This window comes from Podarcis gaigeae (assembly GCF_964106915.1).
Source record: "Podarcis gaigeae genome assembly, chromosome: Z".
In the NCBI taxonomy this organism is placed as follows: Eukaryota; Metazoa; Chordata; class Lepidosauria; order Squamata; family Lacertidae; genus Podarcis; species Podarcis gaigeae.
The window spans coordinates 50822225-51103320 of record NC_139691.1 but is presented as its reverse complement, the minus strand read 5'-3'; the positions used below and the strand labels follow the sequence as shown (position 1 = coordinate 51103320).

Here is a 281096-nt window from a genome sequence, read left to right as displayed (position 1 = left end):
TTCCCCCTGCCTAGTTCCAGTGGCAGCAATCTTGGATGGCTTTGGCGCATAGTGCTTGCGGAGCTTCTCTTGAATCGTGTCCCACGGTGTTGCCTGGACTGCTACATGCGCAACCAATGCTCGGGCTGTCTCGAACACCTCAGGCCCACAGAGGCTGAGGAATAGACCCCGCTTACACTCCGGTGGTATTTCCGTCCGCTTGTTGGCTTGGAGGTAGCAGTTGAACCAAGAGAGGTAGGAGTCCCATGATTCAGAGGCTGGCGCAAACGGCGGTAGAGGCACAAGTGAAGCCATGGTTCCGATGCCAATGTGGAGGCGATGGATGGAACACAGTGCTCTAGCCAAAACGGTCAGCTCTGCACCCTACTGCCATTGGCTAGCATTACTTTGTTCTGTACATAGTAAATATTATTTTTTTCATCCAGAAAGCAACATGCAGCTTTTGAAGTGTTTATGTCCATTGAAAATCAGTGATAAATCTTTGAGCGGGGGGCAGAAGGAATTAAGGAGGAGGCTAAGTAATAAGGAGCAAGAACAATCCAGAACTCCAGAATTAGCAATGCAAACACTATGCAAACAAGGAACAAATCTTCCAAAACTGAATGCCCATGACAGACCATAGATCCAGCACTTCAAAGAAAGTGTAATGATTGCACTCATTGCTCTGCCCACTTTTCCCACAAGAGCTGGAGGACACCAGGTTGGCGAGGGTGAGATGGGCAATCCAGGAAGGACGGCGCCACCTAGTCCCCAAGGGACAAACTGCAAGCTCCTTTACTTCCAATAGTTTCACATCCAGCGCGTTGGACATGCTCTGCTACCAGAGGGCAGCTTTGCATGCAGTCCCATTTTAAAAAACATCCTCACCTCCAGGTGCTCTGTTCTGATCACCTCTATGGAAAATCCAAACTAATAATACTGTAAAAGCTGACTTGAGCACCGTGCATATGCATAAATAAAAGCCAGCCTTACCTGTTCCCATGAAACAATGGCATTGGTGGCACCTTCTCCACAAACGTCGCCTCAGTAACTCCTGGAGCAGCTTCTGCAAAAAGAGTAATCAGTGTAAACAATACCTGCCCTGCTCTTCAAGCAGAAAGATTTCCCCAAAGCAGTTTGCAGATGAATATAGACCAGACAGCCCTCTCTGCCTTAGAGAGTCACAACATGAAAGGAAAAAGGACTGGGAGGGAGGAGGAATAGCACAGTGGGGGGAGTCAGCATGGAGTCCTCCAGGTGTTGTTGCTGGACTTCCAGTTCCCAACAAGCATGGCCAACAGGGAGAGGAGATGAGAGTTGTGGTCTAGCAATAGCTGGAAGGCCACATGTTGACTGATTGATTGATTGACTTTCCGATTTTATAATATGCCCTTTTGTAGAAATATAGCAAGTGGGAAAATGAAGAAGGGAGAATCAACAAAAGATCCATGAAAACGTCAATAAATATCAAGCAGTACTCATTGGTTAAAATCATGATGCCTGTTTAAGCAAACCAACAAAGCTTTCCAAAGATCTCTGAAGGAAGGGAGGGCTGCTCCCTGACAAACTTCTAGTAGCAGGGGTTCCACAGGGCTTGGCTTGTCACACTAAAGGGTACATCCCTAGTGAAGACTAGATGAAACTCAGGGGTGCTGGGAACCACCAGAGATTCTCCGTGATGGAGGTGGAATCATTTGGGTCCTGGTGGTTGAGGGCTTTTCTTTGCTTCTAAGAGCCTTCTTCCCCTGGGGGTTCCCCAGCTTGGGCCTCCCCCCAATTCTCTGCATCCAGACAGTCCATGACAACCCTGTCCTGAGATCAAGCTTCTGGTCAGCAGAAGCAGGAAGGCCTAGAAGGCCTGGCAAGGCCTGCGCAAATCTTTCCAGCCTAACTGTTAGCAGTCAAATGCTGCATCCCTGGGACATGGGACTCCTCCCTGTGATAGGAATTTTGAGGTCTTAGATATATGTTAAATGTTCATAAGTGCACTGTCAGGGAACTGCCATCGGAGCCAAGAGGAGAGGTAAGGCTCCCCAATGATGCCGGAGAGGGAACTAGCAAGGAGAGAGGGAGAGCTTCCGCTGGAGAAGGAAATCAAGGTGACACCAGGAAGAAAGGGGAGGCTGAAAGCACTTCGGAGGGAAGGCTCCGAGATTCTTCCAGTGAGATCAGCGGGGAGAGCACAGGACCTCCACTTGGCACGCCTACTCTGCGCAGAAAGCTTCCGCGCAGAGAAGCTAGGCGGAGACTTGGAGTCAAAAAAAATTTATGTTGGAAAAAGTTCAGGAAACGCCCACTGACGGATTCTGCCAGTGACTGAGACAGCCGAGTTGTAAGGGCTGTCAAGCCAGGGAAAGGTTTAGCCATACAACCAGCTTGGAGCAGTTTGTGGCTTACGCACAAGCAACCCCAATTCCCATTACATGCACCAACTAAGCACGTACATAGATCAGCAAAGGAAGACCGACCTGGAACCATTTTGATTCCCAAACTGTCCCAATGTTTTCTCTGCAAGGTCAAAGGAAAATGGAAAAGCCTCTTTTCCTTCACAAATCCTGTCTTAAGGGTATGTCTGTGTTTGATAAGGGTGTGAGCCTGTGACCTGGCCCAGGAACTAAGTATTTATCATTACAAAAGACTGGCCAGGCTCCCCAGGCAATCCAATCAAGTAACCTGCCAGACAGGAGATAAACAAGAACAGGAGAAAAACAACATTCACATTTCTGTTTTAGACCGCCTTTTCTCTGATGTAGGTATGATGTATCTGGGGTGTAGTCTTAGGTTACACCCCTTCTATGATGTATGTATGATGTTTCTGGGGGTGGTCTTGATCTACAGGGTGGCAATTTCAAAAATCCATATAAGGCCTTGCACGCAATTGTTCTGGGTTCCTCCTCTCCTGCAGGTGAGGGGAGCACCCTGTTGCAACAGATCAATAAAGATCAGGCTTACAAGCTGCTTTGCTTCTCAGTATTCTCTGGTTGGCCTCTGTTATTTTCTCCTACCTATAGAGAACCTATGTAAGGACTCTATATGAGCTCTTGGATACCCCATACGGGGAAAAGGGCAGATTTTTGTTTACAACTGATGGCAACGCTCGAAGGGACATTTGGTTATCCGGATTCTGGGAGCAAGGAAGGACTGGTGATCCAGCGCACACCAGGCAGTTTGCCAGGAGGAATAACCAGTCTCCAGCGATCTCAGGGTCTGGAAATAACTGGAGGTCTAGCAGGGTTAACCATAGGGGGCAAAGCTTGATCAGGCCAGCCTTAAACAACCAGTCAAGAGACCCCAGGATCGCCAGGAACAGCGAATGTGGAAGGGAGTATAAGTAGGAAACACGGGTAGTGGGTTGGGTTCTCTAAACCACAGCAACCAAAATTTTTAACTTCCTTTTTCCTTCAAATCTAAACTTTCTCCCTCCCTTATTCCATCACATAATTTTCACCACAAGACCCGAATCCATCGGAGTTGCCCAGGAGGGTCTTGTGAGTCTCGTCCCCTTTGAGTCAGAGAACTCAAGGGCACCTGATTCCTTTTCTTCCTTTCATTTCTGAGTCCTGATTTGGCACTGCACTGTGCAAGCGTCCAGTAGGGAACTCTGATTTTAGATTATAAGAGGCAGGAGGTTGCTGTGGGCTCCCCGGCTGATTTAATGACCACTAAGGGGGGTTTGAGATCACTGACTGCACTGTTAGCTTAGTAGCCAGGAAGGCCAACAGCTGTACCAGCCTAGTAAGCCAGGCCAGACGAACGGCAGTGTGTCACAGTACTCATCCTCGGAGTCTACTGTGGGTTATTTATTGCGCTTCCTGAAAAAGTGGGAATAAAACCCCAACTGCAGTATAAAAGTAAAAGCTAGCGCTATTAAATTCTTAAAATGGGTGCACCTCATTCAAAAGAAATTAACCCACAGACTCCTGATGGGAAAGAAGCCCCGTTGGTGCTTACTTCCCGCCTGGACTCTGACAGTCCCCTTCAATTTGTGTTTAAGAAACATTTTTCCCATGTTTAAATTGGCCTTAGGTAACATCCAGCAGCTGCTTATCTTAAATGTGCCATCTAAAAATAAATAAATTGCAAGCTTGCTTCAAAATTTTAATCTAAGGAAGCCATGTTGGGTCATCAATCTTAAACATGACAAATATGAGAATTAGGTGTGCAAATGTTTGCTATTTGAGAGAGGCTCCAAGTGGTAGAAAGAAAAGAAAAAATCCTGCATATGTACTTGCTTGCGTTCTGAGAGGAAGATTACCCCCCCCTTCCCTCTATAGCTTAAGTGAGGAGGGTGATTTTAAGTCTGATGGTAAATGATGTTTTGTTGCAACTTTTGAGTTTGTGGGTCTACAGCCGTGTTCCAGTCTACTTTGGAATGTGCTGTGAAGTTAGTCTAATGTTTCTGCTGCAACCAGCCTAGTTGAGCACAAAATGCTCTTGTAAGCTAAAATGCAGTGTCTGTAGAGTCTCCCTGTATTTCATTAAGCCTTAGGTAGGTCTCCTTCTGAGAGAAAAGTGGTGTTGTCGTTCTGAGGAATCCTTGGAGGTATTATGACTAAATGACTATGAGAATATGGTGTTCCTTCTAAGAAAAATGTTATTAAAGGTAGAAGCTTCCATAGCCAGCAATTGTCTATCTGTCCAGTTTTAAATGCCCCCCCAGTCGCTTTGTTTTTTCCCCTTACTTCTGTGCCAGGTAAATTTACTCCCGAGTAAGCTTCCTTTGTGGGACGCGGGTGGCGCTGTGGGTAAAACCTCAGTGCCTAGGACTTGCCGATCACATGGTTGGCGGTTCGAAACCCTGTGGCAGAGTGAGCTCCTGTCATTTGGTCCCAGCTCCTGCCCACCTAGCAGTTCGAAGTCACCCCCAAATGAAAGTGGATAAATAGGTACCGCTTTATAGCAGGAAGATCACAGCATTTCCGTGCGCTGCGCTGGTGCTGGCTCGCCAGAGCAGCTTCGTCACGCTGGCCACGTGACCAGGAAGTGTCTTCGGACAGCGCTGGCTCCCGGCCTCTTAAGCGAGATGAGCACACAACCCCAGAGTCGGACACGACTCGCCCGTACAGGTAGGGATATCTTTACCTTTACCGTTACCTAAGCTTCCTTTAACAAGGAAACTGCAAAAAAGGGGGGATCTTTGCTAAAGGTACCCCGCATCTCACTTTCCTAAAATAGGCTTACTATTCCTATGCAAGTTCAGGAAAAATTGTTCACTTTTGTATTCCTTTTAAATCAAATCTATGGCTGTTTTATTATTTGTGAGTGGTTATATCAATTGAATTAACCCTATGCTTTATAAAAGATTTTCTCCCTATCTTAGGAAAACTGTTCACTTGTATCTTCCTTTAAAGATCATTTTTCTAGGAACTTGCACTCTTTAGTCTAAGGAAGTAAACTCTCACTCAAACTAGCTTCAAGATCTGCTAAAAGGGCTCTGTATAAAGTTGGGTACTTTTATTTTCCTCTTCCTTAGTACATGTGTGTGCTTGCATGATAGGAGCATAGCTGTGTTCCTTTCCCAGTTGTGCATCTATACTTAAATGTGTGTGTCTCTTTGGTAGTACAAGTCTTGCAGTGAACCCTATATTTCGGAGGGTTCGACTAGATGGCCCCAAGGTCCCTTTCAACTGTCCCAGTTTGTGGCTATGTGGAAGGCGATGTGTCTGCAAAGCATTGGAGGGTAATTTTTAAATTCTGGTGTATGGTGATGAGTTGAAGTTCAGCCCAGCTTTGCTTTTGATACAGAAAGATGGAAAGATTGTTTTTTAGAGATTAGAATAAAGTTTTAAAAGATGAGAGGTGAAAGCTGTGATGTTTTTGAAGCAGAGCTGGTGATATCAAGCATCTGAGTGATTCTCTAACAGTTTTTACCATTTTGTCTATTATTTAAAAATCAGACTTCAAAGTCTATTCAAAAGTTTAAGCATATACAAATTCATAATCAAGCAGAATGAGCCTTGACCATCCCTGTAAATAAAGGGCAGAAAATTTTGTCTGCAAATGGTAATGCTGAAATAACAAAGAATGTTAAAGATCTTATGAATTCTGACTCTCTGGCCATTTTGACCGATACATAAGGAAGCAGGTGATTGTTCCGCGAATGACCAGAGGGGGAGAACACAAAATAATGATAGCCCATATTTTTTAATAGAGACAACCCCAACCCTAACCCAACCCCAACCCTCTTATGTGCGCTTTTGTCTTATTTCCTGATCAGATCAGGAAATAAAGCTGCTCAGGGCTGGTGAGCCACTTCTCATGGCGTGAGGGGCCAGATCTGGGCCACAAGTTGGCCACCGCTGATTGATGTAAACAACAAACTAGCACATTACAATGCAAGAGGAAGTGGTACTTACAGGAGATCTCTCAAGGCTGTTTTAAAGATGATCCAGAGCAATGGCCAGCCACAAATGCAAATGTAAATGCCCAGAGCAACTGCAATACTCCATGACCAGGCCAAGCCAAAAAAATGCATTGATTCTCAGGCCAAGAGAACCAAGCAAGGCTGTGCAAACGCCAACCATACACATTTTAGAGAAAGAGATAGGCTTCAGTGTTAACCAGTAAGTTCATTTGTTTTGCATCAACATTTTATTAAGTATGCAGTTGAGCAGTGTCAGAAACTCAAACTATATAAGCCAATTTTCATAGTTTTAGATGCCCCCAAACTGCACTTTTGAAAAACAACAACCCTGTAATAACCAATATTATTTTAGATTTTAAGATGAACTTTGTTTCATTAATTTTTTTCTTTTACAGCTATGGATTGTAGGAAAGTTGTACCCAGCAGCCATTTCCCTTCCACGATATAAAAAAAAAACTACATTTGTAGTATTGTAGTGTTGTTGTTACACTACATAAGAGACCCATAAATTTTATTCTTTGTTGAGAAAGAGCATGTCTTTGCAATAATTTTCACCATCGAAAACTTTTGATTGCATCATGCCCTAATGCTGAAAATTTAGGTTTCCTAAACCTAGTTTTTCCACCAAAAAAACTACATTTATACATTTTTTTTAGGCATTTATAAAATCTTTTGAGTGCTGGTGTATTTTTTCCTGAAATCTTCATCATGTTATTGATCTCTGTGTAAAATTTCAAAGAGATCTGATCATTGGTGTGGCGATCACACAGGGTCCCCGGACGTTTGACGATCTATTGATCCCTGTGCCACCACTGTGATTGCTTTCCCGCTGCCACCAACCCATTTCCCTCGGGTACACACAGAATCCAGACAGTTGTTAACATTAAATCAAACAAGCAAGTTTATTTTATAAGCCTTAACAAGTTTATGGTTTCAGATAATTTTTCTTGTCAGTTTAATCTTAGTTTCTATACCGGTTTACACCTTTCCTAATAACTGCTAACTGATTATCCCAACTGTCTATTTGACTCCTCCTATCAGTTTCTCTCACTCTCTCACAATACAGCTCAACCAACCCACAGACTTATCCTCCCTCTACCTTCTCCAACTCCCAACTGACTTCCACACAACTCCAACTCTAACTCCTCCCCTTGGGTTCCCACTGGCCAATCACTTCCCACTCATTTAACCCTTTGCTTATGACCCACCTAGGAGGGCAAACACCACAATTGGTTATGGGGGGGGGAATGCACACAAGGTCGAGGATCTCAAGAGGGACAGAAACACAGATTTCATGAAACTTTGAAGTGCTATAAAATTAAAAGTGTTTGAGGTAGAGGGGAAAAAATAAGGGGGTTTCTTTCAACCCCAAGGGAAGGGTGTACACCAAGTTTCATCAAAATCTGAGATGGTGGGTGGCGAAACCTTTTTTTTTTTTTGGCGTTGATTTGATGTGGCATGACCCTCGCCTAAATGGAATGCCTGGTTGCCATTTTGGGGCCAGATGGCTCTATGACTTTTTGGTTCCTGAAATTTATTCTGCTGGTGTAGATAAGTATAACAGATATAATTCTACAGGATGTGTTGCTCCTGTATGAAATAGTCAAGATGCAAGGATCCCCAGGCACGCACCTCCAGATGGTGGAGACGTTGGGCAAAACTTGTTTAGTCGCTAAGTCTTGTCCGACTCTTCGTGACCCCATGGACCAGAGCACGCCAGGCACTCCTGTCTTCCACTGCCTCCCGCAGTTTGGTCAAACTCATGCTGGTAGCTTCAAGAACACTATTCAACCATCTCGTACTCTGTCATCCCCTTCTCCTTGTGCCCTCCATCTTTCCCAACATCAGGCCTGCGCCACCGGCAGCTAAGGGACACACCTAGGAGACGCCCAAGACACCCTGGTCGAGGGTGCACATCAATCTGACTGGCCCCTTTCGCGGCCAAACCTTTATGGTAGTGGTGGACACCTAATCCAAATAGCTGGAGGTGGCCCTGATGCCCACTACCGAGGCTGTCATCCGAGTGCTGCGAGGCCTCTTTGCGATGCATTGGTGTCCTGATGTCCTTGTCTCCGACAACGGACCGCAGTTCACGTCAGGCACTTTTGAGCGATACCTTTTGGGACTGGGCATCCACCATATCCTAACGGCACATTTCATCCATCCAGCAATGGGCAAGCGGAGAGAATGGTGTGCTCGGCAAATGAGGCACTGACACGCCTGGACCAGGGAGACCGGCATGAGCGGGTCGCCGAATACTTGTTCGTGCAACACATCACGCCTCATATGGCCATAGGGCAGAGTCCTGCCGAACTGCTTATGGGCCTCTGCCTCAGGTCCCCACTCGACCGGCTGCACTCGGACTTTGCTGTGGCTGAACCCCCAGGCTGTGCCAACGCGCCACAGTTATTTGTTCCAGGAAACTTTGCCCAGAACTTTGTGGGGAACATTCCTTGGGTGCCAGCCACAGGAGTGGGAGTTACTGGACCTTGCTCGTACCAGGTGGCACTCGAAAACAGACGTTTGTGGTGCCGGCACATAGACCAGCTTAGGCGCAGGGTTGGGGACTTGCAGTGGTGCCCCCAACTGCGCTCATGGCTCCGGAACAGACACTTACATATGGCGAGGCTCCACCTACACATATCTCGCAAACTGCAGGCATGGAGCCGAACCATGCCACTTCAGAGGGTCTGCCGGACTTCCCACAGACTCAGACCACTGCCGTGCCTGACATTCCGCCAACTCCACTTGCGGAGGTTCCACCCACAGCAGCGGATCCAGGGGACTTGGTTTCAATGCCACCTAGGGTCACGCCACAGCCTCAGCAAGAATTGCCCCCCCCCCGGACTTGGATATCAGTCCCTGGCAGTCTGGCAGAGTTTCCAGGCGCCCAACTTATTTAAAGAACTATGTTGTTGGACATGTAATACTGCCGGTCTAATGGATGTAGGTAAAATGTAACCGATATGCTTTTGTGCCTAATTGAACCATTACGTGTAGTGCTGTATATAAGGAAACCATTACGATTGTAACTAACGCCTTATCTCGGTGGGGAGGGGTGTTATGTACTGAGGTTCTCACCCTGGGCCAGAAGGGGGATACTGTAGTTATGCAAATATGGGATCGAAAGTGACGTTAAGTGATTGGATAGTTACAGAAAGTTGTTACATTGTACTGGAGCTCTATATAAGCAGGCTGACTGAACCCTTCATTTCAGTTCTGTTCTGGCCTGTGAATAAACAAGAGCTGTTTGAAGAATCACTGTGTTGTCTGATATATTCACCCACAACTTAACACAGGGAGTCTTCTCTTCTCATGCTGTGGCCAAAGTATTGGAGTCTCAGCTTCAGGATCTGTCCTTCCAGTGAGCACTCAGGGCTGATTTCCTTAAGAATGGATACATTTGATCTTCTTGCAGTCCATGGGACTCTCAAGAGTCTCCTCCAGCACCATAATTCAAAAGCATCAATTGTTCGGCGATCAGCCTTCTTTATGGTCCAGCTCTCACTTCCATACATCACTACTGGGAATACCATAACCTTAACCATACGGACCTTTGTTGGCAAGGTGATGTCTCTGCTTTTTAAGATGCTGTCTAGGTTTGTCATTGCTTTTCTCCCAAGAGTTGTTGTAGTAGTTGATAGGCAGGTGCAAAAGGTGTCAGACACATGGCAAATTTCCAAAGCTGCTGCTGAGATCATGATCACAAAGCGAGTGTGGCCATAGACTACACAATACAGCTGGGCAAAGGTTAAAGGAGCCCAGGAGCGTTGCAAAGGATGCTGAAGGCAGCAGAAGTTGTACAAATGCCAATACAGATATGGAAAGACTTTCCAAGAGAAGCTATACTACTGTAGTGCACTCTGATTGTAGCTGCCACTGAACACTGCCTGGAAGCTTTCTCTGATGTAGCACCTCTCAAAAGACTAGAATATTTTCTAAGTACAATTCAAGGTGCTGAGAAACCTTGAATACAAGGGAGATTGCCTCCTTCTCTTGTGAACGCCAAGATCAACAAATTGGTATTTAACAATGCCATCCATGAACTATGTTCTGATGCAAGTAATGAACAAAAAGGCTGTCTGTTAACTGAAGCACAAGCCTGAGTATCATTCCAAAAAGTTACAAATACTCATTTCATTTTTTTACTTGGTGAAGGCTAAGGTAGCCAAGGTGAGAACTTTCACACTGAATATACTTAAATCCATTTTTAGTCCTGAGTCTTCAAGTTTGGAGGAAGCACACAGTTTATGAACGAGTGAATGAAAGCTTAATGAAGGATTTGAAACAGAATGAGGAAGTAAGTAAGCAAGGGCGAATAGAAAGGAGCAACTTGTTCCAGAAATAGGGAAGGGCTTGCTAGAAGGGCACAAAGACAGGAGTGGCAAAAGGGAACAAAGGAGAACCAGTTTGCTTTCTGTCACAAAGCTGCACACTCCAACACTTTCATTTAGCTGATTTTCTGCTAAATGGTTTTCTATCACCATGATAGGCAAGGAACATTATTTAGATAAGATAAAAGATTGGATCTCCTAAAGTCAGGAGCTAGATCCCAAGGCCTGTGAGGACACTTACTTGCTTGTCCTTAGTTACAATTTTCAACCTAATAATAAATACACTGGTACCTCAGGTTAGGAACTTAATTCGTTCTGAAGGTACGTTCTTAACCTGAAACTGATCTTAACCTGAGGTACCACTTTAGCTAATGGGACCTCCCGCTGGTGCCACGGCACGATTTCTGTTCTCATCCTGAAGCAAAGTTCTTAACCCGAGGTACTATTTCTGGGTTAGCGTCTGTAACCCGAAGTACCACTGCATAGCTTTTGCTTCTCTCTATCTCTCTGAGAGGACAAAGAGAGAGATGACATGTTTCTTTTTCCTGATTTATGATTAATAAATCCATAGTTGTAGTATGCTTCCACAAGCCTCACACCTATTCTGTGTGCGCAGTTCACTCGGCTGATATAGTGTACCCTGGCTTTGAAGCCTGGGTCGCTGATTTACACTGGAGCAGAGGCAGATGGGTCTTTGCAGCAGGACGGCTGGAAGGAGACGACCCAGCTGGGGCTACCCAGCTGGCCTTGCGACCCTCTGCATGCCAACAACTACAACTAACTTAAAGGAATGCTATTTCTCTTTCTTCTTTCTGAAGCACTTTCCAAAGATGGTGGGTGAGTGGGTGAGTATATATTGGGAAGGGACCCCAAGGGTCATCTAGTCCAATCTGCTACTGAAGGAGGTGAGGACAGGTGACCCCACCTAGGCCCGAAATCACCCCAGGCCTCAAGACTTCACACCAGGCCTCAAAACCAAATTTTCCCTTTCTCTCTTTTAAAAATCCACAGCTTCAGCTTTTCTCTGCTCTTCTCTGCTTACAAGATGCTGCTGCATAGGCAAAACGTTATTTTTATCAGTATGAGAGAGCTTCAAGAAGCTAATGAATAGACTCTATCAATGCCAAGAATAAGCAGGCCTGAGAACTGAGTCTTATCTCATCCAGTTGCAACACATCTTGGACATGCTGAAACGCAACCCCCTTGACTTCTCATTCCCCTTTCCTGGGAAGGGCACCAAGAGTCCCAAGAGTCCCAAGACAGAAGCTTTCTGTTTATGCTCAGGGAAACTCATGAGGCAAGACTCCTGAGGAGGGGGAGAAGGGGGAGGGAACTGGAGGGGAATATATGCTCTGTGCAAATGGCTGTGAACTTGTGCTAAGCTTGTGAGTTATTACTCTTGCTCCTTCTACCAAGGAGTAATAAAGGTAGTAATAAAGCTCTTTCTCTGGATAAACCCTTGAGTGTCTGCTTGATTCCCACTTCCCTGTCCCGGGCACAATGCTCTTCCCACCCGAAGGCAAAGCCTGAAAAGGCTACACTACAAGGCAGGAATCTGCAGATGTCCCTTACGGGGATCAACCCCACAACCTTTGTGTCTACAGCACAGCTAGATGCTGCACTCTTAAATGGCACTTTGAAGGCTATTTAGGTATGGCTGAGGGATCCACACTTCTCCTGCAGCTGCAAATTAAGTTATGCCATGAAGCACCCCTTGCCATCCCCTTTTGCTGACTGAGAGCAGAGGAAGTGCTGCCTGAAGTTCTCAGGGTGATTGCACATATGCTAACAACATTTATACCTCCAGGCAAAGGAAAAAACATGAGCCTACTCTGAAGGCTCATAAATGTAGAAACTGCTTTTCTTTAGAGCACGTCTCTTAACATTGCAAGCTGCTGCAAGTGTCCAAAACTGGTGAGAAGTTGCTGGTTTGTACATATTAATTATTCCTACTTTATTAATCTGAATTACTCAAATGGCTTTTAATAATACAGTGGTGCCCCGCAAGACGAACACCTCACAAGACGGAAAACCCGCTAGACGAAAGGGTTTTCCGTTTTGGAGGCGCTTCGCAAAATGAATTTCCCTATGGGGTTGCTTCGCAAAACGAAAAAATCTTGCATCCCCCAAGGGTTTTTTTCCGCTTTTTCCGCCCTTTTCTTAAGCCACTAAGCCGCTTATCAGCTGTTCCGCTGATAAGCCGCTTAACAGCTGATCGCTGGAAGCCGCTTGACAGCTGTAGCGCTAATCCGCTAAGCTGTCAATGGGCTTGCTTCGCAAGATGAAAAAAACCGCTAGACGAAGAGAATCGCGGAACGAATTCTTTTCGTCTAGCGAGGCACCACTGTAATAATAATAATAATTTTTATTTATACCCCGCCCTCCCCAGCCAAGGCCGGGCTCAGGGCGGCTAACAAGCAATAATAAAATAAGTTGAATGAATACAACTTAAAAACAAAATTAAAATACAACATTAAAATATTGAAGCATTAAAATATTAAAATGTAGCCTCATCGCAGGAGGAGAAAGGAAAAGAAAAAAGAGGGGGAGGGAATAAAATTGGCTCCAAGCCAAAGGCCAGGTGGAACAACTCTCTTACAGGCCCTGCGGAAAGAAATCAGATCCTGCAGGGCCCTGGTCTCATGAGGCAGAGCGTTCCACCAGGCCAGAGCCAGAGTTGAAAAGGCCCAGGCTCTGATTGAAGCCAATCTAACTTCCTTAGGGCCCGGGACCACTAGGGTGTTGCTATTTATGGACCTTAAGGTCCTCCGTGGTGTAGCACCCTGCTTGTGGTTAACGCTTAGCTGGAATGAAATATTCAACGCAGCAATAGAGAAATTAAAATAGTAATTTATTTGTCAGACAAATAAATGAGAGGCACAGTGGTATATGGTTACCAAGCTCTGGCCTGGCCTCCTGCCATTCTGGCCAGCACTTATATTTCCTTAATCCAGCCCCCTTGCTCCTCCTGTGGCTGCCTCTGTCCAATCAGCCTGGTTGAAATTCCTATTGGCTGTTTGCTAGAACCAATCACAAAAGATACACCCATTTCCTTTCGCCCTTTTATGGGACACAAAAAGCTATATATTCTTATATCTATAAATGACAAATAAGTAGTAATATATCTTACATGTGTCTCAACAAGGAATCTTAATTACCAGCTCACCTCTTGCCCTCCTTGCCCTATTGCCTTCCAAAACAGATGGTTAATCTTAACTTTTTATCTTCAAGGATCTTGAGTTCACATCATCATTGAAAGATCTCCTTCATTTGGAGGTCTCTAAACAAAAGGCCTGACAACCATATATCTAATGATGTTTCCTGCTTGGCAGGGGGGCTGGGCTGGTGGCTGACTTAATTTCAGGATAGTTACAACTCTTACAACTATATGAAATAAGAATCTAGCATTTCTTAAATCCTTTGCATAATTACATTTAAGCCAATATATTTAATACATAAATAACCTTTTAAAAGGAAAAGAAATCTTCTCAAAGTAAAAAAGGAAGGAACAGTTTCCAGCCTCAAAATAAGATAGGAAGAAACCTATCTTCTCCAGCCAAGCCAGTTGCCTTTTTCACTGCTCTCGACCTTTTAACCTTAGGAAAATATGGCTCAAGTTTAATGGGAGGCACATGGTGTTATTTTACTATTTACCCACTCTTAATTTTGACCACTCTTACAGCTTAATTGTACTCTGTAACATGCAAGGTCAGTGTCCTGCTCTCAGCCTGTAATTCCCTTTTTACGACTTTGAGAATTGTTTTCTGCTATAAATCAGGGGGCCCCCTTGTCTAGGAGGAAAAACATTGTCAAGGTTCTTAGGCAGCTGGACTTCTGCCTGGCATGAAACATTTGAAAATCTTTAAGCTCATTTTAAAATACAAGCCCTGATCAAACATATAAGCTTTGATAAAAATGCAGGCTTATGATTAGATGCCTCATTCCCCCCTTTCAAGCTCAAGGACCTTCATCCCAAGTGTCCTTGATAGCTTGACCTTCATCATATTCCTGAGGTAAAGCTCTGTATAGGGCCATGATATGAGGTAAAGTTTCATTTGAAATCATCTTGCTAATTGTACTTCTAAAACACCAAATGATACATGGCATCATACATAAAACCATTACTACTACTGTCAAGAAAAACAAGCAAGACAATAGTATCCCTTTGAGTCCTGCGACATTAGGTAACCAATTGGTGAGCCATCCCATATCCCATCCTTCCCATGTTTGTACTGGGACATGTGCTATATTCTCCATCTTTGTGGCCAACACACGGATTGCCTCACCATTATCAGAAATGTTAAAGCAACAGGCATTCCCTGTCAAGTTCAAGACTCCACATAGGCCTCCCTGCCTGGCAAGTACATAATCCATTCCCATTTTCTACTTTCATCCAACTGTTGTGTAATAAGTCTCAAACTCTGGGCCGTTGCATTGGTTACAAGTTCCACTACTGCTTGCAATCGAATTATTCTGTTTAGATTATAAATAGGATCCTGTGCCCCTTGTATGAGCTCACCAGGATTCCAGGAGGCAGGATCATAATAGGCTATAATGCGCTCTGGTGGCCAATCATCAGTATCGCTCCAACTTTGGGTACTTCCTCCTGCTATATGAGAAATATCAGCGTTTCTTCGTGTACGCTTGGCCGAACTAGTGGGCATAATCCACATTGGTGGTAATACCCATCCCAAGAAACAAGTCCCACTCCATTTGGAAGGGAGTTTCTTGTATGCCCATTCTCCACATATCCACCACAACCATCAGGTCTGAGGTTTTTGGTACGTGGAGTGCATAAGGCGAAATATCAAAAGGGGTAGAGAATTCACTGTGCAGTATGTTAGATTGCCTTTTTCTGTCACAGTTATGTTCCACACCATTTTCCATGCATGAATAAAAGGAGGTGCACAGGGCAAGGTATTCCGAGTTCGATAGGTAGTACCGTTTGCCCAGGTTTGACTATTCTTAATATAATCCCAAGTATAGTGGCAATGAGAAGAGCCTATCATGGTAGGATCAGCTGCATCTGATGATTTATGCACACAGAATTCCCCTTGCACAGGTATAACTCGTATTGGTTTAGTTGAGTTCCATCCGGGGAAATTCTGTACTTCTGTTTGGTGTGGCATTTCGCTTACCATACCAATGGCACTTAATGGTATTGGTAATAAGGGCATACCTCCCTCTGAATCATCTGGCCCAAGAGAGCAAACAAGGCAATTAGTCCTATTTGCAACATTGGCTACCATCTCAGCTAAGCCTACCCACATATTGTGGTCATGGCGGAATCCATATTTAGCAAATTTGGTCAGATTCAAGGACCCTTCCCCTTCCCAAGGGATCAGGATTAATAATAAAATCATGTTGATGTCTAGCATATGCATTCCTTCCACAAAAGATTACCTTATTGTGATAGCAAATAAATATTAGCCCCAATATAATTCCCCCAGTGACAGAAATGGGGAACCACCAAGACCAAAACATATATCCCGAGGATCCCCAATGAGTAATATCCCTTATAATTGTTCCACAAGGGGGCAGTCAATCAATTGTATAAGAGAATCTTCCCGTTCACAGTCGCTGGTTCAGATGCTCCTCAAGCTTCAGGCGTGCGCAGGTCAGCCAGCATCCAGGTCGTGGCTGCAGCAGGCCCGTGACCTAGCCCGTTCCGGGTAGGGCTAGATACAGGGGTTTTTGGAGAGAGTCAGTTTTAAAGGATTAGAGGGGTCACCTTTGCACGTCCAACTGCCTTCGGACTTCTTCAAACGGGAGTGATGAATCCAGGGGGTCACCTCAGCTACCTTCACCGCTGTTGTAGAGAGCAAGACGGTGTAAGGTCCACGCCACTTAGGTGCAAGTGGATCGCGTTTCCACTCTTTCACCCATACGCTATCGCCAGCCTGGAACTGATGAATCGGCTCGGCAATGCTGCACGGCGTGCGCTCGAGGGCCCACCTGTTAAGAGAAACAAAAACACGGGAGAGAGATTGCACTTGTCCCTGTGTCACATGGTCTCCTATTTGTTTAAGGTCAGCTGGAATATCCTGAACAAAGGAGGGCGGCCTCCCATACAGGAGCTCAAAAGATGACAACTTAAGTCTTTTTGTGGGTGCACACCGAACACGAAACAGTGTTATGGGTAACACATCTACCCATCCCAATCCCGTTTCCTGGGTTAATTTTGCCAATTGGGTTTTCAGAGTCCGATTCATTCTTTCAGTTTTCCCTGAACTCTGAGGCCTATATGCTGCATGCAGTCTCCATTTCACTTGTAGGACTCGACATACTTCTTGTACTACTTGATCAATGAACGCTGGCCCATTATCACTTCCAATGCATCTAGGTAATCCAAACCTCAGGATCAATTCAGTGAGGAGTCTCTTAGTTACCTCTCGTGCCTTTTCAGTTCGGGTGGGAAAAGCTTCAACCCATCCGGTAAGAGTATCTACAAACACAAGGAGATACTTGAATCCCTTAGAAGGGACCAGCTCTGTGAAGTCCACAATTAGGCTTTCCATGGGGACGTATCCCACATGCTGAATTCAAGGAGGTTGTACCGGTCCCTGCCTGGGATTGTTTTTAGCACAAAGAACACATTTCTGTGAAATGCAAGTTGCTAATTGTGATAGATTAATAATATACAACTTCCGACTGAGACTCTCTCTGGTTGCAGTACCGCCAAGGTGAGTAGATTCATGATAATTTCTTACAATTGTGCCTGCTAGATGATGAGGTACATAAATCCTATTGTCCGGCAGGATCATCCAACCGTCCTTCACAACCGCTCCTTCCTGTTCAGCCCACTTCCTCTCTTCTGGGGTATAGTGAGGTTTAACTTCTTCTGGAACTACCTCTGGTATGAGGGCTGCTATAAATCCTCCCACAGGCTTTTGGGCTGCCTCTCGGGCTGCTTTGTCAGCAGCATGATTTCCTCTGGTTATTGGATCCCTTCCTCGTCCATGACCTTTGCAGTGCATTACAGCAATCTGTTCTGGAGCCCATACTGCTTCCAACAGGATTTCTACTTCAGGTCCATATTTCAAGGCCTTCCCGTGGGCTCCGATTAGACCTCTTTCTTTCCATAGAGCTCCATGTGCATGCAGGGTTAAGAAGGCATATTTAGAATCAGTATAGATGTTTGCCTTACATCCGGCTGCCAATTGCAGAGCTCTAGTTAAACCTATAAGTTCAGCTTTTTGTGCTGAGGTGCCAGCAGGCAAAGCTTCAGCTTCCACAACTTCCTCATTGGTGACCACAGCATATCCTGCTCGTCTGGCACCTTCGTGCAGGTAACTGCTACCATCAGTATAATATACAACATCTGGATTTTTCAATGGCTCATCTTTCAGATCGGGTCTACTGGAATAAACGTCATCCATTATTTGGAGACAATCATGTGATTCTTCATCATCTACCTCTGGTAGGGGCAGCAAAGTCGCTGGATTGAGCATATTCACTACTCGTAGATGAATCCTGGGATTTTCACACAATAGGCCTTGGTATCTAGCCATCCTTGGGTTCGTTAGCCAATAACTACCCTTATATTCCATGAGTGTCAGAACAGCATGAGGTACATTCACATACATCGTCTGGCCGAAGGTAAATTTATCAGCTTCTTTGACAAGGCTTGCAGTGGCCGCTACTGCCCTTAGGCATGGAGGCCATCCTTTTGCTACTGAGTCCAATTGTTTAGACAAATAAGCTACTGGACGGTTCCAACTTCCTAATCTCTGGGTCAGGACTGCCGCTGCAATCCCATTCTGTTCATGTACATACAGCTGAAAGGGTTTTTCCGAATTAGGCAATCCAAGGGCTGGTGCCTCCATAAGTCGTTGTTTGATAACTAAAAAGGCTTGTTTCTGCTCAGGTCCCCATACGAATGGGTCCTTTTCTGCACCTTGAGTGCTTTCATGTAAGGGCTTGGCCAGACTGCTGAAATCAGGTATCCATAGTCTACAAAACCCTGCTGTTCCCAGGAATCCCCTGAGTTGTTTTCTTGTGGTAGGTTCCTTGATAAGGCAAATAGCTTCTTTCCTCTCTGGTCTCAATGCTCGTTGTTGGTGTGAGATGTCAAAGCCCAAATATTTGACCTTTTCTAAACATAACTGTGCCTTTTTCTGGGAAACTCGGTAGCCAGCTTCCCAGAGCAAGTGGAGCAGTTCCTCTGTCCCTTCTTTACAGGTATCAAAATCCTTTGCCGCTAGTATAAGGTCGTCTACATATTGCAGAACCACCTTTTCTCCCGGTATTGAGGGGTAACTTGTTAGATCCTTCGTCAAGGCAGTGCCAAATAAAGTTGGGGAATTTTTGAATCCCTGGGGCAATCTTGTCCAGGTTAGCTGGCCTTTTGTTCCTGTCAAAGGGTCTTCCCACTGGAAGGCAAATATAGGTTGGCTCTGTGGTGCCAGCCGGCAACAGAAGAATGCATCTTTCAAGTCCAATACAGTAAAAAATGTTGCTTCTGGTGGGATCAAACTCAGCAAGGTATATGGGTTTGGTACATTTGGGTGCAAGGTCTCGATAGCCTGGTTTACGAGCCTCAAGTCCTGTACTGGCCTGTATTCATCTGTCCCAGGTTTTCGAACAGGCAAAAGGGGTGTGTTCCATTCTGATTGGCAGGGCTTAAGCAGACCATATTTTAATAGGCGGTCTAAATGTTTCTGGATGGCCTCTGCTGCTCGCCGGGGTAAGGGATATTGCTTTACAGATACAGGGGTAGCCATAGGTTTTAGGGTTACTACAATTGGAGCTATATTCTTAGCCATTCCTGGTGGGCTATTTTCGGCCCATACTCCTGGTGGCACCTGTAGAGTTCGGAGGAGCTTGTTTAATTCTGTATCCAATGTGGGTTGGACTTGCAAGGCTGACATTAGGCGCCATGATTGTTCCTTAGGTACTGATAGGGTAATTATTCCTGCTGCTTTTGATGGCAGTTTCATTTCTGGACCTCGAGGAGTGAAAGTGATTTGGGCCTGCAATTTGGACAGCATATCTCTGCCTAAGAGAGGTATTGGACACTCAGGTATATACAAAAACTGATGGGTTAAACGATGTCCCCCAATCTGGCATTCCAAAGGTTGGAGGAAAGACCTCTTAGCTGACTGTCCAGTGGCACTTTTAATGACTACACTTTTGGATGCCTTTTTCTGCAATAGTTCTGGGAGTACTGAGTATTCAGCCCCAGTATCTATCATAAAGTCTATTAAATGGCTCCCTAATTGAATCGTGATCGTGGGCTCCTGGAAGCCTAACTTTATGGAGTCCGGTCGTTCCTAGTCTTGGGTAAAATCCTCTTCTGCCAGTCCAATGAAATTGTCTCTACTCCGTCCTTGTCCAGGTCTCTGATATCTTCCATCTCGGATCATTCCCCGTCCCCGTCCCTGGTTTCTTGGGCCGGAGCCTGGGCCTGGGCCTGGGCGTACTTCTTCCAACCTCAAGGGTTCAGGACACTCCCGCTTCCAGTGACCCTCCTTCTTGCAATTTGCACATTGATTCCTTCCCAGTGGTGGATTCCTTCCTCGCCCTCTCCCTCCATTTAAGGGGCGGTAGTCTTGCTTCACTGCTGTGGCTAGCATTACCATCTTTTCCTTCTGCCACTTCTTCTTCTCTTGTTTCTCAGCCTCATCCCTATTCCGATAAACTCGACGTGCAATGGCCATAATTTGGCTCATCAGCATCCCTTCCCATCCTTCTGATTTCTGAATTTTCTTACGAATGTCAGAAGCGCACTGGGCCACAAATGTAGCAGTAATCATTCTGCTGTTTTCAGGGGCTTCAGGGTCAAAAGGAGTCCATATACGATAGGCTTCCTGCAGCCTCTCTAAAAAGTCTCCCGGACTCTCATTTGGTTTTTGTTCTACTTCTGAGACTTTAGACATATTAGTGGGCTTCTGGCATGCCCTGCGGATACCTTGCACAAGTGTCTGGCGGTAGGTGGTAAGTCTGGCCAGGTGAATTGCATTGTTTGGATCCCAATTAGGATCTTCCAAGGGAAAGTTGTCCTGAAGATGACGATCAATATTAAAAATATTTCCCACTCTGGCCTGCTCACGCAAATATATCTGTGCCTTTTCAATTATGTCTCTCCTTTCCTCAGTGGTGAAAAGAGTATTTAGGAGCTGGCGACAATCTGTCCAAGTAGGACTATGAGTATTTACTATTGAAGTCACCAAGTCCATCATAGCCTGAGGTTTTTCTGTGAAAGATGGGGTGTGTGTTTTCCAAATCATCAGATCTGTAGTCGTGAATGGAATATATTGCAGGGTCGAAGTTCGAGGTGGCTGTGGTCCGAGTTGCCCGTTAACCAGCGCAGGCTCCTCAAGTGCATCAAATACTCTTCTAAGAGGGGCTACTACGTGACCTTTCTCTTCACTTTGCTCTAGGGGCCTCAAATCATAGGGGATGGTATCTGTCCCAAGGCGTTCTTTTAGCAGCTTTATACGCCTGGCTGTATTGCTTGCTGACCGATCAAGGTCTCCCTGTAACTTCTGTAATAGTTCTCTGGGACTTGGATGTACAGGGGTTTGGGGTGGGCAATCAGTTGTTCCACTAAAGGAGACTGTAGATGGAGGTCTATTAGGAGTCACAGGTGGAATAACCACTTCTGCTTGGGCTTTATTATAGGACTCCAATGCCTCCTGAAGATATTTATCATAATCTATCAAGGAATCAAGCTCTGTGACTCCACCCCCATTATTCATTCCAGTTTCTTGCCTTGGGGTTACAACTGGTGGAGTGTTTGGATTAGGCTCCCCTCGGCGTGGCGCATAGGGTGGAGGTGAAAGCACCTCTTCCTCTGGCCCCTCAAAAATGGGTTTGAGTTTATTTGGCAAGATTCCTTTCCTAGCTTCGGCTTTTACAGCCAATAATTTGCATCGTTTGACTTTGCATTTCCTTATCCATGGAGGATTATTATTTAATGTGCTCAGTCAAGAATCTATATATGAAAATTGTTCTGGGCACCCTCCAGTTTCTTTGGCGATATCAGTCCAAAGTTTGCTTACTAAATTTATATCAAAGGTTCCCTGAGATGGCCATCCAGTATTTTGTTTTGGCCACTCTAATTCACATAACGTTCTCAAGCGCTCTGGCGTCATTTTGACTCCATATGCCCCTGAGAAGGCTTTCTTAAAATTCTTTAACATACATTCAAGAGGTGTATTTTCCCCCTTTGAACCCCCAACTCCCATTGTATGGCCCTGTGAAGTATCCACTCAGTCACTCACACACTTGCTTCGTGAGGTTCCTTGCCCAGATGAAGTCGCCTTACTGGGAACCGAAGTACTACCCACTCCACACTCAGGTCAGCTACAGATTGTTCTGTACTTTCTCACACATACAATGCGCTAGATACTTCACCACACTCTACCTCCCAATTTTCCCTTTTCCTCCACCAGACCAACATCTGATGTACCCAACCACCTAGCGTACTCAGTTCCCCCTTACTGAGACGCAGAAGTTTGATCAAGACTTCTCTTCCTCCCAATTAATTGGAGGGCCTCAAATCCCTTTGTGCACTTACCCTTAGCTGGTTCCCTGTTTATTTCTCTGGTTCCCCCCGGTCCGTCGCCGCCAGTGAGCAGGGTATCAGATAGACGAGACTTCTGCGTTCCCCCTGGAAAAATGTACCAGTGCGCGCTTGGGTAAGCAGTTCGTGGTCCTCCCTCTTGTACCCTGCCCAGTAGGGCGAAGGGGCTGCGTTCCAGCAGACCACTTATCCGAGTCACGGCACCATAAAATGTAGCACCCTGCTTGTGGTTAACGCTTAGCTGGAATGAAATATTCAACGCAGCAATAGAGAAATTAAAATAGTAATTTATTTGTCAGTGGGACATACCGGGAAAGGCGGTCCCGTAGGTACGAGGGTCCTAGGCCGTGAAGGGATTTAAAGGTCAAAAGCAGCACCTTAAATCTGACCCTGTACTCCACCGGATGCCAGTGCAGCTGGAAAAGCACTGGGTGAATATGCTCCTATGGCAGAGACCCCGTGAGGAGCCTCGCTGCAGCATTCTGCACCCGCTAGCAGAATTTTAGTGCTGTCCACTACAGCAGGGGCTGATCCCCATTTATTCTTGTGGTGTTCAATTCAGAGTATCTGTTAAAAAAATCAAACAGAAAGTAATGGAGGGTTGCCATTAAGGCTGGGGGGAGGGGGCAAACTGGGTCTTATAGACCCAAACTGGATTTTTGGATGCTCCATTAGACAAATCAGCCAGCTCACTGCCTATCTAATTCACTGGGCATTCAATTATTTGTTTGTAAATTAATTATCTTTTTAAATTTATGCCTTTTCCAAAGCATTTATCTTAAGATGTAACGTGCAAGTGTACCACTTTCGGATGCTAATTAATCTCTGCTTGGATTATGTGGATAAATTGATAGGTGAAAGAATCGGTGTCTTGATTATTTACCTGGTTAAAGCAACGGTTCAGCTGAAGAAATTAAGTTTTCAGCACATTGCTTTGTCACCTTTAGATAGCCTAACAAGAAAAGGAAAAAGGAGACAAACCTCATTAACATGAGTGAAGCCAGAAGGTGCTGCCCTACCCCAATCAAATAAATAAAAATACTTTACTGTATTTTTACTGTACTGTACTGTGCTGGTTAGGGGGGTCGGTGTGATATATCAGGACTGGGGTTGTTAAAAAATATTCTTAAGTGTTATATGTCAATTTCTATTTATATTTTCCCCCTTTTACCTTCATGCCTGCAGCTGACTTTTCCTATACCTCCTCTTCTCCCTTCGTCAGACGAAGCTTCCTCCTCCTCCTTTTCAGAGCAGGAATTCAACAGACCTAAGAAATATCAGTAGGGTCGATTATTTTCACAAGAAGGGAAAGAGGGGGTCCACGTAAAAGCAGACATATAATATGTCAAGCACAGATAGCAGTGGAAGAAATAATAAAGTGGGAAAGGAGCCTCCCTTCCCTATGAGCCATCATACGACTAACTGGAAAAAATGTGTTTTTCCCCAAGAGCCGCACACACACACTCCGCTTGGCTCCTTAAAGAGCGTGTGGCTCTTGCTGGCTTTTCGGGAGGTGGGGGAAGGGACAGAGGGCAGCCCATCAGTCCCTTCCCCCACCTACCAGAAAAGCCCCCAAGAGCCACGCTCCGTGCGACTCTTTAAAGGGAGCGCTGAGCAGAGACTGGGATGCATACAGGCTTTGCTCAGCGCTCCCTTTAAAGATTTTTTTACCCTTGTATTCTTGCTCTAAAAACTAGGTGCGTCTTATGGTCGGGTGCATCTTATGGAGCGAAAAATATGGTGCCTGGTTACAAAACCACTGCTTAAAGAAGTGGTTCATTGTTCAGATACAGTTTTTTCAATATATTGTTTCAGATACAGTTTTCAATACACTGCTTGGTCACCCTTGGTTAGGCTCACAAAGGCGGCCTGAGGCGGAAAGCAATGGAGATCTGAACTCACAGCCAGTTACTCTGGAGTTGCTGTAGCCAAGGGGAGCTTCCCCGCCCCAATTCAAATAAATAGAAATACTATACTGTTAAGGCTTAGGGGGGAAGAGGCCATGTCCCACTTGGGTGGGTGTGATTTATAATAATAATAATAATTTAACATACCAAGAACTGAACCAAGCTCATACCAAGAACTGACTTAGTTGGTCTTTAAGGTGCTACTGGAAGGAATTTTTTTTGTTTTGACTATGACAGACCAACACGGCTACCTATCTGTAACTCAAATATGCATAGTCTGCCACCTGACATTGCCTGGAGGAAAGGCTGATCAGAGCGATTTGACAGGATTAGGGTCTTAACACCTTGCTGGAGGGATTATGCTGGACAGGGGAGGTGTGATGGAGTCCTAGAGAAATTGAGCAAACTGGCACGTTGATTTTCTATGAATTTTATAGATTTTAGTCCCTTTTGACATTGACAATTGGAATAAATGGATATATTGTAGCGAAGAAGAAGGTAAAGAAGACATGCCCCCCCTTTCCGTATCACCCAGCCAACAGAATTAAAGACACAACAAAACTTTCCAGCTTCCTTCGCGTGAGAGAAACACTGAGGAGAAAACAGGTGTAGAGAAGAAGCGCCAAATGGCTGGCTCCGCCCACAGCCCAACCTGTGATTGGCCAAAAGGTCAACCTATTGCTGCCGAGATTTTTATTGTTGCTGGGGCTGCTGTGCATGTGCGTTGAGGGAGGGGGATCCTGGGGGAAGAGGGAAAGGGACCAGAGGGGGGAAGAAAGGGCAGAAGACTCACCATTGCCGCCATGTTGGTTGAGGGCAGCGAGGCCTAGCCTGGCCGTTGGGTGGCGCTGGTCTCCCTCGTTAGGTGGGCGCCCCGTTGGGGGGCCCTGCGGAAAAGGAAGGCCGGAGCCCCACCCCCTAATCCCCAACCGTGCCTGAGGGGCCTGGTTTCTCCTTATTACTATTAATGATTATCCTCATTATTCGCCTTCTCCTTATTCTCCTCCTCCTCGCAGCGTTTCCCTGAGCACTGCTTCCAAGCTCCCTCAGGAGCAGCCCAGGTAGACTGCCTCTGGCCCAGGCGGCTCCGACAGAGCAGAAGAAGCGCCTGGGAGGCCAGGGGAGCCCCACGTCTTTTGGGGTGCAGGGGCCAAAGTCCTGGTTTCTGCCTCCGCCCCGCCGGCTTTTGGCACGCCTCACCCTGCCGGCGCACAGGTAAGTTGGGGGCTTATCTGTCCTACTGGGCGCTGCTGGGAGGATGGCGCGCCTGTGGGTGCTGTGGGGTGCCCTGCTGGGCTGGGGTGAGCCGGGGGGCAAAGGGAGACGGGGGCTGCGAATCCTGTCCCTCTCTCTCTTCCCTCTCTCAATTTCCAAAGTCCTGGGAATTCTAGCTCCGAGCTTCCTTGCAGTGGGTTGGACTAGATCACCCTTGAGGCCCTTCCATCTCTTCCATTCTAGGATGCTCCCTGTCTCTCTCACTCTTCCTCCCCTTTTAATGGCACTTTCCCCTCCGCCCCCCCCCCCAGCTGGGCCTCCATTTCCTAGCTGGGGCGCCTCAAGCTCCAGCGCCTGCAACTTCGCCTGCAACTGCTGGGATTGCTCTGACGAGAGCCATTGCGGTAAGTTTTGGCGTCGCCAAAGGAATCTGGGAGCACCCTGGGAACTGTAGTTTCGTACGGGAGGAGAAAATTCCACACAGCCTTTCCAAGGGAACACTGGGAGTTATAGCTCTGAGAGGGTCTCCTTGGGAAACTGAACAAACTACAGTTCCCACAATGTCCCCCGAAGCACCCTGGAAATGATTGCTTGCTCTGGGCATTGAGGGTTGCGATTCCCTTGACAGAACTACAGTTCCCAAGCCCATTTCTCTTCTTTGAGAACTCTGGGAACTGTAGCTCATGGGGGGGAACAGGGGTCTCCTAAGGGCACTTGGTGCCCAGAATATGCTGGGAACTGTAGCTTGCTCAGGGCGCCTGATTCCTTCTCCTTCCAGGCTACCGGAATGGGTTGGCACCACCTTGGCCTGCAACTTTGAAGGCACCACCTGCGGCTGGGAGGACATTAGCATGTCTGGGTACCGGTGGCGCCCAGGACAGGGCGGAGGCTGGGCGTGCGGCGCCAACCCCCCCTTCAACCACACGCTGGGCACCGACCAGGGTAAATGTGCTTCATTTGAAGGGAGGGGAAGCATTGCTTAGCAGTTAGAGCACCCCTTTGACCTGGTGCCCCCGACCTCCCCTCAGGCTGGAACCATTCTTATCATTTACTGATGCCCACCTTCCTGTCCCCCATTGGGGACTGATAAAAACGAGAGCGGCTGAGACCAGATGGCAATTTGCAATCCTCACGGGGTCAGTCTAGATGACCCCTGGATTCCTCACCCCTCTGCCCTTCCCCTGTAAGACTCAACGGGAGCTTCTCATTGGAGCTGAGCCACATTGTCCCCTGTGGCGAAGCCCCGCCTCGTCCTCTGGTGCTTGGCGCCCCCTGCTGGCCTACACTGGAAGTGTCCACGGCCGTTTCTAGGTGGGCCTTGGGCTCCTCGCTCTCCCTGGCCGGCGCCTTCTCTGGAGCATGTCAAGAGCACTGCCTCCCCCTCCACAGGCGACCTTCTCCTCAGTGGCGAGTGTGGCGCTGGACGATGTGCAGTTCAGGAACTGTGGCCCCCAAAGTAAGGCTTTCTTTTCCGCCAACCAGATAGACTGCCTCTGGGCTTGGAGACTCCCCATTCACCATCCCAACATTTCCAAGTCCCTGGAGCTGCGCCCCAGGCAAGCACCCGTGCCGGCCAAGCGCCTATGTGGCCCCTGTCCGTCATTGTGATGGCACCGAGGACTGTGGCAACGAACAGGGTTGCGGTGAGCAGTTGGAGGGTATTGGGGGCCGGGGGGACCACCGGAAGTGGGGGAGGGTGGAAAAGGCACCCTGGGACCGCCCCCCTCACCTGCCTTTCTCCCCCAGAGACCTTCCACATGAGCCCCTTCGAGGAGGGCTGGTGTGGGTGAGCAGTGGATGCCAACCAGAACCTCACCTGGGCGAGGAACTGCAGCTCCCAGGCGTCACCGTCCACAGCCCGCCCCACCTGCGACCACACCACCAACAGGCCCGAAGGTGGGTGCCGGCTGCCTCCCACGCAGGAGAGGGCACCTCGGGGCACGAGCAGAGTGCAGCACCTCCAGGAGCTCACAGAGAACGTTTATACGTGTGGGGGGGTGTGCAGGTATGATATTGACACAGGGAGAGATCATTGAAACGTAGAGATTATTTATAGGCAGAGATATACAAAGATTCAGAAAAATTTTAGGGGTATGCACACCCCTGCATCCCCCCAGAAAAAAGCGCTGTATTTATATATGCGTGTGTGTATGTGTGTGTGTGTGTGTGTGTGTGTATATATATATATATATATGGTGTATGTGTGTGTGTGTATATAATATATAATATATACGGATATATACATCCATAGACAGACGGAAATCAACCATCTTGGGATAAAGGGCGCTCTATATAAAATGTGTGTGTCTTTATAGATGACACAGAATCATAGAATTCTAGAACTGCAGAGTTGGAAGGGACACCTCGGGTCATCTAGGCAGGAATCTTTTGCCCAAATTGGGGCTCGAACCCACAACCATGAGATTAAGAGGAGAAACCCAGCCAGATGGATGTGGTATAAATTTTATTATTATTATTATTATTACAGTCTTGTACTCTATCAACTGAGCTATACATATATTTATAGATTTTGTGATTGTATAACAGAGCTTTGCAAACTTTTATGATGGGTCACAGTGACAAATAAATCTTGCCGTGCCTCAGCTCCCTCTTTTGTGCTCCTCTCTCACAGGGTACTTCATCTACGTCGCCGGCAGCCCACCCAGGACGAGCTGAGCTAATCCCCCTCCCACCCCCAGCCCCGTCCCCCTTCCACATGCCAGAGGCAGTCTACCTGCTTCCCTGTGATAAGAGGTGGGGCCTCCAGGGCCAGGGCAGTCTATCTGCTATCCTGTGCTAAGAGGCTCCTACTATATTACAGTTGAACCTCCAGGGTCAGGAGCACTCTACCTGCCTCCCTGTGATAAGCGCTGGAGTCCCCAGGGCCAGACGCAGCCTACCTTTGTGAATTCCATGCCTGGCCATGAACTATCCGCTTTGCATTCGCAGGACTAGGTCCGGATCGTGGAGCTGCCAGTCGGCGCGCCAACAGACTAGCCCCTTTCTCCCCAGAAAGATACCTGCCTTGCTGGCGGGTTGGACTGGATGACCCTCGGATCCCTTTCTGACTGGGCACGATTTCTCTGGACGCGCCGAAGGCGGACGACACAAAACAAAGGATAAAAGCGTGGTGTTATTTCCGTAGCCGCTCTCGTCTTCCGTGAAATAAAACGGGATTTCATCCCCCCAAAATGGTGTCGGGGTGTCTGTGCACGAACAGGGCTCAGAGAGTTTGGGTCGGAGGCGGGGAGGGGGGGGGGAACAGCCTGCTCCCGGGGCCGAGGAAGAGATCCGTCTTGGTCCCCGGTTCGTGGGGGACTGGACTGGATGCCTCTTGGGGGCCCGGCTCTATCTTTTGGGTGGAGATTCCTGCATTTCAAGGGTCAGACTAGATGCCCCTGGGGGATCCCATTTTTCCATTTCAGGGTGCTTCAGATGCTTCTCGGGATCCCATTTCCGCATTACATTGGCTGCGAAGCCCCCGCGCGGTACGATGCCGCTCCCATTCACCAGGCGTCGCTGCGGGCTGCGTAATGCTTCGTCACCCCGCCCTTTCCGACCCGGATATATAACCCCCGGCCGGCAGAAGTGCTCTCCTTTTGCGTCGAGAGCCCGCAGCCATGGTGAGTGCTTAGGGCATGGGTCGGTGGAGCTGGGGGCGCGGGAGACGCCACTCTTCCATGGGGCGGGGAAACGGAAGCGCCGCGTCTGGGCTCTCTCGGTCTTGGGGGGGGGGGGGTGCGAGCATGCGCTGTACGGGCCGCAGGGAACCAGGCCGCCGGCCAGACATGCCCTCTAAACCAGTCTTTCTCAACTTGTGAGTCCCCAGATGTTGTTGGATTACAACTCCCATCACCCCTAGCTAGCAAGGCCAGAGCTCAGGGATGATGGGAGTTGTAGTCCAACAACATCTGGGGAAAGCGATCGCTTGGGAAGGAGCCTGGGGAACTGCCTGCCACTGGACTGGGGCGCAGGAGCGGGGCTGGGTGGGTTGCCCTAAGGGAGAAGGGGAGCCCAAGGATGCTCGACTAAATGGGAATAAATTAAAATGGCGATTACTGAAGAGCTGGGGCGGGTTCATAGAACAGGGGCGGCTGGAAGGGGCCCGAGGGTCATCTAGTGCAGCCCGCCGCCTTGCGAGAATGATCTGCTTAAACATCCGGGCAGATTAGAACCCACGCCCTTTGCCTGCTTTCGCCCCCTCAGGCTCGAGGACCCAAGAAGCACCTGAAACGGGTGGCAGCCCCCAAACACTGGATGCTGGACAAGCTGACGGGAGTCTTTGCAAGTATCTTTTTGTAATTACTTTTTACAGGCCTTTTTAAAGGGAGAGCCTTGCACTTCAGGCGTTAGTTTGCACCAGGGCTTCTTCGTTTTACCTTCGCCTTACCCTTAATTTTTTCCCCTTATTTACATTTCCAATTCCTTGTGGTTGTTTATTAAATCTATAAATTTCTTGTGGTTTCTTATTAAGTCTATAAATTTATATTAAATCTATAAATTCTTTGTGGTTTCTTATTAAATCCCGCCGTTCATCCCGGGATAGTTTATAGCAGAAAAATGCAAAATTAGAACACAATGCATAATAACAAGTTATAGAGAAACTAACACAACATTATAGATCAAAATAACAATATGTAGAAAAATAAAGGATCTTGGGGAAGGATAAGTTAGTGAGTCGGTCGAACATTCTGACAAAACAATGAAGGGATGTAAAATAACATCTGGGAAAATGCATGAATAAAACACTAAATAAATAAATACATAGATTATTGAGCTTCCATGACCAGTGGAAGTCTGTCTATATTTTATAAATAGATTTTTAAAAAAATAATACACATGAAAAAGCTTCCCTAGAGATGGCTGCCTTCAGATATTTTCTCACAGTTGCATCATAATAATAATAATAGCAACAAAGCCAACCGGATTCTGGGAGTTGCAGTTTCAGGCGCTCTAGGTTTGCCGCCCTCTAACCTTCCCTTTTCTTTTTGGGGTTCTAGGCGCCGCGCCCATCGACAGGACCCCACAAGTTGCGTGAGTGCCTCCCGCTCGTGATTTTCCTCCGCAACCGGCTCAAATATGCACTGACGGGCGACGAGGTCAAGAAGATCTGCATGCAGCGCTTTGTCAAGATTGATGGCAAGGTTCGCACCGACATCACCTACCCGGCGGGCTTCATGGGTGAGGCCCTAGGTTTCTAGTAGCGGGGTTTGAAATGCTCGATTTCCAGCGGTGGGACATTCTGCAGGGCGGAAAACTGGGTTTACATGACAGTTGCACCACACTGGCATCCCACTGTAACGACCGCCCTCTCTCCTCGCAGACGTGATCAGCATCGAGAAGACGGGTGAGCACTTCCGCCTGGTTTATGATACCAAGGGGCGCTTTGCCGTGCACCGCATCAGCCCCGAGGAGGCCAAGGTGAGAATTGGGGGACTCGATTTGAATCCTTTTCTTACCGAAAGCCTTGCTGGCTTAAGATGGACAACCAGAGGAAGGAATGATCAGTGCTCGGAGTGCTTTTGTGATTTAAATCCCTCATGAGTTAGACCAGATTCAAATCCCGTTTTCACAGAAAGACTCACCTTTCTGGTATCCTCTTAATCAGGCTTCCTCAACTTCTGCCCTCCAGATGTTTTTGGCCTACAACTCCCATGATCACTAGATAGCAGGACCAGTGGTCAGGGGTGATGGGAATTGTAGTCTCAAAAACATCTAGAGGGGCAAGGTTGAGGGAGCCTTTTCTTAATATTGACAAAAGGACAAATTTCTCCCATTCCTCCCGGCAGTACAAGCTGTGCAAGGTGCGCCGTATCCTGGTGGGCACCAAGGGCACCCCCCGCCTGGTGACGCACGACGCCCGCACCATCCGCTACCCGGACCCCCTGGTCAAGGTCAACGACACCGTCCAGGTCGACCTGCAGACGGGCAAAATCACCGACTTCATCAAGTTTGACACAGGTAGCGGTTCCTCTCAGCGTGTCGAGAGCGCCGGAATCCTTTCCCAATGGGGGGAGACTGCCTCTGGCCCTGGAGGCTCCCTTCCAGAGCACCCATATTTTTTGAAGCAGTTTTATTTTATTATTTCCATATACATGCATATGTATGTCTATCTATCTAATCTGTCCCCCCTGTCAGTCCCAATTCCGCCTCGCAGGACCCAGGCACCTTCTGACCCTTTCCCTCCCTCTTCTCTCTGACAGGCAACCTCTGCATGGTGACGGGGGGTGCCAACTTGGGGCGCATCGGGGTAATCACGAACCGCGAGAGGCACCCCGGTTCCTTTGACGTGGTCCACGTCAAGGACACCAATGGCAACAGCTTCGCCACCAGACTCTCCAACATCTTCGTCATTGGCAAGGTGGGCACTGGCCATATTTCCATTTTTGAAATTATTTTAATTCATGCTCTCCTCTGCATTTTTTTATTAAAAAATTATATTTCCATTTTAAAATATTCTTACTTTTATTATTCTCCTGTTTTTATTTTTCAAGGATTTGTTTCCACAGCTATTCCAAATAAATCACCACCCAATTGATTCAGTTCAGTGCCATTTCTGTTCTTGCATGTAATTCTTTTTTGTTTTTTTTAAGCAAGTATACTGTAATGCAAGGATATTTGTGAGGCATGACCTGATATTAATGGGGGGAATGTAATGCGACACCAAGGAGAACCAACTTCATCAAAATAAAAAAAATCCTTCCAGTAGCACCTTGGAGACCAACTAAGTTACTTTTTTTAATTTTGTTTTGAATACGGCAGACCAACACGGCTACCTACCTGTAACTACGATTTCATCAAGTTCGGAGTTCTCCTGAGCACGTTAAGAGTGCACTGAGCTGGAGTCCGTTTGGGGCGTGAAATTTGGATTTGGTTTAAATTGCACTCAGTTTGTTTCAATGAGAGTGCAGGTTGAAAAAGATTGGGCTAATCAGTCCAATAACAATAATAATAAGTGCCTCTTATCGCTCCTTCCAGGGCAACAAGCCGTGGATCTCGCTGCCTCGTGGGAAAGGCATCCGCCTCACTATCGCAGAGGAGCGAGACAAGCGGCTGGCGGCTAAACAGAGCAGCGGATGAAGACGTGTGCGGAGGAATGAGGAAAGCAGAAATATTATTCGCCAATAAAAGCATCTTGCTCTGGGGCTCCTCTTCTCTTGAGTGGCTTTATTCTTATTTCCGCCTGGAAACATTTGGGGCCGGCTCCTACTTGGCCCTTGGAAAAATAATTTCAATTATTACAATAACGGTTACAGTTATTACAATAATGGTGGCAGGTATTATTACAAAAATAATTGCATACAATAATGAGTGCCATTATTATCGCAATAATGATCGCCGTTAGTACTACAATGATGGTTGCCATTATTGCAATAATTGCAGTTATTATTACAATAACTATTGCAGTTATTGCAACAACGAATGTAGTTATTATTGCAATAAAGATTACAGCTATTATCGCAAATAACGGTTGCAGTTTTTACAATAACAAAGTAATTATTTGTTGTCGTTTAGTCATGTCTGACTCTTCGTGACCCCATGGACTAGAGCACGGCAGGCACTCCTGTCTTCCACTGCCTCCTGCAGTTTGGCCAAAATGCAGTTATTAGCAGCCAACAAAAAGGCCTTTTGAGTCACAGGGAAGGGAGTTGAATATCAAGTGACAGCTCTGGGGGTGGCCCTTAAATAGGAATATCAAGTGACAGCCGCCGATGCCTTTTGGAGGGACTCCTTGCTCTGATCTAAATCCGAACCCGAGACCGAAATATAAGTGGCAGGCTAAATATATGTGGCATTTCCAGAGCATTTCTCCTGACTAGCTGACTCTGCCTATTCTATGCTGCAGTTCCTGCATTTCAGCGGGTTGGGATAGATGAACCCTGGGTCCCATCTCTGCCCATCATGGTGGGTTATTGCTTTCTTACTGTTGAAGGAAGGAATAAGAATACTGACCGATGTAAAGGAAAGAGGTGGATTTGCCCTGCCAGACCTTAAACTCTATTATGAATCAGCAGCATTTTGCTGGCTGAAAGAATGGCTGCTTCTTGAGAACACAGACATTTTGGATTTAGAAGGCTTTAATAACGTTTTTGGGTGGCATGCATATCTGTGGTATGACAAGGTTAAAGCGCACAAAGCATTTAAAAACCATACTGTCAGGAAAGCATTGTTTAATGTCTGGATAAGATATAAAGATTTACTTGAAAATAAAACCCCAAGGTGGTTATCACCGATGGAAGCGAAGGCTCAGAAAAAGCTCAATATGGAGGCCAAATGGCCGACATATTGGGAGATTTTGGAACAAGAAGGAGACAAATTGAAATTGCAGAGTTTTGAGAAATTAAAAGATAAAGTGCGAGACTGGCTTCATTACTTTTAAATAAGGGAGGCTTACAATCTGGACAAAAAAAAATGGCTTCCAGGTGGAAAAATCAAAATTGGAAACAGAACTGTTAGACCCAAAAACTAAGATACTATCAAGAATGTATATCTTGCTGTTGAAATGGAATACTCATGATGAAACGGTTAAATCTGCTATGATTAAATGGGCACAAGATGTTGGCCATAACATAATGTTTGCTGACTGGGAACAGTTGTGGACCACAGGTATGAAATTTACGGCATGTAATGCCTTAAGAGAGAATATTATGAAAATGATGTACAGGTGGTACATGACCCCAGTCAAGCTTGCAAAAATCTACCATTTGCCCGATAATAAATGTTGGAAATGTAAAGATAACGAAGGCACATTCTTTCACCTTTGGTGGACGTGCCCAAGGATTAAGGCTTTCTGGGAGATGATATATAATGAAAAGAAAAAGGTATTTAAATATACCTTCTTGAAGAAACCAGAGGCCTTTCTCCGGGGCATGGTCGGCCAATTGGTGTTAAAGAAGGATAGAACTTTTTTTATGTACACCACAACAGCAGCAAGAATACTCATTGCAAAGTATTGGAAGACACAAGATCTACCCACTCTGGAAGAATGGCAGATGAAAGTGATAGACTATATGGAATTGGTGGAGATGACTGGCAGAATCTGAGACCAGGTAGAAGAGTCGGTGGAAGAAGACTGGAAGAAATTTAAAGATTATCTACAGAAACATTGTAAAATTAATGAATGCTAAAATGATGTCGGAATGAAATGAAGCGGTATTAGCAACAATGTTAAAAAGGAGTATGTAAAAATGGATTGTTAATAGATGAAAATATAAAGTTATAATATGTTAAGATAAAGAAGTAAGATAAAAACAAAGAGGGTAAGGATTTGCTGAATTAACCATTCGAACTGGAATACAAAAAAGGGAGGTGTGAGGAGGTCAGGGAAACAAGTAAATGAAAGGCAAGACATGGAAAGATGGGTTTACTTTTTAATTGCTTTTATTTCTTCTGTATTTTGTATTTTTTCTGTTTGCTCCTTTTTTCTACTTTTTTCTTACTTTTGTAACCTTTTTTGAAATTTCAATAAATATCATTTTTTTTAAAAAAAGGAAGGAATAAGAAAGCCGTACAATACTAAGAAGAAGAAAGGAGCAGTAAGAAGAAAGCATTATTATTATTATTGCTTTTTATATAATAATAATAATATATAATTTATATAATAATAATAAAAGCAATAATAATAATGCTTTCTTATTGCTTCCTTCTTAACAATAAGAAAGCAATAATAAGAAAAAAGCAGTAATAATAAAGCAATAAGTGTTATTGCTTATTAAGAAAGCAATAATAGGAAGAAAATGAAAACTCTGAATTGAACACCACAAGAATAAATGGGGATCAGCCCCTGCTGTAGTGGACAGCACTAAAATTCTGCCAGCGGGTGCAGAATGCTGCAGCGAGGCTCCTCACGGGGTCTCTGCCATAGGAGCATATGCACCCAATGTTTTTCCAGCTGCACTGGCTCCCGGTGGAGTACGGGTCAGATTTAAGGTGCTGGTTTTGACCTTTAAAGCCCTTCACGGCCTTAGGACCCTTGTACCTTCAGGACCGCCTCTCCCGGTATGCCCCACGGAGGACCTTAAGGTCCATATATAGCAACACCCTAGAGGTCCCGGGCCCTAAGGAAGTTAGATTAGCCTCAACCAGAGCCAGAGCCTTCTCAACACTGGCTCCAGCCTGGTGGAATGCTTTGTCTCTTGAGACCAGGGCCCTGCGGGATCTGATCTCTCTGCAGGGCCTGGCCTTTGGCTCAGAATCAGTTTGATTCCCTCCCCATTTTTCTTTTTCCTTTCTCCCCCTATGATGATATTGCTCCCTAATTGTTTTAATGTTGTATCTTAATCTTTTAAATTGTATTTTCATCAGCTTGTTTTTATTATTGGTTGTCAGCCTCCCTTAACCCGGTCTTGGCTGGGGAGGGTGGGGTATAAATAAAAATGTATTAGTAGTAGTAGTATCAGTAAGAAGGAAAGAATAAAAAGAATCACAGAATCATAGAGTTGGAAGAGACCACAAGGGCCATCGAGTCCAACCCCCTGCCAAGCAGAAAACAAAGCAGCAAAAAGAAAAATTGCTTATTAAGAAGAAAGCAATACTAATAATAAAGCAACTTAAGAAAAAAATAATAAAAAGAGGAAGAAAGCGTTATTATGATTGTTTTCTTATAATTATTAGGAAGAAAGCAATAATAACAAATAAAAACTAGTAAGAAAACACGAAGGAGTAGACGCAGTTCCTTCTCTGCCCGCAAGGTGGAACGCCTTTCCCGAAACGCTCCAGGCCAAACCGCTCAGTATAATAGGAGCTATCCGGAGATGCCGGGTGCAGGTCCTGGCAGGGCGCTAGTCCACACTCCGATGACCTTTGCGAGGCGGGGCGGAGCTGAGGATTCGGCGCAGAAGCCCCGCTTCTTCTGGTGGAGCGGCTCCCGGGGATCAGTCTGAGCCCCGCTTTTTTTTTTTTTTTTGGTAAGGGTTTCGGTCTCTTGGGCTACCGCGCTGCCAAGGTCGGCAAGAGGCGGTTTAACCCCTTTTCTGCTGGGCAGCGTCGTAGAGCGGGTGGATCGGGAGTTCGGTGTCTGCAGAGGAGGGGTTAAGTAGGCGGGGCCAGGAGAGGTTGGTTACGTTGGCGCACCAGCTGGGCTCCAGAACAGCTCGAGAGTCATGCGGAGCAGGAGCAATTCTGGGGTCCGCTTGGACGGCTATGCCCGCCTCGTTCAGAAAACGATACTCGGGCACCAGGTCAGGCAGGCAGAGGTTCAACGGATGGAGCGGAGCGTTGGGTTTGGGGTGTAGGCGGGCAGGTGGGAGTTCAACAGGTGGTACAGCGAACAGAGCTTTTCTGCATTGAATGCAGGCGTGGAAATGTTCGGCCTGAAAGCCAGCGGAAGTTCAACAGGTGGGTGGGTTTTTTGCAGGGAGGCAGGCGGGAATTCAATAGGCGGAGCAGTGGTTGGCTTTTTTGCAGGCAAGAAGGAGTTCAACAGGTAGAGCGGCGGACGGGTATTTTTTGTATGGCGGGCAGGCATAGAAATAGGCAGGCGTAAGTTCAATAGGTGGGTGGGGCTTTGGGGCAAGTGGGAGTTAAACAGGCGGTGCGGCGAACGGGGCTTTTTTGCATTGAATGCAGGCATGGAAATGTTCGGGGTGCAGTCCGGAAGTTCAACAGGTGGGTGGGTTTTTTGCAGGCAGGCAGGAGTCCAACAGATGAAGCGGTGGTTGGTGGTTGGAATGGAAATGTCCAGAACGCAGGCAGGCTGAAGTTCAACAGGCGGAACTATGGGTGAGGTTTTTTGCAGTGCATGAAGCCATGGAAATGTTCTGCATGGAGGCAGGCAGAAGTTCAACAGGCGGAGCAGCAGATGGGGCATTTTCTAGGACAAGTAGGCAGGCGGGAGTTACAGGTAGAGCAGCGGATGAGGGATTTTTCAGGATGTGCAGGCAGGTGAGAGTTCAAGAGGTGCAGCAACAGATGAGGCTTTTTCAAGTATGGGCAGGCATGAGAATGTTCAGCACACAGGCAGGCAGAAGTTCAAGAGCTGGAGCGGCAGATGGGGCATTTTCTAGGGTGAGTAGGCAGACGGGAGTTAAACAGGTTTAGCAGTGGATGGGGTTTTTTGCTGGGCGTAAACATATGGAAATGTTCAGCACATATGCAGGTGGAAGTTTAACAGGTGAAGTGGCATATGAGGGCTTTTTCAGGGTCTGTACGCAGACGGGAGTTCAGCAGGTGGAGTGGCGGACTGGGCTTTTTGCATTGTGTGAGGGCAGGTGGGAGGTCATCCGGTGGAGCAGAGGATGGGGCCTTTTTGCAGGGCGGGAAGACTTTGGAAATGTTCAGCATGCAGGCAGGCAGATGTTCAACAGGCAGAGCAGTGGGTGACAGGTATGGAAATGTTCAGCGGGCAGGCAGATGGGAGTTTGACAGGTGGAGCGGCAGACTAGGGCTTTTTGCAGTGCATGAAGCCATGGAAATGTTCAACAATCAGACAGAATTTCAGCGGGTGGAGCTGCGGATGGGGAATTTTCAAGGATGAGTAAGCAGGCAGGATTTACAAGTGGAGAGGTGGATGAGGGAAATTTCAGGGTGTGCAGGCAGATGGGAGTTCAACAAGTGAAACGACAGATGAGGCTTTTTGCAGGGCTTACAGGCATGGAAATGTTCGGCACGTTCAATGGGTGGAGTGGCAAAGACGGGCTTTTTGCAGGATGGGAAGGCATGGGAATGTTCAGCATGGAAGCAGTTGGACAGCGCTTTTTGCAGGACATGAAGGCATGGGAATGTTCAGCACCTAGGCAGGCAAAAGTTTAACAGGTGGAGCAGCGAACGGCCTTTTGCATTGTGTGAAGGCATGGAAATGTTCAGCAGGCGGGCAGGGAGGAGTTCAAGTCAGAGCAGCAGACGGTGGCTTTTTTTACGATGGGCAGGCATGGAAATGTCCGGCACCCAAGCAGTTGAAGTTCAACAGGCGGAGCAGTAGGTTTTTTTTTAAGGGTTTGAAGGCATGAAAATGTCTGGTAGGCAGGCAGATATTCAACAGGTGGAGCGCCTGAGGGGGCTTTTTACAGGGTGTGCAAGCAGGCAGGTGTTCAACAGGCCCATCTCTCTGCAGAACCCCATGACGGGCCTGCTGCCAGCCAGTGCTGACCACCCGGACGCCTGGGTCCGCGACAATGTCTACAGCGTCCTGGCAGTTTGGGCGCTGGGATTGGCTTACCGCAAGAATGCTGACCGCGACGAGGACAAGGCCAAGGCGTATGAGCTGGAGCAGGTAACTAGGGCAAAGTTGGAAAATAATATAAAATAAAATATAAAACAATATAAAATAGGGAGGGAAAGAAATTAAAAGAAAAGAAAAATACAATACAAGAAGATAGAACACAATAACAAAGTAAAAATGAAAATGAAATGAAATTAAAATAATATTATCCAAGGTGCCGAGCATATTGCTAGGCTGCCACCCCTCTGGCCTGAAGGCTTCCTGGCAGGTAAGGAACTCACACCCACAACCCAAAAACCCATTCCCCAAAAGACTGGCTTTTCCCTTCCCCCCGACCCTGGGGTGGGGAAGCACCCTTCTTGGGAATCCTCTTTTGGGTCCTCCTTCCTGGCAATACATCTCCCTATCTCGCGCTGTAACCTGAGAGCTGCAGCGCCTCTCAGCAGGGGCAGCTGTTTTCTGCCTGTCCTGACATGACCCCGGGGCGGGGGTGGGGGCGAGATCGAAACCCGATTCCTAGGCCGAATGCCTGAAATGCCAAGTCGAAAAGCAGAGCGGGGGAAAAAATGAGATACAGACAAACAAACTCTATTGGCTGCGGATCTCCAGGTCGGCAATTCGAACCCCTGGCCTCGGGCCTGGGTTGGAGGAGCTTTGGGGTTGTCCGTCCCGAGTTCGAGTTTTGAGTTTACAGCGGCGTTTTTCTTCTCCCTGCAGAGCGTGGTCAAGCTGATGCGAGGCTTGCTACAGTGCATGATGAGACAGGTAGGGGGTCAGGCTTGATGACCGCTAGGTGTACCTTCCCATGTTATTGCAACATTTCCCAGATCTGATATTCGGGGTCCGGCTAAATGACCACTGGGGTGTCCCATCCCTCAATTCCCTGCCATTTTATGGACCACACAGAGAGGTTTTTCCAGCATTTCCCAGAGCTGATATTTGGGGTCAGGTTAGATGTCCCATTTTTCTTCCAGGTGGACAAAGTGGAGGCCTTTAAATATACCCAGAGCCCCCGCGATGCTCTGCACGCCAAATTCGCACCCGGAACCTGCGCCACCGTTGTCGGTGACGACCAGTGGGGTCACTTGCAACTGGACGCCACCTCCTTGTACCTCCTAATGCTGGCCCAGATGACGGCATCAGGTGAGATATTTTATTGTTTTATTTTGTTTTATTGTTTTATTTATTTTATTTTAATCTTTTATTCTTTTATTTTATTCTGTTAGTATTATTCTTTTATTATTATTATTAATGTATTATTGTTGTTGTTTTGTTTTTATTTATGTTATTCTATTATTATTATTTTTTTATTATTCTGTTTTTATTATTGTTTTTATTATTATGCTATATATATATTTATATATATATAGTATACTATATATATATATTTAAAAAATACATTTTTCATTCTTTTATTTTATTCTTTTATTACCTTTCTTTTTGCAGGGCTGCATATCATCCACAGCCTGGATGAAGTCAACTTTGTGCAAAACCTGGTTTTCTACATAGAAGCAGCGTATAAAACGGCGGTGGGTTGGTGTGGGTGGCGCCGAGTGCAGCCCCTGAGAAAAATAATCACAATAAAAATAGAAACCAATAAGAACCCATTATGATAACCGTTCAGAATAACAAACCCATAATAGGAATCTGTAAAAATAACAACCCCTAATACTAACCCATAAAAAACATAACAACCATGATAATATTAAGCTGTAAGAATAATCCTTAATAAAAATAATCCATAAAAATAACCCATAATAACAACCCATAATAAAAAATATAAATAATAATTACCCATTAGAATAAAAGCCCCTAAGAACAACCTATTAGCATAATAAACCATAGTAGGAATCCATGAAAGTAATAACCTTTAATACTAACACATAATAATAATAATCAGCCATAAGAACAACCCATAAAAATAAATCATAATAAAAATAATAGACCCTTAATCTGAGCCCTAATAATAATCTGAGCCATAATAACTCCTAATAATAGCAAGAAAAATAACCCCTAATAAAAATTGTAACCCCTAATAAGAATAATATAAGAATAATACCTCATAAGAATAACCCATATTAGTAATCCATAAAAATAATAACCCCTAGTACTAATCCATAGTAAAGATAACCCATAATAACCCATGATAATAATAAGCCATAAGAATAACCCATAAAATAATAACCCCTAATAATAGCAATAATAATTACCCCTAATAAGAATAATAACCCCACAGAATAAGAAACCCCAAAGAATCACACCTAAGAAGAAGAACCCCTAATAAAAATAATAAAAGCTTGATCTGAACCCATGATTGTAATAAGTCCCTAATAATAGCAATAATAATATCCCCTAAGAAAAACAGTCACTCCTAATAAACCACAATAATAATAACCCCTATGAGTAACAAACCTAAGAAGAATAAACCCACTAAAAAATAAAAAATAAAAAAGTATAGGAACCCATGATCGTAATACAGTGGTACCTCAGGTTAAGAACTTAATTTGTTCTGGAGGTCCATTCTTAACCTGAAACTGTTCTTAACCTGAAGCACCACTTTAGCTAATGGGGCCTCCCGCTGCCGCCACTGTGCAATTTCTGTTCTTATCCTGAAGCAAAATTCTTAACCTGAGATACTATTTCTGGGTTAGCGGAGTCTGTAACCTGAAGCATCTGTAACCCGAGGTACCACTGTAACGCCTAATAATATCAATAATAATAACCCCTAATAAAAATGGTCAACCAAATAAGAATAACAAACCCCTAAGAATAACAAACACCCCTCAGAAGAATTCCTCATAAAAATAATAAGCCCATAATCCGAACTTAGGATCATAATAGCTGCTAGTAATAGCAATAATAAAAACAGTAGCCCCTAATACCCCCAATAATAATAATAACCCATGTTTTTTGTGGGGCAGGATTTCGGGATCTGGGAACGTGGCGACAAGACTAACCGGGGCATCACGGAGCTCAACGCCAGCTCAGTCGGCATGGCCAAGGTGAGGGGCACGGGGCGAGGCGGGATCAGGTGCCCACTCAGGGGTGCCTAAGCATGGGTGCTCATCCATGGGTGCTCTTTCTCCCTCTGCAGGCAGCCCTCGAGGCCTTGGATGAGCTGGACCTCTTCGGGGCCAACGGAAGCCCCCAATCAGTGATCCATGTGTTGTCGGACGAGGTGCAGCACTGCCTGGTACAGACCTGGGTTCGGCGGGGGGTCGAGTTACCGAAATACTTTAATTTCTGAAAATTTTGAAAATTTACAATTTAGAAAATTCCCAAAATTAAAATCCAGAGGGTTCTAGGTAGCCTCCTCCTCAGGGTGTTTGTTTTGAATGCAGAGCTTGGAGGGCCACCCATCCCGGATTCCTGAGACTTTTAAAATTGAAAATTGAAATTGAATAGAAATGGAAATTTTAAATGGACATTGAAACTTTACAATTTTAAATTAACAAGGGAAATGGAACAATTAACAAAAAAAGACATCAAACAAAATAACATTAAAAATTTAAATTAACATTTAAAACTTAAAATTAACATTTAAAATTTAAAATAAAGAAAAAGTAAATTAAAATTTAAAATTAACATTTAAAATTTTAAATTTAAAACTTACATGGGAACTTTGAAATTGAAAACATTTAAAATTTTAAATTAACATTAAAAGTTAAAAATTTTAAAATCACTTTCACAATTTGAAATTAGCCTTGAAATTTGGTGGCCCTTGGGTCTCTTCCGGCTCTATGATTGCATCCTGCTTTCCTGGTCTCCCTTTTCTTGAGGGGGTTAGACCAGATGACCCTTCTAGGATGGTGCTCTATGATTCGTCTGCCTCTCCCCGCAGTCCATCCTCCATTCGATGCTGCCGAGGGCGTCGGCTTCCAAGGAGATTGACGCCAGCCTCCTGTCCATCATCTCGTACCCAGCCTTTGCCGTCGAGGACGCTGAGGTGGTGGAGAAAACCAAGCGGGAAATCATCGACAAGCTGCAGGCAAAAAAATTTTCTTTAAAAATTAATCATTTTCTCATTTCTTTTTTAAAAAGTCACATTGGGAAAAATCAGTAAAAATTATTTGTAAAGCAGTTTCCCCTTCTTCCTCTTCCAAAGGGTCGCTACGGTTGTTGCCGGTTCCTCCGCGATGGTTACCGGACTCCCAAAGAGGTGAGTTTTGTTCTGTTCTGTTTTGTTATTTAATATGTTTTTCAATTTTAATTTTGTTTGTTTGTTTTTAGTTGTTATTTTATTTGTTCATTTCATTTTTATATTTATTTCTTTATTTTAACTTATTTATTTTCTTATTTTCCCAGGACCCCCAACGCCTCTACTACGAACCCTCCGAGCTGAAGCTTTTCGAGAGTATCGAGTGCGAGTGGCCACTCTTTTGGACCTACCTGCTAATTGACGGAATCTTTCGCGGCAATGACGAGCAGGTTGGGGGGGGGGGGCTTTGATGACCCAGGTTGGGTTCAGGGTTCAAATTCCGATTCCCTGATTGATGCATGTCTGTCCAAAGGTCCGGGAGTACCGGGAAGCCCTGGAAGGCATCCTCATCAAGGGGAAGGACGGGATCCGCTTGATCCCAGAACTCTACAGTGTCCCATCGGACAAGGTGAGCGGTTTTATTTGGGGGGGGGTCTGCCGTCTGGGTTCCCATTTCTAGAACCCGCAACCTTCTCTCCCTGCAGGTCGATGAGGAATGCCAAAACCCTCACACAGTGGACCGGGTTCCAATGGGGAAGCTGCCGTTGATGTGGGGCCAGTCCTTGTACATCTTGGGGTGCCTCCTTTCCGAGGTGAGCACCCTTGGGTGCCCGGGGTCCCAGGTTCAAGGTCCTGCTCCGGAATCAAACCCGTCTCCCCCCTCCTTAGGGCTTCCTGGCGCCGGGCGAAATTGATCCTCTCAACCGGCGCTTCTCGACCGTCCCCAAGCCAGACGTGGTGGTCCAAGGTAAGCCCATTCCGGGGGGATTTAAAAATAAAATAAATTTATTTAATAATTTTTTTGATACAAACATCAACCACAAAAGACACATACAACAAAAACCATAATAACAATAATAACACAGTTTGACAATTCAGATTTGGATACATTGATATGCCTATGACCACCTTTTTAACAATATTTTCCCGCCTCTCTCTCCTCCCCCTACTTCCCACCACTATCCGCCTTATCGCTTAAATATTCCTTCCAGATTTATTGATATTTATCCATTCTTAATTTGCGCCGACATGCAATTCATTCGTATGTAGCTAGTCTGTCCATATTACCAATCCATGTGCTCAATGGAATCTTTTTGCGGCTCATCCAATTCATCAAAACAAGTTGTTTTTGCTTCTAATATAGTACGGTACATCCATTTTTTTTGACCCCTTGAAATCTCCCACATTTCTGGAATATAATTTAGAATTAAATTCAGTTCCCCTAAATAACAATTTCTTTTTATTACTCTTGCTATAAATATCCTCACCTCGCACCAAAATGATCTTATCATCGGGCAGTTAATCAACATATGTACTAAGTTCGCATTTTTACTCCCACATCTCCAGCAGTTGTCTTCATTTGTTATTTTCTTCTGGTATAGTTTTGCTGGATTCCAGTGGACTCTGAATATTAATATTTTCTGCTGAATAAGTCTTAGTCTTAGATCCATGGAGACTATTACTTGACTCCCATATATCATTTATTATCTGTACCCCCAACTCTTCACTCCATTTTTGTATATCGTATTCTAAATCATATTTCTTCCTGTTGAGTAGGGTTTTATATAGTGCAAGTGTAGAGCTTTTTGTTTTTGTTGCACAAATTGAATCTTGTAGCAGCATGGGTTTTTCCAATGCTGCTATAGCCAAACTGCCTTTCCAACATATGTTTCAATTGGATGTATTGCCATGGTGTTTCACTGGTTAATCCATACTTTACTTGCAGTCTTATATTCCACAAATTTGTAATTTTCATCAATTAATTGATTCAATGTCAAAATACCTTTTTAAATCCAATTTTGCCAAATTATTACTTGATTTCCATTTTTTAATTTTGGGTTGGCCCATATTGTTAATTTCTCATGCTGATAGGGGTCATCTTTATTATTTTTATTTATATTCATCTAAATTTTTATTGGTGCTTTAATAGTCTCCAGGATAATAGGATATTTCATAAAATTGGAGCTGAGTTTAATCCGGGAGGCTTTGACGACCCAGGTTGGGCCAGACTTGGGTTTGAACTCTGATTCCTTGATTGACGCCTGTTTCGGGGTTTTCCGGGACTGGAGCGGCTCCAGATTAACTCCGGTTTCCCCACAGTTTGCATCTTGGCCGAGACGGAGGGGATCCAATCGGCTTTGAGGAAGGAGGGGATTGAGGCGGAGACGGTTTCCGGTGTCTGTCCGATCCGGGTGCAACCGGCGAGGATCCTCAGCCATATCTACGCCCGATTAGGTGATGTGGAAAGGGAGCCCAGGTCATTTAGTCTGACCCCAAAAAATTACAAATTGGAGGAACAGTGGAGAAAAGGCATTCGAGTGGGATTATGGGAAATAAAATAAAAATAAAATGAGCAAGATAGAATTGGAAGAGGAGAAAGGGACCCTTGGGTCATTTAGCGTGACCCCAAAACATGTGCGATAATTGATTCCGTTTAGAAATAAAGGGGAGGAACGGCAGAGAAAAGGTATTTGAGTGGGATTATGGGAAATAAACATAAAATGAGTAGGATAGAATCAGAAGATATGTGGGACGGCTTTAAGGCAACATCTAAGGTTCGAAACCCTATAACATTTCCTTGAATGACATTTTAGGAATGTCAACTGATGCTTTGTTGTTGTTTAGTTGTTTAGTTGTGTCCGACTCTTCGTTACCCCATGGACCAGAGCACGCCAGGCACTCCTGCCTTCCGCTGATGTTTTAATGTATTTCTATTTTCTTTTGTTGGAGTGGCTAGGGAAACCCAGCCAGATGGGCAGGGAGTAAATAATATATTATTATTATTATTATTATTATTATTATTATTATTATTATTATTATTATTATTATTTTATTATTATTTCTCCACAGGCCGTAACCAGCACATGACCCTCAGTGGGCGCCCCTTCCGCCACATGGGCGTTCTGGGCACCTCCAAGTTCTACGATATCCGGAGCACCATCTTTGCCTTCACGCCACAGGTGGGAAGTTCCCTGGCTGTCATCCAGTCCAACCCCCTTCACATTTCTCCTCCCCGCCCCGCCCCACAAATTTGGTGAATCAGGAGAACGCTGCCAATTAGTTTATCCTCTTAACAAAAAATCCCCAATTTGATCTGGGGGGAAAGCACTGTTTTCCATTCTCCTCTTTCATGGATACAACGATCAAAAAAATGTTTCAATATATCCCCCCTTCCCCTCCCCCCTTGTTTACCCACATCTCCCTCCCTCCTCACAGTTCCTCGACCAGCAGCAATTCTTCCTGGCGCTCGATAACAAAATGATCGTCGAAATGCTCCGGACGGATCTCTCTTACCTGTGCAGCCGCTGGAGGATGACAGGGCGTCCCACCATCACCTTCCCTGTCTCGCACATGATGCTTGGTGTGTCTCATGTGTTTTAAATTTAAAATAAATTTGTAAAAAAATAAATAAATTGAAATTTCAGAAATTTCAATTGCATTTCAGAAATTACATTTTGGAATTTTCAACTAATTTTCAATTAAATTTCTGACATTTAAAACCCTTTTGAAATTTCAGAAAGTTCAATTAAATTGCCTGAATTTTAACAAATCATCTTTTGTACACGTTTCCCTTTTAACAATTTTTAACAACTTTGCTTCAACTTTAATACATATTGCCCTTAACAGCTCAAATTGGATCTTTATTAAAAGTCAGAAGTTTTGGCTTCCTGTTTCTGGCAGTGAGAAATGGCAGATTCCCACACGATCGGACTCCAACTGTTCCAATAATTCAGGGCTGATATGGGGGTAGGGGAGGACTGTCTGGATGACCCGCGGTTTGCCCCACGGCAGGGGCACTGGGTCACGGAGCAAGAGACAGACTGACACTCCTGTGATGCCACCCCATAGCCGGAGGCATCTGTTTGGGAAAATATAAAGATTTGAAAACCAACCAGACACGCTCTGAACTGATGAAGCTGGGAAAAAACCTGCAGTATGTACAGTCTCTGGTGTAAAAGATCGAAGTTCAAAGAGATCCTCATCATGATGTTTGGGATCTGGAGGGGCTTGGTATGTTTTTTCTTCTTCTTCTAACATTAACAATTCGTTTTGCATGCCAAGCCTCATTAAGAACCTAAATTGCTCTTCAAAAAGTGAGTACAGATGGACTTTTATATGTAATTGGGACCTATTCACAGCCACTTTTCTTTTAAGATTTAAAATGCCCGTTAAAGACGAAAACAAAGAACAAAATGGCGTCTACCCACTACGAACTTATGGAATATCTGAAATACCTCCCTGATTAAGAGAAACAGGAGCTAACTGATGGTTGGTCATAAAGACTGGAAACAATATTATATATACAACTGTTTGCAAAAAGAAGTTTTTTATTATGAGCAAGATAAAGGGCTAAATGGATGTCTGGCAGCCCCCCTCTAGGGCCCGGAGAGGGGACTGGGTGGATTCCAAAGGCCAGTTGTTAACTGTCTGATATATGGCTACATTGCAAACAGTCCGCTTAAGAATAAATCAACAAGGAGTTTTAGAAGGAGGTTTCTCTCTGTTTCTTTGATAACAGCTTGACGGGAAAGATTAACAATTTGGGAGCTGCCAAAATAACAATTCTCCAAGAGTCTGGAATGGATGCAATTAAATGAAGCCGTGCGATGAAAAACAAAAACAGCTGAAAGAGTATAATATACGGACAAATCTGCACTCCATAGAAAAAAAAGTGTCTGTTTTCTGACATGAATGAGGATCACAGAGCCAGAGATAAAACTGGAGGATAAAATCACGATATGGAATTATGAAAACCACTGATGATGATGAGAGGCAGGACTATGATGTTGAAAACGCTTCAGAATTTAGACCGCGGGAAGCCAAAACAAAAAATTATTACAATTTGGAAGACAATTGGAATTTTTTTATTTTAGTTTTTTGGGTTTTTTGGATTTGATTTGATATGTTAATTGGATGTTCTTATTGGAAAATTAATAAACGCTTAAAAAAAGAAGTTAGAAGTTTTAAGAAATTCACTTCAACTTTGATACGTATTTCCCTTAACAGCTTGACTTTAATTCGTATTACATTTCAGAAATTTTAACAAATCAACGTATCTTTCCCTTAATCTTTTGACTTCCATATTTTTTGAAATTTCAATTTCAGGAATGTATTAAATGTTATAAATCTTAACAAATTCAACTTTAGTCCGCATTTCCCTTAACAGTTTGTCTTGAATTTTTATGACATTTCAGAAATGTTAACAAATCAATGCGCATTTCTCTTAACTTTTGGACCTACTTTTTTTTAACGTTTCAGGAATTTAAATTTCAAAAATTTATTAAATATCATACTTTTTAACAAATTAACTTGAACTTTCCTTCAACTTTCTCTCAACCTGTTGACTTCCTTTAAAAAATATAATTCAGAAATTCCACTGAATTTCAGGGATTGATTTGACTTGAATTTTCATGACCACCCTTTTACGCTGCTTATTTCTATCTCGTTCTTCTGTCTTCTATTCTGATGGCTGCCTTTTCCCATCCTAACTTCTCTCTCCTTCCCTTTCTTCCCTTTTAATTCCTTTCTTCCGCCTGGCCAGATGACAGTGGTGATGGCATCCACCCGGCCGTTTTGGCCATGCTGCGGAAATTGCAGGACGGATATTTCGGAGGAGCGAGGTGAGGATTGCAGGAATCGTTTAATGCTGTCAGATGGGAGGCATCAAAATAGTTAAATTATTATTATCGTTATCATTATCAGCCCAGCAGAAGAATCTGGCTCTGGGTTGATTTATCTATGGGAAGCTTTTGCCAGGATTTCATTCTTAGGATGGTCGATTTCGGAGGGATCCCTCGGGGGTCACCTATGATTCTCTGATCCTTGCAGGATCCAGACCGGTCGCCTGTTGGACTTCCTCACCACCTCGTGCCACTCCCACCTGAGTTTCATGGACGCTGGACCGGATGGTAAGCCCTTGGTGTGTTCCCATGCCGCAGCTTTTTTGAAGCCATCCTGGCTTGTGATTCGAACCCGGAACATACCCTCCAGACGTCCCTCTTTGCAGTCGCTCGCTCGGACTGGAGACGAACTTTATCGTTCTGATCGTAGCCTTAAAAGCATCCCAGTCGGAGTGCTGTCCCATGTCATCGGAGAAAAGCCAGAGGGGATAGAATAGGACATCCCCATTTTTGGCAAAGGGTTCAAATCCAGACCTTCTGGGCTACACAGATCAGGTGTCCCAGATCCCATCGGAGAGATGTCAGAAGGGATGGTAGGACGTCCCCTCTTTTCACAGAGAAACATCACCCCTCTCTCTTTTCCAGCGGACATCTGCGACGAGGTGGCCCAATACCTGGACCATCTCCTCCACCAGGTGGCTCCCAAGGCCCACCTCCCACCTGTGGCTCAGAAAGCCGGCTTGCACCGCTTCCGGGCGGCGGTACGCACCACCCAGGACTTGGTGTCTCTGCGGTTGAAGGCGAAGGAGCTCCACGTGGAGAGTAAGTATGGCCTCCCAGAAGCGGGTCAGACTGGATGACCTCTGGGTTCCAGCCCAACCGTTCCACCTTCTCCTTGCAGACGTCGACATGTACATCCCTTCCAGCCTCTTCCAGGAGTCACGCCACTCAGTCCACCTTCTGGGGTCGCCGCCAGATGGCAAGGTGAGTAGCCAGTTCTGATTGGGTTTGGGGGCGGGAAAAGCCATGCAAGAGGGAGAGCTTTTCAATTCTGCAGAAAACACTCGTTTCTCAAAGCCAACCCATAGAAGGTAAAAACCCCTTTTCCCCTCCCTTTCTTTAAAGCGACATAAGAGGGAGGGCTTTCCCCTCCTGCCCGAACCTCCCATTTCTTGAAGCCCTTTGGGAGCGAGGCTTTTCCCTTGCAATGCCAAACTCCCATTTCTCAAAGCCAAGCCAGAGGGAAGGTTTCTTTCTTTCCCTTTTTTTAAAGCTACATAAGAAGGAGGGCATTTTCCCATTCCATTTTGAGACCCCTCGTAGTGGGTTTTGCTGGGTGATATTTGGGGTGCCTCCTCACTCACTCAACCAGCCTCCCTTCCTGCCCCCAGACGTCTTTCCCTGCCGAGGCGGACCTCCCAAAAGATGCCGACGGGAACGTGGACTGCCGGTCGTTGGTGGATCAGCTCCGGGCTTGCGCCACCCTGCAGGATCAGGCCAACTGCCTATCCATATTGTACAGCCTCAAGTAGGAACTAAAGTTTTCTTCCATTGGCGTTTCCTTCATGAGAACTTCGGGCCTCGGTGAATTGATTAAATCTGTATATCGCCTTGCGTTGCGGGGAGTTAGACTGGATGACCAGGGGTCCTTTCCCTGGGATTTAAGAGCACTTGCACAGGATCCCTTCTCTCTTCCCTCCTTCCTTATTTTATGTTATTGTTTTCCATAATCTTTCCCATAATCCCACTCAAATGCTATTTCTCTGCCATTATTGGCTTTTAAGATGGTGTTGGACTCGATGACCTTCTGGGGTCCCCTTCCAACTTGGACACTTCCTTTTAGGGGTCCCGACTGGGAGACGGAGCTATATGGTGAGGCAGGAGCCACCGTGGGTGACCTCCTCACGGAGCTGTATTCGAAAGCTGGCACCGCTCGGCAGTGGGGCTTGATCCGCTACATTTCCGGTGTCCTGAGAAAGAAGGCAGAAGCTTTGGATGAGGTTGGGATATTTTGAAAAAATGTTAAAATTTTGAAGAAAAAATAGGGTTCTGGGCAGCCTCCTTTTGGGAAGAGTTCAAGGGGGTCAATGTAGATGAGAAGGTACCCTTCTCTCTCCCCAGGCCTGTACCAGCCTCCTGTCACACCAGAAGCACCTCACCGTGGGTCTCCCCCCGGAGCCTCGCGAACGGACCATCTCGGCGTGAGTTTTTGGGGTCGCCACTGGGCCATCCCAACGGGGAAGGCAATTGGGGGGCAATTCCAACTGGGGAGATAATCAGGGGCAAAATGGGGGTATCTGGACCTCCAGAAGGGGTCAAACCCATGTCTCTTGCACCAGGGGCACGTTGGCCTTAGTCCCAGTATCCTTACTGGGAGCTATAGGATGGGCTCAGTTTTAATCTCCTAGGTTAATCAATCAATTAATTAATTAATTAATTTGATTTTCTTGCATTCTCGTTGTACAAAAGTTTGCTGGTACAGGCCAAGTGAAAATGGGCCATGACAGGTAGAATACTAAAGGTATGAATTTATTATTATTACTGATTGAATTTTTCAATTTAATATTAATTTTAAATTATAAATTATTGTCAGTTTTTTCATTTTCATTTTAATTGATTTAAATTTAATGCTAATTTTGTTTTAAAATTTAAAATTATTTTTAGACTTAAATTACTAATAAAATTTATAAATTTAAGTACAATCCAAATTCAATTTGCTTAAAATTTTGAAATAATAATAATAATAATAATAATAATAATAATAATAATAATAATTTTTATTTATACCCCGCCCTCCCCAGCCAAGGCCGGGCTCAGAGCAGCTTACAAGCAATAATAAAAACAAGTTGAACGATTACAACTTAAAAACAAAATGATTATTATTGAATGTTTACATTTACATTTAACTTGAATTTAAATTCTACATTTAAATTTTCAAATTAAAGTGGTTAGGTATTAAATATTTAAATTCAATTTCAGATTTAAATTAAATGTAAGCTTAATTTTTTTGACTTACCATAATGCCTTATTTTTAACATTTAAATATTTACTTTCCATAAATTTAAATCATTTAAATTAAATTAATTTTTTTAGGTTTGCCAATTTAAATTCAGATTTAAATTAAATGTAAGCTTAAAATTTTTAACTTTGTATTATCACTTTTTAAAAATTATTCTTAATTTCCGTAAATCTAAATTATTTAAATTTAAATTATGATCCTTATTAAATTTGTCATCGAAATGTTGCGTAAAAATACAAAACAGTTGGTAGAGCTGGCGACTCTCGATCCCAGTGTCCTGGATTCAATTTTCATGTCTGGTGAGACATTGCCTTCATCGGGGTCAGACTAGATGACTCTCAGCTTCCCAACTCAGCTGTTTTTCCCTGCCAGCCCCCTTCCGTATGAGGAGCTCACGCGCCTGATTGAGGATGCCAGTGAGGGGAACCTTAGCGTCTGCATCTTGACCCAGGTGAGTGCTGGGTGCTGGGGAGAACAGTGGCGGAGACCCCATATTCCAGGAACTCTGGGCACCCGGCTTTCCCGGAAATTTGCTCCCTGGGAACCATAGTCCTCCAGGAGTTGTAGTTCATTCCCTGGAGATTTACTCTCCAGGATCCGTAATCCTGTGGGAGTCGTAGTTTCTCCCTCTCTTCTGGTTCCAGGAAATTATGGTTTACCTGGCCATGTACATCCGGACTCAGCCGGCCCTCTTTGCCGAAATGTTCCGCCTCCGCATTGGGCTTATCATCCAGGTGATGGCGACCGAGCTGGCGCAGTCGCTGTCGTGCTCAGGTAGGCAGGAGCCTAGTCACAAGGCCACCAATTCCATAAAATAGGCGAAATTGTCCCATATAATAGGAGAAATACGGGATTTTTCTCATATAATGGATATACGGCATTGTGCCGTATAATAGGAGAAATACAGTATACCCTTTCCCTCGCATAATAGCAGATGTAGGGGATTGCTCCGTATAATAGGAGAAATACTGTATTTTCCCCATATAATAGCAGATATATGGCATTGTCTTTCTCTTTCTTTCTCTTCTTCCTCCCTTTGCTTCTTTTTCTTTCTTTCTCTTTTTTCTTTCTTTATATTAATTCCTTCTTTCTGCTTTCTCTTCTTCCTTTCTCTTTCTGCTCTTTCTGCCTTTCCATTTTCCTTCTTCCTCTGCTTTGTCTTCTTCCTTCCTCTCCTCTCTTATTCCTTCCTTTCCCTTCTTTCCTTCCTTCCTCTACTTTCTCTTTTTTCTCTTCTTTATCTCTTTCTTTCTCTTTTTTATGTTTTTTCTTTCTCTGCATTCTCCTTTCTTCCTTTCTCATTCTTCCTTTCTCTGCTTTTTTATTCCTCTCTTCTTTCATTCTTCTTTCTCTTCCTTCTTCCTTTCTCTTCATTCTTTGTTCTTTCTTCTTCCTACCTTTCTCTGCATTTTCTTGTTGCTTTCTCTTCTTTCTTTCTCTTCTTCCTTTCTCTGCTTACTTTGCTTGCTCTTCTTTATTTTCTTTCATTCTCTGCTTCTTCTGCCTTCCTTTCCCTCTTCCCTTCTTTCTTCCTTTCCCCTCTCCCTCCCTATCTCCCAGCCGACGAAGCCACGCAGACCTTGTTGAACCTCAGCCCATCAGACGTCAAAAGCCTCCTGCACCACATTCTGAGCGGAAAGGAATTCGGCGTCGAGCGCAGCGGTCAGTCCTTGCAGGGTCAGACTAGATTCCTCTGGGGGCTCCCTTCCACCCCGATCCAGCACTGAGAACCCCGCTGTCTCCCTGCAGTGCGTACCGCTGACTCGGCACCAGGTGTCTCCATCCGCGAAATGGCTGGCGCCACCAAAACAGAGCGTGCTGGAATCGCCCAGCTCCGGAGCGAAATCCAGCAGGGGGGTGATTGGCGCCCCACCAAGGAGACGCGTCAAGGTGGGTGGCGCCGGCGCCGGCGTCTCGACGGCGCCCTGAACCGGGTGCCAGTGGGCTTCTATCCGAAGGTGTGGAAGGTCCTGCAGAAGGTGAGTGCCAAATCTGGTGTGACTCCAGAACAGGATCGAATCTCCCAGATTTGAGTTTTATGAGGCCAAATATGGAGTGAATGCGAATCTCCTGCGTTTGGATCTGAAGTGTGCAAGGTCGAATCTGGTTTGTGTGCAAATCTGAGCATGACTCCGGAGCAGGCACACATCTGAGTATGAATCCAAAGTGTGCCAGGCCGAATCTGGAGTGAATGCGGATCTCCTGAATTTGGATCCTAAGTGCATGAGGCTGAATCTGGTGCATGCGCCAGTCTCTTTGAGTCTGAATCTAGAGTGAGCACAAATCTGAGTGTGACTCTGGAGCAGGTCCTGGGTGTAAATTTGTCAAGAGGGTGACTCCATTTCCACTCTTTTCTTCCTAGTGCCACGGTCTATCCATCGGTGGCTTTGTCCTCCCGTCTTCCGCCACCCAAGAGGTAATGGCAACTCGGTTTCCCTACTGGCACATAATAATAATACTAATGATGATGATGATGATGATGATAGAAAGATGGAAACAGGGAGAGGCAGAGAAATTGAAAGACAGATAAAGAGAGAGAAGGAGAGAATGAGGGAAAGAAGGTGACATAGAGAGATGGAGAGATTGAAAGAGAAAGAAAGATGGAAAGATTGAGAGAGGTTGAAAGAGAGTGAGAAAGAAAGAAAGAAGGAAGGAAGGAAAGAAAGAAAGAAAGAAAGAAAGAAAGAAAGAAAGAAAGAGATAAGAGGGAGAGAAAGAGGGAGACAGATGGTGATGTAGAGAGAGAGAGAGACATCAAGAGAGAGATGCAGAGAGAGATTGAAACAGAGTTTAAAAAAGAGGGATCAAAACAGAGATGAAAAGAGCAAGAACGAGAGAGAGGAGAGTCTCCCCTGGTTTCTTTACCGTTTCCTGCTGGACACGGGTTCAAATCCTGACGCCCATTTTCCATTTTTGACAGATGACACCGGGTGAGATCAAGTTTGCCGTTGGCGTCGAGTCGGCGCTGAACAAGATTCCGCAGCCAGAATACCGGCAGCTCTGCGTGGAAACCATCTGGGTGTTGACCCTGTTGGCTGAGGTTGACTTTGATGGAGCCGGGAGGCTTGTCAGCATTGATGACATCATCAAGATGGCGGATGAAGCATTCCGCCAGGAGCAGGTGAGGGCGGGCACCCTTGGGTGGGGCAGTTGATTGATTACCCAAGCCCCACTGCTTGGTGTTAGAAGTGGGATCGCGGCGCCGAACGGCGACATCTCACCCGTATTTTTGGCCGATTGTCTTTATTGATTTTCTGCACCTGTTTGGGATGATTTATTGATCAATCACCCGGCCCCACAGCATAGTTCCTGGGGAAATGGAGCAGCTAAGCTGGTGACATTGGTGTCAAAAATGAAATAATGGCACCAATTTCTGCTCTCTGGCCTTGACTCTTGTCTCCTCTTTCCTTTTTTTCACCAAATGCAGAAAGTCCTGGGTGCGGATGACGCCATGCTGGAGAGGGACCCCGCCACAGGCATCTGCACCTTGCTCTATGACAGTGCCCCCAGCGGGCGCTTTGGCACCATGACTTACCTGTCCAAAGTGGCCATCACCTACCTGCAGGAGTTCCTCCCCGAAGCTGGCTGCAGCATGCAGTAGCCAAGAACGAACAAATCTCTCAATAGTCTTTCTATCTTGCCTTTTACTTGCAAATTATATGCAAATTAGGTTTCTCAACACAATTAAAGGGAATTTTTTTATTCAGGGAGGGAAGATTTTTCAAGGCTGTGTGGCGTTGGAAGGCTTGAAATTATGAAAAGTATGGTTTTAATTGTTGAATTTTAAAAATCATTTACCCAGTAATCATTTCAATGATTTTTAAATTTAACAATCATTTAATCATTTCAATTATCAATTTAAAAATGATTTAATCATTTCAGTGTTTGTTAAATTTAAAAATTATGTAATCATTTCTATAATTTTAAAATTTAAAGATTATTTAATAATTTAAATAAATGCATGGGTTTTTATTTTTTTTAATTGCATCAATCCTTTAATTATTCAAAGTATTTAATCATTTTAATAATTCTTAAACATAATAATTTAAATGATTATTAAAAATCAAAAATACCATGCGCCAAGGAAGGTGATGGAAAGCCCCAAATAAAATGTATTCCTTTCCTTTTGGTTTTGAAATGATTTTGATAACTTCTATAAAATGTCCTTTTTATGTTGGAAATGATGATTTTGTAGATTGAAAGTCTCCAATAAATGCCTTAATTCCATTTTCCGATCTGAAATTATTTTGGTTTTGAAACAATTTTGGCGATCAAAAGTTTCCCAATAAATGCCTTAATTTTGTTTTCTGATTTGAAATGATTTTGGTTTTGAAATGATTTTGGCGATCAAAAGTCTCCAATAAAATGCGTTAATTTCATTTTTCGATTTGAAATGATTTTGCTTTCAAAACGATTTGGGGGAATGAAATCCTACTATGAAATGCTACTAAATGTGTTGCATATTTAGATATCTTGTAGCCATTTCCTGTCCACATCTCCGAGTTCGAATCCTCTCCACAGCCTCTTCGTTTCTCTGCTCTTCAATGGAAAGTTTATTCACTTATTCGTAATTTTATAATAATAATAATAATTTATTATTTATACCCCGCCCATCTGGCTGGGCTTCCCTAGCCACTCTGGGCGGCTTCCAAAAGAATATTAAAATACTATAATACATCAACATTAAAAGCTTCCCGAAACAGGGCTGCCTTCAAATGTCATCTAAAAGCCTGGTGGGAGGGTGTTCCACAGGGAAGGCGCCACTACCGAGAAGGCCCTCTGCCTGGTTCCCTGTAACTTGGCTTCTCACAGTGAGGAACCGCCAGAAGGCCCTCGGTGCTGGACCACAGTGTCCGGGTAGAACGATGGGGGTGGAGACGCTCCTTAATGATATTGCCCAATATTGCCAAAATTTCTCATACAAATCACAATTTTCTCCTCCCCACCCAAAAAACCCCACACACTTCCCCTCCTGTTTTCATTTTAGAAGTGAAAAAGTTTGTTGCTTGGAGCTGATTGTAAATATGGGTAGATAGAAAGATGCAAATCAATATAAATTATATAGCTAATTTAGAGATACATTATGAAATATTATACATATGATATAAAAGTATACACACACACACATATATACTTGGTGGTCTCAGGGCGGTTCATGGAAAATAATTATAAATAATTATAAATATAAATGGTAAGTAAAAATAATCTATATAGAAATATTAGATAATGATATATACATCTATATTTCTCTGCATAGTGGTTGCATTTCTTCTGCCAATATATATATATATATATAACCATAAACAAGATAAATATATGATATATTACGCAACACATCATTATATTATTTATATATATCTAGTAATATATTGAATATAAATATATATCAATAATATAAGGATATATCAATAATATGTCTAAGCATGTGTGTATATCATATAAATATAAATGAGATCTAATTAATATCTATATATTATAGATGATGTTTTATTATAAAAAACATAGCCCCGCAGCCCCGTTTTTGAAAGGAAAGAAACGGACACCGGTTGTTGTTTTTCTTCCAAGGCCGTATATTTAAAGTGAAATTCTCCCGATTTTATAAGGGGAAAAAAAAGACGAGAAAGATTCCCAACCGACGGATATCGAACAGTTTCCAAAATGTGTTTTTTAAAGGTTCATGTACATTGCTTAGGGGGGGAAAGGAACTCTGCACACGCTCAGGAGCACTTTCCCCAAATCCCTCCCAGAACAACAAGGGGGGGAAAAACCCAAAATGTGAGAACGGAGAGATCCCATTGGTCGGTCGGTCGCTAGGTAGAAAACTGTAAACTCGGTTCAAGTCGGTTCCGGAAAAGTCCGTCCACCGGAACCTGTAATGGCAGAAGCAACGGAAGGGAAGTGGCCGGTGGGAAGGAAGCCCAGCCGGTCCAAGGAGGAGGAGGAAGAGAAAGTACTGGAAGTTGGGAGGCGTGGCTTGTTCCTCATTTCCGGTTACTCGAAACGGTGGGTTCTCCATGGCTGGTTTGGGGACAGGAAGTGGCTGCAAGGGGACAGGAAGTGGGGAGGGAAGGAGAGGGGAAGGGACAGAAAGCCGCTGTGAGGGAACAGGAAGGAACTTTTAAGAGAACAGGAAGGGACTGAGAGAGAATAAGCAGGGACTGTGAGAGAACAGGAAGTCCCTGAGAGGGAACAGGAAGTAGCTGTGAGGGAGAGATGAAAGGGACTTTAAGAGAACAGGAAGGGACTGAGAGAGAATAAGAAGGGACTGGGGGAGAACAGGAAGGGACTGTGAAGGAGATGAAAGGGACTATGAGGAAACAGGAAGTCCCTGAGAGGGAACAGAAGTGGCTGTGAGAGAACAGGAAGGTACTCTGAGGGAGAGTAAAGGGGACTGTGGGGGAACTGGAAGTGCCTGAGAGCAAAGAGGAAGTGAATTGAAGGGAACAGGAAGGGACAGGGGTAAAACCGGAAGGGGCTGTTCGAAAACAGGAAGGGGTGGTGAGAGAACAAGAGGGGCCTGTAAGGGAACAGGAAGTGCCTGAGAGCGTACAGGAAGTGACTCTTAAGGGAAGAGGAAGGGACTGTGAGGGGACAGAACAAATGGGAAGCGGAGAGGAGGCAAGGCTGGGGTAGGAGTGGGGGCAGAACCTGAACCCGGCGCCTGGAGCTCTCCCTGTTGGACGTCAGTTGACATAGTACAACCAGTAGAGAAGGTTGAAGAAGCCGAAAGTGATGGGGAATAGAACCCGGGACCACTTGTCAATGGTGCTGACGTCGGCCAGGTCGGGGATCTTCAGCTTCAGCTTGGAGGACCTCCGGCGCAGGCGGCAGTTGGCCCGGGCGGTGCGGCAGGCGGGTGCCTTCCGGGAGTGTAGGGCGGTGCCTGAAGATTCGAACCCGCGCAGGCCACAGGGGCGCGGGTCTGGCGAGGGCGACGTGGAGAAGAGCGGGCAGTTGCTGTCGGAGACGCCGGCTAGGAGGAGGTTGCCATATGGGTCGGGCTGGAAGGAGAGAAGGGAGCTCAGGGTCATCTATCCCAACCCATGGGGATCTCGGCCTCAAATACAGGACCCTGAGGTTCACCCATCCCCACCCACTTTTTAGGCAGGAATCTCGCACCTGAGTCCGGGGCTCCAGGCGCCGGGCGCGTCTCTTCTGCTGGCGGGGCCCTCGCCCAAAGAAAATGTAGTTCACCAGGGCATATTCCAGCAGCGCCAGGAAGACGAAGACGAAGCAGCCCATCAGGTAGACATCAATCGCCTTGACGTATGGGATCTTCGGCAGCGTCTCCCGGAGGTGGGTGTTGATGGTCGTCATGGTGAGGACGGTCGTCACCCCTGGGTGCCACGGCGGTGGGAGAAGAAACAGGGTTAGTTGGGTGGCCGAGAATTATAGCGTAGGGAAGGCACCATAATTCAAACCTCCATCACGATCAACAATCGAAATATTTTTGTAATATCCAAAGATGGGACTGATATATTGAAATCAAACGTTTTCATACTCTGAAATCAATCGATGTCATGATTGAAGACGGATATATAGAAACGCCTAGTGAAATCAAACCTTTTCATACTGGAAGTCAAGCAATATCGTGACTGAAGATGAATATATAAAAACATCCATAGAAATCCAATGATTTCATATTGAATCTGGATTCCATATGACCTTAATGGGTTGGAGAACTGGGCACCACTTCACCAAATGGGATCAAGGTCAGGTCCTGCCTTTAAGGAAAATCAGATGGACCAATAGAAGGATGGTGGACCTCAAGGTCTTGGTGGACCACCAGCTTGCTACCACGATATGGGAGAAGGTTCTCAGCGGCTTGGTGGTCCTCCAATTTCACCTGAATCCAACCCAATGAATGTCAAGAGGGTCCTGCATTTAGGGAGGATCACATGGACCCTGATGGACTCAGGGTCTTGGTGGACCACCAACTTGCTAGCAGGACATAGGAGAAAGTTCTCAGGGTCTTGGTGGGCCTCATACTCACCTGAGTCCAACCCAATATGTTTCAAGAGAGACAAAGGTCAGGTTCTGCCTTTAGGGAGAATCACATGGACCCTTGGTAGCAGGACCCCGGAGCAAGATCTCAGGATCTCCTCACCTAGGGCCACCCGGGCGGCTGAAGCATCGTAGTTGATCCAGAAGGAGACCCAGGAAAGGATGGTGATGAGGATGGAGGGCATATAGGTCTGCAGGATGAAGTAGCCGATGTTCCTCTTGATGCGGAAGCTGAGCGACAGGCGGAGGTAGGAGCCTGTTGGAGAAAGAGGAGATGGTCAAGCCGGACAGGACCCCAGGATCCAGATGAATCGTTGAGGACATCTCTGGTATCTTCAGCAAAGGGTGGCCTGGAGGACCGTGGTCTCCCACCCTGTGTCTGACAACCCCAGGATTTCAGGCAGGGGGTTAGACTAGATGACACGACAGGGCAACCCACCAGTGGTGAAGACCACCTCACGGGTGACCAGCTTCTGCTCGATGATGGTGAATTGGGGCAACTCCAAGACCTCCATCCCCGTCACGGCCGAAGAATTTCCTTGCCAGAAGAAGACAATATCGTCAACAGTGTAGCCATCTGGGAGGAAAGAAAATAAGAAATAATGAGAATGATTCCTGGTTGAAAACTATTCCTGCCTTAAAATTAATCCTGGGTTAAAATTAATTCCCATATTAGAATTATTCCTGTCTTAAAATTATTCCCATTTTAAAATTATTCCCGTCTTAAAATTAATCCTGGGTTAAAATTAATCCTGGTGGAAAAGTATTCCTGTTTTAACATTATTCCCGGATTAACATAATTCCCCAATTAAAATCCTCCTGGTTTAAAATTATTCCTGGATAATACTTTTCTTTGATGAACAAGGAATAATTTTATTTTATTCCTGACTTAAAATTATTCCTGGTTTAAAATAAACCTGGTTTAAAACTATTCCTGCTTTAAAGTTAAATTCATTTTAATTATCCCGTGATTAACAAGGAATTATTTTATTTTAATTTATTTTATACTTATTCCTGTTTCAAATTAATCCTGGCTTAAAATTATTCCTGCCTTAAAATTATTCCTTGATTTTTCCTGGATAATACTTTTAATTATTCCTTGATTAACAAGCAATAATTGAATTTAATTGAATTGAATGATACACACAGCTCTCAATTTCCAGGGTGCAATTCTGCTGATCCAGGGGGTATCTCCGGAGATCCATCATACAGGCGGCGGTTGTCGTGATCCTGCAGAAAGAGAGAGAGAGAGGATTCCCAGGATCCATTATGGGGATCCCTGATTGATGGATGCAGGGAATGCTATATATTGATTTTGGGGGGATTTTCCAACCCCTTTTTGGATGATATTCCTGGTCCAATGTCTGAACTCGCAAATATTTCTCTAATTTTGCCTACTGATAAGTATTAATTGATAAGTATAAATAGGTAAGTATTTATCGGATGGCTAATTTTTATGGACTATCAAAATGTATTGAAATTGATAATATTTAACCGTGATCACTATGCAAGGATGAAAGCCGTCATTAATCATGATCCATCCAGTAATCATGACCTGTCCATTAATAATCATTAATCATGATCCGTCCATTAATAATGACCCGTCCATTAATCGCCCCGCCCTGTTATGATCAACCCGCACAATAAAAAACTGATTAGCACCCGGTTTGCGGTGATCACTAGGCGAGAACGAAATCACCCATTAATTGACCGTATTTGCAATAACGAACTGGCAGGAGCGAATCGGTTCTTGATTATTGGTGATTAATATCATTAATATCTGCCCACCTCAGGCCGTAGAGGACAGTACCATCTGGGTGCAAGCGGATCATGCGGTTCTTGACGGTGACCCCATGCAGGAAGGACTTTTTGTCATTAAGAAAGTAGGTGTCTGGGAGCCAGAGCTGGTCGGCGACTCGGTTGTCGAGTGTCAGGTTGAACGGCAGATCGCCGTAGGCAAGCCGCTTGTCCCGCCAGCTCTGCTGGAAGTACATGGTTATGGTATAGTCCTGGCAGAGGAGAAAAGAGAGAGAGAGATGGGGGAAATTGAAGGAGAGAAGGATAGGAGGAAAGAAGGAAGAAAGGAGGATAGGATAGCAGGAAAGAAGGATAGAAGAGGAAAAAGAAAGAAGGGTAGAAGGAAAGAAGGACAGAAGGAAATCTTTTCCAGCAGGATTCGAATCAGGATCCAGTTTGTCCAACTTACCATATTGACTTCAGAAATCTGGTCAATGCTCGAGATGTGGATGCTCATCCCCACCACCACAGGGTTCCCTGAAATAATAACAATAACAATAACAATAACAAAACAACACCAAAGCAACAGATATGTTATATAATAATATAATATAATATAATATAATATAATATAATATAATATAATATAATATAATATAATATAATATAATATAATATAATATAATATAATATAATAATATAATATAATATAATATAATATAATATAATATTAACAATTATATTACAATAATAGATTATTATATTAAAATGAAGTAATAAATTATTAATTGCTAATGAAACTCATAATTGGTTAATTTATTGACTTGTGATAAAATGTTAAAGATGATCACATGATGAAACCATAAAATCAAATCCTCAATTGGAAGATGAGATAATAAAAGGAAATAATAAAATAATCATAAAAAATAACCCCATAAAATTAAGAAATTAAATTATAAACAATAAATCATAACTTTAGATAATAAATAATAAATAAAGGCTAAAAGTCAATAAGGAATAACAGCAAATCAAACAATAGATTATAAGAAAATGATAAAAGAGATAATAAAAGGGGATAAGAAATAATCATTTATTAATTTATGCCCTAACTTATTATTTATGATTAATTATCTAATTTATTATCGATTAGATTTATGCTCTTTTAGGCGGCATTGCCCTACCTCCGAAAAAAAAACCCCATAGATTAATAATAAAATAATAAAAGTGGATAATAGGTAATCATTTATTTATTTATGACCCGGCGTATTATTGATTACCTGATTTATTATCGATTGGATTCATGCTCTAACCTTTAGGCCACGCTGCCTTACCTCCAAAATCGGGCCGCAGGCGGACATCATAGCCTTTGAGGAGCTTGTCCACAATGTCCTTGACCACCGATATGTTGCCAGTGGAGGGGCTGCAAAACAGGAGAAGACCATGGTTGGTCCTCAAAGCAGTTGAGATAAAATATTGGGGGGTCCCCATTGAGCCGCACCCCGTATGGCACCCTATACATTTTGGGGGTCCTTTGTATATTGGGGTGCCCAGCTGGTTTAAAACATGGAGGGTCCCACATGGCATCATTTAAACCTGCCCCCGAATCTATTATATTGGTGTTCCCAGCTGGAATGAAATTTTGGGAGAAGATATTGGGAGCCCCAATAAACTTGGCGGGGCCCATCATATATTCTATTGGGGTGTCTAGCTGGGGTTCATATAGATTTGGGGCATTTGAGATATTGGGCATCATGCTTCATGCACTCACGGCCTCCTTTAAACTTGCATCCCTGAATTCCAGCAGGGAACCCCAATATAATATATTATATGAATTTCATGTAAATTGGGGGGGGGGTTGAAATATGGAGTCATCATGCTTTTTGTGGCAATTGGAGGGGTCTCTCCCCTATTTTGTGGGGGGCAGCTAGGGGACCCCAGAACCCCCCCCACAAGTGAGCTCCTTGCAGGTTAGCCTACCTGTGCACCCCCTAAAAAAACCCAGGTGACCCCCCACAGGTTAACCTACCTGTGTGCCCACTAAAACCCCCACAGGTGAACCCCCTAATACCTTGTCGGTCCCCCCAAACCCCAGGGGAGTCCCCCAAAGTTAACCTACCTGTGACCCCTTAAAACCCCACATGTGAGCCCCCACTACCTGTCTGCCCCCCAAATCCCTAGGGAAACTACGCTACCTGTCCACCCCCCAAAAACCCCAGGGGGGCCCTGCTGCCTGTCCACGCCCTAAAAAAACCCACAGGTGAGTCCTCCGCTACCCGACAGCCCCCCCACACCCCCCAGGGGAGCCCCCCACTCCCTGTCCACCGCCCCAAAACCCCAAGGGAGAACCCTGCTACGTTTCCGCCCAACAAAACCCCCAGGGGAGCCCCCCAACCTACCTGTGCGCCCAGCAGCAGCAGAGGAGGAGACACAGCGCAACCCATGCGCCGTCGCGCAGTCCCCGCATTTCCGAGGGGTGGGAGGTCGGGGTGGGGTGGGGGGCAGCACCCCCAAAATGGGGGCAGCGGTGGGGCCGGCCGGTTCACCTGAAGCGAATGGAAATCCAAATCGAAGAGTGGCGCTCAGCAGGCGCTGGAAAAGGCTCCTCCCGGCAGCCTTGCCATGGCGCAAAACGGACGGGAGAAGAAATGCGCTCTAGTTGCGCGCAGGGTGGCGGCGGAGAGGAGCCAACGGAGTCTCCGGCGAGCGGGCGCACGTGGAAAAGGCGTTTTGGGAGACGGCGGCGGGACGCGGAAGTTGCGCTCCAGAGGCCGCAATCGGAGACGCTGCGCCCAATATGGGGAATGCGCTTTGGGGGGCGCAGGCGAGAATCGGCCAACGGGATTGATGCGATCTTGAGCGCGGGGACAGTGAAAGGCTGCGCGCCAACGACGGAGATGCGCTTTGGGGGTCGCAGGTGAGGATCGGCCGCCGGCGGAGACTGTCTGAACAGACGAAGAAAGGCTAAGCCCAAATGCAGAAAATGCGCTTTTTGGAGACGGTCAGAAGGAAAATGCGCCGTCGGCGCGCAGGCGAGGATGGGCGGACGCGCAGACCAGCGGGAAGGACTGATGCGCCCAAAAGCGGGAAATGCGCTGTCTGGGCCGCAGGCCGCGAATGGAGACGCTCCGGCCCACGGGAAGGATGCGCTGGGGGGAAAGGCGCCCAAAGGTGGGAAATGCGCAGGCGAGGACGGCGGGACCAGGGACGGATCCGAGGAGGAGAAGCTGTGCGCCAACGTGGAAATGCGCCCAGGAGAAGCCGCCCGAAGGTCCTGCTTTTAGAGGAGGACAGACCCCCAATGGAATCTGCGCGCAACGTGGGAAATGCGCCTTCGGAGGGTGCAGACGAGGATGGCGGGACCGGGGCTGGATCCGAGGAGGAGAAGCTGCGCGCCGACGTGGAAATGCGCCAAGGAGAGGATCCCGCCTTTGGAGAGGAGATGCGCCCTTTGCAGGAGGAGAGTCTGCGAGATTGGCGGGCCCACGGATTCCGACAAAGTGGAAGTTGCGCTCCCGAAGGCTGTAGAGCGGGAAATGCGCCGACCTCCGGGAAAAGGTGGAATCCGGTCTCGGGGGGAGGAGTGGAGGAGGACGAGGCCGGATCCTTGGATCCCTCCGGCGGCGAAATGCGCTCTCGGGGGGCGCAGCCAGGCCGCGAAATCCTCACTCGGGCCCAATCCGCAGGGGGGTCCCGATGCCTTTTGGGAGGGGGCACAAATACCCGCACTTGGGGGGCGCCTGTGGACGATGCGCTCCTGGAGGGTGGCGTAGGGCGGGGGTCGCCGCCGGATCCGTCTGGATGCGTAAAAATGCGCGTTTTCGGGGGGGAGGGCGCGCAGGCCTCGAAATCCGCGCTCGGGGGGCGCCGGGGAGGGGGTGGGATCCGCTCCTGGGGGGGGGGGCGCAGGGAGGCCCTCGCCTCTGTTTGGCCCGGCGGCCGCTGCAGAGGATGCTCCGCGCTCCGCCTTTCCGAGAGGAGGAGGGAGGGAGGGAGAAGGAATCACGTGATAGGAAGAGCAGTTTTGGGGGGGAGAACCCCAAAAATAAAGGAAATGAGAATCCGGAAGAAAAAAGCAATTTTTTCTCCAAAATAAAGGGAAATCGCCCTCAAAGCGCAGAAGGGGGGGGGGGAGACAGAAAGAGTAGGGGGGAAGAGAGAGAGAGGGAGAGGAGAAAGAAAGAGGAGAATCAGAGGGAGAGATAAGGGAGAAGAGAGGGATGGGGAAAGAGAAAGGAGGAGAAAGGAAGAGAAGAGAAAGGAAGGAAGGGAAGAGAGAGAAGAGAGGGATGGAGGAAAGAGGGAAGGAGAAAGAAGAGAAAAAGAGAGGAGGGGAAGTGAGAAAAAATAGAGAAGAGAGAGAGAGAGAGAGAGAGAGAGGGAGAAAGAAAGAAAGAAAGAAGAGAGAGGAAAAAAGAAAGAAAAAAAGGAGAAGAAAGAAAAGAAAGGAAGGAGAAAAAGAAAAAGAGAGAGTGAGAGAGAAGAGAGGGATGGGGAAAAAGACAGATGAATGGAGACGAGAGAAAGAGGGGGGAAGAGAGAGAGTACAGAGAGAGAAGAAAGAGAGAGGAGAAAGGGTCGATGGGGTCATCTAGTCTGACCCGCTTCCGCCTCCGCCATTCTAGGGTTATTTCCCGGGTATAGGGTGGTATATTATTATTATTATTATTATTATTATTAATCTCTCATGAGGTTCATGCCTTGCTCGGGGTCCGACTGGATGACCCCTGGGATCCCTTCCAGCCTGGCCCTTCTAGGATTTTCTCTTCGCTTCTCCAATTCCCCTATGTTCCTCCAGACGGGGAAAAAAGAGCATCCTCTGCTGCATCGGTGGTCAGTTGCTAAGCAACCCCGCATTCCAGGGATTCTCCCACAATGCTTTGCTCCATTCTGGCGAGGCCCGAAACCTCCCATTTCCACCCGCCGCCCCCCCCCAAAAGATGTATAGGGAAAAAATCTGACAGCCGGACTAGATCCGGTTTCATCTAGTTTGACCCCCCCCTCAGCAAGGCAGGAATCTCATCATCATCATCATATTATTATTATTATTATTATTATTATTATTATTATTATTAGAATCTATATACAACCGGGGGGGTCAGACTGGATGACTTTTGAGGCTCCCTTCTGGGTCCCCCATTCTAGATCCCTGCATTACAGGAGGGTCAGACTGGATGACTTTTGGGGCTCCCTTCCAGCTCCCCATTCTAGATCCCTGCATTGTAGGGGGGGTCAGACTGGATTACTTTTAGGGCTCCCTTCTAGCTCCCCCATTCTAGGATCCTGCGCTCCGTTTCCCGCCTCGCGGGGGGGGGGTCAGTCTGGATGACTTTTGGGGCACTCCTCCCCTCTTCGCTTCCCCCTCCCTTCCCGTGTACTGCAGTGACGACGAGCGCCGCGAGTGCGCAGGCGCGGCCGGAGCTGCCCCCCGCCGTCTTCCCGGTCCGATTTCGGGGGGCCGCAGGAAGTCCCGGTAAGGCCCACGACCCCCATAAAAAACCACAACTGGGGAGGGGGTCTGCTTGCGCCCGAGGTATGCGTCCTCCCCCTTCTGGTTTTGGGGTTCCCGACGGAGCAGGTCGAGGGGCCCTCAAGTTCTCCTAATGCCCCCCCAAACGGCTCCCTCCCTCTTCCTGCCCCTCTTTTCTCGAAAGATGGGCGGCCCCGTAGCCCAAAGCATGCGCTTGGGGGGCTACGAAGGTGGCAGTTTGGAGGGTATGTGCCCCCCCCCGCGGGCAAATCCCTTTGGTTCCCCACCCCGCTTTCACAAAGGGGGATGCAACGGCCCCGGCGCCCCATCTCGCCTCCTGCTTTTGGGGGGCTACGGATGGCGACGGTTGTGGGGCGAATGTGGGGTGTGGGGACCCCCATTGGGACAGATGGGGGACAGGATTCCCCTCAAAGTCCTCCTTACACACACCCCAAGCGGGTAAGTCCATTTCGATCCTTTCCCCGGCACCAGTGATTGCCTGGCGAATGGAAGGTTCGGATGCGAATGTACCTGAGGGTCATCCAGTCTGACCCGCTGCTCATAGCACGTGTGAAAAGGACCTCGGGGTTTGGGGGAACCACGAATGTCACCTCACTGGATTCCAGGCTTCTCTCTTGAGATTCCTGCCGCCGCGAATGGTCCGTTTCCAAGAATCTCCATCCAACCACCCGACCTCCGAGGAAGGTATCAAAGGAGAGAACGACGAAATGAGAGGAGGAGAGGAGAGATGGGGGGAAGGAGAGAAGAGGAGAATAATAATAGGGAGGGAAGGGACCGCCAAGGCTACTTTGGATGGAGTTACAAGCTTGGTGGGTCAGAGGAACGCCTATTATTATTACTGTATTATTATTACTATTATTAGGATGTCAAAAACAGGTCATGCCGATGCCGGATGAATCTCAGGCCTCCTTCTCTTTCTCACCTTCCCCGTCTCCTCCCTTTCTTTCTTTCTCTCCCTCTCCATTCCTCTCTCAAATCTCCCTTTATCTCCCCCCCCCTTTTTTCTCTTTCCCTCCCTCCCCCTCCCTGGACTCCTTTCTCTTCCCTATTCCCCCCCTTCTCTCTTTCTTTCTCCTCTCCCTCCAGTGTCGCATCTCTCCCCCCCTTCCTTCCTCTCTTCCCCATCTCCCCTTACCCTTTCTTTCCATCTCCTCTCTCTCTCTCTTTACATTCTTTCTCTGCCTCTCCATTCCTCTCTCAAATCTCCCTTCCTCTCTCCCTCTCTTCTCTCTCTCCCCCTCTCTTTTCCCATCCCTTTCTCTGGGACCAGGCCAGCAGCCAATTCCTTTCATATTCTTGATCTGCTGAATTCTTCCCTCCCTCCCTCCCTCCCTCCCTCTTTCTGGCAGGAGAAAAGGAGGAGAAAAGGAGGAAGTGACATGGCCAGAGGGCATCTCTCCCACCCACAGTGAGTAGGGTTCTCCTCCTCTGAGATAGGATCAGGCCCTGCTGCTGCTGGATTTTCCTGGATCTGAAGGCCAATTGCAAACAGCAGCTGAAATGCGATGAATTATAATTTAAAAAAGCAATATGTTGAGCTCTATTGTGAATGTTAAAAGAGGTGGTGCCTTAACTGGACATTTACGTTTGCATTATTTGTGGGGCCTTTTTGTGGAGAAGCTGTGTCCCAACGAATAAAAAAATGGTTCTGGTTTAAAAATAAAATAAAAAATGCAATCAGTTATTGAATTGCAGTTGATTACAAAATGGCAAAGGAAAGCCATAATGCCAGATCTGGTTGGCGAAAATGCAATGTGCAAATCGATGCCAACTTTGCGGTTGATGAAGGCTGAAATGCAGGGAAGAGATAAGGGTTAGGCGTTGAGGGTAGGGATAGGGGTTGGGGTTAGGCATGAGGTTGGGGGTTAGGGGTAGGGGTGGGGTTAGGGGTTAGGGGCAGGGCCATCTTAAGCATATCAAGCACTGTGGTGCAAAGCTCCCTCCGGTGCCCCCCCCCCCGTTTCCCAAAGTTGTCCACCTTTTTTTAGGGAGGACAGCGCTGCCTGCGGGGCTGGAGAAGGCAGGCAAGGGTGACGAGCTGATGCTGGGAGGCGCCGCATTCAGCCTCCACCACTTCCCTGATGCCCCATGCCACTAGTCTCTATAGGTAAGATGCCCCTGGTTAGGGATAAGAGATAAGGGTTAGGGATAGGGGTTAGAGATAGGAGTAGGGATATGGTTAGGGTTAGGGATAAGGTTTCCTTTTTTGGAATAATAAAATCCCTTTTTTACAGAAAGGTTCAACCTTGCTGGCATCCCAGATTCTGTGCATTAGGATAGAGACCAAGGATAGGATTCTTCCCTCCCTGTGTCCTGGAATCCTGTCTTCTCCCGCCGCTGGAGATGCAATGCCAGAGGAAAGCTGGGATGCTATGGAATGGGGACCGCCGCCTTCCGAGGCCTTCCAACAGGTGACGATCCGGCGCCACCCGGACAGAGGGTTTGGCTTTGTGGCCGGTGGCGAGAGGCCCGTGGTGGTGCGTTCAGTAGTGGCAGGTGAGGATTCCAGGGATAAATCTCAGCATCAGATCATCGAGTTGGAAGGGGGTTGGACTAGATGACGCTGAGGGTCTCTCTCCCCCCGACAGACACCAGCTGCCCCTTCCTTTGGCAGGCGGACCCTCAGAGGACAAACTCTTTCCCGGGGACCAGATCTGGGCTATCGGTGACGAAGACGTGAGTGATGTTGCCCAGGAGAGATTCATCGAAATTGTGAGGTGAGGAAGGAGGAAGCGGGTTCAAGACACGCTGGTCGGACTGGGTGACCCTTCTGAAATTTAAGAGCTGCAGTTCCTGCCTCCTCTACAAATCCATGGATTCTTTCAGGAATTTCAACGCAGGGGAGCTGGGACCCCTGAGGGTCATCCAGTCCAACTCCCTGGAGAGACAGAAATATCAAAGAAACCCTAAATGTCTCCTTTGTTCCTTTCCTGCCACAGAAGCGCCAAGGAGTCCGCTGTCTTCACTGTGCTGCAAACCCATCAGGTGAGATCCCCGGGGGTCATCCACTCAACCCCCACCCCCTGGCAAGTTGGGAATCTGCTTTTCCGGCTGAGATTTTGGAAGGCGGCCGACCTCTCCCACAAGGCCCGTCTTTTCCTTCTCCCCTTCCAGTCGCCCAAGTCGGCCTTCATCAGTGCTGCGAAGAAGGCCAAGCTGAGGTCCAACCCTGCCAAAGTGCGCTTCTCGGAGCCGGAGCCGGTGAGTTCTGGAAAGTTCTGGAAGGGTGGGGATGTGGTCGTTTCCTTTCTTCATGTCTCCATTGCCTCTTTGGGCTTGTTAAAGATAGCTAATGTGCTGCACAGAGTGACTGGGGAGGCCCGGGCAGGTGGGTGAGGTATAAGTAATAAATAATAATAATAATAATAATAATAATAATAATAATAATAATATTTATATTTATATTTATATTTATATTTATATTTATATTTATATTTATACCTGGCCCATCCAGCTGGGTGATTAAAAACAGATTAAAAACAGAATAAAACATCAAACCTTAAAACTTGCCTAAACAGGGCTACCTTCAGATGTCTTCTAAAAGTCAGGTAGTTGTTTTATTATTATTATTATTATTATTATTATTATTATTATTATTATTCCGCCAGCCTCTGCTTTTCCGCCCACAGGAGATGCTGAAGAAGGAAGCCCTCCTCCTCATCCCCAACGTCCTGAAGGTTTTCCTCGAAAACGGGCAGGTCAAGTCCTTCACCTTTGACAGCCGCACCACCGTCAAGGTAGAAAGGGAAGCAGTGTCTAGTGATTAGAGCAAGGGGCTGGGAAGCAGCGCCTAGTGGTTAGTGACTTGTAAAATGCTTTCAAAGGAAAAATATTTCTAGAGATTTTCTATTATGTTACATTCTAGTCCAAAGGAATGTATTGAAGTTATATTCTATTTTATTTATTTAATTCTATTTAAGTTACATTCTTAATTCTTGATACATTGTAATTCTTAATACATCAGGAAGGAAGGATTTATTTTAAGTTTTTAATGTGTGCTAAAACACAGTCCTTTTTTATCAACATCAGTTAACAAACATGGATACAGATGCTATCATGTTATTGTTTGAGTTAAATAATTGTTATTATGATTCTTCTTCTCCTTCCAGTAAAGTAGAGCAAAACAGTTGTCCAAATAAAAAGTTAACTTATTAAACCTCAACATCATTTTATAATTATCAGTCTGTGTATTTCTAATAGTAGAACCAAATCAGTCATTTTTGATAGAACTGTAAAAATTGATTATTCCAAAAAGAAAACCTCCCTCTGATTGTCACTATTAAGGGGGTGCCAGCAAGGCTGAACCTTACTGTAAAAAACCTGATTTATTTTTCTTATTCTTCCAAAAATGCTTTTCTCTCGACCCTCCCAGGATGTGATGGCAACCCTCCAGGATCGCCTTTCCCTGCGGCGGATTGAGCATTTTTCCCTCGTCTTGGAATACCGCAGCCCCGAGCGGAGCCACCAGTTTCTCCTCCTACAGGAGAAGCAGCCTTTGGCCCACGTGAGTCAGGAGGGAGCCGGGGGGTCATCTAGTCCAACCCCCCCACCAGAGCTTTGAAATCCTCCCTCCCTCCCATCCATCCTTCCTACCTTTTCCTCACTCCCTTTCTCTGTCCTTCCTTCCTTCTTTTCCTCCTTCTTTCCTACCTTCTTTCCTTCCTTTGTCCCTCTCTCTCTCTCCTTCCTTCCTTCCTTCCTTCCTTCCTTCCTTCCTTCCTTCTTTCTTTCCTTCTTTCCCTCCCTCCTTCCTTCGTCTCTCCCTCCTTTTCTCCTTCCTTCCATCATCCCTCCCACCCTCCCTTCGTCCCTCCCTCCCTTCCTCCCAAATCCCACAAGGATGGACAGGGGAAAGGGACCCCAGGGTCATCTAGCCCACCCCCTTGCCAGAGCTCTCCTTCCTCCCCCCAGGTCGTTCAACGGACCCACTACCAAGGCATGCGGTGCCTTTTTCGGGTCAGCTTTTATCCTAAAGACCCTGCCGAACTGTTGCGGCGAGACGCTGCCGCCTTTGAATACCTCTACATCCAGGTCAGCGGGGGGGTGTGAATGTGTGGTTAGAGGGTCCCAATCCTTCCTTCTAGCCGCCTGCTCTACCTAGTGGTTCTCACTCCTCAAATGGGCGGGGTACAAATTTATTATTATTATTATTTTGCTGGGGGTAAGCACTAGTTCCAGCTTACTAGTCTTCCTAGTCCCTCGATCTAACCACTAGGGACTGCTTACAACTCACAAACCACTAGGTGCTGCTTTCTAGTCAATAACCACTAGTCACTGCTTCCCAGTCCCTCGCGGTAACCACTAGGCGGTGCTTATAATTCCCTCTCCAGAGCCGCAACGATGTCATCCGGGAGCGGTTTGGTGCCGACCCCGATCCGGAGTCGCTCCTGGTCCTGACGGCGCTCCACATCTATATCACCGTCTCAGCCACCCGTCCCAGCCACAAGGTGGCGCTCAGAAACGTCGAGTGAGTGAGTTCCGGGGGGAACCCTGAGGGTCATCCTGACCAACCCTTGTTCCCACACCCGGGACAGCCAACCGTCCTTCCTTCCTTCGTCCCTCACTCCCTTTCTCTGTCCGTCCGTCCTTCCTTCCTTCCTTCTTTTTTTCCTCCCTCCCTTTCTCTGTTCTTCCTTCTTTGTTTCCTTCCTTAGGAAGGAAGGAAGGAAGGAAGGAAGGAAGGAAGGAAGGAAGGAAGGAGAAAGGAAGGAAGGGGGAAGGAAAAACAAAAAGGGAGGGAGGGACAGCAGAAAGAAGGAAGGGAGGGAGAACAGAGAAAGGAAGGAGGGTAACAAGGAAGAAAGAACAAAGAAAGGGAGGGAAGGAGGATAGAGAAAAGGAAGGAGGAATGAAGAAATGAACAAAGGAAGGAATCAGGGAAGGAAGAGCAGAGGGAGGGAGGGAGGGAGGGAGGGAGGAAGAGACAGAGAAAGGGAGGAAGGGTTGAAGGAAGGAAACAGAAGGAAGAACAGAGGGAGGGTGGAAATGGGGAAGGAAGAACTGAGAAAGGGAGAGAGGGAGGGGGGAGGAAGGAAGGAAGAAAGGAAGAAAGAACAGAGAAAGGTAGGCAGGAAGGAAGTACGGTAAATTGGAGTGTGTGCGTTTCCTTTTCTCCCCAGGAAGGAGTGGGGTCTGGAGCCCTTCTTGCCTCCCTCTCTGTTGCCGGTTACCAAGGACAAGCTCCTGCGCCGGTCGCTCTCACAACAGCTGAAGGCGCACCAGCGGCACAGCGCCCAGGTGGGACCCTAACCCCTGGGATGGGTCCCTAACCCCCGCCTTGAGCCTGGGATCAGACCGGATGACCCCAAGGGTCCCCCCGATTCTCTCCTCGCAGGTCTCCCCTACCCGGGCCAAGCTCCAGTACCTACGCCTCCTCGACCGGCTGCCCACCTTCTCTGGTGTCATCTTCCAGACCGTCGGGATGGTAGGGTTTCCGAGTTCTGGTTTTGTTTCTGTTTCAGGTTCTGGGCTCAGATTCTGGTGCCAGGTCCTGTTTTCTGGTTCCCAGTTCCGGGTTCCGAGCTTGTATTCTGGGTTCCAGTTTCTGGTTTGGTTTCCAGTTCCTGGTTCTGGTTTCCAGTTCAGTTTGGTTAGGGTTCCGGGCTTGGATTCTGGTTCCAGGTTTAGTTCCCGGCTTTGATTCCAGTTGCGGTTCCTGGTTCAGTTCCAGTTCCTGGATTCTGGTTCCAGGTTTTGGTTCCTGGTTCTGGTTTCCAGTTCAGTTCAGCTAGGGTTCCGGGCTTGGATTCTGGTTCCAGGTTCCAGTTTGGTTCCAAGTCCTTATTCTGGGTTCCAGGTCTGAGTTTGACTACTCTGACTCTCTCGTAGGATGGCCAGGACACGGCCCCCACCCTCCTGGTGGGCCCCCGCCATGGCGTGAGTCACGTCATCGACCTCCGCACCAATCTGACCACTGTCCTGTGCGAATTCAGCCAGATCAGCAGAGTCCAACTCTTCCGGGAGAACCCGGGTGTGGCAAGGGTGGAGACCGGCATTGTGGATGCAAAGGTGGGCAGGCTGGAGGGCCACCTGGGGGCCATCCCATCACTCGGATTTTCTTTGGGGTTTTTTCTATCAGATTTTCAAAATTTTAAATCTGAATTTAAAAAATTTAAATCAGATTTTTAAATTTTAGATTTGGTTTTGATTTAAATAACATTTTAAATTTAAATCACATTTTTTCTATTTAAATAAAAAAATTATTCAAAGAATCAGATTTTTTGATTTGGATCAGATTTTAATTTAAAGCACATTTTTTAAAAAATCTGATTATTTCAATTTATATCGGATTCTTTTCATTCAATTTATATTCTGATTTAAATTAGATTTTTATTACTTAAATCAGATTTTTCATTTAAATAATATTCAGGCTTTATTATGATGAGAACAATAAGAATACAGTGGTACCTCTGGATGCAAATGGGATCTGTTCCTGTAGCGTTCCCAAAGCAAAGGAAGGATTAGACTCTGATTAATAACACACAGAGGCTTCAACCAGCAAGACTCTGGGAGGAGTGCGTATAATAATAATTCCTGTCCACTCTTTGGCCCAGGTCGTTTTATTCACAAAAGAACTTTTTACCCAGTGTTCGTAAGAACCAATCAGATTTCCTCTGAGCATTTAAAAAAACCCCACGTGAGGGCAAAGTTACACTACAAAACTAATTTAAGCATGCATACTTCTGGGGTAAATAAAACAGAACTAAAAAGGAAGAATGCATTCAGCAAACTTGGAGGTCATAAACAGCAATAAAGGAAGGAAAGACAGGTAGTATTTACCATCTCTTTGTGAACACTCTTCCTGGCCCTTAAGATCTATCTAAAGATTAAAAAACTACATCAAAGAAGCTACCTACTATCTTTTATGGCTCAGGATGCCTGATGAAGCAACTGGCCTGTGTATTTAGAATGCTGATACGTGCCTGTCAGGCTTAGAAAATGAACAGTAGAGAAAATGGCCGGAAATGCAGAGGCTTGTGGGATTTGATCAGAAATTATTGTCAGTGAATCTAACCCAGTCAATGCCATGCTTTCATAGCGGACACAATGGCTTGATGCATATTTTATAATTCCTCATAGTAATCCCATCTGATCCTCACACTCTGGAAATGTGCACTCCTACAGTTCCAGAGCCCCATTCGCATCCTGAAGCGAACGCAACCCGTGTCTGCACGTGTCGCGATTTGCCAATTCTGTGCATGCGCATGACGTCATTTTGAGCATCTGCCATGCGGGAGTGGCAAAACCCGGAAGCGCGTGCTCTATTACTTCCGGGTCGCCGCAGAGCACAACCTGAAAATATTCATCCCGAAGCTACTTCAACCTGAGGTATGACTGTATAGTAATAGACTAGAATATTGTATGGTCCTATTATTCCAATAATAATAATAAAGATCAATATTTTATGATTTTATGATTCCAATACTACTTCTCTCCCCAGCCGCTGGTGCTTCTGATGGAGTGGCCAGAAGCCACCAATTTTGCTGGCCTCATTTCTGGCTACTGCCACCTACTGGCCGACTCCAGAAGGACGCTTTTCCCGGTCGCACCGCCTCCCATGACCAAGGCAGGTACGTTTCCAAGCAAGGGAAATTCGAAGCAGCTGAAAGTCAGATTTTTCTGGAGGGGATGAAATCCCAGAATCCCAGATTGAAGGAAGCCAGCCTGGCCCCCTGTAATACTATTATTATTATTATTATTATTATTATTATTATTAAATTTACTCTTACATTTCTCCAACAAAAAGGGACAATTTTAATAATAATAATAATAATAATAATAATAATAATAGTCTTACATTTCTCCTATGAAAATAGGCAAAATGCTAAATAACAACAACAAAACAACAATAATGCTTTTACATTTCTCTGTTGAGACGACAACAACGATTTTACATTTCTCCTATGAAAATGTTGTTGTTGTTTAGTTGTTTAGTCGTGTCCGACACTCTGTGACCCCCTGGACCAGAGCATGCCAGGCACTCCTGTCTTCCACTGCCTCCCGCAGTTTCTTCAGACTCATGTTTGTAGCTTCAAGAACACTGTCCAACCATCTCGTCCTCTGTCGTCCCCTTCTCCTTGTGCCCTCCATCTTTCCCAACATCAGGGTCTTTTCCAGGGACTCTTCTCTTCTCATGAGGTGGCCAAAGTATTGGAGCCTCAGCTTCAGGATCTGTCCTTCCAGTGAGCACTCAGGGCTGATTTCCTTCAGAATGGATAGGTTTGATCTTCTTGCAGTCCATGGGACTCTCAAGAGTCTCCTCCAGCACCACCTATGAAAATAGGGACATCCTAAATAACAGCATCAATAACAGCAACAGCATCAAAACAACAACAATCATGCTTTTACATTTTTCTGCTGAGAATAGAGACGTCAATAATAATAATAGAATTATTAATTGAATTTATATACCGCTCAATTCCTGGGTCCCCCTGTTGTTGTTATATTTTATGTTATGTTATGTTATGTTAGAGGGACGCAGGTGGCGCTGTGGGTTAAAGCCTCAGCGCCTAGGACTTGCTGATCGAAAGGTCAGCGGTTCGAATCCCTGCGGCGGGGTGCGCTCCCGCTGCTCGGTCCCAGCGCCTGCCAACCTAGCAGTTCGAAAGCACCTCCGGGTGCAAGTAGATAAATAGGGACCGCTTACCAGCGGGAAGGTAAACGGCGTTTCCGTGTGCGGCTCTGGCTCGCCAGAGCAGCGATGTCACGCTGGCCACGTGACCCGGAAGTGTCTCCGGACAGCGCTGGCCCCTGGCCTCTTGAGTGAGATGGGCGCACAACCCCAGAGTCTGTCAAGACTGGCCCGTACGGGCAGGGGTACCTTTACCTTTACCTTTATGTTATGTTATGTTATGCCATGCCATGCCATGCCATGCCATGCTATGCTATGCTATTCTTTTTTATTATTTTCTTTTCTTTTTAATTAATTGAATGTATCTACCGGCCTACATCCTGGAGTTCCCAGATATATAATTTACTATATATAGTATTCAAATATTAATATGAATATTAATACTTATATTATTATTAGAATGAGAATGAGAATTTATATACCAGCTCCCATGACCAAGACAGGTACATTTCCAAGCTCAGAAAATTCCAACCAGCTGAGATGTCTGATTTTTCCAAAGGGATTAAAATCCCAGATTGAGGGAAGCCAGCCTGGGTCCCTGTTAACAACAACAACAACAATTTATGTCCCGCCCATTCGTCCACTCTTATATTTCTCCAACGAGAAAAGGGACAATCATCATCATCATCATCTTACATTTCTCCAATGAAAATAAGCATATCCTAAATAACAACAACAACAAGAAAAGAACAATAATGCTTTTACGTTTCCCCGCTGAGAATAGAGACATCAATAATAATGACCACAATAATTTTACATTTTTCCTATGAAAATATGGATGTCATTAACAACAACAACAATTTTACTCTTTCGTTTCTCCAACAATAATAGGGAGAATCTTAATAATAATAATAATAATAATAATTTTACATTTCTCCTATGAAAATAGGGACATCCGAAATAACAGCAACAACATGCATTTATATTTCTCTACTGAGAATAGAGACATCAATAATAATAATAGTAATAATAATACATTTAGGTGCAGAAAATATGAATGCCCTACAGACACGCTGGAGTTTCCAGGTTTGAATCAGGCCAATCACGGGTCAAGAGGGTTGGACTATACAATACAACCCCGGAGCACCTTCCCTGGCAACCATCCTCACCCTCCGGTCTCTCCTTTTCCAGGCAGAGAGAAGGAGGCTGGGAACCGTAGTGCCTGCAGCAACCGCCGTGCTATGCCACCGGAGCTGCCACGCCGCCGCCGCCCCGACCTCAACCAGAACCGGATCTTCGGAGATGGGGAAACGCGGCCCAGGACCAAGTCGGATCCAGTGCTGAAACTCCCGGGTGCCGAGGGCGAGGGCTGCGGTGCCAGGCGTGCCCGAGCCCGCTCGGTGGACGGTCCCGGACGGAGCCTGAGCCGTGCTGGCCTGGATCTGACGGCGCTGCCGCCGCCGGGCAGCGAGGGCGATGAGGACGACCCCACCACCGCCCTGGCCATCGCGGCACCGCCACCTGGCTTCGGGGACAATAGCTCTGATGAGGACGACGCCCGGCGCCAGCGGGCGGCACCAAGCGAGGATGCCAGGTGCCAGCTACCGGTGACCTTCGTCGAGGCGGTGGTACCGGGGTCCCGGACGGTCCGGGAACGAGCCCAGGATCTCGATGAGGCGCTGGTGTCGACCCTGCAGGCCCTGGAAGCCCTGGCGGAGGCGGAGGATGGACCACCGGCGCCAGCCACGGGTATTGAAGATGGCGTCGAGCCCACCCCCTGAAATAGGGATTAGGAATAGGGTTATTAGTATTAGTAGTAGTAATAGTAGTATTGAAGAGGGTGTCAAGTCCATCCACAGGTTAGGGATAGAGTTATTATTATTAGTAGTAGTAGTAGTAGTAGTAGTAGTATTAATATTAGTATTAGTATTGAAGAGGGTGTCAAGTCCACCCCCAGGCATAAAGGTAAAGGTACCCCTGCCCGTACAGGCCAGTCTTGATAGACTCTAGGGTTGTGCGCCCATCTCACTCAAGAGGCCGGGGGCCAGCGCTGTCCGGAGACACTTCCGGGTCACGTGGCCAGCGTGACAAGCTGCATCTGGTGAGCCAGCGCAGCACACGGAAACGCCGTTTACCTTCCCACCAGTAAGCGGTCCCTATTTATCTACTTGCACCCGGGGGTGCTTTCGAACTGCTAGGTTGGCAGGCGCTGGGACCGAGCAACGGGAGCGCACCCCGCCGCGGGGATTCGAACCGCTGATCTTTCGATCGGCAAGCCCTAGGCGCTGAGGCTTTTACCCACGGCGCCACCCGTGTCCCATACCCCCAGGCATAGGGATAGATTATTATTTTTATTATTATTAACATCATCATCAATATCATTATTATTATTAATAGTAGTAGTAGTATTGAAGAGGGTGTCGAGTGAGGTGTTCTTATTGAACTCTGATCAATAAGAATACACACAGATGCTTGAACCAGCAAGACTCTGGAAGGGTGCGTATAATAATCTGTCTCTCCACCCTCCTGGCCCAGGTTGTCTTATTCACAAAAGAACTTTTTACAGAGTGTTCGTAAGAACCAATCAGATTTCTTCTGAGCATTTCAACAAACCCCATGTGGGGACAAAGTTAAACTACTAAAACTAATTAAGCACACATATTTCTGGGGTAAACAAAACAGAACTACAAAGGAGTGCATCTGGCAACCCTGGGAGATGATAAACAAGCAATATACATAAGGATGGCCAGGAAGACAGCGATCATTATCACCTTCAGGTGAGATCTGTTTCCAGGCCCTAAGTTCAACATCCTGAGATTAACATTTCAGAAAAGCTACATCAAAGAAACTTGCCCACTATCTTTATGGCCCAGGATGCATGCCTGGCAAAGCAACTGGGCTGTGTAAGTGACTTGTCAAGAAAGAGAAATGGGCAGTAGAGGAAATGGCCAGAGATGCAGAGGGTTGTGGGATTTGGTCAGAAATTATTGTCAATGAATTAAACCCAGTCAACACAATGCATTCATCGTGGACACAATGGCTTGATGCATATTTTATAATTCCTCATGGTAATCCCATCTGATCACTACAGTTGAATCCATCCCTTGGGATAGGGATTAGGGATGGGATTATCATCATCATCATCAACAACAACAACATTATTATTATTATTGTTGTTGATTATTGTTATGATTATGGTTATTATCATCATGTTGTTGTGTTTTGGGAGCTGCCCAGAGTGGCTGGGGAAACCCAGCCAGATGGGCAGAGTAGAAATAATAAGATAATAATAATAATAATTAGGGTTAGGGATAGGGGTTCAAGATAGGGATAGGGATTAGGGATAGGGTAATAACCCTAGTATTATTATTATTCAACATCCTGATGCTCCTGGCCCTTGTGGTTTCTCCAGGTCTCATCGTCCTGGCCGCCCTCGACCCCGACTCCGGCCATGACGCAGACGCTTCCCCCAACGCCACCTACTTTCTGGCACAACGGGTTGACCCGGATGGCTTCCTGGTCCAGAAGGACTTACCTTTCCGCTTGAAAGGCTGTGGGGTGCCCACTTGGCAGGCGAAGACTGGGAAGTCCTCATCAGTGTGGCTCACCGAGGCCAAACCAAGTCCCAGCGCTCAGCCTTGCCCCTCGAACCCTGAACCGGAGTGTCCCCAGAAGGAGACAGAGAGCTGCCAGATGCCGGCGGATAGGATCTGGAGAGATACTATGGTTCCCCCACCGCAGGAAGTGTCTGATCTCGAACCCAAGGTGCCACACGGAGAGGATCTGGAGGTCCCGGCACAGCCACGGGTGCCCCGGCCGGCGTTCCGCTTCCGGAAGCTTTTCTCAGCGACATTCCCAGCACGGCTCAAACGGGAAACGGATGAACGCCGGGCGCAACTCCGGAAAGTGAAGCAGTTTGAACTGGAGTTCCTGGAGCAACTCCTGAAGGGTCCGGCGCCGGGGGGCTGTGGTTGCCCACCTGGCACCAGCCCTGTGCCAACAGCACCCAGTGTGTCGCGGTGCGACTGCCGAGGGAGAGAGAGTTGCCCGCAGCGGGTGGCACAAGGATTCCCGAGTCGACGGGTGCGCTCGGCCAGCCCAGAGCCGAGAGATGTGGAAAAGAGCACCTCCTGCATGGGGACCGAGTGTGTGGTGGCAGCAGTGCCACGCTACGAGAAGCTGCAGCGCTGCGCCAGCGGGGAAGGGGCCGTTCCAGAAGAGGGTGATCCAGCGTCGCATTTCCCGGATGACGTGTGCCCACGGCAACTGGGGCAGGGTGGAGAGGGCTGCTGCTCAGTGCGCTCCTGCTTCTCAGCGCGGGGAGGTGATGACGAGGCCGATGAGCTGTGCTACTCGGTGCCGCCAATGCCGGATACAGCAGCCCGGACACAGGAGATTGACCTGCGGGCAGCATCGGGCCTCGACCGCATCCGGGAGCTGTGTGGCCGGGAGTACGCCTTCCCTGGTGGGTTCTCAGCGGTGAGGCTCGACGCTGAACAGCTGCTGGGCGCCCTGCAGCAATGTGCAGCAGCGGCAGGGAATGGGGCGTCAGTGCCAGATGAGGGCCGGCGGGAGCTGGCACTGGCCTTCCGGGAGCTGAGGGCCGCCTGCCGGCGGGTAGCGGGCGCCGAAAAGAACCCGGCACGGCTGCTGCCGGCCGTCGCTGGGAGCTTCCGGGTGCTGGCGCGGTTGGCGGAGACGGCAGCGGTGGTGGGCAAAGAGGCACGGCGGCGGGCACTGCTGGCTCAGGTGGAGGAGGTGGCGAGGAACTACACCGCCCTGGCAAGGGCGGCAGAGGAGTCAGCAGCCAGGCAGGCGGGCGAGGAGCCAGTGCGCCCATTGATGGCACCGGCGGCAAAGTGAGGCTTGCTGAGAGGACGTTCAGGGAAGTGTGACGAGGCGGCTGTTTTGCGGGGAAGGCGGCAATTTTCTCTCAGCGGGCTGAAGTGCCCTGGGCTCCATTGGCGGGAGCCCGGTCATGTAGTCCAACTCCTCGGCTCTGAAAGCTGGGATGCGGTTGGGTGACCCCACCCACTGCAAGAATTGGCACAGGACCGTCCAGTGGAGAGAGGGAGGAAAGAAGGAAGGAAGGACAGAGGAAGGGAGGAAGGAAATGGGGTAGGAAGAACGGAGAAAGGGAGGCAGGGATGAAGGAAGGAAGGACGGAAAGGGACAGAAAAGGAGGAGGACGAAGGAAGGGAGGGAGGGAGGGAGGATAGAGAAAGGGATGAAGGGAGGAAGGAAATGGGGAAGGATTAATGGAGAAAAGGAGTGAAGAAGGGACAAAGGAAGGAAGGACAAAGAAAGGGAGGGAGGGAGGGAGGGAGGAGAAAAGGAAGGAGGGACGAAGGAAAGAAGGAAGGGCAGAGAAAGGGAGAGAGAGACAAAGGAAAGAAGGAAGGAAGGACAGAGAAAAGGAAGGAGGGAGAAAGGAAGGAAACAGGGAAGGAAGGAAAGACAGAAAAAAGGAAGTAGGGACAAAGGAAGGAAGAATGGAAAGATGGAGGGACGAAGGAAAAGAAGGAAGCTGGGAGATGGTTGGATGACTCGGGCAACCACAATGGTTGGTACCACAATGATTGGCAATGAGGTGGCCTTGCCTGGGGTTGGGCTGGATGACCTTTGCGGTTCCCTCTGGACACAGAAACCCCCCCCCCTTTTTACATGCCTGTATATATTATACATAATAAAGACTATATATGTATAGATATATGGAAATTATATCTGTGTAAATTTGACCTGAGATTGTCTATATAAAAAGATGTGAAACTTATATGCAAATTTATGCCAATACACGAATCTTCATATCGATCTTGTGTTTGTGACATCTCTCCCCACCTAAAAAAATTGATAATAATATTTATTTTAAAATATGGACTATTCCTAAACAATGATATTAATTAATATTAATCTAGAATAATATTGATTAAAATTAATATATAATGATATTAATGTGGACTATTAAATAACCAATCAAATCATGTAATAATATTAAGTAATATTAAGTAGCAAATAATATTAATAATTGATATTAATATTAATAATAATGTTAATTTTGAAAAGCGGACATAATCCGAGTCCTTTTTTGACTCTTATTTCTTTATGAAATTTGGGGGAAATAAATAATAATATAAACATAAAAATGTAACAACAACAATATGCACCAATATCCAGTATCCATTCTATTGTTTGTACTAGCCCATCTGAGAGGATTACCTGAAAATAATCATGAAAATCCTTCCTTGATTTATTTCTTTATGAAATGGGTGGGATATAAATAATACAGATCTGGAACGTCATGGAGTTTGGACATTTTGGCTCCTGAATTTAACAACAACAAAAATTATTATTTGTCCTGTGTTGCCCCAAAACCATCATATTTCTTCCTTGATTTATTTTTTATTTCTTTATCAAATGGGTGGGATAGAAATAACAGCAATAATCATATAATCATATAATACAAATACTGATAATAATAAAAATGCTAATAATCACTAATAATGATGAGATACAATGAAACAATAACATTAAATTAAAAAATAAAGGAAATCACCCAAGATTAGAGAAGGAAGGCCTGGGAAAAAACCTTTTTCCCCCTGTTTTCCCCCAAAGCTGTCCTCCCCCCAAGGGAATTGGAAAAAAGCAGTTTGACATAGTTTGAATACCCCCCTCCCCATTTATAGAAAAAACAGCTTAAAAAACGGGGGGGAACCTGGTTTCCTGCAAGCCTTCCCATCCCTACCCAAGACCTCTGGGCGGTTTGGGAAAGCTTCCGAGAATCGCAACCAGGAGTTCTGCAGGCTCAGGTTTAGAGATGGGAAGGCCTGGGGGGGAAACAGGGAAATTGGGTGGGAGGGGACAGGTTGGGGGGGCGGGTTATGGTGGGGTTTTTTAAGCCTTTGCCCCCTGGAAAAAATGTGGGCGGAACCCAGCTCGTTGTATAACTAATAGCATTATTATTATTATTATTATTATTATTAGGGATAGGAGTTAGGGATAGGGATTGGATAGGGTTATTTATTATTATTATTAATATTCTATTGGGAGCTGCCCAGATGGGCAGTGTATACATAAACAAATTATATGTGTGTGTATATATATACGTGTGTCAAAATTATATGTGTACACAAATTATATGTGTGTGTGTGTGTGTGTGTGTATATATATATATATATATGATATCAATCCATTTATTTTGAACAAAGGAAACCATAATTATAATAATTGTTGCTGGAAATGTAATCGGAAGGGAGGTTTTATGTTTTATCATGTTTTAGATATTCTCTTGGGAGCCGCCCAGAGTGGCTGGGGAAACCTAGCCAGAAGGGCTGGGATATAAGTAATAAATAAATAAATAAAATATTGATACCTGCTCATCTGGCCATTGTTTCCCCAGCTACTCTGGGAGGCTCCGAACAGAATAATAATAATAATAATGATAATAATAACAACAATGATAACCCTCTCCCTAATAAGAATAACAACAACCCTATCCCTAACTCCTATCCCTATCTATAACCCTTATCCCTAGCTCTAATAATAATCTCAAGTTTAGAGATGGGAAGGCCTGGAAAAAACCTGGTTTTTAAAATTATTATTATTATTATTATTAAATAATAATAACAACAACAACCCTATCTCTAATTCCTTTCCCTAATTCCTATCTCTAACCCTCATGCCTAACCCTAACAATTATTATTATTAATAATAATAATAACTCAATTGGTTACAAAATGACAAGGCTCTATCCGATATTGCAAGCTCCTTTCGCTTCTTCTCACTTTCATTGGCGCTGCGCAGGGGTCCTGCAGAAGAACTAAGGAATGTCAAGGGATCGCTATAGATTATTATTATAAATGAATAAATAAATAAATAAATAAATAAATAAAAGGTTGGGAATTAAGGCGCTGGTGAGGGTTATTCCTCCGTTATTTTCCCGGAAAATAACTTTCCCATCCAGGAAAGTCTCCCCAAGAAATGGAAGCTGAGCGCTTTGCAACTGACCAGTTGGATTGCTGCCTGTCTCGTTTACAGAGTCCGCACGTGCGCACACGGGCCCCTCGAAGCCGCGCAGGGCGGCAGCTTCTGCCCTTCGACTCTCGTCGACCAATCACGCGCCTCCCCCGGCAGCGCAAGCGCAAACTTGCACTGTATACTCCTGCACAGGCTCTGTACAGGCGTCCGTCGCCGGTGGGGGCGTGTCTCGCTCGCTGAAGAGGCGCGCGTTGCCTGGCGACCCATTGAGGAGACTCCGTTTCAAGGAGCCGTGTGCGCAGAACGTGCTTTTTTAGCGGAGGGGCGTGTTTTGCCCTCTGCGCACGCGCCTCCCGGCCCCTTTCACCGCCTCTTTTCAACCTCGCGAAAGCGGGCCCGTCTCTGCTTCTGCGCAGGCGCGCTTCTCCAAAGTGGGCCTGTCTAAGCATTCACGCAAGCGCCCCTCGCTCGAGTGGGTGTGCCTTTGGCGAGCCGCGCCTGCGCGCGCCGCCCGAGATGATATAAAGGCCCGCTCCCAAGATGGCGGCGCAGTGCGGCTCCGTCGTCTGAGGCGGCGGGCGCGGCCTGCGCTCCCGGACGCGTTCCTCGGCCTGCTGGAGCGGCGCGAGGCGGCCGAGGGCGAGCGGCGAGCCGCCCGCGGCGGGCCTGTCCCCGGGGTGGAGGTGGGCGAGGCCTCGACGTCGCGCTCGGGCACGTCGTTCTCGCCGGCGGCTTCGCTGGCCAGCAGGATGCCCAACATCAAGCTCTTCAGCGGCTCCTCGCACCAGGACCTGTCGCAGAGGATCGCCGACCGGCTGGGACTGGAGCTGGGCAAGGTGGTCACCAAGAAGTTCTCCAACCAGGAGACGTGGTAGGTTGTGCGCATGCTTGGCCGCCGCGGGGCAACCTGGGAAGGGTAGTTCCATACTGGGTGCGAGGGACGTGAAGGGTTTGGTGCATGCGCGGCCGCGGGGCAGGCTGGGAAGGGTAGATCTCCGAGACGAGCGAGCCAATGAGTCTGAGGGGAGCGCTCGGGGAATGATGGGAGGTGTGGTTCCCGTAAGGGACGTGGTAGGTTGGGCGTATGCGTGGTCGCGGAACAGCCTGGGAACTGTCCTGGGAAGCCTCCGAGACCACGGAGCCATTGGGTCTGAGGGGAGTGCGCGGGGCAGGCTGGGAGCTGTAGTTCCTCCAGGCTGGATGTAATGCTGCGTCTCTAGGGAACTGGGGGCATGTCCGCAACTGTAGTTCTCCAAGTAGGAGATGGGAACTGTAGTTTTCCATGAAAGAAATGTGGAGCACCACTATGGAAACTGTAGTTTTCCATGACAGAGATGGGCATCACTGTGGGAACTGTAGTTTTCTGCAGGGTGGATTTGATTTAAAACAAATCAATTTAAATCAGTAAGACTTGATTTAAATCATTTTTTAACAGAAATACTCATTCTTGCTTGTATAATTTTCCTATTGACAACCAGATGAAGTTTTCCATTTAGGAATGATACATTTTCAGAGTCATTTTTACAGTTATGTAAAAATGACTGATTTGGTTCTACTCTTAGAAATAAACTGTCAGATAATTATGAAATTCTGGTGAGTTATATTAAGTTAACGGTTTCTATTTGGACAACTTGATTGATTGGAAAGAGAAAAATAATTGTTTCCTTAATAACAATGTAAACCACTTATTTCACTAAAACAATAACATGATAGTATATGGATCCATGTTTGTTAACTGATGTGATTTAACAATTTTTTTAAAAAACTGTGTTTTAGCACACATGATAAACTTATTTAGCACACGTGATAAACTTATTATTATTATTATTATTCCTAATCCCTAGCCCTAAGTCCTATTGTTACTTCTAACCCTTATCCTTAACCACCACCACCACAACAACAATTATAGGCTACAACTGAACCGGTTCCAAAATAACAGTCAAAATAATAAATCTTAATTTCCTGCTGAATAGCCTTTGGACTGGAATGTACTTTAAAAAGAAAATATTTAGAAAGCATTTTTTTTAAAAAGCCAATTTAAATCAAAATCATCCAATTTGAATTGAAAATATCCCTTTTAAATGGAAAATATCCAATTTAAATCGGAAAAAAATCTATTTAAATCGGGGGGGGGGGGAATGCAATCTCCACAGTGTGGAGATCGGCGAGAGCGTGCGTGGCGAGGACGTCTACATTGTCCAGAGCGGCTGCGGCGAGATCAATGACCACCTGATGGAGCTGCTGATCATGATCAACGCCTGCAAGATCGCGTCGGCCAGCCGAGTGACAGCTGTCATTCCCTGCTTTCCCTATGCCCGGCAGGACAAGAAGGACAAGGTTTCCAGGGGGACGGGATTAATGGCACACTTGGGAGGGGGCGAAGTTGCTGGGTTGACTGGACTGAGGGCGGTGATGTCCCGGTCTTGCTAGTTAGGCTGGGTTATAGGTGGAATGAATTGCAGACCTGCCTGCTAGGCATTCTGGAAAGTGGAGTCTTTCGAGCTAGGCATGCTGGGAGTTGGAGTCTGGCTAGCTAGGCCTGATTGCAGTTGTGATCCTACTGCTGGGCAGGATGGGAGTTGGAGTCTTGCTGGGTTATGGGTGGGAACCTGCCTGCTAAGCAGGATGGGAGTTGAAGCACAGCACCCGATTCAGCGGCCCCCTTTCCATTGCAGAGCCGGGCGCCCATCTCTGCCAAGCTCGTCGCCAACATGCTCTCGGTGGCCGGTGCTGACCACATCATCACCATGGACCTGCATGCCTCTCAGATCCAGGTGGGGCCCCCAGGGCTGATCCTGTCCAGCCTGCATGGCCACGTGTGAACTTTCTGAATATTTTGACTATTTAACACTTACGTTAATAATGTTGTTTTAAATTTTAATATGTTGTGAAATATTTGAGCGCTTTTTTGGAGGGAAAAAGCGAGGCTTATATTCAGGTCAATATGGTACCATATTGGCCTGAATATAAGCCACCCTTTAACTTTTCACGGTCGGAATTTGGGGGGTGAGTCTTATATTCAGGCCACTGCAGTATTATTACATTGACCATGTTATTATGGTCTGCTTTTTATGCCATTTTCCAACTGCTTTTATCAGATTAATAATAATGATGATGATTGGGAACCACCCAGAGTTGCTGGGGAAACCCAACCAGACGGATGGGGTTATAAATATATGTTTCTGCTTCTGCTTCCTGGCCCAGGGTTTCTTTGACATCCCCGTCGACAACCTGTATGCCGAGCCGGCTGTTCTGAAGTGGATCAAGGAGAACATCGCCGAGTGGAAGAACTGCACTATCGTCTCGCCAGACGCCGGGGGGGCAAAAAGGTGACCCCAGAATTTCCAAAAATTTCTCACAGGTCCCTTCCAGCTCTACCATTCGGGGATTCTGCGTTGAGATTCCTGCCTTACCGAGGGCTGGACTGGATGACACCCCCCCGGGTACCCTCCCAGCTGCTCCATCCTTTTAATCTCCCATTCTACTACTACTACTACTAGTAGTAGTAGTAGTAGTAGTAGTAATAACAACAACAATTTATTACTTATACCCTGCTCTTCCTCTGCTCGTCAATATTTGTAGGATGCCAGCAAGGTTGAACCTATCTGTAAAAAAGGGATTTTATTATTCCAAAAAGGAAACCTCCTTCTGCTTGTCCATATTAAGAGGATGCCAGCAAGGCTGAACCTTTTCATAAAAAGGGATTTTAATAATAAAAAAAGGATTTTAAATCAAGACATCTCAACCTAGAACCTCCTTCTCCCAGGGTGACATCAATCGCTGACCGCCTAAACGTCGACTTTGCCCTCATCCACAAGGAGCGCAAGAAGGCCAGCGAGGTCGACCGCATGGTCCTCGTGGGCGACGTCAAAGACCGGGCAGCCATCTTGGTGGATGACATGGCCGACACCTGCGGGACAATCTGCCACGCCGCGGACAAGTGAGTCTGATTTAAGTGGGGGGGGAATCCGATTTAAATTTTTTAAAATCTGATTTAAAATTTTAAAAATCCAATTTAAGTGGGGGGAAGCAATTAATTTCTTTTTAAAATCCGATTTAAATTTTAACAATCTGATTTAAATTTTTAAAAATCCGATTTAAATTTTAACAAACTAATTTAAATGTTTAAAAAATCTGATTAAAATGTTTGAAAACAATCAGATTTAAAATTTAAAAATCAGATTATTATTGTTGTTATTATTATTTCAAAAAATCATTGATTTTTACCCACCCTGCTTGGAAGGCAACCCCTGTGGTCATCCAGCCCAACCCGCTTTCCCCCGCAGGCTCCTCTCGGCAGGTGCCACCCGGGTCTACGCCATCCTGACGCACGGCATCTTCTCCGGCCCGGCCATTTCCCGGATTAACGGTGCAGGGTTTGAGGCCGTCGTTGTCACCAACACCATCCCACAGGAGGAGAAGATGAAGCACTGCCCCAAAATCCAGGTAGGGGGGGATTATTATTGTTATTGTTATTATCTCTCTGGCACGTTTCTCATCATTCTCATACCTTCCATCAACATCCTCAGTTGTTGTTGTTATTATTGTTGTTGTCATCATCATCTCTGGCAACTTTCTGATCATTCTCACACCTTTCATTGTCGTCATTTATTATTAGTATTATTATTGTTATTGCTATTATCTCTGTGACACGTTTCTGATCGTTCTCACACCTTCCATCGTCATCTATTATTAATAATATTAATATTGTTATTATCATTTTATTATCATCTCTCTGGCACATTTCTGATCATTCTCACACCTTCCACTGTCATTATTTATTATTATTATTATTATTATTATTATTATTATTATTATTATTATTATCTCTATGGCCTGTCCCAGATTAGTTGGCCCCTTCCTCGCTCCACCTTGCCGCATCACATTTCTATTCTTTGTCTATCGTCTTGTTGTTTTATTGTGATGGCAGAGTGCTGGCACAAATCAAGATTCAGTCATTCACAGCTTGACTGGCAAGATTGATTGATTGATTCATTCATTCATTCATTCACTCACTCACTCACAAAATGACTGAATGGCTGACACAAATACTAATTCATTCATATAACTCCTGGTGCCCAGTTAACCCTGCCTCTCCCTCTCTTCCCCCCCCCCCCTAGGTGATTGACATCTCCATGATCCTGGCTGAAGCTATCCGCCGCACCCACAACGGCGAGTCCGTCTCCTACCTGTTCAGCCACGTCCCGCTATAGTTCCCAACCCTGGTGCACAAATTCCCTTTGGGGAAAAACAGTCCTCTGTGCATGTACAGAGTGCTGAGTTGGCTTTATCCCACGATTCCCCCTTTTTCAGTTTGGGGCGCTGGTGGGTGGGAATTCTAGCGCGGTCTAATTTGGGGCTCATTCTATCCACTCGTTTCTCTGGTCCTTTCACTTCCCGAAATCCTTTCAATTGGGGGTGCCTGGCGGCCGGAATTTAAAACACAATTTAAAATGGGGTATTTATTGTTCATATCCGATGGGGCAGTCCAATTACTTGGTGTCAGCGCTACAATTCCCTGCCCCTTGATTTGGGGTTTTAAAGCAATCACTCCCAGTCCCAAATCCCATTTGTTCCCCTCTTTTCTCGTACCCCTTGCTAGTTTCCTTCCCCAGAAAAAAACAACTTTTTGGAGGAATTGGGGCGCCTGGTGTTGGTGCTAGAATTCCCCCAGGCGCCCAGTGGTGCCACAACTCTCCTAAACCCCATTCATTTCGTTCTGTCTCCTATCGCCTCCCCCCCCCCAATACACTTAATTTTGAGCTTGGATGCAGGTGCCCGGCGGCACTACAACTCCCCTAAACCCCATTCAAAAATACACTTAATTTTGAGCTTGGATTCCCTGTCTTCGCATCTATTCATTTCATCCGATCTCAACTTTTGATTCCCATTATTCCCCTCCCCCCCAAAAAAATAACCCCAATTTTTTCAGATTCTGGTCTCAGACCCCGGGTGGCATTATGGGAATTCTAGCGTGCTTTAAATGAAAAAAAAATTACCTGCGGGTTAATATAGGATGTGTCCTGTTCATTTCAGAGGGGGGAATTGCTGCTATAGTTCTCCCCACTCAGAAAAAATCCTGTTTATTTCAACCCTTCGCTCTCGGGCGCCCTGTTGGGAATTATAGACTCCTGAAGCTCCTGTTCCCCACCTCCAGTTCCAGGTTCAACTCCTGATGATGGATGAATGAATAATAAACTCTTATTTAAAAGCCCAAAATCTCCTCTGTTGCTTCATTTTCAGGGGGTGGGGGTGGGGTGGATCGCAGCTTGGCATGCTGCGAGTTGTAGTTTCTTCCTCTTCTACGATTTACTTGAGATAGGGAAGCTCTTTATATTTGATGAGTTATTGTATTCATGAGACCTTCGGGTATAGGGCGGTATAGAAATAATATAATGTAAAATATAATAATATAATATAATACAATAAGATATAAAAAATATAATAAAATATAAAAAATATAAAATAAAAGTATTTTGCTGGAAGCCAGATAGAGTCGGAAGGGGCTCCAGTGCCATTTTCCATAATGATGATTAATAATAATAATAATTTTAATTCTGTTCTGTTGAAAGCCACCCAGACTACTACTATCACTATCACTACTACTACTACTACTACTACTACTACTATTAGGGATAGGGCTGTTGTTGTTATTATTATAGATTGGGCTGTCCCTATTTCCACCATAGAAAAGGGGCCAATTCTCTAAAAATTATTAATAATAATTTTATTTCTGTTCTGGCGGCTGCCCAGAGTGGCTGGGGAAACCCAGCTAGATGGGTGGTGTATAAAGAATAAAAGTTGTTATCATTATCATCATCATCATCCCTGTTGTTGGAAATTGTGGGAGTCATAAAGCCATGGCAGAGGTTTGTAAATGCTGCAGGGTACCTCTGGACCTCGTGACCAGCACTCTGAGCTTTACAATGTATTGGAATGTAATGATGGGGGCAATAAAAGCTTGGCCGGATGTAGGTAACATGAGATTGGCAAACGGCCATGCGGCTGGGCAGAACAAAGGAAAATAAATCGGAGAAGGGCAGACAGAGGGGCTGCTCTCTCTTATCATGGAAATATTACTGGCTTTCTGCATCTTTATTTTACCCTAAAGAAGTGCCACTTGTGATGGCTGGCTCCAACAAGTGGTGCCCTCTCTGAGGCTCAATTAAGAGAAGAGGAAAACTTAAAAGAAAAGAGGCAGGCTAAAGGAAGCAGTGTGAGGCTGACTTCAGACTTCAAAGAGAACCGAGAGAAGCAACTTAAAGGAAACAGTCTGAGGCAGACTAAGAGGATTTTAAAAGACACTGTGAGAGGCCTTCGATCCAAGCAGTGGATATCATCGGCTCACCACGTCCGGAAAGGATTTCAAAGCGCTTATACATCTTTAAAAAAAGATCCCGGTGAGTCGATCCCTTATATATTGATTTTAGAAATATGGGCAGTTCCCTGTCATTTCCGCAACAGAAATTTTTAAAGGACTTAAAATTTCTCCTCTCCTCCAACAAATTGGAAGTCCCTGATGGCGATTTGATACAGCTCATTCAAGCCATCGATGAGCACTGCCCCTGGCTTGCTGCAAATGGGACATGGGAACTAAAACAATGGGATAAGATTGGAGCACATTTTCATGGACACCCCAGTTTCGGTGTTCGAATTTTAAATGCTTGGTGTAAAATTCGTTATGCTATGGGCTCTTTATCACCAAAAAATATCTCCATGGCTGCATTGCCAAAACAACCTTCAACTTCTTTAATTCAGCATGCTGTTCTGCCATGTGTTCCAGCACTTGCTTTGCCAGCACCCCAGACCCCAAGCCTCCAGACTACAGTTCCTCACCAGAGGACCCAATCCTGCAAAAATACAGTGGTCTGGCTGGAAATGACCCTGCTCTTTCAGCGGCAGAACCAGCTACCCCTTTTCAACGTGCAGTCCTTGCCTGCTCCTTATCTCAGGATACCATGGCATTCCCTGTTATTGTGCCCCCTGCTGGTCCCCCAGCAGGAACTCAAGCCGAGCACCAACCTTTTGATTTTAAAATCTTGAAAGAGCTGCAGCAGTCAGTAAAAGTCAAGGAACAAATACAGGAAATGGGAACTTTACAACCTGGCATGCCAAATCCAAATATGCTCCCACGAGAATATCAGTTGGCAGTGATTGATTTAAAGGACTGTTTCTTCTCTATCCCACTGGCTCCAGCAGACAGGGAACGGTTTGCTTTTACATTGCCAGTATATAACAATTCGCAGCCCACCCAGCGATATCAGTGGATTGTCCTGCCTCAGGGCATGTGGAACTCCCCTACACTTTGTCAACATTTTGTGGGTGAAGCATTGAAACCTTTCCGCATGTGCCACCTAGAGGACAAGCCTTTGTGGGTTCCAGCTCGATGCGTGCAGCCATGGCGAGTCCCTTCAATTGCGGAAGTGCCTTCCCCACCATCTGCCTCGCCATCCTTTGTTGCACTGTCATACAAGGAAGAGAAGCAGACGACCCAGTCCAGTTGAAACCACCATATTTCACCTTATCAGCTGGCAAGCCGCTGTCAGAATCCTACGCTGTCAGAATCCTACTCTGGCTGGCAGCATCCACGGCTCAGCCACTATCGAACTATAAGAACAGCTTTGTTGAATAAAGACTTTTAGGGGAGAAAATTATCATAAGATATGGAGGCATAATATTTTTGTACAAGATATGATTATGTTTACTAGTTTATTGCATGCTTCTAAATGTTCTAAATGTTCTAAATGTTTGTTATGTATGCACATGCCCCCTTTTGCCAGCCATTCAGGCTTAATGTTTCATGGTGTGCCTGTCAATGGATCTTTTCGATTTACAAATATTATATCCCCTAAGCAATCCTTTTGGCCTCCAGTACAATTGACCCTCCATGAGCCTGCCCCCGTTTGTTTTCAAATTAGAGAGGGGAAAGAATCATGGGGCATATATCCAAACTGTCAATATACATTGAAATTCACTTTTAATAGCTCTTGTTCTCTTACAGGAACATACAGTGACCAATCTCAGTGCTATAGGAGTGACAACAGTGCATGGCTAATAAACTAGAAAGGAAGCCTACCATGCAGCTTGGAATCAGAATTCTTATATTCTTGGCTTCCGGATGGAAGTTGGCTTCGACATTTATTAATTTTAGTGATTATTATAGTAGTTATTTGCATTATTTTGTGTTGCTATATACAATGTATTCCTTCTTTAATTTCTATGTGTACTGCATGGTTCTCCAGTCCGCGGCCCACTTCCGGTTTCACAAGAGTCGCTTATCGCACTCAATATAACCATAGTGGAACGGACATTTATGACTGATTAATAAAATAAAGAAAGAGGGCATGTGGGAGTCATAAAGCCATGGCAGAGGTTTGTAAATGCTGCAGGGTACCTCTGGACCTCGTGACCAGCACTCTGAGCTTTACAATGTATTGGAATGTAATGATGGGGGCAATAAAAGCTTGGCCGGATGTAGGTAACATGAGATTGGCAAACGGCCATGCGGCTGGGCAGAACAAAGGAGAATAAATCGGAGAAGGGCAGACAGAGGGGCTGCTCTCTCTTATCATGGAAATATTACTGGCTTTCTGCGTCTTTATTTTACCCTAAAGAAGTGCCACTTGTGATGGCTGGCTCCAACAGGAAATGTACAGGTAATTGGAATGAAGGTTGATTTCATGAGGAATATTTTAAAACACACAGAGAGAAACAGAAACAGACACAGATGGATCATAATACATATATAAAAAAGTAAATACCGTATTTTTCGCTCCCTTTAAAGAGCTCCACAAGGCTCTTTAAAGGGAGCACGGCACTTGTGGGCTTTTCCGGGAGGTGGGGGAAGGGACTGAGGGGCTAAGCCAGAAGCTAGAACAGCACTGCATAGCGCTCCCTTTCGCTGTTCTGGCTTCTGGGGTAGCCGCACAGCCTGCATTTGCTCCATAAGACACACACACATTTCCCCTTACTTTTTAGGAGGGAAAAAGTGTGTCTTATAGAGCGAAAAATATGGTATATCAGTATGATTTTCCTCCCTTTATTTCGAACCAAGGAAAGCAGAATTGTAATATCCATGTTGCTGGATATGTAATCATTGCATTTTCTTCGTTGCGTTTGACAGATTGTTGGATCAGTACCGTATTGGCCTGAATATAAGCCACGCTTTTAACTTTTTCCGGTCAGAATTTGGGGGAAAAGGAGGCTTTTATTTAAGGCAATATGATAGTTTCGTTCCATTTCCCCACTGAAACAAAGAAGCATTAAAAAACCGACAAGCTCTTCTCGTGAAATTCACCCTTCGTTTTTATTTCAATATTATCCTTCGTTATTTGTCCTTCATTATTTATTTTCGACATTATCCTTCGTTATCTCAGCTTTCCGCATGCCATGTTAAGAACAGTCGGTTTTCACATTATATATATATATATATATATATATATATATACGTGTATATTTTTATTAGCCTCTTACAAAAAAATGGTGTCATCCCATTGAATGATTTCCCGCCATTTGGAGCATAAAACTGCAAATTATTTTTTTTCCAAAAAAAGGACTTTCTTTTGGGGGTCTTCAAGGGGCTGGAGTGATTTTTCCTCCGAAAAGCAGGACTAACAGGTTGGAGGACCTCCTCTCTCTCGCTCCGACATCGGTTTCCTGCGCCGACGAAATCCCCGGACTGGGAATAATCCCATTTTTGGGTCCGGCTGGGTCGAGTGAGATCATAGAATCATGGTTGCTTTTGAAAAGGGACCCCGGGGTCATCTAGTCCAACCCCGGCAAATGGGGATGAGCCGATTGGCTGGCGGGCAGTTAGAGCAGGAGGTCGGCAGACGCCTGGTTAGAGCCTCGCGGTTAGAAGACCAGTCCAGGGTGCAAATAATACCGATTGTTATTATTATTATGAAGAGGGAGGGAGGGAGTCTCTCGGCCCGGGCGGGTGCCAGGTTAGAATTTTGTTCCCCGGCCCATCAGCCTCAGGACGGCGAAGTTGTAGGTGGCCGCAATGATGAACGTCACCTACGAAGGAAGGGGAACAGAAGCAGAATTGCTAAAACCCATTCCTCCTGGTTCCCCTGATATCTCAGCAGTTTTGAAGACCATCAACCATGGTCTGCTGCCCATTCCTCCTGGTTTCCCTGACAGCTTAGCAAGTCTCCTCCCAGGACCTTGGAAGGAGTCAGCAGCTGAATCCTGCTGATTTTCCAGGGTTCTGCTGGAGACCTCCATCCTTTGCCCCACGTGTGGTTCAAACCCTCCACCCAGAGATGAAGAGTTGTGGGAAGCTGTCCTTACCAGAGCCACCAAGGTGATTGCCGCTCCCACGAAGGCCGCGATGAACAGGTGGAACGTCATCTGGAACTGTAGGATGAGGAGAAGAGGGAGGACGAGGAGGAGGAGAATGGGTCACCCATTGAAGGAACTCAACGTAGAAACAGAATGGTAAAAGGAACATTAAAGTATTCTAGTCTTGACCACTGAGAACTCACCTCGGATGTCTTGCAGATGGAGAGAAGGCTCTGGCCACACACTCTTCCCGGGGAGGCATTCCATGGCAGGACACCTGTGGTGGGGCACCAAAACACAGAACAGTTGAGAGCTGAAGGGCCACCTCACCCCACCTCCTTGGCCCCTCTTGAAATGTGAAGATGGAGGCCCACCAAGACCGTGAGAACATCCTCCCAAATCCGGATAACAAGTTGGTGCTCTACAAAGACCCTGAGCCCACCATCAGGGTGCATAGGATTCTCCCTAAAGGCAGGACCTGACCTTTCCCCCCCTCTTAAAAATCCCTTGGGTTGACTCGTGACGGAGGACCACCAAGCCTCCTAAGTTCCTTCTCCAAGGTCCTGATGGCAAGCTGCTGGTCTACCAAGACTCCAAGATCCTTCCTGACCTTCATCCCTCTGGAAATTCATTGGGTGAGACTCGTGGGAAGATGGGGCTCCCCCAGGACCTTGAGATTCTCTGAGGTCCTGCTACCAACTTAGTGTTCCAACAAGACCTCAAGAACCTTCTCCATGTCCTATTCCACCAGGACCTTGAGAACCTTCTTCCTGGGAGACCCCCATGAAATTCTTCCTCCCCAAGGTGGCCCAGGAAACTAGGTTCTTCCTCACCATACATCCGGGCATCTGTGCAGAGGTTCCCGATGCCGGCGGCTGTCTTGGTGGGGTTGGCGATAGAATTACAGGTGGTCCAGGCCGTGAAGTAGACATAGACAGGGACGGCCGAGCAGGCCAGGACCAGGAGCCAGAGGACGGTCAGGACATAGGTGATGCCCACAAACTGAAAGGAGGGAGAAGAAACGAGAGTCAGTGATTCGCCAGGAGCTTCCGGAGGATGGGGCATGAGACTGGAGACCTTTGGGACCTGAGGAACTCCCAGCCACTTGGACCTTTCCTCCAGATATTCCCACAAGGGGTGGGCAGATGATCCATTAAAATCCTATTTTCAGGGGCGGCTTATATTTGGGTAATTCTCAGGTGAAGATGGAGACCTCCTATTCCACCTCCTAAAATGGAAATCGAGACCTCCTATTCTATCCCCTAAAATGAAAACAGAAACCTCTTCCATCCCACAAATATTTATCTGATTAAAACAGGGATCTCCTATTCCATCACCCAAATATTTTATCTAATGAAATAGGGATCTTCTATTCCATCCCACAAATTCCCACAAATCCATCCATCTATTCCATCCCACAAGTATTAATCTGATTAAAATACAGACCGCCTATTCTGTCCCATAAAATGAAAATAGCAACCTCTTCTTCCACCCTTCATAAGTCAAATCTGGGACTGGGAAAGCAGGAATACTCAGACGGCCCGGGATTTTGGGGGGGGGGGTCCATAGGCACAGCAGATGGTTTTCTGATGGCACCATGTGTCACAAGTGCAAGTCCCTTGGTGCCAGGAGCATCCTTCCGGGATGGAGGCCCACAGGCAGGAAGGGGTTAAAAGTGCCCTGCTGGATTCCTTAGACGTGGAATTTCCTCTTTTCTGGCCAAGGACCTTGGAACTAGTAAGTAAAGCCATTCCCAATTACTGCACCTAGAATCAAGCAGAGGAAGGTTTCCATTTTAGAAGGATAAAATCCTTTCTTTACAGAAAGGATCAGCCTTGCTGCCTCCTCTTAATATGGACAACCAGATGAAGAAAGGACAAGACTTATGCAATATATCCTGGTCATACTCTCCTTAACGCCCCCCACCGTCAGCAGTCTCATGCCCCGGGTTCGAACAGCAGCAGCGCTGGGTGCGAAAGAGGAGAAGATCACCTTATCAGGATGGCCCAGCCATTTTCCCACACAGTGACACACCAGCTCCCAGGAGTGGCCGGGCCGGTGTCCTCGGGGCCCCCTCCCCTTGTGGCCTACCGTGGCGCCCAGGCCCTTGCCGCAGACGGTGGCCCGGTAGTCGCCGAAGACCTGCCGGACAGCGCCAGTGGTGTAGAAGCCTTCAGCCAGCAGGAGGGCACCAAAGAGGAAGAAGAAGCCGGCCACCCCATAGATGGCGTACTGGAAATCGTGGATCCTGTGGGGGAGAAAAGAGAGGGGGGCTGTCGGTACAGTGAGGACATCTCGAGGGTCATCCAGTCTGACCCCCCACCAGAGCTAGGAGGGATATACAGTTGAAAAAGGACTGCAGAATATTATTCTGATAGAAGATGGATTGTGTGGTCGCGGTTTAACTTGATGTGGACATGCAGTGAAAAATGGATTGCAGAATATGAATGGGAGAATGTATCGGTAAACGAACAGGGGAATGGACGAGGGAACGAAGGCGAAGAAAAGGAACGTCGGGAGATGCTTACACATCGACTAGGTACTCGTAATCCTGGTAGTTTTTGGAGAAGTAGGTCTCGATCAGGTGCTCGGTGCCGGTCAGGGCTTCGTGGCCACAGCCGCAGAAGAGCGCCACCCCCAGGAAGCACAGGGCCGTGGCCACCAGTGAGGCAAAGGGCGCCCCCACCAGGCAGCGGGCACAGCACTCTAACAGACCTGTAAGGGGGCAGGAAGAAGGAAGGAGAGAAGGATAGAAACCTATTGAGGAAGAGTTGCCTAACCCCTATCCCTATCGCTATCATCCAGTCCAGCTAGGCAGGAATTTCAGCGTCAAATTACCGGCGCCGCCAGTGCCAGATTTATATCTAAGCTCAACAAGCCGTAGCTTGGCGCGCCCCCTCTCTTGGGGGTCCTCCCAAAAATTCAAAGGGGGGGAAAACCTGGATGTACATTTCCAAAAGAGAAGATAAAAAACAAATAAAACTGACATACAGCAACCATGTTTTGTGTTGTGTAGGCTCCTATGATGTAAGTCATAGGCCCCGCCTGCTCCCCTGCTCCTCAAACTATCACTGCTTTGCTCATTTCTATATATAGGGTGCCGACATTCTGCATGGACTGGTTGCCTGGCAACATGTCTGGCTTGAGATACCTATGAGTTCCATCAATTACCATATAGCATTTATTCAACACAAAAAAGTGGCAATTTGTTGTGGACAAAGGACAGCTGGACATATAAAGGGCCCTGGACATATAAAGGAGCTGAGGGCCGCATCAAACCTCAATCCCCTGAAACGCATTCGCCGGACCTTGGAATCGGTAAGGAAAGTCTTTTTGACTTGCTTCGCAGCAGGGTGGATTTGATTTGAAATCAAATCCATTTCAGTCACGATTTAAATCACAATTTAAATCACTCGTCAGTAAGACTTGATTGAAATCCTTTTTTTACAGGAAGGGTTCAGCCTTTCTGGCATCCTCTGAATTTTGACCACCACAGGAAGGTTTCCTTTTGGGAATCATAAATTCGTTTTTACACATCCATCAAAAATGACTGATTTGGTTCTATTATTAGAAATACATAGACCGATAATGATGAAATTCTGGTGAGGTTTAAGAAATTCTATTGGGACCACTTTTCTGCTGCATTTGATTGGAAGGAGAAAAACCATCATAACAATTTAAACCATTTATTTCACTAAAACAATAACATGATAGCATATGTTATAACCACATTAACTGATGTGGTTAAACAATATTATTATTATTATTATTATTCACTCCCACCCCTGAAAGGCGGGAATCTCAACGTGGCCTCGCATCAGAGGGCAACCCAGCCCTGCTAGGCAGGCTCTGGGTTTCTCAGGCTTTAGATGGCTACCTGGAGAACCGGCTCGGGGAACTGGATCCGGGTTCGAGTTCTGCGGAGCCGTGGTTGGTTGGGGTTCAGGCCCGCCGCTAACATTATCTACATTGCGAAAAATACAAGGGTCAGCAGGATGGGCAGGCCTCCCTGCGGCTCCTTCCTCTCCCCTAATAATAATAATAATAATAATAATAATAATAATAATAATAAATTTGTTATTTATACCCCACCCATCTGGCTGGGTTTCCTGGAATGCTGAGGAGGGTCATTGAATTGGCAGGAATTTCAAAATAGGAGCAGAAATCTGGAATTGACCCCGAGGGTCAATTGGTCCAATGTTCTGCTTTATCTCTGCTGGGAAGAAGCAGCTCTGAGATGCCAGAAACTGTCAGGTTTGGATTCGAACTCTCAGCTCATTCTCAATTGTCCATTGTCCTTGGGACAATGGAGCCTTGATCTCTCTGTCCCACATTGCCCCCATCCAACCCCAGGGATGGTGAGGAATGGTTCAGTTAGAGTCCTGGGAAGAGAGCCCCGGGTTCAAATCCCCGAGACCTACCTGGCCAGGTGAAAATAGGGACCTCCCCAATTCTATCCCCCCAATCCTTCGCTGGTGAAAAGACAGACCTCCCTTCTATCCTCTAAAATGAAAATAGAGAACTATTCCATCCCCTAAAATCAATATTTTTAAAAATGATTTACTGGTTTTAAAACTGTATAAGAGAAATAATCAAGAAATGTAAAAGACAAAATAGATTTTTTAAAAAAAAATCCTACATTTCTGAATGGATACTTGTTTTGTACATTACCGGTAATTAACGTGACCTTCGATCTTCCCATTATGTTCCCGAATTAGGTTCTTTAAATATGCACAACCTTATTTCCTCTCCTTTTATTTCACCTTATATCAAACCTTATTTGATAAGGTTCTCCTTTTTACAAACAGCTCAGTCGAAACCTGATATTTTGAACATGTTCTTTTACGCAGACTCTGTATATTTCCCATTCTCTGGTAAATTTTTTGTCTGTCACTTTGCTGATAGTCTCGCTAGTTCAACATCCTCTCTTAATTTATTTAAATTTATTTATTTATTTAGTTAGTTAGTTAGTTAGTTAGTTAGTTAGTTAGTTAGTTTATTTGTTTAATTGATTTTGCTAGCCTGATTTGATTGTGATATCCTCTCCCTTCCCATTTTTTGATTAAAATCTTGGCAGCAACTCTCCATAAAAACTCTCTTAAACTTTTTTTAAATTTCTGCTGGAATTATGGGAAACAAAATTCCCTAAAATGGAACAAGAGGTCTCTATTTTCATTTTAGGGGATTCTCACCAGATAAATATTCGGGGGATAGAATTGGGTGTCTTTATTTTCATCCTGCCAGGAAGGTTTTGAGGTTTTGAGGATTCGAACCAGAGCCCTCTTCCCAGGACTCTAATGGACCATTGACCATTCCGCGCCTCTTCATCTCGGGGGTGGGATGGATGGAGGGGATGTGGGACGAAGCAGAGCACAGAGATAAAAAGGCTCCTATTGTCCCGAAGACAATGGACAATGAGGGATGGGCTGTGAGTTTGAAACAATGCTCTCCTTCATGCCGCCTCCCAGAGAGTGGTCCCGGCTGGTACAGAAAACACCAGAACTGAAAGGGATCCCGGGGGTCATCCAGTCTGACCTGGGAATCTCAGGGCAGTTTTGTGAAAAGAAACGTGGGTCATTTTTCGGGGGCCCATTAATGGACAGCTTTATTTCACAGGAGCATTGTTTTTTACTCTGTATATATGGCACAGATTAGTCATATATGGCACAGATGGGAAGGCACAGATGGGATAAAACCAGGCACAGGATATATGGCACAGATGGGATAAAACCAGGAAAATTGGAAATAAAAACCAGTTTGATAGTTTTAATATTCCAGACTCTTTTTTCCCTTCAGTTTTTCAGGGGGGAAGTGGCTTTGGGGAGAAAAGGGGGAAAAAGGGTTCCCCCCAATTTTCCGGTTTTTCCCCAGGCCTGGGTGAATCTCAGAGTCCCTTTGACTGCCGAGCCAATCTCCTGGGTCCTATTCCCTCTGGCTGGCTACAGCTCCAACTCTCTGGCTGTGTAGCAGTTGGTGTCCTGGGTTCGAACCGAGAGACCTACCTGGCCAGGTCGCTGTGAAAGGGAGGTGAGGAGCTGGAGGGATCTAGCCCACCTACCCAATATTTCTCTTGTGAGAATACAGACCTCCAATTCTACCCCCTAAAATGAAATTTTATTTTCTATACCCCAAATATTCCCCTTATTCTATCCCCCTTATTCTATCCCCCAAATATTTCTCTGGTGAAAACGGGGGGGGGGGTCCTTTTCTTCCATCCCTCCAGCATTTCTCTTGTGAAAATGCGGACCTGCTATTCCATCTCCTACAATGAAAATACAGACCTCTTCTATCCCCTAAAATGAAGATACAGACCCCCTTCTTCCAGCCCTGCAATATGTCTCTGGTGAAAATAGGGAGATCCTCTTTCCCACCCCAGAAACACATCACTTTTCAGAGGTCTCAGGACAAGTGGGACAGTCCGGGGTGAGATCAGAACCCGGGACGGCTTCCCAAATCCCTGAGATCCGCCATGGCCAAATTAATGGGTGATGGAGATACTGATAAATTTCCCCCTGGTCCAACTCACCCATCGCCTTGGGGTTCAGGTGGAGTGCAACTGGTCTCTTCTTCAGCTAGGACAACCCGGTCTTCTTCTCCTCCTCCTCACTTCGCTGGATTTCTCTCTGCCCCCTCAGATCCTCCAAAGAAAAAGGGATCTGTTGTATAGAGCCATGCCCCTTAAAGGAGAAGCCGGCCCTGTCTCCTCCTGCTCCTTCTCCTCCCTGTTAACTCTGAGATGGACAAGATCTGCTTGATGGAAAGTCCTAAGATCTGTGGGAGCTTCCAGCTTTGGTGGAAAGTTCTGAGCTCAGGCTAGAGGACCCGTGGCTCACATTCTCTGTGGACCACCAACTTTTGCTAGCAGGGCAAAGGAGAAGGATCTCAGGGTCTTGGTAGACCCTCCCCCCATTTTCACCTGAGTCCAACCCAAAGGATTTCAAAAGGAACAAAGGTCAGGTTCTGCCTTTATGGAGAATTAGGTGGACCAATAGAAGAATGGTGGACCTCAGGGTCTTGGTGGACCACCAGGTGGCCACTAGGATATGGGAGAAGGTTCTTAGGGGCTTGGTGGAGCTCTGTCTTCACATGAGTACAACTCAATGGATTTTAAGAGGGACAAAGGCCAGGTCCTGCATTTAGGGAGGATCACATGGATTCTGAGGGTGGACTCAGGGTCTCGGTGGACCACCAACTTGCTAGCAGGGCAAAGAGGAAGGTTCTCAGGGTCTTGGTGGTCCTCCATCTTCACCTGAGTCCAACCCAATGGGTTTCTAGAGGGACTAAGGTCAGGTTCTGCCTTTATGGAGAATCAAGTGGAGCAACAGAAGGGTGGTTGACATCTGGGTCTGGGTCTTGGTGGACTGTCAGCCTCACATCAGTCTCACCAATTGAATTTCAAGAAGGAGGAAGGTCAGGGTCTGCAATGAGGTAGGAGTTACCAGATCTAAGATATGGGACACCTGGTTTTCTAGAAAAACAGTGAAGAATCTGCCCTGCTCACCACAATTTCATTGTGATCAGTCGATGTCTTCCTAAGAGCAGAAGTAAATAAGTTACTATTCCAGAAATGAATTTCCCAGATTGGAAAAGGTGATGCCAACATGGCCGAGTCTTTGCATAATGAAAAAAAGGATTTGTCAATAGGAAGGGGATTGGAAACCGGGATGGCTTCTTTAAATCAGAGACTGCACCAGGAAATATGGATACCTGAAGGGATCTCGCCTATCTCAGAGGAAAATAGGGCTTCTATCTGGGCCAATAAGGTATATTCTTCTATTGGAGAACCGCCTTGACCAAAGGAATCATGGGCTTTGAAGACACTTGAACTCGGGACGTGAGGGAGAAACGGGCGAAGAGGAAGGAACCTTCACTGGGAAACTCCATTGTGGAAGGAGGTGCGGATCCAGAATTGGCCTCCACAGTCCCTTACGGAATCACCATTAAAGGGAGGAGGAGGAGGAGAAGAAGAAGATTCTATTCTTCTATATCCTATCCTTCCACCCTCCCCAGTTTGGCCCAGTTCCCCCAGCAGGTGCCGCGAGGGATGCCTTTGGCCCTCTATGGCCTCCTTCAGGATTCAGGGGCCGCCTGGCAGGGCCGGCGCGGAGAGGAGCTGGCTGGCGGAGCTGCCCAGGGGGAAAAACAAGACCCTCTTTGTTTATTCCCAACAATGGAGAATGGAGAACATCCGAACAATGAGGACCATAGATCCTCCAGCAGGAGGGCAGAGAGGTCTTTGTCCCTCGGCAAAGAAGGAGAGGCATTGTGGGGAGAAGGAAGGGACCCCTGAGGATAATCCAGACCAACCCCACTTCAAATGCTGCAAGGCGACGGTTCCTTCCCCCTCAGCCTCACTGGCATCCCCTCTTTTAGAATGTATTCTTCTTTTTACGTGTTTTATTACGTATTTTTTATTTTTTATATATTTCATTTCATTTTTTGTGTATTTTATCATGCATTTATTTGATTACATGTTTGAGAATGTATTATAATTTTTACGTCTTTTATTGACTGACACAAGGACATGAACCCGGGGCGGGAATCTCAGGAATCTCAGCACATAAGCATGGAGCTGGAAGGTACACCCAGGGTCATCCAGACCAACCCCCCTTCTGACACTGATTTCTTCCCCCTTTTACACACAAAGGTTCAGTCTTGCTGGTATCCCCTTCATCTTGACAAACATGGAAGACATAAACTGATAATGATGAAATGAGGGTGAGCAAATCCCCCTCTTTTTTGCAGAAGGATTGAGCCTTGCTAATTCTAATGATTCTAATGATCATTAGAATTTATATACCCGGAGGTCTCAGGGCAGCTCACAAATCAATGCTTCATTTGTGACCTTCTCATCAGCTGAATTTTAAATGAATTTCATATTTTTGTTGGGGGGGGGGAATCAAAAGCAAGAATGCGGAGTTGTATGCAGTCTGGACCTGTTGGGACCCCCAAGGGTCATCCAGTCTGACCCCCTTGCAAGGCATTTTTATAGATAGAATTGGGTGTGGCCATCTTTCAGCAGGAGTTCTATGATTCTCAAGTAGAAATACTAAAAATTAAAAAATAGGTTGTTACATGCCAACCCTTAAAAAATAAAATTAAAAAATGTTAAAATATATATTAAAAAATAAATTAAGAAATTATGAGCATATGAGGTTTAGCGTCTTTAAAAAAAACTTACTTTAAACATAGTGCATTATGAATACAGGAATAAAATGGGGTTTGCGTCTGCTACCCTAAGGCTTTACTGGGAATGAGGGGACACTATTTTGTTGCAGAAAATGACAACAGATTTAAAATGTAAACGACCTAAATTTTTCTCCTAGGGGAAAAACACTATTTTGTTTAAAAGAGCGCTTTTGCCCTCGTCAAACATGGCGCCGCCGCCTTCACTCCCCCCATTTCGCAATCACTTCTGTCCTCATTACCTTTCGTTGCCCCCGCGCTTTAATGGACCTCCGCCTGCCCTCGTCGAAGATGGCCGGGCCGGCTTCGCCTATCCGCTACTACGACTCCTTTTGCCTTCACTTCCTCCCTCGCCTGCCAGTCTTTTTACCAGAGATGATAGGAGGTTAGGGCGACCATGAGCATGTGCAGAAGGCCCTGCCCAGGGGAAGCCCCTTCAGCCCCTTCCCCAAAGTCCTTCTGCACCCCGCCCTTTTCCCCTCCAAAGATCCTCCTTTTGGGGGAAGGATCCTCCATGGCCCAGCGCAGTCGACCTTGGGACCGGCGCTCTGCACGCGCCAGAGGCTTCCCTGGAGGCCAGCTGGAAGACTGGATCGTATCAAAGAGTTGCAGGGATCCCATGGGTCAGTCATGCTTAGGATAGCATTTTATCCTCTTGTCAATTGTGCCGTTTTCAATGGAAGAAGAAGAAGAATATTTTTTTTTTCTGGGGGGACGCATACCCCCAAACATTTTGCGAATCTCTGTTTGGCCTCATGGAGGGGCAGTAGAGTATTTCAATAGGAGTAGGAAAAGGAGAGTAGCCCTAAATGTTTTTTGTTGTTTTTTTTAAGAAAGAAATAATAATAGTTCAACCCGCTGCACGCACTCACTATCCACGGACCGTCTGCCAGTGATATTTATCGGCTTCTAGGATAAATGTCTTGCCTGCCCCTCGGGGTTCTTTCCAACTCTCCCATTCTATCCTCTCCTTCCTTGAGCTGGAAATTTGCTTAGAGATTTTCGATGATGATGAAGATGATGTTGATGTTACTACTACTACTAATAATAACTGATAATAATAAACTCTCCCATTTTATCCTCTCCTTCCTTGGAGATTTGCGAGGAGAGCTTCGAGGGTCATCATCATCATCATCATTATTATTATTAATTTCTTTATTTCTTTATACCCCGCCTATCTGGGGTATCTCGAACTCTACTTCGGGGACTTCAGGGCGACCTCCCCGGCGCACCCAACCCTGCCGAGAGGCCACCACGACCACCAAGTCCTGCCTGCCTTGCCTCTGGGTGGCGCGCGCGGCCGTGGCGCTGGTGGCTCCCCCGGGTCCGCCCCTTGGGCCGCCCTCTCCCAGCGAGCAGGGGGCAGCGCCACCGTCTAGAGATCTGGCTGGATGCCACGGAGGGACAGCTGTTGGGCAGCTCGGGCGAAGGCTTGGTGGTGGCATTTCGGCCGGGTTGGGGTGTGTGCCAAGGAGGAGGTAGCTCCCGAATCACGGAGACAGCGGGTTGGCTGGTTGGAGGGGCGTGGGAAGCGGGCACACCTCGGAGATCTCGGCAGTTGGCCGCGCCCAGGAGATCAGAGGAGACCTCTCCTGCTCAGGAGCAGCTGCTGGACTGCTTGGACAAGTGGAAGAGCTTGGTGGTGGACATCTCGGCAGGGTTGGTGGTGGCCAGGTCTTCAGGAACCCTCCGAGATATACTGGTTGGCTCCTTGCGGCCGGCGCGCTCAGCTGGGAGCAGCGGGACCAGTTCTCCTGGACCACTGCTATCTCCACTGGTGGTTCCTCACCAGTTCCCCACCTCTCCTGAGTCCTGCCCAGCGCCATGTTGACCTCCGAGGAGGAGGAGTGGAGCCTGGACCCCTTGGCCAGCCCCGAGGACAGCCCGCGGCGGGGCTACCAGCGCGGCCCCAGGGGCAACCTCACCATGACCACCACTAACCAAGCCTTGGTGCAGCTGGTCTGCCAGAAAAACCTCCACCAGCCCGCCGACACGACCCTCCTCTCCATCCTGCTGTTCTTCCGCAGGTGGGTGCTATTAGGGAGGCGGGGGGGGGGGCGTTAGGTGCCACCCCAGACCAGGGCCACCTGTCCTCCTGGGTGCTGGAGCTGAGAGACGTGGCTTGGGGCTGGATGACCACCACTGGTGGCCCCATCCGTCTTCTCGGTTCTGCGTCCTCGGCCGTAGCTGGGCGGGCGCTTCCCCAGAACAACAGGAAGCATGCGAGCCGACATGTGTCTGGGCGTGTCTTGCCGCACGTGTCTCCGCACGTCGGGGGGCCAGAAGCAGCTGGAAGATCCCCCCGAGGAATGGGAATGTAGATTCAGAGGGTCCCGGGGGTCATCTAGTCCAACCCCAAGCAAAGCATCATGAAATCATAGAACATTCGGGTTCGAGGGAGGCGGGGAACCCAGACGGGTTGTTGTGGTTATTCAGTCATGATTCCAGAAATGAATTCGCCAGGTGATGCCTGCAAGGCTGAGTCTTTGCGTAAAACCGGGGAAGAAATCATAGGGTTGCAGCGTCGGAAGCGGGTTAGACTGGATGACCCTGGGTGTCCCTCCTAGAAAAGACATCAAAATAAAAATACATAATAAAATACATAAAAATAAAAATGCACAATTGCATGGCAGGGGGTTGGGCTAGATGACCCTGGGTGCCCCTTCCAGCTTCATGCTTCAATGTTGACATTCCTGAGATTCCCGCCCCGGGTTCGTGTCCTGGCATGCCGGCCAGCAGGGAACTGGGAGTCCTGCCAGGACCAGTATCCGCCCAGCAGCTGGAACTGGGTGCCTGCCAAGCAGGGAGAAATACAAATAGAAATAGAAATTTGGATCAGGAGAGGCTGGGAAGAGAACGGTGTGTTCCTCTTCCCAGGAAAGAAGGAGAAGGTGGTGGGTTCGAGGTCCGTGTTCCAGCATTATCTGATGTTCTGTTGCATTGGGTGTGTGTGTGAGGTGGATTAGGTTTTTCTATACTGAGATGCCTGCTTTTGGGGGGTTAGTGGGGATAACCCTTTTGTATGGAGATTCCTGCATTGCAGGAGTTTGGGCTAGATGCCCCTGGGTGTCCCTTCTATTGCATAAGAAAATACATAAAAATAAATATATATAATAAAATGCATAATAGTAAAATAAAACATCTAAAGATAAAAAATACATAAAAATATGTAAAAATAAAAATACATTTAAAAATTATATAATAAAATGCATAAAAATAAAAACACATGACAAAATACATAAAAAATAAAAACACATAATGCAATACATCATAAGAAAATAATGAAATACATATTTAAATAAAATACATAAAAATAAAAATGTACAATTGCATTGCTGGGCGGTTGGGCTAATGACCCTGGGTGTGCCTTCTCTTGGGGGATTCCTGCTTTTTGGGGGGTTGGGCTGGGAGAGGGTGCTAGAAGGGAGGTTTTTGGCGTGGTCTGAGCCACAACATATTTTGCTGCCTCCTTATGTAATCTTGACATGCCCATGAGGTTTTGGCATCTCTCAAACCCTCTTCCTGTTTTTCTAGTCCTGCGTCTGCTGGCAGCCAAGTCCGATCTCTTGCCAGGGAGTGAGAAACAGGCATGTAGCGATCCAAGAATGATGGACAAGGGAAGGGGGCCCTCAGGGTCATCTAGCCCAACCCCATGCAACGAGGGACCCCCTGGAATGCAGGAATCCCCCAAGAGAAGGGATACCCGGGTCATCTAGCCCAATCCACTGCAATGCAGATACGAGGTTGGCAGTTGGGGCCAAGTGGACGGAGCTTGTGCTTGGGTGGGCGTGGCCTCCCCCAGGTTAGAACATCGGGTTAGAGCCCCACTTAGTGGCATAGCTGTCAACTTACAGATTTGAAAATAAGGGACCTGTAGCCTTGAAAATAAGGGACCTGTAGCCTTGAAAATAAGGGACCAGCAGCCAAAATAAGGGACCTGCAGCCTCACCTGTTCCAGGCACTCCAGTTTTCCTGTCCTCCTGCAGTCTGGTCAAACTCATGCTGGTAGCTTCAAGAACAAAGTCCAACCAACTTTGTAACCAGAGGTTCAACTGAATAGAATCTGAATCACATGCACCACAAGGCCTATGCAGCCTCAACTTAAGATGGCTCCCCAGCTTGGCTTTGCACTGCAAAGTTTGCAGCAGCATGTGCAACAAAATGGCGTCCAGCATTCAAAAAACCCCTCAGCTTGCATTAACTAGCCACACACAAGAAGTCGTTCTTAGACTTCTTATTGGGTGAGCAACACAGCCAAGCAACACAGTTGGAGCCTCCTTCCTCCCTGGCTGGGATGGAGGGAGAGGAGCAGCCTCCTTTGAAATTTAAGGGACATCATTTAAGGGACATTTAAGGGACATCTATCAATAAGGGACAGCAGAGGGACATGGCGCTGGAATAAGGGACTGTCCCTTCAAATAAGGGACACTTGACAGCTATGCTTAGTGGCCATTTTTTCCAACTCTCAAAATTCCCCCTCGATCCAGGTGGGAGACAGGTGCGCCTCGGAAAAGGAGCCGATCTGGGTCTCACTCCACTTTCCCTTCTTCTTTCCCCACTCTTGCTGCAGCGATCCAGATTCGAGAGCTATCGGCGACAAGATCGAGCAGGCCCTGGTGAGTGTCGCCTTGAGGGGGCCGGCGCCTGCCTGCCCCGCCCCCATCCCTGCCGCCCGCCCCGCCCCCATTGCGGTTGAGATTCCTGTCCTCGACTCAACCCCAATCTCTCCCTGGCAGGACCTGGTGAAGACCCATCTGGTGTACGCCGTGCGAGAGGAGGTGGACCTCCTGAAGGACCAGATCCAGGAGCTTCTGGAGAAGAACGGGCGTCTGCAGCGGGAGAACCACCTGCTCAAGAACTTGGCCAGCCCAGAACAGCTCCAGAACTTCGAGTCCCGTCAGCCCCTGCAGGTCCGGCCACCCTGTCTTGAGGACCCAAGAGCCCGGAAGATGAAGGTCCACCAAGACCTTGAGATCCTTCTCCCAGGTCCTTCTAGAAAACCAAACTCCCATCTTAGATCTGGTTCCTCCTCCCTCAATGCCGAACCTGGCATTCCTCCCACTTGAAATAAACTTGGGGAGATTCAGGTGAAGTTGGTGGTCCAAGAAGACCTCAAGAACCTCCTCCCAGGTCCTGTTACCAAGCTTGGTGGCCCATCATGACCTTAAGATCCCCACCCCCAACCGATGAACTCCAACTTGGGGACTCCTTCCCTCTCTCTCAGTCTGCTAGAGATCGGACTGGACTAGAACTCAGGACCGTCCTGAGATGAGAGGACCTAGTGTGGGGCATCATGATGAAGACCTGGGTTTCTCCACTGACGTCTTCTGGGGAGGGAGATATCGGCTAGCTGGATCAGGGGAACACTCTGGATGTAATTTATATTGTAATTTATCAAAGCTTCTCTCTTTGAAATTGGAAGTTTGGCATTTACATGGGTAGAGTTTCTATAATCTCTATCATCCATCTATCTATCTATCTATCTATCTAGTGTTCTTGCTAAAAGTTAATAAATAATAATAGGGGTTTTTTTGGTGGGGGGTGGGGAAAGAGGGCTGATTGTTTTTCTTCCTTTAATGATTTTTGCATATTCTGCATTTGCATATTCTGCGTTTTGCGTATTGTGATTTTTATACCTGCAGGGATCGGGTGGCCTAGCAATAAATGGAAATGGAATCTTCTTCTGTATCCTGCTCTGTTGGGTGAGGGCAAACCGGAGCATGTGCAGAGGGCAGCCAATCAGGAAGCCATCCTTAGCTCCTCCCTTTTTCCGGAGGAGCCTCCATGGGGTGGCTCTGGGCAATGGCACTCTGCACGCAGCCAGTAGAGTGGCAGTTCAAAGGGGTCTATTGTGGGATCATAGAATTGGCAGGGTGTAATTAACAAATTTAAGAATGAATCATAATGAGGTGAATATAATGTTCATAAAATTTCATAAAAATAATGATTTTAACATAATCGTTGCAAAATTTAATAACAAATCATAATGATGTGAATATAATCATAAGATTGAATAAAAACAAGAATTTTAATATAATTGTTGCAAAATTTAATAATAACAAGGTGAATATAATCTTCGTAAAGTTTAATAAAAATAATAAATTTACTGCAATCGTTGAGAAATTTAATAATAAATAATGTGAATATAATCTTCGTAAAATTTACCAAAGTAATAATGTGAATATCATCATTGCAAAATGTAATAAAAATAGTAATAATTTTAATAGACTATCATAGAACTGTTGTAAAATTTAATGATAAATAATAATAATAATGTGAATATACTATAAAATAGTCATCATAAGATTTAATGATAAATAATAAGTTTTAATATACTCTGATATAATAATCATAATCATTTTATATTACTGTAATTAAATATGTACAAATACATAATCATAAACAAGCAGCATGGGACGCATGGGTTAAACCACAGAGCCTAGGACTTGCCAATCAGAAGGTTGGCGGTTCGAATCCCCGCAATGGGGTGAGCTCCCCTTGCTCGGTCCCTGCTCCTGCCAACCTAGCAGTTTGAAAGCATGTCAAAGTGCAAGTAGATGAATAGCAACCGCTCTGGCAGGAAGGTAAACGGCGTTTCTGTTCACTGCTCTGGTTCGCCAGAAGCGGCTTAGTCATGTTGGCCACATGACCCGGAAGCTGTCTGCGGACAAACGCCGGCTCCCTCGGCCCATAGAGTGAGATGAGCGCTGCAACCACAGAGTCATCCGCAACTGGACTTAACAGTCCGGGGTCCCTTTACCTTTAAACAAGCAGCAGCAGACCTGAGTAGAGGGGCACAGGGAGAGATGTAATACATAATAAGGGTATAAATAATAAAATCATTATTATTGTTGTTATTATTATTATTATTAGCTACTCCTATTGAACTCCTGCCCTTCCATGAGGCCAAACTTAGATTGACAAAATATTTAGGGTTAGGGTTAGGGTATGCATCCCCCCCAGAAAAAAGCACTGATGATGATGTTGAAGGTAATAGCAGGGGAAGCTGGCGGTGCCATATTGGAAAAGGGAAGGCACCCTTTGAGCAGCAGGCAAAGGAAGTGAGGGCAGAAGCTAAGACTTTCAAGAGCTGAAGGCACACCCGCCATCTTTGACAAGGGCAATGGGGCCATTTTTGAAGCTGAAGTAAAGGCGCCATTATGATTAGCAGCAAGCGATGAGGGAATTTTCAGAAGTGGGCAGAGTCGTCATTTTGGAACAGGGCGGTTCCTAAGTGGGCAGAGGAGGCACGGGCGCCATTTTGGAAAAGGACAAAGGCACCATATGAGCGGGAATTGCCACGTGAAGTGGGCAGAGGAGGCATGGGTGCCATTTTGGAAGAGGGCAAAGGCGCCATAATATGAGCAAAGAGTGGGCAGAGGAGGCATGGGTGCCATTTTGGAAGAGGGCAAAGGCACCATATTATGAATATGGATGAAAAGAGAAAGCCGTCAAGATCTATTTCCAGTTTATTTCCTTTATTCCTTCCCGGAATCTCGCTTCCAAAATCTAAATTCAATTAAGTCTCTTCTTCTTCAAGTGAAATCAAAATCTCTGCCAAATTTCCATAGTGCAATTTTGTAGAAAAAGAAAGAAAGAAAGAAAGAAAACATGATTATCATTTGATTGATCTGGATTTTCCGTAAGAAAAACAAGAGGAATCTTGGCTAGAGGTTCATGTGGGAGACGGCATTTGCACCTGGCTCCCGAATCCGCTTTCAATTGAAAAGGATGGAATCTGGATCCTGATTAGCCAGTTGTGCGATGTGTTTCAAAACATCCTTTTTGGTGATGATTCCCAGGAGTTTCCTAGAAAAGAAAAGAACAGTTAATTTGGAAGAGAATGGTGTTGTAATTCTCAAACAAGTCTTCACCGAGGTCCCTATTCTGGGGTCAGGGTGGGTGAAAACTAATTTTAATAAACTCGATTTAAATCCAATCCACCCTGGTCTGAAAAATCTTCCTCTGCTTGTCCATATCGCACCCAGCACCCACGTGTCTAGCACCCAGCACCCCTCACACCCAGCATTCACATGTCCCGCACCTGGCACCTCTCACACTCAGCACCCGCATCTTTTGCACCCAGCACCCATGTGTCTCGCACCTGGCATCCCTCACATCCAGCACCGATGTATCTCGAACCCAGCACCCCTCACACCTGACACCTGCGTGTGTCACACCCATCATCTCTCACACCCGGCACCTGTCTTGCACCTGACACCTCTCGTACCCACTGTACACCCGTCTTGCACCTGGTGCCTCACCCATTGTGCGTCACCAGGCACTGTCGGAGGCCCAGCTTTCGGAAGATGTCGACCACGATTTCCATGGGTGTGTGGTCAGTGACGGTGAAGGGGCTGAGGTCGAGGATGGGGCGGAGATTCAGGATGGGCGGAGAGTTCGGGGGCAGTGGGGGCGAGTGGTCGGAGAAGGAGACCATTGAGGAGGTCACGATCCCCTCTTGGGTCTGGCGGGCGTTTTCTGGAGGTGGGGGAAAGAGAGAGGAGGATTGGTCCGGGTGCAAAACTCAGCCAACTGAAATTCCCCCATTTTATGGAAATGCCTTGCTGGCAGTTTCAATCAATCCCAATGGGGATTCGAACCTGGACCTTGACTAGAAACTGAGAGGAAGAGGATTATGCCAGCAAGGCTTAACCTTTCTCGAACCCCTCACCAATGGAGATGAGCAGGTCCCTCCGTAGCACGAAGCCCACCAGGCGCTGTGACTCCCGGGAGAGCACCACTGGGTACCCGCTGTAGCCGGTGGAGCCCAGCACCCCCTCTACGTCTCCCAGGGTCATGGCGTCCTGTGGAAGGGCAGTCAGCGGCGGGTCGACGGGTCGGCGGGGGCGCATGGCGTCGGCGGCCAGGGTCTTGTGTGTGAATTCCTCCTTGGCCTCGAGGAAGGGGTAGCCGTTGAGGCGGATGTGGGAGTCGTAGATGCCCTGGCGCCCGGCTGCCGCGTCAGCCACCCACTTGCTGGTCACGGCGGCAGCCATGAGGGGGACAATGTACTCCAGGCCGCCGGTCAGCTCGAACATGATGACCACCAGGGAGACGGTCATGCGGGTGACGCCGCCTGGAAGGGGGGAGATGAACCGGCAATTATTTAAAATCAATATTATTATGAAACCAATTTTTTAAAATTAAAATTAAAAATGAAATCAAAATTTTAAAATTTGAATTCTGTTTTAAATTGGACTTTTAAAACATTTATATTAGATTCTTAAATATTCAAATTGGATTTCTTTTGGGGTTTTGTGAGTTTAAATGGTTTTTTAAAATTTAAATTGGATTTTTTAACATTTAAATTGGATTTTCTTTGCTTGATTTAAATGGGATTTTGTTGATTTACTGTATTTTTTGCACCATAACACTCACTTTTTTCCTCCTAGAAAGTAAGGGGAAATGTCTGTGCGTGTTATGGAGGGAATGCCAACGCGTGGCGGCGGGGGGATCTGCTGCAGTCGTGAGCAGAGGATCCATGGTTCCCCTTCCTTCCCTCCTCCGTGGCTCGCTTTGAAACAGCAAAGTGGGAGAAGAGCCGCTGAGTGAGGAGGAGAGAGAGACAGAGAGCCTGCTTGCTTTAAAGGAGCAAAGTGGGAGAGGAGAGGAGCCTTCTCCCCTTATACCCCTCTTCTTCATTATTAGCAGCATCCTTCTCCACACTCCCCACGTGTGCTCCTTGTCCCTTGAGTGCTTTTCCTTCCCTCCCCACTTAAAACGTGGTTACAAAGCACGGATCCACATGGATCCTCAGGATTTTTGCACTGGGTTACCCCAAATTCACCATCAGATCACATAGCATGTCCATGGCTACATCTTGCACCAAAAAATTCACGCACCCACTGTTGCCTGGGGCCGCAGTGGTGCAAAAACGTGGTTACAAAGCATGGATCCACATGGATCCTCAGGATTTTTGCATTGGGCTACTCCAAACTCACTGTCAGATCACATGTCTGTGGCCACAGCATGAACCACAAAAATCATACATCCACTGTTTCATTTAGAATATTTTTTTTATTGTTTTCCTCCTCTAAAAACTATGTGTGTGTTAAGGTCGGGTGCATTTTATAGAGCAAAAAATACGGGTAAGTTGGATTTCTTTTATTTAAATGGGATTTTAAAAAATTTAAATGGGTTTTTAAAAAATTTCGATGGGATTTTTTTTATATAAATCGGCCTTTTGATTCAAATCTGATATTTCTAATTAAGTCTGGATTTTTCAATTTAAATCAGATTTTTTCAATTTTGGTTTTTTTATTCAAATCAGTTTTTTTATTTAACACAATTTTTAAAATTTAAATCAGATTTTTAAAAATTTAAATCGGATAAGTTTTTGATTTAAATCCGATTTAACCTCTAGCTGCTTGCCAAAAGAAAGATTGTGCCAACAAGACTGAATCTTTCTGTAAGCCTGACTGATTCAAATCACGACTGAAATGAATTTTATTTAAACAAAAAAAGACCGAAAATTTACAATTCCAAAAAGGAAACCTTCATTGTCAAAATGAAGAGGATGCCAGCAAGGCATAACTCCCGCCACCACTCACCCAAGCAGGCGGCCGCACCCACCATGGCATAGAGGCCCGGGGTGATGCAGTCGGCGCCCGGTTGGCACCAGCCTTCGAAGAGCACCCAGTCGGGGTGGTGGAGGGCAAGCTGCTCCATGCCAACGCCCAGCAGGCGCCCCACGATGGCGCCCACCGCCATGCTGGGGATGAAGAGCCCCGAGGGCACCTAAGGGAGAAAGCGGGAGGGGTCAGTGGCCTGGGAAATGTAGTGCCCAGCTGTACCCACCACCAGCCCACCACCAGAATCGGGGTTTGGGGGAAGGCAATGTTCATGGCAACCCCCAGGCATGTGCAGCAGTACGTTTGCCCTTCACGGCATCAGCGCAATATTAGCACAATCAGCACAATATCAACACAATCAGCGTACAACCAGCGCAATATGAGCACAATCAACACAATCCCAGTGCAATCTCGGCGTCACACCTGCCCGGCCGGCTCTCACCTTCATCCCGAAGGTGAAGACAGTGATGACACCCTTGAGGGCCAGCGCCAGTGCCAGCTGCCACATGGCGCTTTGCACCTCGGGGCCGGCTAGGCGGTCGGGCCCCCCACCCTCCCCGGGGGTGCCATTGCGGACGTAGTCACAGAGCTGCGAGGAGTCGAGGCGCCCGCAGTCATTGAAGAGCTCCGAAATGAGTTCACTGGTGCTCATGCGCGTGTACTGGTTAGGGAATGCCAGGACGGCCGTGGCCGCCGTCACCACCAGGACCTCAGCCACTGGGTAGCGGCCTAGCCGGGTGGTCTTACGCCGCCTGCAGGGGAAAAATCCAGGAAAAGTAAATTAATTTTCCGGAATTTTAAATGGAATTTTCAATTAAATTTCCCAGAAATATACATTGCATGTTCACTCAAGAAGAGACATGCAATGGCATGTAGAAGAAATATGACATTATTATTATTAAAATTTATATTATCTCAGGGTGCAATCTGAATGCGTGTGCATGTCCCACGCACCTGCACCAGGCGATGTTGGCGCGGATGAAGGCAGCCCCCCAGAGCCCGCCGAAGACGCCGAGCAGGACAAAGGGCGCGAGTTCGAGGAGGTGCCAGGGGGCGTGGAACTCTACATAGAAGAGGACCAGGCGGCTGTTGCCAAAGGGATTGATGGAGCGCAAGGTGAAGGCGGCCACCAGAGCAGCGAAGAAGGAGCGCCAAAGCGTCTTCAGGGGGAAGTAGTAGCTGACCTGGGATCATAGTCATGTAAATGAGAATAGTATGTAATTATAATTTAATTATATAATATAATTATTAATATGTTATTATATAATATTGTCATGCCATTGAATAATGAATCATCATAATTTTAACATAATCATATATAAAATATAACTTTAATATAATTATCATGCTATTTGATAGAAAAGAATAATGTGAATATTATCATCATACAATTTAATAATGAATAATAATAATAGGAATATAATTATTGTAAAATTTAATACTAAATATTATGATAATGATAATGTCAATATAATTATCATAACATTTAATAATGAAGAATAATAATGTTAATATAATCATCATACAATTTTAAGAAGAAGAAGAAGAAGAAGAATAAAAAGTTGTTGGAAGCTGCTCAGGGTTGCTGGGGCAGCCCAGTCAGATGGGCAGAGAAAATTTTAGTGAGTAACATTTTTAGATTAAATGAAATTTTCCATAAATTTAAATCAGGTTTTACCATAACAACCTGATTGATTGATTGATTGATTGATTGATTACCTCTTCCAGGCTGAAAAGGACACCTCCTATGGGAGCTCCGAACGCCACGGAGACCCCAGCAGCTGCAGCGGCTGATAGGACCTAAATCAGGAAAGTTGAGAAAGTTAAAAGAGGCCAATCTTCAAAGATATAAAAATGGATCAAAAATTGGTCTTTTGGATTGTATTATAATTAGGAATATTTTTCATGGTGTCAGGGGTTCAGGAGCAGAGGCACAGGGGAGAGAGGAGATGGAGAGCGAGGGGGAGGAATCCGAGGGGAGCGTAGGAGATGACAGTGGTCCGAGGGATTCCATGAGCCTCTCCAGCGAATCGGAAGATTCACAGAAGGGGGCGCCGGTGGCCAGGGGTAGGGGGTTCCCAAGGGGAACGCTCCAGGAGCAAGGCAGCAGCAGGGACTCCCAGAGCAGTAGTTGGAAATCAGGACCAGCTTCCCCACCAGAGCGGAGTGGGGGGGGGGAAGAGTCCCAAGCATCGGGGCCAGTGCATTCCCCACCAGGAAGAGAAGACGAGACAGGGCTGACCACGCCTCCATCGGAGAGTCAGACAACAGGGGGGAGGTCAGATCCGGCCAGCGTCCCGGAAGGGGGAAGCAGTGACACAAGTAGTGTGACGGTTAGGAGAAAGGTCACTGGGTTGGCGCGAGAGGCAAGTTCAAATGTACAGGAGCGCGGGACAGCAGAGAATGAGGATTGGGAACCGGGTCCTAAAGCCCGCCGGAGGCAGGGGGAGGAGCTAAGTGACTCAGCGTCGGAAGAGTCCAGAAAGGGCAATGCCCCAGCGGGCAGAAGGACCCAGAGGAGGAGAGAGCAGCGCAAGAGGTGGAGCAGGGCTAGGATCTTAAACTGGTGTCAGGGGGGAGGAGACTCAGACGGGACTTCGCCGATCTAGAGTTCAAGACGTAGTGCTGCACGCTGTGGCTTTGAAATGGAAATTGGACTTTAATAAAGACTTTTGTACATTACCACAGCCTAGCGTTGGTCCTCTGTGAGCTGGGACCTAGAGGCAGCTCTGACACATGGGGTTATTATTTGACAGTTAAAATGGAAAATTTAATACATTTTTTTAAAATAAAAAAGGGCACATTTTCTTTTCAGCTATATAAGATTGTTTTGCGTATTGACAAGCAGGAATTGATCAGGTTGGGTAATAGGGATGGACTGGGTGGATTTGATTGGAATCCAATTGACTGAAATCAATCTGTCAGACTGGATTCAAGTCCTATCTTTACAGAAAGGTTTCTTTATGGAATATCAACAACCAGGGGAAGCCTTTGGAATCATAATTTTTCAGACTTTTAAAATATTTAAATAATGATTGAAATCATCATTAAATCACTAGTCTGCCTTGCTGGCATCACCACTGAATCAGATCAGTGTATATCATATCATTGTTTTATTGCTATGGGCGATGGCTGACGCAAATAAAGATTCATTCATTCACTTAATGGATCCAAATGGTTTCCAGAGAGTGGTAGCGGATGTTTTATCCCATGTTGATGGCCTTCAGCTGATTACCTGATGGCCCGCTGGAATGCGGAATTAACCAGGGCTATCAACTGTTTGGCTCCAAAGCGCCCTCTCCAACTGCATGGAGCCCGGACAGCCCCGTAGTTTTCTTCGGAGCTGAGGGCGATGAAACAATAGCTGAGATGGCTAGAGCGCCACCGGCAGATAACTCATTCTGAATCTGACTGGATGCAGGTTAGAGCTCAGTGTTGAGCCTACCAAGTGGCGATAGCGACTGCAAAGAGGACTTTTTTCACCGCCTCTATTGCATCTGCAGAAAACAGCAGCAGGAGACTCAGGTGGTTCACAATTTCACGGAACCACCTTTGCCACCGGGGCCTGGGAAAGACCCCAAGATCTCCTGCAACGATTTTGCAAAGTTTTTTGCAGATAAAGTTGTTCAGATTCGGGAAGAAGTAGACTCCACTGTGGAAGCAGGGCCGGGGCGGGAGAGTGTTAGAGTCCTGTCTAGTCAAGTTGCGTGGGATCAGTTCCAATCTGTTACCTCCAAGGATGTGGACAGGCTGCTTGGATGAGTGAAACCAACCACCTGTCTCCTTGATCCTTGCCCATCCTGGCTTATAAAAGCTAGCCAGGAAGGGCTGGGCAATGGGTTTTACGAGGTGGTGAATGCTTCTCTCTGTGAGGGAGCCTTCCCAGACCGACGGAAAGAGGCAGTTATCAAACTGCTTCTTAAAAAACCATCTTTAGATGCGGCCAATATGGCCAACTATCGCCCAGTCTCAAATCTTCCATTCTTGGGCAAGGTGATTGAGCGCGTGGTTGCTGAACAACTCCAGGCACGCCTTGAAGAAGCGGACCATTTGGATCCCTTCCAGTCAGGATTCAGGCCTCACCATGGGACTGAAACTGCCTTGGTCGCACTGGTCGATGATCTCCAGCGGGCTAGGAACAAAAGTGAGAGCTGTTTCCTAGTTCTGCTGGATCTCTCAGCGGCTTTTGATACCATCCACCATAACATCCTTCTGGACTGTCTTGAGGGGCTGGGAGCTGGGGGCACTGTTATACGGTGGTTCCACTCCTTCCTCCTGAGCTGTGTCCAGAAAGTGGTATTGGGGGATGAGTGTTCAGACCCCTGGGCTCTCACTTGTGGGGTGCCGTTGCCTCTCCCCCATGCTTTTTAACATCTACATGCAGCCGCTGGGAGAGACCATCAGGGGGTTTGGGCTGGGTGTTCATCAGTATGCGGATGATACCCAGCTCTACCTCTCTTTCAAATCAGAACCAGTGAAGGCGGTGAAGGTCCTGTGTGAGTGCCTGGAGGCGGTTGGAGGATGGATGGCGGCTAATGGATTGAGGTTGAATCCTGACAAGACAGAAGTGCTGTTTTTGGGGGACAGGAGGCAGGCAGGTGTGAAGGACTCCCTGGTCCTGAATGGGGTAACTGTGCCCCTGAAGGACCAGGTGTGCAGCCTGGGAGTCATTTTGGACTCACAGCTGTCCAAGGAGGCGGTCAATTCTGTGTCCAGGGCAGCTGTCTACCAACTCCACCTGGTACGCGGGCTGAGACCCTCCCTGCCCACAAACTGTCTCCCCAGAGTGGTGCATGCTCTAGATTTCCCCCGCTTGGACTACTACAATGCGCTCTATGTGGAGCTACCTTTGAAGGTGACCCGAAAACTACAACTAATCCAGAATGCGGCAGCTAGCCTGGTGACTGGGAGCGGCTGCCGAGACCATATAACACCAGTCTTGAAAGACCTACACTGGCTGCCAGTACGTTTCCGAGCACAATTCAAAGTGTTGGTGCTGACATTTAAAGCCCTAAACGGCCTCAGTTCAGTATATCTGAAGGAGCGTCTCCATCCCCATCGTTCAGCCCAGACACTGAGTTCAAGCACTGAGGGCCTTCTGGCAGTTCCCTCACTGTGAGAAGCCAAGTTACTTGGTAATGGCACCCGCCCTGTGGAACGCCCTCCCACCAGATGTCAAAGAGAAAAACAACTACCAGACTTTTAGAAGACATCTAAAGGCAGCTCTGTTTAGGGAAGCTTTTAATGTTTGATGCATTATTGTATTTTAATATTTTGTTGGAAGCCACCCAGATGGGTGGGGTATAAATTATTATTATTAGTAGTAGTAGTAGTATTATTATTAATCATTCATTCATTCAAATCTTGACTGCCATGTGAAGCTTCATTCCTTTATTCAGAGTGGAAGGTGAAGCTTCATTCACCCATCCATCCATCACCACTGAAATAATAATAATAATAATAATAATAATAATAATAATAATAATAATAATTTATTTGTACCCCGCCCATCTGGCTGGGTTCCCCCCCCCCCCGGGCGGCTTCCATAGAAACCAAAAATACACTAAAATATCACACATTAAAAACTTCCCTGAACAGGGCTGCCTTAAGATGTCTTCTGAATGTCAGGTAGTTATTTATCGCTTTGACATCTGATGGGAGGGCGTTCCACAGGGCAGGCGCTGCTACCGAGAAGGCCCTCTGCCTGGTTCCCTGTAGCTTTGCTTCTCGCAATGAGGGAACCGCCAGAAGGCCCTCGGAGCTGGACCTCAGTGTCCGGGCAGAATGATTGGGGTGGAGACCCTCCTTCAGGTATACTGGGCCGAGGCCATTTAGGGCTTTAAAGGTCAACACCAACACTTTGAATTGTGCTCGGAAACGTACTGGGAGACAATGTAGGTCTTTCAAGACCGGTGTTATGTGGTCTCGGCGGCTGCCCCCAGTCACTAGTCTAGCTGCCGCATTTTGGATTAGTTGTAGTTTCCGAGTCACCTTCAAAGGTAGCCCCACGTAGAGCGCACTGCAGTAGTCCAAGCGCGAGATAACTAGAGCATGCACCACTCTGGCGAGACAGTCCGCGGGCAGGTAGGGTCTCAGCCTGCGTACCAGGTGGAGTTGGTAGACAGCTGCCCTGGATACAGAATTGACCTGCGCCTCCATGGACAGCTGTGAGTCCAAAATGACTCCCAGGCTGCGCACCTGGTCCTTCAGGGGCACAGTTACCCCATTCAGGACCAGGGAGTCCTCCATACCAGCCTGCCCCCTGTCCCCCAAAAACAGTACTTCTGTCTTGTCAGGATTCAACTTCAATTGATTAGCCGCCATCCATCCTCCAACTGCCTCCAGGCACTCACACAGGACCTTCACCGCCTTCACTGGTTCTGATTTGAAAGAGAGGTAGAGCTGGGTATCATCTGCATATTGATGGACACCCAGTCCAAACCCCCTGATGATCTCTCCCAGTGGCTTCATATAGATGTTGAAAAGCATGGGGGAGAGGACGGAACCCTGAGGCACCCCACAAGTGAGGGCCCAGGGGTCTGAACACTCATTCCCCCCCCCCACTTTCTGAACACGGCCCAGGAGGAAGGAGCGAAACCACCGTATAACAGTGCCCCCAGCTCCCAGCCCCTCTAGACGGTCCAGAAGGATGTTATGGTCGATTGTATCAAAGGCCGCTGAGAGGTCCAGCAGAACTAGGAAACAGCTCTCACTTTTGTCCCTAGCTCGCCGGAGATCATCAACCAGCGCGACCAAGGCAGTTTCAGTCCCATGATGAGGCCTGAATCCCGATTGGATTCAGGAATCCAATCCACTATTTACGCAAAGGTTCGGCCCTGCTGGCATCCTGTGAATATTGACAACCAGAGGATTTCTGCACGTGCCCTAGGGGTCCCTCACCTCTCTCCGCTTGGCTTCGTTCTTCCGGTACTTGGTGAAGAGGTGGCAGAGGATGTTCCCGCAGCAGCAGGCCACGTGGACCAGGGGCCCCTCCTTGCCCAGACTGAGCCCTGAGGCCACGGCCAGGACCAGGGTGACCGTCTTGACCAGCAGAGTCCACTTCCCCAGGTAGCCGCGGATGATGAAGCCACTCAGGATGGTCTTGATCTGGAAAAGGGAGGGGGAGAAATGTCAGTTTGGGGATTTGCACTCGGGGCCTGGAGGAAGGGAAGGGCATTGGCGGCATGGCCAGAGGGATGGGGTGCAAAGAATAAAAGGATTATTGTTTATATTTTTAGGATGATGATTCTTTATGTTATTTATATTTTTTTTATTCATCCTTTTTGTTAAGTTGTGGGTGAACATATCGTACGACACAGTGATTCTTCCAAAGCAGCTCTTTATTTGTAAGCTGTAACTGAACTGAACTGAATTGAGGAGCTCAGTCAGCCTGCTTTTATAGAGCTCCAGAACAATCGTAATTGTTGCAACTTTCTAAAACTATCCAATCACTGAACGTCACTTTCGATCGTTCATTTGCATACAAACTATCCAATCACTGAACATCACTTTCGATCCTTCATTTGCATAACTATCTACAGTATCCCCCTGCTGGCCCAGGGTGAGAATTTCAGTACATAACACTTATAATTTATCTTTTTAATTATAATTTATACTTATTATTTTTATTTATCATTTTATTATCATTTGCACTCTCTCATTTTTTATCATCATTTCAATTCTTTCATTATTTTTTATTTATCATTTTATTATAATTTATCATTATTTTTATTTATCATGTTATCATTTATGCCAGGCATAGGCAAATAATAATAATAATAATAATAATAATAATAATAATAATAATAATAATAATAATAAATTTTATTTATATCCCGCCCTCCCCAGCCGAAGCCGGGCTCAGGGCGGCTAACAATAATCAAATAATCAAACAATCAAATAATCACACATTCAAAATATTCATTATAAAAATTAATTAAAATCAAATTAATGGCAACCAATTAAGCAATATTCTATGCAGGTTGCCAGAGGAGGGAGTCAGGCTGCGCCCTGACCAAAGGCTTGGTGGAACAACTCTGTCTTGCAGGCCCTGCGGAAAGATGTCAGGTCCCGCAGGGCCCTAGTCTCTTGTGACAGAGCGTTCCACCAGATTGGAGCCGCAGCCGAGAAGGCCCTGGCTCTAGTTGAGGCCAGCCTAACCTCTCTGAGGCCTGGGACCTTGAGGATGTTATTATTTGCAGACCGTAGGTTTCTCTGTGGGGCATACCAGGAGAGGCGGTCCCGTAGGTACGAGGGTCCTAGGCTAAAGGTTAAAACCAGCACCTTAAACCTGATCCTGTACTCCACCGGGAGCCAGTGCAGCTGGTATAGTACTGGGTGAATGTGATCTCGCAGTGAAGACCCCATAAGGAGTCTCGCCGCGGCATTCTGCACCCGCTGGAGTTTCTGGGTCAGTCTCAAGGGCAGCCCCACGTAGAGCGAGTTACAATAATCCAGTCTGGAGGTGACCGTCGCATGGATCACAGTGGCTAGGTCAGGGCGAGAGAGATAAGGGGCCAACTGCTTAGCTTGGCGGAGATGAAAAAATGCCGCCTTTGTTATAGCTGTAATCTGCGCCTCCATAGAGAGGGAGGTATCGAAGATTACACCCAAACTCTTAACGGACGGTGCTGGCACCAATTGCACCCCTGCAAGAGATGGGAGTTGCCCCCTCAATCCCATATCGTCCCGGCCCAGCCAGAGGACCTCTGTCTTCGAAGGATTTAACTTCAACCGGCTCCCACGTAACCATCCAGCCACAGCTTCCAGACATCTCGCCAGTGTGTCTGGGGCCGAGTCAGGATGGCCATCCATCAACAGATAGAGTTGGGTGTCATCAGCATACTGATGGCAGCCCAGCCCAAAACTCCGGGCAAGCTGGGCGAGGGGGCGCATAAAGATGTTAAAAAGCATCGGGGAGAGAATCGCACCCTGAGGCACTCCACACACCAAGGAGTGGCGCGATGACAATTCCCCCCCAAGCGCCACCCTCTGTCCCCGACCAGAGAGAAACGAGCGCAGCCATTGAAGGACTGTGCCCTGGATCCCCACGTCAGGAAGGCAGTGGTCCAGGAGTTCATGATCGACCATGTCGAAGGCTGCTGACAGATCTAGAAGAATCATCAGCCCCGACCCGCCTCGATCCAGCTGCCTGCGGAGATCATCTGTTAGGGCGACCAGAGCCGTCTCGGTCCCATGGCCAGCGCGGAAGCCGGACTGGAATGGATCCAGAGCAGATGTTTCATCCAGAAACCTACCAAGCTATTCAGCAACCGCTCTCTCAATCACCTTACCCAGGAATGGAAGATTCGAGACCGGGCGGTAATTGGATAGATCTAAGGGATCTAATGATGTTTTCTTTAAGAGCGGACGCACCACTGCCTCCTTCAGTTCCCCTGGGAATATCCCGGTGCCAAGGGACAAATTGATGATATCCCCCAGGGGGCCCCGCACCTCGTCTGGACACGCTCTAATCAGCCAAGATGGGCACAGGTCAAGAGGACTCCGGCCCTCCAGCTGTTTGGGACTGCAATTCCCATCATCACCAAATGTTTGTTTAGAATGTCCCTTCAGAAAAATCCAGAATGTGTTTTCACAGGTGAAGAAGTTCTTGCAAAGTCTCCAATATTACCATAATGGGTCAACTGCCAAATACTAAATATCAAAGTATGAACTGAATAAAACATCCAAACAGATTTATAGAAGACATTGATGAGGGGAATTGCAGTCCCAAACATCTGGAGGGCCAGAGTTTGCCTATGCCTGATTTAGGCTTTATCATTATTTTCCAATTTATTATGGTTTGTAATTATAAAGAATATAAGTATAAATAAATAAAAATTAATATTGATTATTATTCATTTTATTTATATATTTATCTTCTTCATCAAGGTTGTTTATTTATATAATAACTTGTACTATGCATAATTTATTTCTTAGCTTCTCTTTTTGAAAGTCATGTTGCTTATAATAATAATAATTACTAATTATTATTATGAACCCCAGCCACATTTCTAGTTGAAAAGATCCCGGCGATTTAAATCCCCAATCAGATTTTGAGAGCAGGAGGGAAGGGAATCCCCGCAGATAGAAATCTAGGGATCCATATTTCTTGTATATTTCAAGTATAATAGTATTATTCATTTTATTTATATTAATATTCATAATAATTTGTACTTATTTAATTTATATAATTATTTATACTATGCATTATGAGTTATTATTATTTATTAAGTTCATACTGTTGATAGTCATGTTATTTACAACAATTATTCAGATTTTGGGAGCACGAGGGGATGAAATCCCTGCAGCCAGAAATCTAGCATGTGGGAAGTTGCACCAAAATTGACTTGATAATTGATTAGCTGGCCTTACCTCGGGGATCCCCGACCCACAGGCGTAGGGTGCAAAACCGCGAACGAGAAGCACGGCCAGCAGTGAGAAGAGCAGCGCCCAGGCGGTGTAGATGAAGTAGTTGAGGCTGTAGGCAAGGGCGCTCTAAAATTGGGGGGATAAAAATAAACGATTTTCTTAAAAAATAAAAATAAAAATAAAACCAGATGCCAACAAGGTTGAACCTTTCATTAAAGAGATAATCTCAATCAAGTCTGCCTGACGGTGGATTTCAATCGATTGGATTGGAATAAATTTAAATATTTATAATTAATATTTATAATATTATAAAATGAATAATATATAATATAATAATAAAGTATGTAATATTATAAAATAAATATTATAGACTAAAATAAAAAAATATTATATAGTAAACAAAACATAATATAATTAAAATAAAATACATATTATAATATAAGTAAATAAAATAAAATAAAATCCACCCTGCTCTGAAAATGATACAGTCTGTATTAAGAGGATAACAGCAAGGCTGAATCTTCCTATAAAGAAAGGATGGAAATCTAGTCTTATGGACAAGGGATTTCCATTGAGATTGAAATCACGATAGAAATTGCAACTGAAATAGGATTTAAATCTTTAAAACGTTAATGGTGTTATGTAAAACGTGAATGGTGTTCTCCCCCTGGCCCCCAGGAATATCGTGTATATAGTTTTCACTCAGGTCCACGTCAGTTAATTTAGGCGGGAAACCCTGGGCTGTTGTTGTTACAATGTTGACAGCCGGCTGCCTATAAAAGCAGGCCAGCTGAGCTGTTCAGTTCAGTTCCAGCTTACTATAAAGAACCACTTGGAGAAATCTCTGTGTCGTCTGCTATGTCCACCCACTACTTAATACTGGCGACGAAGGTAGGATTGGATGGACATCAGAGCACAGCCAGATTCGGACACTCACTGAGTGGAATCACTGAGCTGAAACACTGAGCGGCATCACTGAACAGAACCCAATTCAGAGCTGACTGTTCTGGCTAGAGCACTGTGTCCCATCCGTCATCGGAACCATGGCTTCACTCGTGCCTCTACTGCTCGGTTCACCTGCTTCCTCCAAGCAAACGAGCTGACAAAGGATCAGAGGCGCAAAAGTGGGGCCTATTCCTCAGCCTTTGTGGGCCCGAGGTGTTTGAGACGGCCCTAGTTTTGGTCTCGCCACTAGAAGTCCAGGCAGCACCGTGGGACGTGCTAAACGAGAAGCTAAAAAACCACTACGCTCCAAAGCCGTCCAAAATTGCTGTCCACCATGCGTTCTACCACCGGACCAGGCAGAGGGGGAGGCAATCAACCAAAAAGCCACCCTCCAAAAAACTGCACTGCACTGTGAGTTCCGAGACTTAGACGATGCCCTGATGGATCAAATTTTCTGCGGTGTTCAAAACAACCATCTGCAACGGCGTCTTCTCGCCAAGCCTGACCTCACACCGCAGAAGACCATCGAGGAGGCTGCGGCCTCAGAAGCTACTGAACTCTATGCCCAGGAGATTCGCAAGGGCAGCAGCCTGCATCCTGCTCAGAAGCCAATCCCAGTGCACCATGAGGAGGCCAGCAGTAACAAGGCGTCACCCAGCAAAGACGATGACGTGTACCAGACGAAGCGGGAGCATGGGAAGTTCAAGGACAAATTAGAATGTGCTGGGTGTGGAGGCAATCATTCCCGTGTCAAGTGTCGATTCAGAGACGCCATCTGTCAGTGATGCTCCAGAAGGGGCCACATTGCTAAGGTCTGCCAATCTGCGCCATCCGACACGCCACCTTCACCGTCTCGCAAGTCCAGGTCTTCAACGGAAGCTGTTCCACCCTCACCAACTGCCACTGCTCGTCCGGATTCACGATTGGCCAAACCAATTTGCCTACGTGTCACCGCGCTCATCGAAGGAGCTCCGTGTGACATGCAGATTGACTGTCTGCCTTGTCTGTCGTATCCTGGAGCACCATCAAAAGACTTGTGCCCAAGTTGTCCAAGAGGCAACTCAACTCACACCACATACATTTGAGAGACTATCAGGGAAACAACATTCCTGTGGTAGACGTCGGCCGGTTCCAGGTTGCTTTCAAGAAATTTTTGGGCCTGCTCTGACTAGTGGTGGTTGAAGGCCTGCAGCCTAGCCTCCTAGGGCTAGACTGGTTTGATGCCCTCGGCCTGAAAGTCATTGGCATCAACTGCATCTCTGACGTGGAGGTTGATGGCCTAATCAAAGACTGTGTTGAGGTTTTCAATGGCACTTTAGGCCAATATACAGGAATGCCCATCACCTTTAGCCTTGATCCGCAAGTCGCCCCCATCAAGCTAAAGCCACGCCAGGTCCCATTTACTCTCAGAGCCGATTGACCACATCAAGTGGGAAACCCCCATTGTCACGCCTGTTAAGCCGGATGGGTCGGTGAGAATATGTGCAGACTACAAGTGCACGATCAACAAGGCGCTTCAGTCACCTGCTGCATTCCCTGGGTGATGGCAAGGTCTTTGCTAAACTGGACTTTGCCCAAGCCTATCAACAACTGCCTGTCGACGATGCCTCCGCTGAAGCTCAGACGATCGTCACCCACTATGGGGCATTCCGGTGCCGCTGGCTACAGTTCGGGGTAAGTGTCGCTCCTGGCATCTTTCAAAGCCTCATGGAGCGTCTCCTGCAGGGGCTTCCGGGCGCGGTGCCATATTTTGATGACGTCTTGGTATCCGCAGACTCAAATCAGCAACTGTTTAAGCACATCCGCACCATGCTGACCAGGTTCTAGGAGGCTGGGCTCAAAGTGAAAAAAGAAAAGTGCCAGATTGCCGTTCTACAGGTGAAGTTCCTGGGCTACCTTATCGACGCCTCCGGTCTTCACCTGACGGCATCCAAGATCCGGGCCATTCAGCAGGCCCTGATTCCAAAAAGCATGTCAGAGTTGCAGGTGTTCCTGGGGTTTCTGAACTTGTACAACATGTTTCTGCCCCACAAAGCAACACTAACCGAGCCTCTACACCGCCTCCTCAGCACAAAGGTACCGTCGTCCTGGGGTCATCGGGAAACGGCGGCTTTCAATACAGTCAAAGCCCTCCTCTCATCGGTCAGTGTGCTGGTACAGTACAGTGAAGCCAGGCAGCTGGTCCTTGCCTGTGACGCCTCGCCCTTTGGCACTGGAGCTATCCTCAGTCACCAGTTTCCAGATGGTAGGGAAGCACCGCTCGCCTACTTCTCCCAGAAGCTGTCTCCGGCTGAACGGAATTACAGCCAGCTTGACCAGGAGGCACTGGCACTTGTGGCTGGAGTAAAGAGGTTCCATGAATACCTCTACAGGAGAACCTTCAACCTCATCACTGACCACAAGCCACTCCTGGGTCTCCTCGCTGGTGACTGACCAACTCCACCGGTTCTCTCGCCACACATGCTGTGATGGACTGTCTTTCTGGCAGCTTACAGCTAGCAGCTTGTCCATCGCCCTGGAAAATCGATGGGCCACGCCGAGGCTCTTCAGTCGTTGCCCTTTTCCAGCATTTGTGGAAGACCCGGCTCCTGCTTCATTGCTCCTCCTAATTGAGGGCCTCCCAGCAGCTCCAGTATCAGCCGCCAATGTAACCTCCGCATCTGCCCAGGACCACACCATCAACCGTGTACTCAACTGGGTGTGGAGGGGATGCCTGGAAGGGTCTTTCGCACCAGAGTTCCAGCCATTTGCAACCAGACAGCACGAGCTCTCAGCTCACCGCAGCTGCCTACTGTGGGGAGACTGAGTCATGCTTCCCCAAAGACTCTGCCAACGTGTCCTTGAGGCTCTGCACATTGGCCACCCGGGAATCGTCAAAATGAAGGCATTGGCTCGGGGTTACGTCTGGTGGCCTAACATGGACGATGCCATCACTTCGTGGGTTACCTCCTGTCAATCACGCCAAGAGTCGAGACCTGCACTGCCGGCAGCTAAGGGTAACACCTGGGAGATGCTCAAGGCACCCTGGTCGAGGGTGCGCATCGATCTTGCCAGCCCCTTTCATGGCTGGACCTTTATGGTAGTGGTGGATGCCTATTCCAAATGGCTGGAGGTGGCCCTGATGCCCTCCACGCCTACTGAAGCTGTCATCTGGATGCTGTGGGACCTGTTTGCAACTCATGGGTGTCCTGATGTCCTTGTCTTGGACAATGGGCCTCAGTTCACATCAGGCACCTTTGAAAGGTACCTCCTGGGGCTGGGCATCCGCCATGCCCTAACAGCACCATTTCACCCGGCCAGCAATGGGCAGGCCGAGAGAATGGTGCACTCAGCAAAAGAGGCACTGGCGCGCCTGGAACAGAGGGACTGGCATGAGCAGGTCACTGAATACTTGCTTATGCAGCACATCACCCCTCATGTAGCCACAGGGCGGAGCCCGGCTGAACTGCTAATGGGCTGCCGCCTCCGGTCTCTCCTTGACCAGCTGCACCCGGTGTAGCCGAGCCCCCGGGCTGTACTAACACGCCACGGTCCTTTATTCCAGGGGATCAGGTTTTTGCCCAGAACTTTGTGGGGGACATTCCTTGGCATAGCTGTCAAGCGTCCCTTATTTGGAGGGACAGTACCTTATTCCAGTGCCATGTCCCGCTGCTGTCCCTTGTTGATGGATGTCCCTTAAATGATGTCCCTTAAATTTCAAAGGAAGCAGAAGGGAGGCTCCAACTGTGTTGCTTGGCTGTGTTGCTCACCCAATAAGAAGTCTAAGAACGACTGGGGGGTGGAGCTTGTATGCCTTGTGTTGATCAAATCGGCTGCGTTGCCTGGGGACTCGCCTTTGCTCAGCGCTTCCCAGCGCAGAGGTGACGGTGGTTTTCCTTGAGGCTTCGTTTGGCTGCTGGCTGGGCTTTCTGCCTTTGGCTCAGAGGGGCTCAGAAGTTGAACATACCTTTGCTGAGTGCTGGGATCGGAATCGGATGGACACATTATCAACGGCCCACTTACCCTTGCCGGCAAAAAGGTCTATCTGGAGCGGGGGCACATGTTGGGGGAAAAGGAAAGGAGATCTCGTGGGCGGGGGGCTTTTGAATTTGTTTTGGAGGCTCCTTCAATTGACTTATGGGGGAAATGAAAGGAGCTGGTTGACTAAAATGGTGGGTGACTGGCGATCTTGTGGCGAGGGGGGGAGGCTGTGTGTGTGTGGCTAGTTACTGCAAGCCGAGGGGTTTTTTGAATGCTGGACGCCATTTTGTTGCACATGCTGCTGCAAACTTTGCAGTACAAAGCCAGGCTGGGGAGCCATCTTAAGTTGAGGCTGCATAGGCCTTGTGCATGTGATTCAGATTCTATTCAGCTGAACCTCTGGTTACAAAGTTGGCTGGACAGTGTTCTTGAAGCTACCAGCCTGAGTTTGACCAGACTGCAGGAGGAAAGGAAGACTGGAGTGCCGGGAACAGGTGAGGCTGCAGGTCCCTTATTTTGGCTGCTGGTCCCTTATTTCAAGGCTGCTGGTCCCTTATTTTCAAATCTGTAAGTCGACAGCGATGTTCCTTGGGTGCCAGCAACGGTAGTGGGATTCACGAGGCCCCGTTCGTACCAGGTGGTACTCGAGAACGGATGCTTGTGGCACTGGCACATAGACCAGTTAAGGCGCAGGGTTGGGGATTTGGACACTACCGCTGTGCCCCCGCTACGGAGCGGATGCTAATGGAAGGCGAGGCTCCACCTACATCTTCCTTACAAACTGAGGGCGTAGAGCCGAACCAAGCAGTTTCAGTGGGTCTGCCTGGCTCCCCAGGGACTCAGCCTCTGACCGTCCACCAAGTCCGCTCACGGCGGTTCCTTTGACAGCAGCAGAGCCATGGAACTTGGGGAACATTTGGTCGCACCACAATCGCAGCCAGAATCGGGTGGCCACCCGGACTCTGGTACTGGCCCTCGGTGGTCCGGCAGGGTTTCCAAGCGACCAGTTTACTTAAAAGACTGTGTTCACTGGACAAACTGCACATGTAAAGCTGTATGGTGAATGGGTTCAATTAATATGTGACGGTGAGTCTTACGGACAATATAGTTGATAGTGAAACAGTTATGCCTGTGAATTCGTAAAACTGGAATCGATATCCTTATGTGCCTTATTGAAACCAATAAGGGTACTGCTGTATGTAATGGAACCACTATGATTGTAACGAATGCCTTATCTCAGTGGGGAGGGGTGTTATGTATTGAAGTTCTCACCCTGGCCACCAGGGGGTATTGTGTACAGTCATATCACGGGATAGATACACTTCAGGATAAGTATTTTCGGGTTGCGCTCCGTGGTGACCCGGAAGTAATGGAGTGCGTTACATCCGGGGTCACCGCTCGCACATGCGCAGATGCCCAAAATGACGTCACATGGATGCGTGAAAGCGGCAAAACGTGACACGCGCAGATGCCCTGTCTCATCTTACGTTCTATTCAGGATGTGAACGGGGCTCCGGAACAGATCCCGTTTGCATCCCAATGTACCACTGTATATAGTTTTCACTCTGGTCCACGTCAGTTAATTTAGGCGGGAAACCCTGGGCTGTTGTTGTTACAATGTTGACAGCCGGCTGCCTATAAAAGCAGGCCAGCTGAGCTGTTTGCTGTTCAGTTCAGTTCCAGCTTACTGGTACAAAGAACTACTTTGAGAAATCTGTCGTCTGCTATGTCCACCCACTATTTAATAAATTAAATTGTGAATTAAATCATGACTGAAATTGTGAGTGAAAACGCGATTGGAATGTCTCAAATAAACCATGAATTAAATTGTGATTTAAACCCTTAAACTGCGAATTACCGTATTTTTTTGCTCTATAGGACGCACCTTGTTTTAGAGGGGGAGAACAAGAAAAGAAAAAAATCTCCCCCTCTCTGCTCAGCGCACCTTCACTAAAGCGGCAGGAGAAACGGAGCCCCTTCCATTTCTCCTTCTGCTTCGCTAAAGGGGCGCTGCGCAGCTCTCCCTCTCTGCTGAAGCCGGGAGAGTTTTGCTCTCCCAGCTTCAGCAAAAGGAACCTGAAGCCTCTGGAGTGCAGGGGGAGCTGCTGCTGCGCTCCAGAGGCTTCAGGTGGCTATCCCTGACGCCTGGAAAATGAGAGGGGTCAGTGCGCACCAACCCTTTTTGCTCTCCAGGCTTCAGCGAAAGCAACGCAAAGCCTCCGGAGCGTGGAGGGAACGTTCCCTCTGCGCTTCGGAGGCTTCATGTTGCTGTTGCTGAAGCCAAGGAGCCTGCATTCACTCCATAAGACGCACACACATTTCCCCTCAATTTTTGGAGGAGAAAAAGTGTGTCCTATAAAGCGAAAAATGTGGTAAATTAAATGTGGTGAATTAAATCGTGATTTAATTTGCAATTATTTCTGGGGACGTTCAGGGGAAGCCACTCACCCCGTTCTTCCTTCTGGTCAGAAGTTCCGCCCACGTCTGCCACTCCGGACATTTGTCCCGGTCCTGGAAAGTGATATTTTGGGAATTCCAGCAGCAATGTTCATGGTTGTACCAAAACCCGTTGAGGCACACGCCTTCCTTCAGATCCGTCAGCCAATGGGTGGAGATGTCAATCAAGCCAGCCAAGGCCCCTGTGTATTTTGATTTTATTTTTATTTTTTTAAAAAACTACATATCTATCTATCTATCTATCTATCTATCTATCTATCTATCTATCTCACCCAATGGGCCGAAGGGCCAATTGAGCCAACCAAAGCCCCTGTGCATTTTAATTTTCAAAAAATCAAAATTCTCAGTTTTAAATTTTAAAATTTTAAATTTTAGAGTGTTTTAAATTTTAGAGTGTTTTTTTTTAAAAAAATCCTTTAAATTCCTTCAGGTTAATTTTCTTTTCTTTTTCTTTTTTTTTGAAAAAAAGCACCTTGACATCTCTCCATTATTATTTAATTTGGTATTGGAAGTCGTTGCAAGAACAATTAGGGAGGAGGAGAGAATAACAGGCACAATAGACATGGGAAGGCCTGGGGGGAAAACCTGAAAAAATGGAGGGAAACCAGGTTTTTTTTACCGGGAAAAAACAGTTTGATATAGCTTTAATATTACATGCACCCCCCCCCATTTTTCGGGGAAAAACCTGGTTTCCCCCCTAAGTTTTCCAGTCCCCCCCCCCCAGGCCTTCCCATATTAAGAGGATGCCAGCAAGGTTGAATCTTTCAGTAGAGAAAACCTAGATTCAGTAAACTCCAGTAAAGTAAATTCTGTAAATCCAGTCTGACGGATGAGGGATTTAAATGGTGATTTAAGTGCTGATTTAAATCGATTTGAATAGTGAAAGTCTGTCTAATGTTTGTGCCAATGCGTATTATTATTATTATTATTATTATTATTATTATTATTTTACCCAACCAATTTATCCCATATAAAACATCAAGAACATAGTGTTTTTATACGTATGGCAAGCCGCCTGGAGTTGCTGTAAAAAGATGATTATATCTAATAATAATAATTTACTATTTATACCCTGCCCATCTGGCTGGGCTACCCCAGCCACTCTGGGCGGCTTCCAATAAAATATTAAAATACAGTAATGCATCAAACATTGAAAGCTTCCCTAAACAGGACGGCCTTCAGATGTCTTCTAAAAGTCTAGTACAGTAGTACCTCGGGTTAAGTACTTAATTCATTCTGGAGGTCCGTTCTTAACCTGAAACTGTTCTTAACCTGAAGCACCACTTTAGCTAATGGGGCCTCCTGCTGCCGCCGTGTCACTGGAGCACGATTTCTGTTCTTATCCTGAAGCAAAGTTCTTAACCTGAAGCACTATTTCTGGGTTAGCGGAGTCTGTAAGCAGAATTAACTGTAACCTGAAGCGTATGTAACCTGAGGTACCACTGTAATTATTTTTCTCTTTGACATCTGCTGGGAGGGCGTTCCACAAGGCAGACGCCACCACCGAAAAGACCCTCTGCCTGCCTGGTTCCTTGTAACTTGGCTTGTTGCTGTGAGGGAACCGCCAGAAGGCCCTCGGCGCTGGACCTCAGTGTCCGGGGAGAATGGTAGGGATGGAGACGCTCCTTCAGGTCTACTGGACCGAGGCTGTTTAGGGCTTTAAAGGTCATCACCGACACTTTGAATTGTGCTCGGAAATGTACTGGGAGCCAATGTAGGTCTTTCAAGAATGCTGTTATGTGGTCTCGGTGGCCACTCCCGGTCAAGAGTCCAGCAGCCAAATTCTAGATTAGTTGTAGTTTCTGAGTCCCCTTCAAAGTTCTGCTGGATCTCTCCCAGTGGCTGCGTGTAGTTGTTTAAAAGCATGGGAGAGAGAACAGAACCCATAATGAGGCCAGAATCCTGACTGGAAGGGATCCAAATGGTCCGCATCATCCAGACGTGCTTGGAGTTGTTCAGCAACCATTTTCTCAATCACCTTGCCCAAGAATGGAAGATTTGAAAGTGGGAGATAGTTGGCCATATTGGCTGCATCTAAAGATGGTTTTTTAAGAAGCAGTTTGATAACCGCCCCTTTTAGCGGGTCTGGGAAGTCTCCCTCACAGAGAGAAGCATTCACCACCTCGTAAAACCCGTCTCCCAGCCCTTCCTGGCTAGCTTTTATCAGCCAGGATGGGCAAGGATCAAGAATACAGGTGGTTGGTTTCACTCATCCAAGCAGCCTGTCCACATCCTTGGAGGTAACAGATTGGAATTGATCCCACGCAACTTGACTAGACAGGACACTAGCACTCTCCCGCTCCGGCCGTGCTCCCACGGTGGAGTATACCTCTTCCTGAATCTGAGTGACTTTATCTGCAAAAAACTTTGCAAAATCGTGGCCTGTGGCCTGTACTGGGCCCTGATGGAGCAGGTGGTTCCGCTAAATTGCAGATAAAATTCACCCCATCAATTTATCCCATTTACCGCATTTTTCGCTCTATAACACGCACCTGACCATAACACGCACGTCGTTTTTAGAGGAGGAAAACAAGGAAAAAAACATTCTGAATGAAACCGTGGGTGTATCATTTTTGTGCTTCATGCTGTGGCCACAGACATGTGATCTGATGGTGAATTTGGGGTGACCCAATGCAAAAATCCTGAGAATCCCTGTGGATCCATGCTTTGTAACCACGTTTTTGCACCATTGCAGCCCCAGGCAACAGTGGGTGTGTGATTTTGGGGGGGCAGGCTGTAGCCATGGACATGCTATGTGCTCTGATGGTGAATTTGGGCTGACCCAATGCAAAGATCCTGAGGATCCCTGTGGATCCATGTTTTGTAACCACGTTTTTGCACCATTGCAGCCCCAGGCAACAGTGGGTGCGTGATTTTTGGGGGGCAGGCTGTAGCCATGGACATGCTATATGATCTGTTGGTGAATTTGGGGTGACCCAATGCAAAGATCCTGAGGATCCATGTGGATCCATGCTTTGTAACCACATTTTAAGTGGGGAGGGAAGGAAAAACACAGAACGGACAAGGAACACGAGAGGGGTGTGCAGAGAAGCAGCTGGCTAAGAATGCAGGAGAGGGGAATTACGGGAGGGAGGAAAGGAAGGCAAAAGTTTTCCCTCACCTACCCACCCAAGCCAGCCAGCCAGCTCTCTCTCTCTCTCTCTCTCTCTCTCTCTCTCTCTCTCCCTCCTGCATGTTTTCAGCAGCACTCTGCTTTCCCCTCTGCTTGCCTGGAGGGGAGGGGCTTTCCCTGCTCTTTGTTCCGTTTGAGCAAACACAGCAACGAAACAGAGGTGGGTGGGCAGTAAGACCCTGAGGCAGAATGCAGGAAAGCAGCCGCTTCCTCTTTTCTGGTTTCCCTTCTCTGTGAAGCGCGATTTGATTTTTGCCTGATTTTTCGGCTCCAGGGACCACACATTCGCTCTATAACACGCACAGACATTTCCCCTTCCTTTTTAGAAGAAAAAATCTGCGTGTTATAGAGGGGAAAATACGGTATAACATCTTTTTGTACTTATTGGGTACTTATTCTATCTAATAATATTATTATTAATAGTAATTTTAAATAATAATAATAATAATTTTATTATTCGTCTTTTAGGTTTGTTGTTTTCTCACCTGCCGAGAGTCCAATGAGGAGCATGAGCAGCCACCCTGAAAAGGCATCGCTGATGCTGTGGATGAGGGCAAAAGTTGACTCTTTGCTCCTGTTGGTAATCTGGGCAAGGAAAAAAAAATGGGATTAGATTGCCATAATTGGGAAAAATTGGGAAAATAAAGATAAAAATAACTGTCCCAAAAATGGGCTGTTTCTTCTCCTGATTTGAACCTGTTTCCCAAAGCCTCTGGGCTGATAACTGTCATGGAAGGGGATGCAAAGAATTTATTCCCAAAAGAAAACTGTCCTCCGATTGTCAATATTAAAAGGAGGCTAGCAAGGCTGAGCCTTCCTGTAAAAAAAGAAGTATTTAAATCAAGTCTGGCTGATTTAAATTGGGATTTGAACAGGGATTTAAGTAAAAATTCAATATGAAGAGGATGCCAGCTGGGTTGAATCTTTCTGTAAAAAAAGGATTTAAATCAAGTCTGCCTGATTTACCGACTTTTTCGCCCTATAGGACGCACTTTCTCCCCTCCAAAAATGAAGGTGAAATCTGTGTGCGTCCTATAGGGTGAATGCAGGCTTTCGCTGAAGCTTGGAGAGTGAGAGGGGTCGGTGCGCACCGACTCCTCTCGCTTTCTAGGCTTCAGGAAGCTGTCAGCAAGCCTGGGGAGCCCGCGGGAGTTCCCGCAGGGCTCCCTCGCAGCCTGCTGCCCACAGCGCGGGGCACGCTGAAGCAGTGCGTCCCGCGCTCCGGCAGATATCTGCAAGCTTGGGCAGCCCGCGAGAGTTCCCGCAGGCTCCCTAGGCTGCAGATAGCAGCCTGCTGCCCAGAGCGCGAGTCGCACTGAAGCCGCAGCTGGGGGGGGGGTAATTTTTGTTATTTATTCCCCCCCCCCAAAAAACTAAGTGCATCCTATGGGCCGGTGCGTCCTATAGGGCGAAAAATACAGTAAATCGGGATTCGAACCAGGATTTACATGGAACATCAATGCCAGCGATGTTGAACCTTTCCTTAAAAAAAAAAAAAAGGATTTAATCAAGTCTGCATGATTATGGAAAGATTCAACCTCCCAGGCACTGATCTTTAATTTAAATCCCGGTTTTGAATCCTGATTTAAATCAGCCAGATTGATTTAAATAGGGATTTAAATGGAACATCAATGCCAGCGAGGTTGAATCTCTTTGTAAAATAGGGAAAAGATTGGAACCGCAAGCCCGACGGGATTTGAATCTGGATCTCAGTTGATTAGAAGAGAGCCATATCCACTCGCGAAGACCTAGATTCAAACCTGGAACCCTCACCTCGCGGTGCCGGTCTCGATCTCGGGATTTTTCTCGCACCCAGTCAATAGTGTTGAAATCTTCGTAAGTCCCGACTCCAGGAAGCGGCTCTTCCAGGAAGTCACGCATCTGGCCGATTTCGTCAAACCCGTTGCCAGCATACGAGGGGAAACCTGCTGAAAGGATTTAAATTTTATTTTTTCAAAATATTGTCAATATTAAGAGGATGATTTTATTTTTTATTTTTTGTAAAGATTTTTCCTCCAAAAGCATTTCGTTTTAAATCTTCATTTTAAAGAGAAAAGAAATCCAATTTAAATTTGATTTTTTAAAAAAAAAATTAATCTATTAAGTTCCCTTTAAAAAAAAAAAGATTTCTATTAATTTTCACATATAATCACAATAAATTGCTTCGTGTCCTCTTATTAAATCTGTTGGCTCAACCCTTCTTCTAGGAGGCAACAGGCCTGGGTTTGAGATCCCACCAACGGCTCCCTTGCCAGTCATTGCATTACCTCAAGTGCGAATGGGGTTGAAGGGGCAAAGTCCCGGGAGAGCAAAGTCATTTCCCCAGAGAATGGGTTGATCTTTAAGCAGGTGAGGAAAATGCCAAAAATGTCTGAGGGAAATCAAATGTCAAATGTTGTGTGATATATATTGACACACACACACACACACACACACACCTGGCGCCATTTCTCGGTCCAGAGGGGGCACGTCGCCCGCCAGGGAGAAGTCGAGAGTCCCGCCATCGCCGACCTCCACCAGGTCCTCGTCGCTGGTGCTGCTCTGGAAGCTCCCGCACCGGAAATGGTGGCTCTCCATCGGCTGCCAGTCCAGGATCTGTGGCGAGAGAGAAGGAGAGGCAAGTCTTTCCTATAGGAAAGTTGGAAGGGACACCGGACAGTCATCCAGCCCAACCCATGGCCAGGAAGGAATCTGATTGGCGGAGCTGGTCATCTAGTTCCACCCCCCTGCTAGGATGATAGACAGGGAAGGTTCCAGGGTCATCAGCCCAACCTGCAGCTGGAAAGGTATCTGATTGGTTGAGCTGGCCATCTAGTCCAACCCCCTGCTAGAATGATAGACAGGGAAGAGTTCCAGGGTTATCTACCCCAACCCCGATCCAAATGTGAGTTGCCCAAGGGTGGACTAGATGCCTCTCGGCGTCCCTCCCAGCTCTCCCTTCCTTGGAGAGTATCTCAGCTGAGTTCGGAGGGCTCTCAGCCTCCGTGCAAGGAGCTCCTTGTGATGATTGTGCAAGGCATCACCCTTCCTTTCTGCAGAACTGTTTTTTCTTCCGCTGTGGCAGCTAAATTGCGCCGAAAAGCAGAAGTCGGGCTGAACATCCACTGTCAACGCCTGGCCAGAGGCATCTTGCCCCCACTGACCTAGCTGAATTGTTGTTGTTGAATTGTTGTTGTTGTTGTTATTAACAACAACAATAATAATATTTGAATGCTTGCACCAATAAGAATGTGCACGCATGAGTGCCAGAAACACAACTCATGCTCGCCCCTCCCAAAATGCACTAATCAATTGTGTGTTTGCAAGAACGGCCACAGAACCAGAAACGCAAGACAGCTGGCCAAGGCGGGGCAGGAAAAGCTTGCGCCACTTCACCGCCGACACAGCCTTTCCAATGAAAGCTGGCCCACGTTTTTCTTGCTTCTGAATTAAATTTAAATTGAATTGGACAAGACAGTCTCTCTCTTGTGAGCATCCAATGTATGGAAGCCCCCGGTAAGGCAGCAATCACGGCTCGTGATGTTAAATTCTCAAGAATAAAAAAGACTATGAAAATTCATTATTCCATAAATGAAACCTTCTTCCGATTGTCCATATTCAGAGGATGCCAGCAAGGTTGAACCTTTCCATAAAAAAGGATTGAAATCTAGTCTGGCAGAGGAGTGATTTCAATTGTGATTTCAATCTATTTGATTTCAGTCCACCCAGAGTGCAATCCACTGCAATACCCCACACACGTTTCTCACCCCATTGATTGTAACCCGCAGCATATTTTATAAACTTCTCTTCTCCCCTGGGGTAGCAGTGGGGGCCAAAGATGGGGAAGTGGAAATAGGAAACTGGGGTGTGTGTGTCTGGGGAGCAATAGGGAACTGGGGAGTCTGGGGGGTAGTGGGAGTCTGGGGGGGCAAGGAACCTGAGGGGTGTAAGAGGCAATAGGAAACTGGAGGCATGCGGGGCAAGAGAAAGCTGGGAGGGTGTGGGGGGCAATAAGGAATTGGGGGGGGTCTAGCGGGCCATAGGAAGCTGGGGGGTCTGGAGGGCATTAGGGAGCTGTGGGCAGTGGTGGTCTGTGGGGCAAGGAACCTGAGGGGTATACGAGGCAATAGGAAACTGGGGGGGTCTGGGGGGGCAAAAGGGATCTGGGGGCGTTCTGGGGAACAAGGAACCTGGGGAGTGTATGAGGCAATAGGGAACTGGGGGCATGTGGGGCAATAGGAAGCTGGGCGGGCTGGGGGCAGTGGTGGTCTGTGGGGAAAGGAAGCTTCAGGGCGTATGCGGCAATAGGAAACTGGTGGGGTCTGTGGGGCAATAGGGAACTTGGGGGGAATCTGTGGGGCAATAGGTAGCTGGAGGGACTGGAGGGCAAGGAACCTGAGGGGCATATGAGGAAATAGGAAACTGGGGACATGTGGGACAATAGGGAAATGGGGGTTCTGGGGACAGTGGGGGTCTCGAGGCCAAGAAACCTATGGAACCAAGGAACCAAGGGCGTATGAGGCAATGGGGAACTGGGGGCAATAAGAAACTGGTGGGGGGTCTGTAGGGCAATGGCAAACTGAGGGAAATGCTCACTGCTGCCTCATGGGACTGGGCATTTCTGTGGGGCAATAGGGAACTGGGGAGTAGTCTAGGGGGCAATATAAATTTAATAAATGATATTAATATTAATAATAATAATAGGATACTGGAGGGGGGCCTGGGGTGCAATATAACTTTAATAAATGATATTAATATTAGTGAAGGGGGTGGGGGCAATAGGGAACTGGGGGAGGAGGTTGGGGGCAATATAACTTTAATAGATTATATTTATATTAACAGTATATTAACAGCAAAAACAAGTATATTAACAAAAACAGTATATTAACAGCAAAAACATTATATTAACAGCAAAAAAAAAAAAAGACCTGGAGCTGAATGTGGCTCAGATCATCAGCTTCTTATAGCAAAATTCAAGCTTAAACTGAAGAAAGTAGGAAAAACCACTGGGCCGGTAAGATACAATCTGAATCAAATCCCTTATGAATACACAGTGGAAGTGAGGAACAGGTTTAAGGATTTAGATTTGGTGGACAGAATGCCTGAAGAACTATGGATGGAGGCTCGTAACATTATACAGGAGGCAGCAACGAAAACCATCCCAATGAAAAGGAAATGCAAGAAAGCAAAGTGGCTGTCCAATGAGGCCTTACAAATAGTGGGGGAGAGAAGGCAAGCAAAATGCGAGGGAGATGGTGAAAGATACAGGAAATTGAATGCAGATTTCCAAAGAATAGCAAGGAGAGACAAGAAGGCCTTCTTAAACAAGCAATGCAAAGAAATAGAGGAAAGCAATAGAATGGGAAGAACCAGAGATCTGTTCAAGAAAATTGGAGATATGAAAGGAACATTTCGTACAAAGATTTCCATAATAAAGGACAAAAGTGGAAAGGACCTAACAGAAGCAGAAGACATCAAGAAGAGGTGGCAAGAATACACAGAGGAATTATACCAGAAAGAAATGGATGTCTCGTATACCCCAGGTAGTGTGGTTGCTGACCTTGAGCCAGACATCCTGGAAAGTGAAGTCAAATGGGCCTTAGAAAGCACTGCAAATAACAAGGCCAGTGGAAGTGATAGTATTCCAGCTGAACTATTTAAAATTTTAAAAGATGATGCTGTTAAGGTGCTACACTCAATATGCCAGCAAGTTTGGAAAACTCAGCAGTGGCCAGAAGATTGGAGAAGATCAGTCTACATCCCAATCCCAAAGAAGGGCAGTGCCAAAGAATGCTCCAACTACCGCACAATTGCACTCATTTCACACGCTAGCAAGGTTATGCTTCAAATTCTACAAGGAAGGCTCAAGCAGTATGTGGACCGAGAACTCCCAGAAGTGCAAGCTGGATTTAGAAGAGGCAGAGGAACCAGAGACCAAATTGCAAACAAGCGCTGGATTATGGAGAAAGCTAGAGAGTTCCAGAAAGACATCTACTTCTGCTTCATTGACTATGCAAAAGCCTTTGACTGTGTCGACCACGGCAAACTATGGCAAGTTCTTAAAGAAATGGGAGTTCCAGATCACCTCATCTGTCTCCTGAGAAATCTCTATGTGGGACAAGAAGCTACCGTTAGAACTGGATATGGAACAACTGATTGGTTCAAAATTGGGAAAGGAGTACGGCAAGGCTGTATATTGTCTCCCTGCTTATTTAACTTATATGCAGAATTCATCATGCGAAAGGCTGGGCTGGATGAATCCCTAGCCGGAATTAAGATCGCTGGAAGAAATATCAACAACCTCAGATATGCAGATGACACAACCTTGATGGCAGAAAGTGAGGAGGAATTAAAGAACCTTTTCATGAGGGTGAAAGAGGAGAGCGCAAAATATGGTCTGAAGCTCAACATCAAAAAAACGAAGATCATGGCCACTGGTCCCATCACCTCCTGGCAAACAGAAGGGGAAGAAATGGAGGTAGTGAGAGATTTTACTTTCTTGGGCTCAATGATCACTGCAGATGATGACAGCAGCCACGAAATTAAGAGACGCCTGCTTCTTGGGAGAAGGGCAATGACAGGCCTAGACAGCATCTTGAGAAGTAGAGACATTACCTTGCCAACAAAGGTTCGTACAGTTAAAGCTATGGTTTTCCCAGTAGTGATGTATGGAAGTGAGAGCTGGACCATAAAGAAGGCTGATCGCCGAAGAATTGATGCTTTTGAATTATGGTGCTGGAGGAGACTCTTGAGAGTCCCATGGACTGCAAGAAGATCAAACCTCTCCATACTGAAGGAAATCAACCCTGAGTGCTCACTGGAAGGACAGATTGTGAAGCTGAGGCTCCAGTACTTTGGCCACCTCATGAGAAGAGAAGACTCCCTGGAGAAGACCCTGATGTTGGGAAAGATGGAGCACACAAGGAGAAGGGGACGGCAGAGGACGAGATGGTTGGATAGTGTTTTCGAGGTTACCAGCATGTGTTTGACCAAATTGCGGGAGGCAGTGGAGGACAGAGGTGCCTGGCGTTCTCTGGTCCATGGGGTCACGAAGAGTCGGACACGACTAAACGACTAAACAACAACAAAAAAATTTATATTAACGTTAATATAACTGGAGGGGGTTTGGAGGGCATTGGGGAACTGGCGGGGGGTCTGTGGGGCAAAATAAATTAAATAAATTATATTAATAGGAAACTAGAGGGGGTTTGGGGGGGGGAGAGAAGTGGAGGGGGTCTGGGGGAAACATTAATAAATATTATTAATATTAATAAAACGTAATAGGAAACTGAAGGCGCCTTTGGCTTTGGATAGTAATATATTAATATTAATATTAGTAGGAAACTGGAGGGGGTTTGGGCGGAAAAAGAGAAGTGGAGGGGGTCTGGGGGAACATAAATTAAATAAGTGATATTAATATTAATATTAGTAGGAAACTCGAGGGGTCAGGGGACAAAAAATCTAATAAATATTCTTAATATTAATAATAATAGGAAACTGAAGGCGCCTCTGGCTCACCTGCGAGAAATCCCGGCTCTCCTCAGCGAGCGGGCGCCGCCATCTTGAACTCTCACGTGACGCGGCGCATCACATGACGCGGAAAAAGAAAGGGAGGGCAGGGACAGGGCGGGGTTTGTCACAGGAGGAGAGAGGAGGAGAGGTGATTGGAGAGCGAGAGAGCGCTCTGCTGATGCTGGAGGCGGGAGGGGACAGAGAAAGGGCGGGGCTTACTTGCTGGGGGGCAGTGAAGAGGCGGGGCTTCCTTTCAGGAGGAGGAGCAACCGCTCAACAGATGCTGGTACTGGGAGCGCTAGAGAGGCGGAGCCAGAGAAGGGGCGGGCCTACTGTGCAGGAGGAGGAGGAGGAGGAGGTGAGGGGGGATGGCGGCTGTTGCTGGAGGGGCGTGATTGATGGATTGATCTTCCCCCTTTTCCTCTCAGGAGCTCCCGGTCCTTCCCTGCCTTGGAACCCTTTTCACAACAGCCCTGCTAGGTAGGCCGTTATAGGCCGAGGGAGTTCACACCACGTGACTGTGATCTGTGACCTGCGTTTATAGGCTCTGAAACGGGGTAGTCGAAACGTAGGAGCTCTCATTACTTGTTATTCATCTTCCATAGCTTTTAATTGATTTATTTCAGATAAGGAAAATAATAATAAAAAAAATTCTATTTCCCATACCGGGAGTCGAACCCGGGCCGCCTGGGTGAAAACCAGGAATCCTAACCGCTAGACCATATGGGAGACTATAGCAAGTGGCTTTTCTCTTACCATCTATGGTTGTGTTTTTTCCGGCGATTTCCTTCGCACATAACCCGGCGTTTCTCCCTGTCAATCACTCCGTCATTCAGGAGCTGAGATTGGCAGGTGGTTGGGCTAGATGACTCCTAGGTTCCCTTCTTTCTCCATCAGTCTTGGCATTCAAAAACCACATTTTCTCTCTGCCCTTTTTAAACATGGCCGCCTCGGCTTCGGGGCGCCGCGACGTCCGCTCGCCTCGCTGGCCCTGCCCTTCCTTTACGTGTCGTCGCGACGCTACGACGTTCGCTCGCCACGCGTTACTCTGCCCTTCATTTGCGTCCCTTCGTCACGCTGCCGTTTGGCTGAAGTCACCTGAGCCTCCAGCGACGTCGAGGGAGAGGTCGCTCAAGCTGCTTCGTCTCCTCCGCTGATTCTCCCCCGGGCGCGGCCGTCTGTCGCCGGGTGAGTGGATCACGCGAGGCCGGGGCTTTTGCGGCCTAGTCGAGAAAAGGGAAAAAGAAGGGAGGGTTCGTCTTCCCGAGAAGCTCAGAGGAACTCTGGTTCCTGAGGGGAATGTGGCGCTGGGGAAGGACTGCAGGGCCCCGAATACTACTACTACAGTACTACTAATTATTATTATTATTATCATCACCATTCTAACTCTAGCCAACGTCCGTAATAATTATCATAATATCATTCTATCCAACTTCCCTAATAATAATACTAACGATAATTATTATACTATTATCACTCTAGCCAACTTCAATAATAATAATAATGCTATTATCACTTGTTAATGGAGAAATCTGAGGGCTCCCAGGGCAACAGCCCTGGAATACCAGAGCAAAACAGCAGCTAGTAGGCTTGGTCTTTATTGAAGACTGTTACAGCAGGACTCCCACCTGCCACCAGGTGAAACAAGATGGAAGCCCCGAAGAAAAGAGCCCCCAAACTTTTATTAGCTGCTCATCCCCATGTTACACCCCCTCTAACTACATCATGGTTACATCACAGTTACATCATGAAAGGGAAGGTCTGGTGGCCGTAAACTGAGCATCCTGGACCCTGCCCCATCGGTCCCCTTACCCTCCACCAAACACCCATCAAGTGTCACAAAAGAGATATTCACATTTCCCTGTTTCCCAGCCAAGTTAATCCCACCCTTTTGTCTTCATCTGGGTTTGTTATTTCTGGAATGGCTACCTGTCTGGCACTCAGGTATCAGGATTCCAGGAATGATCATTCAGGCAGAGGGGCTGCTGAATAGCTGAGCTCACATGTCTATATGAATTTCTGAAGTTTTCCCAGTGAGCCAGTACAGAGATACATTTATCAGTGAATTCTTACATTTGGTATCATGCAGCAAAGGCCCTTTGAATAGATAGGAAGAAACTGTGATGCAGTGTTTTGTGGGGACAAATCACAAAAGTCACAAAAGCGATTGTGCTGATTTTGGTAGTGTGCTACATGTGCATGATATCTGCTGGAGGGGCAACCCCCCCACCTATACATAAATTCCTGCAACACACTCTAACCAACTTGCCGCCTTCTTTTTCTTCTTCTTTTTCTGCTGCTTCTTCTATTATCACTCTAGCCAACTTCCATAATAATAATAATACTATTACCACTGTAGCCAACTTCCCTACTAATGATGATGATGCTAATAATCTATTATCACTCTAGCTAACTTCCCTTTATTATTATTATTATTATTATTATTATTATTATTATTATTATTTTATCGCTCTAGCTAACTTCCATAATAATTATAATTATACTATTATCACTCTAGCCAACTTCCCTAATTATTATTATTATTATTACTCTTGTCAAATTCCATTATTATTATTATTACTTCTACTACTACAGTATTCCATAATCTCTCTAGCCAACTTCCCCTGTAATAATAATTACTATTATATATAATATGTATAACATATAATGGTATACTGTTGTACTATATACTAATATACTTATCGTATATACTGTACTCATATGTTGTTGTTGTTTAGTCATTTAGTCGTGTCTGACTCTTCATGACCCCATGGACCAGAGCACACCAGGCACTCCTGTCTTCCACTGCCTCCCGCAGTTTGGTCAAATTCATGTTTGTAGCTTCAAGAACACTGTCCAACCATCTCGTCCTCTGTCATCCCCTTCTCCTTGTGCCCTCCATCTTCTTCTTGCAGTCCATGGGACTCTCAAGAGTCTCCTCCAGCACCATAATTCAAAAGCATCAATTGTTCGGCGATCAGCCTTCTTTATGGTCCAGCTCTCACTTCCATACATCACTACTGGGAAAACCATATTAGGGATAGGGGTTAGAGATAGGAATAGGAATTAGGGACAGGAATGGGGATTGGGTTGTTATTATTATTATTAGGGTTAGGGTTAAGGCATAGGGTTGTTATTATCATCATCATCATCATCATATTACAATACTGGCTGAGGGCCTGCTGCTTTTGCCTCACCTTTTCCACACCAGGTGACTTCTATAATAATAATTATGTTAATAATAATGTTATAATGGGTGGGGTCATATTATATTATTTGTATTGTATTGTAATATTATAAAATATATATTTTTTCTCCTTGCAGGCGTGTGATGCCAAACGCAGCCATGAAGAAGAAGGTGAGGGCTGTAGTTTCTCTTGGCCTGCTGCTTATGCAGTTAAACCTTGGACCCCAAACACCTCCGTTTTGTAAAGATTTTCTCTTTTCAGTTACTTTCTAGTGAAAAGGCTGTTTATCAGAAATAAGGATTCATTTAAAGTTTTTCAAGTCATAAGTTTTTTTTATTTAAAAAATTGTTTCAGCACATCAGCTAACAAACATGGATACATATGTGATCATGTTTTTGTTTTGGCGAAATAAATTGTTTCAATTGCTATGAAGGAAATGATTATTTTTCTCCTTCCGATCAAGTACAGCAAAAAAACTAGTCCAAATATAAGTAGTTGACTTACTAAACCTCACCATCATTTCATAATTATTGGTCTATACATTTCTAAGAGAAGAAGCAAATCAGTCACTTTTGAGATAATGATATATCAAATTCACCCTGGATATACCGTAACTGTGAAAACTACACTGAAAATATATTATTCCAAAAAGGAAAGCTTCCTCCTGTTGTCAGTATTAGGAGGATACCAGCAAGCCTAAACCTGAAACAGGATTTAAATCAAGTCTTACTGACTTGTGGTTTCAATCGTGATTTAAATTGTGATGCTATAATGTTCTTGTTTTAGTGAAATAAATTGTTATGTTATGAAGGAAATGATTCTTTTTCTCCTTCCAATCAAGTACAGCAGAAAATGGGTCCAAATAGAAGCAGCTGAGTGATGAAGCCTCTCCATAATTTCATAGGATGCCGGCGAGGCTGAAGCTTTTTTGTAAAAGAGGGTTTAAATCAAATCTTACTGACGAGTTTTTTAAGTTGTGATTTAAATCGATTTGATTGAAATCAAATTCACCCTCAATAATAAATAATGTAATTATTTATACACTGTCTATCCAGATGGGTTTTCCCAGCCACTCAGGGTGGCTCCGAACAGAATAATAATAATAACCCTTTCTCTAACCCCTAACCCTAACAACAACAACAACAACAACAATTTTATTAATAATTTTATGTTTTATTCTTTATTCGCCCCAGGTTCTCCTGATGGGCAAGAGCGGCTCTGGCAAAACCAGCATGAGGTCCATCATCTTTGCCAACTACATCGCCCGCGACACCCGCCGACTGGGCGCCACAAGTAAGAGGAAGGGTGCTGGGTAGAGATGGGGAAAAAATAAAATAAAAATGGCGGAGGGACAAGGTTTTATTGCCATTTCCCCCAAATTCATTTGATTTCATTCAAGTTAATTTAATAGCACAAATTCATTGGATTTCAATCAAGTTAATTCAATTTCTTGTTGTTATTATTACTACTACTGCTGAGAACCTTGCAACCTTTGCTGTCGCTTGCTCATTTTTTTTTATTATTATTAGGGAAAGAACCGTGCCAGAATAATAAAAAGAAGAATGAACTTTTTCTGCTTTTTCAGCTCGTTCTTATTATTCATGCTCATTCTTCTGGTGCTGCTGTTCTTGGCCAGATGATGATGATAATAATAATAGGAATAATAGGAATAATAATAATAATAGGAATAGGAATACGAATAATAATAATAATCTCATTTTCTTCTTCAGTTCGTTCTTCTTCAAGCTCATTCTTCTTCTTCTTCTGGTTCTGCTGTTCTTGGCCTGATGATGAGGATGATGATAGGAATAATAATCTCATTTTCTTCTTCTTCAGCTCGTTCTACTTATTCAAGCTCATTTTCATTCTTATTTTGTTGCTGCTGCTCTTTGCCAAATGATGATGAAAATAACGATAATAATAGGAATAATAATTTCTTTTTCTTCTTCATCTTCTTTTTCAGTTCATTCTTCTTATTCAATCTCATTCTTCTTCTCATTCTGGTGCTGCTGTTCTTGGCCAAATGAAGATGATGATGATGATGATAATAATAATAATAATAGGAATAATAATTTCTTCTTCTTCCTCCTCCGCCTCGTCCTGCTCTTTTTCAGCTCATTCTCATTCAAGATCCTTCTTATTCTGGCACTGTTGTTCTTTGTTAAATGAGGATGAAAATAATGAGAATAGTAGGAATAATTATCTCAATTTCTATTTCTTTTTCTTCTTCAAGCTCATTCTTCTTCTGCTGCTGTTCTTTGGCAAACAATAATTCTTCTTTGGAAATCACTTGTAGCCGAGTAAGATTGTCTTCCATAAACACGGTTTTAACAATGAGTCCGTAAGTGACTGTGGAGGCCAGTTCTGGATCCACACGTCCTTCCACAGTGGGGACATTGGCTTCGAGGCGAGAGTTGACCACGGTGAGGGCTTGCCAAGCATGCCTTCCTCTTAGCACATTTCTCCCTTGCGTCCTGAGTTTGAGTGTCTTCAAAGCCCATGACACCTTTGGTCAAGGCTGTTCTCCAACTGGAGCGCTCACAAGCCAGTGTTTCCCAGTTGTCAGTGTTTATACTACATTTTTTAAGATTTGCCTTGAGACAGTCTTTAAACCTCTTTTGCTGACCACCAGCATTATGCTTTCAATTTTTAAGTTCGGAATAGAGTAGTTGCTTTGGAAGACGATAATCAGGCATCCCCACAACATGACCGATTGTTGAAGAATCATTGCTTCAACACTGGTGACCTTTGCTTCTTCCAGTACACTCCAGTTTGCCTGTCTTCCCAAGTGATGTGTAATTTTTTTTGGATATACTGTTGATGGAATCTTTTGAGAAGCTGGAGGTGGCATTTATAAGTGGTCCATGTTTCACAAGCATACAGTAAGGTTGGTAGTACAATAGCTTTGTAAACAAGCATTTTGGTTTCCCTGCCAGTGTCCCGGTCCTCAAACACTTGGCCCTTCATTTGTGAGAAAACCGCACTTGCAGAGCTCAGGTGATTCTGGATTTTGGAATCAATGTCAGCCCTTGCGGAAAGATAACTCTCTAGGTAGGAGAAGTGATTGACATTTTCCAACGTTACACCACTGAGTTGGATTTGTGGCGCTGCAGAGGGGTTATTTTGTACTTGTTGGTGCAGCACTTTGGTTTTTGGATATTGAGTGACAGGCCAAGCTTTTTGTAAGCTTCTGCAGAGATGGTTTGGAGGTCATCCTCTGAGCATGCACACACTACATTGTCACCAGCATATTGAAGCTCTATGATGGAAGTTATGGTAACCTTACTTTTTGCTTTCAGCCTGCTCAGATTGAAGAGCTTTCCATCTGTTTGATATATTATTTCTACTCTGGTGGGGAGTTTCCCTTGGACAAAGTGTAGGATCATGGCAACGAAAATAATGAATAGAGTTGGGGCAATAACACAACCCTGTTTAATACCTGATCCCACTGTGAATGGTTCACTTTGAGAGGCATTGTTATCTGTGATTGTTGCTGTCATATGCCGTATTTTTCGCTCTATTAGACGCACTGGACCATAAGACGCAATTAGTTTTTAGGTGAGGAAAACAAGAAATAAGAAAGCAACGCAAAGCCTCCTGAGCAAAGAGGGAGCGCTCCTCCCTCTTCGCTCAGGAGGCTTTGCGGGGCTATCCCTGAAGCCAGGAGAGCAAGCGGAATCGGTGCACACCATTCCCTCTTGCCCTCCTGGCTTCAGCGGAAGCAAGCCTACTGGCTTCTCCCCGCCTCCCGCAAGAGCCGTGCGCTCTTTAAAGGGAGCATGGCTCTTGGGGGCTTTTCTGGGAGGTGGGGGGAAGGGACAGAGCCGTGTGCTCTGTCCCTTCCCCCACCTCCCGCAGAAAAGGGATAGCCGTAAGAAGCCTCCGCAGAAGCCAGGGATAGCCGTAGGAAGCCTCCGCAGGGCAGTGGGATGAAGGCTCCCTGCTGCCCTGCGGAGGCTTTGCGCCGCCAAGGCAGAAGCTAAAACAGCAAGAGGGAGCACTGCACAGCGCTCCCTCTAGCTGTTCTGATTTCTGGGGTAGCCCGCGAAGCCTCCTCAGGGCAGCGGGGAGCCTTCATCCTGCTGCCCTGCGGAGGCTTCGTGGGCTACCCCAGAGCTGCTCAGGGCTGGAGGGGGAAGCCTGGGTCCCCCCCCCTCAGCCACAAAGAGCAGCTCAGGGAGCAGCGGACAGGCTGCACGCAGCCTTCCCGCTGCTCCCAGAGCTTGTCGGGGCTGGCGGGGGAAGCCCCGGTTGGTTTGCCGGCACCCGGGGTTTCACCAGCCAGTCCCAAAGAACAGCTCAGGAGTGTGCCGCATTCCGGCAGTTTAGCTTCAGAGACCACACACTCCATAAGACACACAGACCTTTCCCTTTAGTTTTTAAGAGGAAAAAATGCATCTTATGGAGTGAAAAATATGGTAATCCTAGAGGAGTCGAATGACGGAGGGCAGCCAATCATGGAGGGCAGCCAATTTTCAGAATGACAGTCCACAGGGCATTATGATTTACAGTGTTGAAGGCTTTAGTCAGGTCAATAAACGCCATATACAGGGGTTGGTTTTGCTCTCTGCATTTTTCTTGAAGCTGTCGAGCGGTGAAAATCATGTCCACTGTCTCCCTAGAAGGCTGAAAACAATTTTGGGATTCAGGAAGGGTCACCTTGGATATTGTTACGAGGCGGTTTGCTAAGATCCTTGCAAGAATTTTGCCAGCTGCAGCTAAAAGAGAGATGCCTCAATAGTTTCCACAATCAGTTCCATTACCTTTTTTAAAAGAGATTGATAATTTTGGCATCCCTAAAGTCTGCTGTGATTTCTTCTCTTTCCCAGATTTTTTTGATGAGCTTGTGAAGTTGTTATGTAAGTTCAGTTCCACCCACTTTTAAGATTTCGGCAGGTATCCCATCAGGTCCACTGGCTTTGTTGTACTACTACTAATAATAACGTTATTCTTTATACACTGCCCATCTGGGCGGCTCCCAACAGAATAATTATAATAATAACAATAATAACAATAACATTTTGCCCCTTACAGTTGACGTGGAGCACTCGCATGTCCGCTTCCTGGGCAACCTGGTCCTCAACCTCTGGGACTGCGGTGGGTAAGTACCTCTTGCCCCCCCTTGCCATGTTAAAAGGGACCCCTGGCAGTCATCCAGTCTGACCCGCCGCTAGGCGGGACTCTCGCCTCAAACATCCTGTACAGACGGCCGCCTGCCCTCCGCTTGAAATCCAGACAATGGAAATCACAATTTAAACCTCTCGCCAGGACAGCTCAGATTTTGCTGGCATCCTTCTCATCCTGATTTTTCTCATTTCAATTCCCATTCGATTCCAGATTTAAATCAGCCAGACTTCCCTAAACATGGCTGCCTTCAGATGTCTGGGGAAACCCAGCTGGATGGGCGGGGTATAAATAAAATACTACTAATAATAATGATGATTTAAATCAAATTGATATAAATCATGATCTAGATCAGTAGTCAGCAAGGAATTAAATCTTTTTTTACAGAAAGGTTCAACCTTGCTGGCATCCTCTTAATATGGACAACCGTAGGAAGGTTTCCTTTTTGGAATACAGTGGTACCTGTATTACATACACTTCAGGTTACATACGCTTCAGGTTACAGACTCCATTCACCCAGAAATAGTACCTCTGGTTAAGAAGTTTGCTTCAGGATGAGAACAGAAATCGTGCACCAGCAGCGCGGCAGCAGCAGGAGGCCCCATTAGCTAAAGTTAAGAACAGTTTCAGGTTAAGAACAGACCTCCAGAACGAATTAAGTACTTAACTCGAGGTACCACTGTAATAAAATCCCTTTTTTTACAGAGAGGTTCAACCTTGCTGGCCTCCTCTTAATATGGACAAGCAGAGGGAGGTTTCCTTTTTGGAAGAATAAGATGCCTTTTTTAGCAGGAAGACTCAGTCTTGCTGGCATCCTCTGAATATGGACAAGCGGAGAAACGTTTCCTTTATAGAATCCTCAATTCACAGAGTGGTTTTTACACTGATATGCTGAGTGGATTTCATTTAAATCCACCATTTAAATCCCTGGTCCGTAACATTTAAATCCAATCGAAATCTTCAGCCTTGCTGGCAACCTCTGAATAGGGACAATACTTTTTGAAATAAAAAAAAAATCCCTTTTTTCAGAAAGGTTCCGCCTTGCTAGCCCCCTCTGAAATGGCATGAAATGGCCTGAATTGGTTGCCCAGCCTGGAAAATTGATGATAATAATAATAATAAACTTTTATTTGTATCCTGCCCTCCCTGACTGAGACCGGTCAAACCTGTTTTGAATTGGCATAGAACTGAAATTTGAAACTGCTTTTTTAACTGGGATAAAATAATTTAAATCCCCCGGTTTTCTCAGCCAGGACACCTTCATGGAGAACTACTTCACCAGCCAGAGGGACAACATATTCCGCAACGTCGAGGTTCTGATTTACGTCTTTGACGTCGAGAGTCGGGAGCTTGAGAAGGACATGCACTACTACCAGTCGTGCCTGGAAGCCATCTTGCAGAACTCGCCTGATGCCAAAGTCTTCTGCCTGGTCCACAAGATGGACTTGGTCCAGGAGGATCAGCGCGAGCTGGTGAGCGAAAAGGGGACCCCTGGCTTTAATTCTACCAAAGGTTTCCAGGGTCATGGGGGTTGCCAGCGAGGCTGAACCTCTGTAAAGGAAAGGAAACTTGCCTCCAATTTGCCGTATTGAGAGGGTGTCAGCAAAGCTGGCATGAGGGATAGGGTTATTATTCTTATTCTTATTCTTATTCTTATTATTTTATTTTGGGAGCCGCCCAGAGTGGCTGGGGTATAAAGAATAAATTATTATTATTATTATTATTATTATTATTATTATTAGAAATAGGGATAGAGATAGGGATAGGACTTGGTGTTAGGGATAGGGTTCTTCCTCCTCCTCCTCCTCCTCCTCCTCCTCCTCCTCCTCCTCCTCCTTCTTCTTCTTCTTCTTTTTGTGTTGGGAGCTGCCCAGAGTGCCTGGGGAAAGCCAGCTGGATGGGCAGGTTATTATTATTAGGGTTAGGGATAGAGATAGGGGTTAGGGGTATCGGGTTTAGGAGGGTTGCCAGCAAGGCTGAACCTCTGCTTAAAGAAAGGAAAGCTGTCTCTGGCCGTATTAAGAGGGTGCCAGTGAGGCTGGACTTAGGGATTAGGGATAGGGTTGTTGTTGTTATTGTTGTTGTTGTTATTATTATTATGTTGTTGTTGGGAGGCTCCCAGAATGGCTGGGGAAACCCAACCAGATAGGCGGTGTGTAAATAAATCATCATCATTTTTATTGAGGATGGATTTGATTTCAGTTGAATTGATTGAAATCACGATTTAAATCACTAGTCAGTAAGACTTGATTTAAACCCTTTTTATTTTGACACAAATGTCCAGCCTCGCTGGTACCCTCTCAATATGGCCAATTGGAGGCAGGTTTCCTCTTCGGAACCGTGAAATCCTTCCTGAACGTCCGCATAAAGGAAGGATTTTACAGTTCTGGAAAGGAAAGCTGCCTCTGATTGGCCATATTAAGAAATGCTGCCAGGGTAGAAGAGGGAGAAGTGAGGCGAATATTAAAGGAGGTAAACACAAAGAAGGCTATGGGCCCGGATGGGGTGGCTGGCAGGGTGCTAAGAGATTGTTCCGACCAACTGGCAGGAATCTTTTTGAAGATTTTTAACCAGTCTCTGGCCCAAGCCACCGTTCCACCCTGTCTGAAATCCGCTACCATTATACCCTTGCCAAAAAAACCAAAGAACAGTTTCAGGTTAAGAATGAACCTCTGGAACGAATTAAGTTCTTAACCAGAGGTACCATTGTATTAGATTTTCTGTAAAACCGTTCCCAACGGATCAGGATGGGTTCCCACGTCTCTGCGGATTTCATCATGAATACGGGAACGCTGCAGGGGTGCGTGGTTGAGCCCGCTTTTATATACACTCTGTACAGCTGACTGGGCCCCCAAAAATCCCAGTAATAAGATCATTAAGTTTGCAGATGATACAACGGTAGTTGGTTTAATCACGGCTGGAGAGGGGGAGGTGGCCTATAGGAAGTTGAGCAGTTGGGGGAGTGGTGCAGGAAAAACAACTTACTCCTTAACTTAAATAAAACAAAAGAGATTATTGTGGACTTTAGGAAATGTAAATTGAATATTCAGTGACTTATTATTGAGGGGAAGTGTGTGGAACAGGTCTTGGTGTTTTGATTTCTGGGAATGGAGTTGAGAGATGACCTAACCTGGGGAGAAAACAGCAAGACCTTATGAAGAGAGCACAGCAGAGGTTATATTTTCTGAGAATCCTCTGGAAAAATAATCTTTCAAAGGACCTGTTGATGGCATTTTACCATTGTACTGATGAGAGTGTATTAACTTACGGTCTGTGTGTGTGGTTTGGGAGCTGTACGGTCGGGGGGGGGGGGAGCTGTCCAGGGTTGTAAAGCCTGCAGGGAGAATAACTGGGTGCACTCTTCCCACCTTGGATCAAATCTATGCTTCCAGGTGCCATAGGAAACTGCAGAGATAGTGCAGGCTAGTGCGCACACAGGGTTATAAAGACTGGGACTAGCCTCATGAGAAACAGTTTCTATCCAAATGCTATTTTGGTTTTAAACGCAGTGTAAGGTAATCTCTATGGGAGTATATTGTATTTAATTATGGGTGTTAAGTTGTGGGTGAACATATCAGACGACACAGCGATTCTTCAGACAGCTCTTGTTTATTCACAGGCCAGAACAGAACTGAATTGAAGGGTTCAGCCAACCTGCTTATATAGAGCTCAACTACATGGCAATAATAACAACTTTCTGTAACTATCCAATCACTGAACGTTACTTTCAATTCCTTATTTGCATATGCGGACCTGAGTGAAAACTATCTACATTATCCCCCTGCTGGCCCAGGGTGAGAACTTCAGTAAATAATAATAATAATAATAATAATAATAATAATAATAAATTTTATTTATATCCTGCCCTCCCCAGCCGAAGCCGGGCTCAGGGCTGTAAACAACTATAAAACAGTACAAAAGTACAACACAAACAACACTCTAAAATCATTCATTATAAAATTAATTCAAATCAAGCCACTGGCAATCATTGGGCCAGAGCTCCGCGAAGATTGCCGAGGGAGAGAGTCAGGCTGTGCCCTGACCAAAGGGCTGGTGGAACAGCTCTGTCTTGCAGGCCCTGCAGGGCCCTAGTCTCTTGTGACAGAGTGTTCCACCAGATCGGAGCCACAGCCGAAAAAGCCCTGGCTCTAGTTGAGGCCAGCCTAACCTCTCTGTGGCCTGGGACCTTCAAGATGTTTTTATTTGAAGACCGTAAGTTTCTCTGTGGGGCATACCAGGAGAGGCGGTCCCGTAGGTACGAGGGCCCTAGGCCGTATAGGGCTTTAAAGGTTAAAACCAGCACCTTAAACCTGATCCTGTACTCCACCAGTGTGTCTGGTATAGCACCGGGTGAATGTGATCTCGCAGCGAAGACCCCGTAAGGAGTCTCGCTGCAGCATTCTGCACCCGCTGGAGTTTCTGGATCAGTCTCAAGGGCAGCCCCATGTAGAGCGAGTTACAATAATCCAATCTGGAGGTGACCGTCACGTGGATCACAGTGGCTAGGTCAGGGCGAGAGAGGCAAGGAGCCAACTGCTTAGCTTGGCGGAGCTGGAAAAATGTCACTTTTGTTATAGCTGCAATCTGCGCCTCCATGGAAAGGGAGGTGTCGAAGATTACACCCAAACTCTTAACGGATGGTGCTGGCACTAATTGCGCCCCCGCAAGAGATGGGAGTTGCCCCCCGAATCGGAACTCGCAGTGCATTGCAGCCTGTCGGAGGGCGGTGGTGTAGTTGTTAATTGACTCCCCCTCTGCCTGGTTCTGGTGGTAGAACGCATGGCGGGCAGCAATCTCGGACGGCTTTGGCACATAGTGGTTGCGGAGCGTCTCTTGAATCGTGTCCCGCGGTGTTGCCTGGACTGCTACAGGCGCAACCAATGCTCGCGCCTTCTCAAACACCTCAGGCCCACAGAGGCTGAGGAATAGGCCCCGCTTGCGCTCCTTTGATACTTCGGTCAGCTCGTTGGCTTGGAGGTAGCAGTCAAACTGAGCGAGGTAGGCATCTCATGATTCAGAGGCTGGGGCAAACGGCGGTAGAGGCATGAGTGAAGTCATGGTTCTGATGCCAACGTGGAGGGCGATGGATAGAACACAGTGCTCTAGCCAGAACGGTCAGCTCTGAATTGGTTCTGTTCAGTGATTTCGCTCCGTGTTTCAGCTCAGTGATTCAGCTCAGCTCAGAGGGTGGCTGTGTCTGGCTGTGCTCTGATATCCATCAATCCCATCCTTGTCGCCAGTGTTAAGTTGTGGGTGAACATATCAGACAACACAGTGATTCTTCAGACAGCTCTTGTTTATTCACAGGCCAGAACAGAACAGGGCTGAAGGGTTCAGCCAACCTGCTTATATAGAGTTCAACTACATGGCAACAGTAACAACTTTCTGTAACGATCCACTCACTGTCACTTTCAATTCCTTATTTCCTGGGTGAAAAATATCTACAGTATCCCCCTGCTGGCCCAGGGTGAGAACTTCAGTACATAACAATGGGGTAGTTTTTAGGGGGTTAACCAGGCTGGGATAACAGGCTTGTTGGTTTTTGAATGTCTGATGTAGATTTTTTAATTCGTTCTGGAGGTCCATTCTTAACCCGAAACTGTTCTTAAACTGAAGCACCACTTTAGTTAATGGGGCCTCATGCTGCTGCCCGCCACCGCCTCGCGATTTCTGTTCTCATTCTGAAGCAAAGTTCTTAACCCGAGGTACTATTTCTGGGTTAGCGGAGTCTGTAACCTGAAGCGTATGTAACCCGAGGTACCACTGTATTATGTTAGGAGCCGCCCGACACCCAGCCAGATTAGCAGGGAATTATAGGGATAGGGGTTGGAGACTCAGGTTTTCAGTCTTAGGAGGGTTGCCAGCGAGGATTTTAGGGTTCTGGAAAGGAATTCCGATTGGCCATATTGAGAGGGTGTCAGCAAGGCTGAACCTTTCTGTAAAAAAGGGATTTTATTATTCCAAAAAGGAAACCTCCCTCTGATTGTCCAAATTAAGAGCAGGCCAGCAAAGCCTGAGTCTGACTGATTTAAATCTGGATTTGAATCGGGATTTAAATGAGAAAAATCACGATGAAGAGGATGCCAGCATGGCTGAGCTGTACTGTAAAGAAGGAATTTAAACCCAGTTGGACGGGCGAGGGGTTTAAATTGTGATTTCCATCCATCGCTTAGATTTCAAGCAGAGGCTGGGCGGCCATCTGTCCAGGCTACTTGAGGAGAGAGTCCTGCCTGGTGGTGGGTCAGACTTGGTGACCGCCAGGTGTCCCTTTTAACTTGGCGAGGTACTTATCCGTCACATTCCTAGAGGTTGAGGACCAGGTTGCCCAGGAAGCAGACGGGCGAGTGCTCCATGTCGACTGCAAGGGGCAAAATATGATCATGATCATGATCATGATCATTCTGTTGGGAGCCACCTAGATGGGCAGTGTATAAAGAATAACATTATTATTATTTTATGATTCTGAAAAGTATTCTCCCTCTTGAGAGGCTGAACCTTTCTGTAAATAGATTTAAATCAAGTTTGATAGGCGAGGGATTTCTATGGGGAAGGGGCACCAGGGTCATCTAGTCCAACCCGCTGCCAAGATGGATTTTGTCTCCTGCAGATTTTCAAGGAGAGGGAGGAGGATTTGAAGCGGCTCTCGCGCCCGCTGGAGTGCGCCTGCTTTCGGACCTCCATCTGGGATGAAACTCTCTACAAGGTGTGACTGAAATATATATATATATATATATACATTTTGCTCATACAGTTGTACCTTGGTTCCCAATGCCCTCAAACTCTGACCTTTCAGTTCTTCAATTCAACTGAATAACACAATTTCCTTGAAGTTAATTTCATTGAAATTTCATAACACAAATTCATTCGATTTGATTTAAACTCCATTGAAATTCAACTTAATTTCATAGCACCAATTCATTCGATTTCATTCGATTTCATTCAAGTTGATTCAGTTTCATTCAAATTCATTCAATTTCATAGCACAAATTCATTCAATTTCATTTAAGTGAATTCCTTTGAAATTCAACTTAATTTCATAGCACCAATTCATTTGATTTCATTTGATTTGATTCAAGTTGATTTGGTTTCCTTCAAATTAATTCAATTTCATTCAAATTAATTCAATTTAAAAGCACCAATTCATTTGTTTTCATTCAATTTCGTTCAAATTAATTTAGTTTAATAGCACAAATTCATTTGATTTCATTCAAGTTAATTCAATTTCATTCAAATTAATTCAATGCACCTGCTTCCAGACCTCCATCTGGGATGAAACGCTCTACAAGGAGCGCCTGAAATCTTTTATTTTCTTTCTTTTTTTGCCCATATAGTTGTACCTCGTACCCCCTCAAACTCGGGCCTTTGGTACGGGATGCTAGCAAGGTTGAGCCTTTCTGTAAAAAATGGATTCATCATCAATATTATTATTATTATTATTATTATTATTATTATTCCTTCCTGCGATTGTCACTATTAAGAAAATGCAAGCAAGGTTGAAACTTTCTGTAAAAAGGGATTTTATCAGGAGCTCCCTGCTGCCAATTGGAAACCATGGTTTAGTTTCCGGGCGGACTTCTGGAATGGACTCCGTATGACTTGCCAACGTGCGACTCGTTTTTGCAAAGGAAAAAAACTACCTTAATTCAAGTGAATTCGGTTTAGTTTAATTTCATAACACCAATTCATTCAATTTCGTTCAACTGAGTTTCATTTAATAGCACAAATTTGTTTGATTTCATTCCTTAATTTGATTTAATAACACAAATTAATTTGATTTCATTCGATTTTTTGCGGGGCAGGCGTGGTCGAGTATAGTCTACCAGCTTATCCCCAACGTTCAGCAACTGGAGACCAACCTGAGGAATTTTGCGCAGATCATTGAAGCCGACGAGGTCCTTCTTTTTGAGCGGGCGACTTTCCTGGTAAGATTATTGTTGTTGATGATGATAATGATGTTATTAGGGTTAGGAATAGGGATTAGAGATAAGGTTGTTGTTGTTGTTGTTGTTGTTGTTGTTGTTGTTGTTGTTGTTGTTATGTTGGGAGCCGCTGTCAGGGCTACAGATAGTCTTCCTGAGCAGCTGCCAGCCCGGGCAGAGAGCCAAATGCAGATAAGAGAGGTGGCCGTGGAAAATCATTCCCAGGAAGTAGGAGAAGGGTCATCTCCCAGGCTAGGGGAATCTGCAGATAGCCTTTCAGAGATGGCAGGTCAGCCTTTGAGTATTCCCGAGCGTAGAAAAGGGGGAGTACAGGATAGGGGGCAAACTATGTCACAATATGCTAAGAGAAGGTTCCTCCCACAGTGCTTTCGTCGAAGGAAATGCGACACTTCGCACTCAGTCGAGTCATCATCTTAAAGTGGAGACTGACTCCCAGGAGAGGAGCTCTCAGCAATCTGTAATCTTTTTGGAAGAAAACCAACCTTTTAATGAACTACGATCACTCACATTTCACTGCTGCTACCGCCACCTAGAGTGGCTGAGGAAACCCAGTCAGATGGGTGGGGTATAAAGAATAAATTATTATTATTATTATTATTAGGGTTAGGGTTAGGGTTAGGGACAGGAATAGGGATTAGTGATAGGGTTGTTATTGTTATTGTTATTATTATTTTTTATTATTAGGGTTAGGGATAAGGTTTAGAGATAGGGATAGAAGCTGGGGATCTGGATTCGGGATAGGATTATTATTATCATTATTATCATTATTTGTTATTAAATAAATTAATAAATAAATGGTTTAAATTCTATTAAGGAAATGACTGTTTTTCTCTTTCCAATAAAGTAAGACTTGATTTAAATCCTTTGCTGGCCTCCTCTTAATATTGACAGTTGTAGGAAATCCTTAACTGACAAGCGATCTAAACCGTTATTTAAATTGATTTGATTCAAATCAAATTCACCCTGCTCTAAAAATGTATCATTCTGAAAAGAAAACCTTCATTTGCTCGTTGATATTCAGAAGATGCCAGCAGGTCTGAACCTTTCTGTAAAAAAAGATTTTGTTTGCCTCTCCAGCAAAGCATTCTGGGAAAGGAATTGGGCAATGCTTTCTGTAGAAATAAAAGAAATTTATTATAGTTTTCCCCTCCCTACAGGTGATTTCCCACTATCAGTGCAAAGAGCAGAGAGACATCCACCGATTTGAGAAAATCAGCAATATCATCAAACAATTCAAACTGAGCTGCAGGTGAGAAACATGTTACTTTAGATGGCTGTTTCGGGGTGGGGGTGGAATTCTGGAAAATAGCTTGGCAGCCGTGACATGGAAATTAGGTCTGTCTCATTATTATAATCATGTATAAGCTTAATTGATAACATCAAATATAATTTATAATTTCAATCCTAAAATTATAATCCTAAAATTTAAAATTCTTCAAATGCAAGTTTTAATTTAATTGATTATTTAATTATAAAATACAATAAAATAAAATGAGGTGATAATGTTGTCGATTAATTGACAAGTCTAAATGTAATTTTTTATTTTTACCTTCTTATATTTATTTTAAAATGTGACAATTGAAATGATGAAAGATAAGTAGGAAAAATTACAAATGCTATTACGTAGAAAGGAAATACGGTAACCATGAGGCTGGAGGGAGTGAAGTCGATTAACTGACAAGTCTAAAATGTCAATTTAAACTGTTTCCCAAATACAGTTCACAAGATTGGCAATTAATTGATAATATTTCTAAGTTTAATACAGATTTAATGTAGTATTTGTATTTGGTTTATTCTATTTATAAATTTAGTACAGATTTAATATAATATTTATCTTTGTTTTATAATTCAATTTATATTTACAAATGTAGCTTAAATGTGATATAATATTCATGCTTAATTTGCACTATTTATAAATTTAAAACTGATTTAATATTTATATTTATTTCATAATATTGATAAATTTGATATATATATTTAATTTGCACTATTTATAAATTTAAGACACTCTATAATATTTATATTTAATTTATTCTATTTATAAATGTAAGGCAGGTTTAATATATTTTTATTTATTTTATAGTATAATTTATAAATATGATAGAAATCTAATAAAGTTATATTTAATTTATACTTTTTTATAAATTTGATACGGATTTAATATATTTATTTGATAATATTTATAAATTTGATATAAATCAAATATTTATATTTAAATTACAATACAGTGGCACCTCTGGTTGCGAACGGGATCCGTTCTGGAGCCCTGAGCAGAAAGCAACCCGCGTCTGTGTGTGCGCGGGTCGTGATTCGCCGCACACATTTTGAGCATCTGCACATGCGTGAGTGGCGAAACCTGGAAGTAACCCTTTCTGTTACTTCCGGGATGCCACGGGACGCAACCTGAAAACGCTCAACCTGAAGCGTCTTTAACCCGAGGTATGAATGTATTTATAATTTTAATACAGATTTAATATATTTATATTTAATTTACTCTATGGATAAATCTAATGTAGATTTAATATAACATAACATTTATAATAAATTTATAATAAAATTTATAAAATTTAATAGTTTTAATATATGTTTATTTTATAATCTTTTTCAATTCAATAAAATTTTAATATATTTTAAAATTTAATGCAGATTTAATACTTATATTGAATTTATAATATTTATAAATTTGATGTAAATATAATCTACTATTAATACTGAATTCATGACATTAAAATCCAAATAAATATCAATTTCTAAAATCAAAAACTGCAAATCTGAATCCTGGAATGTTTGAGCTGTGCTCATAAATGTCCTCCCCCACCACCAGCAAACTGGCCGCCTCCTTCCAGAGCATGGAGGTGCGCAATTCGAATTTCGCCGCCTTCATCGACATCTTCACCTCCAACACCTACGTAATGGTCGTCATGTCCGACCCTTCCATACGTAAGTTTGAAAGGCTCGGGTTCAAATCCTCCACAAATCCAGTGGCAAGGAGTTCCATGGGTATCAGAAAGGTGGGAAAGCGCTCAGGTGCCGGGGGAATCCAATGGTGGGGAATTCCGCAGTTATGGGAAAATTTGGAAAGTGCTCCTTTGAATGGTCCAATGTTGTGGGAATCCAGTGGTGGGGAGTTCTGCAGGTATGGGGAAGCCAGGAAACTCATCCCTCCTCTCCCGGCTCACTTCCAGCTTCTGCCGCCACCCTGATCAACATCCGCAACGCTCGCAAGCACTTTGAGAAGCTGGAGAGGGTAGACGGGCCCAAGCACAGCCTCCTCATGCGCTGAGCGGCACAGCGCCGACTGCTTCTGCCCAGGGAGGCTCAGCCGACGCTGGAAAAGGGTGCAACCGTCTGCAACTCTCGAAATGGCAATTAAATTTGGAATGTTATGAGATAATAAAAGCACATCCTGTATGTCTAATAAATGCACCACTGTCTGTCTCTTCTGTTGTTGCTTAAAATCTTCGCCAGATGAAAACTGTTCTTGCGGCGCTATCACCTTTGCCAACAGCGCTCCTGTTTTCCCTTCTGGAGTTCTGCAGAGCCCAAGTGAATAATAATAATAATAATAATAATAATAATAATAATAATAATAAATGATTTCTACCGCGCTCATCTGGCTGGGTTTTCCCAGCCACTCTGGGCGCCTTCCCACAAAAGATAAAAAATACATTCAAAGGTGAACTGGGGTGGGGCTCTGCAGACGTCCGGAGGGCTTAGTCCGGAGCCGGATCGGGCGCTGGAGCGGGAAGCAGGTTGGCTGCCTGCGTTTTCCACACAGCAGGGAATAGCCACATAACTCACAGAAACTGGTTTTCTGGGTCCATTTCCATCGGGGTTTCGGCCTGGTCTCGGTTTCCCAAACGCCAAAAAGCCCGAAGGAAGTGTTCCAGTTTTTGGACATTTTCCGGAAGCTGAGTGTTTAACGCGGCTGCCGGCAATTGTTTCTGGGGTGCCTGTGCCAATCTGAAGCCGTGTCTCGGTTTTTGAACATTTCGGAAGTCAAATGGTACTTTGCTTATTCTCTTGATTTGGTGTTTTTGTGGCTTTTTCGGTTCCTCTGTTTGTGGCTGTGTGGAACCCAGTTCAGCTCCTGATGGATTGACAGTGTGACTGCGGAAATGGCTAGAAGCATCCAAACAATGACTTATCATCAGTGCAGGTAAGAAAAAAAATTACTTTTCATTTTTATCATCTACAATATCTTATTTATTTTACCGTACAGTACATTAGTGATTGCTTTCATTTTATGGATCAGTGGTCTCATTAGAAAGTAAAATTCATGTTCAGATTGCTGTTTTTAAAAGTCTGGAATAGTTTAATCTGTTTGGAATTCCTTTGCATGGGAAAGTGTGCTTTGGGTTCGGAACGGATTACATTTGAGAATCCAGGTACCACTGTATGTTGGCAACCAGGAAGAGGGCCTTCTTGGTGGTGGCGCCCGCCCTGTGGAATGCCCTCCCATCAGATGTCAAAGAAATAAACAACTAAATTAGACATTTAGAAGACATCTGAAGGCAGCCCTGTTTACAGAAATTTTGAATGACAGACATTCTAATGTATTTTTTATCTTTTGTTGGAAGCTGCAAAGAGTGGCTGGGGAAACCCAGCCGGATGAGAGAGGTAGAAATAATTTGTTGTTGTTATTAATATAATTAGAAAATTGTATTAGATTAAAATAATTAGGTTTGATTCGTATTAATTTGGAAAGCCAATAAAAGGACTTGGAAGGCTGGACTCGCCTCTGGGAAAGGCTGCCTGCCTCCTGTCCGCGGGAAGGTAGAGTCAGAAAGGGCGGAGCAGCCCAACCCGGATCGGCTCCTGCTGGTGCGGGGAGGGGGGAATGGTAAAAGGGTGAAAAAGGAGGGCGGCGGCGGCTGCGCCCTCGGCCGCGCAATTTGGCCACCTGCCTTCTCCCCTCCCCCCACCGCCGCTGCTGATTGACAGCCCGTGGAGTCGCGACTGGGTGGAGCCGCTGGGTGGGGTCAGGCAGTTGGGTGGGGGAGAGAGGAGCCGCCGCCACCGGCGCCGCGTCCAGCAGCCAGGCTCGCTTTTGCGCACACGGCGAGGGGAGCGCACTGCGCGGAGGCGGTGAGCGCGCGGGGAAGCGGTCCGGGGCAGTGGGCGGTGGGTGGAGGCGGTGATGGGTGGGGTCAGGGACGGGCAAATGGGTGGGGGAACCCGGCTCAGCGGAGAAGAGAAGCCGCCGCCGCCCCCGGCGCGGCCAGCCAGGCTTGGGTACCCCCGGCAAGAGGTGCGCCCAGCGCGGAGCGGGCTGGGAGGTGGTCCTGCAGGGCGGTGGGTGGAGGCGGTGGTGGGTGGGGTGAGGGACAGGCAGATGGGTGGGTGAACCCGGCTCGTCGGAGAAAAGCAGCCAGACAGGCTCGCTTAGCGCACGGGGACCGCCGGCGAGAGGAGCGGGCAGGGAGGTGGTCAAGCAGGGCGGTGGGTGGAGGAGGTGGCGGGTGGGTGGGCAGGGAAGCGGTCAAGGACGGTGGGCGGAGGAGGCGGAAGCGCGGAGGCGGTGCCAGCCTCCCGCAAACGGGAGCGGCAGAGGACGCAGCCGAGCCCGCCGGGAAGAGGAGGAGCTGGAGGCGTCTACTACTAACGGAGGAGAACCTCGGCTGGGCGTCTCCCGAGGGGGTGTGGCGGGGGTGGGGGCTTTCTGGCGCGGCTCTGCTGCTTCCCCCTCCCCCGCTACCGCTCCTGTTCTGGGGCTCGAGCAAGCTCCGTGAGCCGATCCCACGGGTGATGGAGCCAGGGTGGCTCGGGTTGACAGGTGGGGGCGGGGGCGGTGGGTGGAGGCGGTGGTGGGTGGGGTCAGGGACTGGCAAATGGTGGGGGAACCCGGCTCAGCGGAGAAGAGAAGCCGCCGCCGCCGCCGCCGCCGCCACCACCGGCGCGTCCAGCCAGACTGCCTTTGCGCACGGGGACCCGTGGAGAGAGGTGCGCCCGGCGCGGAGGCGCTAAGCGGGCAAGGAAGCGTCGGTCAAGGGCAGTTAGCGGAGGAGGCGGAGGCGCCACCCCCCGAGGAAACGGGAGCGGCAGAGGGCGCAGTCGAGCGCGCAGGAAAGAGGAGGAGCTGGAGAGGCCGGGCCGCTGCGCCTGTTATTACGCACGGGAGAGCCACTGCTGGGCCTCTCCCGAGGTGGGGTGGCGGGGTGGGGGGCTTTCTGGCGCGGCACTGCTGCTCCCTAGTCCCCCTGGTTCTGGCTGGCAGCGAGTCGGGGAGTGGGGGGCTGGAGCAGGCTACGTGAGAACGATCCCGCGGGTGGAGCCAGGGTGGCCGCTGCGCTCCCAGAGGCGGCGAGGGAGCGAGACTGGCTCCGCGTCGACAGATGGGGGCGCCCCCGGGCGGTGAGTGGGTGGAGGAGGTGGAAGCGCGGAGGCGGTGCCCCCCGAGGAAATGGGAGCGGCGGGCAGTGCGCAGGGAAGAGGAAAAGCTGGAGGACCGGCAGCCGCGACTTTTACGCACGGGAGAGCCTCTGCTTGGCGTCTCCCGAGGGGGTGCGCTCGAGCCCCTGTCTGGCAGCGAGTCCGGGGCTCGAGCAGGCTCTGTGAGAACGATCCATGGGTGGCCACTGCGCCCCCGGTGTCTGCGAGGCGATGGAGTGAGACTGGCTCCGGGTTGACAGGCGGGGGCGCCCCCGGGTGGTGGGCGGAGGAGGTGAAAGCGCGGAGGCGGCACAAACCCAGCAAACGGGAGCGGCAGAGGGCGCAGCCAAGCGCGCAGAGAGGGTTCCGGAACGGATTAAGTTTGAGAACCAGGGTACCACGCGGCTGGCTTCGTCTGAACTCAAGATTCCCCCGTCTAATATCCCTAGTGCAAAAAGATTGTCATCAGAGCGCCTGGACTGAAATTGTCTTTCCAAAACTTCACTCTTTTGGTTTATCACCACAACAGCTAATCACTTTGGGTTTTAGTCAAGCAAACAAGCTAAACAATCTCCAGCGTCAGAACAACTTGGCCACAATCGGGAAATTTTACCCATGGTATCACTTCTTTCCACCTATTTGACTCTTTGGCACCCTATTTGCACAACTTTGATACAGTGGTACCTCAGGTTACATACACTTCAGGTTACATACACTTCAGGTTACAGAGTCCATTAACCCAGAAATAGTAAGGTAAAGGTAAAGGTACCCCTGCCCGTACGGGCCAGTCGTGTCCGACTCTAGGGTTGTGCGCTCATCTCACTTAAGAGGCTGGGAGCCAGCGCTGTCCGGAGACACTTCCGGGTCACGTGGCCAGCGTGACAAAGCTGCTCTGGCGAGCCTGCACCAGCGCAGCACACGGAAACGCCGTTTACCTTCCCGCTATAAAGCGGTACCTATTTATCTACTTGCACTTAAGAGTGCTTTCGAACTGCTAGGTGGGCAGGAGCTGGGACCGAACGACAGGAGCTCACCCCGCCGCGGGGATTCGAACCGCCGACCATACGATCGGCAAGTCCTAGGCACTGAGGTTTTACCCACAGCGCCACCCGCGTCCCCTCAGCTTCAGGTTACAGAGTCCATTAACCCAGAAATAGTACCTTGGGTTAAAAACTTTGCTTCAGGATGAGAACAGAAATTGTGCAGCGGCAGCAGGAGGCCCCATTAGCTAAAGTGGTGTTTCAGATTAAGAACAGTTTCAGGTTAAGATCGGACCTCTGGAACGAATTAAGTACTTAACCTGAGGTACCATTGTAATTGCAAAATAGCGACGCGCTTCTACTCTTGCAAGATTGAATATACCACCTTCGGCTGTCCTCGAGGAACAATTCCAAAAAATCTCACTGGGAAAAACTGTGGAGATGGCAGGACTGAATTGGTGGCTCATGGCCTTCTTTCTGGCCTGCGCTCTTTCCAAAGATTTCCAGAGCGGGGTTATCACCCCTCTTTTCTTGTCCATTCCAGGTCACGCCCCCACTGTTCCAGTGTTGTTCTTTTTGGTGGCTGCCAACAAAATACTAAACAGACTAAAACGTCAAACCTTACAAACTTCCCTAAACAGGGGTGCCTTCCAATGTCTTCTAAAAGCCAGAAGGCCCTCGGGAGAGGGACCCCAGTGTCTGGAGTGGAGACGCTCCTTCAGGTCTACAGGACCAAGGCTGTTGAAAGCTTTCAAGGTCAGCACCAACACTTTGAATTGTGCCCAGAAATGTCCTGGGATCCAATGTAGGCCTTTCAAGACTGGTGTTCTGTGGTCTCGGCAGCCGCTCCCAGTTGCCACATTCTAGATTAATTGTAGTTTCTGGGTCACCTTCCAAGGTAGCCCCACATGGAGCGCATTGCAGTAGTCCAAGTGGGAGATAACCAGAGCATGCACCACTCTGGCAAGACAGTTGGTGGGCAGGGAGGGTCTCATCCTGCATCCCAGATACACCTGCCCTGGACACAGAATGGACCTGCGCCTCCATAGGTCCAAAATGACCCCCAGGCTGCGCACCTGGTCCTTCAAGGGCACAGTTGCCCCATTCAGGACCAGGGTGCCCCCCCACAACTGGACTTCAGTCTCGTCCAGATCTGTTAGCCGCCATCCATCCTCCAACCGCCTCCAGGCACTCACACAGGACCTTGACTGCCTTCACTGGTTCTGATTTAAAAGGGAGGCTGAGCTGGGTATCATCCGCATACTGGTGAACCCCCAGCGGAAACCCCCTGATAATCTCTCACTGCAGGCTCATTTAGAAGTTAAAAAGCATGGGGGGGGGAGACGTTCCACAAGTGAGAGCCCAGGGGTCCAAAGACTGCTTATTCCTTTCCTTTTAGGTCTCGTTAGATAGAGAAATTCATATTAAATTGCTGTTTTAGGGTTTTTTTTAAAGTCTAGGAGGCACACCCAGCATGTGCTGGGTGGAGAGCGAGCAGCAGCAGGAACGCCCACATTCTTCCACTCTGGGCAGGGCCTGGGTAGCGCCAGGTCATGGAGAGGTTGCAAAGGGGATGGGCGGGCGCCACTCCTTGCACTTGGCTCTGGGCCAGATTCGCCTCCTTGCTTAGGGCTTGTCAAGGCAGCTGAAGCTGGGCGGAGAGGGCCAGATGGGCAGAGTAGAAATAATAAAATGTTCCTTATTATCCAGGAAAGCTCTGGCCGGCCTAAAGAGCTGGCGAGATGGGGGCACACCCAGCCGCCTGCAGCCGTGTCCGCACCTATGGCAGGAATTTCCTCCGGGCCTCGCCCTTCTCTGCTGGCAAATAAAGGGGGGGGGGAGAGAGAGGGGAAGAATCCAGGGAGGAAGAGGGAGGGAAAGAGAGAAGAGAGGATAGATGAAAGGAGATTGGAGAGAAATGGAGAGAAAGAGAAAAAAGTAGAGAGAAAGAGAGGGGAGAAAGAGAGAGAAAAGAAGAAGAAGAAATAGGCCAGGGAGGGAAAGAAAGAAGAGAGGGATAGAGGAAGGGAGATTTGAGAGAGGAATAGAGAGCAAAAAAAGTAGAGAAGACACAGAGAGAGAGAGAGAGAGAGAGAGAGAGAGAGAGATGTGAAGGCAGGGCTTGCTTGAGCATCACAAGGAAGCCGGCCTGCAGGCTCTGTTGCCACGGCAACAGGATGCACCCGATAGAGCTTGGTACCTGGCCCCATCAGCATCAGCACCAGCAGCCTCAGACCAGCAGGGAGACCGGGTCCCTCTTGGCCCCCTTGGTGGGCAGGCGGGCAATGGAAGGGTCCCTTCTCCCTGCGAGGGGCCAGAGGGGAACTCTACGTTGCCCCAGAGGCCGAGCTCTGGGCCCTCTGTCCTCTCGTCACTGCCTCGTGCACAGAGAGACTTTTGCCGTCCTGCCCGCCCCCCAAAATTCGCACTCAAATTCCAAAAGTGAGGTGCGCTTTCCCCTAGAAAGAGATGCGGGCCTGGGTACCAGCTCCATCCTCAGGTGCATCTGGTTGCCATGGCAACAGAGCCTGCAGGCTGGCTTCCCTGTAATGCTCCAGCAAGCCTTGCCTTCACATATCTCTCCCTCTCTCTCCCCCACTTCCTCTCTCTGAACTGCCTTAAATCGGATTTTTAAAATAAAATGGTTTGGGAGGAAAAATCTTTCTCAATATTTTCTCTTTAAGTTAGTTCAAAGGCTATTCAACAGGAAAGAAGGATTTGTTTAAAGTTTTTCATGTGTGCTGAAACTCAGTCAGTTAGGCCTCAAAATCAGCCATCCAGATGTTTTTGACCTACAACTCCTATGATCTGTAGCTAGCAGGTCAGGGATGCTGGGAATTGTAGTCTCAAAACATCTGGAGGGCTGAGGTTGAGGAAGCCTGCCCTAAATTTTTCTTTTAAAAAAAGTTTAAGCACATCAATTAACAAACATGGATACATATACCATAATGTTGTTTTAGTTAAAGAAATTGTTTAAATAGTTATGAAGGAAATGATTCCTTTTCTCCTTCCAATCAAGCACAGCAGAAAAGTTGTCCAAACAGAAACAGTTATTAAACTTCCCTATAATTTTATAATTATTGGTCTAATAGTCTATGCATTTCTGAAAACTTATGACTCCAAAAAGGAAACATTCCTCCGGTTGTCCATATTAAGAGGAGGCCAGCAAGGCTGAACCTTTTTGTAAAAACAAAAACAAAAAAACAATACAGATTCTATCATTCCAAAAAGGAAACCACCTTCTGCTTGTCAATATTTTAAAAAGGATGCCAGCAAGGTCGAACCTTTCTGTAAAGGCAGGGCACCCTGGCTGGGCTTTCCTTTTGACTGTGGGTAGAAGTGGGTGGGTGGGTGCATTTTGGAGGGGTGCCCCACACCCGAGTCAGTTCTCCAGGGCTGCCCTTTGCCAACTCTTGGAAAGGCCTTGGGGGTCCGACTGCAGCCAGGGGGGCCCTTTTTGCAAAGCTTTTGGCGGCACTTGCAACCCCCAGCTTTCTGTAAAAAAAAGCATCTTCAGTTTTATTTGGGCAGGGAGCATCATGAGTGCTCACAGTCTTGGCCTTAGGAAATCATCATCATCATCATCATCATACTACTAAAGGGTTGTTGTTTGTATTTTGATTTCATGTATGCAATATTGTATGTGAACCGCCCTGAGACCTTTGGGTATAAGGCGGTATAAAGATAAAATTAATAATAATAATAATAATAATAATAATAATAATAATAATAATGAAGAACAATAATTTCATTAATAATTTTATGATTCCCAAAAGGAAACTTTCCTCTGCTTTTTGTAAAACAAGGGATTTTATTATTCCAAAATTGAAACCTCCCTCCACTTCGCCATATTCAGATGAGGCCAGCAAGGCTGAACCTTTCTGTACAAAAGGAATTTCACTATTCCAGAAAGGAAACTTTCCTCAGCTTGTCTAAAAGTAAGTGGATGCCAGCTAGGTTGAACCTTTCTGTATTATTGCAGAAAGGAAACCTTCCTCCGATTGTCAATCAGAGGATGCCAAAGACAAAAGGGGGTTAAGACAAAAGGGGGTTTATGATTTCAATAAGGAAACCTTCCCAAGGTGTTCAGGAACCCAGACCTGACTGGCCCTTCTCTTCCCTTCCCCAGGCTCCTGGCACCTCTGCCCACCATGAGTTCCTCGCCACTGCTGGGTGACGGCGAGCTGCCGGCCGCGTTGCTGAGTGACATTAAGACTGAACCCCCTGAGGAGCTGCTGGCCGAGCCGGTGGATCTGTCGGTCCACAAAACCAAGGTGCCACCAGTGCCCCAGATCCCTCTCTCCTGCTTCCGGACCGGTGCACCACCCGCCGTGTCACCGGCGCCACTGGGCTCCGCGTCCTCGGCCATCCCAGCTGTCCTGTCTCCGGGCTCCATCCTGGCCTCAAGCCAGGGCAGCGGCGGGCAGCAGATCCTGCACGTGATCCACACGATCCCCTCGTTCCAGCTGCCCGGCAAGATGGGTAAACTCCAGACCATCCCGCTGGTGGTCCAGTCGCTGCCGGTCGTCTATGCCGCCGTGCCGGCCGACGGGGTGGCGGCAGCCGCCGTGACGGTGCCCCTCATCGGGGGCGACGGGAAGGACGCCGGGTCCGGTGAGGGCGCTGCAGGGTGGTCATAGATCATGACAATATTAAGAGCATGCCAGCAAGGCTGAACCTTTCACTAAATGAAGGATTTTCTCAGCTTCCTCCGATTCTACATATTGAGAGGATGCCAGCAACGCTGAACCTTTCACTAAATTAAGGATTTCATTGTTCCAAAAAGGAAAGCTGCTTCCGATTGTCCACATTAAGAGGATGCTGAACCTTTCTTTAAAAAAAGGATTTCATTATTCCCAAAAGGGGAAGTAAACAAAGGCAGGGAGAAATGACCATGTCAGATCACTAAACTCCAGGAAACTACAAATATCTCCCGGAAAGTCTTGTCCTTTTTCTGAATGTGCCTTTCTTTTTCCCTGCAGTGAAAGTGGACCCCGGTTCCATTTGTCCAGTTGGCATTGGCAGCGAGAGCGATGACAGCGCTTCGGAGAGCCGCCCGGCCTCCTTCCCCGAGCTCCAGAGAGAGTGAGTTTCCTGCCAGAGGATGCCAGCTAGGATGAACCTTTCTGTAAAGAAAGGATTTAAATCGAGTCTTATGGACTAGGGATTTAAATTGTGATTTAAATCGATTTAATTTATACTGTTGTTATTATTATTATTATTATTATTATTATTATTATTATTAGGATTAGGGTTAGCAATAAGGGTTAGAGATAGGAATAGGAGTTAGGGACAGGGATTAGGGATAGAGTTGTTGTTAGCTGAATCTTACTCTCAGGTTCTGCTGTTTCTCGTCCTTGATTTTGACTGTTTTTTTCATTGTTATTTTATTTTTAACAATGAGTGGCCAGATGGGAGGGTTAGGGATCTAATAATAATAATAATAATAATAATAATAATAATAATAGGATGTTGAGTCTTACTATCAGGTTCTGGTGTTTGTCATGTGTCTGTTTTTTCCTGTTTTTTTAATTGTTAGTTTATTTCTAACAATGAGTGGCCAGGTGGGCGGGGTAGAAATAATAAACTAGTACTAGTAGTAGTAGTATTTTGTTACCCCCCTCCTCTCTGCCGATCTCTTGCCAGGCCTTCCTCCGTGAGCCAGATGCAGCAGACCGACTCCCCGGACCTCAAGAAGAGGCGCATTCACCAGTGCGACTTTGAGGGTTGTAGCAAAGTTTACACAAAGAGCTCACACTTAAAAGCGCACAGAAGGATACACACAGGTAGGGTCAACCTTCCTGGCATCCTCTTAATATTGACAATCAGAGGAAGACTTTTTTTATCATAATAAATTCCTTGCTGGCATCCTCCTAATACTGACAATGGGATGAAGGGTTTCTTTTTGGAATAATAAAATCCCTTTGTTAAAAGGAAGGGACAGCCTTGCTGGCATCTTATTTATTTCATGTTACTAAAACAATAACCCTCTGTTGCCCCCTGCAGGAGAGAAGCCGTATAAGTGTACCTGGGAGGGCTGTACCTGGAAATTTGCCCGTTCTGATGAATTGACCCGGCATTTCCGGAAACACACAGGCATCAAGCCCTTCCGCTGCTCGGACTGCGACCGGAGCTTCTCACGCTCGGACCACCTGGCTCTCCATCGCCGGAGACACATCATGATGTGAAATTGGAGGGCCAGTGGTCACCCTCGGATCCCCCCCCAAATATCCAGGGGTCAAAGGAGAAACTTTGGCAGAGTGAAGAACCATGACAGCGAGTTTGATACCCAAGCCAAGATGGGTGGAGTCTCTCGGACCTTTACCGAAAGGTTCAGCCTTGCTGACATTCTCTGAATAGGGACAATCGGAGGAAGGTTTCCTTTTGGGGATAAGAGGAATAACCTCAATTGACGGGAGCCATTCCCCTTTGGCAGAAGGGGTCGAGGAGGACATGAACCTGAAACATGGTTTGACCGATGGGGGTAATTTCCCCTTTGGCGGATGGGAGGGTCTGGGGGCAACAGAGGAGGGTCTTCCTTGTACGGATCAATATATGAGATTTGGGGTGGGATATGGACATGAACATCTCCCCGGGTTCCGAGTGCGAGTGGCGCATTCCCATAGAAAGGGATTGATTGAGAGCTGTTTGTGGATTTTCCTCTTGAGCGAGAGCATTGATCACTGAAACGAAAGCAATTGTCAATGGACCGTTTGATGAAGTACCGTATTTTTCTCTCTATAACACGCAGATTTTTTCTTCTAAAAAGGAAGGGGGAATGTCTGTGCGTGTTATAGACCGAATGTAGAGAAGAAAAAATCCCTGGAGCCGAAAAATCAGGCAAAAATCAAATCGCGCTTCACGGAGAAGGGAAACCTGAAAAGAGGAAGCGGCTGCTTTCCTGCATTCTGCCTCAGGGTCTTACTGCCCACCCGCCTCTGTTTCGTTGCTGTGTTTGCTGAAACGGAACAAAGAGCAGGGAAAGCCCCTCCCCTCCAGGCAAGCAGAGGGGAAAGCATTCCTCTCTGTGCTCCGGTGCTGCTGGGGGAGAGGGAGAGAGAGAGGGGGGAGGGAGAGAGAGAGAGGGAGAGGGAGAGGGAGAGAGAGAGAGAGAGAGAGAGAGAGAGAGAGAGAGAGAGAGATATGGCTGGCTTGGGTGGGGGGAAACTTTTGCCTTTCTTTCCTCCCTCCCGTTAAATCCCTCTCCTGCATTCTTAGCCAGCTGCTTCTCTGCACACCCCTCTCATGTCCCTTCTTTGTTTTTCCTTCGCTCCCCACTTAAAATGTGGTTACAAAGCATAGATCCACATGGATCCTCAGGATCTTTGAATTGGGTCACCCCAAATTCACTATCAGATCACATAGCATGTCCATGGCTACAGCCTGCCCCCCAAAATCACGCACCCACTGTTGCCTGGGGCTGCAATGGTGCAAAAATGTGGTTACAAAGCATGGATCCACAGGGATTCTCAGGATCTTTGCATTGGGTCACCCCAAATTCACCATCAGATCACATAGCATGTCCATGGCTACAGCCTGCACCAAAAAAATCACGCACCCACTGTTGCCTGGGGCTGCAATGGTGCAAAAACGTGTTTAAAAAGCATGGATTCACAGGGATTCTCAGGATCTTTGCATTGGGTCACCCCAAATTCACCATCAGATCACATAGCATGTCCATGGCTACAGCCTGCACCAAAAAAATCACGTACCCACTGTTGCCTGGGGCTGCAATGGTGCAAAAATGTGGTTACAAAGCATGGATCCACAGGGATTCTCAGGATCTTTGCATCGGGTCACCCCAAATTCACCATCAGATCACATAGCATGTCCATGGCTACAGCCTGCACCAAAAAAATCACGCACCCACTGTTGCCTGGGGCTGCAATGGTGCAAAAACGTGTTTAAAAAGCATGGATCCACAGGGATTCTCAGGATCTTTGCATCGGGTCACCCCAAATTCACCATCAGATCACATAGCATGTCCATGGCTACAGCCTGCACCAAAAAAATCACGCACCCACTGTTGCCTGGGGCTGCAATGGTGCAAAAATGTGGTTACAAAGCATGGATCCACAGGGATTCTCAGGATCTTTGCATTGGGTCACCTCAAATTCACCATCAGATCACATAGCATGTCCATGGCTACAGCCTGCACCAAAAAAACCACGCACCCACTGTTGCCTGGGGCTGCAATGGTACAAAAACGTGGTTACAAACATGGATCCACAGGAATTCTCAGGATTTTTGCATTGGGTCACCCCAAATTCACCATCAGATCACATGTCTGTGGCCACAGCATGAAGCACAAAAATGATACATCCACTGTTTCATTCAGAATGTTTTTTCCCTTGTTTTCCTCCTCTAAAAACGATGTGCGTGTTATGGTCAGGTGCATGTTATAGAGCGAAAAATACGGTAAATAAGACAGGACAGGGTTACTTTGAGTCTCAAATTTCAGTCCAAAGCGTTCCAAGTGCGAGTCATGCTTTGCCATAGAAAGGAATGCAAAACGGATTAAGACAGCAATTTAACATGAATTTTGCTCTCTAACAAGACCATTGATCCCCAAAACGAAACCAATAATCAATGGACTGTACTATGAAATAAATAGGATCTTATAGATGATAGAAACTGAAATTAATTTTTTTCCTCACCTGCACTGACCTGATTGATCCGTTCCAGACTTTTAAAAACAGCCATTTGAATGTGAATTTTGCTCTTTATTGAGAATCTGATCCCCGAAATGAAACCAATAATCAATAGACTGTACGATAAAATAAATAAGATCTTGTAGATGATAAAAATTGGAATTTATTTTTTTCCTGACCTGCACTAGTGATAGTCATTGTTTGGATGGGGGCGGGTTTGATTCGTTTCCGCAATCACACAATCAATCAATCAATCAATAGCTGAACTGGGATCCACACAGTCACAAAAACCAATGAGCCACAGGTTGGATTCAGTACCAACAAAATGAAGTGTTCAAAGCAGATAAAAAAACAAAACAGGTTTTGCAAGTGAAATTTCAATATTAGATAAAGAATTATTGCAAGAATTATTGCAAGACAAAGGTGATTTCTAAAATATATGGAATTTTATTGCAATGGGATGTAAAAGAGGTAATGATCCAATAGGCTATGGATATCGGTAGTAAAATGATTCGATTATCATCATGGGGGAAATTATGGATGGAGAGTTGGAGATTTGCGGCTTGCGAGGCAATAAAGGAAAATGGGATAAAGATGTTTAACAGATGGCATTTAATACAAAATTTAACACAATGACAGATGGTATTTAAGCAAAACATTCAAAATGTATAAAACAAAATCAAAAATGGGTCGGAGGGGAAACCAAGTAGATGGGGCACTCTTACAGGGCGTTTGAGCACCAAAGAAGGTTTCCTTTTGGGGATAATAAAATCCCCTTTTTTTACAGAAAGGTTCAGAGTTGCTGGCATCCTCTTAATATGGACAAGCGGAGGAAGGTTTCTTTTTTGGAATAATAAAACCCCATCTTTTACAAAAAGGTTTAGCCTTGCTGACATCGTCTTAATATGTACAATGCGGCTCTTTGGCTGGGGGCCTCCATCTTTAGTTCTGGTGCCTTTTCATGTGCAGCGCCAAGTGGTCCGATCGGGAAAAACATCGCCCACAGGCGAGGCACCCAAAGGGTTTGGCACCCGTGTGTTTCCGGTAGTGGCGTGTCAGCTCGTCAGATCGGGCGAAGCACCATTCACACCCGTCCCAAGTGCACCGATATGGCTTCTCGCCTGGAAATGGGGCAGAAGAAAGAAGGAAAAGGAGCAGCGTTAGAAACATCTGCCCAGCCTTTCTCCTCCCAGGGCTCATTTTCGTAGCAGATGCCCAGGGGTTGGGGCTGCGGGTTCGAATGGCACCCAGAAATCGGAACCAGCTGGGTATGCCTGGAGGTGGTTGGAGGATGGATGGCGATTGAAATCCCTAGTCCGTAAGACTTGACTGAAATCCTTTTTTTTACTGAGAGGTTCGTTCTTGTTGGTATCTTCTTAATGTGGACAAGCAGAGGGAGGTTTAATTTTTGGAATAATAAAATCATTGTTTTTACAGAAAGGTTCAGCCACTTAATATGGACAAGTGGAGGAAGGTTTCTTTTTTGGAATAATAAATTTTCAGAGTTGTTTTTACAGTGTTACTGTAAGGAAAAGGACTTAATTCAAGTCTTACTGACTAGGGGTTTAAATTGTGATTTAAATCGAAATTTAAATCAATTTGATTTAAATCAAATCTACCCAGGATATAACTGTAAAAAACTACTCTGAAAATTTATTATTCCAAAAATGAAACCTCCCTGCGTTTGTCAATATTAAGAGGATTCCAGCAAGGTTGAACTAAAAAAAAGTAATTTAATCATTCCAAAACGAAAACCTTTCTCCAGTTGTCCATATTAGGATACCAGCAAGGCTGAACCTTTCTGTAAAAAAGGATTTAAATTGATTCTTACTGACCAGGGATTTAAATGGTGATTTAAATCGACTGCATTTAAATCAAATCCACCAGGGGGCGGGGGGCATTTCTAATTCCACCCCAATCATCTCCCTTACAAGCACATCTCGCCGCCCTCAGGTTTAGCTGCAGCCAACCACATACCTGTGTGAGTCCTCTGATGTGCTTTCAGGTGAGAACTTTTGGTGTAAACCTTTGTGCAACCTGTGAAGAGATCGGGATGAATTGGTGGGGTGAAATAATAGTAGTAGTAGTAGAGGGCCTTTTTCACCACCTCTATTGCATCTGCAGAAAACAGCAGCAGGAGACTCTTTCACGTGGTTCGCAGTTTATCGGAACCACCTGTACCACCGGGGCCTGGTAGGGACCCCAAGATCTTCTGCAATGCTTTTGCAAAGTTTTTTGCAGATAAAATCGCTCAGATTCAGAAGGAGGTAGACTCCACAGTGGGAGCAGGGCCAGGGCGGGAGAGTGCTAGAGTTCTGTCTGGTCCTGTTATATGGGATCAATTCCAATCTGTTACCTCCGAGGATGTGGACAGGCTGCTTGGACGCGTGAAACCAACCACCTGTCTCCTGGATCCTTGCCCATCCTGGCTTATAAAAGCTAGCCGGGAAGGGCTGGGCGATGGGCTCTGCGGGGTGGTGAATGCTTCCCTCTGTGGGGGAACATTCCCAGATACGCTGAAAGAGGCGGTCATTAAACCGCTTCTTCAAAAAACATCTTTAGACCCGGCCAATATTGCCAACTATCGCACAGTCTCAAATCTGCCATTCTTGGGCAAGGTGATTGAGCGCGTGGTTGCTGAACAACTCCAGGCAAGCCTTGAAGAAGCGGACCATTTGGATCCCTTCTGTCGGGATTCAGGCCTCACCATGGGACTGAAACTGCCTTGGTCGCGCTGGTCGAAGATCTCCGGCGAGCTAGGAACAAAAGTGAGAGCTGTTTCCTAGTTCTGCTGGATCTCTCAGCGGCCTTTGATAGCATCGACCATAACATCCTTCTGGACCGTCTTGAGGGGCTGGGAGCTGGGGGCACTGTCATACAGTGGTTCCGCTCCTTCCTCCTGGGCCGCATTCAGAAAGTGGTGGTGGGGGATGAGTGTTCAGACCCCTGGGCTCTCACTTGTGGGGTGCCTCAGGGTTCTGTACTCTCCACCATGCTTTTTAACATCTACATGCAGCCGCTGAGAGAGATCATCAGGGGGTTTGGGCTGGGTGTCCATCAATATGCAGATGATACCCAGCTCTACCTCTCTTTTAAATCAGAACCAGTGAAGGCGGTGAAGGTCCTGTGTGAGTGCCTGGAGGCGGTTGGAGGATGGATGGCCGCTAACAGATTGAGGTTGAATCCTGACAAGACAGAAGTACTGTTTTTGGGGGACAGGAGACGGGTGGGTGTGCGGGACTCCCTGGTCCTGAATGGGGTAACTGTGCCCCTGAAGGACCAGGTGTGCAGCCTGGGAGTCATTTTGGACTCACAGGAGACAATCAATTTTGTGTCCAGGGCGGCTGTCTACCAGGTCCACCTGGTACGCAGGCTGAGACCCTATCTGCCTCCAGACTGTCTCACCAGAGTGGTGCATGCTCTAGTTACCTCTTGGACTACTGCAATGCGCTCTATGTGGAGTTACCTTTGAAGGTGACCCGGAAACTGCAATTAATCCAGAATGCGGCAGCTAGACTGGGGACTTGGAGCGGCCACCAGGACCACATAACACTGGTCCTGAGAGATCTGCATTGGCTCCCAGTACGTTTCCGAGCAAAATTCAAAGTGTTGGTGCTGACCTTTCAAGCCCTAAATGGCCTTGGCCCAGTAGATCTGAAGGAGCATCTCCACCCCTATCATTCAGCCCGGACACGGAGGTCCAGCTCCGAGGGCCTTCTGGCAGTTCCCTCATTGCAAGAAGTGAGGTTGCAGGGAACCAGACAGAGGGCCTTCTCGGTAGTGGCGCCCGCCCTGTGTAACACCCTCCCTTCAGATGTGAAGGAAATAAGCAGCTATCCTATCTTTAGAAGACATCTGAAGGCAGCCCTGTTTAGGGAAGTTTTTAATATAATGCTGTATTGTTTTTAACACTTGATTAGGGGCCACCCAGAGTGGCTGGGGAAACTCAGCCAGATGGGCGGGGTATAAATAATAAATTATTATTATTGTTGTTGTTGTTGTTGTAGTAGTAGTAGTAGTAATAGCAGTGGCAGTAATAATAATAATAATAATAGAAGTAATAATAATAATAACAATAATCTGTATTAGCCTGAATATAAGCCTCACTTTTTCCCCAAATTCTGACCACGAAAAGTGAAAGTGCAGCTTATATTCAGGCCACTTATCAATTTTAAGAGGATGCCAGCAAGGTTGGACCTTTGTCTAAAAAGGGATTTTATTATCCCAAAAATGAAACCTTCTCCTTGCTAATATTCAGGGGATGCCAGCAAGGGTGAACCTTTCAGTAAAAAAGGATTGGTCCTACCGGAGTAGTCACAATGATGGACCCTTCTCTTCTCCAGCTCCGGGTTGTTCCTCTGGCTGTACTTGGGGATCGGCACGGCGAGTGTCTGCAATCCACCATGCAGCATTGGCATTTGGCCCTGGAGGGGTCTTTTCACTGACGAGGCAGCCTGGTCCTGCCTTTGAGAGATGTCCTCGGCAACCTCCGGGCTGCCAGGCTGCGAGTTTGGTGGTGACGGCGGCAGGCCGGTGCCCAGAGACAGGCACCCCAAGATCCGACCCGGGTTGGAGAAGACGTGGAAGGTGCTGCCAAAGTCGGGGAGGGTCTGCCATGCTGGGCCGGGCCTGGCCAAGAAGGTGCCGGGTTCCGATTTGACCCGTGCGAAGGGGGCGAGGGGCTTGGGGGGCCGGTAGAAGCCCGTGCGAAGGTGGGCGGAAGGTGGCTTCTCTGCGGAGAAGTATTCGTCGACGACGGAGGCGCTTTCCCGGCGGTACTTCTGCCCGACGTCCAGGGGGTTGGCGGGCAAATGTTCTGAGAGGTACTGGTCTATTTCGAAGGGGGCCTGGAGGAGAAATGGTAGTTAGTGGAATAATAAAATCCCCCTTTTTACAGAAAGGTTCAACCTTGCTGGCACCTTCCTATATGGACAAGCAGAGGAATGTTTCCTAATTGGAATAATGAAATCATTTTTTACAGAAAGGCTCAACCTTGCTGCCATCCTCAATATTGGCAACCATAGGAAGGTTTCCTTTTTGGAATCATAAATTTTCAGAGTCGTTTTTACACTTCTGTCAAAAATTACTGATTTGGTTCCACTCTTAGAAATACATAGAGCAAAGATTATGAAATGACAGTGAGGTTTAATAAGTTAACTGCCGATATCTGGACAACTTTTCTGCCATACTTGATTGGAAGGAGAAAAATAACCATTTCTTTAATAAACATTTATTTAAGTAAAAGAATAATATAGTACCATATGCATCCATGTTTGTTAACTGATGTGGTTAATTTTTTTTTTTAAATGAAGTGTAGAAATGACTGAAAATTTATGATTCCACAAAGGAAATCTTCCTCTGCTTGTCCATATAAGAGGATGCCAGCAAGGTTGAACCTTTCTGTAGAAAAAGAATTTTATTATTCCAAAAAGAAAACCTTCCTCTGATTGTCCATATTAAGTGGATGCCACAGCAAGGTTGAAAAAGGATTTTATATCAAGTCTCCCGGACTAGGGATTTAAATCGATTCAATTCAAATCAAATCCACCCTGCTTTTTGCCCTCTTATCCTCAGAGTGTTCTCATAGGAAAAAGAACAAGCATCTTGAACCCGGGGTCAAGACCAAGATTGAACGATCTGAGGAGCAAATATTGACCTTGGTCAATAATTTACTAGGGAGACAATAAAAAATGACATTGAGCCAAATAAGAATGTACCGTATTGTCCCAAATATAAGCCTCATATTTTCCCCCAAATCCCAACTGTGAAAAGCTAAAGGGTGCCTTATATTCAGGCCAATACGGTACTGTATTCAGGCCAATATGCGCCAACTTGGCAGGGAGTGTTTACTGAATTATTGTTTTTATTTCAATTTTACGTATTTAATAATAATAATAATAATAATGATAATAATAATAATAATAATAATAATATCTTTATTGTCATTGCCCCCTCTCAGGGACAACGAAATTACTTGGCTGCTCCATCCACCCAGGTAGGGCACTCCACTCAAAATCAGAACAACTATAAAAACACTAATTAAAACAATACAGTATAATACAGCAAGGAAGATTAGATGACTTTCAAAGTCCAGGTTTCCCATTCAGGGCCGAGATCGCTCTGGAGAAGAAGCTGTTCTTGAGACGGCTCGTTCTTGTCTTCATCGTCCTGTATCTCCGTCCCGACGGCAGGAGCTCGAAGAGACAGTGACCAGGATGCGATGGATCTTTTACTATGTCCAGTGCCTTCCTCTGGCACCTTGTGGCATAAATCTGCTCTAAGGTGGAAAGTGGGCAGCCAACAATGCTCTCTGCTGCCTTCACAACTCTGCACTACCCCATCCTGTCCTGGGTAGTACAGCTTCCGTACCACACACATAAGCCATAAGTGAGCACGCTCTCAATGGCACAGTGATAGAAGGCAAGCAGCAGTTTCTGCGGAAGATGGTTTTTCCTTAGGATTCTCAAAAAGTACAGTCTCTGCTGCGCCTTCTTCACAAGCCCCCTTGTGTTGGCACTCCAGGACAGATCCTCTTGTAACTCAATACCCAAAAATCTGAACGTTGTTACCCTCTCCACACAGACCCCATCAATCAGAAGTGGCTGGACATTGCTCTTCTGTCTCCTGAAGTCCACCACAAGCTCCTTTGTCTTCCTTGTATTTATGAGCAAGTTGTTAGCTCTGCACCACTCTGTCAGCCGCTCCACCTCAACTCTATAGTCCGTTTCACCCTCCCTTTCAGAGATGAGCCCAATCACGGTTGTGTCATCTGCAAATTTGACAACCCTATTACTAGGGTGAGCAGCGACACAATCATACGTGTAGAGAATATAAAGGAGCGGACTAAGTACGCATCCTTGTGGTGTTCCTGTGTTAGTCTTAAGTGTATTAGAGGTATAAGGCCCAACCGAACCCTCTGGGTGCGGTCTGACAGAAAGTCCAATATCCACCCACAAAGTGATAACGGGAGCCCCAGATCTTCCAGTTTAGACACCAGACGTTGTGGTAGAATGGTATTAAATGCCATATTTTACGTGAACGGCCCCGAGTCCTTTGGGTGTAGGGTGGTATAAAAATTAAGTAAGTAAGTAAATATAAAAATGAAAAATAAATAAAAAACCCAGAATATGGGGTTTTCCTGCAGCTCACTTACCTGGGCCAGAGCCTGTTGACTTTCTGAGATTTGTACCGTTGGTTGGATGTCTTCGAAGACATCTGTGTCTTCCATGTTGGCGGGTTTCGAAACTGGGCCGCAGCTCATCCTACCCACCCTGCCCTTCTTCTACTTGGCAGAGTTGCGGAAAAAACTCAAATCTGAGGGGGAAAATGAGATTTTTGGGACAATTTGGCCCCTCGGAAAGCTGACTGGCCGGTTAATAATTTGGAGCAAGAATCCCAAATCTGTTGCACGAAAAATTCTCAATTTGCAGAGTTGTGAAACTTAAATCAAAGAAGAAAAGCAAGTTTTTTGGACAATGCAAAAATAAGTCCCTCTTCCTAATCTTGAGGAATCCAGTTGGTCTGCAGTCTCAAGAATCCCAAATCTTGTTGCACGAAAAATTCCCACTTTGCAGTTGCAAAAAACCTCAAATCCGAGAAGAAAAACCAGGTTTTTTTGACGATGCAGAGAATCAGGCACCCGGAAGCATCTAATCTGCAGCTTTAAGAATATCCCAATCTGCGGCAAGAAAAATTTACCTGTCTGAAAGTGGGCAGTTCTTTCCCTCTCTCAGCCAATCAGGAGGGATCTCACTCAACTCCGGCCAATGAGAGGGCCAGAAATCCTCTTCTTTAAAGGAACACAAGGTAGAAGGATTTTTTATTTTTTGTTGGAGAAATAGAAAGAAAGAAGGGCAGGTTTGGTGCAGTCTTTCCAGGTTGAATCTCCTCGATTCTCGGTGGTTCCTAGGCTATTTGGACCATTCCACTACTGAAATACAATAATAATAATAATAATAATGGTAATATTCAAGTATATTATCTATACCCCGACCATCAGGCTGGGCTTCCCCAGCCACTCTGGGCAGCTCCTGACAGATGAAAAACAGAATAAAACCCTTTAAGATTTAAATCCCTTTTTTTATAGAAAGGTTCAACCGTGCTGACATCCTCTTAATACGGACAAGCAGAGGAAAGTTTCCTTTTCCTTTTTTTACAGAAAGGTTCAACCTTACTGGCAAACTCTTAATATGGACAAGCGGAGGAAGATTTCCTTTTTGGAATCATAAAAGCCTCTTTTTTGCAGAAAGGTTCAACCTTGCTGGCAAACTCTTAATATGGACAAGCGGAGGAAGATTTCCTTTTTGGAATCATAAAAGCCTCTTTTTTGCAGAAAGGTTCAACCTTGCTGGCATCCTCCGAAAATGGACTGTATTTCGAGATGAGTCGGGAAATGAGAGTACTCTTAAACATTAAAAAATAAAATAAAATAAAGCTCTGGTTCTATGAAAATACGTTTGTGTGTAACGGTTTTTTTCTTCCTGAAACATTGAGAGTATCTAAAAAAACTGATGTCATCTTGCTCAGTGGCCGCCACAGCATGGAAACAGTTAATACACTGTATGTGTTTTGTGCTGGATTGCACCTATTTTTCCACCCACCACTGGCCTCCTTAGTGAGGTGTGTTTGCTGAGCCGGGTTTTCCTGGCAACCGTTCCTGGAAAGCAATGAAGCTGCAAAATACAGCCTTTAACAGTACTACAACAACAGCATTTCCCTTGGCAGACTGTCTTGGTCACAACCGACATGCTGGGACAATGCGCTGGGGGGGGGGGCGGAAGCATGGAGGGAATCACAACGGACCGGAAAACTGAATTAATCCGAAATGCATTCCTGTGAACACACCCAGGGATGCTCTGCATGCCAGAGGCGATAACCTTCGCACTTCCAACAAACATCGACCGCATCAGCCCTGGTTCTTAAGGATCCTGGTTTCTAAACGCCTTGGTTCCCAAACACCCTGGTTCCCAAATGGCTTGGTACCCAAACGCCTTGGTAGCAAACGCCCTGGTTTCCAAATGTCTTGGTACCCAAACACCCTGGTTCCCAAGCGCCTTGGTACCCAAACATGCTGGTTCCCAAATGCCCAAAACCCAGAAGTGTTCTGGTTTCTGGACGTTTTTTGGAAGCTGAATGTCCGACGCAGCTGTTGGTGGTCCTTTCCGGGGTGCCTGTGCCAACTGGAATCTGCGTCTCGGCTTCTGAACATTTTGGACGTCAAACAGACTTCCGGAGCAGATTCAGTTTGCCGCTTTTTTGGTTTCTTTGTTTTCGCGACTGTGCGGAACCTGGTTCAGCTCTGGATGGATGGATGGCATTACCGCGGAAATGGATCAAAGCCCCCCATCCAAACAACGACTATCACCACTGCAGGTCGGGGGGGAAATCCATTTTTATTTTTCTCATCTACAACTGTCTCCTTTATTTTATAATACGGTCCATTGATGATTGCTTCCATTTGATGGATCCACGAGAGTCCCTCAGAGCTGGTATTTCTGGAGCAGCTCGCTTTGCCATGCCCGTTTCTTGTTGGGGAACGAGGCGGGCACTCGGATTCTCCGAAAGTCCTCAATGCATTTGCCCAGCTCCAACTGCAGAGCCTTCCTCTCTTCGCCGGGAGGCGGCGGGCCACGCTCCAGCCCGTTCTCCTCAACGCCCACCTGCTTTGCCTCCTCCAGCTTCTGGAGGGGCTTGGAGAAGTCCAAGGTGGTGGGCCGGGGCGGGCCACACTCTTCAGGGGCCTCCGGCCACGGCAAGGACCCCCAAGATCCCCTGGTTTCCGGGAGGGGGTCTTGATCCAGAGGAGGGGGCAAAGCCGGATCTGGGTCGGGGGAGAAGTTGGCGGATGAGAAAGGTCTCTCCTGGGTGGCCTCCTTGGAGCTCTGGGGTAGGTCTGGTGGGGCCGGTTCGGTGGTGGCCCCGGCTGGGAGCACGGGGGATCTTCTGAGGGTGGCGGTGGGGGGTTGCTCCGTGGCAGTTGGCAGGGCGGTTGGTGTTGTGCTGGTGGGGATGGTGGACGCTGGAGGAGAGAAGGAGGAGGAAGAAGCAGGAGAAGAAGGAGAGGAGGAGAAGAAGAGATGAGTAAATAAAAATGATGAATATCGGGTCAACCCACTCCTCCTACTTCTTTGTAACCCCCAGCCTCCAGCCTGCCTTTAGTCCCAGCAGTGGAGGGCTTTAGCTTCTTACTGTTCCTTATGCCCAAGACTGGCGCATCTTTATTCTTTGAGGAGGGCTTCCCATGGGTCTTAGCCGGAAGCCTTGAACTTCAGATATTTAAACGCACCTGTAACCAGCTTCCCGCCATGTGATTTCCTCCTCTTGAGAATCCTTTGTCCGTCTACTGCGTTTAGTTCTCCCAATTTAAACTCTAAAAGGGTGATTTTCTTGAGCATCTCACCTGGAAGCACGGATGCCGCATCTGTCCGGAGGTCCAAAATGGGCTCAGAGGAAGAGGCGAGGCTTTTCCGGACATCCTTCTCTGTTCCCACTGGTGCTGCCGAAGGCGCCACGCTGAGCCAGAGGCTTCCTGGGGGGGGGGGGGAATAGTAAAAAATTACTACTACTACTACTACTGAGAGAGAGAGGACTAAGACAAGCATCTCCCTCCCCAACTTTATTTCCAAGTTGCTGAAAATACATGTAACCAACAATCGTCATATCCAGGCATGTCCAACTTGAAGTCGGCTGCGATCTACAATCCAATATCAAAACTGGCAGGGACCAACAGGGGTAGATTGTTGTTGTTGTTAGGGGTAAGGGTTAGAGATAGGGATAGGAGTTAGGGACAGGTATTAGCGATAGCCCCTTCATGGATCACTGCCTTGCCGTGGCGAAGGGGCTTGAATAACTCAGAGAAGCTATGAACTATGCCAAGGAGGACACCCAAGATGAACAGGTCAAAGTGGAGAGTTTTGACCAAACGTGATCCACCTGGAGGAGGAACTGGCAAGCCACTCCAGTATCCCTGCCAAGAAAACTCCATGGACAAAGACAACAGGCATATAAAAGTTATGACGCTGGAAGATGAGCCCCTCAGGTCGGAAGGCGTCCAACATGCTACTGGGGAAGAGCGGAGGACAAGTACAAGTAGATTCAGAGCTGATGAAGTGGCTGGGCCAAAGCCGAAAGGATGTTCAGTTGCGGATATGCCTGGAAGTGAAAGGAAAGTCCAGCGCTGTAAAGAAAAATATTGCATAGGAACCTGGAATGTAAGAACCATGAACCTGGGTAAGTTGGATGTGGTCAAAAATGAGATGGCAAGAATAAATATTGAAATCCTGGGCATCAGGGAACTAAAATGGATGGGAATGGGCGAATTCAGTTCGGATGACTATCATGTCTACTACTGTGGGCAAGAAACCTGTAAAAGAAATGGAGTGGCCCTCATAGTCAACAAAAGAGTGGCGAAAGCTGTACTGGGATGCAATCTCAAAAATGAAAGAATGATCTTGATACGAATCCAAGGCAGACCTTTTAACATCACAGTAATCCAAGTTTATGCACCAACTACTGGTGCTGAAGAAACTGAAATTGACCAGTTCTATGAAGACTTACAAGACCTTATAGAAGTGACACCAAAGAAGGATGTTCTTCTCATTATAGGGGATTGGAATGCTAAAGTAGGGAATCAAGAGATAAAAGGAACAACTGGCAAGTTTGGCCTTGGAGATCAAAATGAAGCAGGGCAATGACTAATAAGAGTTCTGTCAAGAGAACAAGCTGGTCATCACAAACACGCTTTTCCAACAACATAAGAGACGACTCTACACATGGACATCACCAGATGGGCAGCATCGAAATCAGATTGATTATATTCTCTGCAGCCAAAGATGGAGAAGCTCTATACAGTCAGCAAAAACAAGACCTGGAGCTGACTGTGGCTCAGATCATCAGCTTCTTATAGCAAAATTCAAGCTTAAACTGAAGAAAGTACGAAAAACCACTGGGCCGGTAAGATACAATCTAAGTCAAATCCCTTATGAATACACAGTGGAAGTGAGGAACAGGTTTAAGGATTTAGATTTGCTGGACAGAGTGCCTGAAGAACTATGGGTGGAGGCTCGCAACATTATACAGGAGGCAGCAATGAAAACCATCCCAATGAAAAGGAAATGCAAGAAAGCAAAGTGGCTGTCCAATGAGGCCTTACAAATAGCGGGGGAGAGAAGGCAAGCAAAATGCAAGGGAGATGGTGAAAGATACAGGAAATTGAATGCAGATTTCCAAAGAATAGCAAGGAGAGACAAGAAGGCCTTCTTAAACAAGCAATGCAAAGAACTAGAGGAAAACAACAGAATGGGAAGAACCAGAGATCTGTTCAAGAAAATTGGAGATATGAAAGGAACATTTCGTACAAAGATTACCATAATAAAGGACAAAAGTGGTAAGGACCTAACAGAAGCAGAAGACATCAAGAAGAGGTGGCAAGAATACACAGAGGAATTATACCAGAAAGATATGGATGTCTCGTACATCCCAGGTAGTGTGGTTGCTGACCTTGAGCCAGACATCCTGAAGTCAAATGGGCCTTAGAAAGCACTGCAAACAACAAGGCCAGTGGAAGTGATGGTATTCCAGCTGAACTATTTAAAATTTTAAAAAGATGATGCCGTTAAGGTGCTACACTCAATATGCCAGCAAGTTTGGAAAACTCAGCAGTGGCCAGAGGATTGGAGAAGATCAGTCTACATTCTAATCCCAAAGAAGGGCATTGCCAAAGAATGCTCCAACTACCGCACAATTGCACTCATTTCACACACTAGCAAGGTTATGCTTAAAATTCTACAAGGAAGGCTCAAGCAGTATGTGGACCGAGAACTCCCAGAAGTGCAAGCTGGATTTAGAAGAGGCAGAGGAACCAGAGACCAAATTGCAAACATGCGCTGGATTATGGAGAAAGCTAGAGAGTTCCAGAAAGACATCTACTTCTGCTTCATTGACTATGCAAAAGCCTTTGACTGTGTCGAGCACGGCAAACTATGGCAAGTTCTTAAAGAAATGGGAGTTCCAGATCACCTCATCTGTCTCCTGAGAAATCTCTATGTGGGACAAGAATCTACCGTTAGAACTGGATATGGAACAACTGATTGGTTCAAAATTGGGAAAGGAGTACGGCAAGGCTGTATTTTGTTTCCCTGCTTATTTAACTTATATGCAGAATTCATCATGCGAAAGGCTGGGCTGGATGAATCCCTAGCCGGAATTAAGATCGCCGGAAGAAATATCAACAACCTCAGATATGCAGATGACACAACCTTGATGGCAGAAAGTGAGGAGGAATTAAATAACTTTTAATGAGGGTGAAAGAGGACAGCGCAAAATATGGTCTGAAGCTCAACATCAAAAAAACGAAGATCATGGCCACTGGTCCCATCACCTCCTGGCAAATAGAAGGGGAAGAAATGGAGGCAGTGAGAGATTTTACTTTCTTGGGCTACATGATCACTGCAGATGGTGACAGCAGCCACAAAATTAAAAGACGCCTGCTTCTTGGGAGAAAAGCAATGACAAACTTAGACAGCATCTTAAAAAGTAGAGACATCACCTTGCCAACAAAGGTCCATATAGTAAAAGCTATGGTTTTCCCAGTAGTGATGTATGGAAGTGAGAGCTGGACCATAAAGAAGGCTGATCGCCAAAGAATTGATGCTTTTGAATTCTGGTGCTGGAGGAGACTCTTGAGAGTCCCATGGACTGCAAGAAGATCAAACCTCTCCATACTGAAGGAAATCAGCCCTGAGTGCTCACTGGAAGGACAGATTGTAAAGCTGAGTACTTTGGCCACCTCATGAGAAGAGAAGACTCCCTGGAAAAGACCCTGACGTTGGGAAAGATGGAGCACACAAGGAGAAGGGGATGACAGAGGACGAGATGGTTGGATAGTGTTCTTGAGGCTACCAGCATGAGTTTGAGCAGACTGCAGGAGGCAGTGGAAGACAGAAGTGCCTGGCGTGCTCTGGTCCATGGGGTCACGAAGAGTCGGACACAACTAAATGACTAAACAATAACAACATTAGGGATAGGGTTGTTGTTGTTGTTGTTGTTGTTATTCTCCAGCAGCTCATCAGCAGGCCGAAGGAGCTATCCTGATGTGAGCGACTGATTTAAAGATTTAAAATCTCAAGCTGTCGGCGGGGCTGCTAAGAGAGGGGCTTTTTTCCTCTTATAGCTCAGTCCCTTCTCTCAGGCTAATAGGATTATGGGAAGGCAATAGAAGAAGTGGCCCCAGAGAAGCTGGAATGACCTACTAAAAACACTTGGCGGGTTGAACATGAGACCCAGCTCTACATCTCTTTTAAGCCAGATTTTTCCTTAATTGAAAAGATCACTGTACACATTTAAAACCGTTGGCAGGAATGTGAAGGTGCTTGTTATGTCAAATTTTATTCTATCTTTATATGTGATTTGTATAATTATTTGGAAAATGCGGAGATGCAGTTAATTGTGGGATATGGTAAGAACTCGTGAAGGAAAGAAGGGAAGAAGTCTGAGGGTTCTAAGAAAGAAAGAGAGAGAGAGAGAGAGAGAGAGAGAGAGAAAGAAAGAAAGACACGGAGAGAGCAACAGAGAGAGAAAGAAAGAAAGAATCTGGCTTGCACTTTTTATAGAGACTTGAGAGAAAGAGAAAGTGGAACTCTTCTTACCTGGGAAATGGGGGTGTTCTCCTGACACCTTTTGGGAATCCTGACAAGCCGGAGGACCTGGAGGAAGGAAGAAAGGGAGAGAAAGTAATCAGCAAATGGCAGCTTTAGAGAAGATCAATCTCATAACATAACAATCTCCCATTTCAGTTCCAGCCAGCTGCTATTATTTAAATAAAGGCTGGATAGTGATTTTAGGAATTCCCATTGCTGTTTTGAAACACACTGGTATCTTCTTCTTCTTGTATTAAATGCTTTATTGGAAATAATAATAATAATAATAATAATAATAATAATAATAATAATGTAATTTATTATTTCTTCCCTGCCCATCTGCCTAGGTTTCCCCAACCCCTCTGGGGAAATTAAAGAAAAATGTATGAAAACCCCAAACGAAAATACCAAAGAATATCAATATTTGCTCAATCCATTCTTGTTAAATTCCTATGACCTCCTGCCACCTCACCATGTATTTCCTGATCTGATAAACTATTAATCTCTATTTTCTCCCTTTTTAGATTGCTTTTTCAAACTTCAAAAAAGGCAAAAAAATCAAAGTTATCTGTTTTAAAAAATAGACAACAAAAAATTATCTCTATTTTCTTTTTAATAATCTTTGCCAATGTTATATTCTCTTATATTTGCACATCCAAACACCGGAGTTGTTCGAATATTGCCACTGATGTCATCTTACTGCAATAATCCTCTAGTTATTTTCTGAACACGTCCCATTTTTGAATAAATCTCAGTATTACCTCTGTTTTTGTCATTTTTGCAAACTCCAACGACTTACTTTGCCACTCTCATTTTGTTGGGATTTTCTCTCCCTTCTAATTCGTTGCGATGAATATTCTTGCTGCTTCCGTCGCATACAAGAATATTCCTTTTTGCATTTTTTTGGTTCGTCTGGGCCTGGAATCCCCAGGAGAAAATGGAAAATTGAATAAATATTATTATTATTATTTTAAAAAAATCAAATTGATGAAAGCCGCGTCAAGCCGACCACGCGCTTTCTTAGCATCCTATACCCTTTTAAAAAATGCTGGCTCTTCTAGGTTTTTTTTAATGGGTTGTTGGTTTCGTTTTGATTTTATGCATTTGGTATTTTATGCAAACCACCCTGAGACCTTCGGGTATCAGGCAGTATGGAAATTAAATAAATAATAATAATAATAATAATACTTGTATATGATTTGCGCTAGAATAATAATAATAATAATAATAATAATAATAATAATAATAATTTATATCCCGCCCTCCCCAGCCGAAGCCGGGCTCAGGGCGGCTAACAACAATAAAACAGTACAAAAGTACAGCACAAACAACACTCTAAAATCATTCATTATAAAATTAATTAAATTCAAGCACTGGCCACCATTGGGCCAGAGCTCCGCGAAGATTGCCAAGGGAGGGAGTCAGGTGTGCCCTGGCCAAAGCAATGATCTTTAATAATAATAATAATAATAATAATAATAATAGGCAAAGTTAACAGAGAAACCGAGAAACTGTCCTGATGAAACCTTTATTAGAAAATGGGGCATGTATAAAAAATATCTCATGGATTATTGTAGGTACAGTATATGGTGTCTGTGGCAGCCTTTGAAGAACTTCTGTGATCCAAGATCAGATATTATTGTCAAAATTCAACTGAGAGAACAGAAATACATAGTGCGTTAGACAAAGAAATGTTGAGAGATGATAGACGTTAGAACGTGATGTAATGGAACAAATATCCCAATTTTCCTTTTTGTTATGGACAAACCTGGTTTTACTTTTTAATTTTTTTTCCAGATCAGGACAATCTTTTATTTGCATCAGCCGCTAGCCATAGCATTAAAGTACTGAAGATAGAAGTTGAAACCTGATGGTACAAAATGCCTTTTGGAGGTTTACATCAACAATCAAATAATAGATCTTATAAATAATAAATAATAATAATAATAATACTTGTCTATGAGAGGTGCTAGAACAAAGAAATGATCTTTAATAATAATAATAATAATAATAATAGGCAAAGTTAACAGAGAAACCGTGAAACTGCCCTGATCAAAACTTTATTAGAAAATGGGACATGTATAAAAAATATCTCATGGATTATTGTAGTGATATGGTGCCTGTGGCGTCCGCCATGTTGCCTCACTAGAAATCCCCGTATGATGTGTCTTGTGCAGCTGAACCAATCACGCAAGATTCATTCCCTATTCGTAGATCTACAACACTGACAATAGAAATCCAGGGACATGAAATGAAATCCGGGGACGGATTTGTAAACCCCGAGACCGTCCCTGGGAAATGCCGACATCTGGCCCCAGAAACGGGGGATTAGGTCCCCGAAACAGACTTTGGACATAAAGGGTGTCGGGAAAGGCATACAATATTGAACTTGCGTTACCCCCGTATACCCCTCTCCATTTGCGACGTGCTAGTGATGATGTTTCAACGATGCTATGTGAAGTGTACAGTGGTACTTTGATTTAAGACCGTAATCCATTCCGGAAGTCCGGTCTTAAAACGAAGCATGCTTTCCCATAGAAAGTAATTGAAAATAGATTAATCCGTTCTAAACAATGGAGAACACCTGCTAAGACAGCAATTTAACATGAATTTTACTGTCTAACAAGACCATATATCCATAAAATGAAAGCAATAATCAATGTAAAGGTAAAGGTAAAGGGACCCCTGACCACTAGGTCCAGTCGTGGCGACTCTGGGGTTGCGGCGCTCATCTTGCTTTATTGGCCAAGGGAGCCGGCGTACAACTCATGTGGCCAGCATGAGTAAGCCGCTTCTGGCGAACTAGAGGAGCGCATGGAAACGCCGTTTACCTTCCTGCTGGAGCGGTACCTATTTATCTACTTGCACTTTGACGTGCTTTCGAACTGCTAGGTGGGCAGGAGCTGGGACCGAGCAACGGGAGCTCACCCTGTCGCGGGGATTCGAACTGCTGACCTTCTGATCGGCAAGTCCTAGGCTCTGTGGTTTAACCCACAGCGCCACTTGTGTCCCTATAATAATCTAAGTACTGTGCTATAAAGTAAATAAGACAGTAGTGTAGATGAAAAAATTAACATTTTTTTTCCTTACATGCACTGATGATAGTCATTGTTTGGATGGGGGGCTTTTATCCATTTCTGCAGCCAGACAATCAACCAGTTCCACACAGTCACAAAAACAAGTCACAAAAACGAAATCACAAGCCACATTCACAGATCAGTCCCATAAAACGAAGTCACAGTCAAAAAGCTGAAAAAGCCACACAAACCAAAATGCAAAAAAATTAGCAAAAACTAAACCTCCAAATATCACCTCTGTTTTGCGTGGGTACTCGAGACTCAACAGCTGGCAGACTCAACAGGAAGCCTCTGATTAGCAGCGAGGGACTCAATTAACAAACAAAACACACTCAACAGGAACCAGATGATGAAAAGCAACCCCTAAAACAGCAGCCGGGCCCGACTTATATAAAAAAAATGACTCAGCCCGGAGCAGTCATTTCCGGGTTGCAATTGGACTTAGTCCAAAACGGAGTTATAATAGACTGGACTTTAGTCAAGGTACCACTGTATTCTAGGGGGAAGAAGGAAGTTTTAAAAGTTGACATCGCCCCATGCTTGGGGTTCTTACTCCTGGGCAGACCTGTGGTGCAACAGTAAGAATCATGGTCTACTGACCACTGTTTTGCTCCAAATTACCGGGCTGGGACTTCCTCCTTTTACTGACCGCATGGGCCCATGGGGGCAAGTGCCCTGGTGAGCTAGGCTGTCAAGAAGTCACTCACCCTGGAATTTCCCCCCTTTACATGACATATGCATGATGTATCTGTGATGGGTGCATGGTGCTTCCCCAGGGGAGAAAGGGAGAACTGATAAAAGAGGGAGTATCCCTTTGTTTGGGGTGCGAGTCCTGTTGCAACTGTCTTTCGAATCAAGACCACCGTTTTGCTCCTATATTCCTGGCAGGCATCTCGGTTTGGTGATCCGAGGGAATTCTGCTCGGCAAAATGGATACATCATCACAGACACACCCCACATGTCACAACGTCCAAGTCCATGATTCAGAGAAAGCCGTGGAGGACGGTTGCGCTACTCAGAAGGCTCCAGAGAGGGTTTGGTTCAGGAAGCGAGGGAGGAGAGGCCAGAGGGTATGTTGGTTTGTCTACACTCTACAGGGAAGATCGAGGGAGGGTCGCTTTTGCGTGTGTTTGGGTTCGGCTCGGCCGGAGCGTCACTCACGGTAGAAGACGTATTCGGCGTACGAGGTCCAGATCTTGCCGTCCGCCGGCTCGATGGTGCAGGTCCCCGTTGAATTGCTGGCCACCATCTGGAACCCGGCGCCGGCCAGCCGGTCAAAGGCTTGCTCCAGGAATGTGAACTTGAGGTAGTAGCGGGACGTGTAGCGCCCCGGCGCCCGGTCGGGGTCCCGACTCTCGTTTAGCGCCTCACCGAAGACCTCCCTGGCCAGTGCTGTCTTGCCGCAGACCGTGATCCTTGCCACCCGGCGAAATTTGGCGTCTGCCTGGCCATCCCGGCCCAGGGCGTACGAACCCCGGTAGGCGATGGTGATGAAGCCGGGTATCCTTGTGCTTTGTCCGTCAGGCAAGATTCCCGGGGCGTCAGGCCCAGGGGAAAGATCCTCGGAGTCACTTTGGCCCTCCTCGTCTGAGTCCTGGCCGGTTTTGGGTGCCAATGTCCGGGCCAGCTCAGGGAGTTGGAAGTACTCGGCTTCGCGCCGCAGCCGGCCCCTCTCCGGGAAGTTTTCCGGCAGCACGAGGCACCGGTCTCTCATGTAGTCGAGGATGTAGCGGAAAAGGAAGCCGTCTCGGTCGACGAAGACACGGTTCTTGCTGTCGCGGGCCAAGGGCCGGGCACCGTTGTGGGCGAACATCTCCCAGAGCAACGAGTTAGGGATGCTCAGCAGAGTGCTGCGGCGAGTCAGGTAGACTTGACCGCCAACGTTCAGCTCCACAATCTCCGGGAAGTCTGAGCTGGGTTGGGCGCTGCCACCGCCGGGGTCTGCCAAGGCCATTTCCTACTCACCTGAAAAAGAACCAACCAGAGAAGAAGCATTAGGGCGGCCAGATGCTGCGACCTGCAGGCCGTTTGAATGAACAAATGAATATTTGCGTCAGCCATCAGCCAGTGCTGGATTTATGTATAAGCTCAACAAGCTCTAGCTTAGGGCCCCACTCTCTTGGGGGGTCCCCAGAAAAATTTAAAAGAAAAACAACTGGATGGACACTTCCAAAATATAAGATAAAAAAACAAATAAAAGTATTGTAATTTAGATCATGTTTTTGTGCTGTTTGTATACACAGTATACAGTACAATGAATTGCAATAAAATTATACAATTGAATGGGTATTGGGTAGCTGCATTAATATAAGGACCTGTTGAATAATTTTTTTATGGACAGGCGTGTATAGTATTGGCATTATTTATGAATGGGACATATTACTAAAAATACCATATTTTACACTCACTAAGTGTCACAAGGACACAAAGGTCTGCTGTCCCCATGAACAGTGTGGACTACAATGGTGATATTGATACTATATAAAAAAACGCCATCAACCTCACTCTGCTTGTCAATATTCGGAGGATGCCAGCAAGGCCGAACCTTTCTGTAAAAAAGGCTTTTATTATTCCTTTTTGTTTGTTTGTTTATTTATTTATTATTTTATTATTACAGAGCCAAGGGCCTTCTGGCGGTTCCCTCACTGCGGGATCCAGGCAAAGGGCCTTCTCTGTAGTGGCACGCCCACTCACCAGATGTCAAAGGAAAAAACAAAAAAACAACTACCAGACTTTTAGGAGACATCTGAAAGAAGCTGTGTTTAGGGAAGCTTTTAATATCTGAAGGACTATTGTATTTTAATATTTTGTTGGAAGCCGCCCAGAGTGGCTGGGGATATGCAGCCAGATGGGCAGGGTAGAAATGATAAATTATTATTATTATTCCAAATGGGAAACTGCCTTGTATTAACTACAATTGCATTGTACAGGTTATAACACTTAATTCCACATTAATAAAGGTATTTATAATTATTAGTCATTTGCCTCATAGATCATCTATTATTCTTTCATGTTATAGCACATTTCTAGAGACTAAACTAAGAGTCTTTTTAAATGGTGTTTCTAAAGGAACTTTTGTAATTGCCCAATGGGTTTGCATTATTAAGTTTATGAATAAAAATAATTCAGCACACGCGGATTTAAGCGCCCAGCCACCCCCACCCTGCCCTCCGCCTTGAGCCGGCCTGCAAAAGAGCCACGTGTCCCGTCGTCACGTGTGATCTACACAGAGGCGAGTTTCCCAAGAAGAGGGGATTTTGCGCCGCGTCCCAAGCGGCTCCCCCTTCGGGTCGCTTGGTTCCTCGCGCAGGATGCGGCCGCACCCGTCGGAACGCCCTGACGCGCGCACAGACTCCGGGCAGGCGAAAGGGTGCAGCGCGCGTGTGAATGGCGGCGAGCTTGGGGTGCCTTTCTTTCTTGCCCCCTCGAGGAACTGCTCCCACAGCTCGGGGTTCCACCCAGGACTTGTGGGGCAGAGAGTTCTTGGCATCCTGCGGCGCAAAAGACCCCGTGGGAAAGAGCTGGGGAAGACCGAGGGGGCGCCGGTTTGGGTCCACATGCTCCGCCGCCGCCCCGCACCCACCCAGCAACTCCGAATTCTCTCCTTTCGGATCCTGCGGCGCCTGACTGCGCCAGACGCGCGTCTGCTCCCACCTTGCCAGCGGCTGGTCCTCTCCAAAGCGAGCGCGCCCAAGCGGCACCCTAGGAACCGCCGCGGGTGCTCATCCCGCCTCGGCCCCCCTCCTACTGGAGCCGCTACCCCCGCTCCACACCGGTTTGGGTTCATATGCCCCAACCCCCGCCCCCACCGAATTCCCTCCTTTCGGATGCGCCAAACGCGCGTCCGGTCCCACCTTTCCTACCGGTCCTCTCCAAAGCGAGCGCGCCCACGCGGCAGCCTAGGATTTGCCGCCGCCGCCGCTGCTCGTCCCTCCTTGCCTCCCCCCACGGGAGCGGCGCCGCCCCCGAGCCGGGCGCATCCAGAATGGGGAGCCAGGAGGGATGGAGAGGCACGCCGTGCGACTCAGCGGCGAGGGCGCGTAGATGGCTAGCGGCCTGCAACGTCCACGCTCCGCGCTCGCCCCCGCGACCCCGGCGCGCCTTCTCTAGCCCCCAGCCCGGTCTGGCCCCGTTTTTATCCGTTGTAAGCCTCGGCAGCCCCCCCTCGCCCCCTCCGATCGCTGACGGCACGCTCGGGAGCGGAAGCGCATCATCCAACAGTCGCCTCGGGTACCCAAAGAGGGCAGCCGAGCGCTCGCTTTTCTCCGCGCTAACTGGGCTAGGACTAGGGGTTACGGATAGGGATAAGGGTTTAGGATAGCAATTAGGGATGTACAAAATTTTATTTACCGTATTTTATAGCTCGGTCTCTGGAGGATCACTTTTGTTTGAGGGATCAGCTGTCTCGTTAGAGGATAATTCACCTTCAAATGGCAGTTTTCAAAAAAATCTTTAAAAACCAATTTAATTTTTTTTTAAAACACCTCATTGAATTTTAAAAATCCGATTTTCATTTAAAAAAATCTGGGTCCTGGGCATGGAAATCGTTTCCTTTCAGGTGATGGGAATGGCCACCCATTTATCATCTCCCAAGATTTTTTTATTTTATAGTATGGTCCATGGAGGATCGCTTTTGTTTTAGGGAGCAAAATTAGAGAGCAAATTCTTTTTAAAAGTAAAATAAAAAATTTATTGCATTTTTTCTTAATTTATACACAATAACCAAAAAAAGTGAAAATAAATTAATCCTTACACCCACATATATAAAAAATAAAGTAATGCATTTAAGAAAAGATGGAAAAGAAAAAGAATATAAAAGATTTTCGTTTGACGGATTGACAGTCTCATTAGAGAGCAAAACTATTTTCTTTTTTTACAAAATAGTCTATTGCATTTTTTAAAAATTTACAAACAATAACAGAAAAAGTGAAAATAAATTAATCCTTATACCCACATACGCGAGAAATAAAGTAATTTTGCTTAAGAAAAAAGGGAAAAGGAAAATAATATAAAAGATTGCTTTTGTTTGAGGGATTGACGGTCTCTTTAGAGAGCAAAATCCTTTAAAAAAAAGAATCAGTGCATTTAAAAAAAAAATAGAAACAAAAAGGGTGGTGCTGTGGGTTAAACCACAGAGCCTAGGACTTGCTGATCAGAAGGTCGGCGGTTCAAATCCCCGCGGCGAGGTGAGCTCCTGTTGCTCGGTCCCAGCTCCTGCCCACCTAGCAGTTCGAAAGCACGTCAAAGTGCAAGTAGATAAATTGGTACCGCTCCGGCGGGAAGGTAAACGGCGTTTCCGTTCGCTGCTCTGGTTCGCCAGAAGTGGCTTAGTTATGCTGGCCACATGACCCGGAAGCTGTACGCCAGCTCCCTCGGCCAATAAAGCGAGATAAGTGCCGCAATCCCAGAGTCGGCCATGACTGGACCTAATGGTCAGGGGTCCCTTTATCCTTACCTTTTAACCGTCCTAAAGGGTGAAAATGAATTAATCCTTACACCCATGTATACCAAAAATAAAGTAATGCGTTTAAGGGAAAAATGGAAATGAAAAGAATAGGACAGAACATACTGATAAAAAAAGAAAAAAGAAAATACACAGAATCAAGAGTAAAATTATTTTTAAAAAATCTTTATTGCATTTTTTTGACAAACAATAACAAAAAAGAGGTGAAAATGAATTAATTCGCAGGGAAACTGCCCAGCTCTGCATTTTATCCACCAGAAGTTAAACCTGGGGGGGGGGGGGAGGATTTGAATCCAGAGCCCACGGGCTGACCCCTGGATCTTTGGACATCTGCCTTGTCACAAGAAATGCCTCTGGAACAGCTGGTGGAATACCTGAAGGTTAGGGGAGGGGCTGCAATGAATTGTTTTTTAAAAATTGGATTTTTAAAATTTATTTTTTAAAAAATAAAATTTATTTTAAATAACATTTTTGTTATTGTTATTAGATGTTGAATCTTACTATCAGGTTCTGGTGTTTCTTGTGGTTTTTTTGTTAACTTTAAGTGTTATTTTTAACAATGAATGGAATAGTTGTAACACTTAAAATCTATTTTTTTAAAAAGGCGTTGGAAAAATTATTATTATTATTGTGATGTTGTGAATGGCCCTTGATGGAATTTCAGCCTCCCCCCCGAAATTCGCTTTCTTACAGGTTCGTGGGGTCAGCATTGAAGAAGGCCCAGCGGCCACAACTGGGGCGCTTGGCCCCATAAAATCGTTTACTTCCGAGACCCAGACCATAATCTGCTGGAAGTCTGCAGCTACAGTGGGACCGACATATGAAATTTCCAATTTTCCAGAAATACTGTAATCGAAAGAGGCAATGAATGACTATCAAAAATGTATCACTTAATGAATGAATGAATGCATCCATGCATAAATCTCTGCGTCAGCCCTCGCCCATCGCAACAAAACAACAATACGAATGAATCTTGATTTGCCTCAGCCCTCGGCCATCGCTTTCCCGCCCTTTACCCCCCTTCCCGCCGGCCCTTGCGCGCGGCACCCCTCAGCCTTTCGCTGAGGCGAGCCGAGTGTCCTCCAGAGCGCGTGCGCGTCAGCCGATGGAGCGCGCGCATTTTTTTAGCGGAGGCGTATCCTTCAGAGCGCATGCGCGCCAGCAGACGGAGCGCGCGCATTTCCTTAGGTGCGGCGCCGAGGGTGTTCCAGTGCGCATGCGCGCCGTCCAATCTACTGCAGTGTGTTGGCTTTCTCGCGGAGGAGGGATACACGCGAACGCCCTCGGTTCTTGTCAGCCGTTTCGGCTTATCTAGCCCTGGATACTTCGGCGTCTCGCCTCCCTTCTTCTTTTCAACTTCTCATCCGGCGCCAGGGAAGCGCGCCGCCTCCCCGAGGCGCGGGAAGCGGTGGGACTACATTGTCGAAAGGAGATCCGGTTCCAGCCAGCGCTTTTCTCCGCGCGCGCCCCGACCGCCATTTCGCAAGTTGCCGCTGCCGCTGACGGACGGGGAGCTGAGTCGCCGGAGCCATGGCAGCCTCCGTGGGCAACGTTGCCGACAGCACAGGTATTGGAGGAGAAGGAGGCGCTTAGCCCCTCAGGGGAGAGCCACGAGGCGCGCGCGAGTCCCCGGATGTGACGGAGGTCTTTCCCCTCAGGCGGCCGGCCTGGGCCGGGTAGGCCCAAGCGCTTTTTGGACCCCGAAAGGGCGCAGAGCGGCGAAGGAGCCTCCGTCGGGGTCGGACTGAGGAGGAGGAGGAGGAGGCCGGGGGGGGGGAAGGTACGCAGGCTTGGCCCCCGACGGGGAGAGGGCCGGCCCGCGGTGGGGGTGTGGCGGGTGGCGCCGCCTTTGCTACCCCCGGAGGCTGAGGCCCTCCAGCTGTTTTAGGACTACACCTCCCATCATCCCTAGCTAACAGGACCAGTGGCCAGGGATGCTGGGAATTGTGGCCTCAAATCATCTGGAATTCGCCTATGCCTGGTCTAGTGACAACCACAACAACAATTGATGGTGATGATTGTAAATTAATTATTTATACCCCGCCCATCTGCTTTTTAAAAATAATAATAATTTTTATTCATTTGACATACAGTCGCATTGCATGACCTCATGTCCTCGTATCAAATCTCTTTGGCTCTGCTGAGCCTCCCTTCCACCAGATGGTTTTTACAAACTTCCATTTTGCCTCCTATGCATTTCACGTCCTTTCCTATTCTTGTGATGTCGTTCGTGAAGTTATTCCATTATGCATCCTGAATTCGGTCCCAGTTTCTTCTGGCAAATCTTCAAATCACCCTGCTAATGATGTTGATTGCTTACAGTTGTCTTTCAAATATAATGTAAATTTATTCCAGTCTTCCCCTCAGTTTCACCTATACCAGGCATGGCCAAACTTGACCCTCCAGCTGTTTGGGGATTATAATTCCCATCATCCCTGACCACTGGTCCTGTTAGCTAGGGATGATGGGAGTTGTAGTCCCAAAACAGCTGGAGGGCTGAGTTTGGGGATGCTTAACCTATACCCTGCCCATCTGGCTGGGTTTCCCCAGCCACTCTGGGCGGCTCCCAGCAAAATATTACAATACCCATTTTGTCTGGCTGCAAATCTTACTTTTTAGGGGATCTTCTTCTTTTCACTAAGCCAAATAAATAGGAGTAGGAGAGGCGCTCTTGCTTCTTTCCGCTCTCTTATTGTTTGCTCTCTCTCTCTTTCACGCTTGTTTTGACGTGGGTGATGCACAAGGAGAGCCTGTGTTGAGTTCACTTTGCCTATAGAACCTATGCCCAGTAGGCCTGAAAGAACATCTCCACCCTGGAGGCCAGGGTTCCTTTCCAGAGGGCCTTTCCAGGGAACCAGGCAGAGGGCCTTCCTGGTGTTGGCCCCCCGCCCTGTGGAATGCCCTCCCATCAGATGTCGAGGAAATCAAGAATTAAAGAAATTGGGGGGAAATACAGTCTTATACACGGAAAAATACAGTCACTAGGCAGTGTAGCAGCTGTTTGTTGGGGCAGCCCTGGAACCCAGCTTGACCAAACCACCCCCTGGGGCAAATAGATAAGCAGATTTATGCTTCTTAGATCTGCTCATCTGGGGTTGCTGGTTCACCCCCCCCCCCAAAAAAATCTGAATATCCTAAATTACCTGGCTGAAGACTGTTGGTTTATTGAGGAAAGACAGTCGCACAATCTAGTCCAGGGATCAGCAAACTTTCTAAGCTGACGCCCGGTCTACTGTTCATCAGACTGGGGGAGGGGGGACTAAAAAAATGTTTGGGAGTGGGGAATGAACGAATTCCTATGCCCCACAAATCACCCAAAGATGCATTTTAAATAAAAGGACACATTCTACTAATGTAAAAACATGCTAATTCCCGGACAGACCACGGGCAAAATTGAGAAGGTGATTGGCCTGGATCCAGCCCCTGGGCCTTAGTTTGCTTATCCATGATCTAGTATTTGGATACTATTAGTGTTTGTTTTTTCTCTCCACCCCAAGCTGCACCTCTTTGTTCCTACCTCTATTGTGGACCGGCAAAGCGGGATGGAATTTTTTTACCGTTTTGTTATTTTCCTTAGAGAAATTTCCATTTCTAAAATGCATTGCTTTGTAAAGAGGAAGCAGAATGAATGGATGTCAACCACATGAGGCAGTTCAGATTCACTTTTTGGAGATCATTATCCACAGCAAGCATGTACTGTATAGTGCTGTACTAAACTCAGGTGTTCTCAGCTCCTAGTAGATTTGGGGCACTGGAAAACCTTCGCATTCAAAATTTCCCAGAAAACTCAGATTAATCACCTTCTATTTGGGAAATGTACATCCAGGTTTTTTTCCTTTAATTTTTTGGGGGGACCCCAGGAGTGTGGGGCCCTAAGTTATAGCTTGTTTAGCTTATACGTAAATCCAGCACTGGCATAGAGAAAAAATAGATAGATAAGATAGATGATAGATAAATAATAGATAGATAGATTGATTGATTAAATAGATGATTGATTGATGATAGATAGAGGGCCGGATTTAGGTTTGATGAGGGCCTAAGCAACTGAAGGTAATGGGGCCCTTTCTGTGTCCAGCTGTCCTTTGTCAACAACAAATTGTTGCTGTTTTTTGTGTTGAATACATGCTATACGGTAACTTATGGACCTGATAGGTATCTAAAGCCATTTGCACATCACAAATAGGAGCCGACACAACACCAAGCACTGCTGTTGTGAGTCAGTTTTATTTTATTCGTTTTTATCTTATATTTTGGAAATGTACATCCAGGTTTTTTTCCTTTAATGTTTTTGGGGGCCCCAAGAGAGGGGGGCCCTATGCTAGAGCTTGTTGAGCTAATACGTAAATCCGGCCCTGGGTGGTTTACTTGCAAAGGCCCTATGTAGGTAGTGTGACATGTGAATGTGATGTAGTTTAAATCTCAGCTCATACTCGAGTGCTGTGCCTGGTCATTGGCAGCACATGAAAATAAAAAAATTCAGTTGAAATTCAGTTGAAATTCAGCTACAGGTGTCAACCTGCTCTGCTGATCTTGTTTACTGACCTCGTAATAAGTAGCCGGCTTGAAAGGAAAATTACAGAGAAGTCGATGTTGTGCAAGATTACATCCAGCCTGAATGATAGAGGTGATGGTCCTAACTCCTTAAGAAGCCATCTGCTCATTGCATATTCTCATTTAACTACAGCAGGCTTCCTCAAACTCGGCCCTCCAGATGTTTTTAGCCCACAACTCCCATGATCCCTAGCTAGCAGGACCAGTGGTCAGGGATGATGGGAATTGTAGTTTCAAAACATCTGGAGGGCCAAGTTTGAGGAAGCTTGAACTGTAGTGTGTGGTTGCTTTTGTTTTTGAACAAAAGAAACAGACATATTTTGAAACACAGTTGCAGTCAGGGGTTCCACAAAGCCCCTCCCAGGAGTAGCAGAGAATATAGGTATAATAATTGTAATAATAATTTATTATTTCTACCCCGCCCATTTGGCTGGGTTTCCCCAGCCATTCTGGGTGGCTTCCAGCAGAAGATTAAAAATACCGTATTTTTCGCTCCATAGGCCGCACCGGATCATAGGGCGCACCTAGTTTTTTTTGGGGGGGAAATCCCCCCCAGCCCCAAAGAGCAAAGAAGCCAAGGGATGGATCCCGCTCGCTGTCTTGGCTTCCTCTTTAGCCGTGCGCAACCTCTCCAGCTGGGAGAGGCTGCGCGAGCTTGCGGGGCTGGGGGCGAGGGAAGCGGCAACCTCGCCTTTGCTCCCAGAGTTTGCCGGCCTGGGGACTTCAGGCTTGTGGATAGCTGCCTGCGCTCCCCAGGCTGCAGGCTGCCATCCGCAAGCCTTCGGAGCCTGGCAGGAACTCCCACTGCACTCAGAAGTCTTGCGGATAGCTGCCTGAAGCCCGGGGAGTGCAGTGGGAGTTGGTGCTGCGCTCCCCAGGCTTCAGGCTGCTATCCGCAAGTCTTCGGAGCTCTCCAAAGGCTTGCTGCCTGAAGCCTGCATTCACTCCATAGGATGCGCACGCACACACACACATTTCCCCTTCATTTTTGGAGGGGAAAAAGTCTGTCCTATAGAGCGAAAAATACGGTACATTAAAACATCAGTCACTTAAAACTCAAAGGGTGGGGATTGATGTCACTTTACATTGCTTGGAAGAAAGAGACGAGTTTGTGGTCAATATTTGCTATATGTCCTAATGTCAACCACTAGAACTTTTTGATCTCGGTTGGAAAACGGTTCAAAGTGTACAAACGAAAAATTCTGTATATACAGGCAATTCTCAACTTAGCTTGCTTGTGGGTTACGTTTGCTCAAACGGCATCTTGTGAATCCACCTTTGGGACGATGGAGAGTGGGATCGCCAAAGGCACATGGCCCTTTAATTTTTTTTAATTCCGGGAAGTTTTAAATGACTGATATTTAAAAGTATTTAAAATCTTTTGTTGGAAGCTGTCCAGAGTGGCTTACTATTATTAGCCAAGCATGTCAAGCTGAATGTGTGCAGGTGAAATGTGCGTCAGCTGTGAGTTACATCTTTTATGGCAAAAGTCTGCTTCAGAGTATATGATGAAGTGTGTATTACACATGAAAGCTCATACCTTGAAAGCTTATGTTTACTTTAGTTTAGTTTAGAACCTTAAAGATCAAGGTTGCCTACCCCTGCTCTTATTATTGACAAGTGGAGGAAGGTTTTCTTTTTGGAGTGATAAAATGTGTTTTATTTACAGAAATGGTCAACCTTGCTGGCAACCTCTTAATATTGACAATGGGGAGGAAGGCTTCATTTTTGGAATAATAACTTTTTACAGTTCTATCCAAAATGACTGATTTGGTTCTACTATTAGAAATAAAGATTTATGTTAATAAAAAAAAAATAGAAATACATAGACCGATAATTATGAAATCATGGTGAGGTTTCATAAGTTAACGGTTTATATTTGGACAACTTTTCTGCTTTACTTGATTGGAAGGAGAGAAAAACATTTCCTTCATAAAAATTTAAACAATTTATTTAACTAAACATGGTAGCATATGTATCCATGTTTGTTAACTGATGCGGTTAACTTTTTAAAAAAATAAAAACAACAACAACCTTAGACTGAGTTTTAGCACACATGAAAATCTTAAAACAAATCCTTATTTCCTTCAGTCTAAGTTTATAGCCTTTGGACTATAACTTAAATAGAAAACTATCTTCAGAAAGATTTTTCCTCCAAAAGCATTTTATTTTAAAAGTCTGATTTTTATTCTATTTTTTAAATCATTGATTTTTATCTACCCTGAGTAGGAGCAGTCGCCCTTAAGAAAAACAGGCCGGAATGGGCCTGTATATATATTGGCTTTTTTTCTTTCAATTCTCAAAGATCTTCACCTAGCTCAAGATTGTCATCTGAACAAGCCAAATGTTCAGCTCAGAATCAATCACTGTCAATCCATCATTTGAAAAATAAGACTTTGGAGCCTTTTTGCCCCCAAATGAGAACTAGACGTTCCGTTTTGTTGACTGCAACTTTGGTCTAAGGAGCCATTTGGCGCCTAGCTTATATATCTGAGTTTCAAACACTATCTGGTTTAGTATCAAATTGGTTAGGGTGGGCTGTATGTTCAGATTCCTGAATTTTGGCATTTGGACTAGAGGACTCTTCAAACTCTAGAATTCTAGGATTTTATGGCACTGGAAGGGATCAAATGAAATGAAAGGTGACTGATCCTTTTGACCATGGGTAGGCAAACTAAGGGCCAGGGGCTGGATGCGTCCTAATCACCTTCTCAATCCTGCCTTCGGATGGTCCGGGAATCAGTGTGTGTACATGAGTAGAATGTGTGCTTTAAAATGCATCTAGGGTGATTTGTGGTGCCTGCTTGGTGTTTTTGACATGAGTAGAACATGTGCTTTTATTTAAAATGCATTTGTGGGGCATAGGAATTTGTTCATTTCCCCCCCCCCTCCAAAATATAGTCCTGCGCACCACATGGTCTGAGGGACAGTGGACCAGCCCCCTGAAGAAAAAGTTTGCTGACCCCTGATATAAGCATTTAATCAAGCACAGTTGTCTTTTGTGTTTACTTGGGGAGTTTGACTTATCCCAGATTTTCACTCACAAAATTGAGTCAAATGAAGCTTTCAAATCGATGAAGGCTGCGTAAAGCCCACCACACAGTTTCTTAGCATACTTTTTCTATGAGATGTGCAGCAGCAGCAGCAACAACAACAATTTATTATTTATACCCCACCCATCTGGCTCAGTTTCCCCAGTCCAGACTCAGGCCCAGTTCATAATAATAATAATAATAATAATAATAATTTATTATTTCTACCCCACCCATCATCCCCCCCCCAAAAAAATAGTCCGCCCCCCCAAGGTCAGTGGGCCGGCCCCCTGCTGAAAAGGTTTGCTGACCACTGGTGTAGCCTGTATGGCTTCCCCAGCTGCCTACATGCAGCTCATTCCTGTTGCCCTCTTCCCAATGCTTCTGCGTCAAATAAAGTCAGAAGGCGCCCAACATGATCACGCCTTCCTTGCACCAGATTATACCTTAAAGCGGGCTTCATCAAACTCTGCACTCCAGATGTTTTTGGCCTACTACTCCCATCATACCTAGCTTGCAGGACCAGCAGTCAGGGATGATGGGCACTGTAGTCTCCAAACAGCTGGAGGGCCAATTTGGGCTGCCACTGCTCTAGATCAGGCATGGCCCAACTCGGCCCTCTAGCTGTTTGGAGACTACAACTCCAATCGACCCTAGCTAACAGGACCAAGGGTCAGGGATGATGGGAATTGTACTTTGCTGACCCCTGCTTTTGACATTTAGCTGATCTGTTTGTGTTCGCCTGGCAGGCCCCCTTAGGGTTTTGCATCATGCCAAGCATTTCACCTTTTTATTTGCACACTGCCATCCGTCCTCTTTTGCCTCCCCTCTTCTAACTTTTTGTTTTCCCCCTCCAAATGTCTTGGTGATCCTTCAGAACCAACAAAACGTCTGCTTTCCTTCCAAGGGCTGGCAGAGTTGGCTCACCGGGAGTACCAGGCAGGAGACTTTGAAGCGGCTGAGAGGCACTGCATGCAACTGTGGAGACAGGAGCCTGACAACACCGGCGTCCTGTTGCTGCTCTCATCCATTCACTTCCAATGTCGCAGGCTGGACAGGTAGGAGGTTGGGGCCTTTCAAAGTAATAATAAAAAAACCATAATACATTTCATTTGTATCCCACCCTCCCCTGCCGAAACTGGGCGTCCTCAACCTCAGCCCTCAGATGTTTTTTGGCCTACAACTCCCTAGTTAGCAGGACCCAGTGGTCAGGGATGCTGGGAATTGTAGTTTCAAAACTGCAGGAGGGCCGAGGTTGAGGAACCCTGGGCTAATATCATAGAAAAAATAAAATAAAATAAAATAAATGGTCCAGTGGCACCTTAGGGACCAACTCAGTTTGTTCTGGGTCTAAGCTTTACGTGGGCATGTGCCCTTCTTCAGATACACAGAAACCGAAGTCTAGTATGAAAGAGGCCTCCCAGCATTCTCACTGCCCATATAAGAGCAGCGCAAACAGTTGGGCCTGACGAGCGTTTACTGTTCCCAACCCTAATCCTGCGGAAAGCCATCTAATTGGATTTGAATTTGATCCTGACTTGTTTTCAGGAGGTAATTTCGTTATTGCTTGATTTTATACCAGTGTTACATATTTGGTGTTAGCCTCCCTGAGCCCAGGTTCGGACGGGGAGGGCGGGATACAAATAAAAGTTTATTATTTATTATTATTAACCAGACCCTGATAGATAGTGGGAGGGTGGGGCGGGGTTTTCCCCAAAGGGTAGTAGGACTCAATGGGTATGGTCAACCTGTGGGCGACTGTGATCGACTGCAATTAGTCCGATAGGAAAAAGCAAGGGAGAGTATGCAGATGACCAAAAATAGCCGAAAATAAATAAATAAATAAAAATAAAAAAAATTGTCCAGTAGCACCTTAGAGACCAACTCAGTTTGTTCTTGGTCAAAGCTTTCGTGTGCAGGCGCCCTTCTTTAGATACAGTGAAACAGAAGTCCCCAGACCTGATATGTAGTGGGAGGGTGGGGTGGGGTATTTCTCAGAAGGGTAGTAGGAGATGGGTGATTTTATGGTTCCCAAAAGGAAACCTTCCTCTGCTTGTCCATATTGAGAGGATGCCAGCAAAGCTGAACCTTTTCCTAAAAAAGGATTGCAGACCTGTGCCTCCATGATTGACATCTTCTTAATGCTTGTAGTCAATAATAATAACAACACTTGGCTGTTGTGTGCAGGCAGACTTCTTCAGATACACGGAAGCGGAAGTCCCCAGACCCTGATATATAGTGGGAGGAGAAGTCCCCAGACCCTGATATATAGAGGGAGGGGAGTCCCCGGACACTGATATATAGAGCGATGGTGGGACGGGGGTTTTCTCCAAAGGGTAGTAGGACTCAGTGGGTATGGTCAACCTGTTGGCAACTGTGAACGACTGCACTTAGTCCTGCAGGAAAATGCAAGGGATGGTTTGCAGATGACCAAAAATAGCTTTAGCTTATGCAATGAGACAGGAATCCAATATTTCTAGTCAGACCAGGTCTCTCCATAGTTTTCAGTTTAGTAATAAGTTGCAATTCAGCAAGTTGTAAACTCCATAATTTGCCGTTTAGTGATAAGTTGACTTATCATTAAACTGCAAACTATGGAGAGACCTGGTCTTAATAGAGATATTGGATTCCTGTCTCATTACATGTGCTAATCATTTGCATACTATTCCTTGCTTTCTCCTGTAGGACTAAAGTGGTACCTCGGGTTAAGAACTTAATTTGTTCTGGAGGTCCATCCTTAAGCTGAAACTGTTCTTAACCTGTGTCCAAATTAACAAAAAATTTGTCAAAGAGATGTAAAACAGCAAGAATTGTCTCAAAATCACATGATTGCCTCAATATATTCAACTGGTGTGGGATTATTTGTATGTTGTGTGTATTATGAGTTATTATGTAGGAATGCTAAAATGTGTCTGACAGTATGTCATTTTCACAAAGGGGGGACCCAATTATTGTGTGTAATTGTTTTTATGTTCAGTGTATGGTGTCTTATTGTTTACACCCCAGTGGAGGATTCTCGTGCATTTTATGCTTTCTAATAGATCAGGCTATTGCGTAGTCCAATATTATGACCACATTTCCTTGTCCCATCTGGCAGTTTGCCAACCTTCCCTACCCATTTTAAAATGGGTTAAAGCTCACTTTACCAAGGAAAAGCTTCAGGATCCATGAAACACCAGATTCATGAAGGCATATATGCCTTGATTTAGCAGGAATGATCCCTTATAGAGTTAAATTGACTAATTTGGACAAGTACCCTTTTTCCGGAATAGTGTTTTTTGTTTGTTTGTTTGTTTGTTTGTTTGTTTTACAGATTGATTTGAAAAGTTGAGAACCATGGGGCTATATAAATTCTAATTGGACTCAGTTTGAATAAGGCAAGTGTATCCAGGCTGCAAGGGGACATGGGTGGCGCTGTGGGTTAAACCACAGAGCCTAGGACTTGCCGATCAGAAAGTCGGTGGTTTGAATCCCCGCGACGGGGTGAGCTCCCGTTGCTCGGTCCCTGCTCCTGCCAACCCAGCAGTTCGAAAGCACCTCAAAGTGCAAGTAGCTAAATAGGTACTGCTCCGGCAAGAAGGTGAACGGCATTTCCGTGCGCTACTCTGGTTCACCAGAAGCGGCTTAGTTATGCTGGCCACATGACCCGGAAGCTCCCTCGGCCAATAAAGCGAGATGAGCGCCGCAACCCCAGAGTTGGTCACGGCTGGACCTAATGGTCAGGGGTCCCTTTACCTTTTTATCCAGGCTGCAACTAGCTTTTTGGTCCCTTAAGAGCAAGTGAGCAATTTCCCATGAGTGGAAGACATGAGCCTTTGACAATAAAATCCCATAGAAAGGCCAAGGCAATGACAAGGCTACGTGGCCAAAATGAAAGCCCTAAGGGGATTCATCAGGGATTGTTGTTGCTGTGGTATGGTGAAGCTAACTTTGACGCCTGAGAACATGTAAAAAAAGGCAGAAACAAAACAAACTGCATTTTTCAGTCATTAGTGGACCTTCCTGCTAAGTGTATACAGTGGTGCCTCGCAAGACGAAATTAATCCGTTCCGTAAGGCTCTTCGTATAGCGTTTTTTTCGTCTTGTGAAGCAAGCCCATTGACAGCTTAGCGGATTAGTGCTATTAGCGGTTTAGCGGCTTTTAGCGATCAGCTGTTAAGCGGCTTATCAGCGGATCAGCTGATAAGCGTATTAGCGGCTTAGGAAAAGGGGGGGGGAAAACCCGCAGTAACTCGCAAGACATTTTCGTCTTGCGAAGCAAGCCCATAAAGAAATTCGTTTTGCGAAGCGCCTCCAAAACGGAAAACCCTTTCGTCTAGCGGGTTTTCCATCTTGCGAGGCGTTCGTCTTGCGGGGCACCACTGTAAAGCATAGACCACTATTGAGTAAATGTTTCTCCCAAAGTGTTAGAATGCCACAAGTAATTTAGTAACAAAATGCAACATGCGTTATTTTTATGTGATATCCTATATTTACACAAAGGCATCCACTTACAACATACCATGTTATTATTTGTGGGGCAAAAAATTTTTAAGAAAAAATTACATCCTCAAAGGGGGGAATTGTTATAAGAATTTTAAGGTCTTAGATATATAGTAAATGTTCATAAATGTACCAAAGAAACATGTACATAAATATATAAACCACATGTCTGGAGCAGCACAGGAATACAGTCCTGAAACCATTTTCACTCCCAAACTGACCAAATGTTTCTCTGCAAGGAGGGAGAGGGTGAGGGAACCTTCCCATTGTCTCATGAGTTAAGTGATTACCATCTCAAAGGAATGGCCAGACTATCAGGAAAGGCAATCAGATAAGGCATTATCAGATAACCTGGCAGACAGGAGATAAACAAAGCACTGGGATTTCTGTTGTCACCGGCTTTTCTATGATGTAGGTATGATGTATCTGGGGGGTGGTCTTGGGCTACACCCCTTCTGTGATGTATGTATGATGTTTCAGTACCACTTTAGCTAATGGGCCTCCCGCTGCTGCTGTGCCACTGCCGTGCATTTCTGCTCTCATCCTGAAGTAAAGGTCTTAACCCGAAGTACTATTTCTGGGTTAGCGAAGTCTGTAACCTGAAGTGTCTATAACCCAAGGTGCCACTGTATTTGCAGTCCTTAACCGTCCTCAACAGGTTTACCATACCCATTGAGCCAATCACCCATCTCCTACTACACTGACTTCTCTTTCAGTGTATCTGAAGAAGTGTGCATGTACATGAAAGCTCATACCAAGAACAAACTTAGTTGGTCTCTAAGGTGCTACTGGACAATTCTTTTTATTTTTATATATATTTCGACTGTGTCAGACCAACACAGCTACGTACCTGAATCATATAAAGAATACAATATACATAAAAACAAGCAATCAAACGATTAAAATGCATCCTAAAATTAATTCAAATAAATTGAAATTAAGATTAGACTGGATAAATGGCAATCCTCAGGTTAAAATGGAAAGCGGTTAATACTTGCCTGGATCAACTGTTTCCACTGAGTGGCCTGGGAAACCTCCTTAGTGTTTATTCTTATACAAAGAGAAAATGAGTCAGGCTGAACCGTGGTGGAACAGCTCCGTCTTGCAGGCCCTGCAAAAAGATGTCAAGTCCCGCAGAGTCCTGGTCTTTTGTGAGAGAGTGTTCCACCAGGCCAGGGCCATGACCAAAAAGGTTCTGGCTCTGGTCAAGGCCAGTCTAATCTCCCTGGGGCACGGGATCTTCAGGGTGTTGTTATTTGTAGACCGTAAGGTCCTCTGTGGGGCATACCAGGAGAGGTGGTCCCATAGGTACAAGTGTCCTAGGCCGTATAGTAAAAGCAAAAAGTAAAGTAAAAGCCTGTTGGGATATGATCTATAACAGGGATGTCCAACAGGTCGAGCATGATCTACTGGTAGACCCCCGGGAGGGTTTGGTTGATCGCTGCTGATAGCTGGGCCCCTTTCCTTTGGTAAATTAGATCCCTAGCTAACAGGACCAGTTGTCAGGGGTAATGGGAATTGTAGTCCAAAACATCTGGAGGGCTGAAGGTTGAGGATCCCTGTTCTAGGGCATCTCCCCCCATATTCTTAAACCTGAGTCCCCCAAAATAGGTGTCTTATACAGTGGTACCTCTGGTTACAACAAATACTTCCGGTTACAAACGTTTTAGGTTATGAGCTTTGCTAACCTGAAAGTGGCTACCCCTGGTTGCGAAGTGTGCGCAGCGGGAGACCTCTTTAGTGAAAGTGTGCCTCAGGATAAGAGTGGTTTCAGCTCAAGAACAGACCTCCGGAACGAATTAAGTTCATAACCAGAGGTAACACTGTACATGGGGGCGTCTTACAGACGGAAAAATACGATTGATTATCCAACAACCAACATGAAAACAAGATTCCAAAGAATCTCCTGGGCTTGCCTTCTCCCCTTTGTGGGTCCTTTTGTTAACCATTTCATCTGGCGTATTTTATAATAATCCACATCTTTTACATCTCCATTATGTCCATAAGTCAACATTAAACTACAAGTGTCATAGTCATCCTGCTAATGATTTTAGGCAGGGGTCAGCAAACTTTTTCAGCCGGGGGCCGGTCCACTGTCCCTCAGACTTTGTGGGGGGGGGGGCTGTATTGCCAGAACAGGCAGCTCTCCGCAAGCCGTGGGAGCCCAGCGCCGGGCTCCCACGGCTTGTGAAGAGCTGTGCGAAGCCTGGAGAGCGAGAGGGGTCGGTGTGCACTGACCCCTCTCGCTCTCTATGCTTCAGCGAAAGCCTGCATTCGCCCCATAGGACGCACACACATTTCCCCTTCATTTTTGGAGGGGAAAAAGTGTGTCCTATAGGGCGAAAAATACGGTACATCAACATGCAGAAAACAACACTGTTTGTAACAAACCAGAAATGGAAGATGAGGGAACTTGTGGGGCGGGACAGAATGTAAAATATAAAATTGAATAATTGTTGATTGCAATTGGTTATAAAAGAGGAAATTATATATATATGAAAGCACCTATTAGATTAAATGCCAGATGATACTGCGTCCCCCCCCCCCCCCAGGTCTGCTCACTTCAGCACTTTGGCAATCAAGCAGAATCCGCTGCTGGCCGAAGCCTACTCAAATCTGGGGAACGTGTACAAGGAACGTGGCCAACTGCAGGAGGCGATCGAGCACTATCGGCATGCCCTGCGCCTCAAGCCGGACTTCATTGACGGATACATCAACCTTGCCGCTGCTTTAGTTGCCGCAGGCGACATGGAAGGAGCGGTGCAGGCCTATGTCTCTGCCCTGCAGTACAACCCTGTAAGTTGAATTCCTTCGGGAGAAGGCTGAGTCCCCTCCGAAATCTTGTTGTGGTTTGAACAGTGCGATTCCGAAAGCAATTCCATTTTCAGATTCGAAAGCTTTGCAGCTGGCTCTTCTTATTCAGAAAGGCCAGGACTCTTAGGAAGTGGGATGCGGATGGCGCTGTGGTGCAAACCACAGCCTCTTGGGCTTGCCGGTCAGAAGGTCGACTAGTCCGAATCTCCGCAACGGGGTGAGCACCCGTCACGCGGTCCCAGCTCTTGCCGACCTAGCTGTTCGAAAGCACGTCCGAGTGCAAGGAGATCAATAGGCACCACTCAGGCAGGAAGGTAAACGGAGTTTCCGTGCGCCGCTCTGCTTTTGCCAGAAGCGGCTTAGTCTTGCTGGCCTCATGACCTGGAAGCTGCACACCAGATCGCTCGGCCCGTAAATCAAGATGAGCGCCGCAACCCCAGAGTTGTTCGCGACTGGAGTTAATGGTCTGGGGTCGCTTTACCTTTACCTTTTAAGTCTCTTAGGTATTCTCGAGGCTGTAGTGGTACTGCGCTGTAATGATTTCACCTATGTCTAAAGGCTTGAACTCCCCTTAGTAGTTTCCTAGTCTTTTTTTGAAGCAGGTTTGCTGATGCATAAAACTATGGGATCGCTTTTGCTCTGACCGTTTGAAAGAGCGTTTTTAAACACTCTTAAACAAGTGCCCAGGTGATGGCTTACACTGCCCATCTAGCATAACAAATAACAAGATGAAAGACAAAAAAACTTTTTTAGTTCCAGTGGCACCTTAAGGATCAACTAAATACAAGGTATGAGCTTTCATGTGTAATAGCCACTTCGTCAGGTACTCAGATTTTATTTATTTATTTCAACTATTAGATGAGTTACTGGTTGTCAGAGGGCCCCGTGCCCAGTTTGCATCAGAAGGGTGTCAAAAGCAGTCAGTTGAAGTCTCAAAAGAGTGTAAGAGGGAGGTTGCCAGAATACATTGCCCTAATATGGGGTCATTTTCATTCACGACTCAGGCAACCCCTATTTGCCCCGAGGAAGAGTATTCTGCCTTAATAGATGCCACAGCATTTTCTTTCAGCGAACTGCAAGCCGTCAAATTAATTCCCTCTTTCCACAATTGTTCCCCATCTTCTAATTGTATATCAGGGGTGGCCAACTCCCCAAAGGCTGTGATCTACTTACAGAATTAAAAACTGGCAGTGATCTACCCCCATTGGGAGGGGGGGGTTGGGTCAAAGTTGTTGACCTTCTTTGGGGAAGGAAAGCCCTGTTTTTTTTGGGGGGTACAGGTCAAAGCTCATATCTTGAAAGCTTATATTTAGTTGATCTTTAAGGTGGTACTGGAATTATTCAAAAATAATTTTTCATCTTTCATCCTGTTATTTATTATGACTATGACAGATCATAGTCATAGTCATAATATGACAGTGCCTGGGGTGCTCTGGTCCATGGGGTCACGAAGAGTCGGACAGGGCTAACGACTAAACAACAACATGACAGATCAACACCGCTATCCACCTGAAACTGGCCATCTATGCTACTCTCCTTTCATTGCTTGTGTCTTCCCCCTGTTGTTGGTACCAGTCCAGGAAGATCAGAGTCCATACAGCCACATATATTAATCTGGGGCAGCGCTTTGAGGGTCTTAAGTGGGGCTGACTTTGTCCCCACGTTGAATCAACAAAGGAGTGCTACCTGCTGTCTTATTCTCGGTGGTGTATTCAAGACCTGTCCGTTTCCGCAAGGTTCTGATGTTTAAAGGAACCAAGCATACGAAGGACGAAGATAATGAGAGACTGTACAATTTCTATATACAGTGGTACCTTGGTTCTCAAACTGAATCCATTCTGGAAGTCTGTTCGGAAACCAAAGCGTTCCAAAACCCAGGTGCACTTTCCCATAGAGAGGAATGCAAAACGGATTAATCCGTTCCAGACTTTGAAAAACAACCCTAAAACAGCCATTTCACATACATTTTACTATCTAATGCAGAGATGGCCCAACTTGGCCCTCCAGATGTCTTGGGACTACAACCCTGTAGGATCTGATTTCTTTCCGCAGGGCGTGTAAGACAGAGTTGTTCCGCCTGGCCTTTGGCTTGGAGCCAATTTGATTCCTTCCCCCTCTTTCTTTTTTCTTTTCCCTTTCTCCTGTGATGAGGCTGCATTTTAATATTTTAATGTTTCAATATTTTAATGTTTTATTTTAATCTTGTTTTTAAGTTGTATTCATTCAACTTGTTTTTATTATTGCTTGTTAGCCGCCCTGAGCCCGGCCTTGGCTGGGGAGGGCAGGGTATAAATAAAAATTATTATTATTACTATTATTATTATTATTATTATTATTATTATTATTATTATCATCCCTAGCTAACAGGACCAGTGGTCAGGGATGATGGGAATTGTAGTCCCAAAACATCTGGAGGGCCAAGTTTGGCCATGCCTGATCTAATGAGACTATTGATCCATAAAATGAAAGCAATCATTAATGTTCTCATAGAATAGAATAGAATCATAGAGTTGGAAGAGACCACAAGGGCCATCGAGTCCAACCCCCTGCCAAGCAGGAAACACCATCAGAGCACTCCTGACATATGGTTGTCAAGCCTCTGCTTAAAGACCTCCAAAGAAGGAGACTCCACCACACTCCTTGGCAGCAAATTCCACTGTCGAACAGCTCTTACTGTCAGGAAGTTCTTCCTAATGTTTAGGTGGAATCTTCTTTCTTGTAGTTTGGATCCATTGCTCCGTGTCCGCTTCTCTGGAGCAGCAGAAAACAATCTTTCTCCCTCCTCCATGTGACATCCTTTTATATATTTGAACATGGCTATCATATCACCCCTTAACCTCCTCTTCTCCAGGCTAAGCATGCCCAGCTCCCTTAGCCGTTCCTCATAAGGCATTGTTTCCAGGCCTTTGACCATTTTGGTTGCCCTCCTCTGGACTCGTTCCAGTTTGTCAGTGTCCTTCTTGAACTGTGGTGCCCAGAACTGGACACAGTACTCCAGGTGAGGTCTGACCAGAGCAGAATACAGTGGCACTATTACTTCCCTTGATCTAGATGCTATACTCCTATTGATGCAGCCCAGAATTGCATTGGCTTTTTTAGCTGCCGCGTCACACTGTTGGCTCATGTCAAGTTTGTGGTCAACCAAGACTCCTAGATCCTTTTCACATGTACTGCTCTCAAGCCAGGTGTCACCCATCTTGTATTTGTGCCTCTCATTTTTTTTGCCCAAGTGCAATACTTTACATTTCTCCCTGTTAAAATTCATCTTGTTTGTTTTGGCCCAGTTCTCTAATCTGTCAAGGCCATTTTGAAGTGTGATCCTGTCCTCTGGGGTGTTAGCCACCCCTCCCAGTTTGGTGTCATCTGCAAATTTGATCAGGATGCCCTTGAGTCCATCATCCAAGTCGTTGATAAAGATGTTGAATAAGACCAGGCCCAAGACAGAACCCTGTGGCACCCCACTAGTCACTCTTCTCCAGGATGAAGAGGAACCATTGATGAGCACCCTTTGGGATCTGTAGTATAAAAGAAATAAGACAGTATCGTAGATGATAAAAATTAAAATAATTTTTTCTGACCTGAACTAATGATAGTCATTGTTTGGATGGGTTGCTCTGATGCATTTCTGCAGTCACACAATCAATCAATCATAAAACGAAAAAACAAGCCACAGTCACAAAAATGAAAAAGCCACACAAACAAAAACGCAAAAAATAGCAAAAACAAAAGCACCAAATATTGCCTCAGAACATGGCCATCAGAAACGGAAGGATTTAATTACAATGCGGGGGGGGGGGGGAATTGAATTAGCTGCGTGGGTACAACAGGATGAAAAAAGCCTTGATTACCCAATGGGGGGGGGCTTAGATTTGCTGCGCAAGGGTAAAACAGGATGAGAAAAACCTTAATTACAATTGTGGGGGACTTAAATTTTCTGGAACCTTCGGGTTCCAAGTTGTTCGGAAACTAAGCTGCTCAAGAACCGAGGCCCCACTGTATATGATCTTTTGACATTGCCATTTCCTCTTTTGGGGACTGACCCAATGCGTTTAATTTCCAGGACTTGTACTGCGTGCGTAGTGACCTGGGGAATCTGCTCAAAGCCCTGGGTCGCTTGGAAGAAGCCAAGGTAGGTGTTCTGTAGAATGAGTTTTAAAACATCAGTCTTTTGAGAATGTGAACGCTTGCACCAAGTCTTCGATGCTCCGCTGACCTGCGAGACTCCCAAGAAATGGCTGAGAAGCCGAAGGCCTTGAATTCCCCCAGCGTAGTTGCGGGGCCAGATCTGGCAAGCCCCCGTTAATACTTGGTTTTAAGACGTTGAGTCTTGCCGCAGAACGAGACTACCCACTATTGTGATGTGACTCAGGGGCGTCACCATTCTCTGATCTGGAAAGAAACATTCCTTCCAAACTGAGGCTTGCCTGCTGACTTAGTCCGTGGTTCCTGTGAGAAGCAGGCGCTCTTCTAAAGTCCTTTGCGGCTTGTAAGTGGAGAAGAACCTTATCGAATGTTTCCTTCTGAATATGGCATTGAAAAAAAGACGATTCTTTAAACTCCCCCCCCCCCATCTCCACAGTGGAAGAAAGGCTGGCAAATAGTCCTGGTTTGCTTCCTTCGAACAATCTGTCTTTGTCCAAAGGGTCAAGTGACGTGGCTGGTTTGCTCGGGAGATGAGCTGATCAAAGAAAAACGTGCAGCCGAGAGTGGGAAGGTGGCTTCTAGCAGTCCGGTTTCCAGCCGAGAATTCGAACCCCAAAACGGCTCTCCGTCAAGGGGGGCTTTCCAACGGGACCCGAAATTGCCTTTGTTACAAGCCACCTTAACGCAGCTGCCGGGGCGCGGAGGAACGAGGAGTAGCTCCGGAGGTCCTTCGCTTCCAGCCCCATGCGCGTGCGTTCGAGTGGGGTGCGTCAACAGTGTAGCTTCCGACTGGTTGCCGTTCTGGGCGGGGGGGGGGAGGAGAAAAGCCGATTTCCAGGAGAATCCGCTCTCTGGTTCTGGGAATGGACAAATTCCAAGCGCAGATTGGGCAGGCAGCCGCTCCAGGCAGCCCCATTGTGCCGACTCTGAATAGGGGCATCCAAACGCCTTTTCCAAAGCGCCAGGCGGACAGCTAACTCGAATCGCACACCACCACGGCTTCTAGCGTGACTGGTCACCAGCTGAGATACCGCGCCTGCCTTAGGTTGCTGACTTCTTTGTTTCAGAGCTCTGGAGAGACACGCCTAGCTTGAAAGTGTTATTCCGTTTCTCGCGAGAACTCCATTAAACCGGGGGGGGGGGGGGTACATCTATATATATTCTGGACAAACGGCAATGTATTTCTTTGGCCATCAGTGCATTTGCAAGACCAAACCAGCACAATCTTTACCACCTGAATTGAAATTCAATTGTTGCGGGAGTTTCAGAGCCTTTCTTCCAGTTTGCTGTTGCCCCCATTAACCCCTTTCCCTTCTGCATGCCCCCTGATACAGACCAACCGTCCCCCCTCCACCCCCCCGTGTTAAGACGTACCCAGAGATTTTCGATTGCTTTGTTGGAACTTTTTACTAATGATCTTGTTTTATTTTCTCTCTCGTTTTTGGTTTTCCACCACTGATATTACATTTAGAAGGTTTCAGGTGGGGGAAACCTTTTCCATGCGTAAGGAGAGGGAGCTCGAGGGCTGGATCTAAAGCAGAAACTCTCCTCCTCCTCCTCTTCCAGGAAGGAACGCACCGAAAACTCACATGAGAAATATGGTAACGGGTTTGTAACTGCCACGACAAAAACCATTTGCTCCATGCCTGAATCTTCTGTCTTGTGGCTTCGGAAACTGCTTAAGTATTTTCTGTACGAGCGAGTAACGTTAGAGAGCAATTGATAGTCCTAGCCACGTTTCTTTCCGAGAAATAAACGTAAAAAAAAGTACCTTAAGATTTAAAAGAGATAATTGGGAAAGGACTTAGTTAAAAGTATCTAACTCCTCCCGATGGTTCATTTTTTATCCTTTTTCCTTCTTTGTTTGGATTGCAGCGTTCTGCTCTGCTGATGACGCGCTGTGGTCCTGCGGTAGCGCAAGGGCGGCGCAGCGGAAATGCACACGGCGTGTGATGGGGCCCTTGTGAATGGTGGACTAGACGATTCATCTCCATGTGGGCGGCTCCTCTAGGCCTCTCAGCAAAATTGGGTTGCGATGCATTGAGGTTTCCGACACAAATTTAAGACTCCCCACCCCTCTGAGTTTCTGCGTGGGCCTGTCCGGCAGATGAATCAGTCTGGTTGGCCACTCATAGCACCCAGGGGCGTTGCGGCAAAGCGCGGCAGTTGGCAGCGAGGGCGCGAGCGGCGTGCTGTTAGGGGGCGCTGGCGACTTCTCGCGCTCGCATTGCAGGGACCGGGACTTTTGTGCAAAGCTGTCATTTGAGGTTGTGAAAGTAACATTCAGGTGTGCGTCCTGCACAGGTGAGTTCAGGGTTGGAGAGCCAAGTTTTTGCTCTTTAAAAAGAGAGAGACCGTGTCTTTCATGGGGTATTCTGGATCTTCTAATGTAATTTCTACTTACAGTAGTCCCTTGATTCTCAAACGGAATCCATTCCAAAACCAAGGATGCCAGCAAGGCTGAACCTTTAGGGAAGTTTTTAATGACCGGTTACCACGGTTCTCAAACTTCATTCGTTCTGGAAGTCAGTTTCAAAAGCGTTCCAAAACCAAGGCATGCTTTCCCATGGAAAGGAATGCAAAATGGATCCGTCCGTTCCAGACTTTTACAAAAACAGCCATTGAGCACGAATTCTATCTAACAAGACCATTGATCCATAAAATGAAAGCGATAATGTACTGTACTATACAAGAATTAATTGCACAAAATTAATTGCAAAAACCAAAGCGCCAAACTTAATCCATTCCGGAAGCCTGTTGGACTTCCAAAATGTTTGGAAACCAAGGCGCAGCTTCTGATTGGTGCAGGCACCCCAGAATCAATTGCCGACAGCTGCGTCAGACATCTGGCTTCCAAAAAGTTCCAGAAACAGGAAAGCTTCCTTCCGGGGTTTTGGCGTTTGGGAACCAAGGTGTTTGAGTAGCAGGGATTTTGTGACTCCCAAAGGGAAACCTGCGCCTGTCCATTAGGGCGGTTCATATTAACTTTTTTTTGGGGGGGGGGAATGCCTTCTCCAAAGGTATTTTGTTACTATACTAGGGTTTACAGTATATAGCTATATCTGAAATTTCATGCATATCAGTTAATATCTTGACCCGGCTCCACTGAATTGACATTTCAGCCTTCACAATATACGAAAACGGCTATTTTCATGAAGGAGGGTCCCTCATGTAGTACCTTTGGAGAAGGCATTTTCAAAAAAAAGTTTTTTATGAACCGCCCTAGTGAACACCCAATGCTTTTCAGTGGAGCAGGGTCAAGATATTAACTGATATGCATGAAATTTCAGAGATAGCTATATAATCCGTAGTGTAGTAAGATAAGACCTCTGGAGCAGACATTTTCCAATTTTTTTTTCATAAACTGCCCTATTGTCCATATGAACCTTTCTGTAAAAGAAGAATTAAGCCTTCCTTCTGGGTTTGCGGCATTTGAGTAGCAGGGATTTTGTGGCTCCCAAAATGAAACCTCTGTGAAGAGGATACCAGTAAAGTTGAGCCTTCCTGTAAAACAGCCTTTCTCAACCTTGGGTCCCCAGATGTTCTTGAACTACAACTCCCATCATCCCTGACCACTGGTCATGCTGGCTAGGAATTATGGGAGTTGTAGTCCAACAACATCTGGGGACCCAAGGTTGAGAAAGGCTGCTGTAAAAGAAGAATTTGAAGCTTCCTTCCAGGTTTTTGGCGTTTGAGAACCAAGGCCCTGCTGTCATTTTGACAACTGGAGAATATTTGGGAGAGACCGGCCCCAAGGTCATCTGACCTCAGCCAGGATGCTATCCAAACTGTGTCGCAATCCAAATGGCGGCGTATTGGAAACCGATTGCAAGTGTGAAAGCAACTGCCCTGGCCTTGGCCGAGGAATTGCTTGCTAGGAAAGAATTGCTATATATCGAAGGGTCAGCATAACTGACAATGGTGGATTTGCACTTGGGTCCTGGTTTGCGCCGGCGCAGCATCACCCGCCAGCACGCTAGTTTTGGCGCCAGCGAGCGAGCCTCTACCGCAGGATCACTTTTGGCCGGTCAGAGGAGGGATACTAACTGGGACTTTTCTCTTGCTTTTCTTTTGTGCAAATACCCCCTTCCCCCTGTACCTACCTACCTCTTGACCCTCCCAAGGCCTGCTACCTGAAAGCCATCGAGACCCAACCCAACTTTGCTGTGGCGTGGAGTAACCTCGGCTGTGTGTTCAATGCGCAAGGGGAAATCTGGCTGGCGATTCATCACTTTGAGAAGGTAACTGTTACGGAGTTTCTGGGCTCTAGATGGGAAGGCCTGGAAAAATAATAGTAATGATAACAATCCAATATAGGCCCCATTAATTGGGCTAGTAGCGTTCTCTCTTCTTCTTTTAAAGAATTTATTATTATTTTCATTCATAGCAATCTGATTTAAGCCCTATTAATTGGGCAAGTGGCATTCTCTTTGTAAATTATTTTTTCATTATTTTTTTCATTAATAACAATCCAATATAAACCACATTAATTGGGCTAGTAGCACTCTCTCTTCTTTTAAAGATTTTTTTATCATTTCTTTCATTAATAACCCAATCTAAGCCCTATTAATTGGGCAAGTAGCATTCTCTTTTGAAATTTTTTTTACTAATTTTTTTCATTCATAACAATCCAATCTAAGCCCCATTGGGCTAGTTGCATTCTTGCTGCCGTCGTTGCAGACATAAGAAGTCTTATACCTAGTGAGAAGGCTTCTGGCTTTTTGACAAATGTATTTTCAAACATTTTCTTTAAACTCATCATATATTATTTCCCAGAAAGCCTTGACCAATGTCACATAATAACAGCTGCATATTAGTATATCGCTGCTTCGCAAGATGTTGCAGGGCTGAATGAAGTGGTTTGTAATAGCATTGTCAAAATTGGATGCAATTTTTTAATATATACAGTGGTACCTCGGGTTACATACACTTCAGGTTATACACTCCGCTAACCCAGAAATCATGCTTCAGGTTAAGAACTTTGCTTCAGGATGAGAACAGAAATTGTGCTCTGGCGGCTCAACGGCAGCAGGAGGCCCCATTAGCTAAAGTTCAGGTTAAGAACAATTTCAGGTTAAGAACAGACCTCCGGAACGAATTAAGTACTTAACCCAAGTTACCACTGTATAATATTTTTTTAGTTTTCACAAAAAACCAAATCATTACATTAAAGAATATTTTTTTAAAAAAACAACTGCATGCACAATCAATGTTAATCCCACATTATGGGATTATTTGACTTCCCTCCCCTGCCTCCCCTGGTTCCTTTGTATTATCACCATTCATTATCATCACTGGAGAGCCAGTGGTGTAGTGGTTAAGAGCGGTAGTCTCGTAATCTGGGGAACCGGGTTCGTGTCTCCGCTCCTCCACATGCAGCTGCTGGGTGACCTTGGGCCAGTCACACTTCCCTGAAGTCTCTCAGCCCCACTCACCTCACAGTGTTTGTTGTGGGGGAGGAAGGGAAAAGAGAATGTTAGCCGCTTTGAGACTCCTGAAGGGGAGTGAAAGGCGGGATATCAAATCCAAACTCTTCTTTTTCTTCTTCAATAAAATCATCATCACTAATTTAAGGTTATCAGAATTTTTCAATGAGTTCGGGGATACTTTTCAGCTTCAATGGATTTTGTATGGGGACTGATTTGTAAATCCGGGGGCTGTCCTTACTTTAAATTTAACCATTACAGGTGGGTTTTTTAAAAAATTAATCCTGCTAATGTATTAACCTGTTTGCACTGCTTTTGTCAATATGCAATAAACGTTTCCCATTCTTTTTTATATTAAAATTGGAGGCATTTTTTCAGCTGCTGTGGGCCTCCGGTGTCCTGTTAGTAGCATTAGTTGGTACCATTTCTCATACAGTTGATATTCCTTGCATAGATAGATAGATTAGATAGATGATAGGTAGGTAGATTCAATTCGAATAGATAGATAGATAGATAGATAGATAGATAGATAGATGATAGGTAGGTAGATTCGATTCGAATAGATAGATAGATAGATAGATAGATAAGGTAGGTAGGTAGGTAGATTAGGTAGGTAGATTAGATAGATACATAAGAAAGGTTGGTAGATGGATGGATAGATTAGATAGATAGATAGATAGATAGATAGATAGATAGATTGATTAGGTAGGTAGATAGATTCAGGCATGGCCGAAGCTGGCCCTCCAGCTGTTTTGGGACTACAACTCCCATTGTCCCTGACCACTGGTCCTGTTAGGTAGGGATGATGGGGGTTGGAGGGCCAAGTTGGTACACACCTGGATTAGATGGTAGGTAGGTAGATAGAGTAGATAGATAGGGTAGGTAGGTAGATAGATAAGATAAGATAAGATAAGATAGGTAGGCAAGTAGATATATAATAAGATAAAGTCGGTAGATAGATAAGGTAGGAAGGTAGGTAGGAGGCAGCCTAGGTCAAAGTTGACCCACTTATTTATAAGTAACCATGCTGTTATACAGTGGTACCTCTGGATGCGAACGGGATCCGTTCCGGGGCCCCGTTCTCATCCTGAAGCGAACATGCTCGGGTCACGATTTGCTGCTTCCGTGGATGCGTGTGGCATCATTTTGAGCATCTGCACGTGCACAAGCTGCAAAACCCGGAAGTAATGCCTCTGTTACTTCTAGGTCGCCACGGAGCACAACCCGAAAATGCTTAACCCGAAGCTACTTCAACCTGAGGTATGACTGTATTAGTAACAAAAATCTATTATCTTAAATATTTTCAGGCGGTGACCCTGGACCCCAACTTCCTGGATGCTTACATTAATCTGGGGAACGTCTTGAAGGAGGCACGTATATTTGACAGGTAGGCAAATAGGCATAGAGCTTATATTCTCTTTTTTATATAAATGGTTTTTATTGTTTTTGCGTATAATCACATTACGTCTTATGTTCACAGTTTAGTAGTTGCACCCATACCCAAACTAACTCCCTTTGTTGCCTAGAGGGTTGATTTTATTTAAAGCATTTTGATTTAAATCCCAAATCCCATAAGACTTGATTTGAATCCCCCTTTTACAGGAAGGTTCAGCCTTGCTGGCATCCTCTTAATATTGACAATCAGAGGTAGGTTTCCTTTTTGGAATCCTAACTTCAGAGTCTTTTCTACGGTTGTATCAAAAATGATTTGGTTCTGCTATATACAGCCCGATTGTGACGAAATGAAGGTGAGCTTTAATAAGTGAACACTTTTTATATGAACAACTTTTCTGCTGTACTTGATTGGAAGGAGAAAAGAAACATTTCCTTCATAACAATTTAAGCAATTTATTTCACTAAAACAGTAACATGGTAGCATATGTATCCATGTTGCTTAACTGATGTGCTGAAACATTTTTTTCCCAAGAAAAACTTGGACTGAGTTTTCGCACACATGAAAAACTTAAAACAAGTAATTCTTTCCTGATTTATTTATTTATTTCTACCCCGCCCTCACTGCCAGGGCGGGCTCAGGGCGGCTAACACCAAATATAAATTACAATAAAATATAATAGAAAAAAACCCCAGTTAATTAAAATACGGCTTAAAATACAGCTTAAAATGCAGCCTCATTTTAGTAATAGCCCATAAATCAATACTATAAAGGGAGGAAACATCAGCTATTCACTGAAGCCAGCTATCCATGCTGGTCCTACATGGGCCAGCAAAAAAGCCACGGGAAAATTTGTATACCAAATCCCATATAGGGTGTTAGAGTGAGTCTAAGCATAGAGCGAGTCGAAATAATCAAGCCTGGAGGTGACCATCGCATGGATCACTGTTGCCAGATCAGGGCGAGAAAGGTAAGGAACCAATTCCTTAATACGGCGGAGGTGGAAAAATGCCACCTTTGCTGTGGCTGCAACCTGCGCCTCCATGGAAAGAGAGGCAGCGAAGGTTACACCCAAGCTCTTGACAGAAGGCTCTGGCACTAATTGCGCCCCCGCAAGAGATGGGAGTTGGCCCCCCAACCCCATGTTGTCCTGACCCAGCCAGAGGACCTCTGTCTTCGAAGGATTTAACTTCAACTGGCTCCCACGCAGCCACCCAGCCACGGCTTCCAAGCATCTGGTCAGTGTGTCTGGGGCCGAGTCAGGGTGGCCGTCCATTGACAGATAAAGTTGGGTGTCATCAGCATATTGATGACAACTCAGCCCTAAACTCCGGACAATCTGGGCAAGGGGGCGCATAAAGATACTGAAAGCATCGGGGAAAGGATTGTGCCCTGCGGCACTCCACACAACAAGGAGGGCCGCAGCGACAACTCCCTCCCTAGCGCCACCCCCTGTCCCCGACCTGAGATAAAGGAGTACAGCCATTGTCTGACTGTGCCCTGAATCCCCATGTTGGCAAGGCGGTGGTCCAAAAGTTTGTGATCGACCATGTCGAAGGCTGCTAACAAATCTAAAAGAATCAGCAGTCCCAGCCCGCCTCGATCCTCTTAATTATCCTCCCAAAGCATTTTATTTTTTAAAAAACAGATTTTTATCCACCCTGGTGACAATGAAACTGAAGCAGTCCTTGATCTCATTTCAGAGCCGTTGCAGCCTACCTACGGGCCCTGAGCCTGAGTCCCAACCACGCTGTTGTCCACGGCAACCTGGCATGTGTGTATTACGAACAGGGGCTGATCGATCTGGCAATCGATACCTACAAGCGGGCCATTGAGCTCCAGCCCCACTTCCCTGACGCCTACTGCAACCTGGCCAACGCGCTGAAAGAGAAAGGCAGCGTAAGAAACTTGTCCCTTTTGCCTTGGGGTGGCGGGAACATCTATATAAAAGATGTTTTATAGATGGTACTTAACACCTGCCAAAATAGCTAAAATGTATAAAACAAAACGAACAAAAAACCTGTGCTGGAGGTGCAGTAAAGCAGAAGGGACACTTATACATGTCTGGTGGGCCTGTGGGGAAAAAAATACAGAAGCTTTCCTATTAGGCAGTGGTGTCCAAACTTTTTTCAAAGAGGGCCAGATTTGATGAAGTGAAGGGCCATAAGGGCCGACCAAAGTTGTTGACTTTTTTTAAGGATTGAAGTTGTTGAACTCTTTTCTTAGGGCTTAAATTGTTGAACTTTTTTAGGATTGAAGTTGTTTAGCTTTTTCTTAGGCTTTTACCCCATGCTGAATTGGCCAGATTAACAGAGACGATTAGGGCACAACCCAGACAATAATTCCAAAAGGAATTGGGAAAATGCAGAGAATACTTTACCAAACAGTACCCCAAAATATACACTTGGACTTGTTTCAATTAATTTCTACTGGAGACTTTGTGGTTTAAGTCATAATTAGGAAAAATTGTAATAATCCCATACAAAAGAAATAGTATACAAGAAATAAATAAGGAGGCCATTTAACAGGATAAAGTCTTTTATTTTTATGTTTTCTTTGTGTAAGGGGATAGGAGTTTAATTTTGATAATTAGTCAATGGTGGTGGTTCTGTTTGTATGTATGAGTTGTTGTGGACTATGTTATAAATAAAATAAAAATTAAAAAAAGAAAATGAAACCGGTCCCTTTTGCTTTCTGTATGTCAGAGGGTTTGCTGAAAAAAGCCTTCCGGATGATGGTGACCTCGAAATTGGCCTTTGGGGGGGGGGATTTGGGGTACAGGACCTAGAAGAAGTCCTCTTTTATTTTTTCCTTTGTCACGTTCATGTCAAATCATATTGTCACATAAAACTTTGCTCATACCAAGCGTCGACTCCCTGCCCCCCCCCCCGCTCCCACTCCCTGGCTTTCTTAAGCAGTCACGATCCTCTTAGCATTTCTATATCACCCTTTAAAAATTGTCCAGTAGCACATAATAATAATAATAATAATAATAATAATAATAATAATAATAATAAAATCGACAAAATATTAAAATACAATAGTCCGTCAAACATTAAAAGCTTCCCTAAACAGGGCTTGCTAAACTTGGCTTCTTCTTGGTATAATTTTTTGTGTGCAGGTTGTGTGTGTCCACTTCTTCAGATACGAAAGCTTCTACCAAGACCAAACTGAGTTGGTCTGTAATGTGCTACTGGACAATTTATATTTTTTAATATATTTCAACTGCGTTAGACCACCACGGCTGCCTACCTGAACATATATCGCCCTATTTACCTTCTTACTCTACTTAAAACAATTTACTTTAGCATTTGTAAATCACTTTCAAAAATTATGACAAAATATTTTAAATCAAACCATCAAACATTCTCAGATGTTTACAATGTTCTTTCACATTTTTATAAATTTACTCCAGTCCTTTTCAAACAGTTTGTTGCGCCGGTTTCGGATTTTCACTGCCAGCTTTGCCAGTTCTGCATATTCAATCATTTTTGTCTGCCATTCTTCCAAAGTTGGAAGTTCCTGCTGCTTCCATTTCTGGGCTAAAAATGTCCTTACAGCTATGGTAGCATACATAAGTCTACTTTTGGAATTTCTTCTCCCACAATACCCAATAGAATAGCCTCTGGTTTTTTAATAACAGTATATTTAAAGATCTTTTTCAATTCTTTGTAAATCATATCCTAGTAGACTTTGACTTATTGCACATCCACCACCTGTGGATGAAATTCCCTTCCTTCTCCTTGCATTTCTAGCGTGCCTTATCTTGAGTTATATATATTTTAGCAAGTTTAGTCGGCGTCAAATACCACCTATACGTCACCTTCATTAAATTTTCCGTTAGTGCTGTACATGCAATAAATTGTTTTTGTCCATAATCTTTCCCACTTATCTAATTCAATGTTATGACCAAAATCTTGAGACCATTTAATCATAACCGACTTAACTTCTTCATCCTTTGTATGCCATTCTTATATGTTTTTGGCAATGATTTTCTTTTACTATCTAGCAACTCTGTCTCTTAATTTTGATTTAGTATGACCAAAACCATTTCCCTTACTGTCTTCCTTAAATACATATTGCAAAAGATGGTATGTGTGTGGGAAAGAGAGTTTGAATCGGATTAGTCTGATCTTGTATTTATGTTCCCCTAAACCAAGCATGTCCAAAGTCCACTTTGGGGGCCTTCCACCCATCTCTCCTAGATCTCAAAATGCATTGGTTTTGTCATATTTCCTGCTATCCTGCCAAAGAATTTAAATTTTCCCTTTTAGACCAGGCATGTCCAAAGTCCAGTTCAGGGGCCTAATCTGGCCATCTGGTCGATTTAATCCGGCCCTCGTGGCAGTTTATTTACTAGGGCAAAACTTCCCCCCAAAAAGCTCAATAACTTTAATCCTAAAAAAAGGTCAGCACCTCTGGGGTCAAATCCTTAAAAAAGGCTCAACAATTGTGGGGTTTCACTGTTAATATGCTTCTTCTTAATTGCATTTCACTATTAATTTACTTCTTAATTGTATTTCAGTTCAACAATGACTTTGATAAAATACATCTTTTGTGACGTGCAGAAGGCTTGAGATACCTATGAGGTGCAACAGTTACTATTTAGCAAATATTCAATATAAAAAACAGCAACAATTGGTTGTTGACAAAGGGCAGCTGGCATATATATAAAAAAGATATTAACTGATATGCATGACATTCCAGATATAGCTATATAATCTCTACTGTTGGTAAGAGAAGACCTTTGGAGCAGGCATTTTCAAAAAAAAGAGTTTTTTATGAACCACCCTAATACCAAGTTACCTTCAGGAGCTGAGAGCCGTATCAAACCTCAATCCGGCCATCCCATCACAGAGCAGCCTTTTGGGCTCCTGTGAAAGACATACTAATATTCGCGTAAAAACTCTGTTTTGTGTTTCGAAGGTTGCCGAAGCCGAGGAATGCTACAATACAGCTCTCCGTTTATGTCCGACTCACGCGGATTCTCTTAATAACCTGGCGAACATCAAGCGAGAACAAGGGAATATCGAGGAGGCTGTCCGCCTCTACCGGAAAGCTCTAGAGGTACGTGCGTGGAGAAATACAACAATTAAATTGACACATAAGGGTTAGGCATGTGGACCCTGGACTCCTAGTCTGGGTCTTTTTAAAAGTCGCCGATCAGATTTTTCTTGATCAATAACAGAAATAATGGTGAAGAATTGAAAGTGAAGTAGCGTTTTGAGGTTCGACAAAGCATGGTCCGATAAGTCCCTTTTGGAAGGAAGAGGGTCTGTCCCTCTTTTTATATTCCTGGGCCTCCTGAAATGACCAAAAATCTGCTTTTCATCAGAAGAACAAAGCAAGGTGTTAAGGAACGGTACAGAAATTGAAATAAAAGCTGGGCACATGCTGTTCTCTGTGTCGGCTGAGCTTGATCCCCTGACAGTCTTATTTTCTAACAGTATTTCCTATGCGTACGAAAAAGGCAGTTCATAGGCCCATTATTATTATTATTATTATTATTATTACCACAAGTCATTCCAAATGGTGATTTATTTTGCAGCCAGCCCCTGCCACATTTGAGCATCAAAGAGGGGCTCTTTAAAATACGGCATTGGTCATTTGACAGTCTGATCTCCCAACAGTATTTCCTATGCATGCTAAAAAGGCAGTCCATAGGTTCCTCCTCCTCCTCCTCCTCCTCCTTAATTTTTGCAAGTCAATCCAAATGAGGATTTATTTCATGCCCACAACCTTTGAGCCTCAAAGAGCAGCCTCCGTCTCTTTAGAATGCTTCTCAGGGAAACTAAGAGTGAGCTTCTTCCCCGCAGGTCTTCCCGGAGTTTGCAGCTGCGCATTCGAATTTAGCCAGTGTTTTGCAACAGCAGGGGAAGCTCCAGGAGGCCCTCATGCACTACAAGGAGGCCATCAGGTGAGCTTCCAAAGCCATGGGGAAAATAGATTGAAAGAGATTCTCCTTATTGTATTTTAATCATTTGCTGGAAGCCGCCCAGAGTGGCTGGGTATAAATAATAAATTATTGTTGCTGTTGTTAATATTACTCCTCATGCGCTGGTCTGGTGCCTGTGGGAAATCTCTCCTCTTGTGGATAATGCACTTCCTCTTTTTCTTTTAGGTTTTTTTATTTTCAGTTTTTTTATTTTAACATTTTATTTCCATACACTCCAAACATTTTCAATATATACAATACTGGGATTATACAAACCCCTCGGCTCTCCCCCATCCCCCCCCCGCCCCCGGTTTCCATATTTTGCCATCTTTTCTTGCATGTAATTACAATGATCCGTTCTATTCCATTTCCTTATTTGTTACTTTGGCTTCATCAACGTTATATCAATTCTGCCTGCGGAAAGCCATCTAATTCGATTTTAATTTGATCCTGACTTGTTTTTAGGAGGTATATTAATTATTGTTTGATTTTATACTAATGTTATATATTTGATGTTAGCTGCCCTAAGCCCGGTTTCGGCCGGGGAGGGATACAATTATTATTATTATTATTATTATTATTATTATTATTATTATTATTATTATTATTTCTAAATATGTACAGTGGCCTTTAAGGTATTCAATAAAATTTTCCCATTCTTGTTTAATTTTTTTATATATATAAATAGTTTTTATTACGTTTTAGCGTTTTATATTTAACACAAACATTCTTGCAGATAGCATAGATGAATCCCAATCTCCCCCAGCTTCCCTTTTCTGGTTTTTTTAATATTTGTTCTCCTGCCTATCTCATTATCCCTTAATTTTGCCATCTTTGAACTAACAATGGTTATATCCTTAAGGTTTTTGCACCATGCTTTTTCACATTTCATCTTCATTATTTTCCCCATTTTCCTTTTAACTTTTTTCTTTGCTTAAATTTCCTATCATTTTGATGTCTGATCTTCACGGTCATTTTGATAATCCACTCTTCTTTTGTTGGGACCTTCTCTTCCTTCCACATCCGGGCTAAGAACATTCTGGCATAAACAGAATACACTGTCTTTTTAGGTCTCTTGGTATTTCTTCACCCGTTAAACCTATTAGAAAGGCTTCTGGTTTTTCCACAAATGTTCTCCCCCCCCCCCCAGTTAATTATACAGTGGTACCTTGGTTCTCAAACTGAATGTGTTCCAAAACCAAGGTGCACTTTCCCATAGAAAGTCATGCAAAACGGATTAATCCGTACCAGACTTTGAAAAACAATCCCTAAAACAGCCATTTAACATGAATTTTACTATCTAACGAGACCATTGATCCCTAAAATGAAAGCAGTCATCCATGTACTGTACTCTAAAATAAATACGACAGTCTTGTAAATGATAAAAATGAAAATTATTTTTTTTCCTGACCTGCACTGATGATAGTCATTGTTCGGATGGGGACTGGGGCTTCTATCCGTTTCCGCAATCAATCAATTCCGCAATCACACATTACGCAATCCGTTTCCGTCAATCAATCAATCAGTCAATCAATAACTAAACTGGGATCTGCACAGTCGCAAAAACAAATGAACCGAAAAAGCCTCTGAAACAAAAACACCAAATAAATTGCAAAAACCAAAGCACCAAACTTAATCTGTTCCAGAAGTCTGTTTGATTGGTGCAGGCGCCCCAGAAAGAATAGCCGACAGCCGAATTTGATGTTTGGCTTCCGAAAAACGCCTGGAAACTGGAACACTTTTTCTGGGTATTCGGCATTTGGGAACCAAAGTGTTTGAGTAGTAATAATAATAATAATAATAATAATAATAATAATAATAATAATAATAAATAAATATATATATATATATATATATATATATATATATATATATATATGCTTTCGTAGATTTTCACGGGTACAGGAATGCAGGTTTTGGTGTCCTCGGGTGTCTTCCCGTGTAAAAGTTGGGGTGTCTAGGCGACGTTTCGACGAGGTCTCACTCGTCATCTTCAGGCTGGTGCTTTCGGCTTCTTGTTACTGGAACAGAGCGGGATCTCAATGTTTGAGTTCCTATAAATACTGTAGAGGGGGTGTGGTGTCTAGCCTCCAATGTTCTGGGCAGAGAGGAAGTTCCCAGGCTAGTGTGCCTTTTCTTCTTTTGTTCCTTAATTACTTGAGAGATACCTTGAGTGATTTCTTGAGTGATATCCTGAGTACCACTTAGGTGGGTCATTAGGTGTGGATTAGTTGCTAAAGTCTTTGTGTCTTGACCTCTTGAACTTTGTGAAGAGTTTTCCTGAGAAGATGGCTGTATTGCACTTAGTTGTGCTTTGGCTTGGCTTCGTGTATAGGGGCGAGCTGTGGTTTTGTGGCTTGTGTCAGCCAGATCTGTGTAGGGATTGCAGGGGGGTGCAGCATCCGGAGGTGCCCCCATGGATTGGCTACTGGATGGTGTCAGTAATTCATCTGTGGAGAGGGTCTGGGTTTGGGTCTGGTGTGGTTGATTGGTGTTGGCGTTCTGTGTGCCTCTGGATCTGGTGTCAGTTTTTGTGGGGAGGGCTAATTTCCAGATGTCTGGCAAGCGGGATGTGTCGTCACGCTTGTTCATGTTAATACAATTCACTATGGAAATAGAAGCCAACAACCAACTTCCCTTCCTTGACGTCCTAATCTACAAAAAACCTGATGGCTCCCTAGGACACACTATCTACCGGAAAAAAACACACACCAACCGCTACTTACATGCACAATCACACCACCACCCTGCACAAATAAACTCCGTAGCCAAGACTCTCATCTCCAGAACCAAACGCCTGGCTGACAAAGACCACTTGACAACTGAGTTACAGAATCTCTCAAATGTGTTAATTGCCAATGGATACCAGCAAAACAGGATTACGAAGCTAATCCAAAAGGAAACACCCCCCAAAAACCAAGACACAGAAGAAAACAATGGCATGGCCCTCCTTCCTTATATCAAGGGCACTACAGATAAAATTAGCAAAATCCTCCATAAACACAATATCAAAACAGCCTTTTGCACCAACCAAAAAATAGCCAATATCCTCAGAAACCCCAAGGATAAAATCCAGTTGGAAAACCAAGGGATCTATGAAATACCCTGCAAAGTCTGCCCAGCCACGTACATTGGACAAACAAACAGACGAATAAATGCACGTATCGCAGAACACAAGAATGCCGTCAAAAAAGAAGAAAAAACTTCCTCTCTTTTCCAACACATGAAAGAAACAGGACACGAAATTAATTTTGCAGATTCCAAATTGCTCTTTAACACGGAACATCACCACAAGAGAATAATCATGGAAGCCATCGAGATAGAGAAACACCCTCACAACATGAACAAGCGTGACGACACATCCCGCTTGCCAGACATCTGGAAATTAGCCCTCCCCACAAAAACTGACACCAGATCCAGAGGCACACAGAACGCCAACACCAATCAACCACACCAGACCCAAACCCAGACCCTCTCCACAGATGAATTACTGACACCATCCAGTAGCCAATCCATGGGGGCACCTCCGGATGCTGCACCCCCCTGCAATCCCTACACAGATCTGGCTGACACAAGCCACAAAACCACAGCTCGCCCCTATACACGAAGCCAAGCCAAAGCACAACTAAGTGCAATACAGCCATCTTCTCAGGAAAACTCTTCACAAAGTTCAAGAGGTCAAGACACAAAGACTTTAGCAACTAATCCACACCTAATGACCCACCTAAGTGGTACTCAGGATATCACTCAAGAAATCACTCAAGGTATCTCTCAAGTAATTAAGGAACAAAAGAAGAAAAGGCACACTAGCCTGGGAACTTCCTCTCTGCCCAGAACATTGGAGGCTAGACACCACACCCCCTCTACAGTATTTATAGGAACTCAAACATTGAGATCCCGCTCTGTTCCAGTAACAAGAAGCCGAAAGCACCAGCCTGAAGATGACGAGTGAGACCTCGTCGAAACGTCGCCTAGACACCCCAACTTTTACACGGGAAGACACCCGAGGACACCAAAACCTGCATATATATATATATATATATAATTATTATATTATATATATTATCGCCGGCCGAGGCTAGGCTCAGAGCAGCTAACATCATAAAAACAACACAACAAGCCTAAAAGCAGACATCAAGTAATTCAAGTAAAAATTAATTCAGACAAGTTAAAATCCGGGCAGGTGGCAATTATTAGGGTGGAATTGAGAGTGATTAATAATTGCCAGAATTGAGGAGCAGGGATTTCCCAAAAGGTAAGTGCTGCTTGTCCGTATGAAGAGGATGCCACAATGCTGAACCTTTCTGTATAAAAAACCTTCTGTATAAAGAAACCTTCTGTATAAAAAACCTTTGAGAATATTTGAGAACCAAGGTCTCACTGTCTCACATGACCACTAGGGTGGTTCATAAAAAACACTTTTTTGAAAATGCCTACTCCCAAGGCCTTTCTTACTACACTAGGGATTATATAGCTATATCTGAAATTTCGTGCATATCAGTTAATATCTCGACCCTCCTCCATGAAAATAGCTGTTTTCTTGGCCGTTTTCCTATTTTGTGAAGGCTTTGGAGAAGGCATTTTTAAAAAAAGTTTTTTAATGAACTGCCCTAAAGACCACCGTATAGGATAGAAAGAGTCTTCTTGACCCTTACATTTCCAGCGTAACTTCAGTGTATTTTTGTACCAAAACTGCACTTTTTCTCTCGCCCTCCACGTCAGAATAAGCCCCACTTTTGCAGACGCCTATTCCAACATGGGGAACACCTTGAAGGAAATGCAAGACGTCCAAGGAGCTCTGCAGTGCTACACAAGAGCAATCCAAATAAATCCTGCGTTTGCCGATGCCCACAGCAACCTCGCTTCCATCCATAAGGTGCGCTTTGTGTCTCTGCTAAATCTATTTTTTAAAAAAACTGCGGGGGGGGGGCAGCAGGGAAATCTGTTAGTTTTTACAAAGGAAAACAACTGGCAAAAGCCATCCCAAACCGAGATGGGGCGCAAAAAGAAAAAGGGGAGAATTGGAATTTATGCTGGAAGTGTGAGGAGGCAGAGGGCACGCCGATACGTTTATGGTGGGGCTACGGAAACGTTAAAAAATTCATGAGGAAATAAAAAAGATGATCAGAATTAATTTAGAGGGGGAAACCAGAGGCATATTTACTGAATATAAGAGGTAAAGAAATACCACAAGATGGGAAGATATTATTCTTATACGCGACAGCTGCAGCAAGGCTACTCCTTGCACAAAACTGGAACAGGAAATATATACCCACAAAGGATGACTGGATAAAGAAACTAATTGAATTTATAGAACTGGCAAGGTTAAGTGCAGTAATAAGGTACCAATCAACTGGAAAATAAAAATATAATGGAAATGGTTTGAAGATTATGTGTTCAAGTACTGCTCAAAAACTAACATGTTGATATGTTTGGTTTAATGTTTGTAAATCTGGTTTAATAATAATAATAATAATAAATAGTAAGTTAAAAGAGTTAAGAAATATAAACTTAGATAAAAATTGCAAGGTGAGTGAAGGAAGTCACATGGGTATTTGGGGAAATGGTGAGTTGGGTATAGCGTTATGTAATGGTTCTAGGAGGTTGCTCGTGCGTACGTTGTCGCCACTCCTGGCTAGGCTACCTGGTTGAACCCTTTCTGTCTGGACAGCCTCTCACTCGTGGCTGTCTCAATCGCTGGCAGAATCCGTCAGTGGGTGTTTCTTGAACCTCTTCCAGCAAAGAAGTTCTTTGATGCCAAGTCTCCTCCTACTCTCCCTGCGCGGAAGTCTTCTGCGCAGGGAGGGTGTGGGCAGCGGAGTACCCGTGCTTTCCCCTCTGGTCTCCGACGAGGAGTCCTGGAGCCTCCTCTCCGATTCCCCCATCTGCCCCCCTTCTCCACTGGTGTTACGCTGATTTCCTTCCCCAGCAGATGGGCTGCCTCTCTCCCTACTGGGACCCTCTCCAGCATCCCTCTGGAGCCTTCCCTCCGCATCTGGCTCCAGTGGCAGTTCCCTGACAGGTTAGATGTGGGGAATCCATATATGTAATGTATAGTGTTGAAAATGTACGGCAACTAGCATGTAAAATGAAATAATAAATAAATAGGGGGAAAATAAAAATGGTAATGTGAAATATTATATAGGAGGGTGAGGGGCGGTGGAGAGAAGCCACAAGGGTCGTTTTAATGTCTGAAATTTTGGGTGGTAGGGTAATACGAATTTTGTTTTGTGTCTGTGTGTTTGTAAATAAATTTTTAAAAATGAAAATGAAAAAATCGCTGTACTTTTAAGCGTGTCAGGTGGGTTTTTTTACTTTGAAATAAAAATGGGGGGAGGTCTTATACGGGTGATTGGGTGGGTGAATGGCTCATTTTCTTAAATTTGAGGGCCCCCCCAATAGAGGGTGGCTTATATAGACGGAAAGTATGGTGGAGTTCCACACCCAAAAATCTCACTGTGACTTCCAATCACCCCTACGTCACATTTCCGATGGCGCCCTTTCGCTCGTCTCTCCTAGATCTCAAAATGCATTGGTTTTGTCATATTTCCTGCTTTCCTTTGTCAATCCACACCTGCCAAAGAATTTAAATTTTCCCAACATTTTTTTTAGACCACACATGTCCAGCGTGTGGCCGGGGAGTGTAACCTGGTTTACTTACTGGGGCAAACGCCCCCCCCCCCCAAATGCTCAACAACTTCAATCCTAAAAAGAGCTCAACAACCTTGGGGTTAAATTCTAAAACAGCTCAACAAATTTGCCCCGCCCTCATGCCAAATCTGGCCCTCTTTGGGAAAATTTGGGCACCCCTGTAAATTTAGACAATACAGTCCTATCTCGGGTTAAATATGCTTCAGGATGAATATTTTTGGGTTGCGCTCTGCAGTGACCCAGAAGTAACGGAGCACGTTACTTGCGGGTTTCGCCGCATGCACAGACGCTCAAAATGACGTCATGCGCGGAAGCGGCGAATTGCGACGTGCAGATGCGGGTTGCATTCGCTTCAAGATGTGAACGGGGCTCCGGAACAGATCCCATTCACATCCAGAGGTACCACTGTACTCTGCAAATGTCCTGTTCTCTATGAAATGTTTCTTCCGAAACCTCTCGTAATTCTGTCTGTATTATAATAATATTGCTAATTTTGCGTATTTTAGCCTTTTTGCTGGCTACGCCAACTTAGTAGGGATGGGATTCTCCTTTCCAACCTTTGTCTATTAAGATTCTTGCTGCGGCTATTGTAGACACTGTGACTTGCTGTTGTTTTATAACCATTTATTGTAACAATCATTTATTCTATGATCAATTACAATAATCATTTATTGTAGGTTTCTGTTGAATTTTTACATGCTGATACTCAATATTATTCTATAGCATGGGGAGGCAAACTACGGCCCCATGGCCTTCTCAATCTGGCCGGGAGTTGGCATGTTTTGACATGAGTATAATGTGTCCTTTTATTTAAAATACACCTCTGGGATATTTGTGGGACATAGGAATGCGTTCCTTTTTTTCCCCTCCCCAAAATCTAGTCTGGCCCCCACAAGGTCTGAGGGACAGTGGACGGCCCCCTGCTGAAAAAGTTTGCCGACCCCTGTTCTATTCCAATGATTGTTGAATGTTACTTTATAAGTCCACCAGGTGTGGATCATCGTGCCTTCTGTCTGTTCTTAATCTTTGGTTTTGATGGTTGAGAAAAAAAGCTAGTGGCAATTGCTGAAATATCCCTCCCTTTCTAGGATTCCGGAAACATCCCAGAGGCAATTGCTTCGTATCGCACCGCCTTGAAACTGAAGCCGGACTTCCCTGACGCTTACTGCAACCTGGCGCACTGTTTGCAGGTGAGGCAGAGTTTTCAGCATATTAAGGTCCAACATTCCCAGGGTTTCCAGCATTTGGGAACCGAGGTGTTTGAGTCCCAAGGTACCATGGTAATGGTAAAAGATTCACCTAATTCAGGAATTGTCCAATGTCACCTTAGAAACCAACTCAGTTTGTTCTGTGTCTAAGCTTTCATGTGCAGGCAGACTTCTTCAGATAACTGAAGCGGAAGTCCCCACACCCTGATATTTAGAGGGAGGGTGGGGCGGGGTATTTCTCTGAAGGGTACTAGGACTCAATCGGTATGGTCAACCTGTGGACGACTGTGTCTCATTACATATCCTAAAACTATTTTAGGTCATCTGCATGTATCTGAAGAAGTGTGCATGCACACAAAAGCTTATATCAGGCATTCCCAACCTGCGGGCCCCCAGATGTTTTGGCCTAAAACTCCCATGATCCCTAGCTAACAGGACCAGTGGTCAGGGATGATGGGAGTTGTAGTCTAAAACATCTGGAGGGCCGAAGGTTGGGGGTGCCTGGCTTATACCAAGAACAAACTTTGTTGGTCTCTAAGGCGCTACTGGGCAATTTTTATATATATTTTGACTTCATCAGACCAACACGGCTACCTACCTGAATCTAGAACCCTGGTTTTCTTTGCCCCCTTTCAGATTGTCTGTGATTGGACCGATTACGACGAGAGAATGAAGAAGCTTGTCAGTATTGTGGCTGACCAGCTGGAGAAGAACCGGCTCCCTTCGGTGCACCCCCATCACAGCATGCTGTATCCGCTGTCTCACGGCTTCCGAAAGGCTATTGCTGAGAGACATGGGAACCTTTGCCTGGACAAGGTGGGTCTATGCTGTGAAGAGATGTGTGCCGCTCCGTTCCATCAGAGTTTGATTATATAATAATTTATTATTTCTACCCTGCCCATCTGTCTGGGTATCCTCAGCCACTCTGGGTGGCTGCCAACCAAATATTAAAAACACAAGACAGCATTAAATATTTAAAAACTTCCCTAAACAGGGCTGCCTTCAGATGTCTTTTAAAAGTGAGATAATTGCTTATTTCTTTGACATCTTATGGAAGGGCATTCCACAGGGCGGCCGTCACCACAAGAAGGCCCTCTGCCTGCTTCCTTGTAACTTGGCTTCTTGCAGGGAGGGAAGCACCAGAAGGCCCTTGGGAGATGCTCCTTCAGGTCTACTGGGCCGAGGCCATTGAGGGCTTTCAAGGTCAGTGCTTGGAAACGTACTGGGAGCCAATGCAGATCTCTTGGGACCATTGGTATGTGGTCTCAGTAAGACTGGATTTAAATCCTTTATTTTACAGAAAGGTTCAATCTTGCTGGCATTCTCTTAATATTGACAACCAGAGGAAAGTTTCATCTGCTGGGCTGTTTAGGGCTTTCAAGGTCAGCACCAACACTTTGAATTGTGCCCGGAAACGTACTGGGAGCCAATGCAGGTCTTTCAAGACTGGTGTTATGTGGTCTCTGCGGCTGTCCACGGTCCCAGTCTGGCTACTACATTCTGTGTTGTTGTTTTTTAAAAATAATTTTTATTAACAGGCCAATCACATCACATTATCCAAATCACATTAGTTCTAAATTATACAGCCAAATTTTAAATTTTTGTTGGGGGTACCCATGCATCAAGCTCCGAACGAGTCCAAACATCACTTACATTGCTGCTGTAATTAAACAGTTCTATCCAGTTCAATCCAGATAGTCCTTTATTACTTTCTTCATCATCTTGTTGTTATCGTCTATTCCTTTCTTTACGATCTCTGATAATTTTCACAAACAGATTGAAAACAGGCATCCTCTGTGTGGGTTTTGTACTCTCCAAAGATCATATCGCTCAGGGACAGCCGCTGTTTAACGCTTCCATTAAAAAAAATAATTAATCTTTGGTCTGTCCTTTACTTTTCTCAGACTTGCCAAATATATCAGGAGGCTCTGTCAGGTCAAGATTGCATTCCAACAATCCTTCTCTTTCCAATGGTCCTGATTCTCCTCCCCCTGTCCTTCTTTCTCTGGCAAGCCTGTCTTGGCGAGACGCCATTTTTTAACTGCGTCATAAAATTTTCCTCCGTTCTCACTGTTCACCAATCCTCTCTCCAGCTATAATCCATCTCACACAGTTCTTGAATTCCTGCTTGTGATTAGTAAAACGCAACAATCTTGTTTCTATCAGGGGTTGAGGGTTATTAATATCACATTGTGCAAAGAAAAAAGTTTTTTTCCTCCACCCCCCTTCATTCCAAACATACAGTCTCTTAATGGTGATTCATCAGAAGATTTACTTATCCGTCCATCACTCCCGGTCATAGAGATCCATTAATCAGCAGTCTTATCTCTCGAGCGTTACTTGATGTATGTGCTTCAGCTTCATTCCAATCGTATGTTTCCAATTATAATTCCGAGCTGAAGCTAACCAGCACGCGCTGATTGGAATCGGCGTCAGGAAGATCTGACTTCATCGAGGGCTCATGCCAAGTGACTGGCACCTCCATCTCTCGAATCAAGAGGTGCATTGTGGACACCGCTGGCAAGGCAGCCCCCATCTCCTTAATTACCTCGTATGGGTCAGAGAGATGTTATTGTCGGCCATCCTCCAACGCGCCACCTGGTGGCCCCTGGCTACCACATTCTGGATTAATTGCAGTAAGGTAGCCCCACATAGAGCACATTGCAGTAGTAGTAGTCCGTGGGCAGGGAGGGTCTTATCCTGCATCCCAGATGGAGCTGCCCTGGACACAGAACAGACCTGTGCCTCTATGGGTCCAAAATGACCCCCAGACTGTGCAGCTGGTCCTTCAGGGACCAGGGAGTCCCCCCCACCCGCCCACACACCACAGAACTTCAATCTTGTCAGGATTCAACCTCAACCAGTTAGCTGCCATCCATCCTCCAACCGCCTCCAGGCACCCGCGCAGGAACTCCACCGCCTTTGCCGGCTCTGATTTGAAAGAGAGGTAGAGCTCTCTATCAGGCTTCCTCAACCTCGGCCCTCCTGATGCTTTTGGCCTACAACTCCATGGTCCATAGCTAGCAGGTCAGGGATGATGGGCACTGTAGTTTGAAAACAGCTGGAGAGCCAAGATTGAGGAAGCCTGCTCTATATTGGTGCCAATGGTTGTTAAGCGAAAAAATTCCAGGGTGAGTGACTCCTTGACAGCCTAGCTCACCGGGGCACTTGTCCCCCATGGGTCCATGCTGTCAGTAAAAGGATGAAGTCCCAGCCCGGTAATTTGGAGCAAAACAGTGGTGAGTAGACCATGATTCTTACTGTTGCACCACAGGTCTGCCCAGGAGTAAGAACCCCAAGCATGGGGCGATGTCAACTTTTAAAACTTCCTTCTTCCCCCCTGGAATACACTTCAAGCAGCATCGTTGATACATCATCACTACATCACTAGCACATCACAAATGGGGAGGCGTATACAAGGGTTATGCATTCAATGTGAGGTCCCTTTATCAGACCCCTTAAATCTCCATCACTGAAAGAACAATAAAACTCTTGACACGTCCTTTCCCACTGGACTTGTCTGGAGATGGGCATTCAGAACACCTGCCTTGCTAAACTGCCTTGGCGGATGTCTATGGTTGCCCCTTTGGTCCCTCCCTCGGTGGGGTGCCGTGTATGTGCTCTCAGGCTTGGGGAATTCTGGCTGGATGCCCTGTTGCTGCTGCCTACATGACTTCCTGCTTCTTGGCTCATGGAGGGAGGTGGAGCCCAAATTCACCTTCCTTTCAGGGTTCAAATGGCGTCGGAATGAGGAGAGTTGGTTAAAGCATAGATTTTCTGCGAATTCATAATGATAGGTGTCTTTCTTGAGCTGTCAAGTCAAAGGTATGTATATTTGTAACATTGGAACAACTTCAGAGATGTGGCCTCATGTCCCCCCCCCCATGTCATTTCCGTAACCCGGCTTTCTTTAATCCCCTTTCCAGATCAACGTGCTCCACAAGCCGCCTTACGAGCACCCCAAGGACCTGAAAGGCAGTGAGGGCCGGCTCCGTGTTGGCTACGTGAGCTCTGACTTTGGGAACCACCCCACCTCCCATCTCATGCAGTCAATCCCAGGCATGCACAATTCGGACAAATTTGAGGTGAGGTGCACAAGAGGGCAGCCATGTGAGTCACTGAGACTCTGAATCTTGGGGTCATGGGTACGAGCCCCATGTTGGGCCAAACGAATGAATACAGCCTAGGACTGCCTCTCCTGGTATACTCCACGGAGGATCTAACAGTCTGCAAATAATAACATCATAGAGGTCCTGGGCCTCAGGGAGATTAGCCTGGCCTCGACCAGGGCCAGGGCCTTTTCGGCCTTGGCCCCGGCCTGGTGGAACTCTCTGCCACAAGACATCAGGACCCTGTGGGATCTGACATCTTTCTGCAGGGCCTGTAAGATGGAGTTGTTCCGTCGGGCCTTTGGTTCATCCTGACTCCCCTTCTCTTTTTGTGTAAGAACTAGTATGAAAGAGGCCTCCCAGCGTTCTCACAGGCCCATATAAGAGCAGCGCAAACAGTTGGGCCTGACGAGCGTTTACTGTTCCCAACCCTAATCCTGCGGAAAGCCATCTAATTGGATTTGAATTTGATCCTGACTTGTTTTCAGGAGGTAATTTCGTTATTGCTTGATTTTATACCAGTGTTACCTATTTGGTGTTAGCCTCCCTGAGCCCGGTTTCGGACGGGGAGGGCAGGATACAAATAAAAGTTTTTATTATTATTATAATTATCATCATCATTATCCTCTTAATTTGCGTCAGCCTGGTCTTAATTTGGTTGAAGCAATAAAACAATGAGATGATCTTCAAGGAATAGAAATGAAAAATCAATTATATCAAATACATTTGAGGGTTTTGAATCGAGAGTGGACCTTATTCTGACTGCCCCAGCTCAAAACCTGGCCGCCTTTGCCATCACCTGCTCCTCTTGATCTGTCAAGAGAGAGGACTCTGGGGTAGTGCTTGGGCAACCCGGAACGGGCAATAAAGGAGGGGTAATCATCTCACGACAAACCTAGACAGCATCTTAAAAAGCAGAGACACCACCTTGCCAACAAAGGTCCGTATAGTAAAAGCTATGGTTTTCCCAGTAGTGATGTATGGAAGTGAGAGCTGAACCATAAAGAAGGCTGATCACCGAAGAATTGATGCTTTTGAATTATGGTGCTGGAGGTGTTCAGTTTCTGTTAATTGATTCTCATGAAAACTTACAGATTCTGGCTTCACACAATTAACTCAAGGCAGTGTCAATTTACTCTTGGCAGAAAGCCAAGGTCTGCTTGACCTAGAAACTACTTTCTCTGATTGGTTAACGACCAGCACTCAACTCTGTTATCTAGGAATGCTAGCACAGTTTGTGTTAGGAGGGTGTGTTAGGAGTAGAAGTGCTGTGTATGGTTAAGAGAGAGAGAGAGAGAGAGAGAGAGAGAGAGAGAGAAAGGATTTATTTTGCTTTGTTTTGTATGCAGAAACTCTGCTGGTTTTATTTTTCCTTTTAATAAATCCTGTAAATAGTTATTCTGAGTCTAGCTGACTAGTCATTCCACCTCAACTAGCTTCTTCGCTGTGCAGGAAAACTCTGCTACGTTTGGGCTAAAGCCATTAGAGCTATGCCTGACACTTCAAAGTTCCAAGAGGTTATGGGTATTGTGCTGCCAGCCTGAGTTGTGGTGGTGTCAGCATCAACGGTGTTGGTTCCAGTAGTTCCAGAAGTTGTTGTTCCTGTTGGTGCAGCAGATGGACACTGGCTGGTTCCTGACTGTTGTGAACTGGTGACGCAGTGGACACAAGGACAACAGCTGCAGCTTGTGAGTGCTGGGTTGCTGTGGTTCCTGTTTTCTCTCTCGGTGGTCGTGAGTAGCTGGTTCCGGGTTCCAGGGACATCGCTCTCAAGATGGCCTCACAACCAGTTCAGATGGCTTTTGAGCGTCTGAATGACTCCAATTACTTGCTGTGGTCGGAACGCATGCAGGCAGTGCTGCAGAGGGATCGTCTCTGGCAAGTGGTGAGTAAGTTTCCTGAGAAGCCTGATGATGAAGACCTCGATAAAGACCAAAGAGCAAGGGCCACAATTGTCTTGGGGCTGGAAGATTCCCAGTTGCCGTATGTGAGGGGAATCAAGACAGCTAGAGGTGTGTGGCAAGCACTTAAAGAACTCCATGTGCGTGAGACAGCGGTTTCCAAGCTGTTCATTCGCAAGGCATTGTACAAGGCAATGTTACAGCCTGGGGTTACAATGCAGGAACACCTACACAGTTTACAGTTAAAGTTTACTGCGCTACAGGAAAGAGACTGTGCGTTAGACCAGCAGGAGAAGGTGGCTATTATTTTGAGTTCTCTCCCGGAAAGCTGGGATAATTTAGTTTTGTCTCTAGAAGGCATACAGGAGTGTGATTTATCAGTCAGTTACGTTACTGGGCGTTTGATTGAAGAATGGCAGAAGAGGCAAGAAAGGTCGTTTGCTGCAGAGGCTTCTACAGGCGGGCGGTTTGGAGGGAGTTCTCATGCCGTGCCAGAGGTGAAGCAAAAGCAGCGTACCGGTGAGGAGTCAGCGTTTGCTGTTAGGCGTTGTTTCCGATGTGGGTCTTCAGCGCATCTAAAACGACAATGTCCGGAGTTGGTCAAGTCTCAGTGGCGGTGCAGGAGCAGAGACGAGATCAGCAGCAGCAGCGAAAAAAGTAATTCTTCAAACGAAAACAGTCGGCTCAGCTGGTGACTGCCGAGGTCAAGATTGCTGATGAGAAACAAGCTGTCTGGGTGGTCGATTCGGGAGCGTCTCGGCACATCGTAAATTCAGATGAATTGTTTGCTTCCAAGAACTCAGCACAGCGCAGCCAGGTGGCTCTAGCAGACGGAAGTACTTCCGAAGTGATTTCGGGGGGTGCAGTTTTTGTTTCTTGTCTTCGTGAATGCCTGCAAAATGTACTTTGTGTGCCTTCATTAAGGAGCAATCTGATGTCTGTAGATTGTTTGCTAAAAGCTGGGTTTAAAGTGTATTTTGAAGGAGACAGTTGCATTATTAAGAAGGCTGGTGAGATTTTAGGCACTGCTAAGTCAGAGGGAGGCTTGTTTTGGCTTAAAGCAGGATCTCAAGTTGCAGCAGTAGTCAGTAAATTTCAGCCTGCAGTGAATAACAAAGCTATACATGACAACTGTGTGCACTTATTGCATAGGAAAATGGGGCATGCTTGCTGGAAAAGTGTACTAAAAATGTCTGAATTGGCTGATGGGGGTGATTTAAAGAGTTGTAACAAGTACCTTGATTGTAATGTTTGTAAAAAGGTTAAAACCCACAGAGTCTCTTACCCCAAAAGTGACAGAGTTAGTGAGTCACCGCTACAGCTGGTTCACATGGACGTAATTGGTCTATTTGCTGTGAGCAGGGGTGGATCGCGTTTTTCATTAACAATTGTGGATGACGCCACGCGTTACTCTTGGGTTTTTCCCATGAAGAATAAGGGGGATGTGTTCACTAAGTTTAAAGGCTGGGTGGCATCTGTGGAAAGATTTCTGTCCATTAAACTCAGAAGGATTCAGATGGACAGAGGTGGCGAATTTATGTCAAATGCTTTTAGAGATTGGTTACAAAAGCGTGGCATTGGGCATAGAAAAACGAACGCTTTTTCCCCAGAGGAGAATGGCGTTGCAGAGTGAAAACACAGATCTTTACAAAATATGATGTTTGCCATGCTTGATGATGCTGATTTGCCCATGTCTTATTGGGGGGAGAGCATGCTCACCGCGTGTTATCTCCAAAATAAGCTCTTTCATCAAACAATAGGTACAACTCCATACTTTAAATTGTTTCAGAAAAAACCCAAAATTGACCATTTGCATGTGTTTGGATCAAAAGCCTGGGTATTAATTCCAAAACAAATGAGAAAGAAGGGAGATCCTAAGACCAAACAGTTAGTGTTCGTGGGCTACCAGGAGCTGGGAAAAGGTTTCCGCTTTGCTGAAGGGACAAATGGCATTGTGATCTCCAGGAATGCCAGTTTTTGTGAACATAGTGGCTGGGAGAGACTACATGTCAATACTGAGGTTTGGTTTGAACCTTCCCAGGAGCTTTATGACTCTGAAGGTAAACATAGAGAATCAGAGTCTGAGGGGGAGGAAAGTTCAGATAAGAGCTCTCAAGAAAGTGGAATTAGCCAGAGACCAGTTGCTAAGCAACAAAAGAGAGGTCGTAGTTCTGAGGAGGAAACTGGGTCAGAAGGAAAATTTTCTCCTAGAAGATCTAAAAGACAAAACAAAGGAGTGCCTCTGGTGCGTTTTTCTCCAGATACTGCAAATGTGTTTAGTGTAATTGCAGAGCCCAAGAGTTTTCAGGAGGTGTTAAAGTTACCAAAAGAGGAGGCAGAGCTCTGGAAACAGGCAATGGAGGAAGAGATGTCCTCTCTGAATGAGCACAAGGTCTTTACACCAGTAGCAGCGCCTGAGGGGGCAAAGATTGTAGGCTGCAGGTGGGTGTACAAACTTAAACCTCTGGTGACAGGAAAGTACAAATACAAAGCTCGTTTAGTGGCTCAAGGATACTCTCAGAGGCCTGGAAAGGATTATGACGAGACTTTTTCCCCTACTGCTAAGGGGGACAGTGTAAGGCTGATTCTAATGCTTGGAGCAAAGAGAAAACTCCTGTTAAACCATTTTGATATCCAGACTGCATATTTACATGCATCAATATCAGAAGACCTGTATCTAGCCGAACCGCCTGGTTATGAGACAGGTTCCAATAGAGTGTTGAAATTAAACAAAGCTTTATATGGTCTCAAACAGGCGGCAAGATCTTGGAACAAATGTTTCCATGAGGCCTTAGTGTCATTTGGTTTCAAGCAAAGTACAGCTGACAATTGTGTTTATGTACGTGGTACAGGCAGTGATCAAGAGTTTTGTCTGATTTATGTAGATGATGTATTGTATGCTTGCAAAACAGATAAACAAACTAAAAGGTTTGCCAAGCAATTGTCCAGTAAGTTCAAAATGAAAGACTTAGGCCCGGTTAGGACATATCTAGGGTTGGAAGTGTGCTGGGCCCAAGATGGCAGCTGCCTAATTAGTCAGCAGAACAAAGTTAAACAACTACTGACTACATACAGGATGCAGGATTGCAAAGGGGCAGTGGTGCCTATGGATCCAGGTTTCATAAAAACACTTCATATAGATGAGAGCCCTGAATTTGAACATCCTGATATATATCATTCTGTAATTGGAAGTTTATTGTATCTAGCACAGTGGTCCAGACCTGATATTAGCTACGCAGTAGGCATATTAAGTAGATTGGTCTCAAAACCCACACTAAATGCCTGGAAAGGAGTCAAACAAGTTCTGAGATACCTCAAACAGACAATTGGCTATATGTTACAATTAAATTCTTCAGAGGATGAAACGTTGAGTTGCTACTGTGATAGTGACTGGGGAAATTTGCCGGATAGAAAATCTGTCACAGGACTAGTCATAATGGTCGGTGGAGCTTTAATCAGCTGGCGGTCACGTAAGCAAGACGTTGTAAGTGTGTCATCAACGGAATCTGAGTACGCCGCATTGAGTGAATTGTGTAACGAGGTGATTTATTTCAAGCATTTGTTAGCAGATTTAAATGTAAATTGTGGAGAACCAGTACGAGTTTACATTGATAATCAGGCTTGTATAACCTTAAGTAAAACAGAGGGTTTCAAATCACGTTCCAAACATATCTCTGTAAAATACCAAAATGTAGGTTGCTGTGTAAAAGACAATATAATCACATGTACTTATGTATCAAGTGAAGAAAATTTAGCAGATGTATTAACTAAACCATTGGCAAAGATAAAGAACAAGCAAATGTGCAAGGGTTTAGGTTTGCTGGAAAAATAATCTCCTACATAGGTGTTATTTGATGTTAATTGTCCAGCAGAATCTGTGAGGGGGTGTTCAGTTTCTGTTAATTGATTCTCATGAAAACATACAGATTCTGGCTTCACACAATTAACTCAAGGCAGCGTCAATTTACTCTTGGCAGAAAGCCAAGGTCTGCTTGACCTAGAAACTACTTTCTCTGATTGGTTAACGACCAGCACTCAACTCTGTTATCTAGGAATGCTAGCACAGTTTGTGTTAGGAGGGTGTGTTAGGAGTAGAAGTGCTGTGTATGGTTAAGAGAGAGAGAGAAAGAAAGGATTTATTTTGCTTTGTTTTGTATGCAGAAACTCTGCTGGTTTTATTTTTCCTTTTAATAAATCCTGTAAATAGTTATTCTGAGTCTAGCTGACTAGTCATTCCACCTCAACTAGCTTCTTCGCTGTGCAGGAAAACTCTGCTACGTTTGGGCTAAAGCCATTAGAGCTATGCCTGACACTTCAAAGTTCCAAGAGGAGGAGACTCTTGAGAGTCCCATGGACTGCAAGAAGATCAGATTCTGAAGGAAATCAGCCCTGAGTGCTCACTGGAAGGACAGATCCTGAAGCTGAGGTTTCAATACTTTGCCCACCTCATGAGAAGAGAAGATTCCCTTGAAAAGACCCTGATGTTAGGAAAGATGGAGGGCACAAGGAGAAGGGGACGACAGAGGACGAGATGGTTGGATAGTGTCTTCAAAGCTACCAGCATGAGTTTGACCAAACTGCGGGAGGCAGTGGAAGACAGAAGTGCCTGGCATGCTCTGGTCCATGGGGTCATGAAGAGTCGGACACGACTAAACAACAACACAATCATCTCCTCAAGGCTTTTTATAAAGCACATGCACCACCGATTTGGTGCTACCATCTCTGCAGGAACATCAGCATTTCCCATGTGGAATCTGTCGGAATCGTCCCTCGAGTCCAGTCCAGGGCGAGACATTTGATCTTGCGAGGTTCAAAGCTGTCTGCATTTTGGGATTGCTCGGTGATGCAGATCAGGTGCTGGAGAGTCGAAATGGGACGGTGGGAAATTTCCTGATGGCAGTCAAGTTGTTCTGACACTTGAGATCATTTAGGCACCGACAGATTAGACCAGGCATCCCCAGCCTTCGGCCCTTCAGATGTTTTGGACTACAATTCCCATCATCCCTGACCACTGGTCCTGTGAGGTAGGGATCATGGGAGTTGTAGGCTAAAACATCTGGAGGGCTGCAGGTTGGGAATGCCTGGATTAGACTGTTTGCTTGACTAAAACCCAAAGTCAGTAGCTGTTGTGGGGATAAGCCACAAGAGGGAAGCTGTTGGGCAAAGATTCCCACATTGCAGGGGGTTAGCCTAGATGAGCCTCGAGGCCCTTTCAAACTCCCTAGTTCTATGATTCTATATTAGCAATTGCTTCATCATGGAGGAAAGCTGTGATGGTTCATGCGCTTCGTAAATTCTGGCCTTTTCCTGCGATGTTTGGGAAAGATGGGCTTTGTCTACTGTTTTTCGGCCTGTGTTTTGCTGCGCCTCACATGCTCCCTCCTCAAGTGACCCTCAAATGTATTTTATACAATGGACTTTTTATTTCCATTCTTTGTATATTGTATTGTTTTATTGCGATGCCCGACGCGAATAAAGATTCCTCCATTCATTCAGTGACTCTGGTCAGCCTCAGTTCTAAGCAGTTCCTCTCTTTCCTAGGTCTTCTGCTATGCCCTCAGCCCCGACGATGGCACAAACTTCCGGGTCAAGGTGATGGCTGAAGCAAATCACTTTATTGACTTATCTCAGGTGAGAGCTCTTTCCCCCCTGTATATCCTAAATACGATCTTGCCCAGGCAACCTTTTCCGGAAGATATTTGTCATTTTGAGGAGTTTAGCGATCTGATATAATAATAATAAGAAAAATAAGAATAAATTTTATTTATACCCCGGCCAAGACCAAGCACAGGGCGGCTAACACCAAATATATAATACATTAAAAACACAAAATCAAACGATTGGTTTAAAATACAATTCAAATCACATTTAAAATCAAAATAAAATTCAGAGATACGGTCATCTCTTCCTGCCTCTGTTTACTTCTCTGTCTTTTGCTAAAGCTCTTTGATAGCAGAGAACAGCCTTTTAATGCATAATCTGGCAGAAGGAAGAAGCTATAATGCAGGATACCATCTGTTCTTGGATGCTATACGCTGTTTGGACGAATGTGCAATATCAGAAGAGGGGGCTAAATCATGAATAATATGCACTAGTAGATTCTTCAGGTATCTGAAGAAGTGTGCCTGCACATGAAAGCTTATACCCAGAACAAACTTAGTTGGTCTCTAAGGTGCTAAAGGTAAAGGGACCCCTGACCATTAGGTCCAGTCGTGACCGACTCTGGGGTTGCAGCGCTCATCTTGCTTTATTGGCCGAGGGAGCCGGCGTACAGCTTCCGGGTCATGTGGCCAGCATGACTAAGCCGCTTCTGGCAAACCAGAGCAGCGCACGGAAACGCCATTTACCTTCCCGCCAGAGGAAGGTACCTATTTATCTACTTGCACTGGCATGCTTTCGAACTGCTAGATTGGCAGGAGCTGGGACCGAGCAACGGGAGCTCACCCCGTCGCAGGGATTCAAACCGCCGACCTTCTGATCGGCAAGCCCTAGGCTCAGTGGTTTAGACCACAGCGCCACCCGCGTCCCTCTCTAAGGTGCTACTCGACAATAATATATATATATAGAGAGAGAGAGAGAGAGAGAGAGAGAGGTATATATATATAGAGAGAGATGTATAGATATATAGATATATATATAGATATATTTCGACTGCACTAGCTAGTGAGGCAAACCATCCAGGCTAGCGATCAATAACATTTACCGTATTTTTCGCTCTATAACGCGCACCTGACCATAACACGCACATCGTTTTTAGAGGAGGAAAACAAGGGAAAAAACATTCTGAATGAAACAGTGGATGTATCATTTTTGTGCTTCATGCTGTGGCCACAGACATGTGATCTGATGGTGAATTTGAGGTGACCCAATGCAAAGATCCTGAGGATCCATGTGGATCCATGTTTGTAACCACGTTTTTGCACCATTGCAGCCCCAGGCAACAGTGAGTACGTGATTTTTGGGGGGCAGGCTGTAGCCATGGACATGCTATGTGATCTGATGGTGAATTTGAGGTGACCCAATGCAAAGATCCTGAGGATCCATGTGGATCCATGCTTTGTAACCACGTTTTTGCACCATTGCAGCCCTGTTTTTGCATCAGATCATTGCTATGTGATTTGATGGTGAATTTGGGATGACCCAATGCAAAGATCCTGAGGATCCATGTGGATCTGTGCTTTGTAACCACGTTTTAAGTGGGGAGGGAAGGAAAAATATAGAAGGGACAAGGAGCACGAGAGGGATGTGCGGAGAAGCAGCTGGCTAAGAATGCAGGAGAGGGGTTTAAAGGGGGGGGAAGGAAGGCAAAAGTCCACCCACCCACTCAAGCCAGCCCTCTTTCTCTCTCTCTCATCTGCATGTTTTCCGCTACCTGCCGATCCCCCAGACGCAGCAGCAGCAGCGGAGCAGGGACGCTCTGCTTTCCTCTCTACTTGCCTGGAGGGGAGGGGTTGCCTGGAGGGGAGGGGATTTCACTGCTCTTTGTTCCGTCTGAGCAAACATCAACTGAAACAGAACAGGGTGGGCAGTAAGACCCTGAGGCAGAATGCAGGAAAGTAGCAGCCTTCTCTCCTCCGTGACGGCGCAATATGATTTTTGCCATGCACTTGGGACAAATGGCTCCAGGGACCACACATTCGCTCTATAACACGCACAGACATTTCCCCTTACTTTTTAGGAGAAAAGATCTGCGTGTTATAGAGGGGAAAATACGGTAAATCAGATTTTTGGGCATAGCTCGGAAAAGCATGTCTGAACTCATGGCCGAAGCGTTGTGCAACCGGGGGCGGGGGGGGGGTCACTTAGCCGCTTCTCAGGGGCTTCCCAGTGGCAGGTCGAAGTTCTTGCTTGGTAATGTATATAACAGGATGGATTTGATTTAAATCACTAGTCGGTGTCCAAACTCTTTTCAAGGAGGGCCAGATTTGATGAAGATTTGAAGCGAACATGCGCAAGGGCCAGCCAAAGTTGTTGAGCTTTTTTTAGGATTGAAAGGATCTCAGCCTAGCCCTTGCCTTTGCGCTGTAAGCCTTAACTCTTAACAGTAATTCTTAGCCTAAGCCTAACCCTACCTCCAGCCTTAGCCTTTGCCCTCCCTAATTCTAAACCCTAGTCCCTAACCCTAAACCTAAACTACATTTCAAATGATTCCTGGATGCTCTCAAGTCATGGGTGCAGAGTAGTGCTTCAGATACCCTGCCCACTTTTTGTCACGGAGCACGTATCCAGAGTATGGCAATCTGGCCAAAACAGCTCACTTTCCTGCAGTGTGGGATTTTGCAAAAGCAACGGCAAGTGCACCGTATGAGGGAAAGAAGCTCAGAAGGACCATTCGAGGGCTCGGACATCATCGCCAGGTTGTCAAGTCAACCTTAGCAGATGTACTACTACTACAGTGGTACCTCGGGTTACATATGCTTCAGGTTACATGTGCTTCAGGTTACAGACTCCGCTAACCCAGAAATAGTGCTTCAGGTTAAGAACTTTGCTTCAGGATGAGAACAGAAATTGTGCTCTGGTGGCAGCAGGAGGCCCCATTAGCTAAAGTGGTGCTTCAGGTTAAGAACATTTTCATGCTAAAGCTATTTTGGGTCATCTGCATACCATCCCTTGCTTTTTCAGTTGTTAACAGTCGCCAGCAGGTTGACCATACCCACTGAATCCTACTACCCTTCAGAGAAAATCCCCAACCCACCCTCCCACTATACAGTGGTACCTCGGGTTACATACGCTTCAAGTTACATATGCTTCAGGATACAGACACTGCTAACCCAGAAATAGTGCTTCAGGTTAAGAACGTTGCTTCAGGAAGAGAACTGAAATTGTGCTCCAGCGGCAGCAGGAGGCCCCATTAGCTAAGGTGGTGCTTCAGGTTAAGAACAGTTTCAGGTTAAGTACAGACCTCCGGAACAAACTAAGTACTTAACCTGAGGTACCACTGTACCACTACTTTATTACTTAAAGTACCCCACCCATTTGACTGGGTTTCTCCAGCCACTCAGAGCGGCTTACAACAAGAGATGAAAAACACATTAAAACATCAGCCATTCAAAACTTCCATAAACGTGCTTCTAATGTTTGTGTTTTAGGTCCCGTGCAATGGCAAGGCGGCTGACCGCATTCACCAAGACGGCATACATATCCTGATCAATATGAATGGCTACACCAAAGGAGCCCGCAATGAGCTGTTTGCTCTCCGGCCGGCACCGATCCAGGTAAAGGAAGTCACAGTGAAATGTTCATCATACAGTGATCCCTTGATTCTCAAATTTCATCTGTTCCGGAAGTCCATTCCGAAACCAAAGCATTCCCAAACCAAGGTGCGCTTTCCTATAGAAAGGAATGCAAAAGGGATTAATCCTTTCCAAACTTTGAAAAACAACCACTCAAACAGCCATTGAACATGAATTTTATTCTCTAACAAGACCATTGATCCATCAAATGAAAGCAATCATCAATGTTCTGTACTATAAAATAAATAAGACAGTATGGTAGATGATAGAAATTTTTTTAAACAAAATTCTTGCCTGCACTGATAATAGTCATTGTTTGGATAGGGGGCTTCTATCCGTTTCCGCAGTCACACGGTCCATCCATTGGTCTATCCATCAGTAGCTAAAGTCATTGTTTGGATGGGGGGGTTCTATCCGTTTCCGCAGTCACACAATCAATTCATCAGTAGCTGAACTGGGTCCACACAGTCACAAAAACAAATTGACCGAAGAACAGAAACACAAAATAGCAACATCAAAAGCACCAAACTTAATCTGTTCTGGAAGTCTGCTTGACTTTCCAAAAAATGTTTGAAAACTGGAACGCTTCCAGATTTTCAGAGTTTGAGAACCAAGGTACCACTGCATGCCCAAAATATTCTTTACCGTAGTCGTAAGATGTTAAGGCTGTGAGGTTAAAAAATGTGATTAAGACATTAATATTTACAACCAGAGGAAGGTTTTATTTTTGGAAGAATAAATTTTCAGAGTGGTATTGACAGTCCTATCAAAAATGACTGATTTGATTCTATTTGGACTGCTTTTCTGCTGTACTTGATTGGAAGGAGAAAAAGACTCATTCCCTTCATACCATTTAAATAATTTAAGTAAAAGAATAGCATTATGGCATATGTATCCATGTTTGTTAACGGATGTGGTTAAACAATTTTTAAAAAAAAAACAATTTAGGCTGAGTTTCTGCACACATGGAAAACTTTAAACAAATCCTTCTTTCAGAATGGCTTTCGATGGAACTTAAACAAAAAATCTTTAGAAAGATTTTTCCTCCCAAAGAACTTTATTTTAAAAATCCACTTTAAATTGAAAAAATCTGATTTAAGAAAATCCTTAATTATGTGATCAACTATCTTGTTTTATGCGGCCTTTTTGTAGATCTTGCCGAAAGACACGGTCCTCTTTAAGAAGGTGGGGTGTGGGTTTTGGGTTTTTTTTGGCAAACTCTGGATATCTTGTCAGAGGCCTTCCTCTTAAAAAAGAGACTGCATAAATTTAACCCAAGCTTAATTTTTGGCAATTTATAGAAGAAGATTTGCACATGGACACTTCCTTTTTTGTCAAAATAAGCGTATGTACCGTATTTTTCGCTCTATAGGAAGCACTTTTTCCCCTTCAAAAATGAAGGGGAAATGTGTGTGCGTCCTATGGAGCGAAGACACCATAGTCCCGCGACCCTCTCCCAGCTGGAGAGGTGACGCGCGGCAATGGCAGGAGCCTCCATAGCCACGCGTCACCTCTCCAGCCGGGAGAGCGCGTGTGGGGCTAAAGAAGCCATATCCCCGCAATCCTCTCCCAGCTGGAGAAGTGACGCGTGACTATGGCAGCAGCCTTTCTGCTGCTCCCTGACCTGCTCTTTGGGGCTGGTGGTGGGCTTCCCCCCGCCAGCCCCAAAGAGCAGGTCGAAAGGAACCTGAAGGCTGGAGAGCGAGAGGGGTCGGTGCGCACTGACCCCTCTAGCTCTCCAGGCTTCCAAGGTAGCTGCCTGAACGCACCTTAAACGGCACCTTGTTTTAGAGCGGGAAAACAAGAGGGGGAAAATTCTCCCACTCTCTGCGCAGCGCTTCCTGCCGCTTCACTGAAGGGGCGCTGGGCAGAGAGCAGAATAATTTTTTCCCCTTGTTCTCCCCCCTCTAAAACAAGGTGCGTCCTATTGTCCGGTGTGTCCTATGGTGCGAAAAATACGGTATATTATTTATTCATTTAGGTAACCAAGTTGGTCTGACACAGTCAAAATATTATTACTTAGTGTATCTGAAGAAGTTTGTTCTTTATATTATTTATATTATATTATATTATATTATATTATATTATATTATATTATATTATATTATATTATATTATATTATATTATATTATATGTGATGGGATAATGAGCTGCTTGTGCGTAAAAGCTTGATCCCTCTGGGGTTTGGCTGGTCATCCAAACCGAGGCACTAACGGAGCCCCCAAAGCATGGCTCCGTCAGTCGCTGGTAGAATCTGACAGTGGGCGTCTACGGAACTTAAAGGTAAAGGTAAAGGTACCCCTGCCCGTACGGGCCAGTCTTGACAGACTCTGGGGTTGTGCGCCCATCTCACTCAAGAGGCCAGGGGCCAGCGCTGTCCGGAGACACTTCCGGGTCACGTGGCCAGCGTGACATCGCTGCTCTGGCGAGCCAGAGCCGCACACGGAAACGCCGTTTACCTTCCCGCTGGTAAGCGGTCCCTATTTATCTACTTGCATCCGGAGGTGCTTTCGAACTGCTAGGTTGGCAGGCGCTGGGACCGAGCAGCGGGAGCGCACCCCGCCGCAGGGATTCGAACCGCCAACCTTTTGATCGGCAAGTCCTAGGTGCTGAGGCTTTAACCCACAGCGCCACCTGCGTCCCTTGTCTACGGAACTTACGCCAACATAAAAGCAGTTTGACGGACATGCGCCTTCGTGACTCTCTGCGTGACAGTTTCCGGCGAAGGGTGGGAGTTCCTAAGGGGGGTCTTGTTCCCTCTTCACTATTCTCACTAGAAGTATCCCAGAGCCTCCCCTCCGCTGTAACTCCTGCACTCCCCCTGCTGGTTCCTTCTTCTGCTGCAGAGTCTCTCCTATTCTCCTGGAGCCTGTCCACCACCTGTCCTTCCGATGGCAGTTCCCTGACATTATTATATTATATTATATTATATTATATTATATTATATTATATTATATTATATTATATTATATTATATTATATTATATTATTTCAGTGTATCTGAAGAAGTGTGTACGTACACAAAAGCTTATACCAAGAACAAACTTAATTGGCTACTGGACACTCTCTCTATGTAATTCTTGAATAAGTTTTTATAAAACAAGAAGCTCTGGATATCTTGCCTCGATGCCTTATTGTATTTTAATCTTTTGTTGGAAGCCGCCCAGAGTGGCTGGGAAAACCCAGCCAGATATGGGCGTGTAGAAATAAATTATTATTATTATTATTATTATTATTATTAATTAACAACCCTCATTTGTTTGCCTTCCAGGCAATGTGGCTGGGCTACCCGGGAACCAGCGGGGCCTTATTCATGGATTACATTATCACTGACCAGGAAACATCCCCGGTGGAAGTGGCGGAGCAATATTCAGAAAAACTGGCTTACATGCCCAATACCTTCTTCATTGGTGATCACGCCAATATGTTCCCGCATCTGAAGGTATTTGGGAAGAGGGGAACAGCCTGCTTCGTATCCCGGTCTTTTTTTCTTGGAAAAAAAGCCCAGATCCAAATTGGCGTGTTTTTCAGATGTATTATATGTCTTTCTTTCAGAAAAAAGCCGTCATCGACTTCAAATCGAATGGTCACATCTACGACAACCGGATTGTTTTGAACGGTGTCGACCTGAAGGCATTCCTCGACAGCCTGCCTGATGTGAAAATAGTGAAGGTCAGGAAAATCCGGGCATGTGTAGGTGGTTTTGGAGTCTAGCACTCAATAATAATAATAATAATAATAATAGTGGTAGTAGTAGTAATAATAATAATAAACTTATTTGTATCCCGTCCGAAACTGGACTCAGGGCGGCTAGCATCAAATACATCACATTAGTATAAAATCAAACATTATTATTATTATTATTATTATTATTATTATTATTATTATTATTATTAAATTTTTACTGCAAAGTAAATACATCAAAACAAAAGCATACATAAAGAATAATATCCAATAAAACAGAAAGAAGGGAAAAGTAAAGGAGGAAAAGAAAAAAATGCAAAGAAAAGTAGAGTCAAAGAATAAAGAAAAGCATATTTCAATACAATAAATACTGTTTTGCAAAATAATAATAATAGACTTCCATCACTCTCACAACCCTTCCTTTCACCTTTCATATTTTATCTGTATTTCAGTATTATTTTCATCTGAATATATAAATGTGTATATATGTATATTTCCCCTTTTCCATTCACCAGGTCGTTCTAGACACAGCCAAATTTTTACATTTGAACCTTGTCTTTCTAAGTAGTCATTCAAGCAATTCCATTCCTCCTGGACTGTATTCATTGGCTTTAGTCTTATTATATCCGTCCATTTCTCCAGTTCCAAATATTCACATAATTTATATAGCCACTCCTCTTTGGTCAGTACCTGGTTACCCTTCCAGTACTTCGCCACGAGAATTCTTGCCGCTGATGTTGCATTCAGAAAAAATTGAGTTTTTTCTTTTAGAATATCACTGTTCAATATTCCCAAAAGATATGTTTCTGGTCTTTTACTATGTGAAGTTCTTAGTAACTTTTTAAAAAATCAAATAATAATGAAATTACCTCCTAAACCAGGCTTCCTCAACCTTGGCCAACCTGCTGTTTTGGGACTACAATTCGCATCATCCCTAACCTCTGGTCCCGTTAGCTAGGGATCATGGGAGTTGTAGTCCCAAAACATTTGGAGGGCCGAGGTTGAGGAAGCCTGCCCTAAAAACAAGTCAGGATCAAATTGAAATCGAATTAGACGGCTTTCTGCAGGCAGGATGGATATATCATTGATGAAGTCAAATGAATTAGAATAGTAAATAAGGAGATGGAATATAATGGATTGTTATAATTACATGCAAGAAAAGAGGGCAAAATATGGAAACTGGGGTGGGGTGCGGAAATCCAAGGGGTTTGTTTAATCCCAGTATTGTATATATGGAAAATGTTTGGAGTGTATGGAAATAAACATAAAAGATTGAAAATAAGAAACTTGAAAGAAAAAAGAGAAAGCACGTTACAGTTGCATCTCGGGTTACAGACACTTCAGGTTACAGACTTTGCTAACCTGGAAGTAGTACCTCAGGTTAAGAACTTTACCTCAGGATGAGAACAGAAATTGCGAGCCAGCGGCGTGGGGGTGGCGGGAGGCCCCATCAGCTAAAGTGGTACCTCAGGTTAAGAACAGTTTCAGGTTAAGAATGGACCTCTGGCGCGAATTAAGTTCTTAACCCGAGGTACCACTGTATCCACAAGAGAAGAGCTTTCCCACAGGCATCGGACCAACACATGAGGAGTAAATAATAATAATAATAATAATAATAATAATAATAATAATACCGTACTTTTCGGACCATAACACACAGTTTTCCCTCCCTAAAAGATAAAGGGAAATGTGTGTGCGTGTTATGGAGCGAATGCAGGCGGGAGGAGCCGCTCTTGCTGGCTTTTCGGCAGCCTCTCCTCTCCTCCTCCGTCGCTGGGAGGGAATCTCCTCTCCTCCTCCGTCGCTGGGAGGGAAGCCGGCACAGCTGAGTGCAGTGTGTCTGCCTGCTTGCTGGCTTTTCGGCAGCCTCTCCTCTCCTCCGTCGCTGGGAGGGAATCTCCTCTCCTCCTCCGTCGCTGGGAGGGAAGCCGGCACAGCTGAGTGCAGTGTGTCTGCCTGCTTGCTGGCTTTTCGGCAGCCTCTCCTCTCCTCCTCCGTCGCTGGGAGGGAAGCCGGCAACAGCTGAGCGCGTTCAGATTCTCAGTGTCTGCCTGCTCTATGGTTCTCCCTTACACACATGTAAGCGGCTCTGCTTTCTTTACAATGAGCCGGAAGGAGGGACAAAGAGGGCATCCCCTTCCGTCCATCCCCCAGCACCTCACCGGTAAATTCAAACAAAGCGGCTTACAAGGCTCGTGTCCCTGTGTCTCCTCCTCCTCTTTTTGCTCCCGTTCAAGGCAAGGCAGCTGCACAAATGTGAGTTCCCCCTCTCTCTTCCTTCCTTCCCTCCCTCCCTTCCTCTTCCAACTTAAAACAATATTGGGGGGCGGCCAGGTAAGCCCCACCTCACATACCACAATGGGGGGTGGGGGATGACTCCCTCAAATATTTAATGGGGGGTGAAGGCACCTAGGCCCACAGGAGTTGGCTGCTTTGCCTAGGACAAATGTGAGCTCTCCCTCCCTCTTCCAACTTCAATAAAATATTGGGGGTGGGCAGGTACAGGTAAGCCCCATCTCACAGACTGCAATGATCTCAAGACAAATGGCAATGCCCATCGGCATGGGGGGAGGATGACTCCCTCAAATATTAATGGGGGGGAGGCACCTAGGCCTATAGGAGTTGGCTGCTTTGCCTAGGAGAAATGTGAGTCCCCCCCCCTTCCTTCATCACTATATTGGAGATACCATACATTACTGACAGTTCCTTTATCATTTTCTTGAGGAAAACTGTACCGGTATTTTCTTGCAGAAAACCTCCCCCATTCTGATAAGGATGATAAAGCAGAGAAGACTAGCATATAAGATTCCTTTTAAACTAGAAGTAGTAAAATATGCTAAGGAGCATGGAAACAGAGCAGCAGAGAGACATTTTGGGCCACCTCCAACAGAAAGAATGATAAGAGATTGGAGGAAACAGGAGGATCAGCTGCAAAAAGCAGATAAAAATAAGCACACTTTTCGTGGACATGCTGCAAAGTGGCTACAGTTGGACGTGGCCATGAAAGAATGGATCACACGTCACCGCAATAATGGCTTCACAGTCTCCACAAAAATGATAATATATGAAGCCAAACGCATTGCTTTAGAGAAAGGCATTCATGATTTTACTGGCTCACCATCATGGTGCTACAGATTTATGAAGCGATGTGGCCTTGCTATGCGCACGAAAACTAGAATTGCACAAAAAATGCCAGAAGAATATGAATCTAAGATTCTGTCTTTTCATAAATTTGTAATTGATGCTAGGAAGAGAAATGGATTTGAAATTGGCCAGATTGGGAATATGGATGAAGTCCCGCTAACCTTTGATGTGCCATCTAATAGGACTGTTGATCTGAAAGGTGCCAAAACTATTGCTGTGAAAACCTCCGGACATGAGAAAACCCATTACACGGTTGTGTTGTCTTGCTGTGCAGACGGCACCAAATTGCCACCCATGTTAATTTTCAAAAGGAAAACATTTCCAAAAGAAGTGATTCCACGAGGAATTGTTGTACATGTTCATGAGAAAGGATGGATGGACGAAAATGGAATGAGAGTATGGGTTGAAAAAGTGTGGTCCAAACGTCCTGGAGGGCTTTTGAAAAAACCTGCCTTATTAGTACTGGACCAGTTTAGAGCACATATTGGCGAAACTACAAAAAAGTGCTTTAAAGAAGCGAAGACTCATCTAGCTGTAATTCCTGGAGGTCTTACCAGCCAGTTGCAACCTCTCGACGTTTCCATCAACAAGCCATTTAAGGTTTTTATGCGAGAAGAGTGGAACAAATGGATGGCTGCTGGTAATCATGATCTGACACCTACAGGATGAATGAAGAGGCCCACTATCACTCAAGTTTGTGAATGGGTGAAAACATCATGGCACTTGGTGAAGGAGGAAATTGTTGCACAGTCATTCAAAAAATGTGGCATTAGCAATGGTTTGGATGCAAAAGAAGATGAGATTTTATATGAAGATGGCGAAGAAAGTGATGCCAGTGATTGTGAGCAGCTGAACTTCATAGATTCTGACTCTAGCACTGATGAGTTCTTGGGGTTCACAGAAGACTAGAAGAGTACTCGAACCTAAAATTCTCTCTTCATTTGTTAATGACAGTGATGATGGTTCTTAATGCCACTGTTTACTGCTGTTCACTTTACATAGTTGTAATATGATTCTGATATACCGGTTGTTTATTAAATAGTTTAGTACAACTATTTATTAAATAGTTTAGTACAACTACAACATTTGATTCAGAATATTTTTTTTCTTGTTTTCCTCCTCTAAAAACTACGTGCGTGTTATGGTCAGGTGCGTGTTATAGAGCGAAAAATATGGTAAATTATTTATGCTTCGCCCATCTGACTGGGTTTCCCCAGCCACACTGGGCGGCTTCGAGGAGGAGGATGATAATAAATTATTTATACTCTGACTGGGTTTCCCTTCTAACAGGAAACCAAGGCACACTTTCCCATAGGAAGAAATGCAAACGGGATTAATAATCCCCCCTCTCCGTTCATTATATATCATTTCCCTTTTTTATAATCACCTTGCAGTCTCCCCGCGTACGATAGCTCTCCCCCCTCCCCACTTTAAAATGCCTGAAACGCGGACACAATAAAGCCTCAAGAGGGGTTGCTGTGTTGAAAACCTGATCATAGCCGACTTTGTAGCAAAATCCATTTCACTTCTAATGCATGCTTCTAATGCACAGGAGTGGCAGCGAGGTGGTGAACATGGGGCTGGATCGTTATTATTCCATTATCTTGGCTTCCAGATGAAATGTCCGGACGGCGGGGACGATGGCGCCGCTGGGCTCAGCATGCCAGTCATTCCCATGAACACCATTGCTGAAGCCGTGATTGACATGATCAATCGTGGGCAGATTCAGATCACCATCAACGGATTCAACATCAGCAACGGGCTGGCAACGACTCAGGTGAGAGGATTGGGTGTTATTTCCCCAATGTGTATAGTCTTGCTTTTGGTTATATACAATTGTGTTGGTTTATTCTAGGCATCCCCAACCTTCGGCCCTCCAGATGTTTTGAACTACAATTCCCATCATCCCTGACCACTGGTCCTGCTAGCTAGGGATCATGGGAGTTGTAGGCCAAAAACATCGGGAGGACCGCAGGTTGGGGGTGCCTGGTTTATTCAAACCCTGCCAATGAGTCCAATTCCTTATGTTGCCCCTTCATATATATGTTGTAAATGGTTCCCATTCTCTTTTAAAGTCTTTTCTATCCTTTTCATGTAATTTATCTGTTAATTTTGCCAGTTCTGCATATCCCATAAGTTTCCCTTGCCATTGTTCTTTCGCTGGTATTTCTTCTGTCTTCCATGCTTGTGCTAATATAATTCTTGCTGCTGTTGTTGCATTGATAAATCATTTCTAATTTTCTTTTTCTAAATCTTGATCTAAAATTCCTAGGAGGAATGCTTCTGGTTTCTTAAGAAAAGTCTTTTTAAACATTTTTTTCTAATTCAATATATATCATTGCCCATTTATTCCCCATCCTAGGACTGCCCAGAAGCAGAATCCGCCTGCAATTCAATGAGATGATGATAATTGATTAAGGAATGAATGAAAGAAGAATTTATTATGATTTATACCCCGCCCATCCAGCTTGCACAGAACTTGCACAGCCCTGAGCCTCTGTTTCCAAAAAGCAAGCTTGACCTGAGAGAGTCCTGGGAGATTTGGCCCCCCAAAACAAGCTCAACAGCTTCAGCTTGGCCCCCTAAAAAAATCTCAGCAGCTTGGGCCCCCTAAAAAAAGCTGACTGCTGAAAACATGGACAATTCTGTAACTCAACCCCAGGAACAACAACTTTTACATCTTAAGAATGGTTGCGTTATTACGGAGACAGAGGGAGAGCTGATCAAAATCTGTCCCCCGCAATGAAGTGTGGAAAATAGCGGGTTGGGCCAACAAACTAGGGGACGAGACATTTTGTGAATACATAACGTGTTTTGATGTGATAACGTTGCAGGAAACCTGGGCAACTGACAACATAGTCCTTGATGGCTACCGTATTTTTCGCCCTATAGGACGCACCTAGATTTGGGGGGGGGGGATAAAGGGGAAAAAAATTATTTCCCCCCCTAGGCGCGGGGCTGGGGCGGGGGAAGCCCGAGTTTCCCCCGATGCAAGCCCCCAGAACGGGACCCAGAGCGATGCCGAAGCTGCATGCAGCTTTGGCATCGCTCTGGGAGCTTGCGGGGCTGGGGGAGGGGGAAGCCCTCCGCCAGCCTTCTAACCAAGTCGGGTTTGCAGGGCTGGTGATGGGGAGGAGCAGGCTTCTCCCCCCTGCCAGCCTTCTATTTTTTTTTAAAGGGATATTTATTAAGATTTTTTAAAATATTACAATAAAAATGGGGGGGGGGGAAATAACAAAAATACAAAATAAAAATATTTAAAAACACACAGATTTTCCATTGCTAGTTTTCCTTTAGCTTGTTTCCCGGACCTCCTCATACCTCCCTTTTTTGTATTCCACTTCAAATTGTTGGTTCAGCAAATCCTTACCATTAATTTTTTACCTGTTTATAACCCTTTTTTCATATTCTCTTAAAGCATTACAGCTGGAAACCACTTAATTTCTATCCAACATCATTCTAACATTCATTAATTTTACAATATTTCTGTAGATAGTCTTTAAATTTCTTCCAATCTTCTTCCACCGACTCTTCTCCCTGGTCCCGGATTCTGCCAGTCATTTCTGCCAATCCCATATAGTTCGTCACCTTCATCTGCCATTCTTCCAAAGTGGGTAGATCTTGTGCCTTCCAATACTTTGCAATAAGTATTCTTGCTGCTGTTGTAGCGTACATAAAAAAAGTTCTATCCTTCTTTGGCACCAATTGGACGACAATACCCAGAAGGAAGGCCTCTGGTTTCTTCAGAAAGGTATATTTAAATACCTTTTTCATTTCATTATAGATCATTTCCCAGAAAGCCTTGATATTGGGCACGTCCACCAAAGGTGAAAGAATGTACCTTCAGTTTCTTTACATTTCCAACATTTATTATCGGGAAAATGATAGATTTTTGCAAGCTTGACTGGGGTCATGTACCACCTGTATATCATCTTCATAATATTCTCTCTTAAGGCATTGCATGCCGTAAACCTCATACCTGTGGTCCATAACTGTTCCCAGTCAGCAAACATAATGTTATGTCCAACATCTTGTGCCCATTTAATCATAGCAGATTTCACCGTTTCATCCTTCCCCCCTGCCAGCCTTCTAACCAAGTCGGGGGACAGCGGGAAAGGCTCGCTGCGCCTCCTGCTGTCCCCCGAGTTTGCGGGGCTGGCGACGGGGAGGAGCAGGCTTCTCCCCCCCGCCAGCCTTCTAACCAAGTCGGGCTGCGCCTCCCCGCTGTCCCCCGAGCTTGTGGGGCTGGCGGTGGGGCTCTCCTGAAGCGCACCGACCCCTCTCGCTCTCCAGGCTTCAGCGAAAGCCTGCATTCGCCCCATAGGACGCACACACATTTCCCCTTCATTTTTGGAGGGGAAAAAGTACATCCTATAGGGCGAAAAATGCGGTACTTTGCCTATGAAATTAAGGCCTCTAAGCTGCACGAAAGGGGAAGCCGGGGGGGGGGGGGGGCTAGTAACTCTGGTCTCCACTTCCTTGATGTCACAGGTTACTGAGTGTTCAGTTCTCGAGCACCTGGCACAGGGGATCACCTTGCACTATGAGTCCAAGAATATCGTCTCAGCTTACATTCCACCATACAAAGTGCAAGCACAGATTGAGAGTACATGGCGTAAATTCCATCGTTTCCTTTACTCTCTTCAAATTAAGTACCTTCAAATTAAGTACCTTTTTACATAATGGGAGACATGAATGCCAGACTAGGCTCAAATGACGACTGCCTGGAAATAAAATTTCCAATGTTAAGGAAACTAAAGGAAAACAGCCTTTTCTCCTTAAGCGCCCCCCCCCCATAGGTCTTCTAAAGACCACCAAATCAACTATGCCGGCTTTTGTCTGGCCTCTTTACAAATAAGTCCTGACTTTATGATTGTTAACGGGGCACTACCGGGGGACAGAGGAGAGTTCATAAATTCTAATGGAGCTAGCACAGTAGATTACTGTCTCAGTAACAGGGAAGCCTTTAAATTAATCAAAAACTTCAATATCGATAACAGGACTGAGAGTGATCATTTGCCTCTGATCATCTCCACTACAGTGGTACCTCGGGTTACATATGCTTCAGGTTACATTCGCTTCAGGTTACAGACTTCGCTAACCCAGAAATATTACCTCGGGTTAAGAACTTTGCTTCAGGATGAGAACAGAAATCGCACAGCAGCGGGAGCCCCCATTAGCTAAAGTGGTGCTTCAGGTTAAAAACAGTTTCAAGTTAAGAACGCTCCTCTGGAACAAATTAAGTACTTAACCTGAGGTACCACTGTATTGGCCAAAATTCAATTCAGTGCTCTCACATAGAACAAGAGAATATTGATAAAACTAGCATTTTGTAGGAAAAAATGGACACCTGAGCTATCAACAGATTCTTCCCTGTCTGCTAACGAAAATCTCATTGAGTTATTGCAGGATGTGGTCTCTGTTAACATAAATCCAGCCAGCAAGCCCCACATTACTAAAGGATGCAGATGGTTCAACCAAGAGTGCAGCGTGAAGAAAGCCTTAAGGAACTCTTATTTGGCCTACAGAAACGCTGGCCTAAACTATTTACCCCCAACCTATTTCAAAAGTAAAAAAGAGTACAAAGCACTTTTGGCTTCGAAAAAAGGTAGTCTGCGGACAATATGATCAAGCTAGGGAACTATAGATTAAACCACTATTGGCAAATCGGCTGGGTCAATCTGAAGCCTACTATATCAAATATCTTCTGGACGACAAGTCCAATGATATCACAGTGGCCGTGGCAAAGTTTCTTTCAGTAGTCATACAAATCAAAGATCAACATACCCATGACTAAACAAATAACGCTTTGGTCTCCCTTCTCTGGGGGGCTGTCTGTATGAATCTATTCTGAATCCATGTTATGGGTCGTTGGACCGCAATAAAGATGATGATAATAATAAAGCGCAACAGCTTCAGCTCCCCCCAAAAAGCTCAACAGTTTGGCTCCCTAAAATGAGGAGGAGGAGAATTTTTATTTGTACCCCACCCTCCCCGTCCAGAGCCGGGATCAGAGTGGCTGCTATCATATCAATAATACAAGAAGCAATCGATCAATTAAAATGCACCCCAAAATTAATTCAAATAAATTAAAGTTAAAAGGGGACAAATGGCCGTCCTCAGGTTAAAATGAAAAGTGGTTAATACTCACCAGAACAAACTGTTTCCCCCAATATTATAAGGACCTGTGAGCCTCCTTGTTATTCTACAAAGAGAAAATGAGACTACCACAACTTCTGATCTATCCAATGGGCAGTGTTTTGTTTTGTTTTAATAGTGGAAATAGATTTCAGTCCCTTGGAAGTTGGACATGTTTCTTGAAGATGGACTTGTGGCAAGCGATGGGCTGCACCTCACAACGGTTGGGAGGAATGTTTTTGCCAAAAATCTCAGAAACCTCATCAGGAGGGCTTTAAACTGACTAATGTGGGGGAGGGAGACAGTGCTCCTGAAGGAGGAGTCTATCAATTGATGAAGATGATCATCCAAATGTCATAGACCAAATGGAGCAAACAGCACGCAGACCTAGTGGTGGGAGGAAAAAATCCTTAAATAAGAGACACGGGGGAATGATTAATGGACTTCAATGTCTGTACACTAATGCGCAAAGCATGGGAAATAAACAAGATGAGCTTGAGCTCTTGGTACAGCAAACTAAATATGACATAATAGGCATCACTAAAACCTGGTGGGATAAGTCCCACAATTGGAATATAATAATGGAGGGATACCATCTATTTCAGAGAAACAGACCAGACAAGAAAGGAGGAGGAGTGGCGTTATATGTCAGGGATGTGTATACCTGTGAAGAGATCCAAGATTTAGAACCTCAAAGCCAAAGTGAGAGCATTTGGGTCAAAATTAAGGGAGAGAAGAATAACAGGGACCTCCTTGTGGGAGTTTACTATAGATCCCCAAGCCAAACGGAGGATATAGATGATGCCTTCCTGGAACAGATGGCCAAGCACCCGGATATTTGTTGGATGTCAAACTCAGCCAAGAGCATAAGGTCAAACAGATTCCTCACTGGCCTTGCAGACAACTTCATTGTCCAGAAAGTGGGAGAAGCAACAAGAGGAACAGCCGTTTTAGATCTGGTCCTAACCAATGTTGATGACCTGGTTAGTGGGGTAGAAGTGGAAGGATCATTAGGTGCGAGTGATCATGCTCTTCTGAAATTTACTATACAGCGGAAGGGAGCAGCCAAGCATACTAGGACTCAATTTCTTGAATTTAAGAAACCGACTTCATAAAACTTAGGGAAGTGCTGGGTGAGATCCCATGGCCAGTAATACTAAAAGGAAAGGGAGTTCATGATGGCTGGGAGTTTGTTAAGAGGGAGATAGTAAAAGCACAACTTCAGGCAATACCAATGAGATGGAAACATGGAAGGTGCCTAAAGAAGCCAGGGTGGCTATCTAAAGAACTTTTAACTGAGTTAAGATTAAAAAAGGATGTATACAAAAAATGGAAAAGGGGGGAAACCACCAAAGAGGAATTCAAACAAATAGCCAGCACGTGTAGACACAAAGTCAGAAAAGCTAAAGCACAGAATGAACTCAGGCTTGCTAGAGAGGTTAAAAGCAACAAAAAAGGCTTTATGGGTATGTTCGTAGCAAAAGGAAGAACAAAGAAACCGTGGGGTCACTCAGAGGAGAAGATGGGGAAATGCAAACAGGGGACACAGAAAGGGATGAACTCCTCGATGCCATCTTTGCCTCAGTCTTCTCCGATAAAGAAAACAATGCCCGACCTGAAGAATTTGGAGCAAATGATTCAGCAGAGGAAACACAGCCCAGAATAACTAAGGAGATAGTACAAGAATACTTGGCTAGTCTAGATGTATTCAAGTCTCCAGGGCCAGATGAACTGCATCCAAGAGTATTAAAAGAACTGGCAGATGTGATCTCAGAACCACTGGCAGTCATCTTTGAGAATTCCTGAAGAACAGGCGAAGTCCCGGCAGACTGGAGGAGGGCAAATGTTGTCCCTATTTTCAAAAAGGGGAAAAGAGAGGACCCAAATAATTACCGCCCAGTCAGTCTGACATCAATACCAGGGAAGATTCTGGAGCAGATCATTAAGCAAACAGTCTGTGAGCACCTAGAAAGGAATGCTGTGATCACCAATAGTCAGCATGGATTTCTGAAAAATAAGTCATGTCAGACTAACCTGATCTCATTTTTTGACAGAATTACAAGCCTGGTAGATGAAGGGAACGCAGTGGATGTAGCCTACCTTGATTTCAGCATTTGACAAGGTGCCCCATGATATTCTTGTAAAGAAGCTGGTAAAATGCGGTCTTGACTATGCTACCACTCAGTGGATTTGTAACTGGGTGGCTGACCAAACCGAAGGGTGCTCACCAATGGTTCCTCTTCATCCTGGAGAAGAGTGACTAGTGGGGTGCCACAGGGTTCTGTCTTGGGCCCGGTCTTATTCAACATCTTTATCAACGACTTGGATGATGGACTCAAGGGCATCCTGATCAAATTTGCAGATGACACCAAACTGGGAGGGGTGGCTAACACCCCAGAGGATCACACTTCAAAACGACCTTGACAGATTAGAGAACTGGGCCAAAACAAACAAGATGAATTTTAACAGGCAGAAATGTAAAGTATTGCACTTGGGGAAAAAAAAATGAGAGGCACAAATACAAGATGGGTGACACCTGGCTTGAGAGCAGTACATGTGAAAAGGATCTAGGAGTCTTGGTTGACCACAAACTTGACATGAGCCAACAGTGTGACGCGGCAGCTTAAAAAGCCAATGCAATTCTGGGCTGCATCAATAGGAGTATAGCATCTAGATCAAGGGAAGTAATAGTGCCACTGTATTCTGCTCTGGTCAGACCTCACCTGGAGTACTGTGTCCAGTTCTGGGCACCACAGTTCAAGAAGGACACTGACAAACTGGAACGTGTCCAGAGGAGGGCAACCAAAATGGTCAAAGGCCTGGAAACGATGCCTTATGAGGAACGGCTAAGGGAGCTGGGCATGTTTAGCCTGGAGAAGAGGAGGCTAAGGGGTGATATGATAGCCATGTTCAAATATATAAAAGGATGTCACATAGAGGAGGGAGAAAGGTTGTTTTCTGCTGCTCCAGAGAAGCGGACACGGAGCAATGGATCCAAACTACAAGAAAGAAGATTCCACCTAAACATTAGGAAGAACTTCCTGACAGTAAGAGCTGTTTGACAGTGGAATTTGCTGCCAAGGAGTGTGGTGGAGTCTCCTTCTTTGGAGGTCTTTAAGCAGAGGCTTGACAACCATATGTCAGGAGTGCTCTGATGGTGTTTCCTGCTTGGCAGGGGGTTGGACTCGATGGCCCTTGTGGTCTCTTCCAACTCTATGATTCTATGGACATGCCCGCTTGAAATCTTTTAAGAGTTCAGTGTAATCTATAGCAACTTTGATACAAATTAAATAAAAAGGAGTGACTTCATAAAATAGCACCATTCGCAAATAACCAAAATGCAGGGGGCTTGAAAAGGCCTAGTGTTGTTATTCTATGTTCCCCTTTTTATTTCTATACTGCTTTATGTTTTTAAGGGGGGGGGAAATCCCAAAGCAGTTGATGTTAAAACATCAAATTAAGTCCTCCAGGATAAAACAGCACGGAATAAAGTCAGGTGTAAAGCATTCCAGGTAGAGGGCCTTCTCGGTGCTGGTTTCCGCACTGTGTAACGCCCTCCCATCTGATGTCGAGGAAATAAGCAACTATCTGACTTTTAAAAGACAACTGATGATTTTAAAGTTTGATGTTTTATTCTGTTTTCGATGTTCTGTTGAGAGTCGCCCAGAGTGGCTGGGGAAACCCAGCCAGATGGACAGGGTAAAATTAATAAATTATTATTATTGTTATTGTTACTGTTATTGTTATTATTTATCCACAGGCTCCTTCACAAGCGCTTTCTCTATGGGGAAGCTAAGTTACTAGCTAAGCTATTATTATTATTATTATTATTATTATTATTATTATTATTACTATTATTACTATTATTACTATTATTATTCAGAGCAGCATAATTAATATGAATCTAAAACATTAGCTTAAAGGTTTCAAGATAAAACATTACAAGAGAGGTCAAGTATAGATTGCACACATTTAAGGAAGCAAAGTTAAAAAAATCTTAAGATTTAAAACAATATCATTACTGAAGTAGTCAAATATAAAGTGCATATTTAAAACACCACGATTGGCAAAAGAATGAAATATCACCTGAAGCATAACAGAGATCTGCTGCTAATACTGCCAGCGTTGGTTCATGGCGAGCAGCAACTGTGGAACTGGGTCTGTGATGAGAGACAGCCAAGATAGTAACTTTTAAACAAAAGTTATTTTAACAAAAACAACAACAAAAATGTTGTTTTTGTTCCAGACTTTACAGATTGTGGATAAAATGGAGTGTTTTGGGAGGTGGCAAAGAGACATCTCTAAATTTGTCTGGCAGGGCAGAAAGCCCAGAATTAAGTTTAATATATTAACTGATGCTAAAGGAAGAGGGGGCTTTGCCCTGCCAGACTTAAAGTTGTATTACGAACCAGCAGCTTTTTGGTGGTGAAAGATTGGCTGCTTCTTGAAAGCACTGATGTTTTGGATTTGGAAGGTTTTAACAATGCATATTTGGATGGCATGCATATTTGTGGTATGACAAGTTTAAAAGTCACAAGGCTTTCAAGAACCATATTGTTAGGAAAGCAGTGTTTAATGTCTGGATAAAATATAAAGACTTGCTAGAAAACAAGACCCCAACGTGGTTATCACCAATGAAAGCTAAGGCCCGGAAAAGACTCAATATGGAGGCCAAATGGCCGAAATATTGGGAAATATTAGAAAAAGAGGGAGATAATTGGAGGCTGCAGAGTTTGGAGAAATTAAAAGACAAAGTGCGAGATTGGCTACATTATGCTCAGATCAAAGAGGTTTTTAAGTTGGATAAAAAGATAGGATTCCAGGTGGAAAAATCAAAGTTGAAAACTGAATTGTTAGAACCTAAGACTAAGGTACTTTCGAGAATGTATAATTTGCTGTTAAAATGGAATACACAAGATGAAACGGTTAAATCGGCTATGGTAAAATGGGCACAGGACATTGGGTACAATATCATGTTTGCTGACTGGGAAAGGTTATGGACCACCGGTCTGAAATTCACGGCATGTAATGCCTTGAAAGAAAATATTATGAAAATGATACATAGGTGGTACATGACCCCAGTCAAGCTTGCAAAAATATACCATTTGTCTGATAATAAATGTTGGAAATGTAAAGAAACAGAAGGAACATTCTTTCACCTCTAGTGGACCTGCCCTAGAGTTAAGGCTTTCTGGGAAATGATATATAATGAGTTGAAAAAGGTATTTAAGTATACCTTCCCTAAGAAACCAGAGGCCTTTCTTTTAGGCATCGTCGGCCAGAGGGTGTTAAAGAAGGACCGAACATTTTTTATGTATGCAATAACAGCAGCAAGGATACTTGTCGCCAAATACTGGAAAACCCAAGATTTACCCACACTGGAAGAATGGCAGATGCAACTGATATATGGAGTTAGCAGAAATGACTGGCAGAATCCGAGACCTGGGAGAAGAAGCTGTGGAGGAGGACTGGAAGAAATTCAAGGACTATTTACAAAAATATTGTAAACTGTATGAGTGTTGAGAAAAATGCAAGATTATAAATAATATGGCACCATTAAATTAGTTTAAAGGAATATGAAGATAAGTGAAAACATATGAAAAGCTAATCTTTGGTTAAATAATATGTTAAAATTAAGTTTTTAAGATTGGGGTAAAATTATTTAACATTTGGGACATAATATCTGAAAGTTATAAAATAAGAATTGAAACAAGGTAATAAATTGCTGGACAAAGTTAAACTTGGAACGCAGGAACGAGAGACGTGAGGAAGTCCAATGAAGTGAAGAAAGTATGATTATTGTAAAGTTATATGTCGTTTTGTTTGTTTTTTACATTGTATTAAGAAAATTTTGAATAAATATCTTATAAAAAATAAAATAAACAAAAGTTATTTTAAAAATCTTTTTGATTTCATTATAGATAATTTCCCAATAATTCTTTATAATTTTGTAATCCCACCCCATCTGAAAAATGTCCCTTCTATTGTTTTGCATTTCCAACACTTGCTTTCCTTTGCTAATTTAACTGGAGCTAAATACCATCTAGACATCCTTTTCATATAATTTTCTTTAACTGCCACACATGCTGTCAATTTTATCTCATCCTTCCATCGTTTTCCCCATTCCTCCATCTGGATATTGTGTCCCATCTCTTGTGCCCATTTAATCATAACCGATTTTTTAATTTTTATTTTAATTATATACAAGCATACAAACATACATTTCATACAATCCTTAAAAGTGTTCAGATATACTTACACTCAATCCCACAAATAATTCCTTTTCCCATCACCATCCATCACCCCTCACCCCACCTCTATATGTGCCCATTTAGTGCCCATATTTACCCCCCCCCCCCGCACGCGCTGTTGTTTCTAATGTTTCTAATAGGACACCATGGTGTCCTCTATTTCCAATAAATAAAAGTTCTTGCCTATTGATTGGGTTCATGTCCAATCACCAAAGGCAGAAGTTGCCAGAGTGAAATCAATGCGAGACAGCCAATATGGTCAATAAATAAACGTTCTGGCCTATTGATTGGGTTCTGATCTGACGCTGCATATTGTTGAGTCAAAGCTCTGCCCCTTGAGCTTCCTTCCGATCTTTCCTTTCTGGCTTCTCTTTCAGATCAACAACAAGGCGGCGACGGGTGAGGAGGTGCCACGCACCATCATCGTCACCACCCGCTCCCAGTACGGGCTGCCGGAGGACTCTGTCGTCTACTGCAACTTCAACCAGCTTTACAAGATTGACCCAGCCACCCTGCAGATGTGGGCCAATGTGAGTAGCTCCCTGCGTCGAATCAGAAGTCACACTGGGCGCCCACTTAGGAAGACCCAGTCCTCTGAGTGCATGTTCTGGAAGCTGGGCAATAGGGGCAGTACAGAATTCCTTTTGGTGTACCGACCTCCCCGCTGCACCAAGATTCCCTGGCCAAGCTGATTCAGGTCGTGGTGGATGTTCTCCTGGAGATCCCTAGTTTGGTTCCCCTCTGCAAGGAGGCGCAACTGATTCGGATGGTCCGCCCCTGCCACCTAATGGATCCAAATGCTTTCCAGAGAGTGGTAGGGGGTGCTTTATCCCATGCTGATGGCCTTTCAGCTGATTCCCTGGGGGGCTCCTGGAATGCAGAGTTAATCAGGGCTATCAACCGCCTGGCTCTGAAGCGCCCTCTCCGATTGCATGGAGCCTGGACAGCCCCATGGTTTTCCCCAGAGCTGAGGGTGATGAAACAATCGCTGAGACGGCTAGAGGGTGGGTGGCAGAAAACTCATTCTGAATCGGACCAGACACGGGTTAGAGCTCAACGTCGAGCCTACTGAGTGGTGACGGCGAAGAGGACTTACTTCACCACCCCATTGCATCTGCAGAAAACAGCAGCAGGTGGTTTCTTTCAGGTGGTTCACAATTTCACGGAACCACCTTGCCTGGGAAAGACACCAGGATCTCCTGCAATGATTTTGGAAAGTTTTTTGCAGATAAAGTCACTCAGATTCAGAAAGGGATAGACTCCACTTTGGGATTAGGGATGGGGCGGGAGAGAGCTAAGAGTCTTGTCTAGTCGAGTTCTATGAATCAATTCCAATCTGTTCCACTCGCTTGGACGAGTGAAACCAACACCTGTCTCCTGGATCTTTGCCCATCCTGGCTCATAAAAGCGAGCTGGGAAGAGCTAGACAATGGGATCCACTGGGTGGCAAATGCTTCCCTCTGTGAGGGCCACTAAAAGAGGCAGTCATTAAACTGCTTCTTAAAAAACATATTTGGACCCGGCCAATATGGCCAACCATCGCCCAGTCTCAAATCTTCCATTCTTGGGCAAGGGGATTGAGTGGGTGGTTGCAGAACAACTCCAGGCACGCCTGGAGGATGCAGACCATTTGGATCCTTTCCAAGCAGGATCCAGGCCTCACCATGGGACTGAAACTGCCTTGGTTGCGCCAATCAAGGATCTCCAGCGGGCTAGGGACAAAGGTGAAAACTGTTTCTCCTTGCCGATGTAGACCGATTCCTCTGAGCTGGAAGGCCCACCACTTGCCCCCTTGACCTGTGTCTGTCCTGGCTGAATAGAGCATGTCCAGACGAGGTGCAGCCCCCCGGGTGAGATCATCAATCTGGCACAGGGACTTTCCCAGGGGAGTTGAAGGAAGCAATGGTGTGTCTCCTCTTAAAGAAAACATCTCTAGATCCTTTAGATCTATCCAATTACCGCCTAGTTTCGAATCTTCTGTACCTAGGTAAGGTAATTGAGAGAGCAGTTACCAAACATTTTGGTAGGTTTCTGGATGAAACATCCAGGAACGGAGTTGTCGCTACGGCCCTCCTTGTTGTGTGGAGTGCCGCAGGGCACAATCCTTTCCCCGATGCTTTTCAGTATCTTTATGCGCCCCCTTGCCCAGATTGTCCGGAGTTTAGGGCTGAGTTGTCGTCAATATGCTGATGACACCCAGCTTTATCTGTCAATGGACGGCCACCCTGACTCGGCCCCAGACACACTGACCAGATGCTTGGAAGCCGTGGCTGGGTGGCTGCGTGGGAGCCAGTTGAAGTTAAATCCTTCGAAGACAGAGGTCCTCTGGCTGGGTCAGGACAACATGGGCTTAGACTCACTCTGACACCTTGTATAGGATTTGGCATATAAATTTTCCCGTGGCTTTTTTGCTGGCCCATGCTGGCCCATCCAGCATGGCTAGCTGGCTCGGGTGAATAGCTGATGTTTCCTCCCTTTATAGTCTTGATTTATGGGCTACTACTAAAATGAGGCTGCATTTTAAGCCGTATTTTAATTAATTGGGGGTTTTTTCTATTACATTTTATTGTAATTTATATTTGGTGTTAGCCACCCTGAGCCTGGCCCTGGCCAATGAGGGCAGGGTATAAATAATTTATTATTATTTATTGGTTCTGCTGCATCTCTCGGCGGACTTTGATACCATTGACCATAATATCCTTCTGCACCGTCTAGAGGGGCTGGGAGCTGGGGGCACTGTTATACAGTGGTTCTGCTCCTTCCTCCTGGGCTACATCCAGAAAGTGGGGGGGGGGGGAATGAGCGTTCAGACCCCTGGGCTCTCACTTGTGGGGTGCCTCTTCCCCCATGCTTTTTAACATTGATATGAATGGACCGGGAGAGATCACCAGGGGATTTGGGGCTGGGCGTTTCCATCAGTATGCGGATGATACCCAGCTCTACCTCTCCTTCATATCTGAACCAGTGAAGGTCCTGTGTGAGGGTCTGGAGGCGGTTGGAGGATGGATGGCGGCTAACGGATTGAGGTTGAATCCTGACAAGACAGAAGTCCTGTTATTGTGGGACAGGGGAGAGGCTGCTGTGGAGGACTCCCTGGTTCTGAACGGGGTAACTGTCCCTGAAGGACCAGGTGTGCAGCCTGGGAGTCATTTTGGACTCACCTCTGTCCATGGAGGCACAGGTCCATTCTGTGTCCAGGGCAGCTCCGTCTGGGACACAGGATAAGACCCCACCTGAAGGAGCATCTCCACCCTGGACCCTGGTCCCTCACCCAAGGTCCTTCTGGTGGTTCCCTCCTTGCGAGAAGTGAGGTTACAGGGAACCAGACAGAAGGCCTTCTCAGTGGTGGCTCCCTCTCCCATCAGATGTCAAAGAAATAAACTATCGGACTTTTAGGAGACATCCCTCTTTAGGGAAGCTTTTAATGTTTGATGTTTTATTCTGTTTAATATTCGGTTGGGAGCCACACAGAGTGTGGGGTAGAAATAATAAATTATTATTGTTATTGTTAATGTTATTGCTATCTCACCCGGGACACAGTCTGTTTGTACTACTGCCTTCTGGCAGGAGATACAGAAACATCAAGTCAAGGACAAATAGACTGAAAAATAGTTTCTATCCAAGAGCTTTGGCCTTCTTAAATGCAGTAACTCGATAGTGTGACCTGGGAGTTTGATGGGTGTGGGTGTGGGTGTGGCTGGAATGTGGTTTGTTTGGTTGTTGTTGTTGTGTTGCTTTTGTTGTTTTTAAGGGATGGCATCCAATTTCGTTGCACTTGTGCAATGTTGCACTTGTGTAATGACAATAAAGAATCTATCTATCTATCTATCTATTACTTGCAGATTCTGAAACGTGTCCCAAACAGCGTCCTATGGCTGCTGCGTTTCCCAGCTGTGGGGGAACCAAATATCCAGCAGTATGCGCAGAACATGGGCCTCCCCCAGAACCGGATCATCTTCTCTCCGGTCGCCCCCAAAGAGGAGCATGTGAGGAGGGGGCAGTTGGCCGACGTCTGCCTGGACACCCCCCTTTGCAATGGCCACACCACCGGGATGGATGTCCTCTGGGCTGGAACCCCCATGGTGACCATGCCAGGTGAGATGGCAGCTCGAGTCGATATTGTGATGATTACAATGATTATGCATATTGTTCTGGTATTGGGTGCTGAGACACGTTGCTTTGAGTTGGACCTGGGATTCCCACCAGGGGGGTGTTCTGGGGGATTGTCAGGAGGTTGGCCTATGTATCCCAAGGGCTTGGTTGTGAGCCAGATGGTTACGCTAGTGGGAAGGAAGGAAGACTTGGGTTATCCAGTTTGGGCAATGGGCCCTTCTACTTGGGCGCTTCCCTTAATCCACCAACAAGATGTTCCTCAACAACAGGGGTCTGCAAATTTTGTCGGCAGGGATTAGGGATAGGGCTTAGGGTTAGGGAGTTAGAAATAGGGATAGGGGCTAGAGATAGGAGTTAGGGATAGAGGATAGGGCAGGGGTCAGCAAACTTTTTCAGCAGGGGGCTGGTCCACTGTCCCTCAGACCTTGTGGGGGTCCGGAATATATTTTGGAAAAAAGAAATGAACGAATTCCTATTCCCCACAAATCATCCAGAGATGCATTTGAAATAAAAGAACACATTCTACTCGTGTTAAAACACATGTCTGCGGGCCGGATTAAGAAGGCGATTGGGCTGGATCCAGCCCCTGGCACTTAGTTTGCTCAACAAGATGAGGACAGACCATGCTTGCAACGGAGCTTTGTATGACCTGCTGCCCTCCATTTTGCAGGGGAAACCCTCGCCTCACGCGTTGCTGCCTCCCAGCTCACTTGCCTCGGGTGCCCCGAGCTCATCGCAAAGAGTCGACAGGAATACGAAGACGTTGCCGTGAAACTGGGGACCGATCCAGAATAGTAAGTAGACATGCAACTGGGGTTGGGAGAGGCTGCGGCATTGGTTGTGCAGCTCACGAAACCCGAAGGTAGCATTCAAATGCCTTGGCACTCAAACAACCCAGAAGCTAAACGCTGCAAACTCAGAAGGAAGTGTTCTGGTTTGTGGACTTTTTCCGGAAGCCAAACGTACTCCGTTTTGAGTGCCACGCTTCCAATTTCAGTGCCACGCTTCCGTTTGCAAAGAGCAGTTGCTAAAGACAGGCACTCATTGAGACATGCTCTTTGCATACTTTATTATTATCATCATCATCATCAACAACAACAACAGTTTGCAAAGAGCAGGTGCTAAAGACAGGCGAATCATACGTGGATAGTGCCGAGGGTGGACTGGCGATTGGTTGTTGCTGCAAAAATGGGGGGCGTCTCATAGACGGAAAAATAATACGATATATAAGATTTTATGGACGTGCATGAACACGTATATTAGAAAGGAACCAAGAGGGGGGATTCCTTTTGGGAATCGTAAAATCCTTGTTTTACAGAAAGGTTCCACCTTGCTGGCGTCCTCTTAATTTGGAAAATTGGAGGAATGTTTCCTTTTTGCAATAATAAATATATAAGTATTAGAATGGAACTGAGGGGGGAGCGGAAGGAGGTTGACCCCACCCAAATTACCGTTTAATTTGTTTGTGATTTCCCGTTTTTTCTTTTCGGGAAAATCAATGAAATGTTGATTAATAAATGGATTACTAATAATTAATTAATTAATAATAAATGAACATTTGTCTCATGTAGCCTGAAGAAGATCCGTGGCAAGGTGTGGAAGCAGAGGATATCTAGCCCCCTCTTCAACACCAAGCAGTACACCCTGGAACTGGAGCGGCTCTACCTCCTGATGTGGGACCACTTCTCCGCCGGCCACAAACCAGACCACATCCTCAAGCCCGCCGAGACTGGGGAATCAGCCTAAAGATCCGGAGCCACGGAATATAGATCCTTCAGGATATGTCCCTCCTTCCGGAGCAGAGGGAAGTGGGAGCCAAGGATGTGATTTGGGTGGCAACCGGTGACTCTAGTTCTTGCATGACGGGGACGCCAGCAATTTCCGACCCCCTGAAAAAACCCTCTTTTCTGGATCTTCTTGCCGCGGGGAGGCGTGAACGGATGGTCAGTTGATTCGGATTTCCCGTGAACAAGTCTCTTTTCTCCCCCCTTCCTTCCTACACAAATCTGGAGCTTTTAAAGATAACGTTGTTAAGAATTCCTCTTGGTCCGTCAGTAGCTCTCTTTTAACAGCATTTTAAGTCCGCATCCTTCTTCCAAGGTTGATGGAAGGGATAAACGCGCCGCAGCTTTTACGGGTTTTATAAACCACTCAAACCAACATCCGCTTTCTTAATCTTGGACTTCTCTCTGGGGCTACTGTTGTTTGTTTTTTGCTTCAATTTATGCTGGGTCGACTGCAGAAAAAGCAAGCGCAATTTAAGACCTAAAGTTTTGTTTCTTTCAGCTTCAATTCACGCCGGGTCGATTGCACGGAAAAAGCAAATGCAATTTAAGACGTAAAGTTTTGGCTTTTTCAGCTTCAATTCACACCGGGTTGACTGCGCAAAAAAAATGCGTAAAGTGGGGGGGAGGATAGCAACCCGGTGCCAAACCGCATCCTTCCAGGGAGGCATCAAATTATGTACAGAGGCGCAGGCCTGCACACCGCCATCAAGGCTGAAAATGAATAGAAGAGCGTTGGGTTTTGCCCAGGTTGGCGCATTCGGACATGCGCTTCTCAGTTGATGGAACAATTATGTGCTGGGCCGCCGGCGCTTTGACTTTGTCAAATGCAGCTCTTCCAGGTAAGTATGGGTTTCCGCCTCCACTTCGGCAAGCTTTTTGGAAATATCACGGTCGAGCGCAAACCTCCTTTTTCACATCCGAAGTATCGCTTTTAGCCCATAAAATGATTGATTGGAGGGCAAAGCTTGTATCTGATGGGTTGTTTTCCAAATTGCTTCCCTGCCCAATGCCAAAAAGATTAAGAGTGGTGCATTTTCTGTGCTTGCGGTGGTGCTGCACATGGATCCGTGCCAATAATTTATATCTGTGGCCGGCCTCACGCGCCTTTCGTTATATTCCGAATTTGATCCTCAGGTATGTCGCCCTGAGCTGTGCTTAAACCTTTGCAGTTCCCTTTGTTTGGGCTTAATTTGGGCTGGATTGTATCGATTATTTATATATAGTTATCAGCAAGAAGCATTTAGTTGCCCAAGCCCTGGGGTCAACCCTTAAATCTTTGCAGCGCCAGTTGCCTTCGTTTGGGCTTAATATGGGCTGGATTGTATCGATGATCTATATATAGATAATATCAGCCAGAGGCATTTGTCCCGGGCCCTGAGGTTAAATCTTCAATCTTTGCAGCGCCAGTTCCCTTCATTTGGGCTTATTATGGGCTGGGTTATATCGATTCTCTAGATATAGATAATAATATTGATGAGAAGCATTTAGTTGCCCCCGTGCCCGGTGCTTTCTTTTCATGGCGAAGAATTCTGAATTTTGCCGCCGGTGGAGAAAGGCTACACATCTACTTGGGAGTAAACTAGGGAGTTGAGCTTTCGCTTTCAGTCCAGAGATTAGGGAGTTGAGCTTTTGCTTTTCGCCAGAAGATGTCCTGGAAAGGTTAACCACTGTGTGTAGTTTTTAAAAAGGCGAGGGAAGAAGGTGTCTTTCCTCCCGTTGTGTTTCTTTCTGCTTGCTCACTGTGACGGCTTCTATTTCCAGATAAGTGTCGGACAAATAAAAATGAAAATCACTGACTTGGAGCGTTTCTTCTGTTTTTTTCTACATGAGTAGAATGTGTCCTTTTATTTAAAATGCCTTTCTGGGCATAGGAATTGGTTTAGATTCCCCCCCCCCCAAAAAAAAAATATAGTCCGGGCCCCACAAGGTCCTAGGGACAGTGGAATGACCCATGGCTGAAAAAGGTTGCTGACCCCTGTCTTAGACCTTTTAATTCTGAGAACAGCAGACTGGTGCAAGGTGCTATTTTTTGCAATATTTGTAGGGGCCGATCCAAACTCGAATAATAAGAATAAATAAATAGATTTATACACCTGCCCATCTAGGTCTGGTGGTGGTTTTAATTTTTTTTTTTAAAAAAATTATTGGAATTTTATTTACAACATTAC

At 45.7% G+C, this 281096-nt stretch overlaps 13 protein-coding genes across 48 annotated transcripts; 8 read left to right on the top strand and 5 right to left on the bottom strand.

Moving 5' to 3' along the window:
* Nucleotides 1-28804: 28804 nt before the first annotated feature.
* LOC310836389 (small ribosomal subunit protein eS4) lies at nt 28805-32465 on the top strand. Of its 2 annotated transcripts, none has more exons than XM_083721505.1 (7): nt 28805-28949; nt 29533-29624; nt 30327-30507; nt 30650-30747; nt 31116-31287; nt 31530-31687; nt 32305-32465. In XM_083721505.1, the coding sequence occupies exons 1-7, from the start codon at nt 28820-28822 to the stop codon at nt 32404-32406; spliced, it is 933 nt and encodes a 310-aa protein (XP_083577631.1). In that variant the 5' UTR covers nt 28805-28819; the 3' UTR covers nt 32407-32465. The 2 variants fall into 2 exon arrangements, with proteins under 2 accessions (XP_083577631.1, XP_083577632.1); XM_083721506.1 differs by having other exon boundaries at nt 28863-28949; nt 29533-29610.
* Nucleotides 32466-36359: 3894 nt separating this feature from the next.
* LOC310836133 (phosphorylase b kinase regulatory subunit alpha, skeletal muscle isoform-like) lies at nt 36360-55701 on the top strand. 2 transcript variants are annotated; one of them, XM_083721048.1, is made up of 30 exons: nt 36360-36663; nt 38378-38536; nt 39203-39250; nt 39460-39628; nt 39932-40014; nt 41407-41487; nt 41580-41678; nt 42327-42473; nt 42591-42644; nt 42791-42913; nt 42997-43092; nt 43169-43276; nt 43353-43431; nt 44784-44918; nt 45534-45643; nt 45900-46044; nt 48226-48304; nt 48513-48592; nt 48950-49126; nt 49206-49288; nt 49696-49832; nt 50148-50304; nt 50426-50505; nt 51696-51774; nt 51968-52097; nt 52884-52985; nt 53073-53302; nt 53686-53739; nt 54244-54444; nt 54751-55701. In XM_083721048.1, exons 2-30 carry the CDS (start codon nt 38384-38386, stop codon nt 54922-54924), a joined length of 3393 nt encoding a protein of 1130 aa, XP_083577174.1. In that variant the 5' UTR covers nt 36360-36663; nt 38378-38383; the 3' UTR covers nt 54925-55701. The 2 variants fall into 2 exon arrangements, with proteins under 2 accessions (XP_083577174.1, XP_083577173.1); XM_083721047.1 differs by having other exon boundaries at nt 36361-36506.
* Nucleotides 55702-56869: 1168 nt separating this feature from the next.
* LOC310836410 (gamma-aminobutyric acid receptor subunit beta-4-like) lies at nt 56870-66095 on the bottom strand. Of its 3 annotated transcripts, XM_083721541.1 has the most exons (10): nt 65762-66095; nt 63461-63607; nt 62396-62484; nt 61534-61601; nt 61116-61336; nt 60475-60557; nt 59767-59904; nt 59431-59583; nt 58443-58660; nt 56870-58324 (listed from the first exon to the last, which is right to left on the bottom strand). In XM_083721541.1, exons 2-10 carry the CDS (start codon nt 63526-63528, stop codon nt 58007-58009), a joined length of 1356 nt encoding a protein of 451 aa, XP_083577667.1. In that variant the 5' UTR covers nt 63529-63607; nt 65762-66095; the 3' UTR covers nt 56870-58006. The 3 variants fall into 3 exon arrangements, with proteins under 3 accessions (XP_083577667.1, XP_083577668.1, XP_083577666.1); XM_083721542.1 differs by lacking the exon at nt 63461-63607 and having other exon boundaries at nt 65762-66093; XM_083721540.1 differs by lacking the exon at nt 65762-66095 and having other exon boundaries at nt 63461-64526.
* A 36-nt stretch (nt 66096-66131) lies between these two features.
* On the top strand, nt 66132-81932 carry LOC310836406 (FERM and PDZ domain-containing protein 3-like). 11 transcript variants are annotated; one of them, XM_083721531.1, is made up of 15 exons: nt 66132-66534; nt 68814-69048; nt 69167-69269; nt 69492-69537; nt 69667-69753; nt 70161-70289; nt 70925-71056; nt 71464-71583; nt 71883-72019; nt 72672-72789; nt 72887-72976; nt 73381-73560; nt 74993-75122; nt 77315-77872; nt 79536-81932. In XM_083721531.1, the coding sequence occupies exons 2-15, from the start codon at nt 68901-68903 to the stop codon at nt 80984-80986; spliced, it is 3429 nt and encodes a 1142-aa protein (XP_083577657.1). In that variant the 5' UTR covers nt 66132-66534; nt 68814-68900; the 3' UTR covers nt 80987-81932. The 11 variants fall into 11 exon arrangements, with proteins under 11 accessions (XP_083577657.1, XP_083577649.1, XP_083577654.1 ...); XM_083721523.1 differs by having other exon boundaries at nt 68787-69048; nt 70182-70289; XM_083721528.1 differs by having other exon boundaries at nt 68787-69048.
* A 2343-nt stretch (nt 81933-84275) lies between these two features.
* LOC310836409 (ribose-phosphate pyrophosphokinase 1) lies at nt 84276-90316 on the top strand. Of its 2 annotated transcripts, none has more exons than XM_083721539.1 (7): nt 84276-84968; nt 86251-86434; nt 86773-86871; nt 87302-87426; nt 87864-88037; nt 88384-88543; nt 89218-90316. In XM_083721539.1, exons 1-7 carry the CDS (start codon nt 84847-84849, stop codon nt 89308-89310), a joined length of 957 nt encoding a protein of 318 aa, XP_083577665.1. In that variant the 5' UTR covers nt 84276-84846; the 3' UTR covers nt 89311-90316. The 2 variants fall into 2 exon arrangements, 1 of the variants encoding a protein (XP_083577665.1); XR_014560084.1 differs by having other exon boundaries at nt 84624-84968; nt 88341-88543.
* A 4062-nt stretch (nt 90317-94378) lies between these two features.
* Nucleotides 94379-102950, bottom strand: LOC310836990 (myelin proteolipid protein). Of its 4 annotated transcripts, none has more exons than XM_083723075.1 (8): nt 101910-102950; nt 99261-99347; nt 97912-98098; nt 97475-97631; nt 96217-96385; nt 95587-95660; nt 95393-95458; nt 94379-95116 (listed from the first exon to the last, which is right to left on the bottom strand). In XM_083723075.1, the coding sequence occupies exons 1-8, from the start codon at nt 101911-101913 to the stop codon at nt 95045-95047; spliced, it is 816 nt and encodes a 271-aa protein (XP_083579201.1). In that variant the 5' UTR covers nt 101914-102950; the 3' UTR covers nt 94379-95044. The 4 variants fall into 4 exon arrangements, with proteins under 4 accessions (XP_083579201.1, XP_083579199.1, XP_083579202.1 ...); XM_083723073.1 differs by having other exon boundaries at nt 97376-97631; nt 101910-102946; XM_083723076.1 differs by lacking the exon at nt 99261-99347 and having other exon boundaries at nt 101910-102926.
* Nucleotides 102951-105924: 2974 nt separating this feature from the next.
* Nucleotides 105925-110249, top strand: LOC310837008 (protein bunched, class 2/F/G isoform-like). 2 transcript variants are annotated; one of them, XM_083723130.1, is made up of 3 exons: nt 105925-106596; nt 109140-109185; nt 109306-110249. In XM_083723130.1, the coding sequence occupies exons 1-3, from the start codon at nt 106394-106396 to the stop codon at nt 109633-109635; spliced, it is 579 nt and encodes a 192-aa protein (XP_083579256.1). In that variant the 5' UTR covers nt 105925-106393; the 3' UTR covers nt 109636-110249. The 2 variants fall into 2 exon arrangements, with proteins under 2 accessions (XP_083579256.1, XP_083579255.1); XM_083723129.1 differs by lacking the exon at nt 105925-106596 and adding an exon at nt 106616-107513.
* Nucleotides 110109-143646, bottom strand: LOC310836913 (H(+)/Cl(-) exchange transporter 5-like). 7 transcript variants are annotated; one of them, XM_083722837.1, is made up of 15 exons: nt 143507-143602; nt 138448-138604; nt 137783-137937; nt 136495-136594; nt 132868-133058; nt 125518-125640; nt 122044-122250; nt 116863-116943; nt 116098-116327; nt 115586-115895; nt 115123-115309; nt 113244-113648; nt 112834-113050; nt 112269-112378; nt 110109-111351 (listed from the first exon to the last, which is right to left on the bottom strand). In XM_083722837.1, exons 2-14 carry the CDS (start codon nt 138584-138586, stop codon nt 112288-112290), a joined length of 2436 nt encoding a protein of 811 aa, XP_083578963.1. In that variant the 5' UTR covers nt 138587-138604; nt 143507-143602; the 3' UTR covers nt 110109-111351; nt 112269-112287. The 7 variants fall into 7 exon arrangements, with proteins under 7 accessions (XP_083578963.1, XP_083578965.1, XP_083578964.1 ...); XM_083722839.1 differs by having other exon boundaries at nt 137783-137934; XM_083722838.1 differs by lacking the exon at nt 110109-111351 and having other exon boundaries at nt 112031-112378; nt 137783-137934; nt 143507-143646.
* A 901-nt stretch (nt 143647-144547) lies between these two features.
* On the top strand, nt 144548-163178 carry LOC310836989 (ras-related GTP-binding protein A). Of its 2 annotated transcripts, XM_083723071.1 has the most exons (10): nt 144595-144688; nt 146825-146858; nt 147882-147981; nt 151723-151789; nt 153062-153284; nt 158420-158515; nt 159612-159734; nt 160910-161001; nt 162577-162692; nt 162938-163178. In XM_083723071.1, exons 2-10 carry the CDS (start codon nt 146832-146834, stop codon nt 163033-163035), a joined length of 942 nt encoding a protein of 313 aa, XP_083579197.1. In that variant the 5' UTR covers nt 144595-144688; nt 146825-146831; the 3' UTR covers nt 163036-163178. The 2 variants fall into 2 exon arrangements, with proteins under 2 accessions (XP_083579198.1, XP_083579197.1); XM_083723072.1 differs by lacking the exon at nt 158420-158515 and having other exon boundaries at nt 144548-144688.
* A 179-nt stretch (nt 163179-163357) lies between these two features.
* On the top strand, nt 163358-173822 carry KLF8 (KLF transcription factor 8). 3 transcript variants are annotated; one of them, XM_083723044.1, is made up of 6 exons: nt 165702-166845; nt 167254-167860; nt 171234-171718; nt 172087-172189; nt 172751-172890; nt 173111-173822. In XM_083723044.1, the coding sequence occupies exons 3-6, from the start codon at nt 171256-171258 to the stop codon at nt 173290-173292; spliced, it is 888 nt and encodes a 295-aa protein (XP_083579170.1). In that variant the 5' UTR covers nt 165702-166845; nt 167254-167860; nt 171234-171255; the 3' UTR covers nt 173293-173822. The 3 variants fall into 3 exon arrangements, with proteins under 3 accessions (XP_083579169.1, XP_083579168.1, XP_083579170.1); XM_083723043.1 differs by lacking the exons at nt 165702-166845; nt 167254-167860 and adding an exon at nt 163358-163911; XM_083723042.1 differs by lacking the exons at nt 165702-166845; nt 167254-167860 and adding an exon at nt 164889-165047.
* Nucleotides 173823-175806: 1984 nt separating this feature from the next.
* On the bottom strand, nt 175807-184010 carry LOC310836994 (Krueppel-like factor 5). Of its 2 annotated transcripts, XM_083723095.1 has the most exons (4): nt 182909-183671; nt 180062-180602; nt 177733-177792; nt 175807-176876 (listed from the first exon to the last, which is right to left on the bottom strand). In XM_083723095.1, the coding sequence occupies exons 1-4, from the start codon at nt 183014-183016 to the stop codon at nt 176698-176700; spliced, it is 888 nt and encodes a 295-aa protein (XP_083579221.1). In that variant the 5' UTR covers nt 183017-183671; the 3' UTR covers nt 175807-176697. The 2 variants fall into 2 exon arrangements, with proteins under 2 accessions (XP_083579221.1, XP_083579222.1); XM_083723096.1 differs by lacking the exon at nt 177733-177792 and having other exon boundaries at nt 182909-184010.
* A 1120-nt stretch (nt 184011-185130) lies between these two features.
* On the bottom strand, nt 185131-198515 carry LOC310836942 (BTB/POZ domain-containing protein KCTD16-like). Of its 5 annotated transcripts, none has more exons than XM_083722928.1 (5): nt 197323-198515; nt 194630-195433; nt 190401-190457; nt 186155-186283; nt 185131-185773 (listed from the first exon to the last, which is right to left on the bottom strand). In XM_083722928.1, exons 2-5 carry the CDS (start codon nt 195420-195422, stop codon nt 185235-185237), a joined length of 1518 nt encoding a protein of 505 aa, XP_083579054.1. In that variant the 5' UTR covers nt 195423-195433; nt 197323-198515; the 3' UTR covers nt 185131-185234. The 5 variants fall into 5 exon arrangements, with proteins under 5 accessions (XP_083579054.1, XP_083579056.1, XP_083579057.1 ...); XM_083722930.1 differs by having other exon boundaries at nt 197332-198515; XM_083722931.1 differs by lacking the exon at nt 197323-198515 and adding an exon at nt 197052-197303.
* A 1631-nt stretch (nt 198516-200146) lies between these two features.
* On the top strand, nt 200147-280724 carry LOC310836897 (UDP-N-acetylglucosamine--peptide N-acetylglucosaminyltransferase 110 kDa subunit). 3 transcript variants are annotated; one of them, XM_083722764.1, is made up of 22 exons: nt 200147-200499; nt 207423-207573; nt 213550-213793; nt 217872-217940; nt 222079-222195; nt 224688-224767; nt 226477-226672; nt 229700-229840; nt 230590-230690; nt 235431-235584; nt 238448-238549; nt 239204-239383; nt 242494-242652; nt 250119-250208; nt 253667-253792; nt 257083-257253; nt 257367-257483; nt 262255-262416; nt 273406-273558; nt 276871-277123; nt 277812-277935; nt 278713-280724. In XM_083722764.1, the coding sequence occupies exons 1-22, from the start codon at nt 200463-200465 to the stop codon at nt 278885-278887; spliced, it is 3102 nt and encodes a 1033-aa protein (XP_083578890.1). In that variant the 5' UTR covers nt 200147-200462; the 3' UTR covers nt 278888-280724. The 3 variants fall into 3 exon arrangements, with proteins under 3 accessions (XP_083578890.1, XP_083578889.1, XP_083578891.1); XM_083722763.1 differs by having other exon boundaries at nt 200172-200499; nt 207393-207573; XM_083722765.1 differs by lacking the exons at nt 200147-200499; nt 207423-207573; nt 213550-213793; nt 217872-217940; nt 222079-222195 and adding an exon at nt 223953-223972 and having other exon boundaries at nt 224641-224767.
* Nucleotides 280725-281096: the final 372 nt, after the last annotated feature.

Bases quoted from the DNA above. Each gene is read 5' to 3' on its own strand.
- LOC310836389 (XM_083721505.1), top strand. From the start codon at position 28,820: ATGCCGCTCCCATTCACCAGGCGTCGCTGCGGGCTGCGTAATGCTTCG. The intron at 28,950-29,532 runs GTGAGTGCTTAG...TCGCCCCCTCAG, and splicing joins GTCGAGAGCCCGCAGCCATG to GCTCGAGGACCCAAGAAGCA. The intron at 31,688-32,304 runs GTGGGCACTGGC...CGCTCCTTCCAG, and splicing joins ACATCTTCGTCATTGGCAAG to GGCAACAAGCCGTGGATCTC.
- LOC310836133 (XM_083721047.1), top strand. From the start codon at position 36,429: ATGCGGAGCAGGAGCAATTCTGGGGTCCGCTTGGACGGCTATGCCCGC. The intron at 43,277-43,352 runs GTGAGCACCCTT...CCCCCTCCTTAG, and splicing joins TGGGGTGCCTCCTTTCCGAG to GGCTTCCTGGCGCCGGGCGA. The intron at 49,833-50,147 runs GTAGGAACTAAA...ACTTCCTTTTAG, and splicing joins TCCATATTGTACAGCCTCAA to GGGTCCCGACTGGGAGACGG.
- LOC310836410 (XM_083721541.1), bottom strand. From the start codon at position 63,528: ATGCGGGGACTGCGCGACGGCGCATGGGTTGCGCTGTGTCTCCTCCTC. The intron at 59,584-59,766 runs GTGGGTTGCCCT...TTTCTCCAACAG, and splicing joins TGAGGTGGTCTTCACCACTG to GCTCCTACCTCCGCCTGTCG. The intron at 58,661-59,430 runs GTGAGGAGATCC...CGTGGCACCCAG, and splicing joins AGCCGCCCGGGTGGCCCTAG to GGGTGACGACCGTCCTCACC.
- LOC310836406 (XM_083721522.1), top strand. From the start codon at position 67,188: ATGGTCCGTTTCCAAGAATCTCCATCCAACCACCCGACCTCCGAGGAA. The intron at 69,754-70,160 runs GTGAGTTCTGGA...TTATTCCGCCAG, and splicing joins GCTTCTCGGAGCCGGAGCCG to CCTCTGCTTTTCCGCCCACA. The intron at 77,873-79,535 runs GTATTGAAGATG...TGGTTTCTCCAG, and splicing joins ACCACCGGCGCCAGCCACGG to GTCTCATCGTCCTGGCCGCC.
- LOC310836409 (XM_083721539.1), top strand. From the start codon at position 84,847: ATGCCCAACATCAAGCTCTTCAGCGGCTCCTCGCACCAGGACCTGTCG. The intron at 86,435-86,772 runs GTTTCCAGGGGG...TTTCCATTGCAG, and splicing joins GGCAGGACAAGAAGGACAAG to AGCCGGGCGCCCATCTCTGC. The intron at 87,427-87,863 runs GTGACCCCAGAA...TCCTTCTCCCAG, and splicing joins GACGCCGGGGGGGCAAAAAG to GGTGACATCAATCGCTGACC.
- LOC310836990 (XM_083723073.1), bottom strand. The intron at 97,632-97,911 runs GTAAGCATCTCC...TCTCCCCCACAG, and splicing joins TACGAGTACCTAGTCGATGT to GATCCACGATTTCCAGTACG. The intron at 95,117-95,392 runs GTAAGGACAGCT...CTTCCTTCGTAG, and splicing joins CAATCACCTTGGTGGCTCTG to GTGACGTTCATCATTGCGGC.
- LOC310837008 (XM_083723129.1), top strand. From the start codon at position 107,251: ATGTTGACATTCCTGAGATTCCCGCCCCGGGTTCGTGTCCTGGCATGC. The intron at 107,514-109,139 runs GTGTGTGTGTGA...CTCTTGCTGCAG, and splicing joins CTGATGTTCTGTTGCATTGG to CGATCCAGATTCGAGAGCTA. The intron at 109,186-109,305 runs GTGAGTGTCGCC...TCTCCCTGGCAG, and splicing joins ACAAGATCGAGCAGGCCCTG to GACCTGGTGAAGACCCATCT.
- LOC310836913 (XM_083722837.1), bottom strand. From the start codon at position 138,586: ATGGAGAGCCACCATTTCCGGTGCGGGAGCTTCCAGAGCAGCACCAGC. The intron at 122,251-125,517 runs GTAAGGCCAGCT...TCCCTTTTCCAG, and splicing joins GTGGGTCGGGGATCCCCGAG to ATCAAGACCATCCTGAGTGG. The intron at 112,379-112,833 runs GTGAGGCACCAG...TTTCTTTTCTAG, and splicing joins TGCCTGGTGACGCACAATGG to GAAACTCCTGGGAATCATCA.
- LOC310836989 (XM_083723071.1), top strand. From the start codon at position 146,832: ATGCCAAACGCAGCCATGAAGAAGAAG. The intron at 153,285-158,419 runs GTGAGCGAAAAG...TGTCTCCTGCAG, and splicing joins AGGAGGATCAGCGCGAGCTG to ATTTTCAAGGAGAGGGAGGA. The intron at 159,735-160,909 runs GTAAGATTATTG...CCCTCCCTACAG, and splicing joins TTGAGCGGGCGACTTTCCTG to GTGATTTCCCACTATCAGTG.
- KLF8 (XM_083723042.1), top strand. From the start codon at position 164,893: ATGGGTGGGGTCAGGGACGGGCAAATGGGTGGGGGAACCCGGCTCAGC. The intron at 165,048-171,233 runs GTGGGTGGAGGC...TCCCTTCCCCAG, and splicing joins GGAGGTGGTCCTGCAGGGCG to GCTCCTGGCACCTCTGCCCA. The intron at 172,190-172,750 runs GTGAGTTTCCTG...ATCTCTTGCCAG, and splicing joins TTCCCCGAGCTCCAGAGAGA to GCCTTCCTCCGTGAGCCAGA.
- LOC310836994 (XM_083723095.1), bottom strand. From the start codon at position 183,016: ATGAGCTGCGGCCCAGTTTCGAAACCCGCCAACATGGAAGACACAGAT. The intron at 177,793-180,061 runs GTAGGACCAATC...ATCTCTTCACAG, and splicing joins CCATCATTGTGACTACTCCG to GTTGCACAAAGGTTTACACC. The intron at 176,877-177,732 runs GTATGTGGTTGG...CCCCATTTCCAG, and splicing joins ACATCAGAGGACTCACACAG to GCGAGAAGCCATATCGGTGC.
- LOC310836942 (XM_083722928.1), bottom strand. From the start codon at position 195,422: ATGGCCTTGGCAGACCCCGGCGGTGGCAGCGCCCAACCCAGCTCAGAC. The intron at 190,458-194,629 runs GTGAGTGACGCT...TCCTTCCTCCAG, and splicing joins CGCCGAATACGTCTTCTACC to GTCCTCCGGCTTGTCAGGAT. The intron at 186,284-190,400 runs GTAAGAAGAGTT...CCCCCCCCCCAG, and splicing joins AGAACACCCCCATTTCCCAG to GAAGCCTCTGGCTCAGCGTG.
- LOC310836897 (XM_083722763.1), top strand. From the start codon at position 200,463: ATGGCAGCCTCCGTGGGCAACGTTGCCGACAGCACAG. The intron at 226,673-229,699 runs GTAAGAAACTTG...TGTGTTTCGAAG, and splicing joins CGCTGAAAGAGAAAGGCAGC to GTTGCCGAAGCCGAGGAATG. The intron at 257,254-257,366 runs GTATTTGGGAAG...TCTTTCTTTCAG, and splicing joins ATATGTTCCCGCATCTGAAG to AAAAAAGCCGTCATCGACTT.